The sequence below is a fragment of the Ictidomys tridecemlineatus genome, chromosome 6 (assembly GCF_052094955.1).
Source record: "Ictidomys tridecemlineatus isolate mIctTri1 chromosome 6, mIctTri1.hap1, whole genome shotgun sequence".
NCBI lineage: Eukaryota > Metazoa > Chordata > Mammalia > Rodentia > Sciuridae > Ictidomys > Ictidomys tridecemlineatus.
Window position 1 is genome coordinate 122,399,056 of NC_135482.1, and position 238,616 is coordinate 122,637,671.

The following is a 238,616-nucleotide window of genomic DNA, read 5'->3' on the forward strand; positions in this document are numbered from 1 at the left end:
CTGTGGTGATGCTAATTGGGCTGTTTCCCTGCCCTTTCAGACCACGGAGCTGCTCATTGGGGGACTTCTTTGGCTCCGTCCACGCGACCAGCCAATCAGCCTCAAGAGCAGGAGGATGGTGGGAGGTGGAGGCTGGTGGTTGTGAGAGAGGCTTGTGGGAAGCTGGTAGTGGCAGTTGGGCTCTGAGGGTTTTTCCTGAGGAGCTGTTTTGTTTGGCGTGTGTGGTTCTAAAAATAAAGTTAGTTTCTTTTGACAAGTGGCTCCTGAATTGTGCCCAGCCAGACTGCAGCATTTGGTGAGCTGCATGGGGAACGACTGAGGGTAAGTAAACTGCTCGCCCCTGAGGGCAGGGCGAGAGGATGAGTAGCCATTTTAAGAGTCCTCTTTTGTTTTGCTTCACTTTTGTTTTAAGTTGCCTGTCCCTGGAGATGTGTAAGATGGAAGAAAAACCTCTCACATCTGAGGAACAGATAGAGAGAAAGGACGGATGGACATTTCAGGATGATAGAAAGGCTATAATGATTTTCTGTTGTTCCAATTTTGTTTCATTCTGTTTCAGTTTTGTTTGGCGTTATCTTCTTGGGTTGTATTATAGTTATAGTAGAAATACTCAAGTAAAAGAAAAGGTCTCTCGAGCTGGTCAGACAGAGAAAAAAATTCAAGTAAAAAAGAAGGTCTCTCGAGCTAGTCAGACAGAGGAAAAAATTCAATTAAAAGAGAAGGCCTCTCAAGCTAGTCAGACAGAGAAAGAAAGTTTAGAGCAGAAAAGCCATCAGGGGGAAAGTTACAACAGGAGACTGCTACTAACACCTTTCTATCACCAGAGGGCGTGAGTGTCCAACCAATAGCACCACCTCTACAGGAGACTGCTACTAACACCTTTCTATCACCAGAGGACGTAAGTGTCCAACTAACAAGGCCACCTCCATATGCTGGGAGGCCCCCAACCCCCGCAGTTGATAGTTGGGATCCTGAGACAAGATCTCAAATATTAACATGCCCTGTATTTGAGGCAGGAGGGCAGCGAGTTCACCATGCTTTAAATTTCAAAACAGTGAAGCAGCTAAAAGAGGCTGTAACAACCTATGGTCCTCAAGCACCCTTCACTGTAAGCATGGTCGAATCCATTAACAACTTGAACATGACGCCAGCAGATTGGGCTAATATGTGTAAAGCTGTGCTAAATGGAGGACAATACCTGTTACGGAAGGTTGCCAATGAGGAATTTTGCAAGGAGACGGCTAGGCGAAATGCAGCAGCTGGGTTATCCTCAGAAAAATCTAGATATGTTGTTAGGAAAGGGACCTTATGGGGATCAGCAGCAACAAATTGCATATGATCCTCGTGTGTACACACAAATTGCTGGAGATGCAATTAAGGCATGGAAGACTTTACAAGGACATGGAGGTTTACAAGGTCAATTATCTAAGGTAATACAAGGAGCTAATGAACCTTATGCTGAATTTGTAGATAGGCTTATTCAAACAGCTACCAGAGTTTTTGGGAATACAGAACAAGCAATGCCATTACTAAAACAACTGGCTTATGAGCAAGCGAATCGTTGGTGCAGAGATATCATTAGACCATGAAAACATGAAGATTTAAACACATCTATTAAATTATGTAGAGACATTAATGAACAAGAGCAAGTCGTAGCAGCTGCAGTAAAACAGGCTTTAGATGCCAGAGACATTAATGAACAAGGGCAAATTGTCGCAGCTGCAATAAAACAGGCTTTAGATGCCAGGCCAAGAACATACTACAATTGTGAACAAACAGGACATTTTAAAAGGAATTGCCCCATAGGAGAAGGGTTTAACAAAACTAGGTATCAAAGGAGTAGAATACCGGGTATTTGCCCACGATGCCGTAGAGGGAGACATTGGGCTAATGAATGCCGTTCTCAGACCACCATAGAGGGTACTCCATTATCAAAAAATGAACAAGGACCAAGTGTTTATCCACGATATCGTGGAGAAAGGCATCGGGCTCCGTTGCCAAAAAATGGACAGGGGGGCCCAATGTTCCGGGGCCCAAAACCACAAATATACGGAGCACTGGAGGAACCCAGCAACCCCATCAGGGTAGTGCCCAGGACACATTTTCCATCAGATCCCTCATCAGACAAACCAGAGGGAGCGCAGGGTTGGACATGTGCGCCTCTGCCAGAGCAGTACTAACTCCAGAGATGGGAGTTCAAATCATTCTCACAGGGGTAAAAGGACCTCTTCTCAAAGGAACAGTAGGCTTACTATTGGGACACAGCTCTTCTACTCTAAAAGGACTTATGATAAGTCCTGGGGTAATTGATCCCGATTATGAAGGTGAAATATAAATTATAGCCAGTTCTCCAAAGGGTATATCAGTAATTTCACCAGGAGATAGAATAGCACAGTTACTAATAATACCAAGCCTACATGATAAATTTTCCAGTCATGCTATAGAAAGAGTGGAGGGATTAGGCTCCACAGGTGTAGATTGGGCTATGCTTTCTTTAAATTTAGATTCTCGCCCCATGCTAAAACTAAATATTCAAGGACATAAATTTAATGGGCTACTGAATACAGGTGCAGACCTTAGCATCATCTCTTGTCAAGAATGGCCAAAACATTGGCCATCACAACAAACCACTCAAACTCCTCGAGGCCTAGGAGTGGCGACTAATCCCCATAGAAGTGCTATGGTATTAGATTGGAAGGATCCCGAAGGATGTGAGGGAACAATACAGCCATATGTATTGGATCATCTTCCCGTAAATTTATGGGGACGAGATGTCCTAGATCAATTAGGTTTGACATTAACAAATAACATCAACCAAAATGCACCCACTATTATGGCTAGACAAGGTTTTAGGAAAGGAAAAAGATTAGAAAAACAAGAACAAGGTATAGCAGCACCAATACAAATAGATCAAGGAACAGACAGACATGGGTTGGATTTTCAGAAAGGGCCACTGAGACAATAAAAATTACTTGGAAATCAGAAAGACCAGTATGGGTTCCTCAGTGGCCCCTGACTAAAGAAAAGATACAAGCAGCCCATGACCTTGTCAAACAACAATTAGCGGAAGAACATATACAACCTTCTGTATCTCCCCATAATACTCCCATTTTTGCAATCAAAAAGAAATCTGGTAAATGGAGATTACTGCAAGATTTAAGATCCATTAATAATGAAATGTTTATTATGGGACCTGCTCAATCGGGGATTCCTCAATTGTCTGCTTTGCCAAAAACCTGGTATGTTTTAGGTATAGATATTAAAGATTGTTTTTTTTTCAATTCCAATTCATCCTGAGGATAGTCCAAGTTTTGCATTTACTATCCCTGCACTGAATCATGAAGATCCTGATCAGAGATATGAATGGAAAGTACTCCCTCAAGGGATGGCTAACAGCCCAACTATGTGTCAAATTTATGTTAACAAAGTAATCCAGCCACTTAGAAATCAAAATCCTGAACTACAAATATTTCACTATATGGATGATGTATTATTAGCACACAAAGATAAAAACACATAGCTAGAATGTAATGCCACACTTACAAACTTATTAAAAAATTATAATCTAGAGATAGCAATAAATAAAGTACAATTAAATTTTCCAATTAATTATTTAGGAGTTCTATTATCCTTAACCATGGTCCGTCCACCAAAAATTCAAATACGAGTAGATCAACTCAAATCACTTAATGACTTTCAAAAGTTTTAGGAGACATAAATTGGATAAGGCCTTATCTAGGTATACCAACAGGAGAGTTGGGACCTTTATTTGATATCCTAAAAGGTCCATCAGATCCAAATTCACCCTGAATATTAACTCCTGAAGCAAGAAAGACATTAAAACTCATTGAAACATATATGGAAAATATGCATTTGGATAGAATTGATATAAGTTTGCCTTTATTATTTATTGTACTACCAACAAAAAATATTCCTATAGGAGTATTTTGGCAAGAAGGTCCATTATTATGGATACATTTATCTTATTCTCCTAACACTATTCTTACTAGGTATCCTGAGGCTGTAGGACAATTAATACTCAAAGAAATAAAAGCAGCAAAGGGAGTGTTTGGAATTTCTCCCACTAAAATTATTATTCCATATACTATGAATCAAATTGATGAGTTAAATACTTGGGCAATAATCATGTGAAAATCTAATGTTTCATTTGATAACCACTTACCATCTAATCCTTTATTGTCTTTTGGGTCATTGCATCCTGTAATTTTTCCAAAAATGACAAGAAAAACCCCTATCATGAATGCTCCAAATATATTCACTGATGGGTCAAATAATGGTACAGCAGCAATAGTTACACCTGATCAAACTTTTACATTTTTAGTACCCAAACAATCAGCTCAAAAGGTAAAGCTTAATGCAGTATTACAAGCTTTTGTGATGTTTAAAGATTCTGTATTTAATTTATTTTCCGATAGTCAGTATATAGTTAATGCTATAGTATCCCTTGAAGATGCTGGTAGGATTTCCCCTTCCTCTACTGTTTTCTCTTTGCTTTCCACTATACAAAGTCTAATCTGGGACAGAAAAGATCCATTCTTTATAGGACATATCAAGGCACATACAGGATTGCCTGGAGCCCTTAGTTTGGGCAATGATTTAGCAGATAAAACTACACATGACATACATATTTTCTCTACACTAGAAGAAGCTATAAATTTTCATAAAAGATTCCATGTCAATGCTAATACTTTACAAAAGTGTTTTAAAATAACTAAGGAACAAGATAGACAAATAATAAAACAATGTCAAAATTTTGTCACCTTTTTACCACAAGTTAATCTTGGAGTCAATCCTAGAGGATTGATACCTAACCATATTTGGCAGATGGACATCACACACTTGCCAGAATTTGGAAAATTAAAATATTTGCATGTTACAGTTGATACTTCTTCTGGATTTTTGATGGGCTCCCTTCATGCCGGAGAAAAAAACTAAAGATGTTATAGCTCATTGCTTAAAAAATTTTGCCACTGTGGGCGTTCCAAAACAGTTAAAAACAGATAATGCCCCTGGTTATACTTCTACCTCTTTTAAACAATTTTGCTCAACATTTGGCATTACTCATATAACAGGAATCCCATACAATCCACAGGGACAAGGCATAGTTGAAAGAGCTCATTAAACTATTAAAATGTACTTATTAAAGCAAAAAGAAGGAATAGGGAAGGGGTATATATTCCCCAAAGATAAACTTAAAATAACCCTTTTTACTCTGAACTTTTTAAATTTGGATTCATCAGGGCTTAGTGCTGCAGAAAGGCATATGTGTCCAAAAAATGTACATAAGCCCAAGGTACTTTGGAAGGATATTCTAACAGGACAATGGAAAGGTTCTGACCCAGTAATTGTCTGGAGTCGGGAGTCTGTGTGTTTCCACAGGGAGAACAGCAGCCGATGTGGATTCCAGAGAGATTAACTAAGGTCCTGACCCAGTGATTGTCTGGGTCTGTTTATGTGTTTCCACAGGGAGAACAGCAGCTGATTTGGATTCCAGAAAGATTAACTAAAGCGATTTCTACAGACCAAAAAGAAGATGATTTGGCTCAAATCCATAACAACTGATATCCAAAACTCTAGTTTGGCTATCCTTACATCTGGCTGAACCAGGATGCTTTTTTCAATATCTATTTTATTATTGCCCTTTGCCATATCATGAAGTTCTATTTTGTTTTTTGAGCTCATACAGACCTAGGTTAATGTTTTGCTGATCAGCTCTTATTTTTTTGACTATAGAGTTTTTAAACATTGCAATGGAGATTTCACCTGTAAAAAGTTATAAGGCCTTTACTATTATGTTATGTGTTGTATGTATTATATTATGTGTGCACACTTGTGTTTTGTGTTATATGTTTGAATGTACCTATGTCCATATATCATATATGATGAGCGCTCATGAAAAAATGGATCCAAATATTTTTTTTTCACGTGATTTAAATGCTTTAATTTAAATTGGGTAAACAGCTGTTGAGGATTGTTTTAATATATGAACAAAAAAGGAGGTTAACAGATCTGTTTGTTTACTTTCACCTTTCCTTTTCATTATATTTAATAATTCTCTTCAAGACAATGTAAATTGTTAAGAAAATTGTTTTCTTTTAGTGCCTTCTGGAATGTTACATAATTTTTTCTTTAGCCATTATTGCCAGAATTCCTATCTTCATCCCAGTGCTGGTGAAGACAATGTAAATTGTTAAGAAAATTGTTTTCTTTTAGTGCCTTCTGGAATGTTACATAATTTTTTCTTTAGCCATTATTGCCAGAATTCCTATCTTCATCCCAGTGCTGGTGAAGACAAAGATAAAACCAATCTACAGCTTCTGCAATAGCCAGCACTGAAATGCCTGCAGAACTTGCCTGGACTATGTATCACTTGTATGCATTGTGAACTCACCTGTATGCATTGTGAACTATCTGTTGGTGCAGCGACTTGTGGTAGTGTTGGGGTATTTTTGCTGATGATGTCATTGGTGGTACAGTTTTTCCAAAAGGAGCCGTCAATTGGTTTGGTGTATCTTCCTCCCTTCTGCTTGTCATGATCGTTCAGCTAAAATTTGGGGACCAACAGAGGTGAGGCAAAGAACCTCACCCCCCCCACTCTGGTACAAAGACCTCTCCACAGGTGTGGCTGTATACTGGACCGGTAGTCAGTGACGGGTAAGATCCAATTGCAATGTTACCAACCTAAGACAGGAGGCTGACGCCTTGAGGTCAGCTCATCGGATAATGGGTAAGGACCATATGTGACAACCTAAGGCAGGCATGGTCCCTAAGCCACATGCTTGTTGTTTAAACAGAGAGGGTGAGATGTTGAGAGCCACAGCCGAAGGGGCCCCAGCAAACTTCCAGCTGCCAGCAAACTTCCAGCTGCCGGCTGATGATTGGTACACAGCGGCCCCAGCAACATCTAGCTGATTGGCTCCTCTGTGGTGATGCTCATTGGAGATGCTCATTGAGCTGTTTCCCGACCCTTTCAGGCTGCCAGCTGATGATTGGCTCACAGCGGCCCCAGCAACATCTAGCTGATTGGCTCCTCTGTGGTGATGCTAATTGGGCTGTTTCCCTGCCCTTTCAGACCACGGAGCTGCTCATTGGGGGACTTCTTTGGCTCTGTCCACGCGACCCAGCCAATCAGCCTCAAGAGCAGGAGGATGGTGGGAGGTGGAGGCTGGTGGTTGTGAGAGAGGCTTGTGGGAAGCTGGTGGTGGCAGTTGGGCTCTGAGGGTTTTACCTGAGGAGCTGTTTTGTTTGGCCTGTGTGGTTCTAAAAATAAAGTTTGTTTCTTTTGACAAGTGGCTCTTGAATTGTGCCCAGCCAGACTACGGCACATACAAATGCACATCATGACAAAATTTCAGAATATCTTAAATTAAAAAAAAAAAAGAAAATCCTACATGTTTCCAGAAAGACAAAACAGTTGACATACAAAGAATCAAGGATTAGAATGACTTTTTTTTAAAATACCAGGCAATGAACCAAAGTCCCCTTAACCATGAACCACATCCCCAGTCCTTTTTTGAAACAGGGTTTTGCTAAGCTGCTTAGGAACTCGCCAAGTCACTGAGGCTGGCTTTGAACTTGAGATCTTCCTGCCTCAGCCTCCAAATGGCTGGGATTACAGGCGAGGGCCATTGCACCCAGCTTCAGAATAGCTTTGTACTTAAACATAGTTCTAGACACTAGAAAACAATGGAACAAAACCCGCAAAGTGTGTAAGGATAATTGTTTTTGTGTGTACACAGAAAAGTTCTTAATTGTATCAAGGTCAAATAAAGACATTTTCAGACATCCAACAATTAAAAACATTTTCTATACATTCTTTTTCAGAATGCTATTGGAAGATGTGCTCCACAAAGCCAAACCTTAAACCAACCTAGAAGAAGAAATGGGGTCTGAGAAATTATAGTTAACAAAAGAAAGAATGTTAAAGCCCTCTGGGATGACAGCCACACACTTCTTGTAGAGAGCAAGCCATTTGCATGGGATGTATCAGAAGTGCTAGGAGAAATGGTCAAAGAAGATGTTGGAGTGGATTTGGAATAAGTATATTGAAAATTAGGCAAAGGGAAAACACAAGACAATTATGAATTCTAGAGAACACTAAAGGCTGCTTTTTTAGTCAGCTTTTTCACTTATATGCCAAAGGACCTGACAAGAACAATTTTAGGAAAAAAGGTTTATTTGGGAGCTTATAGTTACAGATGTCTCAGTCCATAGATAGTGGACTCTATTCCTCAGGGCTCAAGGTGAGGCAGAACATCATAGCTGAAGTGTGTAGCAGAGGAAAACAACTCAGGGTAGGATGATCAGAAAGCAGGAGAGAGACAAAGACTCCACTCACCAGGGATAAAATATAAACCCCAAAGGCATGGCTCCAACGACTCACCTCCTCCAGCCATACCCTACTTCTCTATGGTTACCACTCAGTTAATACCTTCAGGGGATTAATTCACTGATTGGGTTATGGCTTTCATAACACCTCTAACCTTTCATTTCACCTCTAAACTTTCTTTCATTGTCTCACATATGATCTTTTGGGGATACCTGGTATTGAAACCGTCACCACTGTGTAGAAAAGTAAAAGGAATGATCATTTACTACTATTTGGTTCATTTGGGATGACATCTACATAGTCATAATAATGAAATATTGGAATATTGATTTCATTAAAATTATGAAAATACTGTATTAGGATGCAGGATCAAGCAGGAGTAGTGAGGGCAGAAGGTTTAAAAAGAGTTACACTCTCGCCTTCGATAATGGGAATTAATGAGTTCATATCTAAGACGAAGAACTTGCAGTGCTACATTTATAAACATGTGATTGTGTTCATCCAATTCATTCATTCATTCCTTTCTTCTTTCCTTCCTTCCTTCCTTCCTTCCTTTTGTGATACTGGAGCTCACACATCCTAGACAAGCACACTATGTGAGCCACAGTCCCTGCCCCAATTTTCTTAATGATGTCTTTTTTAAAGAGCAGAGGTTTTAATTTTAATGAAACCCAATTTATTTTATCTTTTGTGGTTAGTTCTTTTTGTATTCTATTTAAGGAATCCTTTCCCACTCCAAGATCTTGAAGAAATTCTCATGTTTTCTTCTAGAAGCTTTTTAGCTATATTAGATCCAAGATCCATGTCAAACTAAATTTTCTGTTTAGTAACTTTTGTTAAAGTGAATGTGTCTCACTCCCCATAGATGCCCCAGTACCTAGCACAGAATGGGCTCTTGTCATTTTAAATAAATAAATAAATAAATGTATTCTTCCATAAGCTCTCTTGGATCTAGGCCTGTGTGTTACAGATGTTTGTTTTCTCTGTGCTTTTCCTACCACCCAATGCCTAGCACAATGCTATACATAATAATAACCCTTAATGAAGAGGTGCCCAAAGAATCTCAGTACAAAGGTCATAATTGTGTTTCTTCCTTGTACCTGGGAACAAAGGCCAAGCTCTCTTTGTCCCAGGACTCAAGACCTTCCAGGCACTTCCTACAGATGGAGAGAAGAGCCTCTGAACTCACTACAGCAACTGGGAGCCACGGGAAATGGACCCAAATAGGCCTCCTGGCCAGCCTCTGGTCCTGTCTTCCTGGGGTTTCACACTCTAGAGAAGCTCATTGCTGGCCTTTGGTTTGCAGGTCTGTCTGAATTTTAAAGGTAGTTTTGTTGATAAGCTAAGACCATTCCTTTGTTTTCCTTGGGAAAAACCTTCTTTTTAAACTTTACCTCATATTAGCATGGAGGTAAAGTGAAAATAAGCCAGCTCCCCCCCCCCAAAAAAAAAGACAAATACTGTTAGCTGTTAGGCAGGAACTTTTAGGGTCAAGCACATGTGCTTGCTGGGGAAGAAGCTGCCGCCTCCCCTGACAACTGTTAATATCCATTCAAGCTGCTTTGTTGCTGTTGTTGTTTTAGACAAGGCTCTCCAAAAAAAGGCCACAAGGAACAGGTTGAAATCAGCCACCCAGTTCCTCTTCTAGGCTTCACAGAGTTAACTTTGTTCATTATAATTTCATTCTAATGCTAAATCCTCCACTTCAGGAGTGGTTCTGTCCACCATTTTAAAACATGATAGCCTGGTGTAGTGGCACACGCCTGGAATCCTTGTGGCTGGGGAGGCTGAGGCAGGAGGATTGGGAGTTCAAAGCTAGGCTCAGCAACTTAGTGAGGCCCTAAGCAACTCAGCGGGGTCCTGTCTTTAAATAAAATATAAAAAAGGGCTGGGGATGTGGGTCAGCTGGATATTGAACCCACATACTCCTGGGTTCAATCCCCAGTAACAAAAAACAAAAAAGCATGTGATCTGTGATATATGAAGAAACCTGATCTCAACATGCACATGCTTAGGCATATAGCTGCCTCTATATGCAATGACAGGTCTCTACAGTGTGAATATACTTCAATCTCCCTACTAGAACTCCCTTGCTTCCTTTGTACAGAAAGAGAATACTTTGGACATTATCCCCAATAGTCTCTTTTCTTCACTGTTTTATTTCCTGGTGTGGTTGTTGGTTTGCACTTACCAAGAGGAGAGCCCACTGTGCTCAGGCACAAATACCATTTATATGAGGTATTTAGAGTAGTCAGAATCAAAGACGGAATTAGAGACAGAAAGTAGTAGATAGCCTTCTTTCAAAACAAAGAAACCTATTGGTTTCAGACTGTCTACTGGGAGCTGGGACTAGGGAGAAAGGGGAATTGTTTAATGGATACAGAGTTTCAGTTTTGTAAAATGAAAAGCCTTCTAACAATTGGTTGTGAGATAGGAATTTGGGGATATAAAAAAAGAAAGATACACTGAATCTCAAAAACAGGAGCCCATGAGCTGGAACCTTTGAAATGCAAACAAGCAATTCCAGAGCAACCCCAGCCCATGTTTTTAGCCCAAGTCCTTGACCTGAGCCCTTGGCCCACATCCTTGCCTGCAAAAAGTAACATGATGCAAGACAGTGTGCAATACTAGAAGAAGTGTCACAAAATTGTGTAACTCCTCTCTGACTCCACCTCTGGTTCAGCTCCTATCCTTCTGTAAAGATCAATACGCCATTACCAAGGAGTCTGTTTTTCCTCTGGAGATGGTTCATATTCTCCCTTAAATGTATATTCCTTGCTCTACCCCAAAAGCCGATCACTCTCAAGAGAGCCAGCATTCTCCCTTGAATGTGTATCTGCTTTCCTCAATGTGTATCTGGTGTGTGCTAAGTCTTTTGTGATACATATGCCAAGGACCTCATTGGTCCTGAATCTGATAGGTAGCAGATAGATATGAGAGGTAGGAACCTGAGTTAAGGGGATGATCCTATAGCCTGCGCCTAAGAGCTGCTCTGCCATGTGCTTTCTTTTAAATTTTCTTTAAAATTAATCAACTTACCTCAGGCCATTCTGGCCCTACTCTGCCTTCAGTCAATAGAATAGGTAACATTCCTAGGCAAACAACTTGTTATCTGTAGAATTTTCTTGCTTGAGGCTCTTGATAGTAAGACTCCTCCCTGCTGATAAGAACACAAAGTTACCCCTTACGGGGGAACATTCATGACCTTTATCAAAGCCCGGGATCATAAAGCTATAAAAAAAAAAAAAACACAAAATAAAGTTTCAATTTAAGCTGGTCAGTAGGGGCGAAGAGTTGTCTTTATATCTTTATATATCATTTTAATATTATATTAATAAAGTCTTTCCCTCTCACTTGGGAACAGATGGGTAAGATCATGCATGGTAGGGACTTTAAAAATCTGATGCAGTTTACTGTCAGTCAGAAGTTGAGAAGTGGGGTTGGAGTTGTGGCTCAGTGGTAGAGTGCTTGCCTGTTACGTATGAGGCCCTGGGTTTGATCCTCAGCACTGCATATAAATAAATAAAATAAAAGATCTATTGAATAAATAACTTTCTAGAAATTTTCCTAAGACCCCCAATAAAACTGGAACAAGAGGATGCTAGCTCTCTCTCAGAGGCGATCCACTCTCTCCCTCTTGCGAGTGCTTTCTTTGCTATACTTTTACAACCTTTTATGTCTTGTCTGGATTTTCTCCTGCAAGAACACAGAGCTATCTGGGCACAGTGGTGCATGCCTGTAATCCAAGCAGCTGGGGAGGTTGAGGCAGGAGGATAATAAGTTCAGGGTCAGCTTCAGCAACTTAGCAAGATCCTGTCGCAAAATAGTAAACTAAGAAGGGCTGGGGATGTGGTTCAGTGGTTAAGAGGTCCTGGGTTCAATCCCTGGCACTAACAAAACAAAACACAGAGCTGAGAAATAAAATACAATCCCCACACCACTGCTCGTAACAAGTCAAGGTCCCCCTCTCTGGGAACCCCTCTGGTGGACTGTCACACAACAGTGTGAATATAATTAACATGACTGAATTGTTCACTTAATAATGGTTAAGATGGAAACTTTTATATGCTTTCTACCATAAGAAAACAAAAAGATTCCATAACTCCATTTTAAACTGATGTTTAACACATGCATACAATTCAGGAAGGGCATATATGAGAGCTACAATTCAAGACATGAGAACATGAGATAAGGTCTAAAGTAGTTTCATTGGAAGATATCTGAGAAGTAATTTTTATTTTATTTTTCTATTTTATTTAGAGAGAGTATTTCATTGAGTTGCTTAGTGCCTCACTAAATTGCTGAGGCTGGCTTTGAACTTGCTATCCTCCTGCCTCAGCCTTTCTGAGCCTCTGGGATTACATGCATCACTGCGCCTGGCCTAGAGAAGTGATTTTTTTAAAAATTATTTAATAAAGTGTTAGCAAAAGCTTGGTCATTGTCCCCATTGCCAATCCAATAACAAGGACATATTCTTGAGAAAAAGGAAAAAGAAGTTTTATTACTTTGCTACCAAAAGAGAAACACAGGGGACTCCGAAAAGGCTATGATTCTGTTTTTTAGGAACAGAGGTCTGTTTGTTTGTTTATTGCTAGGGATTGAACCCAAGGCCTTGTGGGTACAAGGCAAGCACTCTACCAACTGAGCTATAACCCCAGCCTCTGAAACACAGGTTTTTTTTAAAGAGGTAGTTCAAAGTCTACATTCCACATCTTCTCTGATGGAGTAGTAATTCACTTGTTAATTTGGAGATCACTTATTCCTGAGATCTTCTGGTGCCATCCCCAAAGTCAGAATGACTTCATTCCTATGCTGGGTGAGTGCTTAAGGACAGATAACTCTGACTAGAATGGAGAAGAAAGGTAATCCTGTTTCCCCTGAGATTCAAGAGGGGGAGAGGTGAGAGAGGCACAGGGAGAGAGGAAGAGAAAGAAACATGTTCTTTAAAAAATAAGTTGCAGTGACAGAACAGCAAGGGCTATAAGTATAAAATAGGGCATAAAATAAGCCACTATTACAAAATTACCCTACATGTCTACAGAAAACAGAAAAACTGAGGGGAAAAAAGAAAACATAAAAACTACTTTCAGCTACTAATCTGATAATAACTGTTGATCAGTTTTTGTTGCACAAAACATCTCTACATCTGCCTCTACCATGAATGACCATCACAGATCACACCTTCCATTGATCACAATGGCTGGTCACAAAATCCATAACCATGTGGGCTGGACGAGGCTTTTTCAGCTTAAAATACTTTTATATCCATGATATCATGTAATAGTTCCCACAGATTTAAAAGCTAGTAAATATCAGCATTTCATTTTACAGTTGAGGAAACTAAAGACTGGGGGACTTGCCTCCCAAAACTAAAATATGTCACCTTTGTGCTCTGAACTCAAATCTTCAGAGTCCTGTGTGCTAGTCAAAATTTTTGTTCTGAAAAGAGAATACATTCTTCTTCACAATAAATAACCTTTTGTTCACAGAAGCTTTGTTCAGAATAGCCAAAAGGTGGAAATAACCCAAAGTGTCCATCAGCAGATGAATGGATAAAGAATATGTGCTCTATCCATACAATCACATATTATTCAGCCTTAAAAGTAAGGAATTGTTAAGTGCTGTGGCCCCATCTCTCAGCCACAACCATTAATTCAGAAAAACTGGCGAGGGGAGTGATAGGGGATTGATAAACAGAGAGAGAGAGAGAGAGAGAGAGAGAGAGAGAGAGAGAGAGAGAGAGAGAGAGAGAGGAGAAAGCTGGGGCTAGATGGGACATTGCCCTCTGATGGAGGAATAATGACTCATATTTGTTACAGTGCATTTATTACCTAGGTTTCATCATCAAAACATTATTTGTGGGAAAGTTTCAGCAAAGCAAGCAATCTGAAGTACGCAGGACTGGCAAGATATTAGGGTTATCTTGTTATGCTCAGAATTCTCTATCCTGGAAGTTGGTGCCTGAGCTCAAGATGCAGACTGATACAGCTCTGCATCTTTGTATAGAGCCTGCTCAGTCTGAGCGTCACCATAGCAACTGGGTCATCTTGACCTGCATCCTTGCACAGGAATTTCCCAGTGCAAGGCAGTCAAAGAACCATGATTGAAGTCACTGCTCTCCACAGTTAAGATGGTGAAGTTTATGTTTTGCAGAGAAGGAAGAAATCAAGAAAGGAAGTGAGGGAAGGATGAAGGAAGGAAGGAAGGAAGGAAGGAAGGAAGGAAGGAAGGAAGGGAGGGAGGGAGGGAGGGAGGAAGGAAGGAAGGAGGGTTCCTGAGCCTGAGAATGCAGGGCCTGGGCAGCTTGGCACTGTGTAGGAGTGTGGTCCAGGTCACTGGCTTCTGGAAAGTTGTCATCAGAAGCCTTTGGCAGAGGGAGTTCAACTATCTCTGCATCCCTGTCACCATTTCTGCTGACCTCTAACAGAAGAGGGTTTTGATGGTCTCAGTTGCCAGGTACATGCCCAGGTCCCATTCAGAGCTGCAGACCATAGAGTCCCTGCAGGAGATGTATGAAGGTGGGGTACACTCTCCCAAGGCATGCATGCTGTACAGTCATGCAAAGAATGCTTCTATGTGTTTATGTTCTTGTCTCTTCAAATCAGACAGCATCTGTTCTCACTGTGCTAGCATATGTCTCCTCTCCTTGGTTTCTCTGATCTTGTTAGAATGCAGTTAATAGGCATCCTTTTTCAGTCTTTCCAAGTGTCTCTACATCTCTGGAGCATTAAACTCAAGGTAGCAATATGTGCTTAGCTGTGTGTCATGAGAATCTCCTTATGCTGGTTAGTGCCTAGGGAAAGAAAGAAGAAAGCATTTCCCTTTTCTAAACAAAATTATTATGAGAGATATCAAAATTGTGAATCAGAGCTCAGGTCTGTCATTTATTAGTTCTGTGATATAGGCAAATCCCTGTATCAATCACCCCTGTATCAAAATCCTACTAGTATCTGTACCTTTTTTACTGAGTATTAATTATCCTGATAATCGTGTCAGTGTTTTCAGTTCAGTTTTACAAATGTTTAATGAACCCTTACTATATGATTGACACTATCTAAAGGGAGATGTCTTCTCTTCCTCCTCCATCAACCAATATTTTTTTATGTACTTACTATGTGCCAGATACTGCACTATGTGTTGGGAAAAACACTGAGGAAATTATAATGTAGTAGTGTCAAAACTATGAGGGAGGCTGGGCACAGGAGGCTGAGGCAGAAGGATCACAAGTTCAAAGACAGCCTCAATAACTTAGCAAGGCCCTACGCAATCCTGTCTAAAAACAAAAAAAAAGGGCTGGGTTTGTGGCTCTATGGTAGAGCAGTCGCCTTGCACGTGTGAGACCTGGGTTCAATCCTCAGCATCACATAAAAATAAATAAATGAAAACCAAAAAAAAAAAAAAAACCAGCTAGAAATGTGGCTTAGTGGTTAAGCACCCCTGGGTTTGATCCCTGGTACAAAATAAATAAATAAATAAATAAAATAAAAGCAAGTAGCAAGTATGATAGAGAAGTAGAAAATGCAACTGGATCACCTGGGAGAGATATAGGGTTCAGGTCATAAGAACCTTTTTCAAGTCTTACTAAAGAAATTGGGACACATTAGCCAAAGTTGGTTTCTGTCCATGCAACTGAAGAACTCTACCAGGTTCAAATTGAATCATAGATTTATACATCTCAAATCTAGGGAGGAACTCGAGAAACAATCAGACTGAGAATGAAACTTCTAAACAGATGAGGTATTATTAGCCCTAGTTTTTAGGTGGAATGGCTCTGAGATTAAGTCACTCTCCAGTGTCAGAAGAGAATGTGCTAGAATGAAAAACAGGCAGGTCTCTCATCTTTCAGGGTAGAATGGCTCATTCCTTACTACTTCTCTTCTTATCCCATGTGGTTTCCAAGTATGATGTCTTGCTTTGGGAAAGAATCATGTTAGTGGAGATAGTACACCTAATTTAGGCATGCCAGTTAAATATAAGAGAAAGTCGAACTAGCTGGTAAAATAGTGTTGTGCCAAATAGTACTTCTTCTAATATCCAGAATGACCCTTTGGGGATTTTTTTTTTTAACTGAAGATTGAATCCAGGTGTGCTTTACCACTGAGCTACATCCCAGCCTTTTTTATTTTTTATTTTGAGACAGGGTGTCATTAAACTGTTTAGAAGAGATTTTTAAAAACAGCCTTCCACCTTAAAAAAATAGCTGTTCTCTCTCTCTCTCTCTTTTTTTTTTAACTTCTCTTTTACTTGACTTCATTCTCCATTTATTTAACTGACTGATTTCAAGTTGAACCAATCAAAGAAATTTAGCCCTGGTGACTAGGGCAGCCAGTTTTTCAAAGGACAAATTATCCTGAATTGGATTCTTCCAGAAAAAGTTGTTAGTGGGAGCCCCCTGGTGGCCAGAGCTGCACAGACTATAGCTGTACAATGAGGCAAAAAACCTCTAGGTGGTTTGAAAAAGGAACCAGCTGCAGAACTGAACTAATTTTCTTTTCTGTTTTTCTTCTTCTTTTATTTTAATTTGTTCTTTTTAGATATACATGACAGTAGAGTGTATTTTGACATATCATATATACATGGAGCATAACTTCCCATTTTTGTGGTTGTACATGATGTGGGGCTATACTGATCATGTATTCATATATGAACATAGGAAAGTTATGTCCAATTCATTCTACTCTCTTTCTTTCTTTATTTTATTCATTTATTTATATGTGGCACTTAGAACCACCATTTGACCCATCTCCCCAGTCATTTTCAAAGTAATGAAAAAAATGTTGGCACACGCCTGGAGGCTGTGGCAGGAGGATCACGAGTTCAAAGCCAGCCTCAGCAATTTAGCAAGGCCCTAAGCAATTTAGTGAGACCCTGTCTCTAAATAAAATATAAAAAGGGGCTGGGGATGTGGCTCAGTGGTTAAGCCCCACTGGGTTCAATCCCCAGTACCAAAAATAAAAAATAAAAAAGGTCATGTGATTTACAATGACTTGTGAGAAACCCTTTTCCAAACAGATTTAGTTCTGGTCTCTGTTAAGAGCTTACCATACTAGTTTCTGCTACAGAATTGTTTATATGATTGCAAAACTTGTAATTTAAAACTAGAGTAACAAGTCTCAAAGTGTGGTCTGTGGAGTTCAGGATATCCACCAGCTTCTGTTTTCTATCTACATACCTGAGGGAGGCTGGACTTTCTCTATTGCTTCAACCAAAACAATACATCACAAGAGATTGCATGCAGAAGCAAAAGTAAGAATCCCACTGTCTGCCATTAAACCAAATAGATATTCAAGAGCTTTGCAAAAGTTTTTATAATGCCACTATTCCCACAAGTTTTGATTTGTTGTGGAAAAGATGGTTATTTTTGTTACGATTTGGATATAAGTTGTCCATTCAAAAGCTCATATTCAATGCAGGAATGTTCAGAGGTGAAATGAATAGATTATGAGAGCTGAAACCTAACAATGGGTTAATTCACTTTATGGATTAAAAACTGAATGAATTACTGGGTGGTAACTGTAGGCAAGTAGGGTGTGTCTGTGGCTGGAGGATTTAGGTCACTGGGGTATACCTTGGGATTTATATGGCTCCTTGCCCTCTCTCTGCTTCCTGACTACTTTTTCTTCTATTAGACGCAGGGTCTCTGGTTTAATTCCTAGTTCCTTGATCACTTTGAGTTGAGTTTTGTGCACGGTGAGAGATAGGGATTTAATTTCATTTTGTTGCATATGGATTTTCAGTTTTCCTACCATTTGTTGAAGAGGCTATATTTTCTCCAATGTATGTTGTTGGTACCTTTGTTTAATATAAGATAACTGTAATTATGTGGGTTAGTTTCTATGTCCTCTATTCTGTACCATTGGTCTACCAGTCTATTTTGGTGCCAATACCATGTTGCTTTTGTTACTATTGTTCTATAGTGTAGTTTAAGTTCTGGTATAGCAATGTCACCTGCCTCACTTTTTTTTTTTTTTTTAGTTGTAGATGGACACAATATCCTTATTTATTTATTTGTATGTGGTGCTTCACCCGTGCAAGGCAGGCACTGTACCACTGAGCTACAGCCTCAGCCCACCTGCTTCACTTTTCTTATTAAGGATTGCTTTAGCTATCTGGATCTTTTATTTTTCTAGATGAATTTCATGACTGCTTTTTCTGTTTCTATGAGGAATGTCATTGGGATTTTGCTTGGAATTGCATTAAATCTGTATAATGCTTTTGGTAATATGGTCATTTTGACAAAATTAATTCTGCCTATCCAAGAGTAAGGGAGATATTTCCATCTTCTAAGGTCTTCTTTAATTTCTTTCTTTTGCGTTCTGTAGTTTTCATTGTAAAGGTCTTTTACCTCTTTTGTTAGGTTGATTTCCAAGTATTCTATTTTTTTTTTTTTTGAGGCTATTGTAAATAGGGTAGTTTTCCTCATTTCCTCTTCAGAGGATTTGTCACTGATATACAGAAATGTGTTTGATTTATGGGTGTTGATTTTGTATTCTGCTACTTTGCTGCATTCATTTACTAGTTCTAGAAGTTTCCTGGTGGAATTTTTTGGGTTTTCTAGTAAAGATTCATATAAAAAAGTAGGCCCAAATCTCCACCATATCGGATTAGGCCCCCTACTTTCTTAATAAAACTCCTATAGCACAAGAATTAATAAATTGAATGAATTCAAACTAAAAAACTTCTTCTCAGCAAAAGAAACAATCAATGAAGTAAACAGAGAGCCTACAGCTTGGGAGCAAATTTTTACCACTTGCACATCAGATAGAGCACTAATCTCTAGGATATATAAAGAACTAAAAAACCTAAACACCAAAAAAACAAATAACCCAAACAATAAATGGGCCAAGGAACTGAACAGACATTTCTCAGAAGGTGATATACAATCAACAAATATATGAAAAAAATATTCAACATCTCTAGGTATTAGAGAAATGTAATTCAAAACTATTCTAAGATTTTATCTCACTCCAGTCAGAATGGCAGCTATTAAGAATACAAACAATAAGTGTTGGCAAGGATGTGGAGAAAAAGACACACTCATACATTGCTGGGGGACTGCAAAATGGTGCAGCCAATATGGAAAGCAGTATGGAGATTCCTTGGAAAACTTGGAATGGAACCACCATTTGACCCACTTATCCCACTCCTTGGTCTTTTTAAGGGCTTAAAAACAGCATACTATAGGGACACAGCCACATCAATGTTTATTGCAGCACAATTCATAATAGCTAAACTGTGGAACCAACCTAGATGCCCTTCAGTAGATGAATGGATAAAGAAAATGTGGTATATATGTAATATACACAATGGAATATTACTCAGCAACAAAAGAGAATAAAATCATGGCATTTGCAGGTAAATGGATGGAGTTGGAGAATATAATGCTAAGTGAAGTTAGCCAGTCCCCCAAAACCAAATGTCGAATGTTTTCTTTGAGATAAGGAGGTTGATTCATAGTGGGGTTGGGAGGGGGGGCATGGGAGGAATAGATGAACTCTAGATAGGGCAGAGGAGTTGGAGGGGAAGAGAGGGGGCAAGGGGTATAAAAAAGATAATAGAATGAGATAGACATCATTACCCTAAGTACGTGTATGAAGACACGAATGGTGTGAATATACTTTGTATACAACCAGAGATATGAAAAATTGTGCTCTATGTGTGTAATATGAATTGTAATGTATTCTGCTGTTATATATAACAAATTAGAATAAACAATTAAAAACTATATGTTCTTATTTTATTTGTTTATTTTATGTGATGCTAAGGATCAAACCCAGTGCCTCACACGTGCTAGGTAAGCACTCTGCCACTGAGCTACAACCCCAGCCCATCATTTGCTTGTTTCTTATGTGCTAAAATGACTGAATTCTGCCAGCCAGGATCTAGGCAATACACTTGCTTGGCTGCCAATAACCATTACTTGTGTTAACATCTAATGGCTTTATAATTGCTATTTTTCAATTAATGCATATTCTCTAGATTTCTCAGTTTTAATTTCTAGTATGAAGAACATTGATAAATGCAGTCATCCCTTAGTATCAGCCAGGGATTGAATCTAGGGCTCTCCTACAGATACCAACATCCTCTGATATTCAAATTCTTTATATTAATGACATAGTATTACATAGAAGCTACCCATATCCTCCCATATACTTTATTTTTATTTATTTTTTTTAAAGAGAGAGGAGAGAGAGAGAAAGAGAGAATTTTTAATATTTTATTTTTTAGTTCTCGGCGGACACAACATCTTTGTTGGTATGTGGTGCTAAGGATCGAACCCGGGTCGTACGCATACCAGGCGAGCGCGCTACCGCTTGAGCCACATCCCCAGTCCCTTTATTTATTTTTTTATGTATTTACAAAAATATTTTTTAGATGTTGATGGACCTTTATTTTATTCATTTATTTACATGTGGTGCTTAGAATCAAACCCAGTGTCTCACACACATGAGGCAAGTGCTCTACCATTGAACCACAACTCCAGCCCCCTTCCCATATACTTTAAAACAGATGATTTAAAATGCCCAATACAGAGCAGGGTGCAATAGTGTGCACCTGTAACCACAGCTACTCAGGAAGCTGAGGCAGAAGGATCACAAATTTGAGGACAGTCTGGGTAACTTAACAAAATTAACAAAATTCTGTCTCAAAATAAAAAATAAAGGAGGAAGGGGTTGTTGCTCCGTGGTAAAGTAACTTTGAGTTCAATTCCCAGTACCAGGAAAAAAAAATAAAGAAAGGAAAAAACCCTAATTCAATATAAATGTCATGTAATGTATTGTTTAAGGAATAATGACATGAAAACAGTCTGCATATGTTCAGTACAGACAATTTTTTTCCCAGTTAATTTCCTCCTGTGGTTGGTTGAAACCAAGGGTGTGGAAGCCTCAGATGCAGATAAGTGACTATATAATCCCATTTTCCACCCTTCATATACACACTCAAAATTCTCTGTGGTCCTCAATAACCTTGAAGAATATAAAGGATCTTGAGATCAAAAATTTTGAGAACTATTATACTAGCTTCATGTGTTAGCCTGAGCAAGCACTCAGAACAACACAGTTTGTTGATATTCCTCCAAAGTGGTTTTACACCTTTTTAGACTGTCTCAGTGCTGCTTGATGACAGAATCAGGCTCACCTGTCCTCGCCTATCAACCACTGTTGCAAAGGCCTTATTATTTCCTACTTGTGCCCAGTATTGAAAATAGCAATAGAAATTTTCACTATAAGGGGTGGAGTATAGCTTAGTGGTAAGACGTGTGTTTAGCATGTGCAAGGTCCTGCATTTGATCTCCAGCAGCAAGAAAAAAAATTCACTGGAAAAAACTTAGAAACCTTTGAAATCACAATGAAGAGGCACCTATGGTAATTGTTCTCTCAGTCACTAAAACTCATAAAACTATGGCTTTGAATGGTTCTGTACTATTCCAATTATAATGATAGAACACAATTTCCCTGTTTACTTAATATTGAAAATGTGGATTATTTCCTATTTTAAGTAATTGGATATATAAATATTCCTTATAAATAGCATCACAATACACATCCTTGCACACTAATCTTTTTCTGTATTAGATATTTCGTTTCTATATTCTGAATAAACATATATGACAAAATGTTTCATGCAGGTTTTCTTTCTTTTTATTTTTCAGAATTGCAGCTGAAACCCAAATCTCTGGTCAAAAAATGTTAAGAACCCTGTATTGTATATTTAAGTGTAAATTCATAGAATCTGAGTTTTTCAACCTGCTCTATATTACCTTTGTGCAGAGTTTGGATATTATCTTTAAAAACATTCAATTTGGGCTGGGGTTGCAACTCAGTGGAAGAGCTTACACTTGCCTAGCATGCATAAGGCACTGGGTTCAATTCTCAGCACCACAAAAATAAATAAAGCTCCATTGACAACTAAAAAATATTTTGTAAAAACATTTTAATTTTTAAAAAATATTTATTCTTAAGTTTTAGGTGGACACAATATCTTTATTTTACATTTATGTGGTACTGAGGATCAAATCCTGTGCCTTGTGCATGCTAAGTGAGCACTCCACCACTGAGCCACAATCCAGCCCCAACATTTCAATTTAATAGAAAAAAAATCAGTTTGCATATTAGTGAAATCAACATTTTTTACATTTATTAATCTGTTATTTATTCTTCCATCACTTTCCTTCATGTGAACATTTTTTTAATATTTATTTTTTAGGTGTGGATGGACCCAACACAATGCCTTTATTTTTATGTGGTGCTGAGGATCGAACACGGGTCCCACCGGTGTGAAGCAATCGCTCTACCGCTGAGCCACAATCCCAGTCCCAATGTGAACATTTAAAAAATTTTTTTTATCAATGTGAACATTTTAAAGGATTTTAAATTGTCAATATTTTCTAAAGTTTCTTTAAAAAATAATGGGTTAATGCTTTTGAAGTATGAAATCAGAGAAAGGCTAAATTTTGTGCTAACTTGTGTCTTCTCTAAATTTCAAATTTTCCATTTAAAAAAATTATAAGTCTAATTTTCAGAGACAGAAAATCAAGCTTCTAAGTGTGAAATATGATATATCAAGAACTAGGTAATGTTTTGAACAACCAACAATAAAAATTAAAAAAGAAAAGAAAATCAAGCTTCTTCCCTATCACTTCTGAATAAAAATGATTATTTGAGAAAGATAAAAAGAAAAGAATTGTCCTACCTCATTAGAGAAACCTCAAAAGGTTTAGTCATTTGACAAAGTCTGCAAGTGCTTCAGAAATCAGTGAATGCATTTTTTAATAATGATTTTTTCCAAAGTATTAGGAAGAAACCAATGTTGTATGACATTTTCTTGTCTAGGTCTTAGTGATGTTTACAATTCGTCTTTTCTGACTGTTCTTTATTCCTCTATGTGGAGATCTTATTCAAGATCTTAAGTGAATTTGAAAGGCATAAATTAAGTAGATTCAGTAAGTCTCAACCCATTTGAGTTCAGGAGAAAAAGTGAGCAAATGAACTCAACAGCTCCTGTTTATGTGAGGAATTGAGATCTAAAGATAAAAATAAAATATTCTCCTCAAAACCTTATTTGTTTGTTTGTTTTAGTACTGGGGATTGAACCATTGAGCCACATCCCCAGCCCTTTTTTTATTTTTTATTTTGAGACAGCATCTCATTAAGTTGCTTAGGACCTCGCTAAGTTGCTGAGGCTGGTTTAAACTTGCAAAAATTATATTTTTAAGGTGTCAAAAGAATGTAAATTTTTCAAGTAATAGTTTCCTTTATTATATTACTGATTAGTACAGATAACTAACCTATAGCCCTAACAACCTCATATTAACTGTGGTCTAGACTTTCAAGAAAGATTTTTCCATTGAGAATGCTTTTTCATAGATAAGCTCTGTCTCGTTCCCTTATCCAAAGATTATTTTATAAAAATATAATGGATTTCTTTTTCCAAATAAAAGTTTTTAAAATTAAGTCTGTGTCTTTGGGTACTAGTAAGAAAAAAGAAAAAAATTATGATATACTAGGGTATATAAATTTTAGCAAAAGAACCATCTATAAACTAATAATAATGTGCTTAATAAGCTAGATCTATGGGTAATTTTTAAATTATTTATTTTTACTAAGGAGAAATAAGTTAGAATCTACACTCCAGATTCAGAAAGGCTTTAGTATGTGAGATAAGAAATACTCTGACTAGAGAAATAAAATAAATGTATTACCTAGAATATGACTTCAGATTTTCTCATTTTCTCCCTAATTAAAGTGTGTGTGTGTGTGTGTGTGTGTGTGTGTGTGTTTTTCAGAATTCTGAACTTCAAGAATTGATAAGACTTTTAATTAAACTTAGAGGAAGCCTCATGGTGTTGATCTCCGTGGACAGCTGTGGAATTTTCTTTTTCTTTTGAGAACAATTTTTTTATTTACTGGTAGTCCCATCTTTAGATGTTTCTTTCTCATGAATACTTCATTTGTTTTATTAAAAAGCAAAGCCCTAAACAGGGAGATCAGTTAGTCCTCAGACTCTGATCCTTCTTCATCTGGACTAATCTGGAAATATCAAAATTCTTAAGTCTCATTGTCACATACAACCAAACAAAGCCAATCATGAAGATTATTCTTCTTAATGTATTTCTTGGTAAGCTATTTCCAATACCTTTTAGAGAATGTTTCTCAGAAACAACTGATTTTATTCTTGAAGCATTCAATGTAAACAACATTTCTGAGTTTCCCAGTTTTACCGCTGACTTTAACCTTCTTCCTCAGACTGTTCAAACTTTCCAAAAAAAAAAAAAAAATCCCATCTTCTACAGGATGAAAAAGGTCCAAATTCAACTTCCAAGTTGTCCTCTTAGGCTTCTTGTCTTTCTGTAGCACCATCTTGACAGGTGACTATGTGATCAGAGCAGAACTTTCTATTCAGGCTATTGTTTCTATAAGTGGGGATTCACAACTAAAGTCTTTAGAACTCTCTAAATGGGGTTTGGTTTCTGATCTTCAATACATTTCGTTTCCAGTGATTATCTGAGAGTCTTTAGTGGATTTTTTGCATGCTTCTCTTCTGAGCCTTTGAAGATTATACTAAATAAATGTAAATAGATAAAATTTTCAAGCATTCTTTCTTTCCCATAACAGGTTACATGATCATATCTGAAACACAAACAGATACTAAAGGTGGAACTACTTTATGCAAATGCATTTGGTGGTTTGATTTTCTTCAATCTGGATACACATAGAATATGCTGACATTAGTTGGGTGTAGTGTCACATGCCTGTGATCCCCATGATTGGGGAGGCTGAAGTGGAAGGATGTTCTAGGACAGCCTTAGCAATTTAGTGAGACCCTGTCTGTCTAATCTAGTAGATAATATATGCTGAATTGTACGCAATGTTTTAGCTCAGAAAGTACTACTGTCTGTCTGACAGAGGGTCCATGATTTCAATCCCTAATACCACCAAAAAATACATAATACATACATATATACATACATTAAAAAGAACATGCTGACATCAACTGCTAGCCTGTGTCTAATCTGGTAAGTAATATATGATGAATTATACACAATGTTTTAGCTCAGAAAGTACTACTGTTGTTTCTCCAAGTTCAAACAGGACTAACAAACAGCAGAGGGAGCTGGTGATTTGCTTTTGCAAGTGAGATTTGCGCTCATTCCAAGGGTCTACAAAATTTCTTGGCATATCATTTCCACCAAAAGGAAGGTAGGCATTCTTTTTTTTTTTTAATTTTTAAATTTGTTTTTGTAGTTGTAGATGAACAGAATGCCTTTGTTTTATTTAGTTGTTCTATGTGGTACTAAGGATCGAACCCAATGCCACACATGTGCTAGGCAAGCACTCTGCCACTGAGTTACGGCCCTTGTCCAAGGTAGCCATTCTTTATCAAGCTACCTGCAGACTGCAACATTTTCTTTTAGTTATTTGTTTTCATCTGTGTTGTCCAGGAGAGTACTGTTGAACCCACATGGCCACTTAGAAACAAGACATATTTTGCAAATTTCTATTGTGTTCTGTCAAATTTGCATAATGAGCTGCCCCTCTTCCCTGACCAAAACATAACAAAACACTAAACAACCTTGAATACCATGGCTACCTCTTGTGTTTGAACCATTGGGGGAACCTATGTTAAATTAACAAAAAAATATTTAACAGCAAGATATTTGATGTATGTATTGAGCATTATTTTGCACATATTAAATGCTTGAAATTGAAACCTGAATGTTTGCAAAATCCATAAGGATTAATTTACATAAATTGATTAGAAGTGTTTGAATATAAAGCAGATAGAATTATTTAATTCAGTTACATTCTATTGGTCATAATTATTTACTTTCATTAAACTTGAAATTTGCAGTACTTAGCTTCCAGATTTAGAATTTAGAACTTTGAAGAAATAATTATTTTTTAAGATTACAGGAAGACCATGGTTTTGCTTCAAATATGTCTATTCCTTTTAAGTAAATATGTAGGGATGGAGTCAGAAGAACTGGTTGGGGAAGTCTTTGATAAGAGGCGGGCTGGAGCTTTTTTGGGGGAAAAACAGAATGCAAATCCTCACTGGAGGAGGCAGGGATAGTGTCATGTATGAGGGGAACAACAATTACCTCATGAGGTGGAAGCCAGAATGCAAAGGTATGGCTGGTTTCTCGGGAAATGAAGTCAACCTGACCAAGCCAGACCATGACTTCATGTATTTTTGTGTGTGTGTGTGGTGTGGCGCTGGGGATTGAACCCAGGGCCTTGTGCATGCAAGGCAAGCACTCTACCAACTAACTGAGCTATATCCCCAGCCTATGACTTTCATATTTGAAGAACAATTACAACTACAAAAACCCCCATGGACTATTGGCAAATTGCATCTCTCCTTCCCACTAGACCAAATGTGTCAGGACACTCTTTCAAACGACAAACCTTCAACTGAGGGGGTTTTCAAAGTTTTTGTTTTGGAACCATTTACTGATGGTACTAGGGATTGAATCCAGGGACACAGTATCACTGAGCTACATCACCAGCCCTTTTGATTTTTAATTTAAGAGAGAGTCTTACCAAGTTGCCCACCAATTTAAGATCTTCCTGCCTCAGTCTCCTAAATCACTGGGATTTCAGGCGTGTGCCTGTGGATCTGACTACTCCTTATATCTTAAAAAATAACTGATCAAAGGCTCCAACTAACTGATAAGATAGTCTCTCTCAGACTACAAATAGCTTCCCCCTGGAAGCCTTCAGGTTGCAAGAGGAGTTTTCCCAACTCTTGTTCAGGGAGTCTTAACGCAGGGAGGCAGCTTTTTGAAACCAGGTTGGCCAGTCCTGGGGCATCCGATTTATGCTGATGAAAGGGGGCTGTGTCCTGTGCATAGAAAGCCATATCCCAGGAAGAACTGCAAAGGATAAAGAATTTAAAAAAAAAAAAAAAAAAAAAACAGAAACAAAATGAGAGAAAAAAGGGAAGTATCAGAAAATTGCTAATAGTTGCCTAAAAGGAAGTCAGTTCCTATGTCAACATGGTAAAGATTTGGGCCTACATTTTCTACTATTAGGCTCAGGATCTCTGTTCTAGTGCCTAAATTTTTAATCCACTTTGAGTTGATTTTTGTGCAGGGTGAGACATAGGGGTTTAATTTCATTTTTGTAACATATGGATTTCCAATTTTCTCAGCACCATTTGTTGAATAGGCTATCTTTTCTCCAATGAATGTTTTTGGCACTTTTGTCTAGTATGAGATAACTGTATTTATGTGGGTTTGTCTCTGTGTCTTCTATTCTGTACCATTAGTCTTCATGTCTGTTTTGGTGTCAATACCATGCTCTTTTTCTTACTATCTCATAACTAACTCTAACATTAAAAATTAGTTAGCTGGTTAGCTGGGAGTGGTGGCACAGGCCTATAATCCTGGTAACTCAGGAGGCTGAGGTAGGAGGATTGCAAGTTTGAGGCCAGCCTCTGCAACTCAGTGAAGCCCTATGCCTTTGAGATCTGTCTCAAAATAAAAAAGGGGGCTGAGGTTGTGACTCAGTGGTGGAGCACATGCCTTGCATATGTGAAGACCTGAGTTTTATCCTCAGCACCACATAAAAATACATAAATTAAATAAAGGTATCATGTCCATCTACAATTACAAATTTTATTATTATATTCTGTGCATTTATGACTATGTAACAACAAATCCCATCATCATATCAACTATAATGCACTAAGAAAAAATGTGGAAAGACAAAATATGAAATGTTGTTATTACAAAGTTAAAAAGCAAAAATGATTGGTGCTGGGCACAGTGATGCACTCCTGTAATCCCAGTGACTAGATGGCTGAGGCAGGAGGATAGCAGTTCAAAGCCAGTCTCAGCAATTTATTGAGGTCCTAAGCGATTTAGGAATATCCTGTCTCAAAATAAAAAATCAAAAGGGCTGACAATCCCAAAAAACCAAATGCTGAATATTTTCTCTGATATGAGGATGCTGATCCATAATGGGAATGGGTGGAGGGGGGAGCATGGGAGGAATTGAGGAACTTTAGATATGGCAAAGGGGAAGGAGTGGGAGGGAAGGGAAGGGGGGTAGGAGGGACATCATTACCCCAAGTACAGTATGAAGACACGAATGGTGTGACTCTACTTTGTGTACAACCAGAGACATGAAAAGTTGTGCTCTATGTACTATGAACTGAAATGCATTCTCCTGTTATATATTATAACAAATCAGAATAAATAAATATATTTAAAAAATCAAAAGGGCTGAGGATGCGAATCAGTAGTTATGTGTGCATGGATTTAACCCCCAGCACCAAAAAAAAAAAAAAAAAAAACGCAAACAAAAACAAAAACCATGATTGGCAAGGTCCCACAATCCCTTTCAAGGGCAAACCCTCAATGACTTAAGGACCTCTCACAAGGCTCCACTTTCTAAAGGTGCACAGCATCTCCCAATAACACCACTCTGCAAAACAAGCCTTTAACATGGACATTTGATGGACACTACCCATATTCAAACCCTAGCAATGCTGAGCTGTTTTTGAATTCCAGGAATAAATTCTCCCTGGTCATGGTCTTTTAATGTACTCAAATTCTGTCAGTATGTTTCTGAGGAAATACTCATGAGGAATATTGGTCTATAGTTCTCTTGTGTTGTCTTCGGGTTTGTTGTGAGGATAATGCTAGTCTCATAGAATGAGTTTGGACTTATTCTTACCTCTTAGATTTTTCAAGATATGGGGATTAATTTTAATTCTTAAATGTCTGAGAGAATTTACCAGTGAAACCACCTGGTACTAGGCTTTATTGTTTTAGAAGTTTTTGTTGTTGATTGTTGCTGGGTATTGTTAGGAGGATTTTGACTTGTGATACAATCTTCTTACTAGTTATAGGTCTATTCAGATTATCAATTGCTTTGTGATTCAGTCTTGGAAGGTTGTGTTTCTAGAAATTTTTCCATATGTTGGTCTGTAATTCTCCAACACTAACTGGGTATTCTAAGGTCAATTTAATTCTGACCTTAATTACTCATAGCTACCGCAGACTCCAGAAGCCAAGAGTTCAGTCTCACAGAATTTCCTTCAGTTCAGAAGGCAGTTGGCAGTAACAAGTCCTGGAGGCCATTCACAGATCTGATGTGCTGAGTCTAAGCTAAGGATTCTAAAAATCCCCTTTGCAGGTTTAATAATTTGCTAGAATGACCTACAGAACTCAGGAAAACACTACTGACATCTACCAGTTTATTATAAAGAACTAGTGAATAACCAGATGAAGAGCCACATAGAGTGAGGTGTGGAAGAGTCTCAAGCACAGGAGCCTCTGTCTTCACTAAGTTTGAGTGTGTCCATACACATGGGGGATGGATTCATCAACCTCCATCTCCTTGTTGAATAACTCAAATTTCTAGTGTATGCTTCTCCCTCTTTCCTTCTCAGAGGCCAGTGGGTGAGACAAAGTTCTAACCTTCTAATTACTTTGTCTTTCTCATGACCAGTCCATCCTAGGATACCTCATTAGCTCAAACTCAGGTGTGATTACAAGGGGCTTGTCATGAATAACAAAAAATATCCTACCATCCAGGTGTATTATTCCCAGAATCAGGGGCAAAGACAAATGTACTTTTTATAGCATAGAAAATGGAAAGAAATGAAAGAAGTGATGGAATATGAATGAATTAACTGTTATTATTTTATTTTATTTTTGTAGTTGTAGATGGCAGAATGCCTTTATTTTATTTATTTATTTGTTTATGTGGTGCTGAGGATCGAACCCAGTGCCTCACTCATGCTAGGCAAGCATTCTGCTGCTGAGCTACAGCCCTGGCACTTATTTTAAATGTTAGTCTTATCTTTTCATATATATCTCAAATTCTTTGGAAGCAAAGATGACTCCAATTTCAATAACTTATAACATTAAGCACTGTGATAAATAAATACTCAAGTGATTGCCATTCCATAATAACAGCAAAACCTTGCATTCATATTTAACTTCACACCTTTAAGTTGTACCTCTTAAGTCATTTAACTTCTTTGGTCTTATTTTTTAAATCTGAAAACCAGAAAATCCTTAAAAGTATTTTCAGTCCCCAAATCTTAAGATTCTATACTCTCTACATTATCTTAGTTATTCTATACTCTCTACATTATCTTAGTTTTAAACTAGCATTATCTATTATGTACAACAGTTGGCTATCCTTTTGCACCAGAATGACAGTAGCAGGGATGGTGAGCAGCTATATTTTGGCTTAACAAATGTTTCCAGAAAGTAACTATTTAAGAAAGACAGAAAATAAATTTGCCTATAAAGCAAATCCCATTGGCAAAGAATAAAAAGGGATGTTTTGGAGCCTAAGGCATCACAGGTGTACAAAGAATACTCTGAAACTAGGGGGGATGTATTATAAAATGTTCTTGATTTTAACCAGGCATCTACCCTTTTCTAGACTATAAACATTTCTCTCATGCCTAGTGACAAATTGTTTTAAATTTCTTCTTTTCTTCTATTTTAGGATGTGAAGAAAATGCAGGATAGGCTGAAATACTACTTTAATGATTCCTAGAATGTTATTATTGAATAATGAGTCAAAGAATAACAAGTGTTAGGCATTGGAAGAGAGTTAAAAAATAAAAAGGTGAATTTTAAAGTGCTTTCGATATTGAGATTCTAAAACTTCAATTTTGCACTGAAGTTATGGCTCCCAGTTATGTGAGATGCTATAACTTACTTTATAAAGCCTCAAATTCATGCTGGTGATGTAGCTCAATGGCAGAGCACTTGTCTGGCACATGCAAGGCCCTGAATCTGATGCTCAGCACCACTTTAAAAAAAAGCCTCAAATTAAAAACAATGTTAATGTGAAAGGAAGCATATTCATCCTCATATTTAATATTTTTCTTTCCTTTTTTTCTTTTAAAATATTTTTGAGGGTTGGGGCTGTAGCTCAGTGGAAAAGTGCTTGCCTACCATGTGTGAAGCACTGGGTTCGATTCTCAGCATCATATACAAATAAATAAAAAATAAAAGTCCATCAACAACTAAAAAAAATTAAACAAATTAAAAAAATTTTTAAATGTATTTTTTATTGGTGCATTATAATTATACATAATAGTGGGATTCTTTATGCTATAATTATACATGCACTTAATTTGATCAGTTTTATTCGCTAGTACCTTCATTTTTCCTACCCTCTCCCCTCTATTGATTCACTTATTGTACTAATATCCCTTCTATTATTTTTGCTATTTTAATTAGTGCATTATAAGTATATATTATATGTGATATATACTAAAAATTATAAAATTATGCATACTATATATTATTTACAATATATACTATATATAATACTATATATATACACTATATGTAATATAAAGATATAGTGCATTATATATATAAAAGGATTCATTGTGGTACATTCACTTTCCTCCTCTTTCTTAAAGCATGCCTAGTTGTGAAGTTCTTATGTAATTGCACAAAACAAATGCTTTGTAATCTAAGGCCCAATCTGAAGTATTTATTAAGCCTCAAACATTTAATGTCACAAACTTCATTTATTATATTTCTGCAGATATATAATCGATCTTAGGTTAATTATGTTTGGTTGAAGCTAGAGTCATTATGCAATCTTTTTGAAGATTTCTAAACTTGGTAGAATATTTGTTGAGTACTATTTGTCAGGTACTATGATAACCACTTAGGTTCATACACTTCTTAAAAAAGGACTATTAACTGCATTTTAGATTTACTCTTTGGTAATGAAATAAAAGGTATTTCCTTTCTCAAACAATAGAAACCTCATTAATTTACTTTCTCAATTTCAAGTTGTAGACATGTCAAATACAAGAAATAATGGAGTTAATAATGAAATTCTGATGCAGTTCCAAAAAGCAGAACAGGCACCAAAAGGTACAAGTTACAGAAGAGATGTCAACTTAAAACAAGCCCCTTACTCAAACCACCGTGCGGTTAAAACTAGTTTGAACAATGAAATAGCATTTGATTACTTGAATTGGAATGTTGTAAAAAAAAGACTGAAGGGCTGGAGGGATACAGATACTTGAATGCACCTTTCATCACATATTGTATATTTAATATTACTATTATAAATTCCCTAAACAAGACAAAGCTGATGGCAATTGAGGTCTTACTGCATTCAAGGAACCAGGCGGTCAAGGTCAAGGTTCTGCGTCCCTGCTTTTTCCTTCTATAGGAGACAGCCCTTGGGAAGTGAAAATGGTTAAGTGCTAAGGGTGGGCTTTCCTGTTAGGGTCTCTCAGCGACTCGCGGTCCATATAAGTTTAGATAACTCTCGGGACAAAGGAGTTCCATTAAGAAGAGTTCTATCTTGGAATGCTTCCTCCTGTGGTAAGAAGGAGCAGTGAAACAGACGTTCTGAGAGGAGGTGCGCTCTCAGAATCGGGAAGAGGGCACAGCAGTTCCAAGACTAAGAAATCGCGCTTAGCATTAAAGTTTGGAAAGGAAAGGAGCAGCAGGAGCACGCGAGGTGGATGGCAGGACCCTGAGGAAGGGAGCTTGCGTCCGCGCGTGGCCGGGTGCTGGGTGTCAAGGCACGAGCTGGGGGCCAGGAGACCCGCGCGTAGAAGAGCACGCATGCGCGGAACTCAGAGCCGAGTGGGACGTGCGGCCGTCGCGGTCTGGGCGGATAGCCCGGTCTCGCCCGGCGCCGGCTGCAGCCGCCTTCACGGTAGCGCGGCGGCCTGGCTCACACTCGTCTCCTCTTGGCCGCCCAGTACCCGGCGGCACTGTTAGCCCCGCCGAGGCCGCGACGCCGGCGTCGACCGCGGCTGCGACGGCCTCGGGAGCGCGTGAGGCTCCGGGGTCGTGGCGGCGATTGGCCGGTCGCGGCGCCCGCTCCCATAATGCAGCGCATGGCGCGTCATTGAAGAGAGACCATGATGGCGGCGGCGCTGGGGCCCCCAGAAGTGATCGCTCAGCTGGAGAACGCGGCCAAAGTTCTGATGGTGAGGACGCTGCCCCCACGGGACCCCGGGATCCACGGGCCGCCGGCTGGCTCTGCTACGTCAGGCCTTGCCGCCCGCTGGGCCAGCGACCGGGAAGGGCCTCCGGGGAGCTTTGGAAGCGGAGGAGGAGGTGGCGGTGGCGTGGCGCAGGAGTCTCCATCCTACTTTCCTCCTGCCTTGGTCCCCGTTTTCTAATACTGTCCCCATTTCTTGGCTGTCTAGCTCCTTAGCAGGACATTGGAACGTAGTGATATTAGAAGGTTTCCTGTGCTACGGGCTTCACTTTACACGGTGCCTGGCAGACAGGTTCTTAGAGCAAGGAGCTGGCAGGGAGGTCGAGAAAATTTGTGGGTCAGTGTGCGCGCCGCGGGAGAAGTCGGTGCCGGGAGGGAAGGGATGGCACTGTCCAGGTGCTGTTAGCAACCCTTGTTCCCTTCTTGCTTTTGGGTCTTCTAGTACTTTCCGTGATGTGCAGCCAGCCACCTTTGGGGTAACCGCGCCCGGCAGCACGTGGAAAGACCGGCTGGAGGGAGGGACCGGAATCTTTGGGACCAAGGTCATTGGGGCAAAACTTGGTCCAGTACCGAGCTCCTTCTGGGTCCCTCATTCGGAGAATTGAGTCTTTGGTACTCTTTAACTTCGTTCTTATGCTACAATAAATAGTTTGATGAGGTTATTTACTCAGGGAGTTTAAGAAGCCATTCAGGGAGTAGAAGTAAGGATAAACTACATTCAGTCATTCAGTAAACTTTTATGTTTGCTGGCCCAGCTTTGTTTTTGTAAATTAAGGCACGTTTGTAGTTTTTTGAACGGTAGATGCTTATTTGGTTACTTGAATTGGTTCAAACGTTCAAATAATTGAATGCAGCCAGACTTAATTTCTTTTTTTTCCTTTTGGTTCGATGATAAGGTTATGTGATAAATGAAACTACAAACCATGCTAGTATGGTTTGTAGTTTCATTTATCAAGTTTTGTTTCTATACACACCACTAGATATTTTAGCTTCTTAAGAAATTGACAAGTGTAATAAAAGGAGGATTTACTTGCTTCTTTATGAGTCAAGATAATGTATGGTTTTGCTACAAAGCTGGTTAGATAACATTCCCAAATTCTTGATAAACTAGCTAGTTTCTCCCCTTTAATACAAAGTTCTTAAAGTCCCTGACATATAGGTCTTATTGAAATTTTCCTGTGAGTTAGTGGCCCTATTTTCATTAGAGTATGGAAGGAGTATATGACCCAGACAAACAACAGTACTTTTTTACTTAAATGGATAAAATCAGTGTTCATCATTGGCCTTTTATAATCTGTGTTAGTACTTACCAGTACCTTTCCTGGTAAGGCTGGTTTTTTATAAGCTATGAAGGGTAGGTAAGAAAATGATAGTAAGTACTATTTAATGAATCCAAGATATTGAACTTGATGCTTTACATACTTTACCTATTTGATGAGTCCTTCTTCAGCTTTAAGGAGCCAGGGTTATATGACTACTAGGTGACTGAATTAGGTCTTGAACTCAGGTCTGACTCTAAAGCCGGATTTTCTCTCCTTCCACTCTACCCCACTACCTCTCATATGTTATATAGATACCTGTTTACATGCTTTTTATTATTTAAGAGAAGAGTTTTGGAAAAAAGTTATTAAAAATAGAAAATTACTATTTTGGAATTACATCCTTACTTCCTCAATGTAAAGGTTATATTCAAATTTATTATTATTAATAGCTATCATTTATTGAGTGCATTCTCAGTAACTCTGAGCTATAGATATTATTACTCTCATTTTCAATTTGTAGACTAAGGAACTCAAACATGTAGGTGCTAAGTAATTTACATGGAAAATGTAAGATTGAGGATTCACACTCAGGTTTGTCTGTTACTAGCCTGTCGTTCTTAACCTACAGGATAGTAGAACTAGACAGGATATAAATTAATGCATTTAGGGATGGTTAAAATTATTATTGATCCTTCGATTATTAAGCATTAAAATATATAACTAAAAATGATGATTCTAGCATCTATCCATCTATGTGTCTGAGTTGACTTTTTTTGGTGGGTACCAGGGATTGAACTGGGGGGGGGGAGCTTCGACCACTGAGCCACATCCCCAGCCCTATTTTATATTTAGAGATAGAGACTTCTTGAGTTTCTTAGTGCCTTGCTTTGATGAGCTGGCCTTGAACTCAAGACCCTCCCATCTCAGCTTCCCGAACCTCTGGGATTTTAGGCATGTACCACTGTGCCTGGCTGTGAGTTGACTTTTTTATATAGTAAATTGCTATACTTAAGCTGTTAATAAGATTTCAGATTCAAGATAATTAGTAATATATTTTGTTACTAATATATTATTTGCATACTTCTTCCATTAGGTTATCCATATAGTTCTTTTATGAACTTAGTAGAATTATAGTGCATAGAACAATCTAAAGAGAACTTTTAGCGCAAAGTCTTTGAGAGTTCAGGATGGATATCAAAGGAAATTGTAAGCAAAATTTTTGGTGCAAACACTTTTAGTATTAGGGTCTATAGATTTATTAACTTCTCTTAGATACTAAGGATTCTGGAAAATAAGATTCTCTAAGCCTTCTCTCTTTTATTCTATAGATGGGGGAAACTAGGGTTCAAAGAGGTAAAAGTGATTTGTCCAAGGTAGTTCACAGATCAAATTAATGATGGGCTGCTCTAGAGCTCTGATCATTATGACTTCCATTTCAGAACTTTTTTTCCCCCCCTCTAATGCCAGGGATCAAACCCTAGGCCATGCACATGTTGTACTGACTAAATTATATCCTGGCTCCAGAACTCCTTTTTTTAAATTAATTTTTTTATTACAGCATTATAATTATGCATAGTATTCAGGTTCATTTTGACAAAATCTGTACCTGGAAGGAATTTGAATTCAGTCCCCATCCTTCCCTCACCTTTTCTCCCCTCCTCCCCATCTCCCTTTATTCTCCCTTCCCTATTTCTCTAAACTTCCTTTGTTCTACATATACATAAAGGTGAAATCCCTTTGGTACCTTATATATTAATATAACATGACTTTGTTAAATGTATCCCGTTTTTCTTCCCCTTTTCCTTCCTTCCTTCCTTCCTTCCTCACTTTCATTGTCCTACTCTCCTGATCTTCCCTGCTTTATGATATTCAATCCCCTCCCCAACTGCCTTCTTTCCATTGTTTTGCTCTAGCTTCCACATATGAGAGAAAAACATTATACCCCTGATTTTCTGAGTCTGGCTTATTTCACTTAGCATGATTTTCTCTATTTCCATTCATTTGCTGGTAGATACCATTATTTCATTCTTCATGGCTGAGCAAAACTCCATTGTGTGCATGTCTATGTGTATATATGTATATACTATATATTTCCACATTTTCTTAATCCATTCATCTGTTGATGGGCATCTGGGTTGATTCCATAATTTGGCCATTGTGAATTGTGCTGCTATGAACATTGAAGTGGCTGTATATTGCTCTAGTATGCTGATTTTAGACCTTTTGGATAAATACCCAGGAGCAGGAGAGCTGGGTTGTATGGTGATTCCATTCCTAGTCTTTTTAGGAATCACCACACTGCTTTCTAGAGTGGTTGCACTAATTTTCAGTCCCACCAGTAGTGTAAGAGTACACCTTTTCCTTCACATGCTCATCAGCATTTTTTTTTATTATTTGTAAGAATTCTTTTTTTAATCTTTTAATTTTTTATTCACATATCTTCTCAAAGCCAACATATTATAATAACATGAACATTACAGTTTATTGTTTGATGAGAGATTTCTAAATGTAGTGCATTTATATCCAGTTCTACCGAGGTTATTGGATAAAGTGCCAAATATGAAGTACTATGTTGGACCTGTCAGGTAAAAAAGATATTTTTATAGATCTCAGCATAAAGCAGGATTTTTCTCCCCAAAGGTATAGTAATCAGAGAGTTTTAAAATTTTTTTGTAGATACTTGTAACTACTGCTTCATCTTTCGATTCAAAGCAGTGAGATTGCTTTCTGCAAAATACATTTAAAGGTGAACAAACTAAAATGAGGAAGGACTGTTGTTGTAAATTAGTCACAGTATGCAAGTAAAATTCTTTTGAAAACATTGTGCCCAAGTAACATTGTTTAAATAGGGTCTTTTCCAAAAATAATCTGATGGTTTTGCTTAAAAAACCTAATCCTACATTTTTTAGATGACTTTAGATAATTATCAGAGTAAATAAAGCTAACCACTCATTCTGTACTCTATGTGGTAAGAATCTTCCTGACTACTATGAATTTAGCAGGTTATGTAAAATGTAAACCTAAAAATTTGGTGATATAGCTGCATATTATGTAATTACAAGTTTTAGCAGTAATGCCCAAATTCATTTTTTAAAGGATCTTAACAATTCACAGATACATAGAATAAAAAGTCTCCTTCATTTCCTCATGTGCCCCTCCCAGTTATCAGTTTTAATACATATAAATGTATTATGTAACTTTTCTTCTTTTTAACATTTAAGCAAAATATACTATAAACATTGTTCCTGATTTAAAAAAAAAAAGAAACTTAAGAGATACCTTTCTGAACAAGTACATAATTCAAACTATGAGGAAGGGTACATAGGAAGAAGTAAAAGTTCTGTAAGCTCCCATTCCCACTTTTCCCAGGGATGATTTTCTTGGTGTCTATATAGGAAATCTCTAATTGTATAAAAGCATACATATATAAATCTTTAAAATGTATCTTTTTGAAAATGAGATTGTGTAATCTATAAATTTGTTTCCATTTTCTTGATTGGGAGTCGGTATAAAATGTAGGATGCATTTTGATTTCAGAGAAAAGCATAATCAAAGTTTTAGTATTATTACAGTATTAATACCACATTCATTTAAACCTTGAGTCTAAAGAGTGCTTTATTTCCTTTTTTCCTTGAATTTCCTTGGTTTTGTTCCCACATCCCTTAGGTTGTTTATAGTTGTTCTTAGTGGTTATATATATAAGTGATAATATGAGACAGTTTAGAACATACATGTTAATTGATATATTTTATAATTTTATTTGTCTTAAAGCAAGAATGAGTTTAGTAAGTCTAGGCAAGAGGGATTCATGACTGATCTTTCTACTTTTTTCCTCTTTGTGGTGCTCAGAATCAAACCTAGGGTCTCATGAGCTATATATGCCAGCCATTCCTAGTTTTTATTGTATTGGAATTTGGTTAATATCTTTGAAAGTATCTGCAGATATGTAGGGATATATTCAAATTCTTATTTGATTCTCACATCAATTCTGTAAACAGGATGGTGAGATAGTCTTAAATTTTGTACATGAGAAAACTTTGAGCTTCAGAGATAGTAATTTGCCTGTGAACTTAAAACCAGTCTGGATCTGGAATTCAATCTCTGACCATTCATTCTATATCCCCCACGTTTTTTTTTTTTAGTATGTATATCTTAGGCACTGTGCTGTGTATGCTGACAGATGGGAGAAAGACCACCTTTTCAATGATTGAAAAAGTAGTGCTAATTGGGAGAGAAAGGCACAAATATTAGGAGTTGTTGGGTGGCAATATTAGAAGTACTATGTAGTAGTGTTCTGTGAGAATAAAGATGATGAACATCTATCCCAGACTGCGGTGGGGATCTAGAAAGGGCCTCTTGGAACAGGTGATCCTTAACTTGAGTCTTGAAGACAAATTGTAGTTTTTTAGTTGGATATAGGATATCCTAGGTGAAGGGATATGTATTATTAAGGCCCAAGAGAATATAACTTTTTTAGGAGATATTTGAGCATCCATTTAATGGATATTTCCTGAGCCCCTCTTATGTATAAGGTACATTGCTTCAATTTTTTATAATCATTAATTCATATTTCATAATATCAAACTTTTTTTGTGTGTGTGGTACTAGGCTTGAATCTAAGGGTGCTCTACCACTGAGATACATCCTTTTTATATTTTTTATTTTGAGGCTAGAGTCTTATTAAGTTGCCTAGACTGGCCTCAAAACTTGCTATCCTTCTGCCTTGTCCTTCTGAGTCACTGAGATTGCAGGTGTGTACCACCATGCCTGGCAATATTAAACATAATAGATTTATATTTTACTTTTATTGAAAAAATACATTATACTGAGTAGCGATTTTTATTTATTTTACTCCATGGTGTGGCACTACATATTAGAAAATGTATACTAGCAATTCTTTTTGTCAGTCACAATCTTTCTTCCCTTCTTATCTTTCTTTTAGTTGGGAGGAAAAAAAAACTGGACTAATTAATTAGAAAATATATCTGGAAGAGTAATTATATAAGAATTACTAAGTTTTTTTTTTTTTTTTGTACCAAGGATTGAACCCAGGGGAGCTTAACCACTGAGCCACATCCCCAACCCTTTTATTTTTTATTTTGAGACAGGGTCTTACTAAGTTGTTTGGGCCACAGTAAGTTGATGAGACTTGCTTTGAATTTGCCATCCTCCTGCCTCAGCCGCCTAAGATGCTAGGATTACATGCACCCAAAAATGTTTTTAAAACCAAAAAATGAAGTACATTTTTAAATGAGTACAAAAGTGACAATAATTGAAACATTGTAGCATTGACATGGAAAAGAATAGAAAGTTGGAATAGAATAGGCCAGAAACAGTTAAGAATAAAAAGGTATTTCAGGTTGTAAAGGTATGAGGAAACAGACACTGTTAGTAGAAGTATAAAATGTGACAATCTTAGAAGATAGTTTCATAGTATGTTCTAAAAGCCTTAAAAATAAATGCTTTGACCCCAGCTGTATCACTTCTAGCCATTTATTCAGCCTGTACAAATACTTTTATATATACAAAGAATGCTTCCTGTACTATGCTGTAGTGAAGACTAAAACAATGTAAATGTCTAGTTATAAGAAAATGGTTTAATAAACTATGATATTCTATATAATGGAATTTCATGGAACTCTTGAAAATATGATACACCTATTAATATGTGATAGGTTTTTTATTTTTATATTTTATTTCATTTTTTAAAAAATATTTTTGTTTAGTTGTAGATGGACACAATGCCTTTATTTATTTATGTGGTGCTGAGGATTGAACCTAGTGTCTCTTCTGTGTTAGGCAAGCTCTCTGCTACTGAGCCACAACCCTAGCCCCTTATTTAATTAAATTTTTTTTTTTTTTTTTTTTGTGGTACTGGGAATTGAACCCAGGGGTACTTTACCACTGAGTTACATCTTCAGCCCTATATATTTGATTTTTTTGGTGGGGGGTACAGGGGATTGAATTCAGGGGCACTCAGCCACTGAGCCACATCCCCTGCCTATTTTGTATTTTATTTAGAGACAGGATTGCTCTCGATGTTGCTGTGGCTGGCTTTGAACTCATGATCCTTCTGCCTCAGCCTCCTGAGTATGTGGAATTACCGGTATATACCATTGCTCCAGGTGGTAGGTTTTTTAAATGGCAAGACTTGATGTACATGGAAAGATGTTCAAAATTAAAAGGTAGGGCTGAGGATGTGGCTCAAGCGGTCGCACGTTCGCCTGGCATGCGTGCAGCCTGGGTTCTACTGAGCTATCCCCAGCCCTTTTAATTTTTTATGTTGAGAAAGTCTCATTAATTTGCTCAGACTGGTCTCCATCTTTGTTTTGCTCCTGCCTTAGCCTCCCAAGTAGCTGGGATTACAGATGTGTACCCAGCCATTCTTAAAGATTTCAGTATATAGCTTCCGATTCTGTTTTTGTGTGTACAGATATACATAGTCATTTCTTTTTTTTAGAAAACAAAAATAGGATCATATATAATGGATACATCATTTTAGTAAAGTTGAATGTTGCATGTAATTAGAAAAATCTATGACTGTTTTCTTAAAGGTCTTATTATTTTATGTTTAATTTTTGCAAACATGGAATTTATTTTCCCTGTCATAAAAATTGTATATATGTGGTTACCATGTGATTTTTTTTTTTTTTTTTTTTTGGTAGTACCTGGGAATAGACCTAAGGTCTTCGCACATATTAGGCAAGCACACTACCACTGAGCTACCTCCACAGCCTTTTTAAAAAAAAAATTATTTTGAGATGTCACTAAATTGCCAAGACTGACATCCAACTTTCAATTCTGCTTTCAGCCTCCTGAGTAGCTAGGATTACAAGCTATGCCTAACAGTCTATATAATGTTTTTATGCATGTGTATAATATGTAATGTTAATACTAGGGTCTGTAATTATTTTTATCTTAAAGAAAATTTGAAAGTGTGCCATGGTTCAGACTGAATTAAGACTACATTTATGGCTTCCTAATTATCAATGATTTCTTTGATCATTGCTAGGTATGACTTCACAAATAAAAGGGAAAATATCTTGAGTAACAAAGAATGAATATAGAAACTAATACACTTTTGTTTTAGAGAAGAGAGATTTACTGTATTTACTTGTAATCATGGGGAAAATTAGGTCAACTATTGAGTGACAGAATATTTTACAGTAGGGGCTTTCAAAGTTTAGAATGTGCATAGTTGGTCTGAGGTTGACAGATTCTTTTGTCTTACCTATAAAGGTCTGATTTAGTAGTCATGTTTTATTCCATTTCCTTAATTTAGTGGCTTTCTTAGTAGGTCTGAAAGCTCAGCATAGTTATTGGCCCCTAAGGCTGGAACTACTTACTGTCTTTGTTTTATAGCCAGCCCTGGCTACATAATTTGCAAGGTCCGGCGTAGTTCAAAAACCAGTGGAAAAGTGCCATTAAAATTGTAAAATATAAAGCATTTATTTCCTTTAGAAAGTATTTTACTCATAATAAGGATATAGTGATTTGTGAGTAACAATAAATTTATAACTTTCAAACATTTTGGTAACAATTTTATATAATTCTAATAATACTTTTATGTGCTATCTTGATTGGTCATGCAGTTTTTCTGCAGCTTGTTTTTTCTGTAAATTCATTTTATTAGGTTTTCAATGTTTTTACTTTTAACAAATTCATTTTTAGTGTAATTGAGAGTGACATCAATTGCTGTTGCTAAATAGTAAGAAACATTTTATAACTAGGTTAGCCTATGCTAACCTACATGTGTATGTATGTGTATATGTATGGGTATATATCTCCACAACCAAAGATAGAAAGTAAATTCTTTTCATATATATTTGGAGCATGTAAAAAAATATGATTCCCAAGTTTTGGTTTTGAGAAGGATCTTTTCACTAATGCATTTGTTGCTGGAGCTGTTATATTTATAGGTTATAATAGGATAATTTTCTAATTATTTTGAAATATTTAGCACATTTAAAGCTGATGATTCTTGCAGAATTTTTTTTCTAAGAAGGTTTAATTACATAAAATTAGCTTTATGTAAATTTGCATTTAATTACATGAAATTTTATAGAATATTAAGATTTTTTCTGGTGATTCTTATTAATACAGGTCAAATAAAAAAATCAAAAGTAGTTTCACAATTTGTACATAATTAAATGCTTGTTTATTATTATTATTATTATTATTATTATTATTAATAGTAGTAGTAGTACCCAGGGGCTGCTTTAGACTGAGCCATATGCCCAGCCCCCCCTTTAAAAATATTTTTAGTTGTAGATGGACACAAAAACCTTTATTTTTATTTATTTATTTTTATGTGGTGCTGAGGATCAAACCCAGTGCTTCACATGTGCCAGGCAGGTGCTCTACCACTGAGCTACAGCCCCAGCCCAGCCCTGCCCCTTTTATTTTTTATTTTCAGACAAGATCTCACTAAGTTGTTCAGGCTCTCACTAAGTTGCTGAGGCTACAACTAAGTTGCTTTTTGTTAATATTTTTTTAGTTGTCAATGGACCTTTATTTTACTTATTTGTATAAGTTGCTGAGAATCGAACTCAGGGCCTCACAAAAGCTAGGCAAGCATTCTACCATTAAGTTGCTTTTGATCTTCCTGCCTCAGCCTTCCAAGTTGCTGGGATCACAGGCATTTACAGTCACCCTCATCTTGCTGCTGTATTTTCAATGATACAATAAATAATTCTAAAATTGTGTTCTTCATTAGTAATTGGGCTCACTCAAAGCTTTATATTAAAATAGCTTTCTTTTCTTTGAGTGTGACAATCTTTAAACCTAATTTTTGTTTCTAAGCTTGTAGATATTTGCTTTGTTGTAGCAGATTTAAAAGCCACAAATTCGGGCTGGGGTTGTGGCTCAGAGGTAGAGCGCTCACCTACCATGTGTGAGGCACTGGGTTCAATCCCCAGCACCAATAAAAATAATATGAAGATATTGTGTTCACCTATAACTAAAAAAATAAACATAAAAAATAAAATAAAAGCCACAGATTCTAAAATCTATGACAGATTTTAATAACTTCCTGAAGTGCTTTATTGCAGTGTCCATGTGCCCACTTTTGTTCGTTTGTTATTTCGTTTTTGCAGTGCTGGAGAAGGAACCCAGGAACTTCCATGTACTAGGCAGGCAGTCTACCACTGAGCTATGCTCCTTCCTAGCCCTTGTTCTGGAGTTTACTGACCAAGTTTACTGCCTGAGTACAGCAGTTCCTGTTCAGGTGCAGGTGCTCAGGCTGCAGAGTTACATTTGTGTAACTGCCTTGGGGGCAGGTTCTGGGGATGGACCATCAGGCTGTGTCCATTGTCTCCCCCAGCCCCCTTATTATTGCCAGTCTACATGTAGGTCTCAACCCAGGTACCTGGGGCAGGGGGAACTTGTGGTGCTCCAAGGTTGCTCTAAGGCCTGTTTGTGCTTGGCTGGCTACCAGCTTGTCTTTACTAATGAAACATCTGTTCCATTGTCCCATTGGTTTTCACTTACAAAACAGATTTGAAGATAACAATTATTAAGAATTTCAGGCTTATGACCACAACACATCAAATTAAGCATGTGGTACTTTTGAGAATGGGGCCCTGTTCAATTGCACAGGTCAGATATCCATAAAGCTGACCTTAAGCTCTAGCATACTGGGCTTCTGTGTGTTTTCATTGTTCTTCATTCTTTCAGAACCTTATATTTATGTATTCCATTAGCTTAAAATACTTTTCTCCTGCCTTTGATGCCTTGAATCTCAGTGGAACTGTTTGGTCTACATTGTTGTTTGGTAACACCATTTGCTTTGGTAACATTTATTACACCTACAGTTTTACGCTATATGACTATGTGACTGACTTTTCCCAATAAATCAAAAGCTCTTTGAATGTAGGTATTCAACTTTTATTTATTGTTGATTCTTTGTTGTTCCACAGCATCTAGCATATTTTTGGAACATCATGGGCATGTGATAATTATTTTGAAATATATAGCACATTTAAACCTGACAATTGTAAAATATAAAGCATTTCCTTTTGAAATTGTTTAACTCGGGGCTGGGGATGTGGCTCAAGCAGTAGCGCGCTCGCCTGGCATGCGTGCGGCCCGGGTTCGATCCTCAGCACCACATACAAACAACGATGTTGTGTCTGCCGATAACTAAAAAATAAAATATTAAAAATTCTCTCTCTCTCTCTCCCCCCCTCTATCACTCTCTCTTTAAAAAAAAAGAAATTATTTAACTCATAATAGGGATATAGTGATTTATGAGTAACAATAAATTTATAAGTTGCAAACTTATAAATTTGTGTGCTGAAATATATAAATTCCTGTGGGGGGAAGGCATAAAGTATAGTGCTAGGTCCAGAGATAAATTACTCAGGTTTGAACTGAGATTTTACTACTTACTGTTTGCTTTTTGGGAGGTTTTTTTTTTTTTTAATAAGTTATTACCTTTCCAGTTTCTTGGAACTCCTTTCCAATTAGTTTGTCTCTGAATCAGCCACTCCAGCTTTCTTTCAGTCCTTTCCATTCTTGTCCTCTATCCTACCACAGGGCCTTTCATATACTATTATATACTATTGTCTTATTCACAAGTTTTTTTTTTTGTTTGTTTGTTTTTTTGGTGGTGCTAGGGATCAAACCCAGTGCCTTGTGCATGTTAGGCAAGCACTCTACCTCTGAGCTACATCCCAGGCCCCTCATATTACTATTCCTTCTGTGGGGAGAATGGTTTCTCACTTTTCAAGGAAGCCTTCCTTAGCTTATCTGGAAGGTGAAATTCATCTCTCTTATACTCAGATAACCAAGTATTTCATTTATATCACCTACCACATTTAGAATTACACATTTATTTATAGAGTTGATGGATGTAGGTCTCCTTTGCTAGACTTTAATTTACATTAGTTTAGGAATCTTGCTTGCTTTTCCTTGGTGATGTGTATTTTGCATCTAGTGCAGAGTTTGATGCATAGCAATTACTAAGTAATATTTGTTGAATGAAAAAAAAAGAATAAATGAGGAAATAGGGACTTCTCTGAGATTTGCAGTTTTGATGTTTTTAAGTATTAACAGGTGGTAAAATCTGATTTGAGAGAAGCAATATATGAGGTGGAAAGATGTGAGGCCATTGAAGTTGGTCAACAAGAACGAAGAAGTTCTGAATAAGACTAGTGTAGAGGGAATATAGATATCTTAAATTTTTTTAAAATGACAAAGTAATTCTCAATGGTGAAGAAGGGTGAATGTATATATTTGGGGGAAGCTCTGACCCCAAAGCAGGCTCAAAATTTGTTTTCTCAACTTTTTTGTTAAAAATTAATAGAAATTTTGGATTGAAATTAATAGAAAAATTAAATTAAAAATTAATAGAAAAATTGGATTGTGCCTCAGTGATAGAGTGCTTGCCTCACATTTGTGAGGCACTGTGTTCAATCCTCAGCACCACATAAAAAAATAAAATAAAGATATGTGACCATGTATAACTAAAAAAATTAATAAAAATTTCATTATAATACACAATATAAAGTTTTATGTTTTAATACAAGTTATTTGCCCTCAGTCTTTGAATAAGACCACTAATTTTAGAAGGCTGGTCTATTTTTATTTTGTCGTTTCTTGATAGGTGGGGATTAGAGAACTAATTAGAAAACAAATCGGTAGTAAGGTAGTGACCTAATCAGATATGTTCTTAGAAAAATCACCGTGGTGGTATGTTAATAAGTCCATGTAGAAAGATTATTGGGACCATAGGAATTGAAAGACAGTATAGCAGAGGGGCTGGACTGTCTGTTTTCCTTTTGGTTCCAACAGTGACTAGCTGTGTGACATTTGGGAAATAAATTAATCTCTGTATTATCTTGTTCTTCATCTCTAAAATTGGGTAATAATAATAACTATCTCAGGTTAATGTGAAGATTAAATGATTTAATTTACATTGAAAGGAAAGTGTTGCTGGTGGCAGACCCAGTAACTTGGGAGACTGAGGCAGGAGAATTGCAAGTTTTGAGGCCAGCCTCAGCAACTAAGTGGAATCCTGTCTCAAAAAAAGAAAAAAAAAGGCTGGCTATGTAACTCAGTGGTAAAGCGAGCACCCTTGTTCAATCCCTAGTATTAGGGGGAAAAAAGAAGTGTTTAGCATCTGGCACATAGAAAGTGCTGTATAAATGTTAGCTGTTATTTTATATTTTAATGTATCAAATGACTTTGCATCAAAGCATATAAGTCAAGATGACCTTATAGTAACATTCAGTAGGTAAATATTTGTTAATCAAATTTCTTCTGGAGCAATGCTGACTGATAGAATAGAATTTTCTGTGCTGATACAAATGTTCTGTGTTCATTTTCTTCAGTATGGTAGCCACTAGCTACTTGTACATGTGGCTGTTAAGTGCTTGAAATGTAGTGTAATGGAACCATAAGTAGTAATAATGGCTATGTATTGGATAGCACATGTCTAGAATATGGCTCTATGTCTCCTGGCATTTTTCTTCTGATTTATAAATACTGATTCACATTTGAAATATTCTAGCTTATCATTTCTTCTGGTTGTTGCTATTCCCACTGTCAAAATACAGTACTGGGCTGGGGTTATAGCTCAGTGGTAGAGCGCTCACCTAGCACATGCGAGGCCCTGGGTTTGATCCTCAGCGCTACATAAAAATAAATAAATAAAATAAAGATATTATGTCCAACTAAAAAATAAATATTAAAAAAAGTACAGTACTAATTCTAGGCATTCAACACATCTTTAAAAGGTTCTGCTTTTTAGTACTTCTGTTTTTTTTTCTTGCTCTAGCGTCATCAAAACAATACTTTTGATAACATTGATGGCATATAATGCTCAGAGGATAGGTATATTCTTTGCTTCATAATTATAAATCATTTTCATTTTTAGACTTATAAAATGAATTAGAATGATCAAAACATTTTTTTCTTCACTTTTATATACACATCTGCCTTTAGCATTTTTTCATTTGTGAATTGTCTCAAGTAAATTTTTTTTCACACAGCATATATGTTGAAAGAATAGTGTCACATATTCTTTAGCAAAGCAGGCATATCCAACTTTTTGTCACAGGGTATTGAGTAATGAAGTAATTTTTACCTAATGAGTAACTGGATAAGAACACCATATTTCCTTTTTGTCCTTATTACAGTGTTTATTCATTTTAATTGGGCTTGAGAAAATTCATGAAGAGCAGGATTCTTAACCTTGTCACCATTGATTGGCATTTTGGGCTGGATAATTCCTTGTTGTCAAGAAGGATGTTTAGCACCATCCCTTCCCTGGATCCACTGGTTGCCAGTAACACTCTCCTGTTGTAGCAACCAAAAATGTTTCCAGATACTGCCAGATGTCCCTGAGAGGGGAGGGAAAACTGCCCTTAATTAACAACCTCTGATGTAAGTATAATCATCTGAGATTATACTTACATGATCACTTTTACCATCATCCATAGAGTGTAAAACAGCTCTGCCTGCAAGAATTTTTTTTGTACAATGATAGTAATGTTCCAGTGTGATAACTACTAGCCATGTCTGCTGTTAGGCATTGAAATGTGGCTAATAAAATGTGGAACTAAAATTTTAATTTGTCTTAGATTTACATGGTATCATATGATTAGTGGCTACTATATGGGAAGCATGGAGAGTGCTGCTAGATGTTATTCTGTACTCAGATTTCTTCTAATTTTCCTCTTAATTGAAATGTCTTCCACTGTCTGCTTTTTTTTTTTTTGTCATTATGGTGGAAAATGAAAAATTCCTGTTTCTTAATACTGTTCCATTGAAACCTTCATTATTTATTTTTATTTTTTGTCATTGGGATTGAACCCAGGCGTGCTTTATCACTGAATCACATACCCAGTTCTTTTTTATTTTGAGACACAGAGTTTTGCTGAATTGTTGAGGGTCTCACTTAGTTGCTGAGGCAGGCCTCAAACCTGGGATCCTCCTGTTTCAGCCACCTTAGACACTGAGATTATAGTTGTGCCCCGCCCCATTGAAATAATTAATCTTTAGACCACATAAATAGTGTCTCTAGATTTCATACCTTCATGAATTCACACCTTCTTAAACTTAGAAATTATAGCAAAAATTTTAAGGGTAATGTGATAGTTTATTTATTTATTGCCTCCCTCTTCTAAGTTATTTAACCCTTCTGTTGTTAGTCTTTTCTTAGCATAGTTGGGAATAATTGATGAGTTCTGATGAAATAATCCCTAAGATGATGAAATAGCATAGTGTTTCAACATGTAGAAAAAGTGAGATCACTGTGATTCTGTTATGTATTATAGATTTTAAAATAGAGTCCATTGGGGGGTTGGGGTTGTAAGTCACATGTAAGGCACTGGGTACAAGGCTTAGCACCACAAAAAACAAAACAAAACAAAACAAAAAAACCCAAAAAGAACAAATAAAGGCATGATGTCCATCTACAACTATAAAAAAATAAAAATAAAAAAGGGTCCATTGGGCCTACAAAGTAATTTCAAGATAGAATGAGTTTTATTCTATTTTTTAGAAAAATTTCCATATTTGTAAGAAAAATTAAAAATAAGGAAATAGCAAGTATTTAAAATAGAATAAAAACAAAAAACTCAGCAACTCGAAAAATTTTAAAAATTGAGTCTAGTACCCTGAAGATAAGTGGACAATTTAAAAGAATGCCTTTGTTGTCTCAACAGTAGTATGATGTTTGCTGTAGTTTTTCTTTCTCTTAAAAAAGAGATTGGATCTCACTATGCTGCTCAGGCTGGCCCTGAATTTGTGGGGGCAGGTGCATATCACTGTATTCTGCCCACATTTTTATTTTGTTTTTGTTTGGTGCTGGGGTTTGAACCCAAAGCTTCTGAACCACTGAGCTTCACCTCCAACCCCTGCTATTGGTTTTGTGTAAATTCTTTTGTATGAAGTTAAGGAAATTTCTAATTCACCAAAAATTTAATTAAAGATCTTCATTTACTTAATATGTTTCTCCTTTTCTGATAATGTGATCTGCCTCCTTTAACATGTTAATTTGAAAGATATTAGTTGATTTTCTAATGTTAACCTAGTTTTGCATTTCCTGAATAACTACTTTAAAAACTTTTGTTTAATTGTATTTTATTTATTTTATTGATTGTGGTTTGGGAAATATTTTTTATTATTGTTATAATTGTTGTGGTTATTATTATTATTTTGTAGTATTGGAGATTGAACCTAGGGGCACTTTACCACCGAGTTGCATCTCCAGCTCCTTTTTTTTTTTTTTTTTCTAGTTTTAGGTGGACACAATGTCTTTATTTTACATTTATGTGCTGAGGATCGAACCCAGGGCCTTGCACGTTCTAGGCGAGCACTCTACCACTGAGCCACAACCCCAGCCCCTCTTTTTTTAAAAATGTTTTTTAGTTGTAGCTGGACACAGTACCTTTATTTTATTTATTTTTACTCACATACTAGGTGAGTACTCTATCATTGAGCCACAAACCTAGCCCCTCTTTTTGTTTTTATTTTTTAAATGTTTTGAGACAGGGTCTCCTCTGGCATGGTGGTGCATACCTGTAAGACTCAGGCAGCTGAGGCAGGAGGACCACAGGTTCAAAGCCAGTCCCTGTCTCAAAATTAAAAAATAAAAATTAAATAAAATTAAAAAATAATTAAAAGAAAAAGATCTGGGGATGTAGCTCAGTGGTAAATCACCCTGGGTTAAATTCCCAATATCACCAAAAATCCAAAACAAACAAACAAAAACCAATTATTGAGCTAAATGGTTTTATTGAATTTCTGAGGCTGGCCTCAACTTCCTGGGTTACTGGGATTATAGGTTTGTGGAAGCACACCTAGTATATTAATATTATTTTAAGCTGACTTTGTCCTCTGCTATCCTCACCTGGTCTTTATATTGGCATATTTATGATGATATATTTATATTCTTTTTTTTTTGTACTATCTTGAAGTAATGTGTGTTTGGATTTATTTGTTCCTCATTGGTTAGAAAAATTATCTGGGTCAGTGTGTTTATTTAACAAAAAAACTATTTTAAACTACTAATACAATTTACTTAGTGCTTCAGGAATGTTCAAATTTTCTATTTCATCTTAAGTTTTTTTAAGTTATATTTTTCTAGGGATTTATCTGTATTACTTAATTTTTTATTTATCACTGTAAATGATTGCAGTCATCTTAGAAGCCTTATTTTCTGGAGCATTTTTTGTTGAATTCTTTTAATTTTTGTTTATTTGTATTTTTCCTCCCCTACCTCCCTTTCTTGACTAATCTTGCAAAGGTTTATCAGTACTTCCTTAATTCTATTTTTGCTGGTTGGGGGTAGATTCTGCTGTTTTTCCGAGTTATTAGGTTAGATGCTTAACTCGTGTCTTTTTCTCATGTAGGCTTTTCAGCCTATACATTTTCCTCATTTTTGTATAGTACAGATTTTTGGTATGAAATATTTTTTGTCAGTTGTAAATACTTTCTTAGTGATCCTGGGGATTAAACTAGTTAAATATTTGTTTTCTAATTTCTGTTATGAGTTTTAAAATTTTATTCTTGATTCATTTCTAGTTTTTGTTGTTAAATCAATCTCTTAATTGATTGTGGTCCAAGGTTGTTATATATAAAATACTTATAAAATGTTTGGGGGGGCTGGGGTTGTGGCTCAGTGGTGGAGTGCTTGCCTAGCACAGGTAAGGCACTGGGTTTGATATTCAGCACCACATACATAAATACTTATAAAGTTTTTATGTCCATCTACAACTAAAAAAAAAAATTGTTTGGATATGGCTTGTGGCCTAGTATATTGTTATGTTTTGTTCAGTGTGTTTGAATAGAATGTGTTGATATCCAGTTACAGGAGCAGTATATTTATTCCCCAAAATCAAGCTTGTTAAATCTTTTTTTTTTTTCCTTCATAAGCTAACACCTACCAAGGGGCATGTTAATTTTCCACTTTAGTGGATTGATTGGTGAGTCTGCCATTTTTTTTTTTTTTGAATTTGAGGCTATATATTATTTATACCATTTTAGTTGACTTGCTTATTGTTAGAGTCTGTAAACAAGTGAAGATGGTACCTGGCATTTTGCAGAGGGAGTGGTTTGTGAAGTAACGCCAGCGAGCCATTAAGTGTGGAGATTCCTTATTGGTTGACTGCTGTATCTAGTTTATGTTAAAGCCCCCTGGTTTAGGGGTGAGGAGCAACTTGTGTACATTGATACAGCAGGAGTGGGAGCCGTTTATTCACACTTAATGGCTCGCTGGCGTTACATCACAAACCACTCCCTCTGCAAAATGCCAGATGCCATCTTGATTTGTTTACAGACTCTAACAGCTTATAATTGTTAATTGACTCATTTTGGTAACATTTTGCCTTATATTCTGATTTTTTTCTGATAAGTCAGTTTAATTGACTTTTTGCTTAGAATGCTTATCTTTTTCTAGCCATTTACTTTCAGCCTTGCCATGCCCTTGAATTTTGTATGTGTTTCATATGAAGAATGTAAATTTGGATTTTCTTTTTTATACAGGCTGATAATCTTTTTTTAAAAAGAGTATTAGTTTATTACATTCATTTGTGATTTTGATAAATCACTGTTTTGTTATCTTATTTTGTGTTTGATTTTTTTCCCCTTCCTTATGGGATTTGGAATTTGATAATCCTTTGTTTAATCATTCCATGAACAGTGTTACTAATTTTTAATTTTATTCTTTTGCTGGTTACAGTAAACATTTTAACATGCTCAACACTGTTTGAGTCTAGGGCTGGCTGTGTAGCTCAGTAATAGAGCACTCAGGTTTGACCCTCAGTACTGCCCCCACCTCCCAAAAAAAGATTATACAGATGAACTTTATATATATTTTAATGTGTGTGTGCTGTGACTGGAACTTAAGGTCTTGTACATGCTAGGTGAGTGCTATACCACTGAGCTATATCTCAGTCCTAATCTTATATTTTTTCTCAGCTAGAAAAGTGCTGTGGTTATTGACTATTTGTGTATCTTCTTTATTCAGGTTCTTTGCTTATAATCAGGTTATTTGGCTTTTGTTATTCTGTAGTCCTTTATAGATTTCAGGTATTAATCTCTTATCAGATATATGATTTTTAAACATTTTCTCATTACTTGGATTTTTTTATTATTTTGATAGTGTCTTTGATGTATAGTAGTTTTTTTTATGAAGTCTGCTTCTTACAGTTGTAGTTTGTCTTTTTAAACATACTAAAAATTTTTAAAACACCTTAATCTAAAGTTTTATCTTTTTAAAATTCCAATTTAAAAATACAGTCAGTATTTGTTTAGATTGAGTCAACATAGGTAACAATTTCTTCTTCAGTACTGGGGATTGAACCCAGATGCATTTTACCACGTTCCAGTCCTTTTTATTTTTTTATTTTAAAACAGGGTCTCACTAAGTTGCTTAGGGCCTCTGTAAGTTGTCAAGGCCGGTTTTAAACTTGTAATCCTCCTGCTTCAGCCTCCTAGTTGCTTGGATTATAGGCATGGAACACCGTGCTTGGCAACAATTTCTTTATTCCATAGTCCTTTGCATTCAAGACTTTGTATCTGGGATAACTTTAGAATTTCTTGAAGGAGAATGCTTGGGTGGTATGCTCACGTGATATTTATTTGCATGATCATGCCTTTTTTTTTTTTTTTTAAAGAGAGAATGAGAGAGGGGAGAGAGAGAATTTTTAATATTTATTTTTTAGTTCTCGGCGGACACAACGTCTTTTGTTGGTATGTGGTGCTGAGGATCGAACCTGGGCCACACGCATGCCAGGCGAGCGCGCTACCGCTTGAGCCACATCCCCAGCCCCATGATCATGCCTTTAATACACTAATCTTAGGGGGGAAAATTGCTTCTTTGGATATACCTTTTTTTTTTTTTTGGTGGTACTGGGGATTGAACCCATGGTCTTGCATATCTACATCTACCCCCCAGACACACATTTCTTTTCTTTTCTTTTTTTTTTTTTGTACTGAGGATTGAACTCGTGGGGAATTCACTGAGGCACATACCCAGCTCTTTGTTATATTTTATTTTAGAGATAGGGTCTTACTGAGTTGCTAAGTGCCTCACTAAGTTGCTGAGGCTGACTTTGAACTCTTGATCTTCCTGCCTCAGCCTCCCAAGCTGCTGGGATTACAGGCATGCACCAGCGTGCCCAGCTAGGTACATATTTCTAAGTTAATAGTTATTTTCCCTTAGTTCCCTAAGCACGTTATTCTTTTTTCTCTCCAGACTTCTTGTTGCTTTAAGAAATCAGTTTCAGTCTTACTACTTTGAAGGTAATATAGTTCTTTGGCTGTTGAATTCTTCAGTTTCAATATGATATTAGTAATATGGCTTTATTTGGCTTGGAACTCATTGGTCTTTCTGAAATTAGTTTTAGTGTTTCGCATCAATTTTGGAATACTTCCTGCCATTTAACACTAACTTCTCATTTCCTCCTTTCTCCTATCCCCTGATAACCACCATTTTACTTTCTTTCTTTTATGAATATGACTTACTTTAGCATAAATGGGGTCATTCATTATTTGTTCTTCAGTGTCTGGCTTATTTAATTCACCATGTTTTCAAGGTACATGTTATAGCTTCTGTCACAATTTTCATTCTTTTTAAAGGCTGAATAACATTCCATTATAAAAGTACACCACTTTTTGTTTATCCATTCATTTATCAGTGGTCATATTTGCTTCCTTTCTACTTGCAGGTCTTAAGAAGGATAAGTTTTAGCGTACATTAGATCCTTTTAAAAAATTTATTTATTTTAATTAGGTATATATGATAACAGAATGCATTTTGATTCATTGTACACTATTATAGCACAACTTTTCATTTCTTTGGTTGAACAGGATGTAGCATTGCACCATATGTGCAGTCATACCTAGGGTAATAATGTCCATCTCATTCCACCATCTTTCCTGCCTCCATACACACTCCCCTCCCCTCCCTCCCCTTTGCCCAATTAGAGTTCCTCCATTTTTCCCATGCCTCCCACCCCCATTATGGATTAGCATCTACTTATCAGGGAGAACATTTTGCCTTTGGTTTTTTTGGGATTGGCTAACTTCACTTAGTATGATATTTTCCGACTCCATTCATTTACCTGCAAATGCCATAATTTTATTCTCTTAATGCTGAGTAATATTCCTTGTGTATATGTACCACAGTTTCTTTACCCATTCATCTACTGAAGGGCATCTAGATTGGTTCCAGTTTAGCTATTGTGAATTGTGCTGCTATGAACTTTAATGTAGCTGTGTGACCAAAGTATTTTGATTCTCAAGTCCTTTGGGTATAGACCGTGGAGTGGAATAGCTGGGTCAAATGGTGGTTCCATTCCAAGTTTTCTAAGGAATTACCATATTGCTTTCCATATTGGTTGCACCAGTTTGCAATTCCACCAGCAATGTATGAGTGTCCCTTTTCCCCCACATCTTTACCAACACTTATTGTTGTTTGTATTCTTGATAACGGCCATTCTTACTGGCATGAGATGAAATCTTAGTTTTGATTTGCATTTCTCTAATTGCTAGAGATGTTGAACATTTTTTCATATATTTGTTGATCGATTGTATATCTTCTTCTGAGAAGTGTCTGTTCAGCCTCTTAGCCCATTTATTGATTGTGTTGTTTGTTTTTTTGGTATTAAGTTTTTTGAGTTCTTTATATATCCTGGAGATTAGTGCTCTATCTGACATGCGTGTGGCAAAAATTTGCTTCCAAAAACATAGGCTCTCTCTTCTCTTCATTGATTGTTTTGTTGAGAAGCAGTTTTTTAGTTTGAATCCATCCAATTTATTAATTCTTGATTTTATTTCTTGCCATTTAGGAGTCTTGTTAAGGAAGTCAGGGCCTAATTTGACTTGATGAAGATTTGGGCCTACTTTTTCCTTTATTAAGTGCAGGGTCTCTGGTGTGATTACATTTGATCCTTTTAAATATAATTTCTGTTCACAGTTAGGAACCTGCATTCATACTTCCTGGATTTAATTTCTAGCTTAATTTCCTGCTAATAGTGTGACTTTATGTTCACCTTCTTTGCCTCAATTTCCTCATCTGTAAAATGAGTGTAATAATTACACAGTAGTACCTTCCCTTATTTAAAAGGGATGCATTCCAAGACCACCAGTAGATGCCCACTGTGGATAATACTAAATCCTCTGTGTACTATGTTCTTTCCTATACATACATATATCTATGATAAAAAATAGTTTATAAATTAGGCCCAGTAAGAGATTGATAAATCCTCTGTGTACTATGTTCTTTCCTTTACATACATATATCTATGATAAAATATAATTTGTAAGTTAGGCCTAGTAAGAGATTGATGATGATGACGATGATGATGATGATGATGATGATAATAATAATAGTAATTATTATTATTATTTAGTAGAGCAATTATGACAATATACTATCTGAAAATTACCACCATCACTTCTCTTGTGTCTCAGGGCCATTATTGAGTAAAATAAGAATTGCCTGAATATAAGCATTGGGATACTTTGACAATTGATCTAATACTCAGGATAGCTACAAAGTGACAGCCACTAAGTGACTAATGAGTGGGTAGTGAATGGTTGACAAATGGCTGTTTCATGTCCTTGGCCAGATGGAGTGTCATGACACAGATTTCATCATGCTTTTTGGAACTGAACACAATTAAAAACTTACTAATTCTTTATTTCAGAAATTTTCTATGACACATTTTTAAATCACAGTTCACTGTGGGTTAACTAAAACCTCAGGAAAGTGAAACTGAGGATAAGGAGGGATTACTATATCTTTTACAAAAAGTCATTGTAAGGATGAATATAATTACCTTCCTCCATTTTCCCTTCCTCTCTTCCTTCCTAAACAGTGTGTGTGTATCTATCTATCTAACATATTGCCCTGCATTGCTAAATATTAATAAATGCTAGTTATTATTATCATTAAGTGCCTCTCCCTTTTATATTTGGTAGGCCCTAGGAATTTAGAGGTGAATAAAATAAAGTCCTGGTGTCAGAAAACTAATAAAGAAAAGGAGCCAGGCTTGGTGGTGCATGCCTGTGATCCCAGTAACTCAGGAGGCCTTGAGGCAGGAGGATTGCAATTTTTTAACACTATTTTTTTAGTTGTTGATTGACTTTTCTTATTTATTTATTTATATATGGTGCCGAGAATCAAACCCAGTGCCTCGCACATGCTAGACAAGCACTTTATCACTGAGCTACAACTCCAGCCCTAGGATTGCAAATTTAAGATTAGCCTCAGCAATTTAGACCTTCAGCAACTTAAGGAGACTCTGTCTCAAAAAAAAAAAAAAAAAAAAAAAAACAACTAAAAGGACTGGGGATGAAGACTCGCAGTTCATTATGCAAAGCTGGGTAACAGAGATATACACCCAATGTACATCATGGAGGTGGGAGAAACATGCTGAGGTGGACTGGGGAAAGGTTAAGGAAGACTGATGAAAGAAAGAGAGACTGAAGCAGATTTTTGAAGGATAAGTTTAGGTTTCTGAAGGTTAAGAAGTTTGACAGGTGTGTTGTTCAGGTCAGTACCACCTGGGGAAATTTGAAGGAAAAATGTGTATTTTTGGTTTTGAGTTTCAATCTTTTGAATCTTTGAGAGTTGCATTTTTTTTAAAAAGTTTTTTGGGATTTTGTATTTGGAAACCATAGCCAGGTTAATTTCAAGAAGGAATTTTTGTGTATTTATTGAGACAGGATCTTGCTCTGTTATCCAGGCTGGCTTCAACTCCTGGGCTCAAGCAATCATTTGCTTTAACCAGCTGAGTAGCTAGGACTATAGGTGTGCACCACCACATCTTGCTTTCAAGAAAGAATTTGAAATTTTGGTGTTAGGAGTGTCATCTTGCCATTTAATATATTGATTTGATGATTTTATTGTTTGTGTGATAGTATTCAACTAGGTGGTTAATATAAACTTTTAAATTACACTTCATTATTTATAGAATCTACATTGCATTCTGTATTAACAATTTATTCACACCAGTTCTTAGTAGAGTAAATGTATATGATTATCAGGGTGTCTTTTTGATCATTTGCTGTAGAAACAATTTTTATTTGTAGAATAATAAGCATATTAATTTGCATAGAATAATGAGAATGATTCAGAAATTGCCTAGGCAATCCAGAATTGACTTGTTCTACATAGCAGTAGAACATGGGTAGTAATGTTTACTAATATGTCATATATGCAGGGTAAAGTGAGCAAACAATGATGAGATACCTTGTAAAAATATAAACTCATCTTGTTGTACTAGGGAAAATGTTGGGAATAAAGAATTACAGATGGAAGGACAAAAATACTTATAGGATATAGTTAAGCTATTGATAATATTTTATTACTAAATTCTTTTAAAAACTAATAATAAAGAATTTTATTATAAATAAACAATTTCTTTAATGGAAATATTTTCATTTTTTCTGAAAACAACAAATAAAAAATAATTATAAAAAGAAAAATTATTTTCATTTTTATCTAGAGAACTGTAGAGGGTGCTAGAGCATTAGGAATAATCAGAATTGACTTTCTATAGGAATTCACTTAAGTGATTATTACAGTAATTCATTTTTCTTGGTTATACATTTTTTAAAAAATATTTTATTTTTTAGTTATAATTGGACACAATACCTTTATTTTATTTATTTATTTTTATGTGGTGCTAAGGATCAAACCCAGGGCCTCACACATGCTAGGCAAGCGCTCTACCACTGAGCATTAACCCCAGCCCCTATACATTTATTATATTTTATAAATATATATGTATATATATTTATTATATTACTTTGACTGAAATTAGAGTGACTAATATTGCAAAATTAATATTATTTTTAATGAATTTGGTTGAAAAATGTTTTTCATCTTTCAGATTCTTTGATATGGTTGAAATTATGACCCTCTCACGTAGTTAAGTTAGTAAGAATAAAAAGTTGTTTTTTTTTTTTTTTTTTTATCATCTACCTGAATCATTAGCTTCAGAAACAATTTTGGGTAGATGGTAGAATAAATCTTTATTATTCCCAAACTGGGATTGGTGGTAGAATAAATCTTTATTATTCCCAAACTGGGATTGGTAGGCTGTATAAGCAATCTCTTCCTCTTCTCTTCAGATATTTTAGGATAAAAAGATAACCAAACCATATAATGGGAGTATATATTCTAGGTAGATTGGTTTAGAAGAAAGATTATTAAACCAAAGTGGAATTTAAAAATGTGAACAGACTTTAAAAGTTATTTTTGGTTATATAGAAGTCTTGGCTTTTTTGACTGATAAATTTATTATTTAGAGAACAGTTCTATAAATTCCAAATTTTAACTGTTCCCTGGTTTAGTGGTGATTTTAGAAATTTAAGATAGAATTATTTGATCTTTTATCATAAATAATTGCTTTTAGAAATTGTTTTTTAGTAACTTGGCTTTTCACCAGTTCTGAAGAATCTAGGCCTTATTTGAACTGGGTCAAGTTAGACTGAGTGGTGTATTTTGGAATAAAAGTTGATAATAATTCACCAGTCTTTTAATGTTAGGTATCTATGTTATAAAATGCAGGCAGCTTTGAAGAATTCTGATTCAAACCTTGCCAGGAATTTATGTTTCCCTGAAACTATATTTTAAATCTTTATCATGAAGTTTTATTTTATACTATAATTTCTTTAAGAGTCAAGAGAAAATTTGTTCCCTTGTTGCTCCTTCAGAAGTGAAAACATTTTCTTTTGTGGGATTGCTGTTGTAAAAGCTTTCTCATTAAGTTACTCTTTTTGTTTTTAATTCTCAAGGCACCACCTTCCATGGTCAATAATGAACAACGCCAGCATGCAGAGCACATATTCTTATCATTTAGGAAATCAAAATCACCATTTGCAGTTTGCAAGCATATTTTGGGTAAGTATTCACTTTAAAATATTTTGACCTAATCAAATATGGTTTTCCTGTCCTGAACATGTACTATTTTAAATTCCTTTTAACAATAAGCAGATTCTTGTAGCTAATAATTCTCTGTTAAAAATTATCATACTGCAGTGGCTCTGAAGATATTCTGGGAAACCAGAAAGGAAACTTTATTTATACTTTGGATTTTTCCCTCTTAGATATGGTGTTCAGTAATTTAAAACTGTTAATGGTGGGAGGAAAACTGTTTTTTCAGTTGTTCTTAAGTGTCATATCATTTGTTACAAGATATATACTATAATATATCTCTTCCCCAGTGTTAGTTTCAAAATTAAAATTGCTTTTAGAGAGTTCTGTTTTCTTCTAGTTGTTTTCCCATAGTTTTTTTTAAAATTTTTTTTAAAAATTTTTAAGCCATTTAATTTGAACCTCTACTTGCTTAGCAGTTATCAGATAATTTCAGATAGGTTATCACTGTATATCATAAAATAAAGCACTGTTTTTTTACTTTTGTGAGATTTGTTTTATGAGTACCTTACATGTACAGAAGTGATCTCTTCTAAAAAAAAAAAATCACAAGAATTAAAATTTTCTTGTCCAAAGGTGGCATTTTCTAAGAGTTGTATATGACATTGCCATCTGTTTCTTAGATGCTTTTCAATAATAGTAAGGGAGATTTCACTGGTTATTGTTATTTTATAGCCTGATTATTTTTGACTGTTTTCTTAGTTGGAGCCATTTTTTATATAACATGTTTAAGGCTCTGAAAGGCTCTTTGAGTCATCTATGAACATAAAATTGGTTAGTTGAGCATTAGGAGCTAAAACATCTGACTTTTTATTCTTGTGCTTTTAATAGGGTTATCTGTTACCATTACTCTGGTTTCCAGATTGAAATAAGCCATAATTATGGTTATGTGTTTAAAATGCTTTATATAAAAGAGTATATGAGACACATTAAGTTGTAATGGAAAGAGTACTGTGTTGGAACTGTGAGATCTGGCTGTCACTGTCATTTTTAGGAAGCCAGCCTCTCCAGGCCTCCTCTTCATTTGCATTGTGGGAATAATGATATATTTGCCTTAAGGGATGTGGCTATCTTAAGTTATTGTGAGATGCAGGTGTAATTACACTTAAGAACACTTTGTGAACAATTTGGTCAATATCATATCCACATTATCTCATTTAAGATAGCATTTTATAAGCCAGTCATATTCTTAAAAAACTATCTTTTCTGTTGGCAAGGAGTTAACAGTAATGGTCAACCTGGCTCTTATATCATTCAGGAATTCTTACTGTTAAGAGCAACAGTTTTAACAACTCTTTCAATTCTAAATGAGGCCATTTTAATTAATTTACTTATAAGTCATTAGATTTTATACTTGGATGGATTTGTTTGTGTTACTAAGAAAATTTCTTTACCTGTGGAGAATATTTAATTTAATATTAAAGTAAAAGAAGTATGAAGCATGAAGAATTTAAGGGAGGCTTACCTCATCCTTACTACTTTGAAATTGTTCATCATCAATAGATTTAGAAAACTTTTATATTAAACTGTTAACCTAAAATTAGTGTGGTTTTTATGGCTTATGCCTTACCTACATTGCCTAGAATTCCATCAGTGTTCCATCTGACTTTCTGTTGTAATGCAGTTGTCATTCTAGATTGGCTGGAAATAGTTGATCTAAATTATAAGTATTTTATTAGAGCATATTTGTTTATATCACTCTTTCCTTTCTAGAGTATATATATTTTATGAACCATTATTGCTTTTTTATGATTTGAGTTTGTTTTGGATTATTATTGTTTTCTTGATAAAATTTTCTAAAGAGTAGTATTGCTAGTTCTGGCCATGCTTTTAATATTAGTATGGGTTTTGAGACATTAACTGTTTAAAAGGTGGAGTGCATGTATGACAAGCTTAATCATTAATGTACTGCATAGCCCTGTGTTACATTAATGTTTACATCTAAACTTCACAAAAAAAAATCCTTTTTAACTCCTTACTCAGTTGCCACCAGCACAGAAGGGCAAATTCCTCTAAGAAGACTTCTCATACAAGTGGCAGTCAATCACAATTCAGAATTTTCACATTCTTATTTAGGGATTATATGTCATTTTTATAGAATGTCTGGGAAATATATTCTGATAAAGGGGAGATTTTCTCTTTGATGTCTCCCTTTTCTGGTCTCTTAAAGCTCTTCCTTCAAAATTCTTTAACTTGAGTTTTATATGTTCTTATTTTTCCTCATTTCTTTCTCTTTTATTTTCATTCTAGTTTTATTTTCTTTACTCTTTTCTGTGTGTATGTGTGTGGTCTATGTGTGTGTGCTTGTTGCATGCTTGTGTATTTTGTCAGAAGAGTACTTGTAGCCTACTTCACCACAGAAATCTTTGGTGCTTTGAAATTAGTAAAAATTTTTAGGGTCAGTTATTTCCTCAAAAAACCTGTCAGTTCTGTTCTTGTTAAAGAACCAAGAACTGTGAGGGATTGGCTTACCTTTTCTGGAGTTAACTTTGTAGCATTCTTTTGTCCTTTTCAGAGGGAGAAATGAGTTTGATTCACCTCTTACCTCAGAACTAGGCAAAACAAAGTGAAATAAACTAACAAAAAGTCAGTGAGACTAATAAGCTTATACTTCTTTGTATTTGGAAAAATTCTTCAGTAAAGCTATTAATTTTGTCTTCTTTCATCTGAGACTTTATTATTGGTTGGTGGGCATAAATACCATTAAGTCAAAAAAGAAGACTTTTTGATCCTTATTTTTTCTGTGTTTTGGATAGAAATCTTTTAAGGCCAGAGAAGAGGTTGTAGTAGTTGAGCATCAATGGCTTATTTTTATTCTCTTGAAAACTTTTTTTGATAAGAATGTAGTGCTCTTCCTCTCATATTTACTTCATTTGAACTTTTGTCTGCATGTTTTGGTCTAGTTTTAGATGGCTGATAAGATAAAAATGAATTTTATGTTCATAATGATTATTAAAGAAAGTTATGTGGTGGCAGGCAAGGGAAGGCATTCCTGCTAAAGTGTTCTCAAATAACTTATCATCTTGGCAGTGTAGTAGTCAGTGACATATCTTCTTAAAAATAATTAAAGAAGAAATTCTAGATGAATTATGTTCTTTATGAAAATCTTACAGTTTCATATATCTTTTTACCAAGGAGTAAAAATAAGCCTCATGGACATAGGTGTTCTATCTCCTATCAGTAGGCTTCTAAAGTTCCTTTAGTTTCTCTTACATTTTTTTATAGTGTGTATAAATACAGCTTATGAAGGCTAATAATGTTTTTTATGAGAAGATAATATTTAGGAAAATTCTTAATTTAAATTGGAATTTGGCTTTCTTTTGTCCACATTTTTCCATTCTCAGTAACAGCTTCTTGTAGGAGTAGTAATTTAGAAATCTTCTTTTAATACCATGCACAGGTAGCTAAGAAAAAATCATGAAACTTTGTTGTATCTTGAAAACTTTGAAATGTCATTATTCTTTTATAATAGCAACCAAAAGGGCACAAAAAGACTAGGATATAAGTATAATTAGTTAAAAATAAGTATGTTTCAGTGCTCATGAGTATCAGAAGGTGCTTATTTGATCTTGTCTTCAGTGGCATATGCATTTAGGGATGGATTAGTATTGCTAGGAACATTTGCTAGACTTATGACCTCAAATTTTCTCCCTTTAGTCTTCTGGCATCAGTTTCTTCAGCTATAAAATGTAGGAATTGTATTAGATGATCTGTGGAGATCTAATTCTAAAATTCTGAGTTCCATAGAGTTTACCTCCTTGTTAAAAAATCTATGTTAAATATTTCCTTGCTCTTAAAAATGCAAGGAAAACAAAGACAGGCAAACAATCATCATTTTCTTTTAGAAGAGGGTCATAAGTGAGAGATTATTTGAATTACTTTATGAGACAGTACTATATTTCTCCTTAAATGTCCTAAATGTAGCTTGTTTCTGTTTTAAGTCTTCTCTGAATAAAATCCTCACCACCCCCTTTCTTGGAACTTTAAACATTTCTTTTTATAATAGGATCACACCTTTTAAAAGTTACTGCTTTGTTTTATTAACTATTATATTTTTAAATGTTTTAAAGTTTTGTGAATTCTAATTATCTCAATTAGAATTTATTTTAATGTAGCATGGAATAATAAAAGGTTTTTTAAAAGGTCCAAATTGGTTTTTCTTACTAGTTTTATTATGTTTAGACCGCCTATATAGTAGTACAATAGATAGGAATTTATGTAGGCCACACTTTCCCCCCTTATTTTTATGGCTAATTGTGTCAAGACTATTCACAAGATTTTTAAATGACCTGAGCTTTTGAACAAGAGAGAAAACAGTGTGCCTGGATTGTGTCTTCATGCTCTTCTGATAAGTTCTTGAAGGTGCCATTCTATACTCAAAAGAGTTAATTTCTCATGGCTTTTAAATACTCATGACCAGTGATCTTGGCAAATAATCTGGAGTCTAATTATAGACTTTTCAAGAATTTCACATTATGGTTATTTTTCAGACCTTCAGAAAACTCTACCTTTTCTTGACTTCATTTTGACTGTTTCTCCCTTTTGATAATACTGTTTGGAAACTGATTGTAGTAGTCATTGGTGAAGAGATGAAAAAATAGAAAATTAATATAGAATATTTATTAGATATGTTAATTTTCTATTTTTCCCCCCAACTCAGTTTTTAGTATAGAAAAATATAACTTGCTAGTTAAGGCTGGGTCTTTCTAGTAGCTTGGGATTTTACTCAGTTTGATCAGTAGCGCAATCAGAAAATTCATGAGAACTTCTCACCTTGTGTAAATGTGGCTCATTTTGTTTTAATATTTTGAAAAAATAACATTAGCATGCTTGTGTTTATTTTTGAACTTGCTATTGGAGATGGGTCATCCTGCTAAAGGCTTAATTACTTAAAAACCAAAATAATTTAACAGCATGGCTCATCACAAATAGTAATGTTCAAGGACCAATTTAATAAGAGATTTTTCAGATACAAAGTTTTGTTTTTGCACAGGGTGAGAATCTCTTAGTATATTTTCTGATTGCTTTATATTTTTTATTTTTATTTTTTTTAAAGCTGTGTTATTTTTTAGTTCTTCATGCTTTGGAAGTAACAGTTGAAGAGAGGTGAGGAAAGTTTGTGAAAATTGTGATCGGTGATTAGCTGCCACCTGCCTGAGGTGTCTTCTGAGAGGAACTAACCTCTTTGTGGTGCTAGAGCAAGGTCACTGGATTAAAAAATGAACAGGTAATCATCTTATTCCTTGTCTGAAAAGTTCTGTTTTAAAATTAATAAATGCAAAATGCCCGAGGTAATGTGAACTACAGTTTAAAGAAAGTTTTCAATTTTTTTCCTCAGAAACTAGTAAAGTGGACTATGTCCTTTTTCAAGCTGCCACAGCCATAATGGAAGCAGTTGTCCGAGAGTGGATTCTCTTGGAAAAAGGTAGCATCGAGTCACTGCGAACATTCCTTTTAACCTATGTCTTACAAAGGCCTAAGTAAGTACATTGAGGAAGCACTGCTAAAATACTTTTGTTAAACTTATGTATCTGTCTTTTTAGAGTGAGCTTTTTTTTTTCTTTAATGATCAGTGTATGTGATTAAACTCTATATGGGACTCACAGTTTAAAAACTAATTTTAAAAACTAAATAAATAGAAAGATCAGAAGAGTAGAGGAAAGGGAATGGGGAGAGAAGAGGGGAAGGTAAGGGAAAGTACTGGGGACTGAATTAGAGCAAATTATATTCTATGCTTTTATAATGTCAAAATGAATCCTAATGTTGTATATAACTAATATAAACAATTAAAAAAGTCTAAAAAATTTTAAAAAGACTAACTAAAAAACCCCCACATGCACATATGATTGTAGGATTTTTGGAATTTAATAATACCTTTTCTCTCTTTTTGGGGAGAAGGATACCCGGGATTGAACTCAGAGGCACTCGACCGCTGAGCCACATCCCCACCCCTATTTTGTATTTTATTTAGATACAGGGTCTCACTGAATTGCTTAGTGTCTTGCTTTTGCTGAGGCTGTCTTTGAACTTGCGATCCTCCTGCCTTAGCTTCTTAAACTGCTGAGATTAAGCTTCTTAAGTTTACCGTATTAGGTTTATATTTTATATGCGCGCACACACACACACACACACACACACAGAAACATGTATAGAAAATGTTATATGACAAAAAGTACCAAATTCTTTTAAGTTTCCTTTGAGAAATGAGGTGAAAGTGAATTTTTCTTCTGTACTTTAAACATTTTATAAGACTATGTATTGTTTGTATGATTTCTTGAGAAAAATAATTGTACAGCTTTTGGGGAGAACTTGATTTACTAATTTTTTAATGTCTCCCCAAACACCAAGTGTTCTTTCAAGAACAGGCAGTACACATTATATGTTCACTGTGTAGTTAAATACTTTCTCATTGACCTTTCCATGGTCAATGAGAAAAGTTTATTATGTAATCAGAAATGCATGAAGTTGGGAATGGTGATGATAAACATACATAAAAACTTAAATGCAGAACATTATTGTCATGCATTTGTTCTTATCAACTGTTGTCTATCAGTCTCTGAATTCATCTTATTTAGTAATAGTTACTGGCATGACTTCAGCATTTATATTAATTGCTTTGCATTCAGAAAAATGCGTAAGAGTGAAGAGCCAGAGTTTGCTTAGGTTTTAGTGTTACCAATTTGACCTATAGATGAGCAGTGTGTGTGTGTAGGGGGAGGCAGGTATTGCCTATTTTTCTGATTTTTATAGAATAAGGGAGACTTCCTCTTGGCTTTAAACTTTTCTCCTTCCTCCTTGCTTGCTTGTTTGGTTGGTTTTTATTTGGTGAGGCCATTTGGGTGTGATACTAGCTTGCCCTTTTATTGTTGCCATTTGACCATATTTGTTAGATGTGATAAGATTTTTCTTTGATCCTTCTGTATGTAACTAGAGGTAAGTATAAGTAAATAGAAGTCTTGACAGTGTCAGCAAGTGTTCGTTGCATTATTTTATTTCCTTTTTTTTTGCATACACCACAACTAGGACATATTAAAATTTCTATTACAGGTTCACCTGGAAAAGAAGGATACTTATTTTGATATATTCTTTACCCTAGTAAAATATGTTGAAATCAGTTTTGATAATGTATACTATTGAACAGAAATTGAGATAAACTTGCACATTTATAGTTATATAGTAAAAGAAAATAAGCCAAGGTTTCTATGTTTATGAATTTATATGTAAGAAGTTTTTTTTTTCCATCTTTTGTCCCCTAGACCTAAAGTGTTTTCTGAAAAGCACTCTATTTATGTAACCTTGGGGAATTGATGTAAAACCTGAATATTCTCGTTTTTGATGCGTGGAACAGGGACTTGGTAGCCATGTCTTGTGGTTAGGATCCAGATCACAGGAGACTGAGTTCTGGCGCTCTACTGTAGCCATCTCTGTGAAGCAGCTTTTCCTAAGAAGTCAGGATCACATGGGAGCTTCTGGCTAGATCTGTTTGTTAACACAACATAACTCCCAGCCTGGGAATTCAGAACTCTGTACAACTGGATAGACTTCAGTGTGTGACAGATTTGCATGGTGTTTATGTGTTTGCTTTCTTGTATTATCCAAAATAATAATTTGAAACTTTTTTAGAATGGATTATAGAGTTCCGTATTAAAATAGTTCACTTATAAATTTTCCTCCAAACATTTATTTGAAACAATTTAAAATGAAACTTCTTAACAGTACATTGAACACATATATACCCTTTTCTTAGTAGTGGCTCAGTTAACATTTCATCACATTTTCTCTGAGCCATTTGAGGGTATGCTTCACATATCATAATGCCATATCCTTAACTACATGAGCATAATCTCAGTACTGTTGATATAACTTTTATATTTTTATTATTTAATATATTTCTAATTCTTATTTGGAGTTGTTCATTTGTCTGATTTTTATTTATATCCCTTTTCCTCTTTTTGGTTATTTAAAAAAATATTGCAGTCTATCTCTTCCTTCAGATCTATTAAAGTGTGCTTTACATATAGTTATTTTTAAAAATCCGGAATTTAACCATAGATTATACATTGTATTTAGTTATATGTCTCTTTAAAAATCTAGAATTATGGGGAGTTCATAACCCACTTGAATCAAACTGTGAAAGATGATGTATTAAGAACTGTGTAATGTTTTGAACGACCAACAATAAAAAAAAAAAATAAAATCAAAATAAAACCAAAACAAAACAAAAAAAAATCTAGAATTATTCTGCCCTTTTTATCTTTCATGTCACAGGCATTTTAATCTTATAGAATGCCCTAAAATGCGAGTCAAACCAAAAATTTTTGGCTTGCTACATAGGTAGAACACTACAGGTTGTATTGTATTGACTAGTATACCTTTGTCTAGTATAGTTGTGTACTTTACATTTCTTGCTCATAATTTTTTTCTTTTCTATTTTTTCCTCTCCTATGGTAAAATTTATATGGTGTGAGATACATAGTGCTCTTCCATAGGAGATCCCTTCAGTGCTGATGATTGAACTCATGGCCTTGGGCATGCTCAACAAGTGCTTAGCACTGAGCCACATTCCTCGTTCCACAGTCTGGCGCCCCCGCCCCCAACCCCCTCTTTAGAGAGGCAGGTATAGATAGCATAGTAGTTGAGATAGGGACTTGTACCTGACTTCTGCCATGCTGAAACCCCTGCAAATTACTTGACTAATTTTTTTCATTTTAGGATAATTAAATGAGTGAACAGTAGTACTTAACCCCAGATTGTCATAAGGATTAAATATGTTAATTTTTGTGAAGTGTATGTAAAACCTTGCATATCATAAGAACTCAATGCTATTATTCATTTTTTAATGGTTTCTAATTCTTGTTGATGGATATTTATAAAACTAGCTTTTATGTATGTTTTTAGTAGTAGTTTTCAACTTTATTTGTTTATTTAATGATGGTACTAGGGATGAATCCAGGGGTGTTCTACCACTAGGTAAAAGGCCCACATCCACAGCCCTTTTTATTTTTTATTGTGAGACAGGGTCTCACTACATTGTCTGGACTGGCTTTGAACTTGTAGTCCTTCTGCCTTAGCCTCATGAGTTGCTGGGATTATAGGTATGCACCACCATGCCTGGCTTTATATATATTTTAAAATTTATATGTGTATTATGAAAGTATTTTGCTCCCCTCCCCCAAAAAATATATATGTATAAAATTCTCTTTGGTCAACAAACATTTTTGTACTTAAGCATTTATTTGTCTACTGAATAAAGGATGAATCATTCAAATCTAATATTTTCAATATTTTTCACTTCAGGCTTGACCTAGGTAGACATATTTATTCTTTGTATAAATGTTGCATAAATACCTATTATATGGCAGGCAATGTATCTTGCTTATAATAGTGTTCTTAGAATGGTGGTTGATCTGGGAGATGAGTTAAACAGTATTAACAGATGCATCATGTTATGTGGGGGTACCTTGGGAGCCCTTAGTAGTAACTTCCTGGAAAGTGAAAAACAGTCTTAGCAGAGGGAGTAGAACTGTGTAAAAGCATGGATCTAAGAACTGAAAAAAGTTCAGTAGGTCTGCAGTTTTGAGTGTATGTGGAAGGAGTGAGGTTGGAAAGAGGAACAGGCACCTGGCCATGAAAGGCCTTCCAAATGGATAACCATATAACTTATATCTAAACTGGGACAGCTCTGAGAGTGAAAGTAAGCATTGTTAATAATTATGTGGACAATAGGTAAATTGAGACTGCTGTAGGAAAGTCAGGATGGGTCCCAGAGCTGCTTATAACCCAAGGGCTGTTGTATATAAATTCATGTTTTATGAGCCTTACCTTTAAGAAAAAGTTGAGAAAAGGTGTTTTAAATCTCAGTGCCCTTGTTATCAAATGGGTTTTGTAAAATGCTTCGACTAGAGATAGGTATTTTTGCCATCATACAGAGGAGCAGAACCTAGATGGGAAACTTTTAAGTTTGTTTTAGAATATGTATGTTTCCATAATATTATACCTTGGATAGCTAGAATTCTGCCTTTTCATGTGGATGGTGATGGGATTTATGATTATGCTACTGATTGGAGATGGATATTAGATCATGATTTTTCTTAAATTATGTAATTACTTATTAGTAATCCCCTCTCCCCAAATATTTACCAGGGAACTCATTTAACATATATTGAACACTGCCTAAAGTGCTTGATACTAGGCACAATCCGAGGGACATTTAATCCTTATAATAATTCTGTTAATGTTACCCTCATTGTACAGAAGAGAAGACAGAGGTACTGTTTTGCCCAGGGTCAAACAGACAATAAATTATGCAACTTGGACTTGAACATAGGTTTTCTGGCTTTGGAATCTGTACATAACTAGTAGAGAGGGTATCCTGGTCTCAGATATAAAGGGTATTATTAGTAGTTTCAGGCCTAGTGAGAAGCTTGAGAATATTTTTATTTTAAATTTAGTTAAATGTTTTCATAATGATTTTTATGTTTTATAGCCTCCAGAAGTATGTTCGGGAACAAATTCTATTAGCCGTAGCAGTAATTGTAAAACGAGGATCATTAGATAAATCAATTGACTGCAAAAGCATTTTTCATGAAGTCAGCCAGTTGATAAGTAGTGGCAATCCCACTGTGGTGAGTATGCAATTTGTATGTATAAGTATTAAATTTTTTATTTTTATTTCACAGCTAGCATTATACCAATACTAGTATGGATTTCTACTTAAAAGAAAAAGTGTGCTAATAAATCAAGAAATTTTCACTTGTTTAAGTTCTGTTTTTTAATGTGTATATATAATTTACATGTAGTGTATTTTGCTTTTGCATTTGATTGTTTTTATATATTGCCATATTCATAATCATCATTTTAATTGGTTGTAAAATATCTTTAATTAATATATTATAATATTCTTAATCATTTCTGTTGTACTCTACTACTGATTTAACATCCATGGCCCATTAAAAATTCTTTTTTTGAGACAAAGTCTGAGTTGCCCAAGCTGACCTTGAACTTGGGATTCTCTTCCCCCAGACTCCTGATTAGCTGGAATTATAGGTCTGTGCCTTTGTGTCTGATATTTTTTTCCCATTTTTAAATAAACCTTGGATAACTACTATTTATTACAGAACTGTTTGAATTAAATATAAAATGACATTTGGCAAAACAAAAATCATTAATAGTTGCCTGGGATTGAGCTGCAGATACTTAACTCATATGATAACTGTTTCTAATACTTAACTCACCCATAAATTATATTGGCAATACTTGTTCATTCTGATTCTCAAGAATTAAATCTTTAAATATTTTTGAGTAGTTATTATTATTATTATTTTTTCCCTTTGCTTTCCACAGTTTTTTCTTGAATCATTTGAGAGAGATCTATGTGAGCCCATATATCGTACAATTCTTTTGGAATTCCTTTGCATCTTCAGTGGCCTCTCAGTAAAGGGCTGAGGTTTTTATTTTTATATTTTTTTTCATGGTGCTGGGGATTGAACTCAGGGCCTTGTGCATGCTATACCCCCACCCCAAGTGTATGATTTAATGATATGCTTGATGCTTTGAGATTAAGATGTAGATGTACATTTTAGGAGGGTTGTGTGCATTGTCCTTTACTTTTCAATTTTACATCTGGCCTTTTACCATACATGACTGTATACTTATCTCACTGCTCTGGACATTTGCTAGGGTCTAGACTGAAGGAATCTATAAGCAAGCTTGTTAGAACTATGGAACTCACTTACTAAACACGCCCTAAGTTTCTTTCCTCCCCTTTGGAATTCACCAGTGATCAAGTGTTTATTTTTTTCCCTTATCAATTTTATTGAGGAATAATTTGCATTCATTACTGCATTTATTTAAAATGTACACTTCAGAATATTTTTTGTAATTATTTATAACATTAAATTATTACCAGAAGCAAAGGTACAGAATATTTGTTGTGATTTTTTTATTGTGTGCATTTGTGTGTTATGCCATTTTTGTGGCAGATTTCTTTAAGTAGTGCTGTTCAGTAGAACTTTATTGGTTGCTAGAAATGTTCTATATCGGTTCTTTTTTTTTTTTTCTTCTTCTTGGTACTGGGTATTAAACTCAGAGCCACTCAACCACTGAGCCACCATTTTGTACTTTATTTAGAGACAGGTTCTCACTGAGTTGCTTAGTGCCTTGCTTTTGCTGAGGCTGGCTTTGAACTTGCAATCCTCCTGCCTCAGCCTCCTGAGCCACTGGGATTACAGGCATGCGCCACTGTGTCTGGCTCTATATCAGTTCTTTTCATTATGTAGGTACACCAGTGATATGTAGCTTTTGAACACTTGGCATGTGTGACAAGGAACTGAATTTTTAAATGTATTTAATTTTAATTAATTCAAGTAACCATATGTAGCTAGTGGCAACCATATTGAACAGGGCAGTTCTAGAGATATTGATAATCCAAGGATTTAATTTTATGCCCTTTTACCTTAATATTATGAATATCTTAGTATTGTGAAATCTAATTTTTAATTTAATCTAATTGTTTATAAAACTAGAAAAACGTACATTTTTTAATCACCACATTTTATAAAGCATTTTGATTTTATGTAGTGGAAATTTCTTGAAAATGATCCTGTGATAATAGTCCATTAATAAGTTTTGAGATGAAAATTATTAGGAAGATACTTATTTACTTAACATTATTCTCTATAGTCTCAAAGATCGCTTTTATTGGTAGATGTGTTCTTCATTTCTGATGGAGACTTAACTCTTGAAGGTTGATGCTTTAGGGATACCTCATTAGTTGCATAATGACAGTCTTGTTATTTGTGCAGATTGACATGTGTGCAATCCAATGCTGGCTGTCACAGAGGGCTTAGGGGAAAAGTGCTAGCTACTATGGGCAGGCAAAAGGTTTAGAACAGAAAGTCCTACTGCATACTAGCCCTGAATGCTCTGAATCAAGTTACTTCTCATATTTTAGATTTTGCTTTAGCACATCTTTTTTCATTTTGACAGTCCTGTAGTTAAGAGTCTATCTTATTGCAATGGACTGAATTAAATTTGAGGAACTTTACCAGTGGCGCTGAGATCTATCTATAACTAATGCCTTTTCTGTGCTAGTTTAGTGATCATTCCAGCTGGGATTTTGTTGTTGAGATTTGCAGCCTGTCTTCACCCGCTACAAGACCTATTGGCACTAGGACACTGCAAGCAAAGGATAAAGAGTCCCTTGCCTCTCTCAGGAATGAGCACATACTCGGGAATTGTGTTCTCTACTTCCTTTCCTCTGGGGTAATTTGACCCAGCACAAAAAGTAGTCCACTGCAAACTGACAATTGGGGTTTTCCAAGGCACTGAAATAACTGATGTTCTGAGAATGATTAGAACAGATGGAGCTGTTTAGTTAGAGAAGATTTTGCTATATTCACAGTGTGTATACTTTGAGAATATATAAGTAGGTAAATTTAAAAATCTTATAAAATACTCCACAACAGAGATTTTCTTTTCAAAGTCAAATTTCTAATAGTAGGGCCAAGAACATGTATAGTAGTAAGAAATCAATAGTTAGAGGTAGAATTTTATTTCAACGTTGTAAGATAAATTGATTTTGGTGACTACAATGAAAACATTAAAACTTAAATAATCTATATTTATATGGCAGGTGAAATACACACACTGGCCTTCCCTGTTTGTCCTTGCTCAGTAGCTTGAAACTAGCTCATTCAGCCTTTGGAAGAGTATTAGGTTTTGGTTGGTTGTTCTCCTGTGCTAATTTCATGAATGTGTTTTATCCAAGTTTATTACATATACTACATGTAGATATACATGTAGTATATGTAATAAAGCACTGGTTTTGAATTCTACTTAGGTTTAAAGTGTAGCTTTGCCATTTACTGCCTATGTAACTTGAACAAAATTTAACTACTATAGGCATATGTAAACTAAATGTGATGATACCATTTCAGGGAATGCTCACTAAGCAGTGTTTGTGCTTCTTCCTGTGTGGCCTCTCACCCCATTTTTGTAGAATCTTTAGAAAATGAACTATAGTAAATCATCTCTATCAAACTTTTAAATATTGAAAAGCAGAAGAAAGTATCCATAATGAAAACTAATTATTTGTATATTTTAAAAGATACAGATAAGTAATAGATGAGTTTCCTTTAAATGTTTTAAGAAGTAACTTACAGTCTTGGTTCACTCCAGAGAGTTTTATGGAAAGATTACATTCAATTCATAAAACTTTTTCTATTTCTTAGTATAGTTTTCCATGTGTCATGGTGTGTTCTTAGTGTAGTTATGCATGTATGGTTATTAAGTAATATGTTATTTTATGCCTGTCTTTGTGGGCAGGCTGTTTTACTTCTATGCTTATAAAGGTTACCGTGGTTACCTCATCTCAGTTGGCAACTGTCAGACCTACTAGTTTGAAAGGCTTATGGAAACTTTCTTTCCTAGGGAAGCAACTACATTTTAAAAAATTTTAAGCTAAGATTTAAGCTAAAATTTTTAATGCTTCATGTTTGTCTTCCCTTGTAAGTAGCAAGACTAAATCACTTTTAAAGGTGTTTAATTCAGCATTTAAGCCCCTTCACTACTCTTTGCCATGTTAAAGAGAAGTGAGTGAGAAATTCACTTGTCTACAGCATTGCTGCCCCTGGATGTGATAGCCAAGTTAATCTCTCTTATCACAAAGTCTCATTGATGTTTGCTTAGAAGAGCAGCTGGAAGTCTGCTTTATGTATGGCAACCTTTCATAGTTTATTCTTGGTAATAAGGCTCCTGGGGCAAGAGCCAGGCTATTATAAGAGACAATCCTCTCTCTGAACAAGAGCATTTTATTTTGTCAGCTGGAGTTAGTGTTTGAGTTTCTTGTGCTTGTGACAATAAGCTGGTGAGTAAGGCAAGTTATCTCTGAAGGGCCTTCCCCCACCCCCACTAGCATGAAAATAATGGCTTTAATTAGAAATGAGAATGCTGCTGTAAAGCTTTTGATGTGAAGACAAGAGTTACTTAAAATTGTTAGCCAGTTTATTAATTTGAATTTTCAGTACTTCAATGAAAGAAGACTTCTGTGAAGACTTTTTCATAACTTTGAGACCTTATGGCATTGCCTTCTATTTATTTTACATATTTAAGTTTTCTCTCTGAAATTTTATAAAGAAAAAAATAAAGATCATCATGTATTTCTTTTCCACTTTCCTCTTGTGTTAACATAATGATAAGCATAGAAATAAGCATTGCTTAATTAATTCAAGGAATATTTACTGAGCATCTACTATATTACTTTAATGATGCTGTAGTTATGGTTATCTTTTAAAATGACAACTCTTTTAATTTGCTTGAACATAGATAACAAGAGGTGTGTGTGTGTGGCGGGGGGGGGGGAATAAAGACAAAACAGATGGTAGTTATTTTAAGGTAATGGTAAAAATACCCCTTCCACTTTATCTCATCATGACCTGCTCCATTGATATAGCACTTTCAGGTATATTATTTAAATTGAAACTTAGAGCAATCATGTGAAATTAAGCAGGGTAGAGGGTAGTAACCAGTAGACAGCTGTGACTACCTTCAATAAAGTGCCTTGTCCACAGTTTTTTGAACTGGGAAATCTTGGCCTGTTAGAACCCAGATTTTTTTTTGGCACCTGGGCAAAACAGTAGGATTCCCATATTGTATGCAAAGAGTCCTTTAGAGTGTTTTTTACTTATTTACTTATTACAGTGTTTTTCACTTATTTTATTTACAATACAGGTTCAATAAATTTTGTTATTTTGATTAGTTTATCTGCAAATGAAAATGATAGATTTAGAGCTACCTGTTGGTGGTAAATTGCCAGCAGCTGTGAGTGACAGACAAGCTGCTTGTGAAGCAAACATAAATCAAAAAGAATGGATCTGACACCACTTTGCAGGGGCTTACACTGTAGTTTCCAGTAGTTACTTTGTTCTGACATTAGGTAATAATTGCTACTGAAATGATTCTTTTGCAAAAGTGTATGATTTCATTAATACAGTTTACTCACTACACTTAAAAATTTAATTCTTTGTGATCTGGCATAAATAAAGCATTATTGTGTTAACCTCTTAGAAGTCTAAGATTTAGACTCTGGTCAAATTCCTGGTAACTTTAGTATGACAGTCTCATACCGCTTTTCTCAGTCAACTTTCATCTGATTTCACTGAAATTGTTTACAAGAGTGTTTGTTTCTGAGCCTCCTCAATATTGGAGTCACTATTTCCAATACGATAATATTTAGTTCTTATCTCTATTATAGAATATAGTTCTGGTTCTGCTGCTTAAAGTTAGAAGGGGAGTTAAGAGATTATACACTTAGGATGGCCTCTGAGACAAGCAGTTAGAAAACTTCGACAAGGGTATGAACGAGTTAAAGTTTGTGATCTCTTCTTGGCAGATTTGATGCTTTTTCTTCTTTCCCACTTTCTCTGTCCTGGAAAGGAGCTGCCCTCTGTTCTCCTTAGAGAGCTCATTTTTGGCTTGTTTCCCTACCTAACTTCATGACTATACAATGTGAGGGTAGCTTAATTTTAAGGGGATTTAATTGACAAACACTGAAAATGAGTAAACTCTTGTTACTGAGCCGTAGACATTTTGTGATATGTTTAGTATCCCTGTGAATAGAGAGAAATGTGTGTTGATATGTGTTGAAATACTTTGCTCTCTTAATGTATAATTAACGCTTAATTATTCATCTTTCTTTGATGAATGAATTTATTCATTTGGCCCTTTTGTATAGTGTTTATTGTTTATGATGCTAATCTCATATCCTTACAGGTTTTCCAAATTAAAGAGAGATCAAACTACTTGATATATTTTAATGATGCAGATCTCTTTCTGAATTTTACTTCTTTGGATGCTGATAATTTTTACATAGTTATAAACAATATTTCTTCATGCTGCATAATTTATTTTTATGTATTCCTTAAGTAGTATGTGGATAGAAAACGTTTTTATAGATTTGTCTTTTCCATAAGTATAAAAAGTAGACTATAAAATAATATATGTGGATTAATAGTAATGGTAAATAAATAACATATGCAGTAAGAAATAGGAATGATAGGATAATAGGCAATTTTCACTTTTTTGTGTGCTTTTCTGAGATGAAGATATACTGTATTATTTTTCTGGATAAAAAAAATTAAGAATGAAAAATTTTTTTTTCAGAGAGCTGTCTGTAATGAAAACTCATTTTGTTCCTGATTCTCATATATTAAGAATGGGGCTGGGGCTATAGCTCAGTTGGTGCACTGCTTTCCTCACATGTACAAAGCCCTGGGTTCAATCTCCAGCACCACAGGCCAAAAAAAAAAAAAAAAAAAAAAAAAAAGTACTTTTAGCTAGGTGCAGTGGCACATGCCTATAATCCCAGCAGCTTGGGAGGCTGAGGCAGGAGGATGGAAAGATCAAGATCAGCCTCAGCGATTCAGCGAGGCTCTCAAAAAAAAAAAAAATAAATAAAAGGGCTGGGGATCTGGCTCAGTGGTTAAGCATCACTGGGTTCAATCCCCAGTACTCAGGGGTAGGAGGAACAGTATACTTTTATGGATGAATTTGTTCATCAATTTGTTCATCCTCTCTTGGAGGAATGTATTTATTGCCAAAACTTAAAAGCAATTTTATGCTCTGGGGACTCCTTGTTCATTGAAGTTTGTAGCTAAAGGAGACTTAGAAATCTTTCCTGATTCTGAACTGCAGTAACCTTTCACCTGTCTTTGCCTTATTCGTTTTTTCCACTAATTTGTTTCATATCTTTTTTTTTTTTTTTTTGGTACTGGGGATTGAATTCAGGGGCACTCCACCACTGAGCCACATTCCTAGCCCTGTGTTGTATTTGTTTAGAGATGGAGTCTAACCCAGTTGCTTAGCATCTCACTAAATTGCTGAGGCTGGCTTTGAACTCGAGATCCTCCTGCCTCAACCTCTGGAACCTCTGGGATTACAGGTGTATGCCACCATGCCTAGCATTGTTCCATATTTTGACAATAAACATGTGTATGATCTTAAGGAAATACTCATTTCACATTTAATTAAAACTTTATTGTATGTATTGAACATTTACTAGAGCTGTTTTACTGAAGATATTAATATGATCATAGTTTAAATGTGCCATGTTGTGAAGACACTCAATATATGGTAAGTTGTAAATTACTTGTGCAAAATTATTATGGATTGTTTATTTACAAGGATGATGGTTTGTCTAAGGATGCTTCTGAATTTTTATGCTTGCCTGTTTTTTCATATAAGTTGTGTGTGAATTCTATTTTCAATAAATTATCTCATTTTAGAGTCTCTTAAACATTTAGATATCTGTTCCAAGGTCCTTTTCACTGAATTCTTATTTACAAACTTTAGGTCAAAATCCAAGACTAACACTTATAAAAAATACAGAATATTAAAAATTGTCTCCAAAATCAAAGATCTTGAAATTCACTTTTTTAGATCTTTATGAATTAGCTTTCATTTGAATTTTATTAATTTGATTTACTGTGCCTATTTATTGCTTTATTTTATACCTCTTTTTCTAGCTATATTTAAAAATTAATGTTCACAGTTGATCTGATATAATTTAAATGTGTTTGTGAGGTTTCAGTTACTGGCACTTTAATTTTTAATTACCATTTTAAAAGAAAGACTTTTTAAGAATTATAATTTCGTTAACTCATTTCTTTTATGGGGGCGAGGGGGCACTGGGAACTGAACCCAGGGGCGCTTAACCACTGAGCCACATCACCAATTTTGTTAACTCAAAAATGAAGTTATTAGGAGAAAACATGCCATTGGGTCCCCTCTTGACTGTAAGAGTTCTGTTCTTCAATAAATTCTACTCTTAGAAAGAACAAAAACCAAAGTTATCTTACTCGATAAATTGAAGTCCCTCTAGTAAAATGACATGCTATAAACAGTTTTTTTTTCCTAGGAGAGGCTTTTGCGCTGGATTTCTCAGACCATGATTCTTTTTTGAGACATGCAAAAGCAGTTAAACAGCCACTCTTTTGAAGATTTGGGGAGGAGAGAAACTTTTATTTTAAAATAAATATACTTTAAAGTAAAATTTACAAAGTGTGAGAATGGGTAGAGCGCTTGCCTAGCATGTTCATGGTCCTGGGTTCCATCCCTAGCAAGGGTATGCAGGTGTCCATACAAAAACCAGCCGAACACCAACACCTCTGTGTGTGTGTGTGTGTGTGTGTGTGTGTGTGTGTGTGTGTGTGTGTGTGTGTTTAAAGATAAATCAGGAGCACTCAGAGAACTTTTATCATTATAGAAAAGCACCATTGATGGATACCTTCATATTCCCCAGATTATTTACAGTTATTTCCTGGTGTAGATAATTCTGGGAAACCACTTTAATATGTGGAATTGTATGCCTGCTAAAACATATTAGTTATATAGTCATGCTTATTTTGGTTGAGATAAAAATAATAGGAATTTCTTTTTTTTTTACATTTTTAAAGGAAAATTTCAGATGTATATAAAAATAGATGAGCACTATGTCAGTCTCCCATTGTAATCATTCAATCACCTTCAACAAATATCAACTCTTTCCAGTCTTTAGAAATTTAATTTTATATATATTTGCTAAGATTTGCCAAGATAAGCATCTGTAAGGTCAAGGTACTAACATCAGAAGCATTTCTGAGCAAAGATGCTGCATGCAGTTGGTGGGTGGGTCTGACTGTGTTCAGCTGTTGTATAAGCTTGCAAAAATAGTATCATCTTGACTTTCATCTTTCGGTTGTTCAGAGGTAGCAAGCATATTTCTTTTTAACCCCTGGAAAAATGCCAAAATAATTTGTATTGTTTTCTCCATCTTTGGCACCTTGATTCTAAATAGTCTATGAATAAAATTAATGAGTTGATATTCTGAGCCTATTAGAATTAGAAAGAAGGAAAAATCCTCATTTTTAATTTTTAACCTTTTTGAGTAGTACTTGATTGATACTTTGGAGACTACTAAGTCTGTTTTAGTGCTGTCTTCATCACCAGCACTACCCTAAAATTGGAATGAATACAGAGAAAAGAAAGATTAGCATGGCTCTTGTGAAGGATGACATGTAAATTTGTGAAGTGTTCCATCTTTTTGGAGATTGAAATTGACCAAATTATTTTCATGCTACAAATGTGCCACAGTGTCTCCCACCATTTTGTATAATTATAATGTGTCAATTAAAAGTTAATTTAAAAAGTCTTTTACTTTTCATCTGTTTTGGGATACATCTTACCAGAATCAGAACATTGAGTCAGATAGACTTGGGTTCAAATATCAGCCGGCTTTAGGTAATACTTACCCTCTCCAAGTCTCAGTTTTTTCAGTTGTAAAATGGGATCTGGTTTGTTGTGAGAATTAAATAAAATAATGCATTTAACATTGATTATTTAAAAATACTGTTTGAATTTTATGATTAAATAGGAATGTATCTTAAGTTCAAGGCCTAAATGAATTTGTACAGCTGGAATTGACAAGTATTGTTAACACCAGGCCACCTAGAAAGGAGAGCTAATCTTTGTTTTGTCATATCTGATTTTCTGACTGATATAAGATCTGAAGATGTAATGGATAATCTAAAGACAGAAAATGTTCTATTACGTTTGAACAAATATTGTATTGAAACAAAGCATTGAAAAAAAATAATGCCTTAAAATTATTTCTTACCAAATACAGCAAACACTGGCCTGTTCTATTTTAACTGCACTATTGAGTGAATTCTCAAGTTCAAGTAAAACTAGCAACATTGGACTGAGTATGGAATTCCATGGTAACTGCAAGAGAGTATTTCAGGTATTAGCATTTTTCTTCTTGTGTTTTAATTATGTTTAATTAAGTGTTTGTTCCTAATAAATGAGAACATTTATGTAATTGAATGATTGCTAGTATCCAAAGATTTGTGTTGTGATTTCATAGAATATAGTGAAGTGATAAGTTTGGGCAATGTAGTTGACAGTTTTAAAAATTACTTATTTAATTCTAGTCTTGAAACAAAACAGAAGATATGACTATAAAGATGCCTTATTTTGTTATTAACATGTTTATATATAAGTGATTCAATTGATAGGATTCTGCTGGTCTTAAAAATAGGACTGGCAGAATGCCAAAGAGGGCCATGTATTTAAAATGTTATTGCAGATGGTGTGGGCTCTTTGTCTCTCTAGTATGTATTGTTTGGCTCTGGAGTAAAGTTATGTGAAGGCATTGGCTTAAATCCTAGGGCTCTGCACTATAGCAACTGACTCCAGCTCTGCAGTAGTTGTCAAAGACTCCTCTCTATGGAGTAGCATTTATATTATAGTAAATGGTGTCACTTGAAAGCATACTCTAATGTAAAAATTCTGAGTAGTCCTCAAGATGGAAAATGTTCTTAAGGAAATAGTGTCTTCCAGTGGGAATTTTAAGGTTCTTATTTGTTTTATTTTGTGGTTCTAAAAGGGAATGCATTTTAAATAAGTTTTAGATTAAAAAATGCTTGTGATTTATTGATGATAGGAAGAAGACCTTCGTCAGATCTTCATGTTAACTGTTGAAGTTCTGCAGGAGTTCAGCAGGCGGGAAAACCTCAATGCGCAGATGTCTTCAGTGTTTCAGCGTTACCTTGCACTCGCCAATCAAGTCTTGAGCTGGAACTTTCTTCCTCCAAATTATATCCTTTTAACAATTGAACAGTATTTTTTTGTGCTAATATTCATGGATAACTTAATTATAACTCAAAAATCATTTGTCTGCAGGTTTTATAAAATGTGTTGTTGAAAGAAAAGTTTATTTTTCTTTAAGAAATGAAGTTTAAATTCGTTTTATCATGCCACATTACAGTGGACTGCTTAGAAGATTTTAAATTCCATTTACTATTTTATAGAAGAGAGTAAAATACATAGAAGTGCATTTGATGACTAATGAGGCTATTGCTAATTTAAGGAGGAGCAGTAATCCTTGACAATTAAAAGGGAAAAGGTGGTAAAAGCATTTTTATTAAGAAACAGAACCATTTTCTCCCTGTATTTGATTATATTAAATTTTAAGTCTACTTCGGTTAACTTTATGGATATTATTCAAGTATAGAAATAAGTTAGTAATATGTTTATTCTTCAAAGGCCTTACTAGTTTAAAAAGATGAATATTTCATATTTAGGAAATTATTTATAATATAAAATAAATTTAAATGTGTTATAGGTACATACATCTGCTTTTTAAAATCAGTTTCTAAAGTAGAAAAACTTGTATTTTAGAAAGCAGTTTCTTAAAGTTTATAATTTGCTATTCTAGAAAATCTGCTGCCTTTTGGTATACTGAACAGTAATATATAATGGCTACCCATTTGTAGCATAATTCAGTCAGACAAATCTGGGTTTAAGCCTCAGCTGATGTTAGGCAAATTACTGAACCACTGAATCTTAGTTTTTCTCAATGTAAGATGAAGATATGGATTGTTGTATGGTTTAAATGAAATAGTACATTTAAAACATCCAGGATTAGCTACTGTTGAGATAGCATCTTGAATAAAAGAATTCATCGGGTAACTAGCTATGTCATGATTCTCCTTGATCTAATACACTTTTATATGGTATGGAAAATTAATGTAACTTGTTTTAGATGTATTTAATCAGACCTTTCTTAGGGATCTGGGGCTGGGATTATGTTCAGGAGAAAAAGTCTGGTGATAAGTAAATAGATATTAAGTCATATCAGAGATTTTGGATGAAACTCATCTTTATTCTATCAGAGCCAAGAGCTGCTACATTCACATACATTGAATTTTAACAAATTGTGAAAGCAAAACTGGGATTTGAAGGCATCTGGTGGGTCATAACCTTTTCTTTTATTTTCAAGTTACTGTATATATGTAGTAGAAAACTATGAAAGGTTGTATGGGGTAAAGTGTCTGTGACTTCTCACAGAGTTATGGATAGTCAATAGTGACTGCTTTGAGGGGTGAGGCTTACACTGAGTTTAATCACTTTCTCCTTTGTCCCTTATTTTTACATCATTTTCCTCCTAATAACCAATTTTGTATTTTTAGTATGTTAACTTAATTCTTTTTAAGAGGCAAATATTTTCTTAGCCTTGTTTTTTTTTTTTTAATTCCTCTTTGAGTTTGCATTTTTATTTTTGCTCCAGATTATGTTTAGTTTTGTTTTTAAAATTTAAGGCAGACTTTGGCTATAAGTTTAGGGATCATTGTAATGGTATCTTGAAGTTGGGGAGAGAGATAACACTCCCTGCTCTAGTTTTTTTTTTTTTTGGAAAGAAAAAAGATTGAAAAATCTTGGGCAGATTTTAGAAGTATCAGGCTATAATGGAGCTATCAAAACATTAATATACATATGAAGGGAAATCAATGAAAGTTACGTTGCATATAAAGTCCTTAGATAAAGCTTTGGAAAACCTGTCCTTTGAAAATGGTAAGCACTATTGCAGTGTTGCCAAAGAAGTAATTCCTTGTTTAAAGAAAGTTTATCTTGATCTTAAGGATGGTCTTCTACTGGCTTATGAGTGAGTGCTTATGTGACCATAAGTTCCATTTGTTGGCAAACTGCACTACAATCAAGTTTTCCTTCCTTTGAGTGGATTGGCTTTAAGCATACGAGAAAGAACTTAGCAATAGCTGCTGATGCAGCAAATTAGGGAAAAATCATTATCAAGAAACCCAGTTTTGACTAATATCTAATTATAGCAATTACCTGGTGATCACCCGTTTGATCATTAAGGAAAGTTGAATAATTATTTAGTTTTTGTACCATGGAGAGGATCTAAGATTGAAACTTAGAAAAAAAAATGGGTTCAGTTGATGATTTTTTAAAAGGTGATTTGTCTTTTAGAGTAGACATGAATACTAAGAAACCTTGTAAAATGTGTTTGTATATTTCATGTCAAATATACGATCATTTAGAATGGTATCATGTTAATTGGAACTGTTGTAAATTGTCTACTTAAATCTGTCCTCATAATTTTTGTAATTGCTTTCTTTTTTGTATTCTTACTTTGATGTAATTTGAAGCATAAAGAATAATTCTGAGAGCTTCCATTTTTGATTAATAATAAACCACTTTGTGTTTATTATTAATCAGTTGATGGATAGTTGGGTTGTTTTCACTTTTTAACTATTAAGAATAATGTTGCTGCTGGGTTCATTTGAGTACCCTTCTATTCTCAGCTACTCAGAAAGATGAGGCAGGAGAATTGCTAGAGCCCAGAAGTTTCATGTCAACCTGGGCAACATGGGGAGACCCTGTTTCGTTAGCACACAAACAAAAAGAATGCTGTTATCAGTATTTGTGTATGATTTTCATGTGAATTTATATTTTTGTTTCTCCTATATGTACCAAGGAGTGGAATTGTTGGGTCATATGGTAATTCTATGTGTAACCTTTTGAATAATGGCCAAGTTGTTTTTCAAGGTGGTAGTGCTACATTCCCATTGCCATAGGCGTTATATATGACATTACTAATTTCTCCACATCCTAACCAATTCTTTTTTTTCTTTAATAACTATTTCTTTTTTTTTTTAAAGAGAGAGTGAGAGAGGAGAGAGAGAGAATTTTTAATATTTATTTTTTAGTTCTCGGCGGACACAACATTTTTGTTGGTATGTGGTGGTGAGGATCGAACCCGGGCCGCACGCATGGCAGGCGAGCGCGCTACTGCTTGAGCCACATCCCCAGCCCATTTTTTTTTTAAATTTTTTTTTATTGTTTTGGGTACTGAGGATTGAACCCCAAGATATAACCACTAAGTTATATCTCCAGTCCTTATTCTTTCAAATTTTTTGTTTTTTGTTTTTTTTGGCCAATTCTTTTTTTAATATTTATTTTTCAATTGTAGTTGGACTCAATACCTTTATTTTATTTATTTATTTTTATATGGTGCTGAGGATCGAATCCAGGGCCTCTCACGTGCTAGGCAAGCGCTCTACTGCTGAGCCACAATCCCAGCTCCTAACCAATTCTTGTTACCTTTAATTTTGTTTATAGCTATCCTAGTTGCTGTGAAGGGGTAGCTCATTGTATTTTTGATTGCAATACTCTAATGATAAATGAGCTTGAGTATCCTTTCCTGTGGTTATTAATCATTTGTATATCTTTGGAGAAACATCTCTTCAGACCCTTTGTTTACTTTTTAATTGGTTTATTTGTATTTAAAAATATTGAGCTGCAAAAGTTCCTTTATAATCTAGATGTGTCTAGATATGTTCTCAGCAGATGTGTGATTTTCAAATATTTTCCATTTTGTCAGTTGTCTTTTTTACTTTTTAATTGTATTTTTTTGAAGCCCAGAAATTTTTAGTTTTATGTAATTTTAAAATTTGATGTCATATCTCAAAAACCATTGCTTTGTCCATAGTCACAAATATTCATGTTTATGTTTTCTTCTGTGACAGACTTCTTATTTATGTCTTTGGTCCACTTTGAGTTAACTTTTATATGTGGTGTGAGGTATTAATTCAACTTCAGAGTGTCTCAGCAGATAACTGACTATTGAACAGAAAGATTAGAAGAGGGTGGGAGAGTAAGAAATACCTATGGTGCCATGTTGGTTGCTGTCTCTGTTAATATATGTAATACATGCATAAGTTAAGATGTAACTTAGTTGCTCTAACACTAATTTTCAATTTGAAATGCAACCATTTGCATTTCAGGAGGTAATTATTTGAATCACTGGTCTATGAAGTTAAATATGCATGTTCAACTTACCTTTATATGTAGGAATTGCATAGTATTTGTTGGTGAACAAAATAATTTGACTGTAGACCAGCATCTATATTAGATTGATTAGAAGGAAATTTGAGGACTCAGCTAAAGATTTTGGAAATTTTTGATGGAGAAGTAGTGTGTAAGTGTGACTATAAAATGTCATTGGGAAAACTAGTTGAAGCTGACTTGGCCAGTGGAACTGGGATATGCAGAGAGATAGTAACAAAAGAACGTAAGGATTAAATATTTAGATATTAACATTTAAGGGCCTTAATGCTGTCATGTTTAAATTTTGTTTTATGATATTAGGCCAAGATTTATGTAGATACAAAATTTTACTAAAGAAATCATAGTTCTGTAGTAGAAGAAGCCATGTGTTGGTATGTGTTGCCAGGCTTTCAGCTGGGACATGCCACCCAGTTGGGGACATTTGGCAGTGTTTGGAGACAAGTTTGCTTGCTGTAACTGGGAGCATGCTATGGGCAATTAGTAGATAGAGGCCAGGGATACTGCCGAACATGTCACAGTGTGCAGAAGAACCCTACAACATGCAGTTATTGGGTATGAAATATAAATATTCATCCACGCCAAAACTTATACAATAAGCAATATTTTTCATAATGGGCAAAAAGTAGGAACAACCCTGTTATTCACTGACTCATAGATGGATAAACAAAATGCAGCAAACACATAAAATAAAATATTGTTTGTCAGTTAAAAGGAATGAAGGAAGTTCTGATACATGAAACAATGTGGGTGAACTTTGAAAACATTGTACTGAGTAAAAGAAGCCATTCACAAAAGACCTCATGTTGTCTTACTGCATTTATATGAAAAGTTTAGAATAAGCAAATCAGAGACAAAATAGTGATTATATAGAATGGGGGGTAGTTGGGAGGAAATAGGAGATGATTGCTAAAGCACAAAGAGCTGCTTTCTCAGGTGATGAAAATGTTCTAAAATTAGATTTGTGGTTCTGAATATAGTAAACTATGAATATAAAGAAGTTATATGCTTAGTGAGAAAATTGTGAATTATATCTTAGTGAAGCCTTTCAAATGATCTCTTGAGCCTTCCTTATCCTTCATGCTGCTTTGCAGTTCAGCTGCCTCCTGTCAGTGGAATTACATTATAAAGGAGGTTAAGGTTAGAGTTTTGGGAGTCATTCCTGTGATGGGAATATTGAAGCTAAAAAGGAGTGGGAGAGGTCATCCAAAAACAAGCAAAGAGGAGCAGTGTCAGGACCCTTGGTGCAGCAATAGTCAAAAAAGCAAGAAGAATCGAAAGAGATGGAGAAGGCCAGTTAACACAGTGGAAGGGAGAACCAGACAAGGAGAATTTGAGAAACAGATGAGAATTTCAAACAATAAAGGTGGTTAGTATCATCTGTTACCCAAGGGTAAATTGGAGGGTATTTGCAATCTACATCTGATATTAGTTAGGTATAGTTGATCATAGGGAGATCTGTTTGTGTTAAAGGACAGGTGCAAAAGCCAAAGCCATACACTTCTGATTGAGTAGTGATTGTAATTAAGTAGAGAATGAAGTATAGTTATTTCATAGAGCATCAGCTGTGATGGCTTCAGGGAGTGGGAGTTTGGCCAAGGGAAGGTTATGTTTTGTGGTTTAAGTGATCTATTTATTTCCCAAGGGGAGAAGTCAGGATTTAGGAAAGAAAATGTGATATTGTAGTGTTACCAATGATGTGGGTATTGAGATAGGTCAGGCTTACTTGAGGTAGTGAGGAAGGTAAAAAGACATGTGTTGATAGATGTTGCCAACCTTGATGATCCATGTTCTTAAGGTAATTTGATCAACTTTGTCTAGTTGAAGTAGAGGAATGAAGTGTAGAAATCACTTGGGAGGAAATATTGGGGAATAAGAGTTCCTTTAGACTTCAGGCATAGTTGACTCTGCTGAACTTAACCTATATAACATTTCATAAACATTGTTTAATTTTATAGTTCTGTACTTGTTTGGTGTCCCTCATCCCTCTCCCCTTGCCTGTGATATGACCTGCACTATTCATAGTTACATAACCTGCTGTATCTCATTGAAATCACTGTAACTACCACAGATGAGAAGGTCGTTGGAGTATAAAAGGAAATGAAACTGCCATTTGGCAATTGAACTGCAGCTGATCAGAGGAAAGAGAAGGGAAGATCTTCTAAGGTGTTTGCTACTGCTAGAGCTGTGATATGCATTTTTATTTATTTATTTTACAAGCTCACAGACTTTTCACTTATTATTTTATATAGTTTAAAATAGTAGAGGAGCAGGGAAGAATCACTGAATGCTAGAAAAAAGTCTCCCTAATGAGCTTTAGTTACATATGACAGTAGAGTTTTTTGACATTTTTATACAAACATGGAATATATCTTTAGGGTCCATCCCAGTCTTTTGGTTGTACATGATGTAGAGATGTGTATTTCCTATATATGTACATAGGAAAGTTATGTCAGATTCATTCCCCTGTCTTTGCTACTCCCATCCCTCTTCCTTCCCTTCATTTCCCTTGGTCTAATCCATTGAACTTCTTTTCTTCCCTCTCTCACCCTTGTGTGGTAGCATCCACATATCCAAGAGAATATTCAATCTTTGTTGTTGTTTTTTCTTCTTCTTTCTTTGGATTGGCTTTTTTCCACTTAGTATAGTAGTATCAAGATCCATCCATTTACCAGCATATATCATAAAACCATTCTTTTTATGGCTGAGTAATATTCCATTATGTATGTATGCCACATTTTCTTCATCCATTTATCTGCTGAAGGGCACTAGGTCAGCTTTCATAGCTGAGCTATTGTGACTTGAACTGCTGTAAACATTGATGTGGCTGTGTCACTGTAGCATGTTGATTTTAACTCCTTTGGATATATACTGAGAAGTGCTATAACTGGGTCAAATTATGGTTCCATTCCTAGGTTTTGAGGAATCTCCATACTGCTTTCCAGAGTGGTTGCACCAATTTGCAGTTTTACCAGCAACATATGAATGAGTCACCCTTTTCTCCACATCCTTGCCAACATTTATTGTTACTTGTATTCTTGATTGTTGCCATTCTGAATGGAATGAGATGGAAACACAGTGTAGTTTTAATTTGCCTTTCTCTAATTGCTAGAGAGTTGAACATTTTAAAATATATTTGTTAACCACAAATGTTTCTTCTTTTGTGAAGTGTCTGTTAGTTCATTTGCCCATTTATTCATTGTTATTTGGGTTTTGGGCATTAAGTTTTTGCTCTGAGGTACAGGTGTCAAAGATTTTCTTCCATTCTGTAGGCTCTCTGTGTTCTTGATTGTTTCCTTTATTTGCTGTGAAAAAGCTTTTTTAGTTTTGAATTCATCCCATTTATTGATTCTTGATCTTACTTCTTGCACTTTTGGAGTCTTGTTCAGGAAGCTCCTAAGCCAGTAGAGTTAATGTAGCCCCTTTGAACTCTTAGTCTTAGATTCTACATTTTTTAAAAATATTTTTTTAGTTGTTGATGGACCTTTATTTTGTTCATTTATTTATATGTGTTGCTGAGAATCAAATCCAGTGCCTCACACATGGAAAGTAAGTGCTCTACTACCAAGCCACAACCCCAGCCCAAGATTCTGCATTTATAAAGTCTACTGAAGATTAGTAAATATTCTTCATTTTATATCAGTTTTAACTTCACAAAGCAGATGAAGTCAGAATTGTCATGTACAGTAATCTTGATCAAGATTTTAAACTCTAATTAAAACAAGTAAACTAAAATGTGTATTTGAGGCATTATGTCTTATCTCTTATTAAAACCAGTATTATTCTTAATTGATGATTCATATTCTAAAACTTGTGTTCAAGCCAGATAGTGGCATGCCTATAATGCCAGCTATTCAGGAGGCTGAGGAGAGTATCACAAGTTCAAGGCCAGCCTGGGTAACTAGCAAGATCTTGTCTGAAAATAAAATAAAAAGCTTTGGGATGTAGTTCCTCAGTGGAGTACTTTCCTAGCATGTTCAATCCCCTGTATCACCACCACCACAATAAACCCTTTTAGCATTGATATACAAAAGACCAACATAGAGATGACAAAATTTTGAGGCACAAGGAACTTAGCCTTGTATCTTTTTAAAAAAGAAAAGCATTGAGATATAATTACATAACATATAAGTCACATATTTAAAATGTATAGTTACTCTTTTAAGTTTATTCTTAAAAGAGTAACTATTCATTTCTTCACCACAAATATTAGAAAATTAGTCATCACCCTAAAAAGAAACCCTGCCCGCTTTAGCAGTCATCCTCCCCTTTTCCTCATTCTCTTATCCATTCCACCCATGTCAACCATTAGTCCACTTTCTATATCTATAAAATTGCCTATTTTGGGCATTTTAATTAAATGGAAATAGACAATACATAGTTTGTAGTCGGTTTTATCTTTCACCTGACACGTTTTCAGGGTTTATCCATGTGGTAACTTGTATCTTTATTTTGTTCACAAATAATATTCTATTGGATGGGTATAACATTTTATTTTTTGTCTGTTCATCCATTGATGGGCATTTGAATTTTTCACTCTTTTTGAAGGTAGTGACCAGAATATAATAATGCTGCTGTGAACGTTGATGTACAAGTTTTTGTATGGATATATATTTCATTTTGTTGGGTAAATACCTAGAATTACAGTTGGCTGGGTTGTATGGTAACTACACATTTATTATTTATCATTTGGAGCTAGTCCTTGGCTGTTTTTCATAATAGCGCACCATTTTATATTATCTTTGAAGTGTGTGAGAATTTCAGTTTCTGTCCTTACTAGTAGTTTATAACTAACTACCCTACTGGGTATGAAGTGATATCTCATTGTGGCTTTTATTTGCATTACCTTTGTGGTAAGTGCTAATGAACTTCTTTTCATGTGGTTGTTGACTATTTATATATCTTTGGAGAACTGTGTATTTAGATTTTTTGTCCAGTTTCTAATTAGGTAGTTTTTCTTTTTGAAATAATTGAATTGTGATGCCCACAAGTTCCAGAAGTCTGGGTAACATCAGGAAAAGCCAAGCTTTCCTAAGAATGTTTCAGAAAATGTTGCACGGAACATGGACATTTTGTAGATTCCATAGGCTCCTGGTACTTGCAGCAAAAATCCTGTCATAGCTGTGGGCAGGAAGTGGGAGAAGAGATAGTCAGAGAAGACATGTCTTTCAGAAAAGAGAATATAGAGGATACAAATAGTGCTTAGAATAAGTCAGTGTAAAGTTTTAGCTAAACAGGGTCCTGGAGTAGCTAGTTTGTTCCTATTTCACTCAGTGCTTTCTTAGATTTAAGAAAGGGCTATTAATTTGCTTTGAGCCAGAAGTGAAAGTGCTGTTGTGACTTTTCTTATGGAGACTCACCATCTACTTGAAAATTTGCCACTGAGGGGACAGTTTTGAATATTCAATAGGAAAATGTTTCAATCTCCCTTCCTCCAAACTTGAGATGAAAGCCACTGAGTAAAAAGATCAGAAGCTCTGGTATGCTATTTATGTTGTTGGTGGGAGGTGATAACAAGAATGATGCTGTGATCAGTTTTGAAACCCTCTTTTAGGATCAATTGGGAAAGTCAAACAGTGCATGAATTTTATGGTTGGATTTTTGAAATTAGGTGAATTAATTTTTTGATTTTCCATCAAAGGGAAAGTTGCACCTTTGTTTTGCAAGTTCCAAAACATCTGTGAAGTTAATTTTGAGAATGTGAATAATGAGCTTCTGTGGCATAGTTTTTCTGAGCTTCTGGTCTTTCTTGTACCACTTATCAATATTCAGAAATTGAAAGGCAAGTTATTTTCATGGTGTATCTCTTCCTTCTTACTGGTGCTTCTGATAGTGGCAATGCAATAGTCACCAGTGGCAAAGAAAGTTCCCTCTAGAGATTGGCCTGCCATGCCTTACACCATAGGGCATAAACACACCTTCTGTTTTTACTATGTTAAGAATAGTTTCTTACGTGTCAGACATGTGCTGCAAAGTTAAGTGCACAGGGTGCAGCCACTGAAATTAGGAATTGAGATGTCAGAAATGAATATTTTTTAGAAACTGAAATTGTTTTCTCTGAGGAAAAATGTATTATGTTTAAATCTTTAATATTAGTCATCTTAAGTATAATATTTAAGTGTGCTTTTCAGCTACTGTCTTCTTTCCAGGCATAACTGAATTTTAACCACTGGAAATGATGTGAATCAATGTGTTAAGTAAATGTTCTTTTTAAAAAAATCATTGCATTCAATTTTTAATGTCAAGAATAAGGGAGAGTGGGGCTGGGATTATGGCTCAGTGGTAGAGCACTTGCCTGGCAGGTGTGAGGCACTGGGTTTGATTCTCAGTACCACATAAAAATAAATAAAATAAAATAAAAGTATTATGTCTGTTTACAACTAAAAAAAAATTTTGAAAAAAAGAATAATGGGAGTGTTGATTAGATAACTACTAACGATGCTCCTTCATTTTGCTACTTCTAGAAAGAGGATGGACTCAAAAGATTTTGATGAATGGAAAAAAAATGAATTTTTTAAAGTTCCTTAGCAACTGTAAAACTTTGATGATGTCCAATTTATCTGTATTTTATTGTTTGTGCTTTTGGTGTCATATTTAAGATGGCTTTGCCTAATTAAAGTCACAAAGATGTACTCTTATATTTTCTTCAAAGAGTTTTATGATTTTGACTCTTACAACTTAAATTCAGGTCTGTCATTGTTTTTTAGTAAATTTTTATATTTGGCATAAAGTAGGTGTTCAAATTCTTTATTTTGTATATGAATATCCTGTTGTTCCAGTCTCATTTATTGAAAACAGTATTCTTTCCAAATTGAATTGTTTTGGCCCCCTTTTGGAAGTTTATTTGAGTATAAATGTTGAAGGTTTATTTATGCCTCTCAGTTCAGTCCATTGGTCTGTGTCTGTTTTATGCCAGTACCATCCTGTCTTTATTATTGTGACTGTGGTAAGTTTTGAAATTGAGAGTGTCAGCTTCATTCTTCTGTTTCAAGATTATTTTGTTTATGTTCCTTATATTTTCATATGAAATTTAGTTTATCAACTTATCAAAGTCTGCAAAAACCAAATCTGTGGAATTTTGATAGGGATTACTTTGTGATTAGCTTGTTAAGATTTTTACAAGTGATCTTTGAACAGTTTTTATAGTTTAAAAAGAACTTTTGTTAAATTTATTCATAAGTATTTTATTCTTAAGTTAATTATAAATGGAGTTTTTTTGGGGGGGCTAGGCAGAACTGGGAATTGAACTTGGCCTCTCACTAAATGGAGTTTTTTTAAAATATATTTTTTAGTTGTAGATGGATATAATAACTTTATTTTTTTTATTTTTATGTGGTGCTGAGAATCAAACCCAGTGCCTCACACATGTGAGGCAGGCAATCTACCATTGAGCTACAGCCCCAGCTCTGGAGTTGTTTTTTTTTAATTGTTGCTTTCATATTGTTAGTTGCAAGTAAATAGAAATTATTTTTTGTAGTTGATCTTGTGTCTGTTATCTTGCCGAATTCATTTGTTAACTCTAGTGGCATGTTTAGGGTTCTTTTCTTTATTTTCTACATACATGATTGTGTCATGTCATCTGTAAACCTTTCTCTCTCCTTCTCCCCCCTTTTGTATTGGGGATTGAACAATTAACCAACTGCGCCACATCCCCAGCCCTTTTTATTTTTTATTTTGGGACAGGGTCTCACTAATTTATGGTCTCGCTAAGTTGCCGAGGCTGGCTTTGAACCTGTCTCAGCTTACGCCATTGTGCCTAGCTATAAATCATTATTTCTTAAATGATTTCTATATGTAGGTTTCCTGTGTACAGAAGATGATTTATGAAAGCATCCATCCAACTAGGCCTGGGTTGTGCGAAGTCCATAGCTCTTGGGATCCATTAGATGTTAAAATTACCCTCACCCCAGTGAACTAATTTCTTTGGCCTTTGTGTACCCATCTCTGTTGAAAGGCAAAGCTCTTCTGCTACTTAATTTATTTTAGATTATTGTCCATCAAAAGTGTCTTGTTCTGTGATTCTCTGTCTTAAATGATCTCATTCTAAAATAGGCTTTGAAGGTCCTGGATGGTCTTTATCTCTACTTCCTTTTAGATCTTTCCTCCATGCTCTTTCTGGTCACACTTACAGGCTAGGTTTCCTTTTGCCCTGGCACCTTTGCCCATGGTGTTTCTTTGCCTGGATAGATTTTCCCTGTCCTTTCCCCAGTCACCCACTATTCATACTTCAGCTGTGTACCCTGAACTAGATCAGCTTTCTTTGGCTGTGGCTTCATAGCATGTCATATGTGATTTCTTCTCATTTGGCTTACTCACTTCTTGGTTGCTATTTTCATTTGTTAGTTTATTTAATTATTATTAAGTAATATCTGTTACCCATTTTACAAAGCTTTATGAAAGCATGGATTATGCTTTTGCTCACTGAATTGTAAACTACACAGATGTTTGACAAATAATCATTGAAGGAAGGCAGTTTAGAATTGTTAGGACAGTTCTTGGATGTGTGTTTATGTAGTAGTTCACCTGGTGCCCATAAATGCTTATGGGTTTTGGCAGTGGCAGTGGTAAATGACAGTATCATTTTGTAATAACAATGTTTGGCAGGTATGTTGGCTTTAGTAATATTTCTTTTTTTAGTTAGGTTATAGTCACTCTTATTGGCATTCAATTTTTGTGGATATGATTTGGTTTTAGTTAAAGAAGATTTTTCTTTAACTCTCTAGTGGTAAGTTCATTGGATCACGAAATGGTAGTGGAAAACAGAAGCAGTCATCTAAATTTGAGGTTTTCATTCAGGCCAAACTCAATCTTAGGAAGCAAGGCTTGAGAAAGTGTTTGAGTGAGGTAGTACTCATCTATTTTAAGAACTCTTTTGATTGCTTGGGCCAAGTGCTATCTATCTATCAGATTGGACTCATTGGTTCTTTGTTGTGCCAGAGAAATAACAGTTTTTAATTTTTTGAAAAGTTAATAATGAAAAAGGTTAAATATTTAAGAAGAGAAAGTGGACTTTCTCTTGCTCCTGAAGTAGTTTTAAAAAGAATATAGAAAGATGGAGAGATTAAAGTATTCATTGCTTTGGAAAATGTCCATTGTTATTGCAACATCTCCCTAGATTGTAAAATACTAATAAGAATAGGCAATGGAAATTTTCAGACTGTCCACATTTGCTCAAGGATGATTTGTAGGTATTGTATGACTCATTTAATTTTTTTAAACTGTCAGTCACCACCACAAAATATTTTTACTAAAGGTGTTAGTAAATGAACAAGAACTTATTTTCATATATAAAGACCTGTGTTATATCCAAAGATTACAGTTCTCCTCTTCAAATTAAGATGTATGTACTTGTGGCACATGCATGTAATTCCATCTACTTGGGAACCTGATGCAGGAGGATTGGAATTTCATCCAGTCTGGGCAACTTAGCAAGACCCTATCTCAAAATAAAAAAGAGAGGTGGGACTGGAGATATGGCCCAGTGGTAGAGCTCTTGCTTCCTAAAGCTCTGGGTTTAATCCCAGTACCACTCAATAAAACAAACAAACAAAACCTCCTACTGATTATACTGTCGGTGTTGGAGAACTTGAGACCAAAGACTTAATAGGATTATCCAATGATAGTAGCAGGGTGCGATTAAGCTTGTGCTTCTGGCTATTGGCCTAGTGTGTGTTTGTTTCTGGTTATACACTTCTAGAATAGGACAGGCAGTACATAAGTGTATTTCTCAGAAGTTGGAGGGCTTTCCTAAATGGAAAATTTTAGAGCTAGAGCTATATAGTGTCTTCCTGAAGAGGAAGCAGGGAATAGGGAGTTAATTCTTCACTGTTTTGTGGTACAGTAGAATTTGCATGTTGCTGTAACTGATTTTCCAGGGGATTAAGGTGGCACTGAGCGTAGAAGAATGGTTAGGTTTTAACACCTCAGAGCTGGATCCCTTGCTGGAACCCTGGCTAAGAAGAAACCATTGTATAACTCCTGGAAACCATTGTATAACTTAATGGTAGTGAAACATGGGAAAATAAAGATTGGATGTGTATGACAAATTTTTAAAAAGATATAGAAATAGGATTCTTAAAAGACAGAACAATTCTATTTGACTGTCTTATTGGTGGAATTGTGGGGTTTTGTTGTTGTTACAAAGGAATGAATTCTCTGATACAAAATACATATTAAATGAGTTAAGTCTTTGCTTTAGAAACATGTATAAATATATTTCTTGACCATAGCCCAAGAACTTTATGAATTTACCCTTAATTTGAATTTTGGTAAAATGATAGCTGTTTAATCAATGCCAATATGTTGTGATATCTGATAAATATGACTAAAGTATAATATTTGTAATAAAAGATTACTTATATTAGTTCATTGTCAAGTTGCTCTTTTATTGGTGACATGACATATTTGTTTTAAAAAGATAAAAATATGATATCCAGATATTATAGCATATTAAAGTAATGTCTATAAGCCAAGACTTATACAATTTTTTTAAAAACATATTTTTAATTGTAGATGAACACACCTTTATTTTAATTATTTATTTTTGTGTGATGCTAGGATTGACCTCAGTGCCTCACATTGTACCACTGAGCCACAACCCCAGCCCAAGACTTATAAAACTTTTTAAAAAGAAACTATTGTTTTAGTAAAACTGTTATTTTAAAAATGAAATGATAACCTTTAAATAATTTTTCAAAATATGTTCTAAGAATTGAAATGCTAAATTTTTTAATTCTGATGATAGTGGTTTTATTTTTAAAAAAGTATTCTACATTAAGAATTATCTGGGATAGAAATGGTATTTTTATTGGTGGATTACAGTTGTATGTATCAATGGGGAGGAATGGTATTTTTGAGATTTCTAATGCTTGTATACAGGAATATTTGGGAATTCCAAGTTAAAAATTGAATTACCTTAGTTCTTTAAATTTGTTATATTCATTATTACTTTTTTAAAAACATAATACCATTATTTTGTTTGTTTAGTTTGTTTATATGGTGGTGCTGGTGATTGAACCCAGTGCCTCACACAATGCTAGGCAAGCGCTTACTACTGAGCCATAATCCCAGCTCATTACATTGTTCTTTTTATTGTTTTAATGTTTAGCTTTTCATTTCAATGTCGCTATAAAAGTTATATTGTTTCTACATTTTTGTTATGAAAAAGTGGTGTTCTTAGTGGCACGCTATGTTGGCTGATAAAAAGAAGGTGGTTAAGTCTGCAGGATTGTTCAGTGTAGATTTTTTGGCGAAAATAAGTGCAGCCTCTACATGGTGCATTTCAAGTGTACTTTCTTAATAGAGAGGAAGTGTTATGCCAGAAAAAATTCTTTCCATATTTGGAGTTAAAGTGAAAAACAAAACTTACATGAACCTTAAAATAATTAAGGAGAAGAGTCTTTTCTGACAGGTATCAGACATAAAATTCATAAATCTCCTCATGCTTTTGGCCATATGTAAGAAATTCAGATCTTAATATTCTATTCATCAGTTTTGTAAACAATTTTAAGCATTCAGATTGGGCATTAAAGATAATGTGTTTTAATAACAGACCATGATCAGGAGAGCCTGAAGACAAGATTTAAAGAAGTAAGATTTGATGATTTTGAACAGGACTTTTAGGTGAGAAGTTGCAGTGAATTCCATTTCATATTTGGAAAAGCCTTCTCTCTGACCCCCTTAATATGAATAACTGGGATGCAGAAGTATTTGTAGATTATTTACTTTTTATAATTAATAAAAAGGCAGAAAATTATATAAGAACCTACATTTTGGTTTAGTTTCCTTTAATAAATCTTTGTGTTCTTCTCTTACATACATAAAAGCTTTGTTGCACTCCTTGCTGAATGTCACTGGCAGGCTTAGAATGCGGGAGATCTCGTCAGTCACGTGGAATAAATTTTTCTGTATTTGTAAAGTAGCAAAACCCATACATATTAGTTCCTTTGCTTTTGCCACCCCACTTCTCCTATACTTGAACTGACTGGAGCTTGGAGAGTTTAGCTTTCTCCTGGGGTTACAACACATGAAGTATTTGCCTTCTTACCCTGAAGCTTTGTGCTGTCTGCTAGCCACTAAAATGGTGTAGGGTCTGCTCTGAAACCTGCCATTTTATTGTGATTGTGTGAACCCTTTTGGTACACATCTATAGTTCTGAGACCAGCCTGGGTAAGACAATGAGGACCCATCTCATAAGTAAGTAAATAAATAAGTGAATGAAATCATGACACCTTTTATAAGCACATAGAATTTTAACTCAAAATTTTCCTCATTGAAGGTGTTTAGCGATTATGAACATATATTTTGTATGTTATATTTGGATGTTCAAAAAGTAAGCAATTTAATACCATTTTAATATCAGATTGCAAATTCCTAGGAACTAAAACTAGATTGGCATAATTCTCACAATTTTTCTCTACACAGTATTTAATATAGCTTAGTAAATACATTTCATTCCTGAACAATTTTTATACCAGAAGTTACCTTTTAATTAAATAAATGGTACATTGAAAAATAACGATAATAAAAATGGAGAAGTATAAATGGAATAGTTTTCCATTTTATTTATTTATTTATTTTCAGTTTTCGGCGAACACAACATCTTTATTTGTATGTGGTGCTGAGGATCGAACCCGGGCCGCACGCACGCCAGGCGAGCGCTCTACCGCTTGAGCCACATCCCCAGCCCAGTTTTCCATGTTTATGAAGTAGAATCAGAGGATTTATTTCATGTACTAAAGCTCCTTTCTTCCTTTATTATGGAAAATTTCAAAGATAGATTCCAAATAGAATACCTGATTTCAACAGCTATAAGTTCACAGCCAGTCTTGTTTCTTGAATACTCTGCCAGCCCTAGAATATATTGAAGCAAATACTAGATGTCAGATAAATTTCACCCATAAATACTTCAGTTTCTGTAGGAGATAATTAAACCATTTTTTTCGACATGGAAAAAGATCTAGTATCCAAGTAGTATATTGTATTGTGTGAAAACAGATGCCTCCTAAGAAAATTAACTCACTATAACTCTCAGTATTCATTGTTCCCTACCCTACCTTTAAAATTCAGGTTTAATCTTACCTTTGATCTCTGACTCTTTCCCTGCACCCCCACAAGGGGGCAGTAAAGGAAGAGAAAAGTGAAGTTTATGTGAACCTGATTTGAGTTTCATTTTTGTTAATCCAGTTAATGGAGTTGCGGAACATTTCAGGAGTGATTTTTTTAGAAGCAACTCAGTGTTCCTTCCCACTTTTCAGAGAGAAAATGTTAATTTTCTTAAAAAGGGGTTAAGCTGTCTTCAAAAAATGTTTTCTCATTGTCAGCCTTTAATTTTCTTTGTGAATACTTCTAAAAATAATGATTTGGGCTTTTCTGAAAATATTGTGTTTGAATTTATACCTAATTTTCTTTTTCTTTTTCCTTTTCTCTCTCTCCCTCCTTCCTTCCTTCCTTCCTTCCTTCCTTCCTTCCTTCCTTCCTTCCTTCCTAACTGTAGTCTTAGATAACCATTGTTAAAATTTCTCATTGAATGATGTGGATGTTTCCTAGAGGTATTTGAGCTGGACATTGATTAGCAATGCAAGGGGCATAATGCTATCTTTATCCCTAAACAGCTTTCCCATTTTTCTAAAAAGCCTCATTGAGTGAATTATAGTTATAAACACCTACAAATAGATATGTTGCTTTATTTATAGTAAAAACAGTATTCCATTTGAAGCATGTTTGATACCTGAATAGCCTATAAATTTCTGTGCAGTCTGGGGATGTTAAATAAGTATAAAGTTTTATGCCAACTGATTAGTTCTTTGTTTGGACTTAATATTTGGTACTATGATATGGGAGTGTTTTTCCTCTTAAGTATGATATGAGTTTATTCTTGCCTTTTTTTTTTAATTTCCCAGGGAATGTATTTCTTTTGGAAAAAATGCTTATTTTTCCAAATGGGCTATATATCGTTAACTGTTAAAAAGTATTGGGGAAATGATGGGACAAATGTGCAGAAATTGATTCTTCTTTTTGTGTGTCTTGGCTTCTGTTTGCAAGTCGTGTTTTTTCTTTTGTTGCCACCATTGAGTTCTCTGATTATCAGAGTTCATATATCCCTTTAGCATGACACATAATTACTATGAAACTGGTATCTTGCATTCCTATAGCATTCTTTTTTTTTTTCCTTTCAGCGCTTAATGCCTTTTATTCCTTAGCTTCATGCATGAATTATGTGGCATATGTGAAGAGGCTTGAACTGTTTCCATTGCATTCTTTCTGGATGGCTCCTGTTATATTTAGGGTATACTTATACTTTAGACAAAGTAAGAATGTTATTGTTGTTGACCTTGACACCAGATAACTGGGCAGACATTATATAGCTATGTTTGAATCCTCACAAAATGTGCTGTTGAAGCCAACAGAGTCCTGGCGGGAGACTCTTCTGGACAGCAGAGTTATGGAACTTTTCTTCACAGTAAGTGTTAGTCTTCATCTCTGATAGCAAGGGCCATGGAAAAGAGGAAATGCCTTTGTATTTTTAAATAGAACAGGACAAATTGCTTTTCTCCTTTATAATCCTTTTATTAATATATTTACCTAAATAAATTACATAAAAAGGTTCTTGCTTATTTACAAAATATATTTTGAATTATTAAGGGTTTGGTATCCTAGAGCTTCTCAGACTTTTTACACTCTTAAAAGTTAAGTACCCCAAAGAGCTTTTGTTTAGCTTATGTTTAGCCATAGCTATTATTATTTGCTTTATTAAAAATTCAAACTAACTTTGAAAAATAATTTATTAATTCATTTTTTAAAAAACTAGAGCCTTTGCATAGTAAAGGCTTAGTTATAACATTTTAATGAACAAATAAACATTTGTTTTTGAAAACAAAAATATTTTTGTGAGAAGAGTAACATTGTTTTACTTTCTTTTTTGTTTCCTTTGTATTTTTACAAATCTCTAAAGTCTGGCTAAATAGAAGACAATAGATTTTCTTGTCTCATTTGCATTCAGTTGGTATTCCATATCATGTGGCCTTATACATTTGAGACAGTGAGACTGGAAAAGGCAGGTACTGTGTTTATACTATGAAAGCAGTTTTGCTCTCACAGACAAATAGCAGGATCTTAGGAACCTTTAGTGATCTCCAGCCACACTTAGAGATATGTCTTTGAGCAGACCTCCACTACTACAGAACAGCACAAGAGCTGGGTTAAGTTAGTATTATTTAATAGCAATTTATTTCAAGTATAAATTTAAATACTCATTATTTTTGGTTAAAAAAAATACAAGAAATAAGCAGTATATTCATATTTGCCAAAAAGTTGCCCTAGTAGAATTTAAAAAACAAAAAGTATGTGTGTGTTGGGTGCTAATTTGCAGTTATAGGATGAATACACTAGTTAGTTAGATATGATGACTTGGACAAAAATCCAAATAAAGACTAATTAAAAAAGAAAGCTAGTTTGCTGAATTCCAACCGTTATATTATAGTTTCTTACCTTCTTTTGTATTTTGAAAATATTATGCACAAGCATAATATTGTAGTTCTGCGGTATGTATTTTAAAATACATGGAACAAGGTTATCCACCCTGAGCATTAATCGCCTAATATTTTTTTTTTGTTTTAAATCAGAGAAATGATGACTAAAACACTATCAAGATCAAAGAGATTATTGTAACTAAAATCTAAAACTATTGCCTGCCTCATCTGACAGGAATTGTTTTGATAGGGATCCAAGTTCACTTCTTTGTATTATTCACTGGACTGAAAGTAGATCCCACTCCAGCAGTTTTTGAAAAGGTGAAAAACTTGTCGGCAGTACTGGAAACAACTCCACCAAATCTGAACAGCTGTCTAGACAAACGAGACAGCTGCTCCTGTCAGCTGTGAACTACCACATGCAAATAACTTTTGAATTTGAAAATTAACCCTTTTTCACTTTGTTATTTTAGCAGTTTTATTTGTGCCTTTTCATTTAAAAGTTTATAAACAATTTAATTTTGTAATAATTTTGTCACAAAAATCATAATGGCTTACTTTTCTATTTAATTCGATTTTTGTTAAATTCAGTTTCACTTATGTGAATTCATTGCCTAATTTAAAGCACTTTTCCAGTGTACATCACTATTATGGTAGATTTGAATAGATATACATAAATATACTCTCACATGAGGTCAAGACTAATTTGTTGATTACATCTGAAATTTGGAGTATTTTTGGTTGCGTTGTGCCCCTCAGAAATTTATAAATGTCTTGACTTTTCTTTCTCCATAAGGTCTTAGGGAAAAATCCCAGTCTTACTAGGTTTTCCTCCTGCTTTTTTTTTTTTTTTTTTTTTTTGACAGATTCTACCTGATCTTGCTTATAGTCTTTTCTTTCTTTGCTCATTGCATAAATATTGGTGTTCATATCTTAGTTTCCAACTTTGCTGACTTTATACACTTTCTTGGGGCTATTGCTTCCACGCGTAGGACTTTAGGCACCATTTCACTGATGACTCCTAAATCTATATTCAGCACAGGCTGCTTCAGATTCCCAGAGCTTTGTAATCCCGAGTGCTTACTGGATATTTCAATTTGGATAGACCACAGACTTCTCACATTTAACATGTTCCAGTAGAATTTGTCATCTTACTAACTTGCTTTCTTGTCTTGATGAATAGCCTCACTCTTAACTGCTCTGGAAGTCCTGCTAGACATGCTCTCTCTTATCCCTCACTTCTTTCCCTTATTCAGGTGATGAATTCAGTTTTTAATTGAAATACAAGTTTGTGTGTAAGGAAACTTTTTTTGTAGTGTGGACATTGAAAGAAGGGCAAGAATATATAAGAATTGTTTATCATGAATTTTATGATATTTTGGGGAAAATAAATTAAGCTTGCGCAATATAGGCAGATAGTAAAAGATAGTAAACTTTACATTGTCAAGGACAGTTAATTTTACATTATCAACATTAGCTAGTTCATTGAAGATATTTTTTCAGTTCCTTACTAATAGACCAGCAGTGATCAACCATCTGTCTCAGTGGGTAGAGGAGCTTGTAAGCAGGGTTTCTCTTGCTCCAGACTACATTGTAGCTGTTGGTAGAATGTATCCTTGCACATCACACTTGAATTTATAGTTTATTGATAAAGAGCATATCAAAATGTTGTATTCAAGTTCATAAACTAGATAGTGTATATTTGAATTTATATATTTTGTCTTGAATTTACTATATAAAACATAATACAATGGACTATAGCTTGAAGAATATTATTTTAGACCTAGGATTGGTGAACTTTTTCTATTATTGGGCCAAATAATAAATATTTTAGGCTTTTGCACATCATATGGTCACACTCCACTCTTCATTATAGCACAGAAGTGGCCCAAGGTAATAAATAAACAAACGTGGCCAAGTGTTCCATTTAAACTTTATTGATAGTCATTAAAATATGAATTTTGTATAATTTTCACAGGTTATGAAATATATTATTTTGATTTTTTTCTTTATTACATATATATGAAAAAACTAGTTGCAACCTCGTGATCATACAAAAACCATGGGTGGTGGTTTTCCAAGTCCCATTCTAGACCAAAGAGTATAACACATTTTAAGTATGTCAATAGATTAACCTTGTAATCTTTAGAGTTGTCATGGTGTTTTAAATTTCTTGACTAGAACAGTAGGAAGTTCAGTGATTAAGTATTTCTGGAATCAATCAGTGAATAATGAGTTATTATGTTCACTGTAGCCAGCATTCTACCAGTGAATATTTAAAAGAAATATTCTGACATCAAGTAATTTATAAATTGTTTTTAGAGCCAAAGTGAATATAACCTGAAATAATAAATGTTCAGCTCTGAGTATTTACAAAGTTGAGAGTTTGTGTAGGAAAGAGAAGAGTTACACTAGTTGTGGACATTGGAAGAAGGGCAATGGTTATAGAAAATGGTCATAGTAAATATCAGGTGGGCTTAGATGAATAGTTGCCATATAATTCTTCAGTGAATATTTTTTGTTTATTTATTTTTCATATCATAGAATGAAACCTTTAATATCTGAGAATATTAATAATACCATAAAATTAGGATGCAATATTTGGGGAGCATTTCCTTTCATATGGAACATTGTATAAGCGTTTCACATTAGTATTGCACAATAGAAATCAAATCAAGATGCCCTTTTAAATGGATTTTTAAATACATTCTGCTGTCATGTATGACTAAAAAAAATAAAAATAAAAAATAAATGGATTAATGTATAATTTAAATGAAATTTTTATTTAAAAAAATTTAGTATTATATAAAGCAGTGATGTAGGATAAAATGAGATTCAAACAAATTGTAAGCAGTTTCAGAATTAATGAAAGCATAGACTCAAGTTGTTTGAATGAATGAATGAATGTAAGGGATTGAATGTTATATTGATTTTCTAAATTTTCGACTGTTTACTTCCACTACAGCAGCATCTATATACTCTTGATTGAACTTGTCGCTAACTTTAGCAAGAAGCTGTAGTGAGACATAGTTAGCATAATACAGATGACTGTCGTTGTTGCTGTTTTTAGAATAAGCAGTATGTCTGACTGGCTGGCATCTGTTTCTCTCTTTGTCATAACATGCTGGAGATGATTCAATTTTCAAAATGTAGGTAGCCCTCAGTTAAAAATTAATTGATAGGTTTAAAATCATGGGCTATAATGTCAGGTGGACTGAGGGGCAATTTTCAAATTAGTTTAATTCAGGAGTTAATTTTCTGGAAATAATCAGCTACAGTGAATTTTTCTCTTACCTCATTCGGCATGGTAGACACGTGACCCTTACAAAAGAAGAATTTATTTTTATGGATTAGTAATTCTTTCTAACAGGTACATCGAAAAATCAGAGAAGATTCAGATATGGCACAAGATTCTTTACAGTGCCTTGCCCAGTTAGCTTCTCTTCATGGACCCATCTTCCCAGATGAAGGATCACAAGTTGATTATCTAGCACACTTCATTGAGGGATTGCTGAATACTATCAATGGGTAGGTATATTTACCCTTTATAACTGAAAAGGGAACTTTCCGAGTTTTCCTTGTGTTTAACAGTGAAGGAAAAAAGAAAGTAGTGGTTTTTTCCTCCGTTTTGTATTTTGAAGTGAAACCATGTGGCTAATTTGGAATTAATACACAGAGATATACTTTTAAAAATGAGTAAGTGATAATACTTGCATGTTTGGAAATGAGTTGTAACTTTTCTTCTGCTACCACTTAATAATAATCCTCATTACTTGGTTTATAGAATTGAAATAGAAGATTCTGAAGCTGTAGGAATCTCCAGCATTATCAGCAACCTGATAACTGTGTTCCCTCGAAATGTTTTAACTGCCATTCCCAATGAACTTTTCTCCTCCTTTGTTAACTGCCTCACACACCTCACTTGTTCTTTTGGGCGAAGTGCTGCATTGGAAGAAGTGGTGAGTGACTATTGTAAAATAAATTGTGTCCTTTTTTCATGAGGAAATTTATGCTGTCTTTGTAACGTTTTCTTATGACATGTAATTATTTTAAGTGAGTGGTAGTAGCTGTTGTTAAGTTACGAATTTGTTCATATATGTAAGTTGGCAATATGTGTTTGGAAACGTGACATTTAAAATTTGGGGGTTCAAAACAGGTGAAAGTTATTGGTCTTAAGATTTTAATTTTGAGAGAATTGGAATTCATTACTTCTATTAAAAGTTTTGTGAAAACCCCATTTCACAATTTAGCAGGGTACTGCTTTGTTGTATATGGTGTGATTATGTGTAATTTTATATGTATATGTATTTATTTTGATAATTTTTATTTTGGACTTTTGGGAAATTATGTAAACATGATGCAGTTCAAATTGTAGCCATGCTTATTTTGATTAGATGCTTCTCATTATTTTTTGGTAGAAAGGTTTAATAGTATAATTTGGTAGGATCTAATTTACATTAAAATTAAGACTAATAATACTAATGATAATTTTTAGCACAGATTTTTAGATGTACATTTTCAAGTTTATATTTAAATTTAGAACACATGTACTAAAACCCTTGAAAACACAGCTGCTTTTATAAGTTACTGTGAATAGCTACATTAATCATGGAAAATAATAGATTTTTTTCCCTACAAAAGTTATTGTTGAGATTCTCTTTCATGAATCAAAATGTGAGTCTTTTAAAAGATTATAAAATTAAAAACAGTATTTGTAGATATCTGTTAGGATTTTATGTTAAATCCCAAGTAGTTTTGGTGGAACTCTGGCACTGTGTCGGCTTTTTGAATCCCTTCAGAGGTCTTCAGAAAATGAAGAACTTGGAAATGATTGTGTTTATGTAATTGGGCACTTTAGTGATTTGATGAGAGGAAAGTAGCTGGGTCAGAAAAGGATTTATCTGAGGAAAACATTTAAGTACTAGAGGAATAGAAGGTTAAAGCCATCATATGTGGGGTTTAAATTTCCTAGGGAAGTAATTTTATGTTCTAAACGTGAAAGTCCATAGAAAATTTAAGTATCCAAGTGTTACTCAAACTCTTCTCAAATGATCCCAGATTATGAACTGGTTAGGTCTCATTTAACATGGCTTTTGTACTTTTCCCTCTTGGTTTATTTTCTTCCCTAAACCAGGTAGATTAAAGATTTAGCATGTTGATCAGATATTTAGAAACATAGCTACCTTTTAGTTTCTGTTTGTTTAAGAGCAGTCCTAACATTTCAAAGAATTGCTAAAGATATATGACATTAGTGGTTTGCAGATTTTACATTGAGAATTTATTTATTTTAAGCAGGAGGCCCTCAACTTGACAATTTTTCTGTCAAGTTTTAACATAGAAGTATTGGGGTATAGAAAGCCTATATAAACTTTCAGAGAAGCAGGTACATCTTCTGCTTGTTTCACAAGAGGGCATGCTCTGATGTGCCTCATAGGTTTCATTTAAGTAAAGTGTTGTATTTTTAAATGTTTTAATTATTTTAATTGATGTATTTATATTTAATGGTTATTTTTAAAAGTAATTGGTCACCCATTATAAAGAACAGAGGGTAACAGTTTGTTTAAAGCTTTTTAATTGTGGAAGCCACATTGGGAGGTTTGGTGAAGCTGACGTCTGAGGGGGTAGTAGCCCTTGCACAGTGACTTGAATGAAGACTAAACAAATCCTCATAAATGTCATTTCAGCTTCAGTGTTTTATTGTCTGGGGAATATATAGCTAATACTAAAAGTTCATGAACAAATCCAGTCAAATCAGATTGAACTTTCTGGACAGACTGTATTATCTTTCGTTTTCTTGGTCACCCCCTGGTTGCATTATTAGTTCATAACACGTAGTAGTTGTCCTGAGCTGGAAAGGTGTATGAGGGAATGATTGTTTAAGGAAATTTTGGGACATTAATTCATTTAAAAAAAAAAAAAAGGATCCAATGTGGTATTGAAAGATCGTGAAATTTGGTGGGAGAGACAATACAGCTGAGTAGTTGTAAAATGCAGGATTTTGGGCAAGCTGCTTCCCCTTTTCTGAATTTGTTCTCATTGTTAAAGTCAGAATGATAATCCCTTCTGATATTTTATGGCATGGATTAACTTTATGAAAGTTCCTGTGTAGTATGCACACTGAAATGTAGAATAATAATTTTTTAAAAATGAACCTTTAAGATGGTTGATGCTCTGTATTTTATGTACTGTTACTATGTAAGACTAATACTAATTAAGTTTTTTTTTTTTTAAAGAGAGTGAGAGAGGAGAGAGAGAGAGAGAATTTTTAATATTTATTTTTTAGTTCTCAACGGACACAACATCTTTGTTGGTATGTGGTGCTGAGGATCGAACCCGGGCCGCACACATGCCAGGCGAGCGCGATACCGCTGGAGCCACATCCCCAGCCCCCTAATTAAGTTTTATTTTGTACAAACCAATAATTTTTTGTAATTTCAATTTTAAAAGACTTTTTTGTTTGTCTTTAATATTGAAAGAGCTTCTTTTCTGTAAGAAAACATGTTTTGCAGATAGACTTGTTTTATTATAATACTTTTTTTCAGAACTGCTATTTCTTTAGGAATAATGCTAGATTCTGTTTTTCTAAGCAAATCTTATCTTTGATAGTAACTATATTGCTATACCAAAAGGGGAAAAAAGAACATTTTCATAGGAAGAAAAATTTTGATACTGGTGTGTTTTTGAAATATGTCCTTGCTTAGTGACTTTTGCCTTTGCACGAACATTATATTTATGACTGTCATTTGACCTGCAGTAAACTGAGAATCAAAAAAAGTTCCCGTCTTTAGCCAAGTTGTTCTGTTAAAGTTTCTTGGTATTTCCTGAGATTTCATGATGCCTCATAAAAATGTTTTTTATTACATCCCCAAGTCTAATTATTATCTGTTTCTGGACTGAGGAAGTGAGAATGATTGTAGAGATGAAACAGTGTTGTCTTGAAGATTAGAATTCTAATAATTGTTCATTTTAATATACCAACTATATCAAAATATTTATTATATTAGTACATGCATTTGTATTAGTTTAGTGAAATTTGAGGAAGATATGACCTGAACGCTATATCAGTTGCTTTCTTGATTTATTTTATCTGTAGAGTATTTTTAGTTCATTTCACAAGTAGGATTATCAGAGAGGCCATGCAACAGATTGAATAAAATGTCATGACAGCAATGTGTTCTGTGTATGTATTTTGATGTGTGTGTAAAGGGAGGTGTGATGGTAGATATTACTTTATGAAGGAAGAACTTTACATTTGGTTTTAGTACATTTATAACCTAATCTCAGGACCAACAAGATAAGGTAGAAAAGAAAAAGGATTTAATAAACTTGTTAGGAAGTTCCTTAAAGAGTGCAATGCAGTAGAATAATTTAGCGAGTGAGGGCATTTAAAGGTCAGCATTCTTGATTCAAAATCTACTCTTGTCTTGTTCATTGGGTGATCACTTTGTGGAGACAAGATATGATGAAAATGAATATAGTAAAGCTAAATTACAGATTGAGAAGATTAAGAGAAATCTTGGCATTTTCCATGATAAGAAAAAAATATTTAATTAATCAATTTATTTATTTGTCTGTTTTTGTGGTGCTGGTGATTGAACTCAGGGCCTCACATATGGTAGGCATACCTCTACCATTGAACTGCATGCCCAGCCCTTATTTTCTAGAATGGTGATGTCAGTGCAGTGTAACTGTTAAATAACTTGCATCTTCTCTCATGAAAGAAAAGCTTTTTTGAGAATCCCTACCAACATCCCTTGCTCAGTGGTTCTGATAGCTACTATTTGATGATACTAGAGAGAGCAAGGTGACTGTCCAGATTCTGTTCACCTGCATGCATTTCTCTAGCATAAAAGATCATAGGAAAAATGGAAATGAGATGCATGAGTATTTTTTAAATCTTATACATTGAAAGTACATTTCTTTATAATATAACAACCATAGTTTTAGCTCTATGATGATATTTGGAAAAAACTGGTTACCATTATACCTTAGTATAAAATACACTTACTATAAGGAGTGTTAATAAGAATTCTGTTAATGTTTTATTTTATTGTGGTTGGATTATAATTTTACTATTCAATGTTTTGTGATTTGGTTATAACTCAGTTCTGATTGTTTAAATCCTAATATATAACCAGTGTTTAAATTTTACAGAATTCTTGTACTTGAGATAGTGTATGATAGATTTAGAATAAAGCTTATTTACTGTGATAATATTGTTCCATGCAACATCCCTGTTATTGTTTATAATGCTAGCATTAGAAACATAAATACAAACATGAAACCTGTGGATCCAGTTCAAAAATGAATGCTAGAGTGCAGTGAAAAAGATTGCCCTTCAATCCATTGTAAGTCAAAGGAGTTCCCCAGATGTCAACCCATTAGGAATACTTAGGTTAATTTGATTTCAGAAATATGTGTTAACAGCTACTATGTGCCAGGTGTGATGTATAATATGTATGCATTACTTTGCATTAAGAATTTGGAAATTCAGGGGTGGGATGTAGCTCAATTATGGAATACTTGCCTAGCATGTGCAAGCCTTGGATTCTACCAAGCATTGCAAAATCAAAAAACAAAAAATGCAAAGAGCAAGAAAGTATGTTAACCAGAGTAAAACATTTAAAAACTTGTTCTGTAAATTAAAACTTGTTCATGTTTTTGTAGAGGTAAGTTTTTTTTTTTTTAATTAAGTGATCTATCTATAGGATTCTACTGACAGCTGCAATACTTGTCTATTAAATCAATTTCTCTTGGGGGATTTCAGAAGCCAAGAATACTGTCAGCTACATAGGTACTCTGAAGTTATGTTAATTTTGTTAAGGACTAGCTAGAAAAACCAATATAATTAGATAATGGATTGATTTCAAAGGTTTCTAGATTCTTACTTTCTTAAATAGAAGGATCCATTTATCACTCTTCTGTCACTTTTGTCTATTAACATATTTATCTAAAATGACACTATATTAGGCAAGAATCTAAAATACTTACAGCAAAGGAGTAACAGTATAAACAAGCATGGCTCTTTCATTTGATTGTTCATAAGTCCTTGTTAATGTTTTATACTATGCAGTGCAAATATTTTTTTGTGTGATTTATTATTGAGTTTGGTGATTGTGCTATAACCTGTAAATTTTCACCTTTTTGAAATATTTCATCATACAAAGTGTAAATTTTATATATTATGCTGTTATGAAGAGTAATAGAATAAACAATTCTGTATCAGTCACCCAGATTTTTAAAATGATATATTGATAGAGCCTGAATTTTTATCCCCATCCTGTTTATTGTAAGCAAGTTTTATTGCATAACTTGTTTCTGCCAGATGATTTTTCTGTTAGTGAACTTCGCAGCCTGTGTTCTTTTAACATTATCCCAGTTTCTTCCATCTGTGGTAGTTGAATTTGATTTTCATGCTCAAATTCTTAAAAACTGTAACACAGCAGTAGCCTCAGGTTGGAAATATGGAACCCAGAGTTCCACAAGGCTAAGGAGCTTCTTAAGTTTTTTTTCCTTTAATAAAATTTCTCATCCATCTCATTGCTTTTTTTCTGTCTGTCTCTGTCTCTGTCTCTGTCTCTGTCTCTCTCTCTCTCTCTCTCTCTCTCTCTCTCTACTGGAGTTTGGAACCCAAGGCCTCACATATGCTACCTAAGCACTCTACTTCTAAACTACATCACTGTCCTTTTTTATTTTGAGACTGGATTTCACTAAGTTGCTCAGGTGTGTCTCAAATTTGTGATCTTCCTGCTTCAGCCTCCTGAGTAGCTGGGATTATAGGCTTGTACAATCATATAGGCAAATCATACTTTTCTTGCATAACCCTTGTTATGTAAATGTGAAAATAATTTGGGGTTGAGGAATATAGCCCAATGGTAGAGCTTGCCTAGCATATATGAGACCCTGGGTTCAATCCTCAGCACCAGAGAGAGAGGAAGGCGATAGGAAAGTAAGATTTAATGATTGAGAGAAAGAGATTTTCAAATTCATGGAGAAGATTTGGTTATTTGCTGTTTGTGGGAAAAAATGTGGTGGGAAGAATTATAGCAGATATCTACTGGGAACCATAGTTCCATCATTGCTAGGAATAGATTTGGAGTTGTTTTCAATATAAGAACCAAACTTTTAACTCCTTTGGTATAATATTTATCTTGTATGCTTTTACAGTGCCTAATATTAGATTTATGTAGATGGATAAAAATATAAAGACATATCGTAGTGCAATTCTAGGTTCATAGCACAATCTGAGTGAAAATACAGAGTTCCATATTCCCCCAGTAGCAATGTGCACAGCCTCCTCCCCATCAACCTCCCTCCATCACTATCCCTCCTCAGAGTGTGGTACATTTATTAGAGTTAATGAACCTATACTGACACATCATTATCGTCCAGAGTCCATTGTATATCCATGAGAGTTTATTCTTGGTGTTGTAAATTCTATGGGTTTGGATAAATAATATATTGTGTCCACCAGTGTAGTATCATACAAAATAGTTTCATTGCCTTAAAAATCAAATCCTCAGGCCTGTAATCCCAGTGGCTTGGGAGGCTGAGGCAGGAGAATCATGAGTTCAAAGCCAGCTTCAGCAAAAGTGAGGCACTAAGCAAATCAGTGAGACGCTGTCTCTAAATAAATACAAAGTAGGGTTGGGGATGTGGCTCAGTGGTCAGGTGCCCCTGAGTTCAATCTCCAGTACCAAAAAAAAAATCAGATCCTCAGTGTTTCACTTATACATCCCACCCTACCACCTTAGCCCCTGACAACCACTAATCTTTTCACTGTTTCTAAAATGTCTAGAGTGTTATATAATTAGAATCATACAACAACGTTAATTTTAATCTCTGAAATTCAGTATGTCAAGGGTGGGGGACAGATTGACATACTGAAAATTTTCTTTCAAAAGCTTTGTTTGGCAACATTTTCACAAAAATATTAACCACTGCTTTTGAATTATATATTCAACATAATTACCAAAGCATAAAAACGGGATTTTTCCCCCCCTGTGTCTGAAGGGCTGCATATAACTTCTTATGCACTTGCAAGTTAATTATGGGCATTGAAAGAGAAGTGCTGATATCATATTTTGATTACCTTCTCTACCCTCCATTTCCAAATGGAGTAAAGTGGGGTCAAGTAGTCTCATAAACTCTAAGCCCCTCTCCAAAGCCTTTCTGGCAGCAGGCCTGACAATACCGGGTGCATGAGCACATAGTGTCTAGCTTGGTCTCCTTAGTCATCTCTGTGCACGTGCTGCTGGCTTCGCTGCTGGGTTTTGGCCAGAGTGGCTATGGAGCACGGCCAAAGGATTATGAAAAAGAGCTAGGTTAGGTTTCAGTTCTCTGTGATTACACTGGAAGATCTAGTAGCCAATTGTCATCAACCACATTTCTCACACTTTGCCTGATGAGTTACTTGTACTGGTATTCACAGGTTACCAGAATTTTTTTTTAGGGGTCCATAGTTTTTATTTTAAATTGCCATCCAATGAGTAGGAACTTTTAGAGTCTACCTGTGATTTTCTCTTTTGCTTGTATCAGGGCTTTATAGAAGGAATTGTTGAAAACTCTTTCACTGATAGAAACCTGTATAAGACTTTTATGTTTTTATTTAAAATTTTCAATGTATCAACTATGATAACATGTATTTGATACATACTAAAAAACAACAAAAAGTTCTTAGAAAGTGGTCAGTTTCTTTTCCTTTTGAAATGTAGGTCAGAGGATGCTGTTCCGAAGTTCCCGTTAAGATATGTTATCAGTCTGTTTATTTTGGCAAGATAAACTGTTAAGACCTAACAAATGATGTCTGTGAAGCACATGCTTTGTTAAGTATATAAACAGGCCACAGATGTTTCTATGGGAAGAAAGTATTTTATTCATCTGTGTTCCAGTATTCAGCTCTTAGCATTTCATACATTTTTGTTGAAGGATAAAACCACCTTCTCCCACTACTAACAACAAATCAAGTACTGTGCTTAGGTGTTTTAGTATTCTTTTTGTTTATTTTATATGTATTCTGTCATTCATCCTCAATCATATGTGACTTTATGATGACATATACAACATATATGTAGTTCTGAAATGTAGTAAAATAGCTATGCGTGAACCCACAACTCAACTCGAGTATTTGGAGTACCTGATGCTTGATACTATTAGCATGTTATATTCAAGGTTCATCTCCCTCAGTGTTCCCCTACTCTACTCCCAACAGCAGAGATGACTGACTACTTGTCTGAAGTCTTATCATTTCTTTCCTTTAAAGTTTTTAATCATATATATGTATTCCTATAACTATATCATTGAATATTATACTACAGTTTATCCATTCTCCTATAAATGAATTTTTGAGTTCCCCTCCTTTGTTATTATAGTGTTGCTATAAATATTCTTTTATATTTTTGAAAGTTTTTCTTTTTCCTTTTTTTTTATATGTGTGTGTGTGCGTGCGTGTCTGCGCGAGTGTTTTGGGAACTGAACCCAGAGGCTCACACATTCTAGTCAAGTGTAGGTTACATCCCCAGCCCTTTTGAGAATTTTCAGTTTTCAATCGGGGATTGAACTCGGGGACACTTGACATTTGAGCCACATCCCCAGCCCCATTTTGTATTTTATTTAGAGACAGGGTCTCACTGAGTTGCTTAATGCCTCACTTTTGCTGCGGCTGGCTTTGAACTCATGATCCTCCTAACTCAGCTTCCTGAGCCCCTGGGATTACAGGTGTGCACCAGTGTGCCTGGTCCTTTTGAGAATTTTTCTAAGGTTTAAATTTAGGAGTGAAATTTTGGGATTTTAGGGTATGTAAATGTTCACTTTTATAAGGTAGTGTCAAAGTATTTACTGAAGTAATTGGGTCTATATATACATGTTCATGAGTGGTGTGTATGAGTTTTCTTTGATTCATTTCCTCTCCAGCATTAAACACTAAACAAGTTAAAATAGAGTCTTTGCTTTCTCAAAGACTAATAACATTAAGTTTTGTAGATGCAATTCTTGTGATTCCTCTTTCAAAATGCTTGTTCCTGTCCACTGCTGTTTTTGATTTGTTGTTTCTAATGCTGTTGTTTATGTAGTACCAGGGTTTTAAAACTGAGGCTTTGTGCGTTTTAGGCAAGTGCTCTATGATTAAGTATATCCCCAGCCCTCCAATTGACCATATTCCTGTTGAGTTGTTGATCTTAATGATTTGTACAGTTGTTTTTTTTTTTAATGTTCTGTGTACTAATTTTTTGTTGGTTTTGTGTTGCAGATCTGTTCCCCTGTTTTGTTTCCCCCTTTCATTTTATGGTCTTTTCTCTTAATTTGGAATGTTTAGATTTATAGCAGAGTTGCAAAGATACAGAACAGAGAGTTTCCACGTATCTTGTACCTAGTTTTCCCCTAATATTACTCTTACATAACCATAGTATTTTTGCACTATAAATTAACATTGATATATTTTTGCTATTAAACTACAGACTTATTTGGATTTCACCAATATCCTCTTTTTGTTCCAGGATACCATGTTGCTTTGTGGTATTTTGTGATGAACACATTCTCATCTTACAATAGTTGAGATGATGATGATGATTTCCTTTGTGATTTTAGTTCTTTTGTTAGACCTTACCTCTTGTGTTTTCTTCTAAATATTTCATATTTTGACTTTCATTATATTAGCATCTTAGAACTGAAGTAGAAATCCAGTTTAATTTTTTTACATGGATAACAGGATTTTCCAGCACATTTATTGAATAGTACTTTATTTCTTTTTCTTTCTTTTCTTTTTTTTTTTTAATTTTTGGGAGGGGGGTGGGTACCAGGTATTGAACTCAGGGGCACTTGACCACTGAGCCACATCCCCAGGCCTATTTTCTATTTTATTCAAAGACAGGGTTTCATTGAGTTGCTTAGTGACTTGGTAAGCTGCTTTGAACTCATGATCCTCCTGCCTCTGCCTCCTGAGCCACTAGGATTATAGATATGCTCCACCACCCATGGCAGTACTTTATTTCTTGATGATCTACAGGGCCATAGCTATAACATACCTAGTTTTCATGTATAAGTGGGTATTTCTGTTTATTTCTGTACTTTTGTATAACAGTCCTAACAGGAAGTCTGGCTAGGTGGTAGACATGTTATATCACCTCATTTTTTTTCCATCAGAAGAGTCTTGAATATATTTGGTCCTCTGTTCTTCCATGTAAATATTCAGTTCAGCAAGTTGAATTGTGGTTACTATTGTAATGAATTTTTACAAAGAGTGAGCATCTTTACAGTATTAACTTTCTCTGTTCATGATTGTGGCATTTCTTTATATTATTTTTGGTCTTATTTATTCCACAAAGGAACAAATATTTTTTAAGAACTCATTTTTGTTGGTATCATGTCATATCTTTTGTAAGCTTTATTTTCCAGATTACTTCTGGCATAAGACATGCAGTTAGCATTTGTATATTGAGATGTTTAGTAACATTTCAGAATTTTTATTGATTCTAATAACCGTCCCCCCACCCCACAAACACACACTGGGAATTGAATCCAGAGGTACTTTACCACAGAACTATATTCCTAAAAAATTCGGGTACCAGAAATTGAAATCAGGGGCACTCGACAACTGAGCCACATACCCAGCCTTATTTTGTATTTTATTTAGAGACAGGGTCTCACTGAGTTGCTTAGCATCTCGCTATTGCTGAAACTGGCTTTGAATTCTTTCTTTCTTTTTTGTTCTTGGCTTTGAATTCTTGATTCTGGGATTCTTCTGCATCAGCCTCCTAAGCTGCTGGGATTGCAGACACATGCCACTGCCTGGCTCCTACCCCATTTTTATTTATTATTTTGAGACAAGTTCTTGCTTAGTGGCTGAGGTCTCATTAAGTTCCTGAAGCTGACCTCAAACTAATGATCCTCCTACATCAGCCTCTTGAGTTGTTGGGATTATAGGCACACCACTACTGTGCCCAGCTGATAGTTTGTCTTCAGAGTATTTGATTTTCTATGGATGGTGATATCTGCTCTGAATAATGAGAATTTGCTTTTTTCTTTTCAATCTTTATAACTTGTATTTCTGTTATTGTTTATTTTTCCTCTTTGTATACTGATGAAAACAAGTGGTAATAGAAGATACCTTTTCTGTTTCATCATTAAGAACAATGTTTGCTGTAGGATGTTGAGCTGTCTTTTGTGGGTATTGATATTAATTAAAAGCTTATCTGCATAATCTATTAATGTGGTAAATTACATATCTAGATTTTTCTTTTCTTTTTTTAAATTTTTAACTAATTATTTTTAGTTATAGATGGACACAGTATCTTCATTTTGCTTATTTATTTTTAAATATTTATTTTTTACTTGTAGTTGGACACAATACCTTTATTTTTATTTATTTATTTTCATGTGGTGCTGAGGATTGAACCCAGGGCCTCGCACATGCTAGGCAAGTGCTCTGCCACTGAGCCACAACCTCAGCCCTTTTTTTTTTTTAAAGATTTATTTTGTAGTTGTAGTTGGACACAATATCTTTTTTTTTTTCATTTTGACAATATTAATTCTGCTTATCTGAGAACAAGGGAAATCTTTCCATCTTTTTCTTTTTTTTATATATATAATAGCAGAATGCATTACAACTCTTATTACGTATATAGAGCTCAATTTTTCATATCTCTGGTTGTATACATAGTATACTCACACCAATTTGTGTCCTCATACATGTACTTTGGATAATAATGATCATTACATTCAACCATCATTAATTACCCCATACCCCCTCCCTTCCCCTCCCACTCCTCTGCCCTATCTAGAGTTCATCTATTCCTCCCATGCTCCCCCTCCTTATCCGACTATGAATCAGCTTCCTGATATCAAAGAAAACATTTGACATTTGGGTTTTTGGGAATGGCTAACTTCACTTAGCATTATCTTCTCTAACTCCATCCATTTACCTGCAAATGCCATGATTTTATTCTCTTGTATTGCTGAGTAATATTCCATTGTGTATATATGCCTCATTTTTTTATCCATTCATTTACAGTATCTTTATTTTATTTATTTATTTTCATATGGTGCTGAGGCTCGAACCCAAGGCCCCGCACGCTCTAGGCAAGCGCTCTATCGCTGAGCCACAACCCCAGCCCATATGTCTAGATTTTTCTAATGTCAAAAATTACCTTGCCTTTTTGATCTGCGTCCAACTTGATCACGATATGTCATTTTTTTTTTAATGCACTGTTGGGTTTGCTTAGTATCAGAGCAAAACCAGCTTCTCATGTTACTCTCAGACTCATCTCTTTCTATCAGTTTGTATAAAATTGGTTGTTTTGTTTTTGTTTGGTTCTGAGTAGTTCAGTAGGTCTCACCCATAAATCCACTGAAACTGATGTTTTCTTTTTGGGAAAAGTTAAAAAAAATGTAGATGCACACAATACCTTTATTTTATTTATTTTTATGTGGCGCTGAGAATCAAACCCAGTGCTTCACACATGCTAGGCAAACACTCTACCACTTTTCTTCTTTGGGGGAAAAATTTAACTAAGTTTTTCAAGTGGTTAAATATGGGAATATTCATTTTTTTTTCTTTTTATCCCTTGATCCAATTTGCCAAGACAGATTTTTGTAGGAATTTGTCAATTTCTTATAAGTTGTTAGTTTTCACTTTTATTTTGTTCTTCACGTTCATAATTTGAATTTCCTTACTAATGTTATGAAAATGGAAAACGTAATTCAAACAATTATGCAATGTTAAGATTATCCCCAAATTCCATCACATGGAATTGTTTTTTTAAAATTTATTTATTTATTCTAATTTGTTATACATGATAGCAAAATGCATTTCATTTCATAGTACATATATAGAGAACAATTTTTCATGTCTCTGGCTGGAAACAAAGTACAGTCACACCATTCATGTCTTCATACATGTACTTAGGGTAATGATGTCCATCTCATTCCAGCATATTTCTTACCCCTTTGCCCCCACCTTCCCCTCCTTCCCCTTTGCCCTATCTAATGTTCCTTCGTTCCTCCCCTGGTCCCTCACCCCACCCACAATCCTTATTATGTATCAGCATCCACATATCGGAGAAAACATTTGGCATTTGGTTTTTTGGAATTGGTTCACTTAGTATGATATTCTTCAACTCTCCATTTACCTGCAAATGTCATGATTTTATTCTCTTTCAATGCTGAATAATATTCCATTGTGTATATATACCACATTTTCTATATCCATTCACTGAAGGTCATCTAGGTTGGTTCCACAATTTAGCTGTTGTGAATTATGCTGCTATAAACATTGATGTGTTTGTATCACTGTAGTATGCTGTTTTTAAGTCAGATATTTTTAAGTCCTTTGGGTATAAACTGAGGAGTGGGATAGCTGGGTCAAATGGTGGTTCCATTCCAAGTTTTCCAAGGAATCACCATACTTCTTTCCATATTGGTTGCATCAATTTGCAGTCCCACCAGCAATGTGTGAATGTGCCTTTTCTCCTGCATCCTCAACAACACTTATTGTTGTTTGTATTCTTAATAGCTGCCATTCTGACTGGAGTGAGATAAAATCTTTAGGAGTGGTTTTGATTTGCATTTCTCTAATTGCTAGCGATGATGAACAGTTTTTCATATATTTGTTGATTGATTGTGTATCCTCTTCTGAGAACTGTCCAGTTCCTTGGTCCATCTATTGATTGGGTTATTTGGTTTTTTGGTGTTAAGATTTTTGAGTTCTTGATATATCCTAGAGATTAGTGTGTAGTAAAAATTTGCTCCCATTCTCTAGGTTCTCTATTCACCTCACTGATTGTTTCTTTTGCTGAGAAGGAGCTGGAATTGTGTTATCATTTGAGTGACAGTCTTTCTTGGCATCTTTTGATTCACATGTAGGACTTTTAAAAATTCTAATTATGGAATTTTAATACTTGTTGAAAAAGCAAAAAACTAGATGTGAACCAAAATACTTGTAATTTCATCTTCTAACAGTTTTGATATACTTTTTTCTAGGTTTTAAAGCATAAATTAGACTTAAAATAATTGCTTTTCATTAATGTTATGAGCCATTTCTTATGTCCTTAACTGGTACACAGTGGAGAAATGGTTCAGTAAATCAATTTACTATTTATTCTACTATTTTAAGTAATGCTATAGCAAACTTTCTTTTATGTAAATCACCATGTGACTTTTCTGTTCAGTAGACATTCCTAAGGAAGTTAGTTTAATTTTTAGTTAATCCTTCAAGCATTTCCCCCCTCCATTAGGCTTCTTTCACAGCTGCTTTTCCATAAATCAGGCAATTTTTTTTTTTTTTTAGAGAGAGAGAGGGAGAGGGAGAGAGAGAGAGAGAGAGAATTTATTTTTTAAAAAATTTTCGGCGGGCACAGCATCTTTGTATGTGGTGCTGAGGATGGAACCCGGGCTGCACGCATGTCAGGTGGGCATGCTACCGCTTGAGCCACATCCCCAGCCCCTCAGGCAATCTTTTTTGAAAGAGTGGTTAACTCTTAGAGAGAAGGACGGAAAGTAATTCTAGAACAGTTCAAACAATATTAGAAGTCTTTTTTTTATAATTCTCTTTGTACCATATAAGACTTCTTTCTTGTAACTTACATAAAGAACACTTAAAATGATATGGTCTTTTAAAACTTGCAAAATAGAATCAGGATAAAATCAAAACTAGAAGAAAAGAATAGCTCTGACACACTAGGCTATATTCTATGTGTGTTTACAAACTCTTGTCCTTGCACATTTAGCTTATTTGATACCACACATTCCTGGTATTTCTTCTGTGTCAGTGTTTTCCTCAAGCCCCTATGTGGGCTCTGTCTTTGTCCTTATTTTATTTTATTTTTATTTATTTGTTTGTGGTGCTGGGCATCAAACTAAGGCCCCTTGCATGCCAGATAAGCACTCTGCCACTGGACTTGTACTCCCTCTTCTGTCCTTAGTTTTTTACCAACACCTTACTTTTAAGTGAATGCTCCTGGTTTTATGATTTTAAAATTAAATATATATAACTATGCCACATTTGTATATCCAGCCCTCTTCCCTAGATTGCAGATATATATCAGTTAATTGAACATCTCACTTGAATTTTTTATTTACATCTTGCACTGAACATGTCCAAAAGAGAAACCTTCCTTTCCTTGTACATGTTATTTCATTTAGTCTTTAGCATTTTAGGAAATAGATCACCATCTTTCCAGTTGCTCAAGATAAAATTTCAGATGCCACCTTTGCTTTCTCTTTTCCCTCAGACTTTCGGTTTCCTTCCTTCAAAGTCTTCACTCAGTCTGGCCACTTGTCAACATATCCCTGCTGGCCCAAGTCACCATCATACTTTGCAGTGCAGGCAGTGTGCTTTTCTTTTAAAGAGCTGTTTCATGTGTTATCATCACTGCTTATAACATTGCAGTGGCTTTTTGCTGCAATTAGAAGAAAACCTAGTCTCCTTTCAAGTCTCTCTGAATCTGTTTTTTCCTGCCACCCCCATCCTCACCTCAGGTTCTTTCACGACCTATCCCTATATATTCCAGGTCCACCAGCATTCTTTCTGTTGTGTGAAATTCCTAGCTTATTCCTCCCTCCTGGCTTTTGCAACTTTTAAAGGTAAAATGACTTTTTAGCAAATTAGCTCTGCCCAGGGAGATTTTGTACCACAAATAGCTCTGTAAATTAGCCTGTTGATGTGGATCATCTCTCTTACCTGTTTCTCTGAAATTTCTCCCTTATTTTTAGTAGTTTAATTTTGGTATAAAACTTTAACCCCGAAACAGCAGTTCTTCATGAGTAAGAAAGAATGGGGAAAACGGAAATTAGGAATAGCAAGCTTAGTAATTTCACTAAGACTATGCAGAAAATTGTGTGTGTGTGTAACATCATGGTTTGGTTAGTGTTTGAATCACTAGAGGTACAGTTGCATGGTACTCTTGTGGAAAGGCCCAGTCAAGCTGGCCAGATGTTTTAGCCTGGAGAGAGATCTGGGTTATTCTCACTTTTTCATCTACTTGTACCTTTTGATTTTTCTTCTATGAAGAGACAGTTTGATACTTCCCTAATATTATGAATATTACTATATTTCTGAAAGACAATACTTTTTTTTACTGTGGAGAATTTGTTTATCATTTTTATTATAAAAAGAGTTATCTTGTTAAGGAATGTCTGTGAAGTTCTGCTCACGTGTTGTTAAATCTGCTGATTAGGAGACATTCATTTTTATCATTCTTCATTTTCCCTAAAATCATTTAAAAATATTGGGCCAAAGCTGTGGCTCAGATGTAGAGGCCCTGGGTTCTAGCTCCAACATCATCCAAAAAAAAAAAAGGAAAAGAAAATAGGTAGGAAGTGCCCATTTTATCTTTTTATTCGAATAGTTTTTTCTTCTTTTTTTTTAAGTTGTAGTTGGACGCAGTACCTTTATTTATCTTATTCGTATGTGATGCTGAGATCGAACCCAGGGCCTCACACATGCTAGGCAAGCCCTATACTGCTGAGCCACAACCCCAAGCCCACATTTTTTCTTCTTTACATGCTCCAGGGCTGGGGTTCTGGCTCAGTGGTAGAGTGCTCGCCTAGCACGTGCGAGGCGCTAGGTTCAATCCTCGGTAACACATAAAAATAAAGAAAGAAAGAAAGAAAGGTATTGTGTCCAACTACAACTAAAAAAAAAAAATTAAAAAAAAGAAAAGAAAGTACATGCAAAATGTCCTGAATAGGTAGTCTTCTAAAATAAACAGTAGTTTCATATTGCCTAACAATTATTTAGACTAAGTTAGAAAAGGTCTAGAAGTTTAATTAAAACAATAAGAATCATCATTTTTTAAGGAACAACTTATAAACTGTGTGATTCTTTATGATGCCCATTTTCTTTCTTTGGATATTTGTTTTATGAATGTTCTTTTTTTTTTAGCTTGATAAGGATGATATGGTATACATGGAAGCATATGATAAGTTGTTGGAGTCCTGGCTAACTTTGGTCCAAGATGACAAACATTTCCACAAAGGCTTTTTTACCCAACATGCAGTTCAAGTTTTTAATTCCTATATTCACTGCCACCTAGCTGCTCCAGATGGCACAAGGAATTTGGTAAGTTTTAATCCAGGTGGTAATTAAGAATCATCATAGGCTGTTTCATCTTTAGTATATAAAACTAGGCATTTAAGATAGGCCCCCTGAGAAAATTTGCTGAGTGCAAAAGTGGCCCTTGTTGCGTAAATGAGTTCTTATATTGGTGGAGGGGGAGTGTGTTACTTATAGTCCTCTCCTTTCAGCTTTCATTTTCCTACCTCTGTCTTGCTAGTTGTGCAGTGCTAATGAATGATTTCTTATATCCAAAGGACCAGGAATGTGAAAAGATCATTTTATTGACAAGTGAAGTTCTCCATTGTGGGAGGTGGGTTATGGGTATGAAGTTAGCTGTGTTTACTTTATGCACTGATGAATGATATTTCTACATCTTTTTGTGTTGTGCCTCTCTTTTGATAACCACTAGAGCTGTTGCCATGGTTAGAAAGGAGTCCCTGGATAGCTGCACTGAAGATTGACTTTGTCCAGCTCTTCTTTCCATATGCAGTTTTGAAGCTATTTTATAGGGCCTCAAAAAATCCTGAACAAGATAGTACATTTCCTCAATTGTTTTTTTCTTTCACCTGTAATAGACTGCCAATGGTGTAGCCTCTCGTGAGGAAGAAGAAATAAGTGAACTTCAAGAAGATGATCGAGACCAGTTTTCTGATCAACTAGCCAGTGTAGGAATGCTAGGAAGAATTGCTGCAGAACACTGTATACCTCTTCTGACAAGGTACACACAGTCCAAAGAAACCCCATGGAGCAAATATTCTGTATTCACAATTCCCCGGAGAGCACTTAAAGTGTTTAAAGACTTTAAACACCCCCACCCTGTATCCCAGCACACTGGATCAATGGACAGAAACATACTCATGATTGCATTCTTTGGCTTATACATTTGGAGCCCAGGCACTACAGCATAGATGGCAGAGAGATTATGGAAAACATGGTATGAGAAACGATTTGACCCATATCATAAAAAGTTGGAATAACCAGTTTTCAAATGCCTGTTGTAAATCTTGATTGTTTGTAAAGCATTGTTTTCCTTCTGTGTCATAAATAGTAAATTAGATTCCTATGGTGCTATGACAACAATTGTGTACTATAATACTTTTGTATATTTGTTTTTGTGCTAACATCTTAATTTATATTATCTAGTATATGGAAGTTATAAATTGTTCTTCATCTTTGTGGATTGAACTTCATGAAGCTAATTGTTTTGTTTTTTCCTCTTTTTTAGTTTATTAGAAGAAAGAGTAACAAGACTCCATGGTCAGTTACAGCGACATCAGCAACAATTACTTGCTTCACCTGGTTCAAGCACCATTGATAACAAAATGCTTGATGATCTCTATGAAGATATTCACTGGCTTATTTTAGTTACAGGTTGGTTAGTTTTTCTTTTTAAAATGTAGTTGTCAACAGTTTAAGCTCTAAAAGAAGCTTGATATATTAAAAACAGTTTATTTATAATATAGGACAAAATTTGGGTATAGTGTTATTTGCCACAGAGCTTTGGATTTTTTTTTTTTTTTTTAAATACTGGCTAACATGTATTCATTGCCTATTGCACACCAAATGTTTCATGTGGATCTCATCATACTCTACCAAAATCGTACTGTTAAGTATTGTTACTGTTACCATCATCATCATTATCCTCATCAAACAGACAAAGAAGCTAAGAGTATAAGAAAGTAGATCAAGGTCACATTGCTATTAATTTTTGGAGCCAGAGTGCAAATGTAGGCAGTCTGGCTTTTAGGATTTTCTTTCTTAACCACCATACTATTAGTGTTTATTTTAAATAATCAGGGAAAATTTTGACTTTTGGAAAGGCATTCTTTAATATTGATTTCTAGTATAAATAATAGAAATCATATTAACTTTATAGACAATATTACTGAAAATTATTAAAAGGTAGTGCATTAAAATGCCTACATGTCACTATGAATTATAAAATTGATAAAGAAAACATTTGTCCTTTGTATTTTTGAGGGTTGATAATCTGAGAAATTGAAAGTTTCTTCTCACCAACTTTAAATTAACAGATTAACAGTTATGATTTACTTTTACATCAATTTATGTGATGTATATAAATCAAATAAAACTGAAAACATTTATAGTGCAATTTGGTAAATGTAGATTTGTTAAGTGTTCATTTTTAATTTTTTTTAAACTGAAGGCTACCTCTTAGCTGATGATACTCAGGGAGAGACTCCGCTAATACCTCCAGAAATAATGGAATATTCCATTAAGCATTCATCTGAAGTTGACATTAATACAACACTTCAAATTTTGGGATCTCCAGGAGAAAAGGCTTCTTCCATCCCAGGGTACAACAGAACAGATTCTGTGATTAGGTAATATGAACTCTATAGCTGTGCTCTTGTAATTTATACTGTTTTATAAATTTTGAGTTGATGCGTAGATGAACAGAGGGATAGGCACGCTGTAAATCGGATACACGAACTAAAATAAAACTTGGAGAAGCCTTGAAATACACAAGGATGGCAAGTACTCAGTATTATTTAGGCAACACCACTGTGGTGGGAATTGACAGCTATTTCTAGTAGAAGAAAATAAATCTCTAAATAGGAGATTTGGAAGAGACATTCGGTCTAATGTACTATGAACATAGCACTTGTCCACCAGAAAATAGTACTGAGGTATGTACAGGCACCCTTAATGAGGGAAACAGGAATTTGAGGTTCTTAGGAACCAGGTGAACGTTAATAGGTGTTTATTGTTCACGAAAGCTAAAACTACATTTCTTTGGCTTTCCAAAGGAAAACTAATTTTTTTCTTATAAAATGGAAATATTTATCTTGAATATGTGAAACAATGAGACCCTGTTGGGGGATTTACAAGGTAGAATAGTGCCTCCAACGAGAGAGGATTCACTTTAGTCTTCCCAATAGTAATGGCAAGTTTTCATAATTTTTAATGGTGACGTTAAGAAGGGGTAAATATGGAATAAATATACTTTTAAAAATGGATTTGAAAATAGTATTTTAAATTTGAGTATTTTCAATTTAAATTAAGAATACAGAGATGTCAGTAATGATAACAAATTAGTTTTTTTTTTTTTTTCAGTTGCAAAATCAGTAACTCAAACAAGCTGCTATCCCTTCTATTCTTTTCTTAATGAAAAATCATGGGCAACATTTAAATCTCTACAAAAGAAAAAGTTTTTTTTTTTTTTCAAGTTGTAATACTAAGCTGATACCAAGAAAATCTTTGGGAATTCATTTCCTTTAAAATAACAACTTTCTATTTGAAAAGTTTTAAATCATTCTCTGGGATTACTATAGTCTTTAAATTCAGTATCTGTGGAAATCAGTGCTTTTGCTTTGGTTTGTTTCATGGTGAATGTTAATTTCAAAGACAACTAATTTCAGGGTGCTGTCATGTATTCTTTGTCATATTTCTTGCCTGGGTAGTACCATTAGGAGTGCTTTCCTTGTATTTTAAGTGCTTTTTCAATTTTTTTCCAGTCCCAGGTATCAGTGTGGGAGCAAAACATCTTTGTATCTGAGAGCACAGACTATGGAGGGTTGTGCACCCCCTGCCTTAAAAAAAAAAAAAAGTCCCCCCCCCCTTTTTTTTAATCCAAAGAATTAAATGTGAAATTAACTGGTGTTTAGGAAAAATGTTCCTTGTTTTACCAAAAACATAGTTCACCTTTATTGAAGAAAATACCATTTAACAAATATTATTGAGTACTTAACTATGTAGTAGTCACTTTAATGGTGCTTGGAATATATCAGTAATAAAACAAACAAAATTCACTCCTCCTATAAAGCTCCCTGTAAAGGAGAGATGATCAAGAAGTAAAATAATATTAGAAAACAGTAAATGCTGTGGGTAAAAATGTAAGCAGAGTAGGAGGATAAGGAGTTAAGACTTCAGGGATCATTTTAGTTTTAAACAGTGTGATGTACGTCAGCCTTTTTTAGAGGTGATTTGAGAGAGCAAAGACTTGAGGATGGTATGGAAACCATAAAAATGTCTGGGGGATAAGCATTCCAAGGAGAATCAATGCCCTGGGCATATCTGGCATGTTCAAGGAACAGCAAGAAAGCCATTGTGGACTAGGCAGACTGAAGTAGAATTTTGTAAGAGATGGTGTTGGGAAAATAGAAAAAAATTAGATAAGGTCTTTAGAACTGTATAGCATCTTTCACTTTTGCTCTGAGTGAACTGGGGTGCTATTACACAGTTTTGAGCAGGAAAATTACTTGTGTGTTAAAAAGATTACTCTGCTGTATCAAGAGTGAATGATGAAAGTGAAAAGACCAGATATGTAGCTAGTTGCGGTAATTCAAGGATATGATGGTATCCAGATCAGATCAATCATAGAAAAGTCAACCATGAAAAAAGTTAAAAACACTGATTGATTGTGTTGACTTTTAGTTTGTGAAATGCAAATGTAATCCAGGATTCATTTAGGAAACTGAGTGCTGTCTAGAATATACAATATTTTCAGATAGCATTCTTAAGGAACTCAAGTAGAATTGAGGTATTAATCTTGGAATAGCAAAAATAGAAGATATTTTGATCAGTAGTGTCTTCAATTCCCCTTCATGATGGGATCTGAGGATATAATAAAGTGTATAGGAACACTTGTATGTACCTAGTCAGCTGGCAGGGGACTTCTACTTGCAGAATGAAAGGAAGGCAAACAATGCTCAAGGCAGTGATAGAAGCAAAGGTGGGGAGAGAGAAAACTTGGTGTGGCTAGTGTGTGAATGTGATGGGAGGAGCACTGGTCCTGGTGAGTGAGATGAGGTTGAGGCAGGGAGGGTGCTATACTTGGGCTCATAAGGTAGGAGTGAAACTGGGGGAAAGGATTTGCAATAGATAAGTGAAATTATCCAGTTGTTTAGAGGTGATGTTCTGTGGAAGATAGAGTTAAAGGATAACAGCAAATTGGGAAGCACTTTGTTAGTAGTTTTTGAGTAAAGGTAGAAAAAGTCCCTTGGGTTTGAGAGGTGTGTCTGAATGAGCTCCCAGGCATATGCTAATTGTTGGAAGTAGTGGAGAGGAGATAGAAAGGATGAAAGAATGCACTTGGGGCTCCCCTCTGTCTGCCAGATCACTGCCTGAGCTGCTGTCTGTCTATCTGTCTGTCTGTCTATCTTTGTTTTTATTAATTTATTGGTACCAGGGATTGGACCCAGGGATGCTTAACCACTGAGCCACATCCCCAGCCCTGTTTATATTTTATTTAGATACAGGGTCTCACTGAGTTGCTCAAGGCCTTGCTAAGTTGCTGAGGCTGGCTCTGAATTCATGATCCTCCCAGTTTAGCATCCCACACCGCTGGGATTACAGGTTATTCACCTTTCTTCTACTTGACAAAAGAAAGGTGGAAGCTCTCTCATTCTGACTTTACTGTGGGGATTGGCAGGTATATAAAAGATCAGAGTGCCAAATAAAGGAGCAGGTGCAAATGTGCAGTGTTTATTAGAATGAGTGTACAATTAGGAAGTTCATCCCATTGCATTATGTAATATTGAATAGGACCTAATCTAGTGTCAGCTAAGAGATTATTAAAATAATTTTTGATGGTAGATCTCTGTGATTTTTGTCATATACCTTAGAAGAAATTCAAATAATTGGGTGACCTTGCAGTTTTAAAAATACCTTCTTTTTATTAATATGAACAAGTTTTTTCACTGTTTTCTATCCATTAAAATGAAAAATACAAACCAAATTGTGTTCAATGGTGGCTTATCCTGGTAATAAGTAATATTTATTCAGAGATACATGGGAAAGAAAACACTACTGTGTTAGCCTAGACAGTTGTATCATAGTATGATCAGCAAATATAGCATGTATATTTATTTATTATATTAGGATAATGTTCTATAGGGAATTGGAAGTGAAAGAAAATTTTGTTCACTTTTTAAATAGATGGTGTTAGCTATAAGAACACTGATTGAATTCTAGTATATAAACATATAGTGTTAATGTAACTATTTATTTAGAATTCTGGTAGGCTGGAAATGATCTAAAATTATTTAATCTTTTTGTTGTTGTTGTTGGGGGTGGGACACGGGAGATACTGAGGATTGAACTCAGGGGAACTTGATCTGAGAGCCACATCCCCAGTCCTATTTTGTATTTTATTTGGGGTCTCACTGAGGTGCTTAGTACCTTGTTTTTGCTGAGACTAATTTTGAACTCACGAGTCTCCTCAGCCACTGTGTTGGCAAATTATTTAATTTCATGGGGAAATTTTGGTATATTAACATAAATGAAATAATGAGGTTATTGGAATATTTTGTTTACATACCCCCTAAAATAAATTTTGAAAGTTTGAACACTGTTGCGTAAGGAGTTCATGGATAGTGAGAAAAGAAAAGGTTCTAGGATAGAACCTTACAAACCTTCTGACTTAAAAGGAGGAGGCTGCCATTAAAGAATAGGAAAGAGTGAGCAGATGGATAAAGGGGATGTGGAAAGTGTGGTGCTGGGGAAGCCAAGGGAAGGAGTTTTCTCAAAAGGACAGAGTGGTCAGCATCATCTAGTACTTCTAAGAATTGAAGCTGGAAACATGTTCATCTGATTTCATTACAAAGATTTCAGTCTTGAGAGTGGTGAGGAAAGGAGCAAAGATCAAACCTCAGTGATTAGATTCACAATGTTGCTATTTAGTATTTATTAAATTTATTATAATAAGTTATTTTATTGTATCCTTTGCTTCTTTGCCTTTTGGCTAAAGTCAAGTTAAACATATATATGACTTATGTGCCCATCTTGCACTCCCAGAACAAAGATATTTTTACTTACCTAAATATCATACTATGTTATTGACACCTCTTGGCCATGTGAATTATGTAGTGGAGACAAAGACAATATATGCACTTACGTAATCTTTATAGCAAGATTCTTATTTTAAAATACTATTAGGAATCATGTTTAATGGGAAACGGAGGACTATCAGATTTGGCTTGGTATGCAGACATTCTAGAGGAGTCAGTTCCAGATCTTATACCATAACAGATCTTGTGTTTTATGGTATAAAATCACATGCTGTGCCTACCAAGGGAGTTTTAGGTAGTGATGGAATGCTGAAAGAATTTGGCATGCACTCTGAACATTTAATTTTATATATTTCTCCATTTTTCATCTTTAGACAGTAATGCTGAGATTTGCACATGCAATAATGTCTCTAGTGTTGACTTTCTTCCTTCTCTTTATCTTGTCTCCAACTTTGTCATTCTCATTAGAAATATTGTAAAGCATTTGTCTACAATCCTGTTGATGATATTTTCAAGTATTTACTGGCCTAAACCCAGAGACTTGAGAACAAAAATGGACTTTTAAGAAAAAAATATAGTTAGACAACCTCTGAATCAATAAAAGAATAAATGACTTCTGTTTTATACCTACAGGCTATTGTCTGCTGTTTTAAGAGTTTCAGAAGTTGAATCTCGAGCAATAAGAGCAGATCTCACTCACCTACTAAGCCCTCAAATGGGCAAAGATATTGTTTGGTTTCTAAAACGCTGGGCCAAGACTTATCTCCTTGTGGATGAAAAACTGTATGATCAGGTCAGAATGTAAAACTTCTACACTTCCTTTGGATTTATGATGATAGTTATAAAAGTGAGAATATTTTTCTTATTGATTTTTCTCATCAAAATGGAATTCGAACATTTTTCTGCACTGAAAACAACTGAGAATTCTGCTACTTTGTGGCTTTTCTTAGAGCACATTCATTATTAGTTTATTTATTTTACCAGTGTTAAGATACAATTACAAAATTGGGCACAGTGGCACATGCCTGTTACCTCAGCGACTTAGCAGTCTGAGACAGGAGGTTTGCAAGTTCAAGACCAGCCTCAGCAACTTAGCGATGCCCTGTCTCAAAAAAATGAAAAAGGCTGAGGATGTAGCTCAGAGATTAAACATCCCTGGGTTCAGTTTCTGGTACAACCACCACAACAAAAAGATAACAGACTGCTATTTGGAAATTGAGTAATATATTCATTCTAGTGTGTTAGTATGAGAATAAAGTTGACAGAAAAATCACATTGGAAAATAAAGAGTGAATTGAGAATGTCTTTTTGGACTTAAGAAATTAATAATTTATAAAATTAATGTGAATAAGCACTACTTTGGATTTAGACTCAGTTTTTCTGTGGATTATTTTTTCAGATGATTGATATTTCTGATCTCACATTTGTTTTCTCTCTTAAGATAAGTCTGCCATTCAGTACAGCATTTGGAGCAGATACGGAAGGTTCTCAGTGGATTATTGGCTACCTCTTACAAAAAGTCATCAGTAACCTCTCAGTCTGGAGTAGTGAGCAAGACCTTGCAAATGATACTGTGCAGCTCCTTGTCACTTTGGTGGAAAGAAGAGAAAGGTAAACCCATTGTTGGAGAACCTGTGGGGCAGTGCATGCACGCACACAGACACTCATGCCATGGGGGTGTATGTGTGGGAGTAGTTTGCAGGTCTAAGTCCAGATAGATGCTACATTTTTTATGGTAGTGTTTTTTGTTTTTTTTTTAAGATGTTATCACACTATCTCAACAAACGTAGATGGGACTTTCTTGTGTTATAATTGAAGATTGCATTGACTGTTCAAAGATTTGGCATCAGAGAACCTTAAGAGTAACATTAGTCTTATTAGTAATTTATAGTTTTTAAAAAATACTTGAGTGTAGAATATTCTCACTTGATTTTTTTTTCCAGTTATCCTGTTAGCATTATCTCCAACTTTAAAGATGAGAACAGCTGATACTTATTGTAGAGTTTTTAGTGCTTTCTATAGCAATTCTGAAAATACTTTAATTTTTCTTTCTGTACATGAGTATCATTATACTTGGTAATACTCTTGCCGTTGCTACTATTTATCAAATTCTTATAATTTGCTACATATTGTCCTAAGAGTTTCATATATGGTATCTCACTTAATCATTATCAGTCTCAGTTATCAGTCAGCATGAGATTGAGGGTTGCTTTAACTATTCTTATCTGTATTTTGCGGATTATAAAATTGATTAAGTGAGATCAATTAATTCCAACTGGTTGTAGTTGTGTATGCCTATAGCCTCACCTACTCGAGAGGCTGAGGCAAAAGGATCACTTGAGCTCATGAATTCAAGACCAGCCTGAGCAATATAGTGAGATCCCTACCTCAAAAAAAAAAAAAAATCCAGTTATCTTTAATTTTCATTTTCTTAATATATATGAAAGTAATATATGTTTTATTATTTCTACCCAAAGGGCAAACTTAGTAATTCAGTGTGAAAACTGGTGGAACCTAGCTAAGCAGTTTGCAAGCCGCAGTCCCCCTCTTAATTTCTTGTCAAGTCCTGTGCAGAGGACACTGATGAAGGCTCTTGTCTTAGGGGGTTTTGCACATATGGATACAGAAACCAAACAACAATATTGGACAGAGGTAACAGTTCTCTCTAATTTAATTGCACCCTCTCATGTAACTCTGTAGTTGCTTTATCTATGTATCTATAGTCTATGGGGATACAAATATTTCAGTCATAGCTTTTTTGATGTTTTTTCCTCTAGTGAATGTGTTGAAGCTTATTACTTGACAAATAACTCAATTTTATCATTTGTCCATACCTGCTTATGTGGAAACATTGAATATTATCAAATGTTCTATATTTTAGGCATATTTTCCCAAGCCTAATGAGGGTCTAAACTTAAAATCTTAAGACTGGGGGTGTGGCTCAACAGCAGAGAACTTCCCTACCATGCATGAAGCTGTGGGTTAGATCCCCAGCATTGGGGTAAAGATTGAATTATGACATAAAAATTGGTGAAATGGGGGCTGGGGTTGTGGTTCAGTGGTAGAGCGCTTGCCTAGCATGCATGAGGCACTGGGTTCGATCCTCAGCACCACATAAATGTGAAATAAAGATATTATGTCTGCCTAAAACTTAAGAATAAATTTTTTTTTGGTGAAATGTTTTCTTGTCTTGAGCAAACAGACACAAATTAGCCACTTTGTTTTCTGGGGCTTCTGTAAACTTGGTAGCTTAAAAAATAGATGTTTATTGCCTCATAATTCTGGAGTCTGGAAGTTCAAGATCAGGTATCAGCAGGGTTGGTTCCTTCTGAGGGCTCTAAGGAGGAATCTATACTTTCTGGTAGTTTGCTGGCAGTCTTTGGCGTTCCTTCATAGGTACATGCATCATCCTGCTCTGTCTTTGTGTTCACATGGTATTCTTCTTAAGTGAGCATCTACATCCAAATTTCCCCTTTGATGCAACACCAGTTATATTGGATTAGGAGTCCACTTTATTCCAGTGTGAGCTCATCTTAACTGATTACATCTGCAATGATTCTTTGTTCAAATAAGTTCACATTCTGAGGTGCTTGAGAATTGGATTTCCATATAGGAATTTCTAAGGGACACAGTTCAATTCATAACCACCATGGACATATTATATATAATAAGTTTTGAATTAGAGATTAGGTGTGTATGTACATTATTGACCTTTAGTCCTTGTGTCTAAAAGTGCTCTTAATTTCTGAGAAGGGGCACAGTAGCAACAGTTGTGTGTGACCTCGGAAGTCAGAGGTCACAGACTGTATGTTTCTAGTTTAAATAATTGTATCATTTTATGGAATTAAGATACTGTTCCCATGAATGTGAGTACTTATATGTATAGTACAAGATTTAGGATCTGGAGTTAGTGTTCTATGCTAAGAGTAGAGAAAGAAAAAGCAAGCAAGAGCTTTGTCTTGGGTGCTCATTAGAACAGAGGTTTGCAAACTGCAGCCCATAGGTGAAATGTGGCCTGTTTTGTAAACAAAGTCTTATTGAAACAATTGTTTACATCTTCTCTATGGCTCTGTACTTCACACAGTGCAATCTAAAATATTTACTTTGACCCTTTATATAAAAAACTTTGCTGACCCCCCCCCTTGTAAAAATCTTAACTTTTTATCTTTTTAAAAAATGTTTTTGCTAATCCTTTGAAAAGAGACGGAATGAAATTGCACAGTTCTATGCATGATACTGAAAAACTGATATTTCATGACTTGGGTGTCATTTCTTTGTGTATACCAGAATGTAGTGTGTAGTTTATATATATTCCTTACTTTCTGTGCTTGAGCTGCCTCCAATAATTAGAAATCTTTTGGAAACTAAATATTGATCCAAGTTGAGGAACTAAATAAAGCGAGTTTAGAAAGTTTATGCTGTACTTTTATAGGTTCTTCAGCCACTTCAGCAGCGATTCTTAAGAGTGATAAACCAAGAAAACTTTCAGCAGATGTGTCAGCAAGAGGAAATCAAGCAGGAAATCACTGCTACGCTGGAGGCCCTTTGTGGCATTGCTGAGGCTACCCAGATTGACAATGTAGCCATTCTTTTTAACTTTTTAATGGACTTCCTTACCAATTGCATTGGGTTGATGGAAGTTTACAAAAATACCCCAGAGACTGTCAACCTCATTATAGAAGTTTTTGTTGAAGTTGCACATAAACAGATATGCTATCTTGGAGAGGTGAGCACTTTCTAGTTTTTATCCCTTCAGGATTAAAACTCTTCAAAACTCCAATAATGTATTGATGCATGTTTTCTAAAATAAATTTATTTTTCCAAAAGATCCTTCAGGAAAACTTTTAAAAAGAATTCATGATTCAGAGAAATCATGTCTAATAATATAACTTACCCTAAAATTTTTTAGAAAAAGGCTAAATTTTAAATATCATTGTATTCTTAATATATTTTTTTGTTACTGTTAATGTTTCAACATTTAAACGAGTATCATAGCTACTATTTGAATTCAGAGTAAATTTATACTTCTCTACTTATTTCCCAGCCTAGATTCTACCAAATAGAATAATTTGTGCTTGTTTTCTTACAGTCCAAAGCTATGAACTTATATGAAGCCTGCCTTACTTTGTTGCAAGTATATTCTAAGAATAATTTAGGGAGGCAAAGAATAGATGTTACTGCTGAAGAAGAACAGTACCAAGACCTGCTTCTCATTATGGAACTTCTTACTAACCTTCTGTCAAAAGAATTCATAGATTTCAGTGACACAGGTAAAGTATAGTGTGATGGTTTTTAAACTTGATTGTGATTGTTGTTTTTATTAAAGCAAAAGATTGTTTGAAGTGAAAACCCCTGAAGTTCAGTTTACAAAACAAATTAAAGTAGGTATCTTTTGTTGAAGTGAGGGTAAAGACCAAGCCTTCCTGCTGCCTTTCCTCTTATAAAAATAATGTCTTCAGCTGGGCTAGTGATGCTTTCCTGTAGTCCCAGCTACTCAAAAGGCTGAGGCAGAAGTATTACTTGAGCCCAGAAGTTTTGGGCCAGTCTGGGCAACATAGTTTCCAAACACCATCTCCAAAAAAAGGTTCCTTCCCTTCCTTCCCTTCCTTCCCTTCCTTCCCCTTCCTTCCCCTTCCTTCCCCCTTCCTTCCTTCCTTCCTTCCTTCCTCCCTCCCTCCCTCCCTCCCTCCCTCCCTCCCTCCCTCCCTCCCTCCCTCCCTCCCTCCCTCCCTCCCTCTTAGTTACACATGACAGTACAATGACCTTGACATATCATACATTTGAATCAGATGGGGTATAATATCATTTTTCTGATTATACAGGTTGCAGAATCACATTGGTCATGCATTCACATATATATATACACAGTAATAATAATGTCTGTTTCATTCTACTGTCCTTCCTATCTCCCCACCCTTCCCATCACTTTTCTCTACCTAATCTAGGGTAACGCTATTCTTTTTTTTTTTTAATCTCACATCTTCATACATGTATTTTGTATAACAATGAGGGTCTCCTTCCACCATCTATGCAATTCCCTTTCTCCCTCCTTTTCCCTCCTACCCCTCTTCCCTATGTAGAGGTAATCTTCCCATGCTCTTCCTCTCTTCCCCATTTTGAGTCACCCCCCTTATATCAGAGAAGACATTCGGCATTTGTTTTTAGGGATTGGCTAACTTCACTTGGCATAATCTGCTCTAATGCCAGCCATTTCCCTGCAAATGTCATGATCTTATTATTTTTTAGTGCTGAGTAATATTCCATTGTGTATATATGCCACATTTTTTTTTTTGAGTTTTTACTGAATATCAGGCCCTGTTCTTCTCACATAGGAAGAAGTAGACAACCTTGTTATTCTCACTTTAAAGAGGAGGCAATAGAAGCATAGAGAGGTTAAGTCACTTACTCATAGGTATTTAGGTAGTAATTTGGGATTCAATTTTAAAATCCAGCAGGTGACCATGGTCTCTAGTTTCTTCAGAGTTATGTTTTATTGACTTCTCTGTGTCCTCTGAAGTGGGCATCCCAACAAACCTAGCACTTTTAGAGTGTAGTTTGGGAAACCCTCATGGAGTGCAAAACCCTGAGTTCTAGAATTGACAGGCCACTTAAATTTAATAGCTCATCAATAATATGACAAGAGGAAAGTCAGTTAGCCTGTTTGTTTTCTTTATTGACTAGTAAAATCTACCCCCTACCCAGCTGCTTAACCCCATTGTCAAGCTTATCTTTAAGGTAACTAGAACTTGTTTTATAAGAGAAACAAACCATATCTAGCATTATGTTGTTTATGTTATACAGACATTTGTGATAGTAGACTTTTGGGCTTCTCCCTTTCAAGAGTCTCTTAAATTAGTGCTATAACACCCCAATTAAGTCGTCACACTCAATCTTTGAGGTTGTTCTTGCTCTGTTTCCTTTACTGGTCATTCTCCTTCTTCAATGAACCATGGTTTTCCCAGTATGTGTCCTGTACTAGACACTGTCAAAGTTCACTGTCTAGGAGGTTTATTCAAGTTAACCATGGGTAATATGGTGAAATGGTTTGAAAAGCACTGTCCAAACTTTGCCTTAGCAAATTCTTTTCATTTTGTCCCAGGTCTTCTTGCAACCGCCGTTCCCATGTTTTCTAAGTCCTTTTCCAGGTCAAAAGTGCCTCTTTCTCAAATAGTGTGCATTATACCATCCTACAGGGCGTTTGTTGCCTCTTGGAGGCTTAAGTACTATGCCGAGTTAAGAACTATGCTGAGAAGGAGCTGTGACCCAGTATTAAACCATTTGTACAGTTAGATGATTTACTGTCAGAGGTACCCCTATATTTCATAAATCAGCTCATTATTTCAGATTTCTCATTTCTAGAATGATTATCAGTTTCTAGGTTCCCAGTTCTGACTGAAACTATCAGGTCCATCCTATTAACTTGAGAAGTCTACATTTAAAGAAAGTTCCCTAGACATTTTAGATGTGCTGCCTTATCTGGAAGGTAATATTATGTTCTTCTTTTAGAATAACTTTCCCAGAATAAAAATTTCATCATGTTCATACCTGCTTATATAATATATTAGATCCCCAGCACTGGGCAGTGAGGAATTATAATAGAAGTAAACATTTCAAGATGTTAGGGATGATAGGGCTCTGGCCAGTTTGTAGGATCTCTTCCTTTTAAAAAAAAAAAAAAATGTGGTGCTGGGGATTGAACCCAGTGCTCTACCAGTGAGCCACAACTCCAGCCCTGTGTCTCCTCTTCTTCTTGCCTCTCTGGGAAACCGACACTGTTTCCTCACTGGAGTGTGGATGAAGAATCCTTCCCCAAGTACACCTTCTGAGATCTTCCCTTGAGTAGTACACTTTCTGTACTAACTTTCCTGAATCCAGTAGGGCTTATACAATGAAGGGAAAGCCGTTGACATTTTTGGGAAGATTTTGACCTGGGAGTCTTCCAGGACTAATACGTGGTATATTTTGCAAAGTTTCTATTGAAAGAAATAGTAGAACTACTAAAGGCATTTGGAGGGCAAAGACCCTCTCTATCATTCAGACTACAGTGTAGCTGCACTTCCTCATGTCACCATGCTGAGAAAAGGTTGTAGAGCAAACAAGAAAGTTAAGCAGTTGAGAAAGATTTACCAAATAAAAGCAGTTAAAAGATTAAAATTAAGGGCTAGGCTGTAGTTCAGTGGTATAGTGTTTGCCTCACATGTGTGAGGCACTGGGTTCGATCCTTAGCACCAGATAAAAATAAATAAATAAAGATATTGTATCCATCTACCACTAAAAAAAAAAAGTCAAAATAAAAGATAAAGAAATTGACTCCAGAGTGCCCATGGTAGAAAGAACAAAATAAGGGTAAAATATAAAAATGGGGTGAAAAGAATTAAATAAGGATGTATGGGTTGAAATTTAAAAGAAACCAAAATTAAGACTATTAAAACAGAAAATTTTAAAGAAACAGCATTACCTGGTAAAATAGATGATACAAAGGAAGATAATATTTTATTATTTTTAAAATGAAGGTTTATAGATAGCTAAAACAAAATATAAAATTTTAAATATTAAAAAAATTAACATGTAAGCCGGGCATGGTGATATATGCCTATAATCCCAGCAACCTAGGAGGCTGAGGCAGGAGTATCACAAGTTCAAGGATAGTCTCAGCAGCTTGCAAGGCCCTAAGCAACTTAGGACCTTGTTCAAAATGAAAAATAAAAAGGGCTGGGAATATAGCTCAGTGGTTAAGTTTCCTAGGGTTCAATCCCCAGTATCAGGACAAAAGGGAACCAAACATGCTGAAGTGAGATATTTAAAGGAAAACTGGAAGTAGATGTCTGACATTATTCATTAATTGGATGCTTGAGTTGCATTCCTGACTCCTTACCAGAGCACTTGAGAGTCCTATTCAGCTCATTCAGGTCAGCCTTTGCAGCTCAGAGAGACGTGGAACTGATGGGCAAGCCAAATCTCCTTGGATGGAATAGACCAATCTGATGTTCAGAAAACATTTGCTGAACTTTTCCAAAAATGTGCTTTGGGAAATGGGATTTTTCAAGCAGAATTGAGATTCTTAGAGAAAGTTCAGAATTAGACTGAAAAAAGTTGTTATTACTTGAAAAAGAATCTTATCATTTTACCTTTAAAGTAAAGAGGAAGGAAAATCATCCATACTTTTTAATAGTATCCAGAATAAACTGTATGAGGAATTTCTTCTTCTTCTTTTTTTTTTTTTTTTTGGTAGAATTTCATTGGCAAGCATGCTATAAATATAATTTTAACTTCTGCCTTCCTCCCCACCTTCTGTACTGGGGATTTAATCCAGGGGTGCTCTGCCCTAGACATTTTTATTTTGAGAAAAGTTCTCAATAAGTTGCCTAGGCTGGTCTTGAACTAGCAGTCCTCTCACCTCAGCCTCCTAAGTAGCTGGAATTACAGGTGTGTGCCTTTGTACCTGGCTTTACTTTTTTGATGAGTGTTAACCTTTTCCTGGTCATTAAAAGAAAAAAAAAATTTACTGGGGATTGAACCCAGGGCCTCACACATATTAAGCAAGCACTCTACTACTGAGTGTTTGCCTCCAGCCCCTTCTCATTAAAATTGTCATGACATCTTAATAGCAGTATGATATTCCACATTTTAGAATCTAACCTATTTCCTTAATATTGGACATCTGGAAAATTTACATTTTTGCTCTTATAAATATTAATGTATTAAGCATTTCTGTGGACAAGTGTCTGTATGAATTTGTTTATATTCTTATTAGATAAGTGCTGTTAGGGATATATATATGTATGTATGTGTGTGTGTGTGTGTGTGTGTATATATATATATATATATGAACATACACATTTTTTTTTTAGTATAACCATCACATTATAGCCTAACTAGCAATAAAATCTTGTAATTTAAAAATCGCTTTTAGTTCAAATGAATTAAAAATAGTATCATTTAAAAATTTGCCCTGCTTAATAGTTGGAATGAACTATTTTTTATTGGAGTCAGTGTTCATGGATGTTGCTCACTTAGCTATTTATTCTTATTAATAAATGTAGATATTTGTTTTAAGGGTAAGAATTATTTGTCATATTCCTTGCTACTCTATTACATAATTTCTTTTTTATATACTGTTTTCATTTCCGTATTTTCCCTTAATCCTTTTGAGCTTAGATTTTGTACACCTAAAACATCAAATAGATATTACTATGCAAATAATATAATTCATAGCATGGCTAGTGTACCAGTAAAATCTTATTTCATTTTATGTTAAAGTAAGCATTAGGTTTACTTCTATTATATCTCATGAATGTATTCAGACTAAAGGGCCTGAATTTATATTTATTTTCATAAAGAGAATATGAACTTTGGAGATTTAATGATCTTATATCTGTAAGACTGCATTATTTCTATTTTAATAGATGAAGTGTTTAGAGGACATGAGCCGGGTCAAGCAGCAAACAGATCTGTATCAGCAGCTGATGTTGTTTTATATGGGGTCAACCTAATTCTGCCCTTGATGTCACAAGATCTTTTGAAGGTAATTAAAGCAATGAAATGTGAACTTTAATACTATACATTGTTGAAGTTCAAAGATACTTTAGACATTAATATATCTGTGACTTAATTAAGTGTACATGAAAATAAAATGATTGCATTTCTGTTAGAGTGACTTATGCTTGCTTCTTAGTAACACAGGCTGTAGAGTGTGTATGCCCTGGTCCATTAGTGACTCATTTTGTCAGGGAGTGCTACAGAAAAAAAAATGTCCTAGATAAAAAACATTTCTGTTTGCAGTTTTGATTCCCTCAGTATTTGTCATTGTATTTTTGAACATTATTCTCAGGCTGAAGGATTGAGAAAAGGAGGGCATTTTCCAAGCTATTCTATGTAAAAATGGGATGGTAAGAAACCAAGACTAATGTAATATAAAATTTTTACACTTCTTGATTCCATTGGACCTAGATTTCACCAGTCAGTACTAGGTGTTGTGTAGATAAGGCTGACCTTTTCTTACCTAAGTACCATAAGAAAGGGTCAGTCTCTTTTATCCTGAGTTGTCATGGGGGGATAAGGGCAAGGACAAGGATAGGAAGGAGAGGGGGTATGTGTGCGCATGAGATAAAAGGGATGAGAGAGTGATAGTAGGAAGGAAGAGAATAGAGGTTGAAGTGTGTTTGGAAGGCAAGGAACCAGAAGAATAAGGATGTTGTTCAAAGTAAACATAGAGGGCCGGGGATGTGGCTCAAGCGGTAGCGCGCTCGCCTGGCATGCATGCGGCCCTGATTCGATCCTCAGCACCACATACAAACAAAGATGTTGTGTCCCCCGAGAACTAAAAAATAAATATTAAAAAATTCTCTCTCTCTCTCTCTCTCTCTCTCTCTCTTAAAAAAAAAAAACAAAGTAAACATAGACTATCTGGAATTGACTATAGCTTTTATTAACAATTTAGAATATAATTGTTTCTACTATGTATTACTTTTTTGCTTAGTAATTAGTAAAATATTGCCTTTATTATAACTTATTTTTACATTTATTTAGGTTTTCCTGTTTTCTGTATTTTGTATGTGTTTTAAAGAAGTCATTGTACATTAAAAGTTTGTCAGTTACTTTATTACATTAATGAAAATAAAAATTAGATACTATTGAGCATCTACATATCTAATTTCTTTTTTCAGTTTCCAACACTTTGTAATCAATACTACAAATTAATCACATTTATTTGTGAGATTTTTCCTGAAAAAATACCACAGCTTCCTGAGGATCTTTTTAAAAGTCTGATGTACTCCCTAGAACTAGGAATGACATCGTATCCTTTAAAATGAACATTATTCTCACTTGGGGGAAAGATGGTAGTCACTTAAAGAAAAGTTCTTTAAATTTGTTTTCTATTTTTATTTTGTGGTTTAGTTTTATCTCAAAAAAAGCTGTCATCTCTATAACTACTCTAATTTTGTGTTTCTTTTGTTAATTTGCCTAATCCTGTTCTCTTTACATAGAATCATAAGGCAATTGACCCTTCATCCCATTGTTACTCCTTCATTAAGAACCCATTAGCAATGTCATGTGTTATTGCTGGATTTTTAGTCTTAGCCCCCTGATGTGACTTCTTATCACTTGTATGTGTCATAAGAAGAAATGAACTAAACATCACCACCTCCAGATTAAACTCTTATGGGTCATCTAAAAATACTGGAAATTGTCTTTTCTTTATAACTCAATTAAGATATATTACATACTGATCTGCACAAACATCTGTATTCATTTCTAGAAATAGTCATGCATTTGATACTGGCTTTTTTTTTTTTTTTTTAATCTTTTGTAACTGAGTTATTTCAATCTAGTTTGTTCTTTGACCTTCATGATCAGAATGAGTTCAGAGGTTTGCCAGCTCTGCCTGGAGGCCCTGACACCATTAGCTGAACAGTGCGCAAAAGCACAAGAAACAGATTCACCACTTTTTCTAGCAACTCGACACTTTCTTAAGGTAAGATATTTCATGAAAAGTCATCCACTTTGATAAGTACAGTCAGTGTACATAATTTTTCAGAGAAGAGGAAATACTTTCTTTCATGGTGAGTTTTTTTTGTTGTTGTGTTTGTTTGAGATCAGTTCTTCAGGGACATATTGTTTTCATCCACTTTCATTTTGTATTCTTAAAATTTGAAATGGTAAATATAATGGGGAATTTGATAATTCAGCTATCACGACAAGTATTTACAATGTTTTTTAAAAAAACATTTAGAAGTCTTATTATGTAATTTCAGCTGGTTTTTGACATGCTGGTTTTGCAAAAGCACAACACAGAGATGACCACTGCAGCTGGTGAAGCTTTCTACACATTGGTGTGTTTACATCAGGTACTGGACATGCCTCTCTTCTGGGGATTCTTCTTGTTAGAAAGATAGTGGGTTATCAACACCTCAATACTTACAGGATCAGTGACTCAGACTTGCAGTTATATTTCAGTGAGGCAGTATTATCTTCCTTAATAACTTTTAAGTTTTTATTTTGTGTTTATCTGGCAAACTGTTTGTCAGCTCAGAAGAATTTTTCTCCACTGTTGTGAGTCATCCTTTTTAACAGTTAACACTCCAAAGCTTGTCCTTAAACAACTATACAGGGAGCCAGGAACATAAGCATGAATGAATAATGAATACTTTGAGGAACTAAAATTTTATAAGAGACAAGATCAATAAAATTGGGGACCAGGAGAAGTTTGCCTTCATAAAATATAAAGAACAGCATATTATTATTATTTTATGTTATAGAAAAGAGCAGATTATTTTGTTGAATGCTTAAGATCTGAAGCATCACTGATCTGAGATTAATGTAACAAAAGAAGTTAGGCTTGCTTACCTGTCTCTGTTCTTTATTCTGATATAGTAGGTGTCCCTCAGTATATAAGAACCCTGTTGGATTTTGCACTTCATCAATTTACTCCCCTCTCATATACAATTACACCTCCCAGCATGGCCAAATGATTGGCTAGAGAAACTTTGCATTTTATTATGCTTTGTAGAAAAGGTAGAAATTAGGGGAGGTTCATATACTTAAAACCCTCTTCCTTTAGACTTCCTGTGCCACCTACACCCAAAGATGAAGTTGCTCTAGGACCTCATTTCTTGCACTCTACTCTAGTGGCTACTTGCTGCTGATAATATGTACTCAGTTGTGTGGCCTTTCTCTGAAATTTGACTCCCTTGGTGCTTACTAGGAAGTTAAGCCTTCTGTCCCCACATGTATAAGCCATTTCTCTCTGGTTGCCTTTAGTGTCCTTTTTGATTTTTGTTTTTAACATGTTTATACTGTTTTGAAAAGAGAACAGGGAGTTAACGGAATAGCCAGTAGAATCCCCTGCTGGTCTGACTCCAGAGATACTACCATTTCTTACAAGTAGGGAAATGATTTGACATTATACTTGATCCCCTCTGAGCAGTCCTATCTCTTGGAGAAGGCTCTTAGGACAGCCGTCCTGTCTCCGTGTTTTAGGGGGAGGGCTGGGATGCTGCACTCTATTCCTCTTTCAAATGCAGTTAACATTTGGTTTCACTGTTTTGGTCTGTTATGATATCCCAAGAAGCTAATGAAAAATATTAGCAGACCAGCTTATCTCTGTCCTGGGCGCATTTCCCTTAAACCCATACCCATTCCCACCCCCTGTATAAGACAGGATATTAAAAATAGAAAACACCATTCCATATTCCTGTACTCATGAAAGTCCTTTTCCTGAAGAGCTGTTGGGTACAGTTCTGATGTGTAGCTTTCAAAGTGCTCTGCCTTCACCTTTGAGAAAGCTCTGAAACACTTCTCCACCATGCTTGTGCTCCCAGACACCTGATGTAGCACTGTGTGTATCTACTATCCTCAGAACTGGGTTGACAAGTTGTCTCTATACAACTTTGGGAAACTATTCATAGCCATATTGCAGTTTAGGTTATGTGTAAAATAAAAGTAAATATGAATAATGTGCTTTGAAAACACAGAAGAGGCAGTAATACAAAGTTGGTAATTACATGGATCTGGAACTAGATTGCATTGAGTTGTCAGCTTTTGCCTCTTAGAACCCCACATCCAGTAACTGACATAGTCATGTCTGTAATACTCTTAGGAAGATACATTCTTATGGGCATCTTGTCTTTTCCACAGGCTGAATATTCTGAACTGGTTGAGACATTACTATCAAGTCAACAAGACCCAGTTATTTACCAGAGATTAGCAGATGCCTTCAACAAGCTCACTGCAAGCAGCACTCCTCCTACGCTGGATCGGAAACAGAAGATGTCCTTCCTAAAGAGTTTAGAAGAATTTATGGCAAATGTTGGTGGTCTCCTTTGTGTAAAATAAACAACAAAACTCTATGCTTAATATAGATCCTTTCTGCAAAGTGCACTGAATTGCTGAAAGTTGACATGAGTCTTGTCCTGTTCTTCAGTTCTTTTGGCCATTTTGGATTTTGGAGAGCCTGAAACTTCAATATGGAATGCAGTGAAACAGGAGAGGTCAACTTTGAATCAGCTTCTGCTGTTAGGTGTTAGCCACAAGCTGTCACATACATGTCTTCTAGATTTTAAATGGTGACTTAAAATTTTCAAAATGCAATTCCATATATGTGCAAACAGATATGGGCACCAAGAAATACATATCCAGTGCCTTTTCCCCTTTTATCAAAGCATAGGTGGCTAGCCAAAGTTTAGAGTTTTTGTAATTAAATATTAGGTGGATGTGTTCTAGGCAATGTTTCTCAAAATGTTGTCCATAGACCACCTGCACCTTCTGAAGATCTGGTGAAAAGGAAGAGTCTTGGGCCCAACCATAAACCTTTAATCAGAATCTGGTGGTTGGACCTTGGGGTCTGCAATTTAGTAAGCTCCTCCCCTCCATCATCCCAAAAGTTTTGAATCAATGCAAGAGACATTGAAAACTCTTTAAGAGGTTTTGTGTTTTTCAACGTTTCCTCCCTCTGATAATTAGGTTTGTGATTGAGCAGGAAAAAAAAAATCACCAAATGTTTGTTGGATTCTTTTTAGTTGATGTTCTTTCTCATTCTCTCTCACACTTTATTCTCTTCTTTGTCTCTCACTCTCTTCTTTCTCTCTCATCAACTCATGTTACAGGTTTTGTGTAATTAATACAGGTCTCTAATCATACTCTGATGCCTGAACTTGAGGAAAATATGTGTATATTTTTGTTCCATAAAAAGAACTTCTAGGAACTGTAGCCATTTCATTGCCTTAATTTTAAGGGGGGGTGGGGGTGGGGGAGACAGATTTAAGTAAGAAATCAAGTCTTGATGCTCCAGAGTTGGTTTAGGGTATTAGCTGCTATGAACCTGTTGCCCCATTTGATCGTGAATTTATGTGGGTTTATGAGTAAAACAAAAGGCTTATCCCCATGTATTTAACTTTCCAAGTGTGTTTCTATCCAGCCACACAGCCCATATCTACTCTGAATAGCTTGCTTAAGCAATAACTATTTTTAAAGGATGTGAATTACTGATTCACACAATAGAATTACTGACTATTGCACGTTGGGGCATTAGGGGCAATAATTATGAAGTGGGTGTTATTCTTGTGTCACAGAAGTCACGCACATTTAATTTCAGAAATTAAAAAGTCTACTCTAGATCCTCTAGTTGGATCTTTCTAATCAGGATTTTTATACTGCTGTCATGCTTCCCTTAATAATGTGTACCAGCTTAAATTATGGAAATGAAAGCTAATTTATAAACTGTAGGCATATGAAACTTCACGCTTTACAAACCAGAATCTCACAACACAATGACAAGTAGAGGATTCTGGAATAGGTGCATTTGAATATCCTTAATAACTGTCTGCTAACCCACCCTGCAAGTACAGCTATTATATTTGAATTGCACATAGCATATACATCTTCACATGTGATGCTCTGCAAAACTTTGTGTAACTGTGCTAAAAACAGAGCAGACAATACTGGAAGCATCTAAATTCATCCCACCTGTGCATGTGATGTTAGATATGAGTGAATATAAGGTCCATAGCCATAACTTTTTGAGGATCATTTCTCTTAATTTGGTCACCACTATAACAATAAAAGTGGAACAAAAACATCTTGCAAGATTGTGAGGAAGAAAACTAGTATCACTCTTGATGAAAGACACATTTTTTATATTTCAAAAAATGCTTTGAATGATGTGTTTGTTTTTAGGGTTTTTTTTTTCCCCCTTGAAGTGATGTGCAGTAGTGATCACTTTGCTTTGCATTGTTTTTGTTTTGTGTTTCTGCACTCCCTCAAGCTTCCTCAGCACGTGTGAGTAGTGTATATGTGTGATAAATGGGTCCCTGAAACACACAAGGGCACTGAGACCCACAACTGACTGGCCAGCACAAAACTATAATCAGGTTTTTATTAAAAGTAAAGATGGGTAGGAAAGGAATGCCTCAGTAAGTAAAAAGGCATCTGTATTTAAATAACTCCTATCTAGACAGAAATATTTGCTAAATTTTCCCAGATTCTAATACTCCAATTTTTGTAGACTATTTTTAATTAAAACAACATTTACTTCAGATTGGACCAAATAATGTTTAAGAGATCATCAGAATGTCAATTAGTGGCAAAGGGGATGGGGGTTGACACCATATTTTAGGTAGTAAGGATACCAATGATTTGTACCAGCTAGACTCTTCAGAGTGTTTGTGTATACGTTTGCCTAATTGGATATTTGTTTAGTCTGGATCTTTTTCATTTTCCCAGTTTTGTCTTAAGCTATGTTTATTAGCTTTTCAGATTTTGTTTTACTTTGCTTAATGCTCTTGGCCCAGTGGGTATTGAACACTGGCTGAATTTAGTAAATTGGTTTTTCCAATTAAAACTGACTGTTAATTTGTTAAATTTTTTTTTAACAAAAACATTATTTGTGTCCTTTATATATGTTAAAGGGGCACTGTTAAGTGTTCAATTTTTAGATTCTTTTATTAAATTTCTGTTGTTCACATAGTATCCTCTAAACTTAAGTTTTCCTTGTACCCTTTGTTTGATTTGTGATTCATTTTTGTTCCTTATTTGTTTCCCAATGCACAATCACTAAGGAGTCCTAAGGCACAATTACTAAGGACTTTGTATGCTCACACTTTGTATTAATGTAACAGCACCTGTAACTCTGTTCTTGTAGTTCTGTTAAAAGGGGTGGTGTGATTTTATGGTCCTTGTGCTGGATGGGTGGCTGCTGATAGCCAAACTGCTTGACAGTATTTGACAGTATTCTTTCCAACACAATTACTTGGGTCTTTTCTGCCTGCCAGTCTTTTATTTTGTTGGAAGACAGTGGCATGTTAACATCACTGCATTGAGTTTTCATCTGGTATAAAGTGTAACATTTTATGTAAACAAAACTTTGCAGGTTTTTTCAAACTAATTTTAAGAATTCAGACTTATTTTTATGGTAAACTGTGTATCTACTTAAATTACATTGCTCTGTTCAGAAGAGATGATTACTACTATTTTTTTCCTTCACAATTTTCATTTCAAAAACAAGCTTCTATATAATCCCCCCACCAGTCAGCATTACTAATACTGCCCTGTCTGGATTGAACTTTCTCCCCTACCAAAAATGTCAAGTCTCTAAAGTCCTAACATTACCATGTTTCTGTTTCTGTTCAAATTTCTATGAACCCCCTCAAGTATTGAAGGGAAACTAGCTGTCAGTTTCAAGGATTCCAAGTTTGAATCTCCTGGTAGACAGTGTTAGTATAACCCTTAAAATACGATTTTTATTACTTGTATTCTATTTGCCATCTCTGTTGTTAGAGGTGGTGGTTGTTGGACCTTGCTAAGTTAGCTGTCTCTGACAGGTAATTGTCATTATTGGTTCCTGAATAAAATATTAACCTTTTAAGTCAGAAGGAACCTCAGTATTTCTTAGGGGTTTCGTTTGTTCTTTTTCAAGCCAGAAAATAAGGAACTGATTCAGATATGAAGTTTTAACATAATTTCCTGTAATTTTTTCCATAAAACAAATGATTTGAGAATATAATAATCTTTTAAATTATTTTTAAATGTAAGTGGGTATTTCTCTGAGTTGGCAACTATGTTCTGAAAACACTACATTTAAGAATTCTTTAAAAATTGATTATCTGACATTAAAATATGTCCAAGGTAGGCATCTTGCTGAGCCCAAATTGATTTGAAGTGCCATGGTTCAAGTTGAACTTTAAGCTTTTTAATTTAGATGTAAGAAATGCCATTGGGCAAATAATGGGAACCCATGACATATGTAGCCAAAGAATAATTTGGTTCAGGTAAAGATAGAAGCTTAATAGTGGGCATCCATTCTGTTTTATTTTTAAGGAAGATGAATGAAGAATTCTGTTTCTAGCCTGTAACTCTCTGTGTGGAAGTCTCTGTAAAATAGAATATTCTAAGCTAGCTGTGGTGGTTATTCCCTACCATGAACTGAGAGGTGTGGCTTACACATAATCTCTCACCTGTGAGACTCACTCCATGAACCATCTATCCACCCTCCTCACCCACTGTGGTTTGCTCTTCCTTCACCTGTTCCTGGTCCTCAGCAGAGGAGAGGTCTGATTTTCTCTTTTTCAGACTGTATTTTTAGGTCTCTTAGCTATTAGGAGCTGTCAGATATATACTAACAGCAAATTTCCCTAGCCTGAAGTTAAATACCACATCTGCACTATGTACCTCCTGGGGATCTGACCTCAAGTGTGCTCTGAGCCCAGGCTTCTGGTGTGATGTCTTCTACCGCAAAATTATGACAAATTGCAAATATTGGTATTGTGATTTGATTCTGTGTACAAAGAAAGAAGCTCTATGCAGTGAGTTTGTGGTTTAATGGTCACAAAATGTTAGCACTGCTACCATTCAGCACGTGTAAAATTTTTTAAATTTATAAATATTAAAATTTTAAACTTATGCTGACTTTTCAATTTTTTTAAGAGACCCAGGGATGAGTGTACTGTTCAAATATTTACCTCTCTTATAACAATGAAGGTATAAAGTTGCATTTAGTTTTTCAAAAATGCTGCAGTATGATTTTAGAAAATAAATCAAGGCTATGTATTGAGCCTGTTACAAGCTGAATATCAAATTGATAAATTTTATTTGTATTTTTTAAATCCATAAATGGGAGTTAAAATGTCATTTCACTAAATATTTTTATTACATTTTTGTTATGACCATGTGTGATTTGTTCGTGGGTACTTAACTAGACTATTTTATGAAAAATATTGAAGTGATGCTAGTTGGACATCATAGGATGAATCACGCAGAACATTATACATTCCTAAAATAATTTTAAAGATATACCTATAGATCAAAATCAAATTTGCATTACCTTCTGAGAGAACCCTCAACCCTCATAGGATACCCAGCAATCAGAAAGAAAAATTAAAATTTTGTTTATATTCTATAATATTTATTTTAGCCCACAGTCTTAGAAGCAATTTCAGAGTTATTAGTTAAATCATTAGATTTGGGGTATGATTTGTAGTAAATGTTTTTAGTAGTATGAGTCAGTCCTCCTGTGTGCTACATACATCTTTCACTCTTTGCCCAGTTTTTTAAAAATATTTATTTTTTAGTTGTAGTTGGACACAATACCTTTATTTTATTTATTTTTATGTGGTGCTGAGTTTCGAACTCAGGGCCTCCCACGAGCTAGGTGAGCCTTCTAGCGGTTGAGCCACAACCCCAGCCCTCACCCTTTGCCCAGTTTTAAATCTTATGAACATACTCTTTGAAAAGTTAATGGTTTTTTTAATGCATTTTGAAAATTATTAATTTCTAATGTAAGTTTTCTTTGAATATTTGATTTATAGTGTTTTTATATTGAGGCTTGATTCTAATCTAAGGATAGATAAAAGTAGTTTAAGAAGAGTAAATAAATAGAATGTGTTTTGAGTTTTTGTTTCCCTTCATTACTAAGGGTGGAACCAGAGTCACAGGCTTAATTATTTCTCATTTCAAAGCCATGGATTATTTTTAAGATCTCAAACACATAAATCTACAGGCTACTGAGCTCATCATTGTGTATCAGTTATTTTTAACATCTAGCAGGAGAGTGAACTGAGGTCTGAGGTAAGTCATTGGTGTTTCTTAGTGTTAGCAGTGTTGTACTTAGTTTTTGGTATTGTTCATTTCTGTCTATGTTGCCAAGATAGGCTTTAAAAAATTTTTTTTTAATGTTCAAGATATATTAGTAGTGGAGCTTCTCATTGGTGTGCGTGATCATAACTGATGGTGGACAGGCCTAGATTCAATTCCTAAGTTACTTAGAGGTTACATTAACTTTCACAGCTCCTTCATCTATATCATACATCTTTCCAATGAAAAATTTTAAAAAACAGTGATGGATAAAATATAATAAATGTTCAATAAGAGTTCCATTGTATCTAAATATTTCTAAAAACACATTTTACTTCATCAGATACATGTATCCCAACACAAGTCTAATACCTGATAGTCACTAATAATTTTTAAATAGTTAAATCTTCAATACAGCATGATCGTACAGCCCTACGCCACAACCACCATAGTGGCATTGTAATGGAGTAAATATTACTGTCTTTTTTATGAAAAAGTTGATCTAGTAACTTCACTGCCTTAGTACATTTTTGCTGTTTTAACAGGATAGTTGATACTGGGTGATTTATAAAGAACAGAAACTTATTTTCTTATAGTCCTGGTTGCTGGGAAGTCTTAAGATGAATGTGTGGGCATCTGGTGAGGACTTTCTTGCTATGTCTTTATGTGGCTGAAAGTGGAATAGCAATAAAGAACTACCTCCATCAGGCCCCTTTGAAGGGGCACCTACACTCTTATATGAAGAAGGAATCTTCTTGTCCTAATCACCTCTTAATATCTGAATTTTGGAGGAGACTCATTGAAACCATGGCATAATTATTTCAATTTCTGCTGAATATGCTCATTATTCCTGTAACACCCCCCACCCCCGCAAAAAATCCTAACAAGAGATTCCCAAAGTGCATTTCATGCATCACTAGTTCTTTATAGCTTAGTCTGATGTAAGTTTGAGAAAATGTTTCTTTAGAGTTAAAGGCTTTAATACATCAATATTGTAGGACTTCGAAGATTTTAATCATTACATTCAAAGTATTTTATGGGGGCTAGGGTTGTGCCTCAGTGGTAGAGCACTTACCTCGAAAGTGTGAGGCACTGGGTTCAATTCTCAGCACCATATGTAAATAAATAAATAAAGGTCCATCAACAACTAAAAAAAAATTATAAGTATTTTATGGGACTAGAATATTAGGGGAAATCTTTTGCATCATACAAAGGATATTTTGAGTAACTAAAAAATGGGAAAAAAACACAGGATTTTGTGGTTTTGTAATATATGTAATTAGGTCTTACATAAAAGGATCGGGGCAGGCGTGGAGGTAGGCGGAGCCTGTCCTAGCTATTCAAGAAGCTGAGTGAAGCAGGGGAAAGGGATGATTGCTTGAGTTCAGGAGTTCCATACCAGCCTCAGCAATGTAGAGACATCCAGCTCGGAGAAAACTGGGGCTGGGTTTTATCCTCAGAACCACATAAAATTAAGTGAAATAAAGGTATTGTGTCCATCTACAACAAGAAAGAACAAAGTGTGCTTTCCCTGCCTTCTTAAAAAAAGTGGGGGGAACTGTCTTAAAATAAGAGTTTTTCAGAGTGATCTCCATTCCTTTTTTGTACTATTTCCTAACTATAAAGGAATAATCCCTGAATTTAAGTGGATTTGAAAGCATCTTTCAAGTCTAATTTAACTGGACAAGCGATTTTCCTTTTACCGATAAACTGTAAATCAGTTTGCCTTTGATAATTAAATTCTTATGAGTGAAAACTACTTAAATTACAGTGCCTACGTTTCACCAGGAAAGTACTAATCTTCCTGAACTACTGGCATGCTTTCTGAACAATCTTCAGCTACTGATGGAGGTAGAAATATTTAAGCTCTCTAAAGTCTATGGTAACTTTAATTGCAAAAATAGCATATGGTAAAATACATAAGATAACTTGGTCTTACATGCTATTAAAACAATGGAAGCTTTGAAAACATTGTTTCAGAACAAGAATAATTTGCTTTAATATAAGCTTTTCTGTTAAATTGTAAGCCAAGGCAGTCTTCTATGTATGGAACATTATCTCTATGAAAAATAATTCTGCCATAAAAGTTGGCTATTCTCTCTTGGTTTGTTAAGTGATTTCATTTAATGTGTTTACTTTCCTGCAAGTTACACCCGATTTTGAAATATTTAGTTTAAAAGACTTATCAGTTCAGATCAAAGTCAAAATATGGGTTACTACAGACTGGAAACAGCACTTTAAATAGAAACTATGGCCCATCCAGTTATAAACCTACTCTTGTGAAGTACAATTGAATGGCATCATTTAGGAGCTGAACAATTTATTTATACCAGAAAGGGTTTAAAACTAGATATATTTAAAACAGTACGACAACTTAGAAAAATCATAAAATTGGTAAAGAAAATGGAGGTGATAAGAACATTATAGATTGCCTCGTGGATGTAAAACAAATGTCACTTAGTGATCTGCCAAGGTGAAAGGGGACCTTCTAATAGTTTATACGTGCCAGGTACTGTAGTTACTAGGTGTAGTTTACAAAAATCATATTTACGGGACTATATGCTTGCTTTAATATACGTTGATCGATCGGTGCATTCCACGCTGAAGGCACTGGAAGAGGATGAAAGTGTTTTCCTAACCCAGTCTCAACACGTTTCGATTATAACCCTAGATAGACGAGGCTTGGATTCTGAAAACCTGAATCTCTCGGTGCCAAATTAGTGGGCCTAACTCGAATCTAACTAAAAACTTTAAAAGATTTTTTGGGGGGAGCCACCGTTCTTGGAGTCAACTGTTGAGACACAAGCTCACGGAAGGGCTCCCCGCAGGAGCTGGCCCTCGCTGACAGAACCAGCCACAGAAACTCCCGGAAGAGGCCCGCCTCGGCCGGGGTCTGCGCTTGCGCGGGCGGCTCCGCACCTCCCCGCCCCCGCCGCGCTCCGAGCTCTCCTGGGCGGCTGCGCACGCGTGGCTGGTGAGTGGACCGCGGGCGTGCACGTGGGGTGGCCTAGCGCCTCGGAGCGGTTTTGGGCTCGGTTTGGTTTTTATCGTTCGTTCCGCACCCTTTATCTGGTGCAGTAGTGGTGGAGAGGCCTAGTGGGTGAGCTAGAGCCTATCTAAGAATGGGGACCTGGTTGTTAGGTCGGTAGGTCCTGGTGCCTGCAGGGGCTGCGTCCTGGACAGCGCGCGTCCACACCCAGCTCTGGACGGCACGGCTAACTAAACTGTAGGCTGGGGGGAATTGTAAACTCCCGGGTTATGACCAGCCGTGGAGGCCCCCTTCTGAGCACAGGCAGAAGTGGCCGCTCTCCTTTTCTTGTTTGACCCCAGACGTTCGATGCACGCAATTTGAGAAACGCACAGCCTAGAGTCCCTCTACTACTTCAGGGCGACCGTCCTTTTCATCATCTGTTGGTTGAGGACTTCAGAGATAAGTGACAGCCCCTGCTAGGGGCTGAAACTTGACCATAGTAGGACCCTACCGTGAAATGAACACAGAACAGGGGAGACTTTCACGGAGTGAGCCACGTGTAATATAAGTGGCTACACGGGCTATCCATACCAGAATTCACTGCATTGTAACTTTATGGTCTGCATTTTGCTTATGTCAGTTTTACTTCAGCCTTTTTTTTTTTAAAGTTAAAAAGGATAAATGGAACTTTTTTAAAATCTAAATTATTTTAAAATTTATCTATTTATTTATTTTGTGGTGCTGGGGTTCCAACCCTGGGTTGGAACCCCAGCACCACAAATATGCCAGGCAAATGCTCTACCACTGTGCTGCATCCCGCAGGCCAATAGAATTTATAAGAAAACAAAAATATCATCCATACAACAAGTTCATAATGTCTGACATTCAGTTTTAAAAATCACCAGGCCTGCAAAAGAATACAGCTCAAAGCAAGAGAATACAACACAAAATGATTAGAAAATCAGTCAACTGAAGCTGACTTAGAACAGATAGAATGTCAGAATTAGGAGTGTCTCCGTGGGAAAGCACTTGCCTAGCATGTGTAAAGCGCTGGGTTTGATTCTCAGCACCACATATAAATGAAACAAAGGTCCATCTGCAACTAAAATATATATATATAAAGTAAACAGAAGGAAGACTGATAAAGTAGAGGAGGGAAATCAGGAATGGAGGAAGGGAGGGAAGGGAATAGTACTGGGGATTGAAATGGAAAAAACTTTGTCATGTGCATTTATGAATATGTTAAAATGAATCCCACTATCATGTATAACAGTCATGCACTAAAAAATAAATATACCATAAAAAGACAAAGCTTAGAATAAATTGTTTTAAAATCCTAGCTATATGCTGTCTATAAGAAACTTCAAAAACAATGAAAGTAAAAGGAATGAAAAATATATACCATACATTTTTTTTAAAGTCATGAGTACTTTATTCTAGACCTAAGAAAAAAGAACTCATCAGCAATAAGGAGAGATGTTACATAATGATCAAAGGACTAATTCATCAAGAACAGCAATTCCAGGACTAGGGATATGGTAGAGTGCTTGTCTTACATGCACAAGGGCCCTGGGTTCTAATCCCAAACACCACACACACACACACACACACACAAAGAACATAGCAATTCCAAATGTCTACTAGTCACCAAACAAAAGTGGTTTAAATGAGCCGGGCACCATGGTGTATGCCTGTAATTCCTGTGGCTCAGGAGGCTGAGGCAAGAGGATTGCTAGTTCAAAGCCAGCCTCAGCAATGGCGAGGCACTAAGCAACTCAGTGAGACCCTGTCTCTAAATAAAATACAAAATAGGGCTGGGGATGTGGCTCAGTGGTTGAATGCCCCTGAGTTCAATCCCCAGTTCCCCTCAGAAGTGGTTTTCATGACATGAAAGATGAAGAAAAAATTGGTAGAACTGAAAGATGAAATAGATTGATCGATCCATAATTATAGGTAGGGACTTCAGTTCCCTCTCTCAGCAATTGATAGAACTATTATTCAAGAAATCAGCAAGGATATAGAACTTAATAGCAGCATCAACCTAAAGGACCTATTCATGTTTATAGAACCGTCTACCCAATGACATAAAAATATAACATCTTTCAGTCACCAAGATAGATGGTATCTTGGGTCATAACAAAGATTTCAACACTTTTTTAAAAATTGAAACAATATACATTAGAAAAATATCTGCAAACACTTGTAAACTAAACCTACTTCTAACAACTTATGGGTCAATGAGAAATTTAAAAATATATTGGACTGAGGTTGGGGTTGTGGCTCAGTGGTGAAGTGCTTGCCTAGCATGCGTGAGGCACTGGGTTCGAACCCCAGCACCATAAAAAATTAACAAATAAAATAAAGGTACTGTGCCCATCTACAACTAAAAAAAATATTTCCAAAAATAAATAAATAAATAATACATTGGACTGGAGCTGGGGTTGTGGCTCAGTGGTATAGTGCTCACCAAGCATGTGCAAGGCCCTGAGTTCAGTCCTCAGCACCACATAAAAATAAAATAAAGGTATTGTGTTCAACTACAACTAATAAATAAATAATACATTGGACTGAGTGAAAATGGGGGATAAAAGTATACAGTTAGTGGAATGTCATTAAGAAAAATTTGTAGCACTGAACACATTAGAAAAAATGTTCTCAAATCAGTATTTTAAGCTCCCACTTCAAAAATGTGAAATAAAGAGCAAAATAACACAAAGAAAAAGGAGGAGGTAAAGATCAAAACAGTGAAATTGAAAATTAAAAAATAGAGAAAAATCAATGTTAAAAAATTTGAAAAGATCAATAAAATTGACAAAGCAACAGTAAGACTGAAAAAGAAAAATAGAAGACAGAAATTCCTGACATTAGGAATAAAATTGGAGAGTGCTAAGATCCTAAAGACATTGAAAAATAATAAGTGAACATTACAGACACCTCTGTACACATAAATATAACAACTTGGATAAAATTGACCAATTCTTCAAAAACTACAAACTTCCAAAACTCACCAATATGAAATAGATAATGTGAATAGTTCCATAAGTTTTAAAGGAATTGAATATGAAATTAAGAACCTCTCAAAAAATAGAATTTTTCAGGCCTTAGATAGTGTATTTTTCCATTATAGCTGCTATAACAAAATAAAGTAGCATGACTTTAAACACAGCAATTTTTTATTTCTTGTAGTTCTGTTGACTGCAGTGTCCTAAGATCAAGGTGTCATTAGGGTATCCTGGTGAGGGCTTTCTTCCTGTCTTGTAGATGATTGCCTTTTCACTGTGTCCTTACTTATCAGAGAGGAAGTCAGTTCTGGTGTCTCTTCTCATAAGGGCACATGTTAGACAGTGTTCCATTACTGTAACAAAATATGTAAGATAATAACTTAAGATGATTTTTAATTGATTTCATGGTTTGGGAGGTTTTGGTCCATGGTTGCTTATCCCTGTTGCTTTTGGGTCTGGTGAGACAGAACATCATGGTGGGGAATATGTGGTAGAGCAAGCTGCTCACCTCATGACAGTTGGGAAATGAAAAAGAAAGGAAGAGAGAGGGGTTGGTTTCCAATATTTCCTTCAATGACATGTCTCCAATGACCTAACTTCCTCCCATAGGCGCCACCTCTTAGATTCCGCTACTGGTTGGGAACAAATCCTTTAACATGTGAGCTTTTGGGGGACATTCCAGATCCATAGTATAACAGGGCTCTAACAAATAAGGGCCCCACCTGTATGACCTCATTTAACATATCAACTCCTCATAGAATATATCTCTAGATACAATTACATTGAACTTCAGTGTATGAATTTGGGGAATGGGGACACAATTGGAAACAAAGCAGATGATTCTGTTGCAAAATTTTACCAAATATTTGAAAAACAGCACCAATTCTACACAGCCTCTTCCAGAAAATAGGAGTGATTTCCAAGTCATTAGATGAGACCAGTGTTATTACCATGATACCAAAACAAAAAACAAGAAAACTATAGACCAAAATCTCTCATTTACATAAGTATAGAACTCCTCAACAAAATATTACTAAAGAGAATCTAGCCATATATAAAAAGAATTATATGCCATAGTCTTGTGAGACTTATTTCAAGAATGTAAAAACTGGTTCACTGTTAGAAAATCAATGAATTTAAAAAAAGAAAAATGGGGTTGGGGCTGTGGCTCAGTGGTAGAGCACTTGCCTCACAAGGGTGAGGCACTGGGTTCGATCCTCAGCACCACATAAAAATAAATAAATAAAGATATTGTGTCCATCTACAACTAAAAAAAATTTTAAGAAAGAAAGAAAGAAAATCAATGAATTTAACATATCATAAGGTAAAGAAAAATCACATGATTATAAATTAATATGGAAAAGGAATTTGAAAATTCAACTGAATTCATAGTAGACTCTTAGCAAACTACTTAATAAGGGGAATTCCTCAATTTGACATAAAGAGCATCTACAAAAGCAGCCAATACTATAGTTATTGGTGAAAGATTGAATGTTTTTCCACTTCAAATCTTCGACAAGATTAAGGTTAGGAATGCAGTTCAGTGGTGGAATATTTGCCTAGCATGCACGAGGTCCTGGGTTTAATCTCTAGTACCACACACACAAAAAAAAAATTTAGACAAATCTGGGATATCTGCTCTTAACACTCTTAAAACATAGGGGGTCCTAGCCAGTGCAATAAGGCAAGAAAAGGGAATAAATGGCATCATGATAGGAAAGGAAGAAATGAAACTTTCTGTTTACAAACATGGTTTTCTAAGTTTAAAATTCCAAGGAATCTGAAGAAACTCACAGAACTAATATAAGTGAGTTTGTTATGGTTACAAAACATAAACATTAGTAACATCAGTAGTAATTTTATAAATAATACTTAACACTGAAACAGAAATTAATAATTAAAGTGCAATTCATTTGCAGTTGCTCCTCCAAGATGAAATAATTGTAAATCTAATAAAACACATGGGGCCTGTGTACTCAAAATTATTAGTTGATGAAATAAATCAAGGGAGAACTAAATAAATACAGATATGTACCACAGAGAAAAGATGTCAGTTATCCCTCAGTCAGTCCATATGTTTAGCATATTTCCTTCCAAATTTCTAGCAAGATTGTATGTTTGTCTCTGTCTAATCTATAGGTAAGCGCATGCTAAACTTCATATGGAAAGACAAAGGAAGTAAATGAAGCAGTTTTGAATAAGAAAAATAACATTAAAATATTTTGAGTAAGAAAATTAAAATTCCTTAATCATGCTATTTGAATTTAAGACTTATCATTTGGCTATAATAATTAAAACTTTTTTTAAGAGAAGTAGACACATTTATGAGTAGAACAGAATAAAGAACCCAGAAATATACCCTACTGATTTTGTACAAAAGTCAAAGTGTAATTTCAGAAATAATTTTTTCAACAAATGATACTAAAGCAACTGGACAGTACAAAAGAAGGGAGAAAAGAATCCAACCTAAAGCATACACTTATATGAAAAATTAAATGAATCATAGATTTAAATGTTAAATATAAAATTCAAAATTTTCTAGAAGAAATTTTATATAAAAATTTTGGGTCGCAGGAGAACCTAGTACTTGGTAAGTCTTTTTCAGATGGCACCAAAAAGAAGATCCATAAAAGAAAACATTGATATATTGTACTTCACCAAAAGTTAAACTTTGTATCTGTAGAAGACAATTTGACAATTTAAAAAGATAAGCTGCAGATTGAGGAGGGGAGAGGGAATATTTGAAAGCTACCCTTTTGACAAAGTTCTCAAAGCTAGAATATATATAAAACTGCATAAACTGGGACTAGGGCTATAGCTCAGTGGTAGAGTGCCCGCCTTACATGTGTGAGGCACTGGGTTCAATCCTCAGCACCATATAAAAATAAATAAAGATACTGTGTCCAAGTACAACTGAAAATATATTTTTAAAAAAAACTGCAAAAAGATATCTTAAAATTCAACAATATAAAGGCTCAAACAACCCAGTTAGTTTATGACAAAAGATGTGAACAGATATTTCATCAAGAGTAAAATGGATGAAAAATGTACATATGAAAATGTTCAAAGTTGTTAAGTATTCAGGAAATGCAAATTAAAGTTACCATAAGGTAGTAAGTACTACAGACCTATTAAAACTGCTCAAATAAATACCAAAACCTGGTGAAGATATAAAGAACCTTGATCTCTCAGTGTGATTAGCAGGTGCAAGGCCCAGCACTTGTTCAGGGGCTGGGAAGGATTGATCTCTCATACATTGCTGGAGGTGGGTAAAATGACACAAACGCTCAAGAAAAAAATTTCACATTTTCTTAAAAGAAAAGTAAACATGGAACCATTCACAAAAGAGCACGTATTGTGTCATTTTATTTGTATATAGAATATTGTTATGTGCAGAATAACCAAATGTATAGAGACAGACAGTAAACAGATATGGTTTTCTAAGTTTAAAATTCCAAGGAATCTAAGAAGAAACTTACAGAATTAATAAAATAAGTGAATTCATTATGGTTACAAAACATAAAAATCAGTAATATTTTTATATATGTTAAGTGTTATACATTTAACACTGAAACAGAAATTTAAAGTACAATTCATTTGGTTGCCTAGGGCTGATACAGGTGGGGAAACAGGAATCCACTGCTGAGGGATATGAGGGTTTCTTTGAGGAATGGTAAAAATGTTCTAAAGTTTGTAGAATGGTTGTTCAACTCTGAATACATTAAAAGTAATGAATTGCATGCTTTAAATGAATTGCATGCTCCAGGGGGCCCAACAAACTAGATTTTACCACTTATCCAAGATACTAATCAAAAGAGTTGAGCAGTAAAGGTAGGAAAGGAATTTTAATCAGTATAGCTACCAGGAGGACAAGGGACCAGTGTCCTTGGCAGTCTTCAGAGCTACTGACAGGAGCAGGGAAGGAAGATTTATGTCCACACAAAAATCTGCTGTACACAACTGTTGACAGCAAGCTCCAGAATTGTCAACAACCTTAGTGTGTTTTAGTAGTAAACGGTTAATGAAGTGTGGCCATACTATGGATTATCACTCGGCCATAAAAAGGAATGGACTGTAGATAAACAAAATAAGTTGGATGCATTTTAAACTGTGCTGAATGAAAAAAAAAAAAAAAAGCCAGTCTCAGGTTACATAATGTGTGATTTCAATTACATAAAATTCTTAAACTGACAAAATTACTGAAATAAAGAACAGATTGGTGCTCTCTTTCTCTGTCTCCTTCCCCCTCCCTCTTTCTTTCCCCCTCCTTCTCTGCCATGTGAGGACACAGCAAGAAGACTCTATCACAAGCCAGGAAGAAAGCCTTTTCCAGAACCCCACCATTCTGTACCCTGATTTTGGACTTCCTGGTTTCTAAAACTGGAGGTGAGCTTCTCACAAACAGGGGTCATGCTTCCTTCTCCTCTGGATCCTTGGCTTTGAGCAAAGGGTCTGGCACCCACTAGACAACTGGAAGGTTTGCTGAGTGACTTCATGATTACATGCTGCTGGCATAATTAAAAGCCAGCACACTGAGATAGCAGGTTGGGTTAAGTAACCTAAAATATCTTCTGACAAGAAGAATTGCCTAGAGAAGATGCATTCTGCCTTGGATGGTGATGAGCTGCCCCACCCTAGAGGTGCCCAAGAGGAAGAGGATTGGATATTGTCTATGGTGGAAAATGGATAAGGAGATGCCTGCCATGGGGAACAGCTCAGGCCACCAGCCCCTAAGGACAGTTCTTGCTCTGGGGCCTTCCCAGCCAGAAGACAAGGCAAGCGCAGTGGTGATCCAGATGCTGATGGCTCCACTGTCATAATTCCAGAGTTTGATACTTAGCTTAATCTGAACATGTTTGCCAACCTATCATGAATAACTATTTGTAGCTTAAAATGCTGGCCCTCCGCAGCTCAAGAGTGAGAAGTTGTGCTCCACTCAGACAACGATGTACGCACTGCAGTTAGAACAAATGGACACAACAGGCTCACAAGGCTGAATGTGGGAATCTCAGTCACAATCGCCTCCCTGGAGCCACTTTAACAAGTTGGCTGTCTAAACGCAGGAAGGTCCAGGAAGAGTTCACAGAGCAGAGGGCTCGGGGTACCTGAATGAGGGGAGTTTTCTAGTTCCCATCCCTGTTAGGTCGGAAGGTTTAAATCCTCCCAAGTTCATTTAGTAGAATCCTCTGTGTGATGATGTTTGGAGCCTTCACGATGGGAATCCGTACTCTTTGTCTGTCTCCTTCATGAGGATACGATGAGAAGTCCACAGTCTGTAACCTGCTGACGGCCCTCACCAGAAACAATCGTGCTGGCCCCTCTGACCTTGGACCTCCAGCCTACAGATTTCAAGAAATAAATTTTTATTGTTCGTAAGCTACCCAGTTTATAGTAGTTTGTCAGAACAGCCTGAAAGGAATGATATTCCCCTTACAGACCCAGTTCGTTATTGTGGGGTCTGTATTAATCAGGGTTGTCTAGAAGAACAGAAGCAATAGAATACATACATATAAGGAGAGACTTATCCAGATCACATTGTTATATGGTGTGCATGTATAAATATGTAACAATAAGTCCCATCATTATGTACAACTATTATACACCAATAAAAATATGGGAGAAAAAGAGGGGATTTATTAGATTGGCTTACATAATAGAAAGCTGGATAGTCCCACAGATATCCATCTACAGGCCAGATGGAGAACTGCTCACTCCAAGATGCAGGAACCTCAGAACAAGAGAGATCAATGATGCTACCCCAATCTGAAGCTGAAGGCCTGGAAGCTCCCTGGAGAGTTACTGTGTGAATCCACATGGAGAGGTTGAAGAAGATGGGAATCTGATGTCCATGGGCAGTGGCAGTGCAGATGGATGCACCTTCTCAGGAACAATCTAGTCTGCATACATGCTGATGGGCTTCCTCCTCCTTCTACTTTGGTCTCTAAATTCAGGGAGGTTGCTAGTCCCCATCTCAGTATGCGGTCCCACACGCCAGTGGTCTCTGGAAACATCCTCACAGACATACCCTGAAGTGCACTTGACTCGTTTCCTAACTGTCTCTCAATCCAACCACGTTGACAATGAAGATTCTCCATCACAAGTCCCCCCCCCTTGTTGACTTGATGTCCAATCACATCTCCTTAAACCATAATCTCCAAATAAACATAATGACAAGGTTTTAACTCTGCCTAACAATGTAACTATTCTGCCTACAACTAAAAGTGCTCTAATTCCAGCTCCAGAATAGGAGGCAAAGTTGTGGGGATTTTTCTTGGTTCTTTTTAGTTATACACGGCAGCAGAGTGTATTTTGGCAATTATGCATACGTGGAGTATAACCGATTCTATTTAGGATCCCACTTTTGTGGTTGTACATGAAGTGGAGTTACCTGGTTGTGTATTCAAATACAAGGCCAGGAAAGCTATGACTGATTAATTCTACTCTCTTTCCTGTTCCCCTCCCTGTCCCTTCCCTTGTTTCCACTTTGTCTGATCCAGTGGATTTCTATTCTTACTCTTCCCACCCGTCTTTGTTTTGGGTGAACAGTGCTTACTCTTCTGATATCCCATGACTATTATGATGCAGATTTAATAACACTTAAGTACTTAAATTAAGTCAATAAATGTTATATTCTATGATGAAGAAATAAAAAACTAAGATAACTGCTTAATATATGTCTATATATGCATAAGCATACTCTTAATAAAATAGAAAACACTCAAAAAAAGAAGAGGTTGGTGCTTCAAAGGAGTTAGGAATGGAGGTTGAGGCAAGGGAAGGTAGATATGGCTCTGAAGAGTTCATCAACTAGTCTCTGTAGAGTTGGTATATTCTGTATTATCTCTATAATTGTGGTTTCACGACTCTACACACATTAGCATTATATAGAGCTATACTCAGAGACAATTGAGTGCATGTGAAACTTGTGAATTCAATGAATCCTATGGGTTGTATCAACATGAGTTTCCTGGTTCTGACATTTCACTATAGTTATGTAAATTGTTAACATTGGGGAAGATTTGGTGAAGTGTACATGAGACCTCTCTGTAGAATTTTTCCAACTTTCTGTGAATCTATTCTTATTATAAAATAGAAGGCTTATGAATGAAAATTGGATAAGAAAGTAGGAATTTTTTTTCAATTGTCAAGTTCATTTTCAAAAGATAATGCCAATCTAAATTGTTACCCAGATTAAAAAGTATACCATCACTACATTCTCATCAGTATTACCTTTATTTTTATTTAATTATTTACTTTATTAATTTCCAGTATTGTCATTAAGTATTAATATAGTGTCATTATTTTTATTTACTTGTATTAATTCAGAAAAAATTAAAACCAGTATACATGTTCATCTTACCAGCTCTATTTATAGTAGCCAAATACTGGACATAGTCCCCATATTTTTCAATGGATGAACAGTTAAATTTTAGCACCCCTTAGTTCAGGTGCTCCTCCTACCTCAGCCTCCCAGGTAGTTGGGACTGTGGGCAGGTGCCATTGTGCCTGGCTGGCTGTGTTTTTGATGATTATGTTAGCCAGCTTTTTGTTGTTATGATGAAATACCTGAGAAAAACTACTTAAAGGAGAAAAGATGTGTTTTGGCTCATGGTTTTAGATGTTTCAGTCCATATTGGCCCCATTGCTGTATCTCATGGTGAGCACAACTGCTCAACTCATGGCAGTTAGGAAGCAGAGAAAGAGAAAAGTGTCAAGGACAAGATACAGGCCCCAGTAGCACAGCCCAAGGTCCTGCTCTTTTCAACTAGGTTCTGGCTCATGGTCTCCCAGTAGTCCATTCAGCTACAGATCCATCAGTGGATTCATAGATGAGGTGTTGGAGTCCTCCTCATCCAATCACTTCAAAGCCCTACCTCTGAACATTGCGGCACCGAGGATCAAGCCCCGGACACGTGAGCCTTTGAGGGACAGACATAACAATGACTCAGGCCATAACAGTGACCTCACAGTGAGTACTCGTCATATATTTTGTAAATGTCTCTTAACTAGGGCTTTTCAGGAGGAAGAATATGGAGTGAGGTACCATTCTTATCCCAACCTATAGGGTATATATCATCAACGTGACACCCCACTGGCATTGACCTTGATCACCTGGATGAGGGCAGGGTTTCCTCAGTATTTTGTCTGTGAAATTTGCCATTATTCTGATTAACTTTTTTTAATCTGTTTATACTTGAAACAGTATTTCCTGTATTAAGCTAGACAAAATATTGATAAATGGTTTAGATGCCATGATTTGTTTCACATACACATACATAAAACTTTATTTATAATCATGTGACCAGGGACAATTTTTTCTTTCCAGTCTCATGCTTCTCCCATTGTGTAGAAAGACTTTGACAGAGTTAAATTAAGTGTAATGGCAATTTTATGGGGTTTTTTTGTAGATGCCCTTTTTCAGATTGAGGCAGTTCCCTTTTCTACCTAGTTTGCTCAGTTTTTAACATGGGTAGATGCTGAATTTTGTTAAATACTTTTGCACTATCTGTGTGAATGGTGATAGGCTTTTCTCTCTCATTTATTTATTGACTCATTTATTTTTTGTGGTATTGAGGATTGAACCCAGGGGTACTCTACCGCTAAGTTACATACTCGACTCTTTTAATTTTTATTTTGATATGAGGTCTCACTAAGTTGCCTAGGCTGGCATTCAGCTCGTGATCGTCCTGCCTCAGCTTTCTGCAGAGCTGGAGGTGTGCATCACCTGGCTTAACCAGGGGTCAGCAAACTTCTGAAAAGGCCCAGATAGTAAATATTGTCAACTTAAACCATCCTTGTATTCCTAAGATAAGCCGTGTATCATCAATCTTATATGTTGTTGAAATCAATTTGTTACTATATAGTATAACAAATTTTTGCTTCTGTATTCATGTGGAATATTGATCTTGCCGAAGGATAAAATTACAATCAATTTAGTTTAAAGATCTTGAGCCAGGTGCTGTGTATATGCCTGTGGCTTAGGAGGCTGAGGCAGGAGGATTGCAAGTTTAAAGCCAGACCACTTAAACAGGCCCTCAGCAACTTAGTGAGACCCTGTCTCAAAATAAAAAAACATCAAAAGAGCTGGAGATGTAGTTTAGTGATAAAGTACCCTGGGTTTAATCCCTAGTATCAAAAAAACAAACAAACAACAACAAAAAAAAAAGCCTAAGATCTTAATTGACTATAGTTATGACTTTAGAATCAGGTAACACCTTATTCCATAAAATAGAAGAAGCGTTCAAATGAGGCAAGTAGAGGAAGAAAGTTTTATAGACAAAGAAGGGTTAAAGAAAGCAGAAAAAAAAAAGATTAGTCATTTCAAATTACTTTCCTTATAAGGCAGATACAGGGAAAACAGAACAATAGAAAAATAACTGGTTAACATCAGTTTACCGATGTTATTTTATATGAATTTTTTAAAAGTTCATTCATGCCTATTAAAACTGACTGGTTTAGAAAACTTGGCTGTTATCTTTTGCTCTTCTAATTTCTCTAAGGTTAGATAACAACTTTAGTTTTGAATTGGTTATGAAGAACTTTAATATTAGTGATTCCATTTTTATTTTGGTCTATTGGGGCCTAATATAGCTCAGTTCAAAACTCCTATGATCTTTATTTAATCTGTCATTTTATTTTCTTATCATGGTTGGCAAGTTTTCACATTAGTTTTATGCTGGTTTCATAAAACAAGTTGGAAAGTATTCCTTTCTCCTTTGCTTTCTGGAAAAGTTTCCATAAAATCACCATCATTTCTCTTTAAATATTTGATAAAGCTCACCAGTGAGTCTGCTCAGAGTGGAATTTTCTATTTGGAGAGATCTTTTTTTTTTAACTTATTTTTTTTTAAAACATCAGAAATTTATTAGTTGCTCAAAACATTACATTGATCTTGACATATCATATATCATACATTTGTTTCAAATGGGGTGTGAATTCTTATTATTCCCACGTGTACAGATTGCAGGATCACATTGATTATACAGCCACGTTTATACACACTGTCATACTAGTGTCTGTTGTATTCTGTTGCCCTTTCCGATCCCCTTTCTGTCCTCCCTCCCCTCCCCTCCCCTCCCTCTACCCCATCTACCATAACTCATTTCTCTCTCTCATTTTTTATTTTTTTCTCCCCTTCGCCTCACATCCTCTTATATGTATTTTTGTATAACAATACAAGTATCCTTCCATCTTCCGTGCAGTTCCCCATCTCTCTCCCATTCCCTCCCACCTCTCGTTTCTGTTTAATGGTAATCTTTTTCTCATGCTCTTCCTCCCTGCTGTGTTTTGAGTCGCCCCCCTTATATCAAAGAAGACATTCGGCATTTGTTTTTTAGGGATTGGCTGACTTCACTTAGCATAATCTGCTCTAATGCCATCCATTTCCCTGCAAATGCCATGATTTTGTTATTTTTTAGTGCTGAGTAATATTCCATTGTGTATATATGCCACATTTTTTATCTATTCATCTATTGAAGGGCATCTAGGTTGGTTCCACAGTCTAGCTATTATGAATTGTGCTGCTGTGAACATTGATGATGCTGTATCCCTGTAGTATGCTCTTTTTTTTTTTTTTAAAGAGAGAGTGGGAGAGAGAGAGAATTTTTAATATTTATTTTTTAGTTCTCGGCAGATACAACATCTTTGTTTGTATGTGGTGCTGAGGATCGAATCCGGGCCGCACGCATGCCAGGCGAGCGCGCTACCGCTTGAGCCACATCCCCAGCCCGTGTAGTATGCTCTTTTTAGGTCTTTTGGGAATAGTCCGAGAAGGAGAATAGCTGGGTCGAATGGTGGTTCCATTCCCAGCTTTCCAAGGAATCTCCATACTGATTTCCAAATTGGCCATACCAATTTGCAGTCCCACCAGCAATGTACAAGTGTACCCTTTTCCCCACATCCTCGCCAGCACTTGTTGTTGTTTGATTTCATAATGGCTGCCAATCTTACTGGGGTGAGATGGTACCTTAGAGTGGTTTTAATTTGCATTTCTCTGACTGCTAGAGATGGTGAGCATTTTTTCATGTATTTGCTGATTGATTGTATATCTTTCTCTGAGAAGTGTCCTTTCAGATCCTTGGCCCATTTGTTGATTGGGTTATTTGTTTTCTTATTGTTTAATTTTTTTGAGTTCTTTGTATATTCTGGAGATTAGAGCTCTATCTGAAGTGTGAGGAGTAAAAATTTGTTCCCAGGATGTAGGCTCCCAATTTACCTCTCTTATTATTTTTCTTGCTGAGAAAAAACTTTTTAGTTTGAACACATCCCATTTGTTGATTCTTGATTTTAACTCTTGTGCTATAGGTGTCCTATTGAGGAATTTGGAGCCCGACCCCATGAGGTGGAGATTAGCGCCAATTTTTTCTTCTATTAGATGCAGAGTTTCTGGTTTCATCCCTAGCTCCTTAATCCATTTTGAGTTAACTTTTGTGCATGGTGAGAGACAGGGATTCAATTTCATTTTGTTCGTATGGATTTCCAGATCTCCCAGCACCATTTGTTGAAGATGCTATCCTTTCTCCATTGCATGCTTTTAGCACCTTTGTCTAATATAAGGTAGCTGTAATTTTGTGGATTGGTTTCTGTGTTCTCTATTCTGTACCATTGGTCTACCCGCCTGTTTTGTAACCAGTACCATGCTGTTTTTGTGTAGTATAGTTTAAAATCTGGTATCGCTATACTACCTGTTTCACTCTTCCTGCTTAGGATTGCTTTTGCTATTCTGGGTCTCCTATTTTTCCAGATGAATTTCATGATTGCTTTTTCTATTTCTGCGAGAAATACCGTTGGGATTTTGATTGGCATTGCATTAAACCTATAGAGTACTTTTGGTAATATCACCATTTTTAATGATTTTAGTTCTGCCTATCCATGAACAAGGTATATTGGAGAGATCTTTTATTATAACAAAATTTACTATATTTGATAAATAGAAGGTTATATGCATCCTTAAGCAATATTGTTTAGTTTTACTCATTTTTGAAATTTACATTAATCATATTTTGTGTGTTTTTTATTTTGTTCCGCCCTCTCCAAGAAAGGAAACTGCTTAATCATAGAGGGTTTGTTTGTATTTTTAGATTAACTTGTACTGCGAGATGCTTATTAGCCATCTTTTACATGGTAGGTCTTTGAGGAAGGAAAGAAAGAACTAACAAGCTCTTTGTATAACTGTGGTCTACTTTATTCTTTGACTATATAGCCCTTGCTGGCCTGCCACTGAGACTTGTTTTTTAAAGAGACATGCTTCTTTCTCTTCCTCTCTCCCTGCTCCTCCCTAATTTCTCCCCCTCCCTAATCTCAAGGAAAGCAGAATCACCTTTATTCCCTGTTCTAGGCAGGGTTATCTGTCCTTGAGCACACACACTCAGGAACAAGTGATTCAGACTTTGGGAATGGCACCAGATCTCCAGAAATGACAGTCTCCTGAATTAACAAATGAATCACAACTCCAGACAGCACACATGGAACATAGCCTTTGAATCACCTCTTGAAAGCCCCCTTCTCCCCTTGATGGCTTGACTCATACCTCTGGGACCTGAGTCTCCTGTGCTTCTCCTTTGCAATAAAACTTCTTTTTCCCTTTTCTCAAAACTGTGTCCTCGTTATTGGATTGACATTGGGGACAAGAGCTTTGGTAACTTCTGTACTTAATGAAAACATGCTGGGTTGTCAGTATTGGTAGATAAAAGGTTTGGTTGTTTTAAGGATCTTATGTGGAATAGCTAGTTCTTTGATTTTGATTAGGGGAACAAAAGCAACATCTAGCAGACATTTCTCACCTTGAAAAACTGCTCCGCATCTTTTGAACACTTCTCCTGAATCTGGGAATTTCTCAGTGCTGAGTCCTCCTTTCCTAGCTCCCTTGCAGTCCAGGACTAGGCACTTGCCCTGGACCCTGTCAGTCAGACACGCACACAGGCCTTTCAGTGGGAAGAAATCTGCTGTAGAAGCCCTTGAATCACCTTTGCTGACTTTCAACATATCACTTACTGTGAAGCTTAGATATAATATTTTAAAAAGTAAGTTGGATGTTATCTTTTGCTCTTAGATAACTTGGTTTAGCAATGTGTTTGATTCCTGTGTTAGTAAGGAATGTGACTCCACTCAAAGAGAGGTCTGGCCTTTGTCTTGGGTCATGGGTAGCAACCTCTAAACACTTGGAATACCTTTGTTATTCAGGGTAGAACCCTGAGCTCAACCTTGAGGGAAGTAAATTTGGAGACTGACTTCAGCTAGGTGGGCAGGCATTTTTCATAAATCATGCCTATAATAAAATCTCAATAAAAACTGAACATTGAAGTTTAGTTGAGCTTCCTGGGTTGGCAATTTTCTGTGCACATTCTCACACTTCATGCCAGGAAGTTGATGGGAACCCCTCGAAATTGCAGTTTTTGTCAGGAGGCTCAACAGACTTGGCCAGCGCCTTAATCTCAGTTTGGCTGATTCTGGATAGTACTCCAACAAGTCATTGTACTTGGCTGTTATTTTCTACAAAAAACACTTTCTTCCCCCTCCCCCCCCACTTTCTAATTGGTGCATTATACTTACACATAATGGTGGGATTTATTGTTATGTATTTGTACATGCACACAGTCTAACAATATAATATCATTCCCCACTATTTCCCCTTTCCCTTTCCTCCTCCCTCCCCCTGATCCTTTTCCTCTATTCTGATCTCCTTTTGATTTTCATGAGATTCCCCCCATCTTTCTTTTCCTTTCTAGGTTCTACATAAGAAAGAAAGCATATAATCTTGACCTTTTAAGTTTGGTTTATTTTGCTTAACATAATGTTATCAAGTTCCATCCATTTTCCTACAAATGACATAATTTATTTTTCTTTAGGACTGAATAAAACTCCATTATGGGGGCTGGGGATGTAGCTCAAGTGGTAATGTGCTCACCTGGCATGTGCGGGGCGCTGGATTCGATCCTCAGCACCACATAAAAATAAAATAAAGATGTTGTGTCCACTGAAAAAACTAAAAAATAAATATTAAAAAAATTCTCTCTATCTATCATGTGTATATACTACGTCTTCTTTATCCATTTGTCTGTTGATGGACACCTAGACTGGTTCCATAGTTTGGCCATTGTGAATTGTGCTTCTGTAAACATGAATATGCATGTATCATTGTAGTATAATGACTTTAATTCTTCAGGATAAATACCAAGGAGTGGTACAACTGCATTGTTTGGTGGTTCCATCCCTAGTGTTCTGAGAAACCTCAGTGATTCCTGTAGAAAAACATCTTCTTGGGCTGAGGTCATAGCTCGGAGGTAGAGCACTTAGCTGGCATGTGTGAAGCATAGGGTTTGATTCTCAGCACCACATATAAATAAAGATCGATTGACAACTAAAAATATATTAAAAAAAAGAAAACACCTTCTTTTAATCCCTCTATTTTACTGTTTTTCTTCCCTTTCTCCTTATCATCCCTTCTAATTTTCATATCAATTTCTGTATCTCTCCTCTTGAATTGATCCTTCATATCTACCAATGACACACCCTTAAGCTTTAGCTCATCCAAATAGTGGTATTTGAGCATGAAAAGATCTCTGATTTAGATTATGGGTTGTGATATGTCTGCTTATGGCCTTTGGGGTACCAGAAGGAAGCAAAATCTCTTTATATATTTGTAATAGACATTTTTCTTCTGCAAAGTAACATACAAAATGTGAAAATGGGGGCTGGGGTTGTAGCTCAGTGGTAGAGCACTTGCCTCACATATGTGAGACACTGGGTTCGATCCTCAGCACCACATAGACATAAATTTAAAAAAATAAAGGACCATGTCCATCTACAACTAAAAAATATTTTTTAAAAATGTGAAAATGTCTTATGATTTGGATATGAAGAATCCCCCAAAGAGCTCTTGTGTTAGGCAATGCAGAAATATTCACAAGTGAAATTATTAGATTATGAGAGCTATAATCGCTTCAGTGTATAATCCGTTCAATGGATTATAATTCAAATAGACTACTGGTCATAACGGTAGGCAGCTGGACATGGCCAGAGGAAGTGGGTCCCTAGAGGCATATCCTTGGGGGTTAATTTTGTCTCTCCTCTCTCTCTTCTCTCGCCTCTCTTCTCTCTTTTCTCTCTCTCTCTTCTCTCTTACACCTCTCCCCACCCCACCCCACTTTCTTGGCTGCCATGATCTGAGCAGCTTTCTTTTGCCATGTTCTTCTGCCGTGTCATTCTGCCTTACCTCTGGCCCAAAACCATGGGACTGGCTGACTCTGGACCAAGCCCGTGAGCCCAGAATAAACTTTTCACTCTTCTAAGTTGTTCTTGTTAGGTATTTTGGTCACAGCAAATGAAAAGCTGACTAACACAATGTCCTTTATAAAAACTGAACACATTTCTAGGAAAATCCTATGTTTGTTGAACAATAATTCAGAAGAAGTCCCTCATAGGTGTTTCCAGAAGTTTTAAATGTAGGTGTTTTCTCCATAAAACTCACTTCAGTTTAGGTCCTTGCTGTATGTGAAACATGAACTTTAAAACTTTTTATTTGATGGAAAGGGTAAACAAAATCAGCATAATACATCTACTCCTTGACTGCAGGTCTTAGACAGTTGGAGAAATGACTGACTCAGAAGACGATGATACCCCCCAGCTTTCCTCCCACACCTTAGCAGCGCTCCAGGAATTTTATGCTGAGCAGAAGCAACACGCTGACCCAGGTGGGGATGACAAATACAACATTGGGATAATAGAAGAAAATTGGGTAAGTAAATACATTCCACATCCACCAGGAATTAGTGGTGTAGAACCTATTCTCTTCCAAGTCCAGTGTTTGATTCTTCCCTTGGTACCAAAGTCTTATCACCTGTCGTTCAGGAGCTGATAACCATGGGGAACAAGGACAGAAGGCAGTCCATGGACATTTTTGGATGGTGTAAATGCATATTCTCCTGGTTCTGACTATCAGGCTGGTTGGTGAGGGGGCTTTTAAAATGGGGGATAATGTGTCGTTGTGTCGAACACAACCTTGTACTTTGTTCTCGGATAGAGATTCACATCATTGATTTTCCTGGAGTCCAATATTCCTGGTAGGAAGAGATAAATATATCATTGCAATAAGTAGGGTAACTGAACGGAAACATGTAGGGAAAAAACTGATGAGAAGGAGTTTTTAAGATGTTAATATTCCTATATATAATAACTTATATGTATATGTGTGTATACATATGTGTTAAGTTTTAGATGTGGTGTCTCCCAAAAGCTTATATGTGAGATAATGCAAGAAGGTTTAGAGGAGAAATGATGGTGCTATAGCCTTAACGTAATCAGTGAATTAATCCCTAATGGGATTAATTGAGTGGTTACTGGAGGCAGGTGAGGTGTGGCTAGAGGAAGTGGTTCACTGGGAGCATGCTATGAGGTATATAATTTATATCTGGAGAGTGGAATCTCTCTCTCTCTCTCTCTCTCTCTCTCTTTCTCTCTCTCTCCCTCCCTCTCCTTTCTGATCATCATGTGAGCCGCTTCCCTCTACTACACTCTTCTTCCTCACCTTGAGACCTGAGGAATCTGTGGATTGAGACCTTTGAAACCATGAGCCCCCAAATAAACTTCTCCTCCTAAAATTGTTCTGGTCAGGTCACAGCAACAAAAACAGCTGACTAAAACAATATGTGTGTGTGTGTGTGTGTGTGTGTGTGTGTGTGTGTGTGTGTGTGTGTGTTACACTCATATATATATATATACATACACACTAAAAGGGGAATTTTAAAAATGAGTTGAGGGAAACCCTAATACAGGAAATTTTTGAAGGAGACAGTTGAGAAACAGATGAGACTTGAAGTTTTTTTTGTAACTGGAAGGAAACTAACATTTGTATTTTATTTATGTACTTATTTTTCAGACTTTTACATTTTGTGTCTAGTTAGGATCTCTGAGATATGTAAATTTTTGTTTACCATCTGTTTGAAATCAAGTGTGATGAAATGTTTCTTTCCACTTATTCCGTATGTTATACCTATTCCAAATCCCCTTTCTCATGATTTCCCCGCTTTATGTATTTTCACCTTCTAGCTGGATGTTTCTGTAGATAATAAATTTATCAGAATCTTGAAGTATTGCATTATTCTTGAGGTTATCTTTTCCCCTTCTGCTTCATTTTTAAAATACTGTGCACTCTTTTCCTGAGTGCACTAACTGGTTGTTGTAGAACATACACAAAAGATTACATAAAAGAAAATAATAATCAGTCCTAATGGAGGAAGTCTCCCAGGAAATAGAAAAAAATAGTAATGATATGAAATATAGGAAAGAAAACATTAGAAAAACTAGAAAATAAATCCAGGATACTCATTCATCTAGTAGGAGTTCCAGAAAGAATAGAACAAAAACAAAGAGGAAAGGACATCTTCAAAGAATAACATTAGAAATTTCCTAGGACCGAAAATCTTACTAAGGCACATGATTACGATGATTGTGAAAATTATAGATTTGGGTGTTAAAGAAGATCTCAGAACCTTCCAGAGTAAAAGCAGGTCAGATACAAAGCTCAGAACTTTGTTAAGTCTTCCAGATAGCTAGCTGTATTAGAAACTAAGAAACTGAAATGCCTTCCACCTTTGAGTGAGAATTTTGTTCAGCTTGGAGTATAGACTCAGCTAAAGTAATAGTCAAGCATGAGAATAATAAAAACATTTTGGATATGGCAAATTTCACAATATTTACCTCCTGTGCTCTTCTCGGGAGCTACAGGAGGATTTGTTCCAGCAAGTTAAGAAGTACCCTTCAAAGAAAGAGGAAGCTCCAGGGAAAAGGAGGTCTGACACTTAAAGCAGGAGAGGGAATACATGATAGTGATTCACAAAGTCCCAGTGTAATATCTATGCTGTAGGCCTGGGGAACAATTGGTCTAGATTACCTTAGGAAGATGCCATCATCCAGGACAGAGATCTTTAAAGGAAAAAGTAAAAATTATAGGAAGAAAATTGTATTGAAAGGCCCATGGAGGATGTTGGAGAAATTTGGCATAAGTACAAAGAAACCAAGCAAAAGAAATGAAATAATCATGCATTTATTTTTTATTTTATTTTTTTAAAAAGAGAGAGAGAGAGAGAGAGAGAGAGAACTTTTTAATATTTATTTTTTAGTTTTCGGTGGACACAGCATCTTTATTCTATTTGTATGTGGTGGCATGCTAGGTGAGCGTGCCACCGCTTGAGCCACATCCCCAGCCCCATAATCATGCATTTATTAACTGAAGGGAAAAAAAAAGTATGCTGGAAGGGAATACAATGATAATTTGGCTCATCAATGGACACTTATTATTAATTCTAACTAAACACAACCAGGGTTACAACTGTATTGAGAGGGTGAAGGAAAGAGGAAGGGTATGTATGAGAGAGCAAAATCCTCATCTTCATAATAAGTAATACATAGATTTGATTAACCAAGAGAGAGCATTTAAACATAATATTTAGAGATATGGGGTAAACAATTGAAGGAAGGACCAAGGGTTCAAAATGGTGGCATCTGAGAAGTAGGTCCAAAGGTGGGGAGACATGGGATAGGAGGCCTGTTTTTCCTTATGAGCCTCGTAGTCCTTTTGACTTTTAAAGTCATGTTCATGTAACACATTGATGAAGAGTAGGATTTTTAATTTAATTGAGTGATATAAAGAGGGAACCAAAACACATCATTGTCTCCTAACAGTGTTATGTGAGGGAGAAAGACAACTCAATGCCAACCAGCAGGCAGCTCCTACCACTTATGATACTTGAGAGCAGATATCATCTGCCATCTCCCAAATCCATGCTAAATGCACTTTTATAGGGGCTTTCTTCCAGCTGTCCTAGCAAAGAGGGCAAAGTCAGAGCTGTAGCTAAGAATGGATAGATATAGAGGTACACATTGAATCATACACATATACAAATGTATGTGACTGTTCTCCTCTTTGGAAACATTTTAAAATATGCATTTATAAGTCTATATTCAGTAAATACTGTGCAGACATCCAGATGGAAATAAGTGAACCAATCTTACTTCTAATTATAGTCAGTTAATATTATTAAAGATTTATGTACATGTTCATACCATTTGCCATTTAGAATGACACCTTATTCTAATTGTTGTCATCATTTTGAATGCTGTATTGTTCTGAATAACATAGAACTGTTAAATCTTAATAAGACCTTCCAGATGAACCTTTTAAAAGGTCAAAGAGAGTGCAACAATAAATAAAGCAAACTATTCTAAGACTGAAATGATGACTGTTTTTGATGCGTGCTATGGGAACAACATGTAAGGACACCAACGTAGGCTATTCAGATAGTGCGGAGTCAGGGAAAGCTACCCAGAGTGAAAGTGGGAATTAAATGCCATAGTGTTCTATATTTTAAAAAAAAACAAAGCACACTTCAACCCTCATTAAATTAAAATGAAACATAAAGTAATGATGTATTAAAGGAAAATACGATATTTTCATGATCTAAAGTAGAGAAATAAGAAGATTGATAATATATAATTAGAAACTTACCACCATGTGCAGTGGTATATGCCTGTAATATCAGCTACTTGAGAACCTGAAACAGGAGAATTTTAAGTTAAGGCCAGCCTGAACAGTTTGGAAAGATCCTATCTCAAAACTTTTTTTTAAAATATATATTTTTAAAGGGCTGGGTTTAGTGGTAGAGTGCTCTTCTGTAAGACCGCAGGTTCATAAACAAGGTTAAAAGACAAGGAAAAAATATCTGTATCTGTGAGAGCTAAAGAATCAACATGCAGATGTTTGTGTACACCAAAGATACCAGAAAACATTCCTATTAGCACACAGAACTGGTTCTATTACTTCTTGTAACAAGAGACCGTACACCATGGGAAACTGTGAATCATCTTAGTAAGAGGGAGTTCAGAGATTGTTTTGTGACATGGGCTTACATTAGGTGTTGGGGAGAGTCTGTCAGAAAGCAGGCAATTCTATAATTGAATATCTTAATTACTGTCTTGGAGGTGGGAGGAATCAAGTGGGCTAAAGCTATAATTTGTAAAGCATCAACAAGCCCTCATGTTATCTGGGAAAAGGGTCATTTTTGTGACTTGCAGTGTTCTTGTTTTATCTGTACTAAGACATGATTACAGAGTGGTCATTTTTGTCTTGCTCCATCACAGTCAAGAATAACTCTGATGCATTCTCTAAAATAGTTTCTGTTAAGTAGAGAGCAACTGGGCCTAGGCACTAGTTGCAGGGTGGCTCTGACACCTGTCAGTTTTCTTTTCTCATAATATATATAAAGAGCTTCTACAAATAAATAAAAAATAATAAAATAGTAAGCAACCCAATGAAAAAGTAGGGAAGAATAGGAACAGTTTGGGCTGGGGTGGTGGCTCAGCGGTAGAGCATTTGCCTAGCACATGTGAGGCCCTGGGTTTGATCCTCAGCACCAAATAAAAATAAATAAAATAAAGGTATGGTGTCCAGTTACAACCAAAAACTAAATATTTAAAAAAACAGGAACAGTTTATAAAAGAAAACATAAAACTGAATAATTAAACACATGAAAAAATGTTCAGCTGTACCAGCAGGGTAATGAAAATTAAAACAGTTAAACATGGTTGATAGTAATTTAAATTGGTTCAACCACTTTTGGAGGGCAATTTGGCAGTAGCTACCAAAATATTAAATGCATATACTCTTCAACCCAGAATTTCATTTCTAGAAATTTCTCCCAGAAAATTATATGCACATGAATACAAAGGGGGAAACTAAAGAGGTATTTATTGTAGCACATTTGTAATAGTAAAAAAACTGGAAAATTTGAATCACCATCAAAGAGAAATAATTAAATTCTGGAATACTTTTAAAAAGTGCAATTATAATGTTTCTTAAATTTATTTAAGAAAGCTCAGCAATGGTGCCTTACAGAGTTAGGTTACAGAGTCAGTTTGAAGAGGTAGAATCATGGTACACATCTACTAGTGAGATTATTTTTTAAAGTGTTAGATTTTCTGATGCAAGATGGTAGACTGGTCGCATGGATTATCACTTTACTTTTTGCACTGAATGAATGGTAAAGATGTTTTTTAACCAAATTATTACATTAGAGTCCTAGCCACTTGGGAGGCTGAGATGGGAGTATCACATGAACCCATGAGTTAGAGACCAACCTGGGCAACATAGCAAGATCCCTTCTTAAAAAACAAAAAAAAATTGGGCTGGGGTTGTGGCCCAGGGGTAGAGTGCTCACCTAGCACGTTCGAGGCCCTGAGTTCTATCTTCAGCACCACATAAAAATAAATAAAGGTATTGTGTCCAACTACAACTAAAAAATAAATATTTTTTAAAATTACCTTAGAAAATAATAAAAGAACAAAGAATGCCCTGAACTGATCAGAACTTTTAAGGAATTTCTGGAAGAAAAGCAAGTGAGTTTCAGATGGTCTGTGAAGCAACAGAGAAAATTGCCATCATTGTGAGAACCATCATGAATAGGGAGCTTTTTGCCTGTGGAGAACCAGGAGTGCTGGTTCCAGACTCAGAGCCTATGAACATAGCACGTAAAGTGGTCATGGACCAATATCATTGTGATGAATTATATGATGTCCTGCTACCATGGCGGGGCCAGTCAGTCTCTCCCCCTTCTAGTCATATCTGGAAGTCAAACAGAGCATCAGAGTCATTCACCTCCAGGCCAAATCCCAGAGGATTCCTCACTAATCAAACTGGAGATCCTGCTTTGGGAATGCTCTAATCTGGGAAGTCAAGGCAGAAAGAAACATAGAATTGAATCCAAGGTAATTCTAGAGCTCCATGATGGTAAAGAGGAAAAACGGCAGTGCCATTCCAGAGGGACCTATTCTACAGTCCTCCATACTCAGCACTGTTTTCTTCATCTAATCAGACTTTAGCCTTGAGATACAATTCACAGACCATGCAGCTCAGCCTTAATAAACTTCAGTATAGAATTCATAGTTCTTAGTATATACATAAGATTATGAGTCTACTACACTGAGTTTAGGGACGCAATTCATAAGATTGTTGCAACAATCACCATGGTCAATTTTAAAACATTTTCATTGCCTTGAAAAGAAACCCTATGTCCTTTCACTGTCACTTTGTAATCCCCCAATCCTCCCAGGCCCTGGAAGCTGCTAATCAACTTTCTCCATCCATGTCTTAGTGTGTTTGGTACTCCATTGTATGACTGAATGATGTTCCATTGTATGGATGTGTACTATGCTTTGACTATCCATTCATCAGTTGATAGGCATTTGGGTTATTTGGACACTAAACAGATCAGGATTAGAATTATTATTTTTTGCAGTGCTACCAGTTGAACCCAGGGCCTCTTGCATGCAAGTTAAGCACTCTGCCTCTGAGATATATCCCTAACATTTGGATAGATTTTGGGAGGTGGGTAGGTACCAGGAATTGAACTCAGAGGCACTCAACCATTGAGCCACATCCCCAGCCCTATTTTGTATTTTTTATTTATAGACAGGGTCTCACTGAGTTGCTTAGTGCCTCGTTTTCGCTGAGGCTGGCTTTGAACTTGCAATTTTCCTGCCTCAGACTCCTGAGCCACTGGGATTACAGGCATGCACCACCATAACTGGCCTTTGGATTGATTTTTTTTCCTTTTTTTTTTTTTTTAAGAGAGAGAGAGAATTTTTAATATTTACTTTTTAGTTTTTGGCGGACACAACATCTTTGTATATGGTGCTGAGGATCGAACTCGGGCCACACACATGCCAGGTGAGCCTGCTACCGCTTGAGCCACATCCCCAGCCTTTTCCTATTTTTTTTTTTAATATTTTTTTAATTTGTTCTTCTTAGTTGTACATGACAGCAGAATGCATTTCATTTCATTGTACACAAATGGAGCGTAACATTTCAATTCTCTGGTTGTACGTGGTGTAGGGACACACCATTTGTGTAATCATACACGTCCTAGGGTAATGATGTCCATCTCATTCCACCATCTTTCCCACCCTCATAACCCCTCCCAACCCTCCCTTTTGCCCAATCCAAAGATCCTCCATTCTTCCCAAATCCCCCACCCACTATAGATCAGCATCCACTAATCAGAGAAAGCATTCAGCCTTTAGTGTTTGGGGATTGGCTTACTTTGCTTAGCGTAATATTCTCCAACTCCATCCATTTACCTGCAGATGCCACAATTCTCTTCTCTTTTAATGCTGAGTAATGTTCCATTGTGTATATATACCACATTTTCTTTATCCATTCATCTATTGATGAGCATCTGTGTTAGTTATACAGTTTAGCTATTGTGAATTCAGCTGCTATAAACATTGATGTGGCTATCTCACTATAGTATGTTGACTTTAAGTCCTTTGGGTATAAACCAAGGAGTGGGATAGCTGGGTCAAATGGTGGTTCCATTCCAAGTTTTCTGAGGAATCTCTACACTGCTTTACAAAGTGGTTGCACCAATTTGCAGTCCAAGCAGCAATGTATGAGTGTATCTTATTTTATTTTATTTAGTATTTATTTTTTAGTTGTAGTTGAACACAATACCTTTATTTTATTTATTTATTTTTATGTGGTGCTGAGAATTGAACCCAGGGCCTCGCACGTGCTAAGCAAGTGTTTTATTTATTTGTTTTTATGTGGTGCTGAGGATCAAACCCAGTGCCTCATGCATGCTAGGCAAGCACTCTACCACTGAGCTATACCCTCAGCCAGTCTGAGTGTACCTCTTTCCCCATATTCTCTCCAGCACTTATTATTGCTTGTATTCTTTTTTTTTTTAGAGAATTTTTAATATTTATTTTTTTTTAGTTCTCGGCAGACACAACATCTTTGTTGGTATGTGGTGCTGAGGATCTAACCCAGGCTGCACGCATGCCAGGCGAGTGCGCTACCACTTGAGCCACATCCCCAGCCCTTGTTTGTATTCTTGATAGTGCCATTCTGACTGGGATGAGATGAAATCTTAGAGTAGTTTTGATTTGCATTTCTCTAGATACTAAAGATGTTGAACATTTTTTCATATATTTGTTGATCTCATGTATATCTTCTTCTGAGAAGTGTCTGTTCAGTTCCTTAGCCCATTTATTGATTGGGTTGTGTGGGTTTTTGGTATTAAGTTTTTTGAGTTCTTTATATATCCTGGAGTTTACTGTTCTATCTGACATGCATGTGGTAAAAATTTGCTCCCATATTGTAGGTTCTCTCTCCACCTCATTGATTATTTTTTTTAATTTTTTTTAGTTATACATGGGCACAATATCTTTATATTTGTTTATTTATTTTTATGTGGTGCTGAGGATCGAACCCAGGGCCTCACACGTAAGAGGCGAGTGCTATATCCCTGAGCCACAACCCCAGCCCCCACCTCAATGATTATTTTTGCTGAGAAGTTTTTTAGTTTGAATCAATACCATTTATTGATTCTTGATTTTATTTCTTGTGCTTTAGGAGTCTTGCTAAGGAAGTTGGGGCCTAATCCAACATGATGAAGATCTGGGCCCACTTTTTCTTCTATTAAGTGCAGGGTCTCTGGTCTAATTCCTTGATCTCCTTTGAGTTGAGTTTTGTGCATGGTGAGAGAGAGTGATTTAATTTCATTTTGCTATATATGGATTTCCAGTTTTCCCAGCTCCATTTGTTGAAGAGGCTGTCCTTTCTCCAATGTATGTTTTTGGCACTTTTGTCTAGTATAAGATAACTGTATTTATGTGGGTTGGTTTCTGTACCTTCTATTCTGTACTGTTGGTCTACATGCCTATTTTGGTGCCAATACCATGCTGTTTTTATTACTATTGCTGTGTAGAATAGTTTAAGGTCTGGTTTGGATGCCTCCTGCTTCACTTTTCTTGCTAAAGATTGCTTTGGCTATTCTGGATCTCTTATTTTTCCAAATGAATTTCATGATTGCTTTTTCTAGTTCTATGAAGAAGATCAGTGGGATTTTAATAGTAATTGCATTAAATCTGTATAGCAGTTTTGGTAGTATGGTCATTTTGACAATATTAGTTCTGCCTATCCAAGAGCATGGGAGATCTTTCCATTTTCTAAGGTCTTCTTCAGTTTTCTTCTTTGGAGTTCTGTAGTTTTCATTTTAGAGGTTTTTCATCTCTTTTGTTAGATTGATTCCCAAGTATTTTTTATTTTTTGAGGCTATATTGAATGGGATAGTTTTCCATTTGGGCTTAGCATAGATAGCTTTCATAATGTTGCTATAATCCAACTTTTCCTAGTTTTTATAGTGTTTTGAAAATGAAGAGGTGCTATATTTTATCAAATGGTTTTTTTTTAGCCTCTATTGAGAAAATAATCTGATTCTTGTCTTTAAGTCTATTGATATGATGTATTACATTTATTGATTTACGTATGTTGAACCAACCATGCATCTCTAAGATAAACCCCACTTAATTGAGGTGCACTATCTTTTTAATATGTTTTTGTATGTGATTAGCCAGGATTTTATTGAGAATTTGGGTGTTTATGTTCATCAGGGATATTGGTCTGAAGTTTTCTTTCCTTGATGAGTCTTTGTCTGGTTTTGGTATCAGGATGATGCTAGCCTCATAGAATGAGTTTAGAAGGGTTCCTTCTTTTTCTCTTTTATGGAATATTTTTTTAAGAGGGGGGATGGAGGGAATTTTTTTTAATTTTTTTTTTATTTTTTAGTTCTCAGCAGACACAACATCTTTGGGTTTTGTTTTGTTTTTTTTATGTGGTGCTGAGGATCAAACCCGGCCCGCACGCATGCCAGGAGAGCGTGCTACCGCTTGAGCCACATCCCCAGCCCTTATGGAATAATTTTAAGAGTATTGATATTAGTTCTTCCTGGAAGGTCTTGTAGAACTTAGCTGAGAATCCATCTGGTCCTGGGCTTTTCTTGGTTGGAAGACTTTTGATGGCATCTTCTCTTTCCTTGCTTGAAATTTATCTGTTTAAATTGTGTATGTGGGCTGGGATTGTGGCTCAGTGCTCGCCTAGCATGGGCGGGACCGGGTTTGATTCTCAGCACCACATAAAAAAATAAAGGCATTGTGTAGTGTCCACCTACACCTAAAAAATAAGTATTAAAAAAAAAAAGAGTTTTGAAAAAAAATTAAATAAATAAAATGAGTTTATCTTTCTGATTCAGTTTGTAGATCATATGTTTCTAGAAGTTGTCAATGTCATTGAGATTTTCTATTTTATTGGTGTATAAATTTTCAAAGTGGTTTCTAATTATCTTCTGTATTTTAATAGTGTCCATTGTGATATTTCCTTTTTCATCACAAATTTTAGTAGTTTGAATTCTCTTCTTCTCTTTGTTAGCATGGCTAAGAGTCTATCAATTTTATTTATTTTTTCAAAGAAACAACTTTTCATTTTGTCAACTTTTTGAATTGTTTCTTTTGTTTCAATTTTATTGATTTCATCTCTGATTTTAATCATTTTGCCTTCTACTTTTGGTGTGGATTTGTGTTTTTTTTTTTTTCTAGAGCTTTGCAATGTAATGTTAGGCCATTTATTTGTTGACTTTTTATTCTTTTAATGAATGAGCTCATGCAATGAACTTTTCTCTTAGTACTGCCTTCATAATGTCCCAGAGATTTTGATATGTTGTATATTGTTTACCTCTAAGAATTTTTTTTATCTCTTCCCTGATGTCTTCTGCTACCATTGCTTATTCAATATCATATTATTTAGCCTCCAGGTATTAGAATAGTTTCTATTTTTTATTTTATCATTGATTTCTAGTTTCATTCCTTTATGATCTGATAGAATACAGGGTAGTATCTATTTTTTTGTATTTGTTGAGAGTTGCTTTGTGGCATAATAAATGATCTATTTAGAGAAGGATTCATATGCTGCTGAGAAGAAGGTGTGTTTGCTTGATGATGGAAGAAATATATGTCTATTAAGTCTAAATCATTGATTGTATTCTTGAGTCCTATAATTTGTTTAGTTTTTGTTTAGAAGATCTATCCAGTGATGAGAGAGATGTGTTGAAGTCATCCAGTATCACTGTGTTGTGATTTATTTGCTTCTTGAAATTGAGAAGGGTTTGTTTGATATACATAGAACCTCCATTGTTTGGGGCATAGATAGGTATGATTATTATGTCTTGTTGATGTGTGGTTCTCCCAAGCAGTATGAGATGTCCTTCTTCATCTCTTCTGACTAACTTTGATTTGAAGCCCACTTTATCTGATTTGAGGATGGAAACCCCTGCTTGTTTATGTGGCCCATGTGAGTGATATGTTTTTTCCCAACCTTTCACCTTCAGTCTGTGGTTGTCTTTTTCCTATGAGATGAGTCTCTTAAAAGCAGAATATTGTTGGGTGTATTTTTTTTAAATTTAATCTGCCATTCTCTGTCTTTTAATTGATGAGTTTGGGCCATTAACATTCAGGGTTATTATTGAGTCATGGTTTGTATTCCCAGTCATTTTGGTTTATTTTTGATTTTTTTTTTTTTTGAGAGAGAGAGAGAATTTTTAAATATTTATTTCTTAGTTTTCGGCGGACACAACATCTTTGTTTGTATGTGGTGCTGAGGATCGAACCTGGGCCACACGCATGCCAGGCGAGCGCGCTACCACTTGAGCCACACCCCCAGCCCTTATTTTTGATTTTTAACTTGAGTTGGTTTCTCCTTTGATTGGATTTTTCCTTATCTCTTTTTTTTTTTTAAAGAGAGAGTGATAGAGGGAGAGAGAGAGAGAGAGAGAGAATTTTTTTTTAATATTTATTTTTTAGTTCTCGGCAGACACAACATCTTTGTTGGTATGTGGTGCTGAGGATCGAACCCGGGCCGCACGCATGCCAGGCGAGCGCGCTACCGCTTGAGCCACATCCCCAGTCCCATGGATTTTTCCTTAGTGTAGTTCCTCCCTTTGCTGATTTTCACTGTTGTTTTTTTATTTCCTCCTCATGGAATATTTTGCCAAGAATATTCTGTAGTGCAAGCTTTCTTTTTTTAAAAAATATTTATTTTTAAGTTTTAGGTGGACACAATATCTTTTATTTTACATTCATTGTGGTGCTGAGGATCGAACCCCGTGCCTCATGCATGCTAGGTGAGCGTTCTACCACTGAGCCACAACCTGTAGTGCAGGCTTTCATGTTGTAAATTCTTTTAATTTCTGTTTATTATGGAAGATTTTTATTTTATCATCAAATCTGAAGCTTAATTTTGCTGGATAAAAGATTCTTGATTGGCATCCATTTTCTTTCAGTGCTTGATATATGTTGTTCCACAACCTCCTGGCTTTGAGGGTCTGGGTTGAAAAATTTGCTGAGATCCAAATTGATTTCCCTCTATATGTAATCTGAAACTTTTCTCTTGTGGCTTTTAAAACTCTATCCTTATTTGGCATTTTCATTATAAGGTGCCTTGGTGTGGATTTGTTGTAATTTTGTACATTTGGGGTCCTATAAGCCTCTTGTATTTGATTTTCCAACTCATTCTCCATGTTTGATATTATTTCATTGCAGACATTGGCCATTCCTTTGGTTTGTATCTCTATGCCTTCCTCTAATTCTTAGATTTGGTCTTTTCATGTTGTCCCATAATTCTTGGAGATTCTATTCATGGCTTCTCACCTTCACTGTGTGGTCAATTTTATTTTCAAGATTATATATTTTGTCTTCATTGCCTGAGGTTCTGTCTTCCAAGTGATCTAGTCGGTTGTTGATGCATTCTATTGAATTTTTTCTTTGGTTTATTGTTTTCTTCATTTCAAGGATTTCTGTTTGTTTTTTGGTTTTTTTTCAGAGCTTCTATCTCTTGAAGTAATCTTTTTTGGTACCTATATTTCCTCTTGTGTCTCTTTGTTGGAGCAGTCAGTTGTTGCCTCTCTTAATTCATTCTTTGCTTCTCAAATCATTTTTTAGGTACACTCTGAACTCCTTCTCTGACATTTCATCTACTGTGCTGTCAATGGCATCTATGATTGTGTCAGCTTAGTGTGTTTCACGCACTTTCTTCCCTGGTTTCCTCGCGTGGTCCATGTGTCTTCCTCTCTAGCAGTGTGGAATCGAGGTGTTACAGTTTCTACCTTATAATCTTGTAGTGTCCCTGCAGGTTACCAATATCTTGCCTGCAGGAACTTGAAAGACGGTCTTATAGGTCCTGGTTGTTGTCACTAGATGGAAGCCAGAGGGGAAAACCACCCCACGTGTTGGTAAATGGACCGCAGCACATCTGGTCTGAGGTTGCTTTCCTCCTACTAGTGGCAGGTCAGGGTTGCTCTCCTACCTCACTGTAGGCTGGTGTGTGTGTGTGTGTGTGTGTGTGTGTGTGTGTGAGAGAGAGATGATGGTCTCTGCTCCTCCTCCTTCTATACAGGGGCCAGCTGGGGTCATGGTCATCTGCTTCTCCCTGGATAGATTTTTTTTTGTTGTTGTTAATAATATTTTTTTTTTAGTTGTAGGTGGACACAATGCCTTTATTTTTATTTATTTGTTTGTTTATAGTTGTAGATGGATATAATACCTTTATTTTATTTTTATGTGGTGCCGGGGATCAAACCCAGTGCCTCATGCATGCTAGGCAAGCACTGTACCACTGAGCCACAACCCTGGCCCCTTTTTATTTATTTTTATGTGGTGCTGAGGATCAACCCAGTGCGTCAACTGCGCTAGGTGAGTACTCTACCACTAAGCCACAACCCCAGCCCCCTGGACCGATTTTTACAGTAGAGAATCCTTGGTTTGCATGCCCCAGGAAACTGGTCCACCCCAGCCCTGTCATTCAGAGTAGAGAGAGGTCTGTTGAAGAAATGGATTTATAGAGTAGCAACTTTATTTCCACTACCGTAATCCTTAATTTACAAATATGAATACATCTTTAAGGATCAGGAGAATTTTAAAGAAAAGCATCCACCAGCATGAAATGGAACAAGAAGAAAACAAAAACCAAACCAAAACAAAAAAATAATTAGCCCTAACTGAGAAATAAATAATTCAGGAAACATGCACATAAGGCCAAGGGGGGGGGGAATTTTCTGCATCCCTGTGGTGTCTTTAACATGTTCTCCCATCCTCTGTATTTGTGATTCTGTTCACTTGTAACTGAATCTAGAAGCCTAATCAGGTTCAAGTTTAATTTTTTTGGAGGGGAAGACTCATATAAAGGTAGGGGTATATTCTCTCAAGAGAAACATTGACCAGCTGTCTCCTTTTGTCATGTTAATAGTAACTGATACTTAATGCATAAATTTAATTCATACCCATGAGCTTGTATTGATTTAACATAGCTTCAAAGAAATTAATTTTCAAAAGAAGTGAATACATGCATACTGGCATAGTAGGTATAAATGAAAAGATTTATATGAATTCTGAAATGATATCAACCCTTCCCTCTGTTACAGCAATTGAGCCAGTTTTGGTATAGTCAGGAAACTGCTTTGCGACTTGCACAAGAGGTGATTGCTGCTGCTGGAGAAGGTGGCAGGTGAGATTCAAAATTGGTTTCCTTTTTGTCTTCTACTCTAAATGAATCTGAGGCACATCTCACACAATGGCATGAAAACTGGTTATCATGCTCATGAACCCTAAATGGATCTATAAATTAATATTTTGAACATTCTTCCTAGATGAGAGATGGTTTGTGAGAAGTTTATACTATAATATGCAAATATTATGGTTTGCAGCACATGACCAATTAAGAACTGCTTCAACACTGAGTTTAGGGGTGCATTCAGAAATCTATTCATCATGTCATTTCTAATCTCTCTCTCTCTCACTTTTTTTTTTTTGTGTGTATGTATGTGTGTGGTTGTACTAGAGATTAAACCTGGGATCTAGCACATGCTAGGCAAATGTGATGTTCTACTACTAAACTATATCCCCAGCCTTTATTCCTTTTTTTTTTTTTTTTTTTTTGGCAGTTCTGGGGATTGAGCACAGGGTCTTGTGCATACAAGTCAAGCACTCTACTAACTGAGCTATATCCTCAGCCCACTATTCTTTATATTGACATTTTCTAACCAATTTCTTTCCTTTATATGTCTAGAGTTTGCTTTAAAAGAGAACACCTTGGAGGCTGGGGGTATAGCTCAGTGGTAGAGCACTTGCTTAGGCCCTGAGTTTGATTCCCCAGCACAAAAAGAGAGAGAAAGAGAGACAGAGAAATCATAATGTTTGGTTCTTTTGAACTTTTATGAATATAGGTTTTCTTTTTTGTTAATTTGGTTTTTAATTTTGTCAAAGGTTTTTGTGCATATAATTTGGGGGGGAGGGGGTACCAGGGATTGAATTTAGGGACACTCAACCACTGAGCCACATTCCCAGCCGTATTTGTATTTTATCTAGAGACAGGGTCTTACTGAGTTGTTTAATGCCTCGCCATTGCTGAGGCCGGCTTTGAACTCTGCAATCCTCCTATCTCAGCCTCCCAAGCTCCTGGGATTACAGGCGTGTGCCTTTGTGCCCAACTTCATGCATGTAATTTAAAGGGTCAAATGTTTCTAAAAGGTTTATTCAGAAAAACATCCATTACTAACTTCCCTCATGCCTGCCCCCTACTTTCAGCTTCTTTTCAGTTGATTCTTTTGGTATTTACAGTCAGATTTCTGAGTGATATGTTTATATTGCTACTTTGTGATTTGTCATTTTTAGACATTTACTATCATTCCCCCTTATCTGTAGGGGGATCTGTTCCAAGATCCCAGTGGGTACCTGAAACCATAGGTAGTATGAAACTCTTTATACACTATGTTGTTTCATACATACATTCTTTTTTTAAACTATAGTAGTTTATATATATATATATATATATATATATATATATATATATATATATATATATAAAGTTGTATATGGACACAATATCTTTATTTTGTTTTATTTTTATGTGGTGCTGAGGATCTAACCCAGTGCCTCACACATGCAAGGCAAGCGCTTTACATCGGGCACAGTAATAGATCAACAATAGCAACTGAAAGTTATTTAAAATTTATGAACAACTTCTGGAATTTTCCATTTAATGTTTTAGAATTATATCAGTTACAGATTACTGAAACTTCAGAAAGTAAAACCATAGTTAAGGGAGTACTTCTGTCTTTTTTAAGTTTTCACTGTAGAGGATTTAGCTCTTTTTATGCTCTACCATAATCACATAACATGCATGCTTTCTGTCCATATTCCCAATAGTCCTATCTTAATTTTGGTTAGGACCGGTGAAAGGAAAGTGAGAAAACAAGAGACAGGCAAGCAAGAAATGAAGGACGGAGACCAGGCAGAGAGCCACAGGAAAGTTTATTGTCAAAACCAACAAATAAAGGCCATCTCTCTATAGAGAAGAGAGAGAGGCCCCAAGATGTTCGGGTGCTCAGCTTTTGTGGGTTAGGGGTTTGGAGTTGTGGTTGTGGCTCTATGGGATAGGATCAGGGGTGCTTGTGTCAGAGCTAGGCGGGTGGGGTATAGCATGGGATTGGCTTAGGTCGATGGTACATGGGGCTTTCCAGAGCAAAGGAGTCGTGTCCTTCTGGGATTGACTTAGGGTTATGGTACCATGTCCCATAAGATGGCAGTTAACATTTAAGATGGCTGCTCAGATGTTAAATCAGTACCCTATAACTGGTTCATGTTGCTGTGGCTGTATAGTCTTGTTTATAGTTAAGACTTCAATTTTCCTCTTTTCTACAATTTTTATTTTCTATGCAGATAATAATTCTCTTATTTTTATGTATTCTGAATCCATATTATTAATTAACTTCCAAATTTTCTATCTAAATCTCTTATCAGTGAGTACAAACATGTTTTGTTTTTTTACTTTTAAAATAAAGTTTATTTTGCATATTTGAGGCTTACAACATGTTCTGGGATACATATAGATTGAATAGTTGCTGTGATGAGGCATATTTCCAAAACATACTACATATTACATATTTCCCCAAGTTTTTCATTTGCTTTTTATTTGTTAACAATGTTTCTGATGTGAACTTTTAAAAAATGATTTATTTTATTTTAAAAAATTATTGTACTAGTTTATGGGGTAAGGTATGATAATTATATATATGTGTGTGATAGAGTTCTCTCTCTCTCTCTCTATATATATATATATCTATCTATATCTATATATCTATAGATATATATCTATATATATATCTATATATCTATAGATATATAGATATATATATATAGATATATCTCTCTCTCTCTCTCTCTCTCTCTATATATATATATATATATATATATATATATATATAAAATCAGGATAGTTAGTATTTTAGTATTTCCATTTCCATAAGCAATTTTTATAATTTTTTGAATAACATGTAATAATTTTACATAGTTGTTGGGTACAGTGTGATTTTTTTTCAATTTTTAAATTTGTTTTAATTAGTTATACATGACAGTATGATGAATTTATGCACTTTAATATATCATACACAGATGGGATATAATTTCTCATTCTTCTGAGTGTACAAGTTACAGAATCATATTGGTCATGTAGTCATATATATACATACAGTAATAATGTCTGTTTCATTCTACTATCTTTCCTATCCCCATATCCCCTCCCCTCCCATCACTTCCTACTCCTAATCTAAGGTAACATTATTCTTCCCTAGTATTCCCCCTGCATTACTGTGAATTAGCATCCACATCAGCCTAATTCAAAAAACAGACAAAGATACATTAAGGAAAGAAAACTTCAGACCAATATTCCTGATGAACATAGATGTAAAAATTCTCAATAAAATTCTGGCAAATTGCATACAAAAACATATTTAAAAGATAGTGCACCACGATCAAGGAGGATTCATCCCAGGAATGCAGGGTTGGTTCAACATATGGAAATCAATATTAATTCATCATTCTTAAAAACAAGAATCATATGATCATCTCAATAGATGCACAAAAAGCATTTGAAAAAATACAGCACAACTTCATGTTCAAAACACTAGAAAAACTAGGGATAGTAGGAAATACCTCAATGTTATAAGAGCTATTTATGCTAAACTCAAGGCCAGCATCATTCTAAATGGAGAAAAACTGAAAGCATTTTCGCTAAAAACTAGAATAAGACAAGGATATCCTCTTTCACCACTTCTATTTGACATCATCCTTGAAACTCTAGCCAGAACAATTAGACGAAAGAAAGAAATTAAAGGGATACTAATAGGTAAAGAAGAACTCAAACTACCACTATTTGCTGATGACATGATTCTATACCTAGAAGATCCAAAAAATTCCACTAGAAAACTTTTAGAACTAATAAATTAATTCAGCAAAGTAGCAGGATTATAAAATCAATACCCATAAATCAAATGCATTTCTATATATCAGCGATAAGTCCACTGAAAGAGAAATTAAGAAAACTATTCCATTCACAATAGCCTCAAAAAAAAATGAGACTTAATCTAACAAAAGAGGTGAAAAACCTCTACAGTGAAAACTACAGAAAGAAATTGAAGAAAACCTCAGAAGATGGAAAGATCTCTGATGGGTTAGGCAGAATTAATATTGTCAAAATGGTCATACTACCAAAAGCTTTATATAGATTCAATGTAATTCCTATTAAAATCCCAATGACAGTCAGAAATAGAAGTAGAAAAAGCAATCATAAAATTTATTTGGAAAAATAAGAGACCCAGAATAGCTAAAGCAATCCTTAGCAAGAAAAGTGAAGCAGGAGGCATAATAATACCAGACCTTAAACTATCCTACAGAGCTATAGTAACAAAACCAGCATGGTATTGGCACCAAAATAGACTGGTAGCCCAATGGTACAGAATAGAGGACACAGAGACAAACCCACATAAATACAGTTAACCTTCCAGAGTCGCTGGGATTACAGGGGTGTACTATTGTACCAGATGTTATGGTTTGGATCTGGAATCCTCCAGTCTCGTGTGTTGAAGGCCTTGTTCCTAATGCAGTAATATTAATAGTTGGGGATTTGGGGAAGTGAATGCATCATAAGAGCTCTAACTTCATCAGTGGATCAATTCACTGATGGATTAATAATTTACATAGACTCTTGGGAGGCGGTATAAATTGTAGGAGGTGGGGCATAGTTGGAAGAAGTGGGTCCCTGAGGGATACCCTTGGGGACCATATCTTGTCCCTAATGCCTTCCTTCTCTCTTGCTCTTGCTCTCTCACTCTCTTTGCTTCCCAGCTGCCATGAGCTGACAGTTTCCTCTGTCACACCCTTCTTCCATGATGTTCTGCCTTACTTCAGGCCCAACATAGTGGAGCCAGCCAACCATGGACTGAAACCTTTAAACTGTGAGCCGAAATCTTTCCTTCTCTAAGTTATTTTTCTCAGGTGTTTGTCATAGCAAGAAAAAGCTAATTACTACACCTGGTTCTCCCCTAACACTTGATTGTGATAGTTTTTCTGGGTATTTAAATCTAGATTTGGAAGGAATTGCTCCATTTTCTCCAAGCTTCCATTGTTTCTGTTGAGAAAGCCAATGACACTCTGATTTCTTGTAAGAAACCTGTTTTGGTTTTTTTGTTTTGTTTTGTTTTTGTTTTTTCGGTTCTTCCTCCCTATAGGCTTAGGGTTTTCTTTTCTTAATCTTTGGTACTCAGAGTAGTTTTTTGGTTTTTGCCACTTTTATCTATTGCATTGAACACTAAGAAATCCTTTCCTTTTTTTTAACTCACGTCCTTCAGTTTGGGAAAGAAATTGTCTTAAATTCTTTCTTTGATTCCTTCACCCATGGTTTTCTTTTTCTTTCTTTTTTTTTTTTTAAAGAGAGTGAGAGAGGGGAGAGAGAGAGAGACAGAGAGAGAGGAGAGAGAGAATTTTTAATATTTATTTTTTTAGTTCTCGGCGGACACAACATCTTTGTTGGTATGTGGTGCTGAGGATCGAACCCGGGCCGCACGCATGCCAGGCGAGCGCGCTACCGCTTGAGCCACATCCCCAGCCCTCTTTCTTTTCTTTGTTTCTTTTTTTTCTGTTCCATTTCTGGAACTTCTGTTAATTGAATATGGACTCTAATTTTCTCATTTTCTGTCTGTTGTCTCTTTATCCAGCTTTCTGGGAGAATTCCTCAACTTTATTGTCTAACTATTCTATTGAGTTTGTCATATATACTATCATATTTGTAATTGTATATAGCTCTTTTTTTGACCTTTGAATATTCATTTACTATTGTATCTTGTTCATCCCTCTTAGGAATATTATTAGTTCTGTAACTAATTTATAACATCAGGATCAGGATGAGCTATTTCCTAGAGAGCCCCTAGTGTCAATGGGTATAGCATTTTCCTATAATTTATAAATATTTTCTTTTCCCTGCATAGTTTCTGTTTACTCTGAAATGCTTTTATCTATCTAACCTCAGATACTTGTCTAATATTGGTGCTTCAAATGTCTGTTGACCCTCAGCTCTCCGTTCGTATTTAAGCATGGGGTACCCAAAAGCTGGAAGACTTGACACGTGGGTGTTCCTTATTTACTTTATTGTTATTGTTGTTTGGTTTGGTTTGGGGGTTAGCGCTAGGGATTGGACCCAGGACTTCACATGTGCTAAGCATATGCTCTACCACTGATCTACACCCCCAGCCCTACATTGTCTACTTTGGTCTCTATAGTTGGAGGATCAGGATGAGCTATTTCCTAGAGAGCCCCTACCTAGTATCAATGTGTATAGCATTTTCCTATAGGCTGGTCAGAGATCTAGGGAAGATTCTCTTAATTCTTCCCTGGAAGTTATGTATGCATCCTTCAATGACTGAAAGAAGAGGAAGTCTCAATATCCATTGAGTTTAATGTATTTCTTCTAACTTCCTATTCTTTTGTTTTGTTTTGCTTTGCTTTTTTTTTTTTTTCTTTTCAGTGCCAGAAATGGAACCCAGAACGTTAGCCTGTTAGGCAAGTTCCCTGTCACTGAGCTAAACACCCAGTTCCCTTTTATTTCCACATAGAACCACATCAGTTGTGGTTATCATCCCCCTCTTGAGCATGCCCCAATCCAAAGAACATTCCTCCAGTTTCTGCCAGTTGTGGAAAGCATATGCTCTAAGACATGGGTGTGGAAAAGAATCCTGGGGATGAATTACTTCTTAAATAGGTACTTTACCAGTCATGGTGCAGTCCTGTAATCCCAGCTGCTTGGGAGGCTGAGGCAGAAGGACTACACGTTCAAGACCAGCCTGGGTAACATAATAAGACCCTGTCTTAAAATAAAATAAAAAAGCCTGGGAGAGAGAGAGAAAGGGAGAGCCTTGAAAGCAACTTTTTGTTTTTTTTCTGAAAGGTGACATCAGTGTTTCTAGGTACTAAGTCGTAATTTTAAACATGAATGATAGTAAAGATAATTTATTGATCACTGTGTACCCTCTCTCATAAGTGCTTTACCAACGTCATTTTAGTCCTTTCGTCTCTGTGGAGTCATTACTTTTATGCTCTCCATTCTAAAGACAGACAGCAAGGCTGGAGAAATTCAGTCATTTGCAAAAGGTCACCCAGTGGTTAGCTGGCTCATCAGGTGCTACCTGATAACCTTCACTATCTTTTGCCAACTTCTCCAGCCTCTCCGGTCTCATTCCATCTTGCAACTTGGTCCACTGCCCTGCCTGAAGTGCAGGGAAGACCTGCTCAAGCAAGCACTGAGATTTTGTTTGCCCGGAAATAGCTTTATTTCTCCTTTCTCAGAAAAATTTTGCATTGTATGCAAGCTGGGTGTAATGGTGCACACCTGCAACCCCAGCAACTTGGGAGGTTGAGGCAGGAGGATAATGAGTTTGAAGCCAGCCTTGGCAACTTAGCAAATCCTTGTCTCAAAATAAAAAATAGAAAGGGCTAGGGGTGTAGTGAAAGGAAGGGAGGTTGGGAGAGGAAAGGAGGGAGGGAGGAATTTCCATTGTGCATACCTGATCCTGAATGTTGCAGTTTGTTCTTTCAGCGAAGTAGAGATAGAATTGCGCTGTCCCTGTGTCCTCCCAGCCCTGTGCAGAAGTGCTGAGCTGGGAGGGCCCTGTCCCCACCTGCTGGCTAGGACACATGTTTTGACCTCACCAGCCTTTACTATCCCATACTCATGAAATCATGTTTTACTCTTCTCTGTTCCTTGAATAGATCTTGGTGATCAGTCCTAATCAGCATACAGAGGTCTATTTCAGTCTTTTTAAAGTGGCTACCATGAAATAAACATACCATAGTCAAGTCAGCATTTCAATATTTAGGTTACCCCTGGATTTTTCAGCAATTGGAGTTAAAAGTTATCTCTTGGAAAACTACCCATTCATATAAACTGTGCACTGCTTGTAATGAAATAGAGTCTTTGAACTGGGAACGTAGCTTAGTGTGCCTAGCATGCACAAAGCCCTGCATTTGATCTCAAGCAAAAAAGAATACATTCTTTGATTTTCTTACATACACAAAAAAAGATGCAAACATTCAGAGTAGTTTGTCTGCAATAAGACCTCGCTTTATTATATATTTTTGGAAAACTGGAGGTATTTAGGGATCTACTTGGGATTTTTCTTGCAAGATCATGAATATTACAAAATGACTTCAAAATATCTAGTTTGGACTAAAAGTATTTGAAAGAAGTATTAAAAACTCAACATGAAAACACTTGGTGAATTCAGGCTTTGGGCTAACTACATCTAATGTTTATCATAATGTGTTCCTGATGTTTTTAACATTTTTTCTATAAAAGTACATTTATTATTTCATAACCTCAAATTATGAGTTACGTATTTTTAAATACCAGATTCTTTAAAAGTGAGACTATATAATGTTTTTCTCAAAACTTTACTAATCATTAGCTTGCACTATTATTTGATTCAAGAAAATCTGAACACAAGGACCCATTATTTGGGGGAAAGTAGTTGTTATTTAGCACCATTAAAGATCTCTCACAGTGTTTTCATTTTGTATTGTAGAATTGCGTGTGTGAGTGCCCCCAGTGTTTATCAGAAACTCAGAGAACTACACAGAGAAGACTTCTCTATATACATCTTTGAATATGACAAAAGATTCGCCATGTATGGAGAAGAATTTATCTTCTATGATTATAATAATCCACTGGATTTACCTGAAAAAATTGCTGCACATAGTTTTGACATTGTAATAGCAGATCCTCCCTATCTTTCTGAGGAATGTCTCAAGAAGACATCCGAAACCATCAAGTACCTGACAAAGGGCAAGATTCTGCTATGCACAGGTAGGTACCACACTTTGGGTCTCATGTAGGCTGATGACAGTGGATAGTCAAGTCTCGGGTTCCAAGAGCTGGAAGAGATCTTAGAACTCAGATCCTTAGAACTGACTCTTAGAACTTACCATGTGACCTTAAACAAGTTATTTAACCTCTCTGTGCCCTGGGTTTCTGATCTATAAACTGAAACTGATGATAAATACTACCTGCTTTTAAGGGTCATGGTGAACGGTGCTGACCATGAAATGCTTAGCTTAAGATCTGACACTAAACTGTCATCATGGTAACAATAGTATTTGATCCAGACTCCACAAGTGATAAAGAGAAAATCAGAATCTATAAAGGGAATTGTCTTAGGTTATAGAGCTAAACATGACATTAGGTTCATTAGTAAAAGTTTTCTTCATGCAACTGATACACTTTCTTAAGATTATTTATTAAAATTTGAGAACTAAAACATCACCTACCCATCTCTTGACTTCTGTGCAGCCCGTGTCTGTGTGCTTGGTGTGGCCGCGGGTCCTACTCCCAGGTCCTCAGGGCCACTGCTTCTTTCCTGCATGCCCTTCTCTGCTCTTTGCCCTGGAGCTGCAGGGGGTCTGCTCTTGGGTGGTGTAGAATTGTTTATTTGGTGAAGAATGCCACTCTGTGTTCATACCAATGTAATTTACTTAATGTTCGTTCATTTGACAACTATTTACTAACCCTTTGTGCCAGCCAACAAGCAGGTGATCTGATTTCTTGGGATATACCTTTAGTTTTAGGAGAGAAATATTTTAAAAATGTGACAAAACAGTCCTAAGAAATGAAGCTCTAATTCTCTTCAAGTGTAATGAAGAAAGAGAACCAGGGCTGGTACCGGGGAAGACTGGGAGGGAACTCTAGACCCAGGGCAAGATCTCAGCGAGAAGTTCAGGTGCCCTCAGCCCTGGCGGGGGTGGGCCAGCACAGACCAGGTTCAGGGGCTCCATGTGACCAGAGGGTGGTGTCACGTAGTGTGGAACAAGAGGTGTCCCCCACCCTAGCCCTGTACAGATGAGAGCCAGGAACCAAGGCTTTCTTTTACAGCGTTTAGTCCAAAGGCCTCTGGGTCCAATGAGTCGAAAGATGGTCTCTGGAGCTTTGTACCAAAGTGGCTGGTGGACACAGGTGCCCCGTGGGGCCACCACAGTGTTCAGCTGAGAGTGACAGCAGTTCTGGCAAGGTTACAGCATTAGGAATAGATAAAAGATCATGTTGAGTGATAAAATTGGAAGAACTTGCTATGCTCTGAATGTGGAGGGGAAGAAAGGGCAAGAATCAGGGATTCTTCTGTTTTCTGGCTGGTGCTCTCTGCAACATGTGAGTGTTGGGAGAGGCACTTGGGCAAGATGGACCACAGGGCAAGGAGTGGGCAGGAGGGAAATGGGAGAGGTGGGCAAACAGGTGGTGCATGTTCACTCATAGGCTCTGTAAGATCATATACTACCAAAAAGAAGCTCTTGACTCAACAGGGAAGGCCAAGTAGTTCTTCTTGCTTTCCTCGTCTTCCTTTATAAATGTAATCCACTTCTGTTCCTAAGTGTCCACGCTTTGCAGAAATAGGAAGATTACTTATTAACTAAAAAAGAAATGGAAAAGGTAGATAATTTATAAAAATGTCAGAGAAGGTAAAAGGGGACATAAAGAATGGACCCCCACTCTCTGTGTTAGTTGTTTCAAGTGTTTTAGTCTAGAATCTGCTCCACAGCCTCTCCTGGTGGGTATTCACTCTGTTTCATTGGATCTGTTCTCCTCAGGTGCCGTCATGGAAGAACAGGCAGCGCAACTCCTGGATGTGAGGATGTGCAAGTTTATTCCAGAACACACCCGAAACTTGGCAAATGAGTTCCGCTGCTATGTGAATTATGATTCTGGACTGGACTAGGGAACCTTTTTATTTTCTTAGTCAATTGAAAAGCTATAACCTCTTCTCCCACTCCCCCCAAACTGGGGCTGTCCTGGCCTAATTTTCAGAATAAAGGAGAAAACTGTCATTATTGTTTCCTTAATGAGGGCATCCCTGGAGTTTGGGATTCTTTGGCCAGTCAAATCCATGGAATTAGAGTTGAAAGAAATCTTAAAACCTGTCTAATGCATTCCTCATTTGACGACATATGTGAAGAAACAGAACAACTTGCTGGCTTCCCCAAGCCTCTTGAGGTGAACAGGATATTGGTCTCTGCTTTGGGCCAGGGGTGCCTTAAAGCGGGCTCCTTCTGACTAGCAGTGGATAGAGGGTGCTTCTTGTGGTTGGCATGCAGCATCCTTGGTCTTGTGAGAGCGCTTGACATCCTGCTCCAGCCACCCAGGGAGGCTTGACTTCCCTCCATGAAACCAGTTGATAATCCAAGGAACCAATTTTTGAGTGCCTCTTGTATTTCTCCTCCTCTTCCCAGTTTGGGAGGGGTAACTTGAAGGTGTCTCAGGTGCCCTCTGCCAGTGACTGAGCCTCAGCATGCTCACTCCAAACTGCCTGAAGAAGTCAGTGCCGCCTGTGAACCAAACATTGTTCCCAAGAAACAGCTGGGGACTGCACTAGATTCTTATTGTTCAAAAAATATTTCTGATACATCTATACCCCAGAAGGCTGCATGGTAATCAAAAGGAGTGGACCATTGATATCTATAATTTGGATGGATCTTAAGGACATCATGCTGGGTGAAAAAAGCCAATTCCCAAAGGTCACATGCTATAGGTTTCCAGTTATCTAACATTCTCCAATGGAGAACAGATGGGGGAGGGGGGCCGTGGGGAGGGGCACGGCCCAAAGGGAAGTTCTCTGTGGTCCTGGATTGTTTTGTGTCTTGTCTGTGGCTAGGGTTTCACATGCACAAATGAGTATGTAAAACAAAATGTGAGCTTGGAATAGAGAATGGGGTCTGTGGTTGTACTGGCCTTGGTTTCCTGGTTGTGACATTATGCTGCAGGGGGGAAACTGGGTAAAGGGTACATACCTCTCTGGTAATATTGCAATTTCTTGGAGATCTATAATCATTTCAAGATACTTTCCCCCAAATCAACACTGTCTCTCTGGGAAAGGGTTATTCCCACCTCCTATGACTTGCTTTGGCTGACCGAATGTGAAAGGAAGTGACGCGTGTCACTTCTGAATAAAGCTCTGCTTCTGACAGTGACCAGCAGCATTCCAGACAGAAGCTGCTCTGGCTACGTAGTCCTCAAGGGTGACAGGGCCATAGCCAACATGCAGGGGACATGAGGAACAGTGAGAAATGAGCTTTTGCTGTTGACCATCAGACTGTGGGACTTGTGACTCACTGGAGCTAAACCTGTCCTATCCTGACTGATCCAGAGAGGGGCTGGGCATGTGAACCCCAGGGGAACTGGGGGAACTGCTCTTGTTTTTTCTCAGAACCCAGTAATCATACTTCCAGACAACTTTTAATTTAATAATTTCTTTATTTTTATGAGACATTGATTTTTATCAGCACTGACACATTATTAAATAAATGTTTTTTAAAAAATCACTCCTTCCCAGGCATGGTGGCGCATGCCTCTGATCCCAGCGGCTCAGGAGGCTAAGACTGGAGGATTGAGAATTCAAAGCCAGCCTCAGCAACAGCGAGGTGCTAAGCAACTCAGTGAGGCCCAGTCCCTAATAAAATACAAAATAGGGCTGGGGATGTGGCGCAGTGGTTGAGTGCCCCTGAGTTTAAAAAAAAAAAAAATCCACCTTTCCTTATGAATTGGTATGCTAAAAATCGCCTAGGCCAGTGACAAATTATGTATAGAAATGAAATGTTCAGCTTACAAATTGCAGACAAGTAACAACCTAGAAATCACAGAATTTTGTCCTATAAGTCAGTCATTTAGTTGAAGAGAAACCTTATTTCTTTTCAAGAGGAGAGAGAGAGGGAAAGGGAAAGGTTTAGTTCATTAAAAATTTATACAAGTTAGAAGGCTTACAAAATGAAGTAATGGCATTTTTTGTTTAATAAGCAGCCAAAGTGTGTTTCACAGCTTTGGACCCCTGATACGATTTCAATTATAGCAAATCTGTGCTCAGTACAATCCACTTCTGGATTTCATAAAAAGTCTGCAGCTATACCTTTGGGCCCTTAAAAAAACAAAACAAAACAAAAAAACCATTAGGCCTGGTGTGTTCCTCCCTGTCTGCCCAATTAGGCGGTGGAGGCACCCAGACACCAGCAGTCAGCATACACTCTCAGGAGGCTCCTGGCCCCTTATGCTCCAAGAACTTAAAAGATTGAAAAGTATTTTTTTATATATATTTTTAGTTGTAGATGGACACAATGCCTTTAATGTGTTTATTTTTATGTGATGGTGAGGATCAAACCCAGTGTCTCACACAGGGCTAGGCAAGTGCTCTACCACAGAGCTACAATCCCAGCCCTGAAAAGTATTTTAATAGACATTTTTGTAAGTCACAGGTTTGTACTGAGAGACCAAGTAATGAACCCATGAGTGAGAAAGAATAGTTTCACTTTTGCTAACAGCATCTAAATAACTACTTGGCTGTATATTTGGAGCAGTGAGGTGCCTAGAAAGTTAGAGCAAACGTAATGCCCAGGGCGGCTCTTTTCTTTTTGGCAGTACAGGGGATTAATGAGCCCAGGGGTGCTTTACTACTGAGCCACAGCCCTAGCTCATTTTTATTTTTGATTTTGAGGCAGGGTCTCCCTAAGTTGCCCAGGCTGGCCTCAAATTTGGATCCTCCTCCCTCAGCCTCCCGAATCTGTGGGATTATGCACAGGGAACTTTTAAGACCCCATTTCAGATAGGAGTTCCATGTTCTTTCCCTCTCTATTCGTTTCTAAAATCAGAGCTCCAGCCAGTTACTAAAAATGATCCTATTTTTTTCCTCTTTACTCTGCTGAAAGTGATGGAGTGAAATGGGATGTTCAGGTAACTGGCCCCCCTATATGGAACTGTTGGTATTTGAAAAATATATTTTATTTAGTATTCCCAAATGATTGTTTTAACAAAACAAGCATACAATAGAAACAGTAATCTGTCCTCCAATGGAGGCCTGAAAACTCAGATGGTATCAAGATCCATATTTTTTTTCCCCGTACTTACATACCTATGACAAAGTTTATCAATTAGGCACAGTAAGAGATTAAGAATAATAATAAAACAATTATAACAATACACAGTAATAAGATGGCCACCTCACTACACTTATACTCTGGGTTTTTTTGTTTTGTTTTACTTTTTTTTTTTAGTATGAGGCCAGGTGTCACGATATTGTCCAGGCTGGCCCTAAACTCCTATGCCAGGTGATCCTCTTGCCTCAGCTCTCTGGTAACTGGGACTATAGTTACTACTTCCTACCCTATCTGACTTCAGCTTTGTTATTAAGCAAAATAAGGTTTATTGAAACATAAGCACAGCGATACCATAGCAGTTCATCTGATAACCAAGATCCAGATAGTCACTAAGTGACGCACAGATGGATAGTATATGCAGGTGGGTCTACTGGACAAGGGGATGATTCAGGTCTCTAGCTAGATGGAGTGAGACACTCTAAGATCTCATGACAGCATTTAGAACAGTACACAATTTAAACTTATGAATTCTTTCTGGAAATTTTCATTTAATATTTTCAGACCATGGTTGACCAAAGAGAACTGAAACCAAAGGTAAGGGAGGGCTATTATACTATCAGTCGGAAGAGATCTTTAGTAAACAGCAAAGTACCTCTATTCCAAGGGGTATCCTAAAATCCTCAAGATAGAAGCTGGGGATGTGGCTCAGGGGTAGCGCACTTGCCTATCCTGTGTGAGGCGCTGGGTTCAACCCTCAGCACCAAATAAAAATGAACAGATAAATAAATAAAATAAAGGTATGGTATCCATTAACAGCTTAAAAACATACTTTAAAAAAATCCTCAAGATAGAATTTATTTGAAGGGAACACTCACTGTGGCACTTTCTGGGAAGAGGGGAAGAAGCTATTGAAATGTACAGTATCCAGTCGGGCTCCCCCACAGAGCCAAGGAATGAGTGGTACCGGAGCAGATGAGTGCAGCTGTGTTAACTGTGAGACAAGATCTGGTGGGGAAGGAAGCAAAAATTGCTGCAGAGGGAAGCGAAGTTTCACTGAACTTTAGCTAGCAATTTCTCCAACCAGTTTTCTCTATTTGATAAAACACAGTATTCCAACCTCCCCCAAAAAACATTAGTTTTAACAAGAGAATAAAACTGTCATTGTTCATTGAAACAGCATGTCCCCATTCTTAGTCACTAGTCTATTTCAACTTGCCTTATCTAATTGCTGCTTCCTGATGAAAGTACTAAAGATTTCATTTTAAACATCTTTTATACAAAAACAAAATGAGTCATTCAAAGTGTTAGATACCTGCTGAAGCAATCCATTTAAAATAAAGGATTTGTTTGTTGTTTGTTTTATTCATTTATTTATTTATTTATTTATTTGTGGTACTGGAGATTGAACAAGAAGCACTCTATCTCTAAGCCACATTTCCTGCCCTCTTTTTTAATTTGTTTTTTTTAGTTGTAGATGAACACAATACCTGTATTTTATTTATTTACTTATTTTCATGTGGTGCTGAGGATCAAACCCGGGGCCTCACACATGCTAGGCAAGTGTTCTACCACTGAGCTTCAATGGCAGCACCATCCCCTGCCCTTATTTATTTTGAAACAGAGTCTTGCTAAGCTTCTGAGGCTGGCCTCAAACTTGTGGTCCTCCTTCCTCGGTCCTTCCTCAGAAGAAAAGTTTATTTGATGGCTCATGGTTCCAGAAGTCTCAGTACATAGGTAGCTGGCTCCATTCCTCAGGTCTTTAGGTAAGGCTGAACATCATGGCAGAAGAGTATGGCAGAGAGAAGCAGCTCACATGATCATCAGGCAGCAGAGAGACTCCACTCACCAGGTACAAAATATATACCTCCAATGCCCACTTCCTCCAGTCACACCCTTTTGGTCTTTAGCTACCACTCAGTTAAATCCCTACCAGGATTAATTCACCAATTGGGTTAAGATTCTCACAATCTAATCATTTCTCCTCTGAACCTTCTTGCATAGTCTCACATGTGAGTTTTATTGGGGATATCTCACATCCAAACCCTAACAAGAAATAATGAAAACAGCTCACACAGGCAAAGGAACACAGACCGATAAGACAGCACTCCTTGTGTGGATCCAGGTAGGTCTCAATAAATACTGTTTGTCAGCTCTCTGTCACTTTAACAAAATACCTGCGAGAAAAGGCTTACTTTGGCTCACAGTTCTGAAGCTTCTGATCCAAGGTTAGTCAGACCTAGGCTCTGAGCCTATGTTGGGCATTCCAGGTGGCAAATGCAGAGAAGGCATACAGAGCAAAATGGTTTCAATCGTGAGCCAGGTGCAAGAGAGAGAGAGAGAGAAAGGGACTAGGGTTCCTTTGACCTCACCTTCTTCTTTGAGGACACATCCCAATAACATAAGGACCTCCAGTGGGCTCCTCCTCCTACAGGTCCACAGCACCTCCTAATAGCACTGCCATGGGCCTGGGGGGGGGTACCCAACATCCAAACCAAGGGACTCGGGTGTAGTCCAGGGGCAGAGTGAGAGCTTGCCCTGCATGCACAAGCCCTGAGTTCAATCCCCAGCCCTGAAACCATAGCAGATGTTTATTAAATGGATGAATATTCCATTGTGGGGGTGGGAGACACAAAAAGATTGCCTTTCTAGATCTTAGAATGGGAAACTAATTTCTTGCTTTGGAAATGTGCTACCCTTTAATAAGCTGAATTTATATAACATAAGGAATAAAATAGTGGTGTTTTCCCCATGCAAATAGCTTCTTAATATCCTGACACTTGCACCATTTGTATGAGGGGTGACCTGGTAAATGTTACACAGCAGTATTGATAACAGGAATAATTACCCAGATGGCTAATTTGAAAGCCACTCTCTAACTTATAGATTTTAGTTCATATTCTAAAAATTCTGTGTTTCCTGGATAGGAATGTATTTAGACAAACCACCACCAGGGATATCATTCTAGGGATATTATTCCCCCACCCCTGAGTTTAAACAGGGAAGTAAAATTTCACTAACTCCACAGAACTGCCTACAGTTTTCACTTTAAATTTTGAATTTTTTATTTGGACCATCTGGATTTTTCTCATTGGTGTATATTTCTTCTGTCAATATTTAGTAGGAGTTGAAAGTTCTTGAATGACTCTTCTGTCTAGATCAGACTCCAGCTGTCAGTAACATAATAACTGTTACTTCCATGGTAAGTGAAGTTTGGTGGGTAAAATATATACCAATAAAGGACATTTCTTGGTTTGGGTTTGTCACAAAAGATCAAAGAGATTTAACTTTACATGACTAGATGATATTTGAAAGAACATCGAGTCTTGATTACTTTGAACCGTAACCATAAAATTAAGATGTAAAGCCTCTAAGTTTCCTGTAAAACTCAGTGGGGTTCTGGGGGTGTCATTCAGTGGTAGAGCTAACGCTTAGCTCTTAAATCTTGTGTTCCATTTCAGTCAAACCCATCTAAGAATAATTCAGGAAGAAAGAAAATGCACACAGCCAACGTAACTTCCATCTACAATTGTTTTAATGATTAAAAAAAAAAAAAAACGTTTACAAATAATTGCATTCAGGGACAGACTTTGAACCTAAATAGAAAAGTAAGACAAACTTCAACATTGATCTCTGGAAATTCTAATTTGGCCCACATTGCCTTCATACTGGCCTGGTCTTAACTAGGCCAATACAGGATAGGATTCTTCCTGAGAGTTGGCAAAGATGTCATATTCCACTTTTTTGTCCAGAAATTGACAACTGTGGCTTTCAAAAATAAAAACAAACAAACAACAACAACAAAATAATGAGAAAAATTTAAGTTATTATTAGTCTGAAACCATTTATGTACTCCTGAATAAAAACAAGTTTGGATTTGTGGAATTCACTTCTAGGCATCCTTTCTGCTCATCTGTTGGCCTGTGAAGACTTTCAGTGGAAGAAAGAATAGGTCAAATTCAGATATATCCATTTCATTATTGTCAGCCAAGGGCGGGCAGGTTGAATTCAGAGCCCCAGGCCACATGCAAGCTGAAAAGAGTTTATCTGATGAGTCCAAATATGCCTCTAAAGAATCCTATCAGAGGAAAACAATGTTATAAATTGCTTATATGTCAAGTAAAAAACAAATTAAATATAGTTGCTCTAAATTGCTAATATAAAAATAGTTTCTGCTCCTATTCAAAACAGTTGCTTTAAAAAGTAGTATGTACTCTACTTTTTTAAAAAAGATTTTAAAGAAAACTTATGTATCTGCATCTCCTTCCTGGATCAACCACCTAACTGCTGAGCATACACAGCCACACACACTGCTGCAATCACAGGAAGCCTGAAGAAACCATTTCCAAACCCACTTGCCTGCTACTGAGTTCTGTGTGGCTGGCCTTATGCCAGTACCACACCGATGCCCTGTACCTGGTCATCTTCCCATCAGCCTTTAATAATTCTGTGCCCACTTTTGCCTAAAAAAAAAAAAAATAAAACCAGGGAATACCTGGGTCAGATAACCTGCCAACTATTCTACATTGAAAGACTGCTCCTATTGGGCTGGGTCCATTTTCCTTGCACGTATACTGTGCACAGGCAGCTGACCAAGTCTTCCCCCAACCCTTCCCAGGTGTCCTTCAGGGGCTAGACGGCTTGTCGTTGGGGCCAAGAAGCAGCTTGGCACCCTGCTTGTCGATGCTGGAGTTGATGCTGTCTGCATCCTTCTCCTGCTCAGGGACACAGGTGCAGCCCACTGGGATGGTGACGTAGTCCTCCATGTACACTGAGCGACCGCCGGCACAGGCAGAGGTCCGGCGCAGGATGACAGCAGGCATGTACACTGGGGTGCTGCGGAAGTGGAAGTCCTCCTCCCCAAAAAGCCCAGTCAGGCAGCCCCGGCACAAGCAGTAGGCTTCAGGCAGGTACCTAGGGAACCTTGCCGGGTCATAGGAAATTCTGAAAAAAGAGATTGAGGGATTAATTTGTGATTTGGGGGCAACTGACACACACATGGAGAAAGGACAGCTTCTACAAGGTTTGAGCTTCTGAGACCGAACACCAGAAAAAAGGTGGGGAGCATAGCAAACACTCTGTTGAAATTATTGATTAAATGAAATGGGTTGAGGAGGAGGCTAGGCCTTACATCTGACATCTTATCATCCAGTTAGTGTCCGCTTGAGGCCCCACGCTGAAATAGATACACTTGAGCTTTGTTATATTTTAAATGCTGAAGACAGCATTTATATCTATTCTTGAGCCAACCCATAAAATTAACCTAAAGTCTGCAATCAAGTAAATAGAAAAAAAAATTCTAGGCAGCCTGCACATGTGACTACAGGGGCCAATGGAATAGAAAGAGACCCAATGTCCGCTTGGGGCCACCTCTGGGGCCTCTCCACCAGCCAGTCACAGAAGATGCGCAGGCTGGTACAGAGGCCACGAAGGGGAGACACTGATGCAGAACCACAAGCAAAGGCAACTGCAGGACATCTGTGTTGAAGTGCACGGTGACTGTGTCCATCTGTCTGTTGGGGTCCATATGCCTTTCTGTTTGAAGGAACCCACATGGCACAAGGAGAGGGCAGGACTGGCTGGCTAGGATATTCAAAAACTGGTTTAAATTGGATCAATTTCATTCTCCTTCCAGTCTTCCTATTTTGGGATCAAATGCCAAGAACTGAGTGTCAGTACCTCTGGAGCAGCCTGGGCCAAGTGCCAAGGAATGAGCTGGTTGGCTGGGCCAGGTGGCTTCCTGGGAGGAGGCAAAAGCAGCACCAGGCTGCCCTCCACAATCCACCTGCACAGCCCTACCAAATCAAACAGTCATTCCCAGGAGCCCAGGAGACCTCAGGAAGCTCCCTTTATAGAAGTAAGCACTGTTCCCATTTCTTACTGGACTGCCATGACCCTCATTTCTTGTTCCAATAATCTGCCCACTTAAAACATGGGCAATCCTCTTATGAATCCGCTTCTCTTTCTTCAGGGACAGAGTCCTAGAGATCCTAAAATCCCACAGTCACAGTCTTAACTTCTCTAACCTGCTCAGCAATATACATATACTTGAGGACCCACAATGTGCCAGCCCAGGAACACTCACAAGACCCTACAGCAGCCTCTCAGCTCAGTGGGGCCTGGGGAAGGGTAGACAGATGGGTTTGCAGATCTTTCCACCCGAACCCCAAGACGTGCAGGTTGTGCCATCTGGTTCCAGACCCTAACCGGCTCAACACAGACGGTGCCACAGCAGGGCACCAGAGTGCCTGCCTCAACCTGACCCGCCCCACCTTGCAGTGTCCTAGGCATCCTGAGGACTCTTTTTCATCTAGCTCCTCGCTACTAAAGACTGTGACTCAGAGGTTTCCAGTGAGAAAATACATTCAGAGAACCCAGACTAAAGGAGGAAGAGAGACCAGTGACAGGTCTAGGGGCTGATGAGTGCTGAATAGAGGTGAGGGTGGGTCTGCAGAAAGAAGGAACTGGAGGGCAGATACTGCCCACTTAGCTTGGTGTGGGCCAGAAAGCTGGGGGTGGAGGCCCGGGGTAAAGGAGTTCCTGCTAGATGTAGAGCCCCTTTGACTCCCTTCCTGTGCTGTTCTAGGGTGCAGAGAGCCCAGATGAAGGCTCATAAAGGGGTGCGGGGGACAGTGCAAAATGCAAAAGTTGTCTAACATAAACAACATTTTTTTGTCCACTTATGCTTCCCTCCACATGCACATGAATAGTTGAAAGGGTACTTTTTATGCTCCTCCCCACTAATGTTTTTTTTCTGTGATTTGGAAGCATAATGAGCCTAGAAAATCCTTGCCAGGACTGAGGAAACCATCCCCCCTAGTCTTTCAGGGTTGTGAGCCTCCTGACATCCCCCCTTAGGACCTCTCCACTGGAATGTACCCGTCACAAAAACTCAAACCCTGTGCTCTGCTCTCAAAGGCCACCAGATTGGTCCTTACCTCCATTCCTTTCCACGGTTCCCCTCACTGTCTTCTCTTTCAAGCCTCCTATACTCTGGGTGTTCCAAGGGGAATGTTCCTCACATCCCACAGCTAAGTTCTGCTTAAGGTCCTTTTTCCCCCCCAAACCAGTAACAATTTACTGAATTCTTGCCTATTCGGTGAATTCAGGTCCAATTCAAATCATTATCTTAAAGGTTCCCAAATTTCCTCAGGAGAATTTAAATTCTTTCTTCATATCATTGTAACATGACTGGCGATGCGGCTTTGTGATAGAGCATTTGCCCAGCATGTGCAAGTCCCCTGGCTTCAATCCCCATCACCACGAAAAACAAAAACCTGTCCATGTTCTTGTAACACGTGGTGCCTCTGGACAGAACTCTATGTTGTCTGTCTGCCTGTAACAAAAACTCAGTCTCTTTACTTTTGCCTGAACCTCTGCCTCCATTTTGCATCTGTCTCTTTTGCTATGAGTTGCCTTGGATTCTAGGAACAACAGGTCCATTATGGTGGTGTCCTTTCAAAAGCTTATGTGTGAGTTAATGCAAGAAGGTTCAGAGGTGAAATGATTTAATGATGAGCACTGTAACCCAATCAGTGGACTAATCCCCTGGTAGAGATTAATTGGGTAGTAACCCTAGGTAGGCAGGGTATGGCTGGAGGAGGGTGAATACTGGGGGAGTGGGGGGCATGCCTTTGAGGTTTATATTTTATCTCTGGTAAGCACAACTCTCTGCCTCCTGGTGGCCATGTCCTGAGCTGCTTTCTTCCTTCCCACTCTTCTGCCAGACCTCGGGCCCAGAGCAATGGAGTTGGCCGTCTATGAGACTGACACCTCTGAAACTATAAGCCCCAAATAACTTTTCCTCCTTACTTTGTTCTTGCCAGGTCTTTTTGGTCACAGAAACAAAAAAGCTTACTAAAACAAGTTCTGATTGATAAACATCTTGTAATGTCCTGGAACCACTCCCCAGGCAACAGTAGCTGTCGTATCACCAAACTGCACAGTCGGAAAAGAATGGACAGTCCATGCCTGATCAAGATCATCTGCTTTAGTAGCTGCATAGAACCTCTGGCTATGCAAAGCCCCAATCTTTGCCCTCATTTCCCTTTCTATTAACATCAAAGTCATTGTCAGTCCCCTGCAGACAGGGCTAAAGTTGTGGGTCCCCTCATCTTCCTAGTGTAACTGTACTGATTAAAGTTTTTTTCCTGCTTTTCACCATTACTTTTCTGCTTAGTGTTTGGGGCCAGCGGCTGCACCTTATTTGTTGGACCCCAGAGTCAGGCCTCTGGCCTAGGATTCTGGTCACATGCCCTGGACAGAAAAGTCAGACTGTGTGGTCATTTCTCCTCTTTTCCTCCTGGCCCATTCTAGCCTGTCTGCAAAGGAAGAGTCAGGAGCTGGGAGCTGGGGACGGGTTAGTCTGCCTGTGTTGGCTTCTGACCTCACAACCCAAGGTCAATTCAAGACCCTAACTTAACATCTGAAGGAAAGAGATTTATAGTTAGTATTCACACTACCACTTTCAACATTTATCCACTGAATATCTGAGGGCTTTTTTCAGGCAGTAGGGATACAGACAAAACACATACCCACTCTCCAAGATTCACAATCTGGAGGGAGACATACTAATAACAGGAGTTCACCTGGCCTGTGGGAGGCTTTAGGAAGAGGTGGCTCTTGACTGGATTTATCTACATGAAGAAATGAGAAAGAGCCTTTGGGGTGGAGGTCCAAGTACAGGATAGAGGGAGTAGGTACAGGGGGAGGTACAAGTTGAGAAGGTCAGAGGGATGAAGAAAGCTGCACCCTGTCAGGAATGCACATCCCTCAGGAATTCTGGTCGGACCCTGAAGGCAACAGGATGGGAAATGACCTGATGAGATGGACGGGTAGAGAGATCCCTTCATCTCTGGGGAGGAACAGCATCTGGGGCCCAAGAGGGGGATCTTAGCTGAAGCTGATTTTGAATTATTGGTATACGGATGGTGACTAAGAGAGGAGCATGGAAGGGAGAACAGAAGGAGTGGAGGTCACCACCTTTGAGGGGAAGAAATCTGAGTGTGGACACTGTGACATCCTTGAGGCCAAGAAAGGCAGAGGATGGAGACAGAGGTGGTCAAAAGCTGAACTTGAATTGGAACCAGTTTATCAGACGTGGGGATGGAAAGTCTTAGACTGTATGTCATCACTATAACAATGTGCCTGGGACTGGGTAATATATAAAGAATTTAGTTCATGGTTCTCGAGACTGGGAAGCCCAAGAGCTGGGAGTTGGCCTCTTCTCAGTATCTGGGGAGGGCCTCATGCTGCATCATAACACAGTGCAGGGCAGCACATGGTGAGACAGAGCAAGGGCGCCCACTCAAGTCTCTCTTCCTCTTCTTATAAGGAAGAGGAAGCCCCAGGAAGCCCCACCTCGTGACCTCATCTAACCTACTTCCAAATGCTATCAACCTGTGAGTTTGGGAATTAAACTTCCAACAAATGAACTTTGGGGAACACATTCAAACCACAGCAAAGCAATATGAATGTGGGAAACTTGATAGGATTTCCAAGAGGAAAAACTAGGAGGGAGCCTACATATGAAAAGGGCTTGAGAAAGGGACACAAACCCCAGGAGCATCCCTGCCTGGTGCAGTGAAGACTCATGGAGCCTCTGCCCGTTCCCATGTGTCTCTGTCTCAGGAATCAATTATTTGGTTGCTTTAAAAACCTATCAGATCCAAACTGGGGCACATCCCACAAAACAACTGACCACTGTTCTGGGGCAGAGAAGAGGCATTAGGAGGGCACTTTGAATGAAGTCTGCAGATTAGATAACAGGGTCCTATCTATGTTCATTGCCTGATCTTGATTGATTTGCTGGCTATTGATGCTGCCATTTGGGAACACCTGGGTAAAGGGTGTATGGGAATTTCTTGTCCTAATTTTACAACAGTTTTGCTACTTTGAACAGTTGAAAATAAAGAGGAAAATTTTAAATTTCAAAAACCTCCCTGATGGAGAGAAATCAGGGAAATCTGAACCTGACTGAGTAGGTAGATATTAGGGAAGTATTAATTGTAAAGTGTATTAATGCACTGTGGCTTGACAGCGCCCTCACTTGGAGAGGTGCACGCCAACAGAGACTGCTGAACACTGGGGAGGTGGCTGGGTACCCTCTGCGTTTGGCCCATAGGAGATGGGGAGATGGTAATAAGCAGGGCACAGATTTGGGCTGTGCCCTCCAGGAGTGCACAGGTCTGTGGGCAGGACAGGCTGGCATCTGTCAGCTCCATGTGGCCAGTCCCAGTGTGTTAGTCAGCTTTTCGTCACTGTGACCAAAATATCTGATAAGAATAACCTAGAGGAAGACAGGTTGGTTTCACAGTTTCAGAGGATTAAGTCCACGGTCCATCGGCTCTATTGCTCTGGGCCTAGGTGAAGCAGAACATCATGATGGAAGGCATGACAGAGAAAAGCTGTCAGCTCGTGGCATAGGGAAGGGAGGGAGGGAGGGAAGGGGTGAAGGGGGAAAGAGGAGGAGGGGGAGAGAGAGAGGGAAAGAGAGTGTGTGAGTATGTGTGCAAGTGTGTGTGTGCGTGTACAAGGGGTGGGCATGTCCTCAGAGACTTACTTCTTCCAACTAGGTCCTACCTCCTAGTAGTCCATTCAGCCATCAGTGGATTAATCTGTTGGTGACATCAGAGCCCTCAGATACAATCACTTCCCAAAGCCACACCTTTTGAACATTGCTGCACTGGAGACCAAGTCTTCAACACATGAGCTTTGGGAGGACATTCCAGATCCAAACAATAACACCCTATGAGGGGTCTGAGGAAATGCTCTACATACATTGGAGATGAGGACAAAAGACAAGAGGGCTAAGCAAAGAGGAGGGCTCAGGGACCTGCAAATACGACGCAGCAACACACACCTGAGCCAGAAAACAGATGACTGCAGTGGGTGGAAAACTGCAGCTGGAGTGATATGCGAGTGTGAATGTGATAACTTGTGTGTGAGCATATCCAAGTGTGAGCATGTCATCATGTGATATAAGCATTGCATACCTGAGCAGGTGTAAGCATGGGTGAAAGAGCATGGGTGTAAGCATTTGCATGTGTGAGTATAAACAGCATGTTTGTAGGTATATGTGTGTGTGAATGTGAGGGCACATAAGTAGGTGTGTATGAATATGTGTGAGCATGCACGGGCACAAGCATGTGTGAATATGAAAAGTGAGGGTTTATGTGTGTGAATGTGTGGGGGGTGTCATGTGAATATCGAGGGGGAGAACGTGTGTTGGGGGGTAGCGATCTCATGAGAAATTCGAGGTGGAAGCGGAGCAGAAAGTGGAGATTGAACCCTGCAGCCCCTGGGAACCAGGAATGGAGGATGAGTTTCCCAGCACAGTGGAGATTCCTGGAGGAAAGTCACCCAACAGCAGGACAGAGAGTAAATTGCAGGCGCACTAGAGGGCTGGGGTGCATTAGGTGCTGATTTCCTCTTTGGTGATGTCGGCTTGACCTGCTGGCATCGACCATCCCTTTCAGCTTCACTTAAGATTTGTCTTTCTGTACAATGTGGTGTCTAGGTAGCTACTCGGGTCCCATCACCCTGGGTGTCATTCAGAAGCAATTGGTGCTTGTGCATCACCCTTGTTAGTTTTGTAGGTGAAAGACAGTTGCTTGGATGTATGATGGTCAGAGGTTCATTGACTAAAAATATTCATCCCCAAAATATCTTATTGGTCCCTAGGATAGACCTTTTGACCATCACCATGACCCTTTTGGCTAAGGACTGAAAAAAAAAAAAGCCACCTGCCCTTCCTCTTCATCTCTGCCTGGGAGATGAAAAGAAGGATGAACATGAGTTGTTTTCAAATGGTGCACAGACTAGGAGGGCTCTCTTACAATAGAAAGACCTGATGAAGGCGGGGGCATTTACAATGAATGAACCAGCCTATGGCCATGGCATTGATGTCAGCAGAACCAGTGCCACAGACAGAACAGCCTGGTGTGTTTGGAAGGAAGCTGGTTAGAGCTGGAGAAGTCATGCCAGAAACCCTGGAAATCTCAGCAGAGCCAGGCACAGACACTGAACTCAAGTCTGTGCCCCCAGTTTCCTGCCTGAAATCTGGGGAAATCAGCAGCCAGGAGCGCCTTTTGGTTTCAAAAAACTGCCATGGGAAAGAAACAGAAAGACACTCCATCTGGAAACCTTTCTTTTCCCATACATGGAAATGAAACCCAGCAAGAATTCTGCACTGTGTCCTTGCCTCCCTGGGAGCAATCATTCTTTTGTCTCCACATTTTCTGCATGCTAATTTGCGCAAACTTGGCACAGGGACATGCTTGAAACACATCAACTTTTCCCCTCTGCTGGATCTCAGAAGTGGCCAGGGCCACGTGTGAAGTTTGGCTTGAGTGAGTGACAGCTGGCCTGGCTTAATCCAAGAACAAAGGACAAGTCCTCCAGGGATGATTAGAGGTGATGGAAACTGAGCTTTGGGAGGAATGTAAGTGACAGCAGAGACAGAAAAAGAGTGCTGCCCCTGGGGCCTGGACATGTTAGGAAACAATTCCAAGCGGTTCCGGAGGTCAGCTCAGAGAACAATGAGCACATTCCCAGGAGGAATCGGCCACCTGATGTGTTCTATCTGATGCCCAAGTACAGCTGGAGCATTACTGGCACAAACTTGATGTGGCCCACCCTCCCACCTTGCAAAACTTGCAATTATTTCCAATTCAAAGTAGCAGAGGCTGAGTATTACTGTTTCCCCTCACAGTTATTCAAAGACCCCAACTCCAGGAACAAAGTTGGGGGGAAATGCCTTCCCCATTCCTATCTGGAAACACACTCATACCAGAGGTTCTAAATAGAGACAAAATAGTTTCCACCATGTTATTCATCAGCTCTGAAGGTCGGTGCATTCAGCCCAGTTAAGACTTTCTGAAAAGGGCAGGATGGAGTTGATATGAGTCTTAGACTTGAAATTTTGGCCCAACCGGTAACCTTGGGTAAATCACTCCAACCTGCCTGGTTCCTTGCAAAATGAAGAGGAAGGCTCTTCCCCAGTTTCCTGAAGGCAGGACCAAGGATGTGGTATTTGTTTCAATGTTTTGTGCTTAGAAAAGAACTTGAAATAAACACATTGAATCTCAAAGGTCTTGGAATTGCCCCCAAATCAGTCTTAAAATCAGTACAGTTCTAACTAAAATCCCAGTAAGACTTCTCTAAGAACTTGATGAGCTCACTCTGAAATTTATATAGAGGCAGAGATAGCACTTTGGGAGAAGAATGAGGGAACAGACTAGATATAAAGACATTATAAATGGAAAAACCAAGATGCCTAGCATCCCCTGGGACACTGAGGGACAAACAGCTTCCCTTGTCAAGAATGGAGAGTTCTCTGAAAAACCCCTCTCACTGAGGGAGATAGGAAGGTGGCTCAAGATTTCCAAAGTGTGCCACCTGCATTGGAACTGTATGTGAGCTCTTCTTAAAAATGCAGATTCCCAGGGGCTGGGGATGTGGCTCAAGCGGTCGCGCGCTCGCCTGGCATGCGTGCGGCCCGGGTTCGATCCTCAGCACCACATACCAACAAAGATGTTGTGTCTGCCGAGAACTTAAATAAATAAATTCTCAAAAAAAAATGCAGATTCCCAGAGAATGATAAATGTATGAGGTGACGGATATGCTAATTATCCTGATTTGTTGATTACATAATGTATACATACATCAGATCATCACAGTATGCCCTGGTTATTGTGTCAATAGAAAAAAAAATACATAAAAAGAACAGAAAAAAGGTGGATTCTCAGACTTCACACACACTTGCTGAGAAGCTCCTTTTCACATGCTGCCCAAGGGATTTGCTTTGTTCATTTAAACTGGGAGTCACTAATTGACATAAATCAACAGAAACCCATTCCTGGTTGCACTGTCAACAGTAGTTAACTGATGTTGCCACAGGGTGTTTTGTGATCTGTTAACCACCTATATACTGACTGCAGCTGATGGCAAATGATTGGATGGTTGCATTTTCCTGGTGCTTGGATTTCATGACCATATCAGCCCAGGAGTGTCTTATGATGCAAAGTTTAATAAAAACATTATTAATCCAACAAGAATTAGCATTGCCATTAGCATCTCAGTTGGAGGCACATAAATGAGTTTCTTCAAAATAGTGAAGCTGTTCCCCCACCCCTAGAGATCTGCAATTAATTGCTGTGGAATGGGGCCAGGCTGTTGGTATTCTTTTAAAAGCTCCCCAGATAATTCTCAAAGATAGCTCTTATACAAGCCATTTTGGTCTCCACATTTAAGAGAAGTAATGAGTCATTAAGAGAGAGGTTTTAGGGCTGCGGATACAGCTCAGTGATGGAGCACTTGCCTAGCATATGAGAGGTCCTGGGTTCCATCCCCAGCACTGAAAAAAGAAACCAGGGTTTATATTAACCTTCCATCTTCTCATTTTCCCTTTAGAACATGCCCTGCATGGTTGTGATGCTACACAAAAGTCTCATTGTGTACCATAGGCCCCCCCCCAACTACAGGGCCAGGTTCAGGGGGCCTTATTGGCTGATCAAGGGGTAACTGGGGACACTGGAGGCCACAGCTTCCCTCTGGGGGAAAGCTGTAGCCAGGAGGCCCATCAGCTCCACCCTCTTTCCATCTGCTAAGGCCGGAGGGAGCCAAAGAGCTGCAATACATGCTGCCAAGAAGCTCTGAAAAATGCTTTTCTGGCCCCTACAGGAAAACATCAGTGTGCATTTCTCATGAAAGAGGGCATGGAAAAATCAGTCAGGGATTGCAGCAGGCCTGACCGGGGCACAGTTCCCCAGGGCATTCACCTGGCCAAGGAGAGCTAGAGGTCGGTCTTGTTCCATCTGGGGACTGCGGTTGCCTTCGGTGCCATCCTGAACTTGGCACCAAGGCCAGGCCTGAAGTTGAGCCAGTGAAAAGGGCTCCAGAGAGAACCTGCTCATCTGCCAACAAGCCGGCTCAGGGCCACCAGGAGCAAGAAGGCTCTGCCTGCCCGCCCTCCCCTCACTCATGAGGGGAAACTGAGTCACTGACAGGGGAGGGAGCTGGCCTACAGTCACCCAGCTCAGCTGGATTCGCCTAGTTGCCTGCACCACAAGCTACATGGGCCACACAGACCTAAGACTCGGCTCTACAGTTTGTGGATATTTCGCAACCAGACAAGCGCCTGGTGTGGCAATTTTACAACCAGGAAATCCATTCATTTCATGTAAAATCTGCTGTTTTGGGAGGTCTGGAAAAGGAGAGATCCAGGCTTTGGAAAAGAATTTGGAAGATAATTCAAGAGGGAAAAAATTTATGACAGAGGGAAAGAAAGAGAAATGAGAATGAAAGACCCAATTTCTTGAAGGCTTTTATTCTTTTGTCATGGCAAATGCCACGCATTGGGCACAGCTGGGCGTCTCTCTTCAAAGGAAAACACAACTCATGCCCGTGGGATAACTAAGCTCTCTACCCTGGGGAAGCTGCAGAACGTGGGTTCAGAGCCATCTTTGATGTGTCTGATCTTGGGGCATGAGGGAGGTGCCCCTGTGCACAAAGGGAGAAGCCCACCTGGCCCCCAGGGAGTCAGCTGTCACCACACACAGGCCACGAGAGACAGTTAACATCACATTAGCCTAGCTTCTTTCTTTAATTCCAGGAGAGTTCCTGGTATTTTCTCTTTGATGGCTTAGTAAGTTAGGGAGCAATGTCCTTATTGTCCTCCTTCACATTCTTCATGTGCCATCTCTGGAAGACAGACACCATGAGGAATGTCACTTTATGGCATGCAAGGAACTTCCTGCATTTGCCCAAATCTTTCTGTTGGCATGAAGGGCACACACATTCTATTCAGGTGAGGAACCCGGATAGAGGAGCCCAAGGAATGATATATTGTCATCCCTCCTGGCTACTCTAGGAATGCTGAAGTAAAACCCAGGCCCTCAAGGGAGATAACCATCAAAGCAAAAACGATAATCCCATGACAATGCTCCATGACAATGCTTTTATTTTTACTCTGTGAAACAGTGATAGGTACAGCAGAGCCTGATGTATTTTGAGAAACCCAGAGAGGGAAAAAGTGAGCTGTACTTTGGATGGCTCAAGGTCACTTTTCCAAAAAAATATTTTTTTGGGGGGAAAAATACCAACATTTGTTATGTAAGCTGCCTTAACCAATGCATGTCTCCTTTTCTACCACAGAGAATAAGGATGAACAATACCAGCCCTCCATTTCTCTGGCTGTAATGGAGACTTCCAGCCAGTCACACTCTGTTCTATTCTCTTTTCCTGGTCCTTTCTCTAGATCTCCCCTTTTTTTCTTAACAGAACATTATCATTATAATATTATGCAGATAGGATACTGTGTCCATGTTTATATGGATATATATATATATATATATATATATATATATATATATATACTAGATATAATATATAGCTATACCAGAATTATACAGATTTTCTTTGAAGATAGAAAGGCTAGTTTTAAAGTCATAAAAGTAACCCATAAGTATGAAGCAGGTGCCCAGCAAAGAGTGAATATACTAAGGAAAAAATTATAGAAAAAGAATAGGAATCCCCAACCCCACAAATTCTAAAGATCACTGGGACGGGCCACCCCAGAACAGATGATTAGCCTGGATTTTGGCAAGGTGCTGCCCCCTGTTGTCCACAGTTGCCACTGCAAACACCTTTGCTGACGGGAGCCCAAGGCAGGGAAGGACAGAAAGAACCCTGTTACCTGGCTGCGGGTGCTCAGGCCATGGGGCTTCTCACTCAGCAGGAACCCTCTGTTCTTAGTGTTGGCACACACATTTGGAAGTATATAAGAGAAGGATGATGCATTTGAACAAAGATGAACAGGAATATCTTTAAAAGGCTACTTGTATAACTTTCCCTGATGTTATACAGTAGTCCTCACTTATCTACCAGGTATACTGACCCTGCAAGACCCCCTGTAGATGACCTGAAACTGAAACAGATAGTAAGAAACTCTCTATATTATATAGTTTCCCTATATATACATGCATACCTATTAAAAATTTACTTTATAAATTAGGCACCATAAAATATTAACAAAAACTACTAATAAAACAGAACAATTTTAACACTATAATAAAAGTGATGTGAATGCAGTCTGTCAAAATATCTCACTATACTAAACTCACAATTCTTGGGATAACATGAGCTGATACAATGCCTGCCTGATGAGATGAAGTGAGGTGGATGACGTAAGCAGTGTGATGGAGTATCAGGCTACTACATAAGGGTCACTTGAACACAAGCATTGCAATATTACAACAGTCAACTTAATAAGATGGCTACTATGTGGCTAGCAGGAGGGCAGTATATACAGTGTGGGTATACTAGACAGAGGGACAATTCACCTCCCAGGCAGGGGTGGGATGGCAAGAAAGTTTACCACCTTATTCAGAAGGGCATGCAACTTAAAACTTAGGAATTGTTTATTTCTCAAATTATCCATTTAATATTTTCAGACATAGATTGAATGAAACCACAGGATGTGAAACTGTGGAGAAGGGAGGGATGACGACACTCTTAACTGTTCTTTCTCTAATATTATATTCCTTTGATAAAAAAGTATTAGATGGAGAGAAAGTGAGGTGAATTTTAGGAGGGAAGCTCACAGCCCATAGCTCTCCTCTATTCCTGCTTGGGCCCTGCACAGCCCTCAGTCAATATTTGATGAGTGAATGTGCCATTAAGTTTCTATGTTGGTAAAAATGGAACAATTAATGGACAGTCCACACGAAAAACAGGATGTTGGATTAGCTAAACTTAAGGGCTAGAGGAGTGGTGAGCAAAAATATTCCTTTTATGAAATTCAGCATTTTCCCAATGAAAACTGCTAAAGTGCAGCGTCAATAAACACCAGATGATGGAATCTGTTAGAGCATGGGGTCACTCTGAATGGACCATCAGAAAGGCAGTGGTGACCTTGCCCAACTCACAAGTAGAAGAAGCTGTGCTGAAGTGCTGAGGATATTTAATAAGTAGAGATGTTCTCAGGTGCACTGAATGGGCAGCATTCTTCTTTACAGTCAGTATTCATCTACTTGTTCTACCTGCCTATTGGTGGATGCTGAGGTAACTTCCAGCTCCTTAATATTACTAATTTGTATCTCTGTTTTTCAATCAAGATTCCTGAGGGGAATTAATTTCCTTCAGATTTCTCCTCTTCCCAAAGTCACTTGCTGAAAGTTCTGGCAACTTGAGTTCTCCACAGGAAGACATCCAGGTATTGCAGCCTGGGCTAGGTTGACTCTCCTTTGCAGGTTTGCTCTGCCTAAGGCACCCAACTGCACCTGCATCAGCCTGCTGGGACAGCCTCTTTGCCTGTTCACACTCCCCAGTGGCCTGTATGCCTATTTTTAAGTCACTTGACTTCCCCGTCCCCTGTCCTCTCTCTCTTTGCTTCCTGTCCTGTTTTTCTTTCCACTTATTTCCTTGTTGTTACTGCTATCCATGGAACTGTTTACTGCAAAATGAATTTAGGTATAGTCTCTTAGATGCTGTGGAAGAAAAGAACTATATAAAAAGGGTAACAAATAAAGCCTAAAAATAAATTGTTGTACATTATTCATATCCTAGAGAAAAGTTATCTTTAGACTCTGCGTCAAAAATGAAAAATATAAACAACTTAAAATTACTTGAAGTATTCGTAGGTGTTTATCTCTGGGGCTTCAGCATATGTGGGTGTTGTCGTTGAAACCTTAATAAACCTCAGTGTCCTTGCAATATATTTATCAGTATTTTAATGTGGCTTTTAAGAATCATACTGAGCAAATTTATTTTATTTTTGGCATTTTGTTTTTCAAGTAAAAGAAAAACAAACATTATGCCACAAAGTAAATGAGAAAATATTTTTGTATTCTGGGAGTTGAATGTTTTGTTTTGTTTTTTTTTAATACCACACTGGGCAGGAGCCCTGGCTCCATGGAATCAGAGGGGTCCAGGATGAGATCCTAGCTCTACCATTTTGGACTTCTCACTGGGGGACAATCTCTTGATCTCCAGGCCTGTGCTACTCATCATAACACAGTCCAGAAGTGGAGTCACAGGGCTCTGAAAAATTCCACCCCGATGTTCAGGGTGCCTCTTTTGCCAGACCCACAGTCTGTAAGGGCAAACAGCTCCTTGTTCACCAAGGTTCCTGGTGTGTTCCAGGCCATGATGTGCTGAGGCTTTATTTCCTCAGTATCTGCTTTTCCCTCATGGTTGGGAAATTTCTCTTTCTGATCTTTAAAAATGAAATGTCTTTAGCATAGTGGCACACACCTGTAGTCCCAGCCACTCAGGAGGTTGAAGCGAAAGGATCCCTTGGGCCCAAGAGATCAGCCTGGACATGATAACAAGACCCTGTTTCTTTCTTTCTTTCTTTTTAAAAAATCCTTTATCATATACGTATGTCAGTTTCTCTCTCAGAAAGAACAAAATGTGATATATACCTTTCCCTGCTTTATGCCGGTGATGGATTGATCTACTGAGGTACTCTAGAAGTGCCTCATTCTTCTTTATAGTTGTATACAGCATTTTATCTAACTTGTCTATTGGTAGATATTTAAGCAGTTTCCAATCCCTTGCCATTACAATAATGAACTCATACCTATCATTTGGCACACGGACATGTGGGCCCATAGGAGAAACACTGATGAGAAATTGCTGAGTCAAAGGGTATATGAATTTAAGAATATGGGTCTAAGGTTGTGGCTCACTGGTGGAGCGCTTGTCTAGCATATATGACGCACTGGGTTTGATTCTCAGCACTGCATATAAATAAATAAAATAAAGGTCCACTGACAATTAAAAAATATTTAAAAAAAAAAGAATGTGTTATTCAGGTGTAGTGGCAAATGCCTATAGTCCTGGCTACTTGGGAGAATAAGGCAAGGGGATTGCAATCCTCTTGGGAGTTCAAGGCCCGCTTGGGCAACATAGTGAGACCCCCCATCTTAAAAAAAAAATGTTTTTTGATAGCTAATATCCAATTGTCTTCTATAAAAGTTGTGTCAATTCACACTCCTCTACTGTAGAATGCCTTTTTCCTTACACCCTTGGCAAAGTAGCCTAATGCGTGTATTAAAAAAAGGATTCTCATATGGTTTTAACACACATTTCACTTACTATGCCTGCAGTGAACAGCTTTTCATGCTTTATCAAGCATATGAGTCATCTGAACTTCCTTCCCTGGGAACCATCCCTGTCCTTGGCTCATCTTTCCATGACCTTAACAGTCTTTCTCTTATTGGTTGTGGGAACTCTTTAGGAAATGTGCCTTTTGTGACATGGGTTGTAATTAATTTTTCACCCAGTTTGCTCTTGTATTTTTATTATTTTATATTGCCAAGAAAAAAAATGGTATACAATTATGTAATTATATTTCTCAACCTTATCTCTTATGACATTTGGGGACTATGACCTACTAAATAGGCCTCCTCCATTCTAAGATTATAAATATAATTGCTCGTGTTTTTCTCCTTCTTTGTGATTTTATTTTTCACCTTTAAATCTTTGAATCATCTGGAATTTAATCTTCACATAGAAGTGAGATCCAATTGTATTTTTTTCCAGCTGGCAACCCAGCTGTCCCAATACCATGATCCACCTCTCCCCCAAACATACAGAAAGCCTGCTGATATTCCAAATGCCTATTTTTAAACTCATCTTATCCACCTAAAAGTGATCCATTTTGTGCCAGTTAGTATTTCTGACTTGCAGTCTGCTTTCCTATCTTTCTTAGAACAATGGATCTTTTCTTGATCTCCCCCCGAACATATACAATATTTTGCTTATAGAAATATAGTTATCTTGCTCTTCAGTATCCACAGGGGATTGGCTCAGGACCCCTGAGGATACCAAAATGCTCAGATACTATTTGCAAAGAATCTACACACACCCTCCTATATTTAAATCAACTGTAGGTTGCTTATAATACCTAACAGTGTAAATGCTAAGGAAATAGTTGAATAATAACAAAAAAATTCATATATGTTCAGCACAGGTGCAATTTTCTTTCCAATTTTTTTAAGGGGGTACCCAGGACTAAACTCAGGGCACTCAACCACTGAGCCACATCCCCAGCCCTATTCTGTATTTTATTTAGAGACAGGGTCTCACTGAGTTGCTTAGTGTCTCGCCTTTGCTGAGGATGGCTTTGAACTTGCCATCCTTCTGCCTCAGTCTCCTGAGGCACTGCACCTGGATTTTTCCAAATATTTTTGATCTGCTGGATGAATGGATGCAGAACCTGCAGATATGGAGAGAATGATATACCTCTGAACCTAAGCTGGTGGGCCTGAGGGAGAGCATCTTTCATCCAGGCCACCAGAGTCCTTAGAACTCCACTGAAAGACCAAGCCAGTCCTTCCACAACACCTCTTGCAGAAGAGGCTCTGCACTTCACAGGATCTCACATTTTTTAAATCTTCCCATTAACACAAAATGGTGACAGGTGATCAAAGGAAGATGCAAAGAGGTGGTCTCCCGGCAGGAAAGCAGGGCCAGCTTTAGTGGCCAGAAATCTGGAGATGTGGCCTAGTACCAACTCCTGAAGACCACCTTTCCTCCAGTGCATTGGCTACCTAGTTCACATTTGCTCACGGGAAAAACAATCTCATCACTGTTGCTAAATAATATGAAAAACCATGCATGTGATGCCTCAAGCCACTGGATACAGCTGTCCTGCTCCTGGGACCATTCAGCTTTGAGGATCCATATAAGGAAGATCAGAACAGCATTAATAGGACCAACCAATGCAGTGTGTTGATCACACCCCAATGCCTCTTTGCTATCACTGTTTCCTGCTCTCCCAGGTGACCTGGGGATACACAAGTGTCAGCCCATAACCAGGGCAGCTCAATCAATAACTATGTGCAGAATTCTAGGGCTGCTAACTCCCAGTTTGTACTTAAGCCGGCTTTCTCCTTAGCTCCAACACCCACATTCATGGCTGACTGTCACCTATTTGTCTTTCAGGCAGGTAAAAATTAACCAGCCCATGGACTGGGGCTGTAGCTCAGTGGCAGAGCAGTTGCCTAGTATGTGTGAAGCACTGGGTTTAATTCTCAGCACCGCATATAAATAAACAAATTGACAACTAAAAACATTTTTTAAAAAAAGGCATTCTGTCCATCTGCAACTACCAAATCAACAAAAACAAAATTTAACCAGCCTAATATGGAACTCCTGGTTTCCTCCCGAAACATTTGCTCTGCATTCTGTTACCCCATTTTGCTTATACCACGTCATGGTTTGAATCTTAAATGTCCTCAAAAGGCTCATATAAAGGCTTGATCCCAAATGCAGCAGTGTTCAGAAGGGAATCCTTTGGGACATGAGAGAATCATGAGGGCTCTGATCATGAATGGATTAATCCATTTATGGATTCATAGCTTAATGGATTTAGATTGTTATAAAAGCCAGCTCTCTTGGGCTGGGGCTATAGCTCAGTGGCAGAGTGCTTGCCTAGCACGTGTGAGGAACTGGGTTCAATCCTTAGCACCACATGAAAATAAGCAAATAAAAGTTCTGAAACATTAAAAAAAAAAAAAGCCAGCTCCCTCTCTGCTTCCTGGCCACCATGAAGTGAGCAGCTTTGCTCCACCACATGCTCCCTGACATGATGTTTTTCCATGCCATAAGCCCAAAGTGATGGGGCCAAGTAGCCGTGGGCTGAAACTGTTAGCCAAAAGAAATCATTCCTCCTCTTAAATTGATTCTCTCTGGTATTTTCTCATAGTGATGGAAAGCTAACACAGAAAATTAGTACCAACATTGGTTGTTGCTGTGACTATAAGTGACAGTGTGATTCAGAAGCCTTTGGAACTGATTTGTGAGAGGATTCGGAAATGTTTGGAGAAGCAGACTAGAGTAAGTTCAGAATATTGTAAGCAGAGTTTAATGGGAGATTCTGGTAGGTGCTCAGAAGTCAATGCTGATAGGAATGCAGACAGTAAAGGCTGAGCTCATGAGGTTTCAGATGGTAATGGGAACTGAGGCCATTTACATGTTATATTCTAGCAAAGAATTTATCTATATTTTGTCCATGCCCTGAGAGTTTGTGTCAGGATCAGATTAAAAGTAATTAATCTGGCAGAAGATATTTCAAGGCAGCACAGCATTCAAGCAGTGACATGGATATTACTGGCTAGCTTTAGCAATATTTATAACAAGAAATAGAGCAGAAAGATTAGAAAAACTTGTAACTTGGCCAAAAAAGAAGTGAGAAGTAGCCAAGAAGGGTGCGGTTGTTAAAAACAGTAGCATCATTTAAAAGAAGCCAAGTACTTGGCTCCAGGACAATTGGAAAGATACCTTGAGGGCATTTGGGGAGTCAGCAAAAACCTGCCCTTTGAAGGCTCAAGGGTGTAAAAGTGTAAATCACTTGAAGGACTTTGCTTGAAGAAGAGTTCCAGGGAGCCCAGCTCCCACAGAACCATCTAAAAATGAGCTTCCCTGTGTTCAGCCATCTAGGCACTCCAAGGTCTCTGTAGCCATGGGGCCAGCTAGTGCTGCTGCTGGCAGCCGACCTTGATGTTATCTACGTTGTGCTGGTTTTGCAGGCATGCAGAATGCAAGCATTACAGGGTCACAGAGGTTTCCACTGAGTTTTCAAAGGAAAGTTTAGCAAGCCAGAAAGTGTGTGGCAGATTCAGAGTTCCTACAGGCAGGCCCTGGCAGGACATGCATAAAGCTGTAAGAGTGAAGACAATGCTGACATCAAGGCTGTAGGAAGTTTAAGATATCAGAAATGTGGAACATGTGGAAAGGACAGTTGTAGGCAGCAAGTAGAGTCAGTCTAAGAAAAACACCATGTGGGCTGCAGACAGCAAAGCTGTAGGGGTGGGGCTACCCAAGTCCACAGAACTCACATAATGCTACCATATTCCCCAGATGCAGGAGATGGAGCTATATGATTTAATGTTTTCCTTGCTGGGTTTCAGTCTTTCTTTGGTCACATCCTCTTCTTTCCATGCTCCATTCCCCTCTTTTGGAATGAGAATATTTACCCTCTATCAGCCTCACCATTGTATATTAGAAGTATGTAACTTGATTATTATCATTTTTAGAGGTGCTCACAGCTAAGAGTTTGCCTGAAGTCGTGGAGGAGACTTTGGACTTGGACTTTTGAGTAATGTTGGAACTGTTAAGTCTATGAGGACTCTTAGAGATCCACGACTGGTTGTGTTTTGAATTGTGAGATGGACAGGTGAGTAGCCAGGTAGAAGGAGGCCCTAAATTTTAGCATCCCAGGGCAGCCTGTGGAACCCTTGGAGTCCAGGGATAGAATATTATAGTTTGGATTTAAATGTTGGCAAAAGGCTCATGTGTTGAAGGTTTGGTTTCAAATGCAGCAGTGTTCCCACGTGGGTCCTTTCAGAGATCACGGGGTCATAAGGGCTTTGACTTCATGAATGGACTAATCCATTTAGGGATTCATCACTTAAAGGATTTGGGGAGAGGGGCTTTTGTTATAAAAGCCAGCTCTTTCTCTGCTTCCTGACCATGATAAGGTGAATAGCTTTGCTCCACCACATGCTCTTTATCATGTTGTTGTTTTTTTCCTTGCCATGGGCCCAAAATGATGAGGCTAATCAACAGTGGACTGAAACCTCTGAAACCATTAGCCAAAATAACTATTTTCTTCTTTCAAGATAATTTCTCAGGGGGCTGGGGTTGTAGCTCAGTGGTAGAGCGCTTGCCTTGCATATACAAGTACCTGGGTTCAATCCTCAGCACCATATAAATAAATAAAAAGTTTAAAAAAAGAGATAATTTCTCTAGTGTTTTGTCACAGTAATAGAAAGGGGACTAACATTGACAACTCAAGCTATAAACATGGCAAACAGCTAACAGAGCTTGAGACTCCCTGCTGTGTGTTAGGGATATATCTTTTGACCCACAGGACCTTCAGCCCAACTCAGGCATCCTTTTGCCTGGAGAGACTAGAATTTATTATAGAAGGATGCAAAGGCAGCAGCTTCTGTGCAGAGAAGTCAGACTATTGTCTCAAGAGATTTTCTCTCAATTCTATTTAGCACATCAGAAGCATAATATGAGGTTGGAAAGAGAAGGATAATAGATTAGCTGATACTTTTGGGTCTTGGGGATGGTGGTAAGAGAGGAAAAGCAAGAGAGGGAGCCACCAGAAAGAATGGGCTGACATGTGTCTTGAAGGAATGAAATGAATGACAAGGTGTGGGCAGAAGGGGTTATGGGCCTAACTCACATGTGGACAGGGGTTCTGTGAAGGCCTTAGTCTTCTGCAGAGTAGCCAGGTAGAAGGAGGCCCTAAATTCTAGCATCCCAGGGCAGCCTGTGGTATTAAGTAAAAGCAAACCACCCACCTCATTTAACAGCAGGTGTAGGTATAGGAGAAAGCCCATTTTATACCTCTTTTCCCTCATTCTCAAGTAGAATGAATCACCCTTGAACCCAGTCACGTTTCCTTCTTTAATCAGGACCTTTCACATTTGAGTGTGAAAGGGAAACTGCAGTCTTCCTTTTTCCTTTGCAAGTTGAGAATCTCACTGCCTTCTGCCAAAAGCACTGCAGTGTGTCTATCTAGTGTCTCCCTCTCTATTCCTCATGGAGACAGCTGCTATAATTTGGATCTTAACAGTTCCTCAAAGGTCCATGTGATAAAGACTTGCTCCCAAGGGAGGTAGTCAAGCCTTTAAGAGGCAGAGTCTAGGGAGGGTTTCTTTCTTTAAAAAAATTTTTTTTAAAAATTTGTTCTTCTTTTAAAATTTTTTATTTGTTCTATTTAGTTGTACAATACAGCAGAATGCATTTCAATTCACTGTACACAAATGGAGTGAAACATTTCAAATCCCTGGTTGTCCATAGGGTAGAGACACACTATTCGTGCAATCATACATGTACCTAGGGTGATGATGTCCATCTCATTCCACCATCTTTTCTATCCTCATAACCCCTCCCCTTTGACCAATCCAAAACTCCTCCATACTTCCCATGCCCCTAGGGAGAGTTCTTTAGGTCATTGGGGAGGTACCCTCAAAGATAATTTTGGAACTCCCCTCCCCTTTTTTTTTTTTTGCTTTCCAGCCACAAGGTGAGTGGTTTTGCTTGGCCACATTGCCACACGTTCCCTGCAATTGCAATCACACACTCCAACCAGAAGTCTAAAAACCTTGTGTCTGCCTAACCAAGGACTGGAACATCCATCTAAAACCATGAGCCAGAATAACACTTCTTTTCTTTTCCTTTTTTGTAGCTGTAGATGGACAGCATGCCTTTATTTTATTTGTCTTTATGTGGTGCTAAGAATCAGACCCAGTGCTCATGCGTGCTAGGCAAGCACACTGCCACTGAACTACAGCCCCAGCCCCAATGCTTTTCTCTATATAAGTTGATTATCTCAGGTATTAAAGTAATGGAAAGCTAATGTATCTTTCTAGAACACAGTGGCTACATGTCTTTGTTGATCCAAAGTATTTTTACATGGCTGGGGGTGTAGCTCAGTGGTAGAACACTTGCCTAGCATGTATAAGACCCTGGGTTTGATCCCCAGCACCACAGAACAAAACATTCTATTAGGTAAGTTTCAAGCATTGAACACTGCTTAAGTGTTGAGCGCAGCCTCCCCATGACACACTCACCCTGCTTTTTCTTTCTCTTGCCATAAGCAGTCCTTCCCTTCAAACCACCTCATCACTTGGTTTCTCATCATCCAAGATGCAGCTCTTTCTGGACAGTGTGAGAGCTCCCTCTTTAGGTCTGTTCTTGTCTTCTCCTGCCACATTGGGAGCCCCTCCTCTAGAGGCCAGGGGACATCACTCCAGTCTGCAGAGCCCAACCTCACTGCACATTCCCAACATTCCTCAGCCTTCCTTTTAAGCATATTCCTCCTTTCTTCCAAAATGACCTAGTGTTAATCACTTTTTTATTGATGTGACCAAAATACCTGATATAATAAGGAAGAAAGGATTATTTTGGTTCCGGTTCAGAGTTTTAGGTCCATGGTTATCTCCATTGCTTTGGGCCATCATGATGGAAGGGTAGATGCATCAGAGGAAAACTGCTCGGCTCATGGCAGCCAGGAAGTGAAAAGAGACTGAGAAAGGGGCCATTAGCTACCAATGGACTAATCCACTAATGAAGTTGGAACCCTCATGATCCAGTCACTTCCCAGGACCAAAGCTCCACCTCAGGACATTGCTGCACTGGGGACAAAGTCTTCAAAACATGATCTTCAGGGGACCATCTAGATCCAAACTGTTACAGATTTCTTTTCTAGGTCAATCTCAGAATCTTGCTCATTCTTCATTTTGAGGGCTATTTTCATTCCCCAAAATGCAACTCCCCCACACCCACCTTTAAACCACCATGCATTTGAAACTTTCCGAGTCCTGTCACATTCTGCCTTGTATTATGATTTCCTTCCCAGTTATTTCTTCTACTCCCAGAGACTGTAAGCTAAATGGCTCTGAGAGGGTACCTCTCAGAGCTCAATGTCAAGCAGCCGAGATCACACAGGCTCTCAAGAAATGTCTCCAGACTTCCACATTCCAACTTCAACAGGCCTCCTATGAAGAACCCCAAATTAATAAAGGATCCCTGGGGTTGGTTCTTCATGGAACCCATTTAACTATGTACTTGACAAAGGATAGGTGCTCAAAATATATGATGCATAAGAAATAATGTAAGAGAAAACAAGGCGAAGCAGGATTTCTACAAGGAAGTGTGGTAGGCCTTTGTAGAAATGACTTGCTCTGAACCCCGCTGTTCCACCAGCTCCGCACCAACCCCCTGACCTGCCCCATCAGCGCTGTCCTGTGTGGCCCCGCCCCTCCCTACCTGTCTCCCACAAGGCTTGGCCCCGCCCCATCTGCCCCACCCTGCCCCGCCCCACCTGCTCCCGCAAGACCCGATCCCGCCCCAACCCTCTCGCTCAACTCGGCCAGGCTCACCTGTAAGCCCAGGGTGACACGCTGCGCAGGTTGGTGGGTGGCCGGAAGCGGCGGTCCGCGGGCCTGCCCCCTGCCGGGCAGCTCGCGTTGCGCGCCTGCTCGCGGGGCCCCAGCTGCAGCGTGTGGTGAAAGGCGCTGAGCACGCCCGCTGCCAGCCGCCCGTACAGCTGCTCCAGGAGCTCCTCAGGCCGGTCCGCACAGCCCCGCGGCCGCGCCGGGCGCCTGCCCGCCCTCAGCGCGCCCGCCGCCCGGCCTGGTGACAGCGCCAACAGGAAGCCAGCCACAAGCATCCAGACCTGTGGGACAGGCCGCGCTCAGCGCCCGCCGGAGGAGCCCGCCTGCGCCCAGCGCCCCGCGCCAGCGTCCCGCCCGCGGCGTCTGGAGCCCGCGGGCGCCCCGCGCCGCACCGCAGACCGTGAGGCCTTTCCCGAGAATGGGTGCCGCGCGGACCGGCCCCCGAGCGCCCTCCCCGCCGGCCCGCCGCCCGCGGGGTCCCCGGGGCCCCGCGCGGCGCCGGCCCCCGCGCCCCCGACCCCTGCCGCCGCCGCCGCCCCGAGCCCGGGGCCGCGAGGGGGTCGGGTGCGGGGCGCGCGTGCACGTGTGCGTGTGCCTGCCGGGCTGCTGCGCGGCGGGCTGCGAGTGCCTGTGACGCCGCCCGCGCCGCTTACCCCCGGGTGCGCCATCCCCGCGCCAGCCCCCTGCTCCGCGCGCCGCGCCTGCCGGCCAGCGAGGGAGCCCGCCCCGTGCCAGCGACGCTCGGACCCGCCGCCTCGCAGACCCACGCCCCCACGCCGTCATCCGCCCGCCCCCGGCGCCCGGCCCGCGTGGGCTCCCGGCCTGGGACGCTGGGGCCCGGCGGTGGGTCCCGGAACCTGACGCCCTGTCAGACTCCTGCGTCGGCGTCTCCTGGGCACCGAAGGACGCGGACGCAGCCCGGGTTCACAGACACGGAGCGGCTCTGCACCCTTGGCCTCCAGGAATGTCACACATTTTGTCCCTCGTGAAATGTACTCACCAGTGTTCCCAACATCTCCCCGAAGATGTCTTCACGTTTGTTATGATACGGTGTTGTGCAGCGATTCCTTAGCTGAAATAAAATCTAAAAGCCACACAAACCGAGGGCTCCACGCCTCGTGGATTGGGACCCGGCGGCTGTATGGCTTCGAGGTGCCCGGTGTCCCAGAGCTGCAGACTGTTGGTTGTGCTGTGTGTCCTGGAGGAGGAGGAGAAGTGGATCTGGCACTGCCTAGTGGACTGGTGCGGTCCTGACTGGCCGAAGAAGGAGGTGGTAACTGGCCTGGAGGTCTCCAGAGCAGACAAGTGAGGCCTACAGAATGAAGTTGGGGGAGGCGAATTCTGGCTCAGGAAAATGCTTTCTGTAGGAATTAAAGTAATCCAAGGATAGAATGGGCCACCTGCGAAAAGGATGAACTCAAAACCTAGAGTCTCTTTAGAGCTGATACGGAAGAAACATTAGTTGGAAGAAACATAGAAATTTTTGAAATATCTATTTTTTATTGCAGTGAGGGGAGTCTGTTTCTCCTTTCTCCTAAACACCCATACAATGATCATGTGCCTCTTTATCAACTCTGAAAGCAAAGAATTATATACTTCCCCATCGGATGCTTTTGGCTGTAGGTGGGCATCACTTGGCCTATTATTACAATGTTGGAGATTTCCTACCCCTTGTTAACTAAATTCTAAGTGTCCCAGTCATGTAAAATGAACCTAGTGTTATGTGAATAAATTGAATATACTCAAATGAAGGAATTATAATTCAAGAACACAAGAAAACTTGCTCATTTGTTCATTGTACAAATCAATGCTCATTGCTTTCTAGGTGTCAGGCTAATGAATATAATTATGTTAAAGCTGTTATGCTTCGAAAATAAAAACAAATGATCAATACCAGCTGAAAGCTTTTTGAAAGTGCAAAGGGATATAATTTATGACTCCCTCAGTGGTTTGCAGCTTTGTTATTTGACTAAATTGTAAACCATTGGTTAAACTACATTTCAGTTAAGCTGTGTAGAAAAACACATGCCTTGAATGTTCTGTAACTGAAGAATTTAGTAATCATTTTATTTACTGTGAAAAATTCCTCTGAAATCTCCAGTTTAAGCAATTTACAACTGTTAGTGAGTAAACATTTATTTTGGGTTATAAAATATTTTCTCTGATAGCAGATAAATTGTTCATGTTGTTTGTTTCCTTTCCGGTAAAATGTGAATAAAAGCATTAGTACTCAAATACTGCTTATTTTCTATTTGGAAAAAAACCTGGAAGTCCTTTAAGAGAGTATCATTACAAGAGTTTCATGGGAATAATCACTATGTCTTATTACAACAGCCTTTCATGTTATGGTAACACAGAATATTTTATGTATTTGACAAAATATCTTCCATTGTCTGATAACAAAGCAACTTCCTACTTCTTCCTGATTATCTTGGAAGTAGGAAAGAAATATTAGTCTCCAACAGTTTTCATTTTGTACAAGATCACAAATACTGAAAATGCTTATCCATTTGGTAGAATACAAAATTCATCTGTGAGATTTAACAGTGAAACAAAGTCTTATAAACAGTTGCAAATGGTTTTGTTCTTTTTTACAGTGAATTCTCCTGAAGTTTCAACATATTTGTGAAAATGGAAAATGCACGTTAATAATTAGCCCAAATTTAGCTGGGTGTGGTGGCCCATGCCTGTAATCCCAGCGGCTTGGGAGGCTGAGGCAGGAGGATTGAGGATTCAAAGCCAGCCTCAGAAACAACAAGGTGCTAAGCAACTCAGTGAGAGTGAGACCCTGTCTCTAAATAAAATACAAAATAGTGCTAAGGATGTGGCTCAGTAGTTGAGTGCCCCTGAGTTCATTCTCCGTACCTCTCCCCCCCAAAATTAGCCCAAATTTAATAATACAAGTGAAAAGAAGGGTACAAAATACTCAAAACCAAGCCCATCATCTTCCCTTAGAAACTAAAGAAATTCGAGTGTTCTTCACTGAGGATGTTTCTGTTGGTGTAGTCATGTGACTTTGATTTTACATCCTCTCATTCTTTTTCCTCTCTGATTTGCTCAGCCAACTCAAAACCAGCCCAGCTGCAAGACTCCTTTGCATGGACATGCTGTTGGGGAAAGACATTTAAATCATTCTTAAGCACTAAGCCAATGTGTGATTGGCTATTTCCATACTGACCCTCTTGGGTTACTGGTGTATATATCTACCCAAACTTTTTTCTGTCCTTTAAAGGACTATCCTCAGAATTTCATGCCTATAATTTTCCTCATTTCTGTCATCTGACTGGTCATCTCTTTAATGATTAATTATTTTATCACCTCTATCTACCATTATTCCTGTTCATTATTCTTGGCACCTTTAACCTGCACAGAGATGATTTATCACTCTGGTTTCTAAGTGACTACTTTACCTTCAGTCATTTTCTCCCCATCTCCAACTATCAGATCATATGGTCATACTCAAGTTATTATCACCAATAACTGCAACTCCTCCCAACATTTGATTTCAAATCAAATATCCTATTCCTGACACAATCACTTTCTCTTCTTCCTCATTCCTTCAATTCTCTGATTTCATCCTATCTTCTAACCCTACCACTTTTCTCTGAGCATTCCACAACTGAATTCTTATTTTCTTTCTTGTCTAGATTTCATTGTTCAATACTGTTACTACAGTCTTGCTTAATGCCTTGCTCCTTTTCCACTCTGCTTTGCCTGGAATAATCCAACTCTAAAATCCTGCAATTGAGCTGACTAGACTCAATTCTAATTCATGATCACAAAGTCAGATTAGAATTTGCTATGATTTGGATAAGCATCTCCCCAAGGCCAATGTGTTAAAAGACTTGATTGCCAGCCTGTGGCTTTGTTGGGAGGTGGTGGAACCTTTAAGAGGTGGGGTCTAGTAAGAGGAAATTAGGGCACTGGGGGTACGTCCTTGAAGGAATTTGAGATGCCATTCTCCTTCTTTCTGCATTTGGGCTTCCAGGAGGTGAATAGGCCTCCTCTGCTACATGCTCCCAAAGCAAAAGGGTCCAACAACATGGACTGAAACCTTTGAAACTGTGAACAAAGATGAACTTTTTCCTCCCTTGTAAATCGATTACTTCAGGAATTTGTTGCAGTAACGGAAAGCTAAAACAGCATTCACCACAAGTATCCTATTACCTGGGCTGGGGATGTGGCTCAAGCGGTGGTGTGCTTGCCTGGCACGCGTGCGGCCTGGGTTTGATCCTCAGCACCACATACAAGCAAAGATGTTGTGTCCGCCGAAAACTAAAAAATAAATATTAAAAAAAAATTCTCTCTCTCTTTCTCCTCTCCCACTCTCTCTTAAAAAAAATAGTCAACATTCAACAATGAAATCAACTATTTAAAAAAAAAAGTATCCTATTACCTTTCCCAGCTATATTCCCCTTTTCCAAGATCTCCTCATCCTCAAATATCTACTTAACGATTTCCCTTCTCATACATTCCATTGACACCTATAGGAGCTATTGTCCTCCTTGTATTCAAGCTCTTATATCCTGCTTTCTTTTCTGATACATTTGATGAGATTTCTTGACCCCAGTCTTACTCTAGCTACCATCTGATTTTTGTGTTTCCTTTTACAGCAAAGTGTCTTTATTCTCTTTCCCAAACTTCATTTCTCATTCTCTCACCCACTCCAATTGGGCATTTATCTCCAATACTTCGTTGCAGTGACATTCAACCAAGACACAATAATAATATGATTAGGGCCAAAGTCAAGTATCTTTGTTTATCGTGTTAGATTTTTCTGTACCTTTTGACATAGTTGACCACTCCTTCATTCCTCTTGATTAATGTTTGTATAATATATATTTTTTATGCTTTCTTTTTCAACTTATCCATATCCTATATTTAAAAATGTATCTCTTTATAAGTAATATAGTTGGGTCTTATTTTTAATAGTTTAATAATCTTTGTCATTTAATTGGAAAATTTATTCTACTTACATTTGCCTTATTTACTAATTAGTAATGTAATTAGCATTTACTATTTAAGTAATTACAAATATTACTGGATTTACTATTTTATAATTGCTGCTATGGTTTGGATATTTCAGTACATCCACCCTTTTACACACACATACACAAGGCTCATGTGTTGAAATCTTGACCTTCAATGTGATGATGATGGTATGGAAACTGAGGTGGGGCCAAGTGGGAGGACTTCAGGTGAGCAAAGCATGTGCTCTTGGAAGAGGTCATGGAACACTAGCCTCTCTGGCATTCTTCTGGTGATGTGATCTTCCCACTGGTGCCCTGGTGACTGTGACGACATCAACCATGGGGTCCTCATGAGAGCAGAGCAATACTGGTGATTTATCCTTGGATTTCCAAAACTATAAAATAAATAAACCTCTTTATAAGGTTAGCTGCCTCAGATATTTTACTAAGTAAAAATAAACCGATAAAATTACTGATGTAATAGAACTACTAATATAATTGATTTAAGTCTTACCACCTTGCTACTTGTTTTCTCTTTGCCCACCTGATTTTGTTCCTTTATTCTTTCTTTAATATTTTGTAAATATTTTTTTAGTTGTAGATGGACACAATACCTTTATTTTATTTTTATTTGGTGCTGAGGATGGAACCTAGCACCCTGCACGTGCTAGGCAAGCATGTCTACTGCTAAGCTACAACCCCAGCCCTGATCCTTTATTCTTTATCTGCTCTTCTCTGGATTAGTCAAGTTTTTATATATATATATATATATTCCTAATTAGCTTTTTTTTGGTGGTGCTGGGGATTGAACCCAGCGCCTTGTGCATGCAAGGCAAGCACTTTACTGACTGAGCTATATCCCTAGCCCCCTCATTAGCTTTTTAAAAAAACTAAAATTTTAAAGAGGGGGGAATCTCAAGAAACTTGAAGGGAAATCAGTAGAGGAAAGAGAACAGGAGGAGGGGCTGGGGATGTGACTCAAGTGGTAGTGCGCTAGCCTGGCATGCGTGAGGCCCGGGTTCGATCCTCAGCACCACATACAAACAAAAATGTTGTATCCTCCGAAAACTAAAAAATAAATATAAAAATCATCCCGTTAAAAAAAAATTTAAAAAAGAGAACAGGAGGAGGAGAGGAGGGAAGAGGTGACATTGGTGAATGAAATTGGCCAAATTATATCGTTATATTGTGTGCATGTATGAATATGTAACAATGAATCCCATCATTATATACAACTATAATTCACTATTAAAAATATGGAACAAAACTTTTCTTTTGAAATAATTTCTGACTTATGGAAAAGTAATAAGAATAATACAAGAGAACTCATATACCCTTCACTCAGATCTGCTAGTTTTTTCCATGATTGTTTTATCATTGTACTTTTTTCTGAAGCACTGAGTCATTCATTGGGTTGTAGACATCAGGGTCATGTCCCAAAATACTTCAGTGTGTGTTTCTTGGATCGAAGACATTCACTTATATAATCATACCGCTATAATCGAAATTGGAAAGCTCTGTAGATACAATACTGTTCACATTTAACCCATTGTTTCTATCATATCCTTTAAAACACAATTCCCCCCAGTCCAGTATCTGACTTAAACCATGCATTACATTTGGTGAAATATCTTTTCAGTCTGCAATCTGAGATAGTTCAGACATTTCTCTCTCATGTCCTGAATACTTTCCATTAGTTCAGGCCAGTTATTTTATAGAATGTTTATTCAATTTGGGATGTTTACTCATCATTAGGGTCAGGTTAGGTTTTTGGTAGAATTATTAATTAGGTAATTTTGTGTCCTCTTAGTACTTCAGAGTAGGAAGCACGTGGCTTGGATTTGTTCCATTATTGGTCTTGTTAACTTTAGTCACTGGTTAAGGTAGAATTCTTTACCAGATTTGATATAAAATGGCTATATTTATTCTTATAATTAATAAATAATTTGTGTAACAAGATTTCAGGCTATGTATATATACTGTTCCCATAAAACTTTCTTCTACTTGCATTAGCATCCATTGATGATTCTTGCCTGAATCAGTTACTATTGTGGCAGTTTCAAAATGGTGATTTTCTAACTGTATCATTCTTCCGACATTGTTTTGGTTGAACTGTGCTATGGTTTGGATGAGTGTTCCCCCCAAAGACCATGTGTTAAAGGTTTGGTCCCCAGGGTGGCACTACTGGGAACTGTGCTGGGGAATTTTATAGGAGGTAGGGCCTATTGGAAGATAGGTCATTGGGAGCATGCCCTTCAAGGGGCCTCTGGTCCCTCCCGGTCTTGTACTTCACTTCTTAGCTGATAAGCTAAGCAGTTTGCTCTGCCACAAGCTCTTGCCATGATGTGTTACCCTTGTCAGAGACCCAAAACCATGAAGCTGTATAACCTTGGACTATAATCTTCAGAACCATAAGCAAAGCAAAGTTTTTTATTTTTATAGAAGTTAATTGCCTCAGGTATGCAAATGGTTAGCTTTTTAATTATACATGCTTCTATTTTTCCCTTGGAGGGGGGGGAAAGAATTCAATATACATCTTTGACTTATTACAGTCTACCTGTCTGAATGATACAACAGTTTAATACCCAATCCTGATTTTTTTTTTTTAGTACTGTCATGTTTTATTTCTATATATGTTTTAAAACCCACAGGTGGGCTGGGGTTGAGGCTCAGAGGTAGAGCACTCGCCTGCCATCCGTGAGGCACTGGGTTCAAGCCTCAGCACCACATACAAATAAAATAAAGATATTGTGTCCACCTACAACTAAAAAGTAAATACTAAAAAACCCCACAGACATTATTATTATTGGTATTTTAAATTGTCAGTATTCTTTTATATATTCTTAGACATTTCTGGTGCTTTTTATCCTTTCTACCTTTCTTCCTTCTAGGATTATTTTCCTTTAACTTATAGAGCCACTTTTAGTATTTCCTGTAGAGCTAGTTTTCTTGTGATTCATTTTCTCAAATTTTGTTTATCTGACAAGTCTTTAATCTTAAATTTTAAAGGATATATTTACAGGAATACAACTCCAGGTTAATAGATCCTTCCTTCCCCCAGCACTTTAAAACGTTACTAATTGTCCTTTGGCCCCATGGTTTTTATTGAAAAGTCCACTGATAAGTCTTGTGAATGTTACTGTGAAAGTAAGTTTTTCTTATTCTAGTTAAAGATTTTTTTTTCTTTTTTTCCCCCTGTGGTGATGGGGTTGAACTTAGGACCTCATACATTTTAATCAAGAACTCTTCTCACTGAGGTACACTTCTAACCCTAAAGAATTTCTTTGACTTTTGTTTTTTAACAGTTTGAGCATAATATGTCCTTAGCTTTCTTAGTATTTACTTTCCTTGGTGTTTGTTGAGCTTCCTGAAAATTCTAGATCCTAACACTCCAGATGTTATTTTTACCCTATTCTCTCTTTCTTCTCTTTCTGGGATTTCTATGATAATTATTTAAACTCTTCAACATGGTTCAAATCTCTTATCATATGCTTTATTTTTTCCATTCTTATTTCTCTCTGGACTTCCATTTGTGTACTTTCTATTGATGTGTTCACTAATCCTGACTTTTACTATGACTGGCATGTTGTTCAATCCCCATCCAGATAAGTTATTTTAGACACTCTCTTTTTCAGTTCTGGTATACATTTTTCACAGATTCCAATACTCTGTTGAAATTTTCATCTTTTCTTACATTTTGTCTTTTATCTATTTTATTTAATACACTAATCATTACTTTAAAGACCTTGTTAAATTAATTATGTCTATCTTAAAAGGTCTGCTTCTATTTGTATTTTCAGTTTTGGTCATATTTTCTTGTCTGCATGTATATCTAGTAATTTTTTATTATACATCAGTCTCTGGTATTTACTACAATCATAGGGTTTACAAATGATTATCTTGTTAACAGAGAAAAAAATCTCTCGCTGCTAGGTAGAGAACACTGGGGACTAATTATCTCCATCCAATCAGGGTTTGAGTTAGGTTGCAGACTCTGTAAGGGTCAGTCCACCCCTGGTTCATGCCTGTCCTTCTAGGCTTTTGACTAAGAGCTCAGTAGATTTTACTTTCCAGCTGTGAAAGATGGAGTCAAGTTGGCTCCTGTAGGCTTTGAATTTATATCCTACTCCACACAGATTCATAAAATTATAAATGTCTGCGGGTAGACTACCTACTTTTATGTTTGTGGACAGTTCTTTCCTCTAGCACGACTTTGTCCTTTAAGGACTATAAGACTGTGTGAGTATTATCAAATCTTTAAAATCCCTCATCCCAATACCCTGGCTTTCAGCATCACTCCAGCTGAGCACCACTGCGGTAAATGCCCAATGATGCATTTGTAAACCAGCCAAAAGTTTTGGGCACTAAGTTTCCAATTTGTTAGGTCCATCCCGCATGACCATCAAAAGGTTGTTTCTCTTTTCCCTAGAAAGAGCCCTTTTCCCTCTGTCAAGTCAAATTCTCAGCCCATTCCCAGAATTGAGAAACAGCTGAGATGAAAACAGTTGGAATTATCTTATTTAGAAATGGCTTTCCTCTCTGCAATTTTAGTTTAGTCTTAATTGCTTTCACACCTTTCCAGTGACTTTGAACATATGATTTTTAAAAAAAATTTCTTTTAGTTTTTTTTCCACATAATTATTAAAATTCTTCCCAGTTCTACTTCTGGTTATGTGTTGAATCTGACCAGTTTTTAGACTTGCCATTGCTAAAAACCTGGTCTCAGTCACTTTCATTTTTTACCTAGACTATTGCTAGTAGTTTTAATTCTTTCCACTCTATCTACCCATCCCAATTCATTTTCAGGGCAATCAGTGTGATTACTGGCTTGTAAAGGTTGAATGAAAGCAAACTGTTTATTTCTCTTTCATTAAACCTTCCAAGGGCTTCTCTACCATAACTAGAATAAGATCCAAACTGTCTTTACAAGGGCCTGCATGGCCTGGCCTCTCTACCTTTTTGATCTCATCTGTTTACTTTCCTGCACATATAGTCTACCGCCCACACGGATAGGTATCAGTGTGGGTGGTAGACTATATGTAGACTAACTCAATATCAGTCTAACTTAACACCACTCTAACATATATAGCTAATTCTCTTTTCAAGGTGTTGGTACTTGCTGTTCCTTCTGCTAGAACACTGCTTGTTTCTCATCATTCTCATCAAATGCTACCTCTTAAAGCTGCTCCTTCACCACAATCACTCCCTATTGCATTTCAATAAATTTTGACTATACTTAATCTAAAGTTCTTTAAAAAAATACAGTCTTCCCTTTCTACCAGAATTTAAGCTCCTTGAAGATAGATCTTTTTCACTACTATATCCATAGAATCTTGGTTTTCTGCATATACTAGATGTTTAATGTATTAGTTGAATGTCTCCTCCATTAGATTATAACCTACTTTGGGATTGAGCAAAAAAATCAGAGGTAGAGTTGGGAAGACTTTTACTAATTGATTGTGTGGAAAGAGAAGAAAGAATGATGCCAAAATCCATTGCTGAGGAACTGAGTAGTGTTGCCCTTGACTGATAAGAGTAGAGTTAGAGGGAATCAAGTAATCATAGAGCCATGGGAGCTTGTGGTTTAATTCTGGTTTTCTTCCTGCTGTACCTAACGGTAGTATCTACACACACACACATACACAAATAAGTGCATGTGTGTATGCACATTGTAGAGATATGTTAAATAAGATGAAGGGGCTGGGCATCATGGCACAAGTCTATAGTCTCAGCTATTCCAGAGGCTGATGGTGGAGGATCCTTTGGGCCCAGGAATTTGAGACCAGCCAGGGGAACATAATAAGAATCCACCTCAGAACAATCAACCAACCAACCAACCAAAAAATAAGATGGAGGGGCCCATTGTCTCTAGTGTAGTGTTAAAAGTGAGCCACTTCTTCTGACTATCCCATCATTAATTCCTCTGGACAGTCTAGACCAGTCAAAAACACTGCTAATAGAAAATGCAAGCAATCCTGCCCTCCACCTAGTACTCTGAGTCACACAAATGGGAAAAACAATCTCAGACTAGTTATTGCTCCACAATTTTGATATATACATCAGTGGGCTAAAGGTAGAAACTATAGAAAAGAGCAACAGGGTTATGGTTTAGTATTTTCTCTTGTTATAATTTATATTGTTTTTAAAACGTAATTGTTTTAATATTGTTAGGATCCTTATAACTTCCAAAGACTTGTAATTTCTAAATTCCAAGCAATTTAGTTTGAATAAAGATCATTCATGTGTTCTAGCACTGCTGTAAACCATGAAATAAATGTAGTGATTTAATTAATTTGTTTTAATCAAATTACACAAGATATTAGCATGCACTGCAGTATTAAGAGTGTATTATTGTGAATACAGACATGCACTTATATATGTGTGTATGGATACAATTTTTTTTGTATTGGGGATTGAACTCAGGGGCACTGAACCACTGAGCCACATCCCCAGCCCTATTTTGTATTTTATTTAGGGACAAGGACTCACTAAATTGCTTGGTGCATCACCGTTGCTGAGGCTGCCTTTGAACTCATGATCCCCCTGCCTCAGCCTCCCAAGTTGCTGGGATTATGGGCATGTGCCATCATGCCCAGAGATCATAAAATATTCTTTTTTTTTTTTTTTTTTTAAAAGAGAGAGTGAGAGAGGAG

General features: G+C 36.9%; 3 protein-coding genes and 3 pseudogenes across 10 annotated transcripts; 4 read left to right on the top strand and 2 right to left on the bottom strand.

Moving 5' to 3' along the window:
• Positions 1-24,342: 24,342 nt before the first annotated feature.
• On the bottom strand, positions 24,343-25,168 carry LOC101955241 (ribosomal protein eL22-like pseudogene; annotated as a pseudogene).
• A 7,770-nt stretch (positions 25,169-32,938) lies between these two features.
• Positions 32,939-147,818, top strand: Xpo4 (exportin 4). 3 transcript variants are annotated; one of them, XM_005338615.5, is made up of 23 exons: positions 32,939-33,298; positions 59,331-59,436; positions 64,808-64,949; positions 69,956-70,094; positions 80,129-80,245; positions 80,948-81,101; positions 99,501-99,613; positions 103,993-104,150; positions 104,407-104,581; positions 121,498-121,674; positions 122,247-122,389; positions 122,897-123,042; positions 123,839-124,016; positions 129,057-129,216; positions 129,865-130,034; positions 130,901-131,075; positions 132,856-133,149; positions 133,513-133,693; positions 138,830-138,948; positions 140,090-140,220; positions 140,781-140,898; positions 141,179-141,271; positions 143,061-147,818. In XM_005338615.5, exons 1-23 carry the CDS (start codon positions 33,230-33,232, stop codon positions 143,256-143,258), a joined length of 3,456 nt encoding a protein of 1,151 aa, XP_005338672.1. In that variant the 5' UTR covers positions 32,939-33,229; the 3' UTR covers positions 143,259-147,818. The 3 variants fall into 3 exon arrangements, with proteins under 3 accessions (XP_005338672.1, XP_021591154.1, XP_040137267.1); XM_021735479.3 differs by lacking the exon at positions 32,939-33,298 and adding an exon at positions 64,542-64,696 and having other exon boundaries at positions 59,325-59,436; XM_040281333.2 differs by lacking the exon at positions 32,939-33,298 and adding an exon at positions 64,526-64,696.
• Positions 79,435-79,548, top strand: LOC120888733 (U6 spliceosomal RNA; annotated as a pseudogene).
• On the top strand, positions 85,665-95,468 carry LOC144378438 (peroxisome biogenesis factor 2-like; annotated as a pseudogene).
• A 4,007-nt stretch (positions 147,819-151,825) lies between the features above and the next one.
• On the top strand, positions 151,826-196,040 carry Eef1akmt1 (EEF1A lysine methyltransferase 1). Of its 5 annotated transcripts, XM_078015698.1 has the most exons (9): positions 151,914-151,962; positions 159,253-159,347; positions 162,731-162,930; positions 170,535-170,697; positions 185,264-185,346; positions 190,023-190,132; positions 191,247-191,298; positions 193,751-194,031; positions 195,804-196,040. In XM_078015698.1, the coding sequence occupies exons 4-9, from the start codon at positions 170,554-170,556 to the stop codon at positions 195,929-195,931; spliced, it is 798 nt and encodes a 265-aa protein (XP_077871824.1). In that variant the 5' UTR covers positions 151,914-151,962; positions 159,253-159,347; positions 162,731-162,930; positions 170,535-170,553; the 3' UTR covers positions 195,932-196,040. The 5 variants fall into 5 exon arrangements, with proteins under 5 accessions (XP_077871822.1, XP_005338673.1, XP_077871823.1 ...); XM_078015697.1 differs by lacking the exon at positions 159,253-159,347 and having other exon boundaries at positions 151,871-151,962; XM_078015699.1 differs by lacking the exon at positions 162,731-162,930 and having other exon boundaries at positions 151,910-151,962.
• A 6,547-nt stretch (positions 196,041-202,587) lies between these two features.
• On the bottom strand, positions 202,588-228,699 carry Il17d (interleukin 17D). Of its 2 annotated transcripts, none has more exons than XM_078015701.1 (3): positions 227,994-228,699; positions 226,979-227,274; positions 202,588-204,014 (listed from the first exon to the last, which is right to left on the bottom strand). In XM_078015701.1, exons 1-3 carry the CDS (start codon positions 228,006-228,008, stop codon positions 203,696-203,698), a joined length of 630 nt encoding a protein of 209 aa, XP_077871827.1. In that variant the 5' UTR covers positions 228,009-228,699; the 3' UTR covers positions 202,588-203,695. The 2 variants fall into 2 exon arrangements, with proteins under 2 accessions (XP_077871827.1, XP_077871826.1); XM_078015700.1 differs by having other exon boundaries at positions 227,647-228,698.
• Between the last annotated feature and the right edge of the window lie 9,917 nt (positions 228,700-238,616).

What these genes read in the sequence shown, in the direction of transcription:
- Xpo4 (XM_005338615.5), top strand. Translation starts at nt 33,230, where the DNA reads ATGATGGCGGCGGCGCTGGGGCCCCCAGAAGTGATCGCTCAGCTGGAG. An exon ending in GAACTTTCTTCCTCCAAATT is followed by an intron (nt 81,102 to 99,500) that starts ATATCCTTTTAA and finishes ACACCAGATAAC; the next exon opens with TGGGCAGACATTATATAGCT. An exon ending in CATTGGTGTGTTTACATCAG is followed by an intron (nt 141,272 to 143,060) that starts GTACTGGACATG and finishes TCTTTTCCACAG; the next exon opens with GCTGAATATTCTGAACTGGT.
- Eef1akmt1 (XM_078015696.1), top strand. Translation starts at nt 170,554, where the DNA reads ATGACTGACTCAGAAGACGATGATACCCCCCAGCTTTCCTCCCACACC. An exon ending in GCTGCTGGAGAAGGTGGCAG is followed by an intron (nt 185,347 to 190,022) that starts GTGAGATTCAAA and finishes TTTGCTTCCCAG; the next exon opens with CTGCCATGAGCTGACAGTTT. An exon ending in AAAGCTGGAAGACTTGACAC is followed by an intron (nt 191,299 to 193,750) that starts GTGGGTGTTCCT and finishes TTTGTATTGTAG; the next exon opens with AATTGCGTGTGTGAGTGCCC.
- Il17d (XM_078015701.1), bottom strand. An exon ending in GTGTCACCCTGGGCTTACAG is followed by an intron (nt 204,015 to 226,978) that starts GTGAGCCTGGCC and finishes CTCTTTTTTCAG; the next exon opens with AATTTCCTATGACCCGGCAA.